The sequence below is a fragment of the Cottoperca gobio genome, chromosome 9 (assembly GCF_900634415.1).
Source record: "Cottoperca gobio chromosome 9, fCotGob3.1, whole genome shotgun sequence".
In the NCBI taxonomy this organism is placed as follows: Eukaryota; Metazoa; Chordata; class Actinopteri; order Perciformes; family Bovichtidae; genus Cottoperca; species Cottoperca gobio.
Window position 1 is genome coordinate 13,098,028 of NC_041363.1, and position 287,935 is coordinate 13,385,962.

Here is a 287,935-nt window from a genome sequence, read left to right on the forward strand (position 1 = left end):
TTCCTACTGAAAGTATAAATGAGAATATTCTCACTTTAGAGGTTGAGGTATGTAAAGAGAGGCAAAATAATTAAATGTTCATGTTTATCACCAATCATCTCCATATATGAGTAAAATCCTACTTGTGTCGTGTGACGTAGCATGCAATGTGTTTGTTTACCCTTTCGCACCTGTGGCTTACTCATTCTAATTACATCCATTAATGGCTCTCTTTTCTTGCGTCTCTAGAAATGAGAGTTAAGGGTTTAATTAGTCCTCCATGACCCTCATCAGAGCCAATCTACCTCAATAACACTCGCTTCAATCAAAGGGAACAATAAGCACATGCAGGTGCACAGAAAATGCAAATGGTTGGGCCCTTACACACACACACACACACACACACACACACACACACACACACACACACACACACACACACACATATACTCACTGGGGGCAGAGGTCCCCTCAGGATTAGTCAATTATTAAGCGGTCTATCCCTCTAAGAAAGTGTTATTGATTGATTATCACTATAGGTTTAATAATTTAGTTGTTTTAATAGCAGAGATATTGAAGCAGAGGAGAAGATGAAGAGTCAGGGACAGAGGTGGAGCCAGAGGAGGATGAAGAGGAGAAAGGGAACAAATGGAGAAGACGTCATGGAAAAGGAAAGGAAGAAATAACTTCCTTCCTTCACAAAAACAAACAAACAAATGGGTAAAAAAAAAAATCTTTAGATAAATCAAGTGCAAAAGAGATAAGAAGGAGAAGTGTGCACATTTCTGTTTTGTGGTAAAAAGGGAAAGTTTTATGTCAGAAAAGAATGAATAATCTATCAAAAGTCCAATATAACATTTTCAAATGTCTTGTTTGACCAAAAGCCCAAAAGCTAAAAATGTTCAGTTTACTATTAAACAGAAAAAAGCAGCAAATCCTCATTTGGAGAAGCTAGAATCAGTATGGTTGGAGTGTTTGCTTGGGAAAATGACTTTGAATAATTCGATCAGTCAGCTAATTGTTCAATCAATTATTGATTTCAGCTCTGAATACATCCACTCTTTGACATACACATTTGGATATGCTTCATGATATTAGGAAAAAACCAAAACCAAAACTAAGTTGCTAAGCAATTAGAGCCTAATCAGACTGTCATCGTGATATCATCTGCATGCAATTAGCTTCTCCTACAATCAACGCCATCAAATTCAAATCAACATGTCTCAAAGTCTGGGAGTTCACAGTAATCCTCACACACTGTTTGTTTCAGTGTAATTTTCCCAAACCAGTATGTTCTGCTATTTTGATTATGTATAAAGGAAGTTGTGCGTGTGTATCCTCCCTCTCTCTGTTTTGTCCTCCATGCTCGTCTTTCAGGCCTCCATTTCGATTCATCACTGGCCCCTTAGTCCAGCAGTGGGAAAAGGATTGTGTGAATTGTGAAAATAGTAAGACATCAGGTCAGCCACCCATACACCTGCACTTTAAATCCGTGGCATTTTGTCCACTGTGTTTCTCCTTGTTAAAAATGCATGAACCAACTGTACAGGAGAGGCTGTTCAGTTCGAGAAACACAGCTTGTCTGAAAGATTCATGAAAAAGGGTTTTTATCCCCCACTTGTTTTGCGCAGGTGGAGAAGAAGAGGAGATTGTGGTCCGATGTCGTCAACCGGTGCATCCCTGACATCATTTTAGTCCTAGACAAATATATTTTGCCCCTTAAGCGTATACACACACTCACACACACACACACACACACGCACACGCACACACACGCACACACACGCACACACACGCACTCACACACACACACACGCACACACACACATGCTTATAAAAACACAGAGACACCTTGTAGAACCTTATTCACCCATTGCTCTGTAATATGTCATCAACTCCTCATGTGCTTATCCTCAAAAAAAAAGAAAGAGAAGGTTCTGCTTTATTACAACTAGGGCATTAATCATGTAGTAATCATTTTGGTAACGTTATAATGATAACATTGTATTCATCACGTTAATTGCTAGAATTTCACGAACATGCAGCATCACAGAAGAGTCCAAGGTTAGCATGCAGGGTTAGTTTACCCACCTGTTCTAAATAAGTTTGAAATGACCTCTGACCTCGGCATCAGCAGATGACAGAGCAATCTCCTCTCAAGGTCCACTTCCTCAAATGTTCTGAAGCTGTCGCGTGTATCACATGACCTTCATCAGCAGATGATGTTTTGCTCTGTTAGATCTGTAGATATTCAAACCACGACCTTTCCCTAAAGATTTAGGGTACCCAGAGCATTTACGCCTAAATATAACCAAACCATTACCATAGCTTTGTATGATCAGAAAACCTTCATGTGTCTGCAGGGCAGTTGCAAACATACACACTTTGTTGTTTAATTTGGTGGACTTTCGAGGTTAAGAATGAATTTCCGAGTTCAAATTTCAAACTTGCAATAACTGATTTTTAGAGGCAACAAGATGTGAACATAAACACTTACATTTGATATTATGACAAGCTTGTTAGCAAACAGTCGCTTATTTACACTTCAATCACCCAATCCTTCAATTCTTATCACATCTAATCATCAAAGTACAAAGTATAGTTTGTTCTTAATGACTTTCCTTGGTAAAACAATAAAAGGTTAAATAATTCCCACAGTTCCTTCAATGTATGCATTAAAAATAGTTTAAATAGAGCAGTGCCTTGCCTTCCACGCCACTGAGTCTCTAGGCAGCGCTCAGGTCAGGTGATGTGGACACCAACGTACCTAAAGCTGTCCAGCCCGTTAAATCCACTATCAGCTCCTTAGACGTGTTGACGTCAACAGATACAGAGCAACATTACCCTTCATTTGGCGTTGTGTTACTGGCTACCTGATGAATTCATTCGCTTTTTTTTTTTTTTTAACTCCCAAAGACCAAACTCTTGAGAGAAATATTTGGCTCTCAGCTGCATTTTGTTCATCAGCGTCTCTAACTGTGTCTACTGTTTGGTGCTGAGCAGCTAGTGTACAGTGGGGTTTTTCAGGATTGTCCAATACTCATACATACAAAGCTGTTAGTAAATGAAGCTGTTAAGCAATTTTTTAAAGTCTTGGTGGTTTAGCCACGGAGCCGTGAGCCTAATCAACAAACTGTCCCACTGAGGCCGCCGAGGTTCAAACCCCAAACACACCAGCGCTCTCCTCCCTTGACCACAACTCCCAACTGCCCCAATACCACTCGCACTCATACACAATTAAGATGCATCCATAAGTCCTACAATTCATGAACCAGGTAACAGTTTGGCCCTCAACACTCACCACACTCCCACAAACAAACAGCACATCCCTCCTCCCTGGGCAGTACAGGAGAGTCACTGGTGTGATTGCATTATTGATTGGCCTGGATATGTTTTCTTTTCTTCCTTCTTAAAAGCATTTAGCAATCTGGCAATTAGTTAGAGCTTAATGTAGGATGTCAAAACAGTGCTATTGATCCGGAGCGGCAAGGAGGAAAGATTGATCAGTCAACTCATTACGTTGCTGGCGCTGCCTCGTCATAAACACTCCAGATGAGACTCCATCAAAAGCCCATCCCTCGTTCACTGGCTCTCTTCTGCTGCTCGCTCTATCGCTCACTCTCTGCATCAGGCTGCCCAGTGTTCTCCGTTGTTGGCTCCAGATGCTTGGTTGCACCGTCTGCACCTGGTTCGAAATCTGTCTTATTGTTTTTGTTCTGATTATTATTGCTCTTGCTATTTGTCCATATCTCTCTATTGATTGTTTTCTCTATTTTTACTCTCAGTTGCGCCCTTCTTTCTTTGTATTTATTGTAACCTATTAGCAAACAATTTATTTCCATCTTTTAGTTTATTTTCTCTGTTTCCTCCAGACAACTCAGTGTACAACAGGAAATATACAAGCTCTTATCATTAACATCTCAGAAAGGGCAAATTAAGCTGATTTAGATTAGTTTGTGTCCCGTCAATCATATGAAAATCATTTAGACACTCTTGATTAACATTTGCAGAGAAACGTAGCTACGCAGTCATTTTAGAGTGTCGTATTGTTCAGTGGACAGACGTTAAGCTCATTAAAGGTTGCACAAGCTGCAAAATAATGAGGGCTGGCATTTACCAAGCACGTCACTGCTTGAATTTTGATTAAAGTTGTTTTTTCACATGAGTATGTTAAATATTCAGCATATCCATCTCTAAAGAACAGATGGGTTAGAATTTCAAGGTTGAAATGAAGAGATCAGAAAACAGATGACACTCCCTAACAAAGGTACGGACTAAATGAGTTTGGTTAGTTAACTGCACTTAATATATTTATAATAACAAACTGTTGACGTCTTTTGAGCATATGACATTAAAAGAATTTATGAGAAATATGTTTATGTCTGTTGTACCTCTCACCACATACAACATCACAGACTGCTCCACTGTAAAGCATAACTACCTTTAACTGCTCCCACAACAACTGAGCAAACTCCATTTAATAATGAAGATCAGCTACTGAACTAACCTTCTCGTCTTTCTCTCTGTCCCTGTTCCTCAGACCCCTCCACCAGATGCCCTCGGACTTTCCTCCTGTCCCCGTCACCTGACCGCTCCACCTACACACCTGTTCCCACTTTCCTAATCAGCCCTGCAGATGTTCAATCAGCCCTTTTCCATTCATTCCCTGCCAGTTTGTCGAAGTTTTGTTGTTCTTGTTATTTGCTTTCAAGCCTCTGATCCCTGTAATCCTGTTACCTGCATCCTGTACCTGCCTGACCTTCTGCCTGATTTTGGACTTTTGGACCGCCTTCTCGGTGTCGCCCCCTGCCAGCCTCATGATTCCTGCATCATGCATTTCCTGCGTCAAGACATGATGTGAGATTTGTCAAACGTTTAGCTGAATTACATCCTCTACATTGTCAATAAATGGCTCCAACATGTAACTTCCCCTAAAATCATTATCGTCTTTTTCTGTCTTTATGCTAAGCTAAGCTAAATGCCTCCTGGCTTCAGCTCTGTACTCCGAATGCACAGACATGCGATTACTTTGGTCTTCTTATCCCACTCAGTGAAAAAAAAGCAAAATATTAAAGTACCATAATATTTTAAGGATTGTATAAATATTGAATATTTTACACTACATACTTACATCTATAGCTTCTCTTCCGTTCCATGTAAAAGGGTTATTTGTGCTTTCTGTCTTTCATGTGTGTGTTATTGTTGTGTTCCTGAGGAAAACAACACTCTGAAGTGAGGAGAATAAGTGCATCATCAGGAGGGGTTGTGTAATGTAACAGCTGTGGCTGATGGACTTTGAGATTCACCTCATTTTCCATTTGTCTCCAGTCCAGTCGGCCCCTTATCTACGCTGCACTTCTGCTTGTTTTTTAGTGTTTTACTTGATAACAGCTTCCAAATGGGATGTCAGCACATTTAGAGAGGAAACCGCAGCAGCATAAAAGATAGCACTGAGGATATTTCTTTTGGATCAAGTCTAGACATCTGTTCTTACCAAAAATCCTCATATCTCCCTCTGTTGTCTTTCTCCTTCAAGCTTCTCCTGCTCTCTCTCTCTCTCTCTCCTCTATAGCTCTCCTCTCTCTCTTCTCTCTTCTCTGTGTGTTTTCTCTCACTCGTCTACTTTATTTTTTTGGCTTCGGCAGGAGGAACAAAAAATCGAGAGGTAGAAGGGAGAGAGAGAGAGAGAGCCATGAGAGAGGGAGAAGAAGAGCGCGAAAGAGAGAATAGAGGGGCGTCAGAGCGGTTTATCATCTAAAAGGAGAGTCTTTCAGAGAGGCCCTTGCTATAAGATGTGGGTTTCCCCAGGCACCGAATCTCCGCAGTGAGAGAGCCAGCAGAGAGAGAAGAGAGAGAGAGGGGGGGGGGGGAGAAAGAGGGCAAGAGGGAGAAGGGGGGGGGGGGGGAGGCGCAAGAGGGAAACCAGCGAGAGAGCGAGAGAGAGCGAGGAGAGAAGAGAGAACAAGAGAGCGCTCTATAGCTCTACTCGATATATCGAGCTCGAGAGTCCCATCTCGAGCTCTCGAGCTCGCGCTCTCCTCTCTAGAGAGTACCCATAGCTAGATAGATCTCTCTCGACACGCTATCTCTCTCTCTCTCTTTCTCGCCTCTCTCTCTTTCTCTCTCTCTCTCTCTCTTCTCTCTCTCTCTCTCTCTCTCTCTCTCTCTCTCTCTCTCTCTCCCCATCTCCCCCTGTGCCCCAACAAGTGTCTTATATTTCCAATGATGATTTAGCTCATAAATCTTGATAAAGCCACTGCCTGTTCCTGTTCGGTGGAACAGGAAACTCTTGCAGGAGCAGGAGGAGACAGAAGATGAGGAATGGCTCTCGTTCACTAGGTTGTCCTGTTTTTCTGTGTTTTCCATTTTGATGATGTCCTCTGGGAGAGAGCATGCTTGTGTATTGAGAACACCTTTTCCAGTGGAATTCACTCGAGGGATCTGCAGAGGTGTTGTTTGTAATCCTATCTGTATTTGTTCAGCCACCCAAATATGTGTGTCTGTATCTTATCCTTTATGTGTACGTTTTTAAGTTTTCCATTACTTTCAATCGTTTCCACCTCATGCGTTTACCTGTAATAATTCAAACAGGGGGAGCAGAAATGAAACCCGTTTCCTCAAAATGATGTCCGTATACCATTCATTTGTTTTCCAATATTATTCACAGCTGATACTAATCTACTTGACAGCACTCAATAAATAAGTAAACACTGCCTTCTAACATATTTAAAATGGTTTCAGACAAATCAATTGTATTAAATGTTAAAAAAACTGTTGAAATTGTATACTGAGAAATAAATGACTAAAGTTACATCAGCAAGATCTTTATTGATGAGAAGCTCCCTTGGAAAGATCATGTTAGTTACCCGTTTTGAGTAGTTTGCCAGGTGTTTATACTTTTGTCTGTTTCTCTACAAGCTTGTACTGATTCTTTATCTTTGTACAAAATGAGAAAAAAGTGCTTTGATGTCAAAAAGATTATCTACTGTATAGCAACCTAACTTGTAAAAAATACAATAACCTTGTCCATTAATCATGCTTCAGTTCCAGGTTTTTCACGTTGTAATAAATTATATTATATATAAAAAAATTAAATGAGTGGCATTATGTTTCTCCTCAGACATATTTGCATATATAAAAAAAACCTGTCAATTATTTTCAGTTGAATACGGTTTTCAGATGGAACATGTAAAACACATTCATTACGTGTCATAGTGCTATTTGCAGCAGGGAACACCCATAAATCACTCGCATTCAAACAGACACACACATTGGTAGGAGAACACATCCACATACACACTCCTACCTGCGGTGTCGGTGATGTCACCACGCAGGTGCAGTGATGAGGGATTAACCACTAATGACTGCCTGTCATTCTCTTAAAGATCTCTAATTGGTTCTTGTCACTATGAGGCAGCTCGGGCTCGCCCGACTTTGTCTCTGCTGGACCATTGTTCTTTTGTGTGTTTCCTCTCTCAGCCTTTGTTTCTGTTGTATAATGACACATTTCCTCCATTTCTCTTCCCTGCTGCTTTTTTAGATCTTCTGGGACGAGGCTACTGCTAATAGTATTAGTATTAAGGCAGAGGCAGCATTACTGAAGCTTTGATGTACAGCACGCTCTACAGAGACACTAAGCCCTGGCTTGGCGGCCATTATTTCCATGGCTGCAGATCGAAGGTGCTGGGATTTTGTCTTTTGTAGGGTTTCAGTCACTCAGGACATGATTCACCGCTCATTTGAGAGACTTTGTGAGGCTTTGAATGCTGTCTTGAATGTCTTCAGGTATGTTTTCAGCACTATAATAATAAATAGTGCTTTTCCTCTTCATTTAATCGTCAATACGGTGTGTGTTATGGACAACACTTTGGCTGCCACTGGTCGCATTTTAATAAGTGCACTTTTTGGCTTGAAGGGACACAAAAAATTATAATTGTCCGTACTCACAATACTTTTTAATTTCATTAGCTTTTTGAATTAGATCACAACTTCACGTTATTTGCGACTGATATAATGCTTATTTGCTTATTCAAAAGAAGCTCGTCTATGAATTTCTTCAAATGTCATATCATCATGTCAGACTGCGTCAGCTTCCCACCTGGCTGCTCATGAATGTCTCTGCACCAGCTGTCCTTCCTGTCATGACCTTGTTGACAATAATGACAATGTTGACTTTGATGACGCTCAGCTGAGCATTGTTATTGTGTTTATTCTGTCTATATTGTTTATGTTCCATTTAGTTATCAGTGTTTGTTCTTTGTTTGCCTGCTGTAGGCATGCCTGGTCATCCTGAAGGTGAGATCCCTGTCAGTAAAGCAAAGCCCTTTCTTTTTTCTTTCTTCCCTATAATGAGGTTTCGGAGGGTGCACATCAACTTCAATGTCATGCACACTTTAAATTTACATGTTAGTTTGTACAGCCTTTTGACACTTTAATGATTAGGTGCTTTGCAAATTAATGTTACTTGACTTTCAAACAGATGCGATTAAAAAATGTCAGGGAGGCAATGAGGGGAACAGGGTAGTAATGGACTTTTTTAAAGGTAGTATTAGTGTTAGCACCATGAATGTGATTCAACAATGATGTGTTTTAGATGATATGAACATTACATTATGTTGATAACTTGCAGTGGAAGAATTACTAATGAGTGAGGTTTGAGTTTCAGGTTTGAGCTCAAAGCCCAAAAATGTGTTTTGTGTTATTGTTACTTGACTGGATGTTTGAGCTTCACTGTGCAGAATGATGTTTGTGCAGTTTGACACTAAAAGACTGTTTTACATTAATCTGCTGAGTGGGGAAAAGTTTCTCTGTACTCACTAAATTATTTTAAATATGAGTTTTAGACATGGACATATGAGTATGATTTTCACAACTAGTTTGGAAGTCAATTGCGGTTTAATATGCAACGTTCACATGTCTATTGTGGAAACCTTTTTATTCATTTCTTTCTTTCACTTTATTTGAACTTTTTCCTGAAAAATATTCCTGAAAACATGTCTGGAGGGGATCTTTAATGATCTGGGGGTCACGCCGTATACTCAGTCAGGCCCCTGAACCCCAAACCTCAGCCTTTACAGGCTGCCAAAACAAATCAGCCAAAAAATCTCATTAGTATTACTTAAATACTTACTTAAAGCAAATTAGTTTCAACTAATTAAAATAGCTAAAGGGGAATTACTTATATACTCTTGTTCAGTCCTCTGATCTCGCCTACAGTACCTTTTATCCTGAAGAAGAAACATTTTAGACCCCACTTATTGAGGTTAAGCATGTATTTATTGAGGGTGTAGTAATACTGTCTGCAGGCAGAAAGCAGGGGAGGTGTTGTGACAAAGATGTTTAGCTGGATTTAAAACTCAGGACCTTTTCGTACACGTTGTACACTTCTGGGCTTGTCTTACTAAGACATACAGTAGATCAACTTTTACAGCCTCTCTCATCCTTACTACACACACTGTGTGTCTGTGCGTGTGTGAGTGTGTGTGTGTGTGTGTGTCCGTTGATTAAAAGTGTTATTTATGAGGTTGAAGTGCTGAGTACAGGGATTCTCCACTGTCCACCAAGGAGAGCACTACTACCACTTTCTTACCACTCATACACATACACACACACACACACACACACACACACACACACACACACACACACACACACACACACACACACACACACACACACACACACATACACAGTATGCTGATGCTAGGTACTTTCCCATCCTCATCATCCACCCACTGAAACATACACCCACACACACGCACACACACACACACACACTAACACCAAGGTGAATTTTGTGCCGCCTAGTACATTTCTCATTTCCTTTCCAATGGCGTTTTTATTAAAAGATAAATTGTAGACAGAGCTCAGTGTAAAAGGAACATATTAATTCAGCTGTTGCTTAATTGCATCAGGGATTTAGACGTACTCTCCTGTCCAATTTGCTCGTACATTTCCCTGCAAAAGCCCTCAACCTGCTCCTAATCTGCAAACCAAGCAAGTGTTTTGTTCTTTTTCTTAAAAGACACTGGATTTAAACTGGGATTAATAGAATGGGAGAGATTTGACATCACTCAAACCGTTTGAGTCAAACGCTCTATAGCTCTATCACTAAATTTAATTTAGCATATTTTTCTGTTTCTCTCTCTCAATGCTCTGAGCGTGCCCGAGTACTTCTTTTGTTTCTTACAAAGCACCTCACTTTATTTTTCATTTCCTTCTCTTTGTGCATGGTGTGTGTGTGTGTGTGTCTCTTCAGTATATTCACTATCAGGAGCTTTGATGTGACATAACACTTTTTATTAATTACATTGTATCACGACAGACTGGTCCACGTTCATAGAGAAATCATATCATCATCATCATCATCATCATCATCATCATCATTACCATCATGACTCACTGTGATAATTTCCACCACGCAACTGTTTGACTGTACAAGCCCCTCTGGTGTGTGTGTGTGTGTGTGTGTGTGTGTGTGTGTGTGTGTGTGTGTGTGTGTGTGTGTGTGTGTGTGTGTGTGTGTGTGTGGGTGTGTGTGTGTATGTGTGTGTGTGTTCAGCAGAAGAGCACAAATGGGTGATATCAAAACTCTTGATTGACCTGCTTGCAAAGACAGACCAGAATATTCTCAGCTTTTAATTACCTTGTGTGCTTTGCAATACAGTTGTCTCTTACATTTAGCATTTTTAGGAATAGAAATAACATGTTTTAACATCTCTTTCATACAGAAACATTACAGTGTTTTGCTATCTGTCCTATTTTAAGCCTCTAACAATCCAAACATCCACAAAACATCCAAAATCTTCATTTTTTCTTCCTCCAGTGGAGAAACCCTCTACACACAGAGACAAATAGCACAGAACCAAAAATACTGAAAAACAAAGATATTGCATATAGCAAATCACAGTTAGATTTTTCTTTTCTTTTTTGCAGCAGTTAAGCAGTTTTCGTGGTATTACATTCTTCAGGGCGTAGGGGCTCCAGAAGCATTCGAGCACAAAGGTAATCTTAAAGATGACCTTTACGATATTTCAGCTCTATTAGCTAAGACTGTGATGTGGGGGTTGTGACAGAGAGAGGGGATTAAATGTGATATGGATCATAACACGCTCAAAGTTGTGATGTGTATCTGTATGTGAGCTGAGTCACATAACATATGAGCTGATTAGCCCAAACTCAGCCTGATATTAAAGTTATAGTGAGGCGATAGGCGAAAGGAAGTATACATTAATATTGCTGATATACTTCTGTGAAACCCAGGCTTTAGTGAGCTGTGTAGAGAAAAAGGTGGATTTTTTAGTCATAAATAAAGCAATTGAGTGATTCCATAAATCTTAGCTGCCATAATACCAACCTCAGTCCTACACGACCGGGTAAAGTCATTTATCATGAATTGGTGAACAGCGACAACAAATCAATTCCTGATTCCTCCTTTGAATCTCACTGCATTTGAACTGGGATTTGGCTGGAGTCTGAACTCGGCCTACGGATCCCTCCTGACTCACTCCGGCATCAATCAGTCTTCTCCGCACACACACACACAGACACACACACACACACACACACACACACACACACCAACGGGAGAATGAGCAAACAATCTGCATCCCGAGAGCTGCTGTACGTCATTTTGTACCCAATTTCTCTTCCCTCCACTTCTAAGACAAAAAGAAAAGAAAATAGTACAATCTAAATACTGACACAGTCTCGGACACAGCAGTTAGCGACGCTTATTTCCTTCAGCAGCTTATTCACATTTGTACATGTATTTTTGTTCATTCCTCTCACTGTTATTTCATATTACAAAAAAAAGAAAAAGTAGCACTTCTAGAGACCAAAGTTTAAGACTATCACGTACAGTATAGGCAGCATAGAGGAGGAAAGTTGGTTGAGTCTATTTTACAGTAGGTCACTTGAAGAAGAGCGAGAAAGAGAGAAGTCTGTGATTGTCAGTCCCTCCTTTTCTGAGGTGTCCATTCATACAGCAGTTGTTGTTTTTCTTCCTCCTTTTTCTCTTTTTTTTCTTTCTTAGTTTGACCAATATCTTTGATCTTGAGGCATCAATGCGAGGACGGCCGATCTTCAGCCGGAGTTAAAGTTTCACAGAACGCTCCTGCATTATGATGACAAGTCTGCATCGTAAAACAAACATTCCTCTCACAGCCTCTTCCTATAACTGTAGAAAATAATCAACACTGTCCAACTTGACACAGTTCATTATTTAAAAAAAAAAGAAAGAAAAGAAAACCCAGCAGGTGCGTACACGCACAGTGCAGCCAGTAGAGACGTTGCTTCGACGCACTCCACTCTCTTGACATCGGAGGCATTTGTTTGTTTCTCACATAGGCCCTCACACATCCTGCCTTCTGTTATTGTGCAGAGTTTTTGTGTGTGTTTTTTTTAAAAATCGTGTTGAATGTGTTCGCTCAGTGCAAACTCTACTTGACTCTACAGCAGGGATGGATTTTGAGGACCTTGTTAGCCTGCCCCTCGCGCTCTTGCTCCGACAATAATTTTGCAATGTGTCAAACGGAATTTACAAAAGTGGCAGACGGGTGAAACCTCCATCCCTGTTGCAGAGTACGCTGTACATAAGGACAGTAGCTGTTAAGAGGGAGCCTGACGTAAAAATACATATACACTCAAGATTATCTTACACATTAGCTAAAACATAATCAATTAAACCAGTTATCAATTTCAGTTTGTTGTTGCAAAAGGCAACCTTAGATATAGAAATAAATGTACAAAATGCTTCTTAATTTATAAATAATATTATAAATCAATCAAATCAACATTTCCAAATTCACAAACATCAATACCATCAAGTGCTGTTGTTAATAAACAAACAAGATTTATAATTCCAGATTGATGTTTTACAGCTAATCCAAATGATGAAACCGCAAGTGACGATGATTTTTTAAATATGTCTGTAAAGAGTAAAATATGCCCCAGTAAAATGCTAAAACAAACATTAAATGTGTTTCCTTGCATGCATGTGGTTGCATGTTGTATATACAGAGTGTCTGTAAGCGTTTGTGTGAGCTGTACTGTAAGTGAGTGAAGTGGTTCTCAATAATGGGGATGTGCGGTGCATTATTGAGTTCATTTTCAGTGTAAGCTGTTGGTGGATTGCCAGTAAAATGTGTGTTTGTGTGTTTGTGTGTGTGCATGTGGTTGAGGCCAGCCATAGGAATGTTATGGGAGCGTGAAGTTGTAGCTTTATGGAACATCTGCAGGCCACAGTAATGATGGATGTTCACATTCACTTTCTCCCTGAGGACATTCACACCTCCTCTCCCTCGTTTTCCACTCCACTATCTTCTTTTTCTCCAACGTCTTGCTCTACATGACCCATTCGTTGCTTTTCCCTCTCATCATCTTCTCCTTTGTACTCCTTGCTTCTGTTCTGACTCTCTCCCCTCATCTCCATTTCTTTTCCCAGTATGCATTTTACCTCTCCCTCTTATTTTCTCTCCACTCCACTGTTCCTCATTCCAGGCACAAATCGCTGAGAGAAGAGAGGAGGAGAAGGAAAGAGAGCGAAGAGAAGAGAAAAAGAGAGAGCAGAGAAGAGAAGAGCAGAAGCAAAGAGACGAGAAAGAGAAGAAAGAAGAGAAGAAGAGAAGAGAAGAGAAGAGAAGAGAGGAGCGAGAGAAGAGAGAAGAGAAGAGAAGGAAGAGAAAGAGAGAGGGGGAAGAAAGAGAAAAGAGACAAAGAAAAGAGAGAAGCGGCGAAAGACGCAGCGAGACCAGACAGCGAAAAGAGCACGAATGCGAAGAAGACGAGTAGAATAAAATTATAAGAGAAGAGAATCGCTACACCTCTCTCCTCGCTCTCTCTCTCTCACTCTCTCTCCTATCCTCTCTCTCCTCTCCTCTCCTCTCCTCTCCTCTCCATTCCTCCATCCTTACTTCTCAGCCATAAAACAATAAGTCTTGAATGTCTGTGAGGAGACTGTGCTAATGGAGCCCATTAGGCTGTAATGAAATATACATTACACCATTACAGTGGACGGGGCCTGGCTGAAGCACTGCACCTCTCAAATAATAAAACATGCACAATTCAATTTCCTTCTTGTCCCGTTTTGAGTGTCTTTCCCTGTGTGTGTGTGTGTGTGTGTGTGTGTGTGTGTGTGTGTGTGTGTGTGTGTGTGTGTGTGTGTGTGTGTGTGGAGATGGAGGGATGACGGGATAAGGTACACAGTGTGTGTTTGTGTGTGTGTGTGTGTGTGTGTGTGTGTGTGTGTGTGTGAGAGTTCTTGTGTGCCTACCCTCTAGCACAGATGTGGTTTTAAAGGATGTCTGAGTGCTGAGAGCCTTGATGATTTAATATGGGTTGACCAAATGAACCACACCTTCTACAGCGCCGCCGCCCACACTTCTGACGGGGATCTGACCACTCAAAACCCAGACTCCCTTAGCAACCCCCAACATCAAGACTTCACGATTGTCAGACAGCTGCGGACAAATGAATCAATTGACCTCCGACACGTGCGCTTGACATCACAAGTGAAGCATCTGTCACTTTGGGGGAAATGAAAGTAGTCATCATGTTACCCTGTGCTGTATGACCGTGCAGTCCGGGCCTGAGCAAAGTAAATATGTCACAGAAAACAGTATGCAGATATGAGCGCATATATCCTTATAATCATGTATATCAGACTGTTGCATGGGGACATATAATAGATCAGTGCCAGATAGATCAAGCTTTTTACATTTCTAGTATTTACAATTACAGTGTAGTGGAACACCACAGCAGTTCAGTTCAGCTTCAGTAGGCACTGTATTGTTAGTGATTGTTTTCTTCTTTTGTCATCTCACCTCCTAATTTTATCTGACAGGCAGAAAACCAGATTTATTTTTTTTTGCTAATTTTTCTGTTACAGTAAATCTACTGTAAGTGTACCGGTGTGTTAATCATGAACTGTGTCGTCATTTCCTCTGGCCATGTTATGCTGACATTAATACTCAGGTACAGTTCTGAGCGACAGACAGAGAGACGGACAAACAGACAGTGTGAGAGGGGAAAACACAGTGTCTTCATGGCTCGAGATCGCACAGAGCCACTTCCTCTGAAAATGTCTCAAATGTCTCATATTTACACACGAAAGGATCGAGGATTCCGGAAATCCTCCCAACACTGCTCCTTGTTGAATTTCCAGATGTTCGAAGGAGTCCCGTTGTCCGACAAGCAGTGAGGGATGAGTCAATACATTTAAAGTCCCGTTAATCAGGATATCATCAATTTAGCCCCAGTCAGTTTGAAGCATTTGAAAAGAAGCTTTTTTGTCTCTTCCAAAGTGAAATTACTCTTAGCAAATGTCTCTCCGGGAAGGAAGGAGGGGAGTAAAGATGCACAAAGGAGAGGAAATTGGCAGGGAGGAAAGACACGGTTGGGGATGAGTTGAGGAATTTTTTGATTGCCTTTTAAATAGTTTATGATAACAGCTTCACATCCTGTACAGCGGTGCATTGCACACACGCACTTACACGGGCATCGCACGCTTCATTTCTTTCACAGGTATAACCGTGTCCACCCTAGCGCGCACACACACGCACGCGCACACACACACACACACACACACACACACACACACACACACACACACACACACACACACACACACACACACACACACACCCTCTGTCCTCCTGCGTTCAGCCCAGTATATCCAGGTATACAGGTGAGGCTTTGGCCAGATTGAGGAGCAGACTGTGGATTTCTTTGATGTTGAGTCTCATGTGCGGCTCTCTCTGCCAGCAGCCCAGCATCAGGTCGTACACTTCTTTAAGACAGGTCCGAGGGCGCTGCAGCACCCTGCCCTGGGTTATACACTCTATCACCTACAGAAGAAGACAGAAAGAGAGACTTTGAGTTTAGTCTCATCGATCGTCTTCTGTTACAAAAAAACGAAAAAAGCATGAACATCCTCAACAATTCAAGCTGAAAGTCACAAATGTCTGCATGTTGAAGGTGATGGAGCATCTGCTTGGTGAAGTTGTTTTACCTCACTTCAGTGGCATACAGTGAAAATGTCACTATGAATAAATTATTTACTGGAGTGATGAAGTTAGACGACACTGGAGCAGTCAACCAGACAAATCGAATCCAATTACTCGATAGCAGTGTTAGAGAAAATATAGTGTTTTAACACACTCCAAGACTTATATATGAATTAAAAACAACTATAGATTTTAGCTCTAAGTCTACAATAGGGTGAGGATTTGTGGATCCAGGAGAGGAGACATTTTGAAACCCAAACTACTATAAAGAAGAGAGCTCGCCAGTACAAAGAGTATATATATCATTGTCTGGCAGCGGTTTGTAAAATATCTATAATTAAGCTTTTTATAATTTCCTCAAACATTAAATACACCCTGCTGTGTATATACACATTAATGGCTACTATTAGGCTCCAAAAAACAGTTGTATCTTCCAAATTGCGACACATCCATTAAAACTTTTTTTTTTTATACTTGCAGATTATCATTCAAGGTCTCTAAATAATCCAGTTTATAATCATCATTTTTCTAATCAAGAAACTACCAACTCCTCCTCATTCTGTGATTGTTATCAGTTAGTGAGAGTAGATAAATAATTAATATCTCATTTTGAAACAAAACTCCATATCCTGTGTAAAAGATATCTGAGCGTCAGATTTGGGTCAGGAGGTGAGTGAACTCTGAATGGAGAGAGATTTAATAGATGTAAACTGCAAAAGAAGACAGTGGAAGGGGGCTAAAGGTTCATTTTAAATGTAACCAGAGTGAATCAGGAGAAAAGGGACTGCTGACATGCATAGAAAGCTGTAACCAGAGTTGAGGGCATCATAGTGATGAGGTGAGGGTGAAGGTGAAGGTGAAGGGTTGAGGGCTCTTACACAGCTTTGTTTTTCAGAAACTGGGTCAAAACCCTGAGCTCAGCAAAGGGATGATTTGTAGGAGTTATTACTCATCCAGAATAAACAACCAATTGTTTATTTCTTTTTTTATTTGTTCACTTGGTTTGTTTATTTTGCTACTCCAGAACAACTCCTCTTCAACTACACTTACATGCTCCAAAGACATCTTGGGCTATAAAGTCAAACAACAGAACATCAGCCCTTTGATATTTTCTATTTTTCTTCCTCCTTTTATGTTATCACACACTGTGTCTCAGTATGACATATATTCTCTATCAGCTTGTTCCAGCTATTTACTGGTATATTAGGTTTACACCCAGTGAAATCTGCCATCTTCCAAAAATCTATGTTTTTAATGGCGACAACAAACAATTAAAATACTCTAGATATATTAGAAAATCATTTTCAGACTAATTGATAATGAAAGTAAGGGTTGGTTGCAGTCCTAGTGTTCAATTTCTATGTTTAATGTTAGTGGAAATCCTGTTTTTAGTTGCTATTTCACTGTATGCTGGATGTCAAATCAAATGTATTTGTAGCCTATAGCCCAATACTTATTTGCTTCAAGGGACCTTAACAATCTGTAGAGCATACGACACCCTCTGTCTATAGACCTCCACCCAAAAAACCTTAAAAGGAGGACAAATTAAAGAAACTTCAGGAAGAGCAACAGAGGAGGGATCCGTCTCCCAGGGCGGACAAACATGCAATATATGTCATGTGTACAGAATAAACTCACACAACACAATAACAAAAGGGTTTGAATCCTGAACCAAAAGAACAGGATATTTGGTCGTATCAGTGTCACCAGACTAAAATAATTCAGTGGATCCATGACAAAATAAATATGGGACATTTTGCAAACCTTTTTGAAAAACGGGGGTTTAAAAATGTATTTCATGACACATCTTTCCCTGCAGCAGCCTGACAGTGATGCCTGACAACAGCACCTTTACTTTTGCGACACTGTGAAAGGTGTGCCCAGCAAAACCAAGAAAAGTTTTTAGTGCCGCTTGCTCCAAGCCACCAGCTCTGTGTTGTACCTCACCGTTAACTCAAGAAACAATGATTTGCTTCAGCTTCATATAATGAGATGGCTCAGGCCAAAGGATTCACTATAGTGTAAGAAACTTTCATACAAAAGTTATCAAATATTTAGTCGTGTTTTTAACTGAAGTGCTGTTTTCTCGTAACCCGAGGCTGCAACATCTTGTTTTCCATCACTTATTAAGATGAAGGTGCCTCCATGGTAACATTTACATAAAGTTATATTGCTTAGTACTTTGACTTCTTTTTGTTCAGATTACACATTACACAGATTAGTGACTTTATACTGTACCTCATTATTGGAGAGCTGGTACCAAGGCTGTTTTCCATATGTGAAGATCTCCCAAAGAACAACTCCGAGACTCCAAACATCACTCTCTGTGGTGAACTTTCTGTACATGATGCTTTCAGGGGGCATCCAACGGATTGGCAGCATGGTGTGACCTCCGACCTTTGAACACAACACACACACACACACACACGCAACACACACACACACACACACACACACACACACACACGCAGAAGGAGAGAGCACAAAGTCAGTATAGCGTACAGTGAACGTACAAAATAATGACGATTTAGCAAGTTTTCTGACATGCGTTCTATATTCAGTTCTCTTCTATTCTTTTCTCTTCTATTCTGCAACATAATGCATTTTGAATGCATGGTCACGCAGCTTTTTCACATTTCTCACAGAGTTCACTTAGGAATTTCAATACATTTTAAAGTAGCACTGCAAACATTTCACTGCTCCCTGAGGCAGTGGAAAGAGGCAGTGAGCGAGGTTTGATGGTATGGCACAGCAGATTGCATTATCTCCATGACTGTAGCACACCTCACTCCTGATCAGTGTGTCATTTGATTTAACTGAAGGCTATACTGGTGAGAAAGCATTGCTTTAAATTCCCTCAGACAAAGAGTTTGAACGCCTTGGAGCTCAGAAGGAACGCACTAATTAATTGGTTTAATATGAAATAAGTTGCTGGACTAGTTAAATAGTCAAATGTGCGAGTCAGCAAAACTTTAGAAGTAATCCATTATAAATAAATATCTGATAGAGTATATCTATTGCGGTATATGCGAGTGTGTGTATCCTATGTGAGTGACATTTAATTCATTAAAACATTTTTTATTAGATCTTAAGTTGTAGCATCAAAACATCAGAGTGAGTTCCAGCGATTGTCAGAAAGCATAAACCAACACATGAGCCCTCACCAGGCACTCTGAGAGACCTTTGGTCATTTCATTAAACTCTAATCTGAACTGAGCTTTTGGAGCCCGTTAGATTGTTGTATTCATTTGCTGTTTTTACTTTTCATAAACACGACAGATCATTGCAGTCTCACAGACTGTGACTGTAGGCTTGAACCATGTTTAAACTAGGTTGAGGTTGGAGCGTGAACACTGTGACATATGCATGTTAGATATGCCAGTGCTTGAACTTTTAAACCTAACCTCCTTGAAGTGAAAGTGAATTAAACCTAACCCGGTGTACTGGCTCCATATATTCTTCCTGCCGTTACTTCTCCCCCGAACATGAATCTGCCGAACCATCTGCACTCCATTGCTCCGTACAGATAGCACAATCCATTATTTGGAGGTTTATGCCTGTTATTAATGGCTTGGTACCCACACTTGGCCTGTTTCTTTGTTAGTCAGTGGGTTATTTAATGGAGTAATAAAATGTGCACGGTCCATTGATAGCCTTCAGGTTCACTGGTACGTCTGGGGAAACATATCTGCCTCCATCTCTGCAGCTCTTACTCTCCATCACCGGGCCCTCGCTTCTCTCCCCGGTTGTCTGTTTCATACTTGCATTTCTTTTTCTGTCTCTGTCAAAGTCCATTGTGCTTTATAGGCAGAACATCATGAAGTACAGTATTGCCAAAGCAGTGTTTTACAAGGGTTACGATGTAAGAATAAGTATACAGAATACAACAGAAAAAGCAACAACTATTTATACCGCACGTGCACATTTTCCTCATCTTTTATATCCTCAGTCAGAATTATAATGCTATGTTCTCAAAAACAAATATAATGTTTGCAAGATCACTTATTTACTAGTCTCTACATAATTTATACTCTGCTGTTCCTTAAGTTCATTTAGCCTATTTGTAAAGTTGAGAAAGTAGTACAAAATAGTTTTGGAAGTTATGTTACAGCTCATGATGCTAACTTCTTTAATTGCTTTTGGTTGGATGGCACAACAGATGTTTCCTAGCAACAGATTTACACATTACTAAAGTCTTAGCTTCGTCTTTAATGGTGCAACCGGATTTAGTAAATCACTTGTTTGAAAGTACCAACAGCCGGAGTAACTGAGATTTACTAATCATCATAATTTTGCTTCATCACTGACACTGACACTGAAGTGTAGTTTAAGTGTCCGACGACTATAAAATGTTGCATTGCATTGTGGGATTAATAGCAGAATGCCACTTACACTACTTTTTTTTTATCGTGGGAGTTTTTAGGGCGCCGTATAGTACATTAATTTAACACTCCAAATTCACATCAAATTTGCTAACATTAAATATAGTGCACTAAATGCATTTTGGACACAGCAATTATTTATTTTATTTTATTCTATTGCACAGAAAGTTTTCTGACATTCTTTATTCATTAATGTGTCTGAACCCTCTCACATACATTAGTCTTTTTGTTTTATTCATCATGTCTGATCATTTCCCCTGATGCTCTGAAATATTAATATTTGGCTCTTGAACCGCAGGACTACAGTTCTTTTATGTTTCTTAACTGTGTGTACGAGAGAGAAGGGCAGGCTTTTCAAAAAGACTCTAACAAGGCTGCATTGAAAGTGAAAACAGAGGAAAGAAAACAAATGAAGGAGCAGCAAGGGGAAGCCTCAGATTAAATGATCTTGTCATTGCCATCAAATATAAAGAGAAATAGTAGACAGAACACTTTCATAGATTCTCACTGAAGTATAAACAGTGCATCTCTCTGTCATCAGCTCTCTCTCTGCTTCGTCTTTGCTGTCAGTGGATTCGTCGTCAGTCTTTGTCTCCTTTCCTGTTGCCCTCGCTCTCGCTCTCTCTCTCCCTCGTTCTCACCTTCCCTCTTCGTCTCTAAGCCCGCCTGTCTGTCTCGCTCCCGCTCTGTCTTATAAATATGCATCAATTTAGCTATAGACCAGCGCCTGAGTGTTCCAGGAAAGCCTCAAAAAAGGAGGATAAATAAAGCAGAGGAGGGCTGTGGGTTCTCTGTAGTGACCTCCTGGAGGCTGTGGTATCCATAGCAACTGGGCCGGTTTAAAAAGCATTATGGGATGTGGTGTGGGAGGGGCTTATGTGACTAACTCCGCCCACTCTTTGTTACACAGGAACCCTACCTTAATTGCCCTCAGTGTTGCTATGGAAACAAAAACTCTTTCCAAGATTGCTGGTGTGTGTGTGTGTGTGTGTGTGTGTGTGTGTGTGTGTGTGTGTGTGTGTGTGTGTGTGTGTGTGTGAGTGTGTGTGTGTGTGTGTGTGCGTGTGTGTGTGTTGGTTAAATATTTTTTTTCCCCTGGAGAAAAGAGCTTGTTCTCCTGGCCCGGCCACCAGATACAGTCAAATGGTTATTGTATTGGTTTGCACAACAAATCTAGTTTTAGGACATTCAAAGCACTTAAACACACAACGTGTAATTGTCTGCCACTGGGGGTCTCTCAATCAAAAACGTGGGAGTTGTTGTCTTCACCACCTATGTCGACATTGCAGTCAGCTTCTGCCGGTAAGGTTTCCTTCAGTGTTTATTGTTCAGGAGGTATTTACTGGAAGCCGAATTATCCGCAGAGGTCTCTTCCTCTCAAAAACAAACAGACCAGGTGATTTAAACCAGCAGTTCCACATTTCTCCGACGCTGTTCAACAGACAAGGACGTCCCGGAGGGGCTGAACGCTTGATTCTCTAATAACTTACAATCAAGACATTCAACGACTAAAATCCTTCATCCGGTTGAAATAGTCAAAAATTACCAAGATCTAAAAAGCGTTTCATAAAAATGTGTCTTGAAATGGCATTAAAGTCATTTTATGACGGGCAGACAACCACAACGCTGATGTATGGGCACAAGGACGGGGATATGACACCGTTACAGGAGACCTACAATTACGCATTTCTCTATTCTCGGGTTTTCCTCAAACTATTTGTTTTTAACAATTTTATCATGTGTGTAACACTGTTACATACTTTCATTCATGTAATTATGTTTGATGCAAGTGATAGCAGGTAATGTTGTTATATTAGAGGACTTTTTGATTACTGATGAGCTTTGAATGGCACAACAGTCAATATACCGTCCAAGTAGCAGTCCCTAGAGGAAACCTCATTTAGTGATATTAACTGACTCGACATTGCTGCTTTAAACTAGCAAGTCATTTTCCTGGCCACATTTCCAATAACCTTGGCTGACAAGATGGTTTGTTTGATTATTTTTCTGTCCACTTTTGTATAGGTTTATAATAAATATAGTTTGGCAGGTTTATGTGTCTCTTTATATGCTTTTAGATATGTGGTATGTATATAATAATAATAATAATAATAATAATAATAATAATAATAATAATAATAATAATAATAATAATAATAATAATAATAATAATATAACATTTTTCACAGTTGTGTGCAAAGAATTATTCTCTATATGATATATTTTATTGTGTCGACAGTATCATCTTCATGTTGATGTGCAGTGTTTTGTCTCGCTCGTGCACAGATAACTGCTCCACTATGGCCCCTCAAGGTGCTCCATTAAGATGCTGTTTTTCTATGTTGGTCGGGACCCAAAGACAGGTTGTAAAAAAAAAAAGCCCACACCATCCAAATGACTCTGCAGAGATTGTTTAGCTCTTCTTTGTTGCCAGTGTTTTTCTACAGTCTGTGTCAGCAGCGTAAAACATTCAGGCTCAAACGTTAAAACCCAAGCAGACATTTAATTTCCTTTCATCCTACACATTTGGGCATGAAATCAGTTTAGGGGAGGTGAGGTTAAATTCCTCCCCAACACACACACACACACACACACACACACACACACACACACACACACACACACACACACACACACACACACACACACGCACACACACACACATACACACTCACACACACTGAAAAATGGCTGCATGGAAAGGCTCAAGGTTTGAATTGTGGCATCCTTTCTGTCTTCTGAAGCGCTTGTCAGGTTCATTGTGTAACAAAGGATTCAATGACGTCACCCCAGCCGCTTTTAGTCCAACGCCTCTGCTTCTATTTCCCTACACAAATGCACACACACACACACACACACACACACACACACACACACACACTCACACACACACACACACACACACACACACACACACACACACACACACACACGCACGCACACACACACACACACACAAACACACATAGCACTGGGGGGGACGCCTCCAATTCCTCTATGACTCATCTTTGCTCCTGTCTGACGCAAGAGCATGACTGGGTCTCTACACACACACACACACACACACACACACACACACACACACACACACACACACACACACACACACACACACACACACACACACACACACACACACGTCTCTCCTGGATGCTGAAACATGAATGGATCACTGTGTTTTACCTCCCACCAGGATGTACCTCTCTTCTGCTTTGCTGTTTTCTCCCTGTCTGTCTACCTTTCTGTCCTTTTTTGACATTTCTTGCTGTTTTTCTGTCTCTAATATCCTGCTCTGTGGATGTCTAACGCTGCAGCATTGTGTTATTATTGACTATCCTGTGCACTGTACGCAGGCTGCCTTGCCTGCAGACCTCTCCTCTCCCTCCTCAGCATGTGTGTTGCTTTATAGCTCTATTACTGCCTTTTCTCCTTTTTGTGTATTTATTTGTGTCTTGTTTTCTTCCCTGCCTGGCCTCCCACCCTTTTCCCTCCATCTCTCTCTCTTTTCCATCTCCTTTCATCTCTCTGACACCCTCCCTCCTGCCTTCGTCTCCCACACTTCCAGCTCTCTCTTTCTCCCCCTCTCTTTCTCTAGTACTGCCTCGGCATACTAAACAGAAGTTCTCTGATTACTTTTCTTCCTGAGAAACGTTGGATACAACTGCGAGGCTCGCCACCACTGCCTTCGCCCGTTGCCATGACTACAGCCTTGGCGCTTAGCTTTATTGAGGAGGGGTGAAAGGAAGGAGGATGAGGAGGGGGATGCTGTGTGTCGTCACACGGAGAAAGTACAAAAGAAAGCCACAAAGGAGAGACCTTAATCTTTTTTTTACATCTTTAATTTGATGCCATGCAGAACTAGTTCCAAATCTAATCTCGACAGTGTTCAGAGAAAGACCCACGAAAAGTACAAAAATACTGGATTATTTTATTTATTTTTCTATTTTTTCTCTTTACATCCCAATTGTCGGGATGTAAAACATGTTTTTCTCAAATAAATTAGGCACCCCAGCTTTAACAACAAACATAACTAATGAACAGGCTAATTAGCTAAAATAATATAATAAAATTATAATATTGGATTGAACAGGATTCTTGGTTGCAGCTGCAGCTACAGTAGTGCGTCATCTTAACTTTTTATCTTAGTATTTCTTTATCTACACTAAGCATTTGTTCATTATTGTGGTAACATATAAAGACATGCTTGTACATCAAAAATAAAATGCATCAATCAACGGCCTATAGATCATCGTTATCTTTCTGAATGTTATTGTTAAGGTTATACTCTTTTTCCCTCCTCCTCCCAGTTGTCTGTCACTGTCACTCATGTCAGTGTGTCACAGTGGACGAGAGAAAGGGCAGGAAAAACGGACAGTCACTATCAATCAATCAGTACAATTTATTAGATTTCGGCCTTTTGGGAAGGTGATAGATTGCTGTTCAGAAGGAAAAGCTGCTAAATGTCCCTGCGACACACACACACACACACACACACACACACACACACACACACACACACACACACACACACACACATCCACACACACACACACACACACACACACACACACCCACACACACACACACACACACACAAACTAATACACACAATGTGCACGCAGATATGCATTTCCTCTCCCCTAAATGTTTGGGGAGTAGCCCTGGCATAGTCTGAATAAAGAAAATAGGATACACACATCACAGAAGTATTGTCAGTAAAACTCTTTCTTATGTTGTATCTTAGAGATATTATTTATTATATGTAATATTTTATGTACATAATATTTTAAAAGCCTTGAATATATTTACACTTTCGTTGATTGGCCCTTATAACATCACATATTATCAATGATCTTTAGGGGAGTTTGTGAGGTTTTTTTCTTTCTTTTCTTTCTTTCAAATATTACTAAATTGCTTTTATTATTATTTAAATATATTGGTGCTTGTCTACTTGACTTAATAAAATAATAGTGAATACATTTATATAGTAAAAACTTACAACAACTTTTCTTCTCTGCGTCTATATTTATATATACATTTACATCACAGTTAGCTACATGTATGTTTAACTTCACTGCACTACCTTCCACAGCAAGTAACTCCATCAGAGTCTGTCAGTCATGCCCATGCAGGGGAGGAGCAGAGAGGGACTCATGCAGCAGGGAAAGGGTAGAGGCTAAAAGAAGGGCCAGAAAAGATATCGACACATACACCTACCCTGTAGTAGTCAGTGCTGTAGACGTCTCTGGACATGCCAAAGTCTCCAATCTTTACCAGCAGGTTCTCGCCCACCAGGCAGTTCCTGTTGGTCAACAAACACACACTTAGTACACAATAATTGCAACAAGATGTTGTGCTGAGTTTAAATAAAGTTTGTGTTATATAGCTTGAGTTACCTCGACCTCTAACATATATATTTTTTATACCTGAGAAAAGTTTAGATGTCAGAATCAAATTTCTGAAAAGTAACAGTATATCTCTGTATTTTGATATGGTGTTGTTTCATTACATGAGACTCATTGAAACATTCACTCACTGTGGAAATACAAGGATATAAGGATAATTTATTTTCATTGTACAACAGGGTTGTGCAACTAAATGCAGTTATAGTCCAATTCTGCTACATAAGAAAAACAATAAGGAAAAAAAGTAGAAGCTCTGTACTCGGGTGGTACGACAGTGGATACTCTGTTGCTTGCCAGATGGCAGCAGGGTGAACAGGCTGTGGCTGGGGTGGGTATTGTCCTTTAATATTTAATATCTAATATAAAATTGCTGTTTTACAGAACATCAAGTCAAGTTTTCTCTACTGGCTACTATCTTTTTGTCTGGATTAGTTTGTGCATTGATATAATATTAAATACTTCCAAATGATGTCAAGTGTAGTCTAACCACATACATACATCTCAAGGACAACATGAGGAAATAGGATTCATTAATAGTCTTCAATAAGGCCATTTAAATAAGCACAGAGTGTAGAAACAGAGTAAGTGATAAACCTGGTGGCCAGGTCGCGGTGCACAAAGTGCTGAGATGCCAGGTAGACCATGCCAGATGCTATCTGCTGGGCGATGTGCAGCATCTGAGACTGGGTCAGCTCCACAGGTCTTGTGGTCTGGCCCTCTGCCATCAGAACCGCATCTGGACCGTGAGCCCTGCAAGGGAACATGTGGAAAACTGTTACGTGAGCCCGGTTCCTGTTTGTTGGAGTCATGTGTCGTCTGTGTTTCCTGTGCAGTGTTACTAGATATCAGCCTCGTATCAACCATGTCAAATATAAAGTCTGCCCCTCTATGAGAGGGTTCAGAAGATGAAGCTGGATTTCTTTAAAATATCAGTAGAAACTTCTCCTGTACAGTCTTTGTCTATTGATGCCTCTGTTTTCATGGCGACATTTCAGTCAGGAAAACGCTCATCATAGATTTAACCACGTATTGAAACAAATACAAATACAGTTAAGCTTAGCGCTGATGGCTCCACTCTTAACATGCTCCTCGGATTAGCCAGCAGTATGCTAAACCAAGACAGGGAGAGCATTGAAAACCCCCGATGAGAATATAAGGGGGGGCAAACCAATACATTGAATACCATTTTAACCTTTGTGCCATGACGGGACTCTAAACTAGAAATGTGGTGGAGGCAAAGCTTTGCCAGCAGCAGCGGTGTGAGGCAAAATCGGTGTAGCAGCTCCCAGTGAGGAGGGAGCCATGTTTAAATGCACCACCTTGTTGAAAGAATGGGCTGCGATTGGTGTGTGACTGATAAGAAACAATGATTCAATCAGCTTTGATCATAGTTGAGGTGTATGACTTCCATGTCTTGCATGAACTAACACGATGCTTCGTTTTTTAAAAAACATTTAAATTCTTCAATATGCTGCTATCTTGATCACATTTGAATGTAATGAAGAAAAGAGCCGTGCCTGAGGAACTTGTTGAGGTCTCCATGTTTCATGTACTCAAACACCATGATGAGAGGGTCGGTCTCCACGCAGACTCCATAGAAAGTCACAATGTGTTCATGTTGAAGGTTCGTCAGCAGCTCAGCTTCACGGTGGAAATCTTTCCTGGCATTTTCACTGGCCTCTTTAAGTGTCTGCACACACACAGAAACACACACACACAGAAGTGACATTTAATACACTGACGAATGTAAACCTCACACATTATGCCACGTACACTATTGCCAATTAGTCATTTTCACAGCACACCCAGTCTTCTGCAATTTATGTGGCTGATGTCGACAAGAAAATAAAAAAAGTGAGTGTCTTGCCTTGTAAAAGTGATATACAGCAACTCGGCACACACTGTGAAATTACTGGCACCAAGCATGGACCGATACAATGGCAGAGCAGAAACACATTTATATTAATGCAAGCCATTACAAAGTACAACACTGTTTACATTCAATTTAATTCCCTAGTTCCCCTTGAAATGAATCCCATTCTCCCATGAATCAGGAAATATGTCAGGGAAGTCGTCTCACGCAAGCATCTGTGAGAGAGACGGTATACAAGAGTGTGTGTGGAAGAGAAAGAGTTGCAGGAAACGAAAGTGATACGGGGTCTGTATTCATTTCACATCAAAAGAAGAAAAATGTAGATAATTTTTCTTCTCCTGCATGAATAATTGATTCTCTTCTTACAGTATATGACATGAATATACATTTGACTTCCACCTTGTGTGTGTGTGTGTGTGTGTGTGTGTGTGCATGTGTGTGTTTGTCTGTGTACTAACATCGCAGAGAGAAGCTCCTATTACACATATATGTTTAAAGGACAAGGAGAAGTCACTAAGAAAGCTCAGGATGAAGGAAACGATCCTCAACCTTTCAGCTGGAACGCTGAGATACCAGAAAATGAGATGAACAATGAGAGTAGTACCCACTCATATTCAACTGATAACGTATCATAATCAAACGAATGCGTGGTCATGTACATGACAGGCTGTAATGTGAGACTACATGATGATTATATGGTGGTTTACAGTATGCATACTAAATGAAAGCATATGCTCCAATCTCAGTCTGAAATTGATTTCAGATATATATTGCAAATCTTGGTTGGAGAGCCCCCTTGATTATAAAAAACATTGATACCAATTGATTACCGGTTATACCTTGTATTTTGTAACAAAACAATCATAAAGCTTGGTAATATTTGTGGATTTCTCACTGTATAAGAAGCCAGCAAAAATAATTATTGATAAGTCATTAACAAACCATATTATTGTTGAATTCAGAGACTTTCCTGTGAGCCAGAAACATCTACATTTGAACTATCACGCTCTGAGTCTCTTCATATCAATGCAGCGTTAATTCCCAGGCTAAAATACATAACATTGCGCTGTTAGTCATCCAGTGTGCGCACATTCAGGTCCCCAGACAAATAAGACGCAATCAACAACCTCGAGCCAGGGAATGTAGTGACTCACATTTACATGTGAAGGCAACATTATTGAAAGCGCTAGGTGCTCATGATTGATGGCATGCAAACGTGTATAGGCGCGTGCATATTTCCTCTGCACGTGTTAAAGTGTGCCTATGATCGATGGCACCTCGGTGTATGATATACAACAACAGTAAAACCAGGACCATTAAGGTCTATTAGTGAGTGTAGGTTATGTGATGTATTGTACATGTTTCTGTTATGTAGCATGCATGACAGAGTGCATCATAAGTACCGTATGTACATGAGTACTTATGATGGGAGGGGAGAAATTTAAAATGGAAAATACACATCAAAATACGAATCGCTGTTTTTTCTTTCTCTCATTATGCTGAACCGTGGAGAAACTATAATGAGGATTACATTCACTGAAAAACCTTTATGTACATTATTAATATATTTAATATATAATTATTTCATTATTTACTATTTAATATTTGACATTTATATTATTTAATGAATGTGTGTCCTTCATTCACTATAACAATGTGCATCAGCAAAGACCATGTTGCCAATAATGTAATTCAGAGAGTTCTGCTTGCGTCCCGAGAGGAGATGAATGTGTTTTGTTTGTGTTGCTTCCAGCATCTAAAACTAACCTCAATTTAATTACTGTACTTTCTACCAAAGAAATATTCCCTTTTAGTTTGTTTTGTAATTTGCATGAACTAAGTTAAACAAGGAGGTTTCCACCAGCTTTCATCACGTCTCCTCTTTGTTGATGCAGCAACAAGGAGGACGAGGAAAAGACAACCGGAGAGAAACGGTGAGTCATACCAGTTGACAAAAAGACGAGGACGAAAAGAGCATCGAGAGTGTGCTATAAGCAGGTGGTACATTAGCTAATTGATAAACAAAATCCGATGAATTGAGAGAGTCAAATCAATGAAGTGACTCTAATGACTAAATGATTCATCTGCATGCAACCACACCTATGGCAGTTTGAAAAATACACTTTATTTTTAGTGTAAGTTGAATACTTATTATGTAATGTTTTACCAGATTCTAGAAGCAGTACAGGAACGCACAGCATCTTGTTTTACAACCAAGAGCTGTGCTTCCTGGGATTTTCAGGTGCATATTTTACAGAGCGCTCAGACTGAGCTAAAACTAAGCTGGCAGCAAACATCAGCGGGCCAGCAAGCGGTTTAGGGAAAAGAAGGTGGAGGATTTGAGGAGAGGATGAAGGACTGCAGAGGAGAGCGAAAAAGCACTGCAGGTGAGAGTTAGAGGTGAGGAATGGAAGACAGAGGAAGTGGGGACAGAAGGAGAGGGAGGGGGGGGGGTCTCTCACAGGTCATGTATTGTTAATGAGAAGATCTCCACCAATCAGATCCTGTTTCACCACAGAGCATCCTTGATGGAGAGATGCATGGGCGGATAGATGTGATGCAAGGATGCTCTTTGGGAAAGCATTCAATTTGACCCTGGAAGTCAGCGGTTTGTGTATAATTCCACCTTTTGCTTCAAGAAAAACCATTGAAAGGAACAACTTTCCAACAATAGCAGAGGAAATGGAGGAGTCTTAAGAATGCATTTCATGCTGTACACTGTTCAGTTTTTTCAAATGTATATCAGACCCCATTGCAAAATATGGTAGAGAAAGGAATAACTTCAGCTATAATAATAAACATTATGGGCTTTATTTTGGTCCCATCAATCATTCTGTAGGAGCTGGGTTTTTCAAAGAAGCTCACATTGAAACTCATAAAATACCTTGTTTGTAATGCAGACAGGATGGTGTTTCATTTCAATATGTCCTTTGATGTCTATGAAATGTGTGTTTTGTTCAACTAAGTGATTGATATGAGTGATTCGTCACTTACACTGTACTGTTTGATAGGCTGTCACATTTTCAGAACAACAGAGCAAGAGAAAATAGTCTATTACAACAAATGTTAAGATACAGGACTGTTAGAAAACATCAAATATATTCACACAATTCTACAGTATAAAGTCTTCCAGCTAGACAATGTCTCTGTCATGCTTGATTCAAATCGTTGCTGTTCCATGAAATTAATAAACTTGTGTCTTTCATGTACATTATATACTTAGCTCAAGATTGACAGGAAAGGGGGAGAGAGAGGCGATGACATGTAGCAAAGGTCCTGGGTCGGTTTTAAACCTGGTCCACGACACAACCTCAGTGCTCTACCAGGTGAGCTACTTACCAGGGCGCCCGGGATTATAACATTTGAACAGTAGAAAGATTTGTTTACTCTACTTTTGAACGTAATAAAAAGTAATACGACCAGCAGGCCCTCAGATTACCTTGACGGCCACCAGTATCTTCTCCAGGTCAGGTGAGAGGTTGTAACACTCGGCCAGGAAGACTTTTCCAAATGCTCCTTCTCCCAGCTCTCTCTTCAGCACAATGTTGTGTCTCTTAATATGCTGGACGACTGTTGAAAAGAGCAAAGACAAAGAGAAAGAGAATAACTCCCATTAAAATGTTGCCATCTTGGTTTACAAACACTATGTAAGTTACATAAGGTCACAAAAACGAGATGTCTGATGCAGTGACACTGTACTGTATGTCTAATACACGTCAGGTCTTTAACATAACTTCTGAAGTGGAAAAGATGTAAAATGTATGGGGGCTTTATATATTTTTTTAATGTTTCTCTGCTTCGTCATGTAAATTTAAAAAACATGCCCTTCTCTCTCTCTGCTTCATGTGTGTAATCTCTCTCTGCCCTCTGCTCACCCACAGTTGGATCAGAGTCGACAAACCAGCTCTCTGTTGCTAAGTAACTTTTGACTCCATGCCAGCGGATTTGTTTTGTAAAAATGTTGGCAACTTATCATGATGATGATACAAGACTTTGTTCCACATAACAGCGTGATGCCCTGACTATCACCTGGCTAAGCCCTGTCTTTTTGACTGCTGGCCAGATGTGCAACTGTCTGCCTGCAATGAAACACCTAATTATCCTATAATACATGCACCTATAACTTCTTGAACACACATACACACACACACACACACACACACACACACGCACATGCACACGCACACACACACACACACACACACACACACACACGCACACGCACACACACACACAGTGTCTAATTCTAGGTGTACGATTGTGATGGAGGAGAATACACCCACTATGCAATATGTGTGTGTGTGTCTGCATGTGGGCTCTCTGTAAGGCTTTGAACACGTTCAGTTTACAGTATGACAGTATGACAGTATGACAGCCTGTCTCCTGCAAATCATTGTCTACTAGACTAATTTGGTTTGCCAGTTGGTCATGGTGGATGATGAGCGTGCAAGAGCAGAGCTTCGTTACGGGAGATGTGTGTTGTGGTTACTTCAGGTTTAGGCAACCAAAGCACGTTGGTCAAGGTTAGTGTCAGTTCTTGGTTAAATGTTAAAAAACAACAAGTTGTGTCTCGTGATTCTGTGATTCAACACACACAGTTGAGTTGTTTAACGTTCAAGCCAGATGACAATTTGCCCCTAAGTGCTTGAGTGCTTAAACATCAAGCTTTAGTTTCAACAAGCAGATATTGTGTCCCAGAGCAGAAGTCGTGTCTCGTTACTGTAACAAAGTCGGTTTTTGTGTACTGGTATTTTTTAATCTTACCTATATATCTATACAGCTCTTATTTTGGCCTTGCAAAATGAAGTTTTATCATTAGATACAATAATGAATCCATTATAGCACTGTAACCTTTTATTTATTAATATATTTACATGTGACATTGAAGTGGTTATTTCATGCCCAGTGAGGCAGTGGGCCAGAGAGGCAAAGAACAAGCAGAGAAGGTGAACATGGACCAGATTGTGGAGGTCGTCGCGGTGCACAAGTCTCACACAATGCTCGCACAAAGCCGCTGGACACGTTGTGTACTGTGTTTGTTTGCTTTAACATGTGTGTTTGTGGCTGCAGCCGCTGTGGCGGTTTTAGTGCTGATACATGATCTCTGTGTTGTCTGTTATTTTATTGGATGGTGTCATGTTATGTAATTTATGTAGTTAAATATTGTGTGTTGTTTTTTTTATATATAAGTACATTGTTACACAACTCATTTTTACTTGTACTTGAACATCTTAGTTTCCAATCCAGCCCGAGAGCATATAATGTATAGAAAACAAATGAAATACCTTGTCATTAAAGATTAAACCATTAGCATATATGTGCAAACTATAAAAACATAATGTTTCCATGAGAAAAGGTTGAGTGTGGTATCACTGTGCTAAACATCATGGATGCTATGTGAATATATGTTTAATAATATGTATATATTCTCTCTTCCTCATGACATAATTGTTTTCAGTTTAAAAACACCTGCAATTCCCTATGCAACAGCAACACACAATAAGCCCATATCCCCACAAGCTACCCACTATTTAACCAGATAATTACCTCACAGCATTTCCTCCTGCAGTGGTGTAATAAACGTTCATCCTTGAAAATGCCTCGCACCACTTCTCCTTAATTAACACCCTAAAATAGCAAATAAATTGATGTGTGCAGACCAATACTTCCCCTGTTGCCTTTCTTTCTTTGGCAGGAAGATTTGGTGTTTGTTAAAATGTGTCTTTATTGTTAGATTCAGAATGTGTCATTGCAACTCCTTTTGCATTCATATATTCAAGAATATTCCGTAATTGCTGCGCATAGCAATCAAGAACTTTTAAAATTAAGTTATTTTATTTTGTATGGCCTCATATCGTTCAAATTCTGCTTTCCAGCTGTCTGCCTTTGCCAATTTTACACTTCTTCTACCCTGCTTTCATTATTAAACTGTATCTCTTTGTGCAATGCTACACATCACCCCTCTTCTCTTCAAACAGTATGCCTATCCTTAATTAAGATCTACAGAAATATTATTCCCCATTTACCAAACTCTACACTCTCTGATGTTTTTCCTAATTAGTACCCATTTTCCATGCTTATCATATTCACTAATTTTCCCTCATTTAGCATCCCTCCATCAAGTCTCATTATCTTACTCTCACTTTCCTTATTTAGCACCCCGCAGCTCCATCATTTATTTCTCCCTGTTGCTGTTCCCCTCCTCTGCTAAACCTATCACTTTTTAATCAACATCCTCAAAACATTACCATCCAGGCATGTGTTCTTCCCCCATTCTGTTGCTCCATCACTCTTTTTTCCCATCACTTGTTTATGACGGTGCTGACAACATTAACATCACGAGGAATATCATTTCCCATCAACCACCTTGTCTCCCATATTTTTCCGTCTGTCCTTTTTCCTCAGTCATTTGATCTCTCCACACCTCCCGATAGAGCCACCACTCACACCTATCCTCCTCCATCAGCATCTTTATAAACAACCAAAGAAATTAATGTCTCGGGACATAATTATACCCGCTTTTCCCATCTGCCTCTTCTTCTCTCCCTCCTTCCCTCGTCTGCCCAATATCTTTCCATGAACCTGGAGGCTGACATAAAACTGTTTGGAAATGGTGTGTTTGGCAGATTGAACAAAGCAATATGATACTTTCTCTCCATTATATTCCTCATGCAGTTAATGTCATGACTCTAATTTTTACTTTTCCTTTTCACTACACCTCCCTCTATTCATTAACCGCTCCCAACTATGCGCCCTCCTATCAGGAGGTGTAGTTGTAGTTTAATTGTGACCTACATTTTCATAATCTTTGTGTGTGTGTGCGTGTGTGTAAATGGGTGTATTCAAGTACTGTAGGCACGTGTCGTCTTGTGAATAACATTTTCCAGAACAAAGTTAATCCTCATTCCCTAGATACAACAAAATACAAACCCCGTAAGATTTGCTGTGATGGAAACAATGGAAACATTGAGAGATACTGTAGACAAAGCCAAGAGGAAGGTGTAACACAACAAAGATGTGATGAAGAAAGGGAAAGGTCTTTTTATCCTTTGGTTTTACATTTAACACATTAATCCAGTTTTAGATAGGGTAGCAACTGTACACGAAAACCCACATTTTTTAAACTCATATGGGATTTGGCTGTTTTTAATACAAACATTCAAGTATTTGTTGCTTCTTTTCTTTTTTTACTCGGCGGGACAGGGACGGCCCCCTGTGCACTGTGTGGGAGGATCGCTCCCTGGCAATGGCTTGCCGTTGTCGGGCGCATCTCCTTCACGCCGCTTTGCTACGACCGGCTCTCGGTCAGGTTAATATTTACCATGAAGTCATAAGAGTGGTGTCAATCTTCTCATCTAACTTTCAGCAGGAAATCCTCACTACAGCCCTCCTTTAGTTGTTTGACATGCACACTAACATCCTGCGTGCATGTACTGTACATGTGGGGATAAAGAAACCATACACTACCGCGGTTACAACCTATGCAAGTCCAAGAGTGCTTTATTATAAGTCTTTGAAAAGACATGTGACACACTCTCAAAACACTCTAGCTCCTCCGATGTTATTATTGTTAATGAGGTGTTCACTTCAGAGGTAAGCTGTACAACTGAAGCTTTGCAGCACAGCTAACAGTTTCCGTAATTACACACGGATCCATCATCTCTGCAGAGTAATTGTTACTTTATTCCTGCCAGGAAGAGGGCCTAGTAGAAATGTATATTCAATAGTACAGGCCACAAGCTGGTTAAGGCTGGAGTTTGGTTCCTGGCATGCAACGTAGTGCCACTTAGCCAAACTGTGTCCATCAAAAGCTGCCTGGGTCAGAAAAGGCAGAGTGCCAAATAATCGGTCAGACACATTCAGTATTTATGCTGCCTGTCTGTGAGTCAAAGAAACATACAGAGTAATAGTTGTAATAGCTGTAATATATTAAAAACACACACGCAGCAGTACATTATTGACTTTCATTGATCCTCAGACTGGGATTTACAGCCTAAAGACAGGAATAAAAGCGTTATCTTTAAGTAAATCCTGCTCCACTGAAGAGGTCAACCTCTAGTCACCCCCATTATTATATCTCCTTCAACCTTGCTCTAATGAAAAAGAGCACATACACACACACACACACACACACACACACACACACACACACACACACACACACACACACACACACACACACACACACACACACACACACATGCGGTTTCATAATTTATTGCAACGCAAGGCCAAAGCCTGGAGATGCCTTTATCACTTGCCATGTTGATGGACCAGGTCAATATCCTTGTGTGCTCTCCGTCTGTCTGTTTGACTGTTGTCTCTTTCTGTTCTACTCATGTTTCTCATTTCTGCTAGATGAACTCTTGCATGTATGTTTTGCTGCCTTCGGCTCTGGTGATGTGTACGAATGAGTCACACATGAACGTCTCGTATTTATGAATGGATTTGTGCTCAACGTATGCTGGGGCGTACAGACACACACACTTACAGATAAATAGACTTTTCTCGCTTTTTCCCCTCAAAATTGACGGCTTATCGTCGGCAGCTCCAAGGTCATTGCCATGACGGCAGGAAAGCTGTTGCCATGGTAACCTCCGTGTATCACAAAAGGACAGTTGGCTTGAATACTTTGTAATATAAAGCTCATGATGGATTGATAAACGTTTTTCAACATAGTTCATTTGGGTACAAATTAAAGATAAATGTTTTTTTTACTCACATGTGTCGGTTTTGAGCAGGCTGTTTGTGCTCCTGAAGTACTGAGGGTTTTCTATCACCGGGATCTTGGTCATGCCGATGATTACCGCGTCGGGGCCCATCTCTGAGGATGAGGGAGTGTTGCTGCCGTTTGAGACATGGTGAAGAGGAGAGGCCGAGTCATCATCGTTACTGATCACAGAAGATGGTCCTGAGAGATCAGAGAGCGAGAGAGTTTTTTAATCTTTACCGTGAGAGACAAAACATTTCAGTACACATGGCAGTCATGTTAATAGTACAAGAAACCAAATTAAGTTGTTAAGAAGTTATTAGCAGAGGCTGAGGAGATGAGATCTTAAAGTGAGGAGAATAAGCTGTTATTATTGATCATAATAGACATCTAAGAGAAGGAGGGTTGTATTTTATAACATTAGTTTGAACATGTAAGATACAAAACGGACAGTATTCATGTGTTTTTTAGCTAAATGAATCACCCCCTAAGTTTTCAGTGACTTGTGAAAAGGCAAAGAGACTTAAGACGCTCCAATTGTGGTCAGAGAAGACAGTTTACAGTTTGTTACGATCATTGTATTTGACACATGCCTCACCCTCAAATAGGGCTGTAAAGGGTTAAGGGATCTGTATGCTTAGAGCATGCTTAGTTGTGTGTCTTAGTTGTACTTGTGTAATAGTTGAGCAGTGTCTGAGACACCCAAGAAGGAGTACTTTCCAGTGTCGGAATTGAGGTGAATTTCTTTTCCTTTACAAAGCCGACGAGTGCTAATGGAGAGTGCCAAACAATGTAGGGTTATCCAGCAAAAACCTGAACATTGGCTCTGCTTTGAAATGTGATTCGACAAGATTTTTATTTTTATTCTATTATATTCTACTATCATGACGAAATTCAGACTCGGCAGTGCAGTGCAGGGAGAAGCATAGCCACCAATTAATATCACAGTTAACGTGAATTACAGATGCACCTTGTCAAACTAGCTAGCACTAGCTGGTCACTTGATGCTTGCTATGCTTGCCCCGCCAGGCCTCGCTCCTCTCTAGCTCCCACCTCTTGTTTAAATATGGTCACTTCCTGCTCCAAAAAACCAAGATAGCGATGACTAAAATGCCAAACTTGAGGCTTCAAAGTTAGACTGTTACTGTTTGTAGGATGTATAGATGAGGAGGCAGCAGCTCCAATAGTGCTGACTTGAGAGCAAATTTGCAAGTGTGTGGGAAAACGAGTGACTAAGCCTGTAAAAGTCCCATTAGAGGCTCAGGCCTGTAGAAAAGCACAAGGTACTTTGTCAACAGTGATTGTTTTCATGTTTGACTGCTGGGTTCTTTTTTAGGTCAGGCTCTGCAGCATTTAATGATGAAGTCAAGGAAAGAAAGCGATAATAGAGTATTTCTACAAAGCTGGAGGGTAACCGAGAGAATTAATGGATGCCCTCAAAAAGACGAATGCCTGTAATCTAGGAACCTGGTGGAGTAAAAACCAAAGAAGAATCCATATTCAGTTTTCTTAGATGCTAAACTGTCATTTTATGTTGAAAGATCTCTGGAGAATTTGATTTTCTATATCAAAACTGAGATTCCTGTCATGTTTTCAGTGCACACTGGATATTAAAATTGTTTCATACAACAGACATTTTTTAAAGCAATAATACAGTGACAACATGGCATGAGTCAGACACTGAGCCAAACCCTTTTAACAGAAACATGTTTGTTTTAGCAACAGAACGGAGGTGTTATTAGATTATAATTAAGACAGTGAAAACAGTCCATAAAGCAGACTCCATCTTCACAAGTCACAGTACACCTTCACGGCATTGTAGCTAATTGTCTGTGTCTTTGGGTGGAGTGCCAAAGCAAACATTATCAGCTCTAAATAGCAGCAAAATGTGCAAGTGCATACTGGCTCACTCTCTATACTTATGTGAGAAACACACAGACACACGCACACGCACACACACACACACGCACACACACACTCACTCCCTTTTATTTCTAGTTTGTTTTTCTTTACGAATTATCACCAGGTCTGTATTTTTGTCGTTCACTCATCACAATGTACTTTGTATTGAAGATGATAAAATCACTGGAGGAAAAGCTTCCAATGATAACACATAAAATAACTTAATGATAACTGCCAATGCTTCTAAATTATCTTAATCACTTAGGTACATGGAGGGGTTAGAAAATTACTGCTTTTCAGTGCATTGTCCTACAAGTACTGTAATAAAAGCTTGTGAGTGATTCTCTAGTTCATGCTTCTAACTGATTTATGCATTCTTCACTGATTTAGGGGCGTGAAAGAGAGAAAATTAATGTGTGTGTGTGTGTGTGTGTGTGTGTGTGTGTGTGTGTGTGTGTGTGTGTGTGTGTGTGTGTGTGTGTGTGTGTGTGTGTGTGTGTGCAGTATAAGGATCTCTTAAAGAGCGTAATTGGGTGCTTCCATCAAGTCTTAGTTTTTCATCAGCTCGTCAGTTGCAGAACAATAACACTAGAGACAAGTTAGAGCATGGGTCTCTTCAGAGAAAGAAACATTATTCAGAATTACACCACCACACACACAGAGGGAGTGATGCAAAGTCCTTTCCCAGACCTCTTCAAGACACCAGCAGAAGACTGCAAACATTGCATTGTGAGTTGAGATTGATTTCCCATGAGCACAAAATACAGTAGATGTATTCCCTCTAATGTGGTCGGTTCAGCTGAATTATAACACTGGTTGACATCATTCATTTCCTCTGTCCCTGGCCTCATATCAGGCTCTAGTGCTGCTGACAGAGCTTGATTGAGAGGGAGAAACTGAGAGAGTTTGTTTGTTTGTGTTTGTGTGTGTGTGTGTGTGTGTGTGTGTGTGCGTGTGTGTGTGTGTGTGTGTGTGTGTGTGTGTGTGTGTGTGTGTGTCTGTGTGTGTGTGTGTGCGATTGTGTGCGATTGTGTGCGCTTTTTTGGTAACTCATGTGAGGATTGAAAAGGCCTTGAGAGAGAAAAGGAATGAGAGCAATCGCACAATCATTTGTTTCTTGTGAGTGGGGATGTACACACTTTTAGGTGCTCTGTGTTTGTGTGTCGAGCGGTTATGTTTTCCAGCAGCAACTTTCTGTGTCCAGGATCAGACTAGTATGCTAATGTCTCACTTTGAATGAATGGACCCTATAGAGTGATGAAAGGGGAGCCAAAGATGAATACCAAACAAGTGGTGGGGTGAATTAAAAAATACTCTTGAACTCTTTGCTTTCAACCAAATGCTCTTTGCAATTTTCTGATTTAACTCACAACTGTGTCTCATTTTGTTTTACATATTACAAATGATTGTTTTATGCAAATCTCCTCCAAAATCTCCTCTCCAAAATGTAAATGTATCATGATTTTGTAATGTATTGTATTACCCTCTTTATTCATGAAGAGGTAAAAAGGGGAAAACATTGCTAAAAAGAAATGCCTTGTTTTAACCTTGATTTTGTAGATGTTTTAATTATTTTTTAATCAATTAAATCCTTCAGTTTCTCTAAAAACATACTACACACCAGATATAAAGATGTTATTGTTTGATCGGTTTCATTCAAAACTCCAAGGACGCAGCAGAAAGTTTAATTATTGTACAATAATGTACTAACTGACAGCTGATACTAATCGCAATATTTTTAGACTTGAACATTTTATAAAATGTTCTTAAATGATAGATGTTTTTTGTTTCCCTTCCAATTGAGACTGTATCAGCATTACTAAATTGATGCAGTGATTTTGCCTTGTCACAGCTGACATTCCTAAACAGAAGAAGAAGAAGAAGAGATGGTTTCTTAAATTCCCTCACTGGATACATTCTGCATTCAAGAAATAAAGCTGTTAGTTTTGGGCTGTTTGAGTCGTCTTATGACTGGCAATGTTTACCGAGTTACTGAAATCACTCAACGTAACGTAAGGGAACAACAACAACATGCCGCACAAGAGAGCGCAGGCTATTGTCTGTCAGTTTGTGTGTGTGCTTGTGTTGGAAGGGGCTGAAGATCATTAACGCAGAGAGGTCCCAGGGTCAGATCGTTATAAATATCGTTAAGCCGAGGGGCAACAAGAGCCTACGTGCATATCTGTGTGTGTGTGTGTGTGTGTGTGTGTGTGTGTGTGTGTGTGTGTGTGTGCGCGTGTGTGTGTGTGTGTGTGTGTGTGTATGAGAAAGAGAGGTGGCAAAGGGTCCATAGGGAGTGACTTGGTAAAAGGGGGATGAAAAGATGTATGAGGGAGAGAGAGAGACAGACAGGAGAGGTGAAGGTATAAGTGGGGTCAGGTCACGACCCAACACTGTTAATAGACATGGAACCGATGTTTAAACTGGTGGAGACTGGAGCTCCTCGCAGTCTGATGGGGAGAGACGCGGGTTAACAGTCAATAAAATACATTGCCTTTGCTTACAACGTTCAAGTCATGACTGAGAGGTGGGTGGCAGGAGGATGAGCACTAAAAACGGCAATCATGTTGTTGTTGTTTTGAAGTCTATTTGTCTTTTAAATAATAGGTTAAGGCGTTAGATGTGTTGTGACGTTAAATGTTAAGGACATTCAGTGGACTGAATGTGGTGAAGATTAAGAGGGTTTCTATAAATTATGGATTTTGTGGGAAAGATGAATCATTTCAAAACCTTCAGCTGCTTCTTTAGCTTATTTTGCACCCGCCCAGGACTAATTTGCAACCACATGCATCTTTTCTACTTTGCATTGGCCTTTAATTGAATCGCACCATCTAACAACTTTTAATGATAATACTACAATTTTACTATTACCAATAAGAATGATGTCCAAAACTATGAAAATAACATCGAAGCTGCATGAAACTGCAATTTCCCATTTACGTATCATGAAAGCATGGAATTACTCATCACGTGGCACCATTGAAACGAGCCTTTCAAGGACTGTCACTACTGTGGTTGCGATAATTTATATATTGTAAGATTCTTTTTCGGGCATTTTATTCCTTTTATTGATTGTCAAGTGGAGAGAGATAGGAAATGTGGTGAAAGAGAGGAGGGTAATGGCATGCAGCCAGCCAGGAATGGAGCCAGGGACTCGCTGCTCAGGCCATTTGTGCTCATGTGGTATGCACCATAACCACCCGGCTATCGTCTCGCCCTGTTGGTGCAATTCTTGAACACGTTTGCGACCTGAAAAAACAAATGGCCCTGTGTCTGGTTGAACAGCTGTTTCTGTCAGAGGAGGATGGACAATACTGTCGTCTAATCAGAGTACAGCGACATTGTTAAATGAACGACCTCAAGACCACACGGCCTGCTTCATTAGAGGTTTATGTTGAGTGCTGAAAAGTAAGCAGATGTGTTTCGTCAACATACAGTAGTTATACAACCTTGTCAAGGTCCCTCCACTTTGATTGCCATGGGGATAATAGAAACTTGAGTGTGAAAACACAGGTGTTCAAATGTTTGGACAGTTGTTGTTACTGTGTTTCTGACTCATAGAAGAGAAATGGGTGCTGGGAATAAAATCAGCTGTTTATAGAAATCCAGAGACATTACAGGAAAATGATAGGATGGTAGCGCTTAACGAGAACTACAGATACAACAACAATGATTGTGAGTCACACACAGTGTTACACGGCTACGTCCACGTGTACAGGCAATTTCTTTAGCTCTTTAAGTTGCTGTTGTGACACCGGTGTTGCTGTGGGAGCCCGAGGGTTTGGGGATCTGGATTGGAGCAGGAGTTTTATGGCAGGAGCCTACACTGGAGCTGAGTTAAAACGATGACTGTGAGTGACTATATTGATCGCTCTAAGGCTCTCTGGGTACACCTCAGACAAACTGAAGCCATTTACTGCTGCATGTTGCCCAGGGCGATGGATGTAGAGAGGCTATTATGGGATTTAAGGACATCAGGGCCTGTCAGTCAGTCTGTTAAAACAGCTTGGTTGTCTTGTGCCCAGAAAGGAACAGCGGGAGCAGTTGTTAGCAGATAACAGTGGATTTCATGACTTGAGATTACTGTATTGGTGGTAGTCAGTCATGTCAGAGTGAAAGATTGTTTGAAATATGGGGTTCGGATACACTTCAGAGGTGGTGATGGACAGCCTAGATATCAGGTACAAGCTGACAAAAACAAGAAATTGAACAGGCAAGCGTTCAGGTCTGTAGTTGTGGCCATTTGGTACATTTACCACAACCATTTTGGCTCTAGCTGCTGACTGACAATTTCACAGACGCAAATCAAGAAACTTTGACTGTCATGTAATAATTTGCCTCTTGATCAAGAACGGCAAGACATTCCTTCATGTAAACCCTCTAATTATGTCTCTGATGGACGTTTTACACAAGCTGTCAATGGAGCAGTCACTCAGGCTTCAGGGCAAACACAGGACTGCTGCCACTGTTGACCCCAAAGGTCTTGGTGACCCCTTAAGCCCATCACAATACGTACAAACACACACTCAGAGATGACTGGTAACCTGAACTCCGTGGTCTCTAAACTGTGCTGTCACCCAGCCGAACACAGGAAGTAATCTATCGATTCAGGAGGGAGGGGGATGGAGCGATGCAGAGGAGGAGAGACAGCAGAAAGGAGAGAAGAGAAAAGCGTAAAGAGCTGCAGATTCACTGAGTGGCTGGCTGACAGATGGGGGGGATAAATAGAGTTTTAAAAAGACGCAGTGGAAGAAGAAAAATGCAAATGAGATTTTGGATTTTTAAAGCCTGATTTCTTTTTACGCTAATCAGCTTCTCTCTCAGAGCAATAAGGTTCTACATGAACACACAGTTTTCTGCTGAAGCTACAACAGTTTGGGTTGTATCGCATGAGAGATTTCTGTGTTTTGTTACTCTCACTGGTTTGAAGTGAGGCAGAGGTCAGCTGGAAAAGGGTGATGTCACATGTCCATGCACCAATCAGGATTTAGTTTAATCTAAAATGTGATGACAGTTGGGGGGTTGTTTGTTTATGTTTCCAGGCCACTGTCAATCAAACCACACCCACACAGCCCTGATAACTCAGATTAGTAGTGTTGATGACAAATAATAAAGCATGTTTTTACCAAACTTTAGCTTTGATCATTGCCTATTTAGTCATCAGAAAGTAAAAAAAAAAAGTCTCTGCACACCTGAATATGTGTCGGAGGAAAGAACAACTTGAATACAATTGAGAAAACTGCACACTATGTATCGCTTACTGCTGATATATTTATTAATTTACAACATATTGCTCTGGGCTTTATTGTCCACTTCATATTTTTGCATTAAGATTAATGTGATCCGTTATCATATTTGTGTTGGCAGATAATAATTGGTTACTGTTATCGGCCTTAAAATTCTGTATTGTGCATCTCCGAGAATATTTAATGTTTTCAGTCAGGGGCCTTACAGGTTTCCCCAGAGCTTTTGGAAACATTTTCATGGGATTAAAACATGATAAAATAATGACAAATGGAAAGGACTTATCCAAGAGCATTCTTCACATTTGTTAGAGGTGCAATTATTTCTTTAGTCTATGAAACTTAAAAAAATAGTGACAAAATGCCAATCATGACTTCTCATGATCCCAAGGTGATGTCTTTGTTTTGTTTAGCCAACAGTCCAAAAAAACAAACAAATATTCAGTTTTCAATAGTATAAAACCAAGAAATGCAGCAAATCCTCACATCTGAGAAGCGAGAAGCAAAGCATATTTGGCATTTGTTTCTATTAATTGCATTTACAACTATGAACAGCTATATTTTATTATACAATAGTTGAGCAGTGTGATTTACCTACCACTGTAAATTGCATGTATGTACTGACAAATGGCAGGTTTTGATAGTAAATAGCTTTGAAATAAATGTCTAAATGTTTTCAGAGAAAGTCATAAGGTGTTGCGTAAAAGTTATATATACAGCAAACTATTTAAGAGGAACAATGGAACTACAAAAAGGATATATTATGAGGCGTGAATAGAGGGAGAAGGCTTAACAAAGACGAAAAAGGGCAGAGAAATAGTGGGATTGATACAGTAGACGGGTCGAATTTCCTCTACGCTGCAGTTTGGTAAATGTCCGTATGAATGTCCCTGTACAAGCCAAAAATCCTCCTCCTCTCTGGCTTAAAACAGAGGCCTATCACTTTCCCCTTTTCTCTGTACCAACCACTGGTAAAAATAGACATTTCCTCTCCTCTCTCTGTCTCCCTGCGTCACGTATCTCTTTCCTCATCTCCATGCATGTGTCTACCACCTCGCTTGCTTTCGTCAGCTTGTTTTTCCCCCCACATCCTCCTCTCTTCCTCTCTCTCTTTCTTCCTTGTAGCCCCCTCAGTCTGATCTTTTCAATTTTTAATATTCAACCCACATTCACCTTCTCATATGACACACTGGAAGACCAATTCCTCCTACTGAATAGACTCGGAGGTGGTCAGAGATGTGAAAATGAAGATGCAGGGAGGGAGGTGAAAGGAGTTAAAGTGAGAAAAAGTGTGTTGTGTTTCCGGTTCTGTAATATCGGGCATATGTTCAATATGGAGGAAATTGCCTCAAATAATTATTAAGTACCCACATTATAACAGAATCACATCTCAACCTTTGTTTTTCAACTGAAATGACCAAACTCGTCTTTAACCTGTTAAAAACTTCTAAATTAATGATAAATAATAAATAAATTCTTAGAAATCTTAGATGTCAATATTCTTAATCTATTCAACCCACTGTGATGGGTTCAGTCACAAAGTACCTCAGTATACATTTAATGTACTTCAGTTAAATATTTCCATTATATTTTACTTTACTTCTGACTCTACTGCATTTATTTGATCGCTACAGTTTCTTTGCCGATTCAAATTTTACAAGATGATATTATACAATGTGACACGTTGTTACAGATTAAACTACCCAACAGTTAAAACCTGCTCCGCTATGGTAGTAAAATAATGCTTTTTTGTGAAATAAAATATTTTTTGGTTATTAATATAAGACGTTTACTAGGGAAATGTTGTTATTATACCTAATATGAAATAGGCTATTAATAGTAACTAATAGCTGTCAAATAAAGTTGAGGATTAAAAAGAGAAATATTTCCCTCTGAAATGTAGTGGAGTGCTATATAGTACTGTAGCATCAAAGGGAAATAAGTTAAGTACACATACTGTATCTCAAATGTGTGCTTCAGTACAGTGCTTTAGTAAACAAGCTTTGTTAGATTCCACAACTGTCTGTAATCTACAGTATAATCTGACACGTATTCCCACATCACACAGCACTTGGCCAGGTGTGCAGAGATGAGAAAGCAATCAGGATTTAAACTTCTCTCTGTAGGTTTCTCTTTTCCTTCTTTGCACAACTATTTCTGTCCCTTTTTATGTGAACAAACTGTGCACAGATATCCCCATATTCAAACGATTATCGCACTTTACCCCTGTCACCTTTGAGTGCGACCACCAGGATTAACTATGAACACTGTTTCCTTCCAATGTGATCAGAATACAAATTGTACAAAGTTGTTCCTTTCACGCACGACCCAACCTTACTACTCTTTCTGCATACTATTGATACCTAAAACACATTTTGATAATATACTTTAATACTTCTAAGTAGCAAATTTTGTGCAGGACATTGACATTCATGCAGGTGAATATTGTTTATTTTAAGTCAGTGAAGGATCTGGTACTTTCTCCACCACTGCTCTGAACCCATTAGTACTTATTGTTCAAGCTTTACCCATCCATATATATTAAAACTCATAAACTCCATAAGTAAAAAAAAAAAAAAGGTTTCTCCTGTAATTAGACTGGGACAGTGGGACTGTCCTTAATTGTAAGGACAGTCCCACTGTCCCAGTCAGTAAAAAAGGAAAAGCCTTGATGACTTGAAACATTGTTGCTGCCTACAGTTTACAGACAGAGTCAAAGAGACGGGAAAGGAAAAGACGATTTACAGAAAAGAGGAAGTACAATAAAAGAGGATTTGGATGTGGCATTGATTTCAAAGCCAGAATGGTAAAAGATGTATCCGGTTTCATGTATTATGTTTGACTGAGCCTTTTGTTCTGATACATAGAGAAACACTCAGTACAAAATATGCACCGACACACTGACGCACATCTAAAAGCTCTTGAACTTTCAGATGAAAAAGACACATTTACACACGAGGGACACCAATAAATGATTTCTTTTATTGAAAAGAAAACACACCTTTCTTTCTTCTGAAGAAGAAAATATCGTTTTCAAATTAGCCTTTTAAGTAATTATACAGAACGGACTTTTGAACGCAGCTTTAATGCCACAACAACAGTTTATTGAAGAGGATCAAAGCCAAAAAGTCCTTGTCACTCGAGCTGTTTTTTCTGTTCAGCTTTGCCTTTATGCTGAATATCATGATTTTACATGTTTTTTGCATCCTGACCATAGAGAGGTATAACATTCACCATTGTGCAATTACTTAGATTTATTGTATAAAATAATAATGTTGCTTTAGGAACTGTGCTGCAGATAGGTGACATACCATTGTTGATGGAGACACATGAAACATTAGGAATGATAATGTGTGCCACTAACACATGAAGGTAAAACAGGCACAAAACAATAGTATTGTGTATCAGAATGTACAAAGGAAATAAAAAAATGACACATACAATAAAGATAAATCATAAAATAACATTCACTTCCATTTCAAAACCTATTATACTGTACTGTTATATTTCCCAGTGTTAGCATTTTGTAAATTGTTTAGCTCAACATCTTTAACAATCCCAAGAAAATCTAAAATATGCAATTTACAATGGTCAAACATAAAATATGTACAATTATGTGCAAAAAAATCAAAGCAATGTAACTCTAAAATGAGCCTAGTATCCTTTTTACAATAGCAACACTAATGGGTTTAATGGACAATAACTTATAGCTTCTGAATGTCAATGTACTCTATTTAGTTAAATCCTACTGAGGAATCTTGGGTAACCAAATCCTAAAGTTAATGAATGAAAGTTGCCTGAAATACGAGAAAATACTGGACTAAAGTTAGCTTAAAATACTGGACCAAAGTTAGCTTAAAATATGGACCAAATATTTTTCATGTGCAGTCGCTCCCACTGGAGCAAACCCTCACTTAACTTGAATCAGCCTCATGCTTCTTTTTGTTCCTTTTTTATAAAAGAATAGTTTGACATTTTGGGAAATATTACTTAATTGCTTTCTGGCGAAGAGTAAGATGAGAAGATCAATACCACTCTCATGTCTGTGCTTTGAATATGCTGCCAGTTAGCTTAGCTTAGCACACAAACTGGAAACAGCTAGCCTGGCTCTGTCGAACAGTAACACAACCCGAACATGTTTTATCTTTTTGTATCTTTGGTTTTTCACCAAAGTTTGAACTTTTACTTTAAGTCTGGACACGACAGACGTTATGTTTTTTTTTTTTACTGTTTTTACAGTAGGTATTTAAGCTAATGTTCAGTCCATTCTGTATTTTCATCAGTGAAGTTTAAATACTTGTCATGTCACATTTGGTAGTTGTTTATCCAAGTAACTGTTCTACCGATATAATCCGCTTTGCACTAAACAGTAATGAATACAAAACAAAAGCATGTCTGCAAATTATCAAATTGTAATATATGTACTATACTTTGATGTAAAAAAAAACCCATAGCTACAGTTTAAATACTCGTAGCAACAGACAAAAAGTTACATTCATGTTGCTGATGAAGCTACAATTTTTAAATATTTCTGAAACAGACTCATAATGTGTGTGATGGAAGTTTTCCCTCCATATACACAATCTTTCTTTCTTTCTCAGTCTATCATTCTTATAAACACACACACACTGATGCGTACATAAACGCAGCCTTATTAATACCACAGACACACACAAAAAGCACTCACACTTCCCAATCTCCCCACTCCATTCACTTTGACTTTCATTATTACTTGCTTTAGGGCTATTTTAATTAATTTTATTTACCTTTTGTTTTTATTTATTCATTGTGTTGCATTTTTTATATAGTCTTCACACGATGGGTTTTGAAAAGAAAATGTCTTTTGGTTTCTGATGCCTAATTAGCACTTGTCAGTTTGATTATTTTTCCCTTTTTGTAAGCCCCAAAGGGATTGTAATGTGGGGTTGAATCTAATTATGAGCATACTAATCTTTTTTGAATTAATACACCAGTGAACTAAACCAACAAATTAAACTGACTGTGAAGGTTTAACCAATCAAATGTTCCCTTCACATATTTGATTCAATCAATGTCTCACTGCAAAGGCTTCACAACGCTTTGGGAGTATATCTGTTAGTGTTATAGCAAAGTGTTGCACTAATTTATAAAATAAAAACCACCACCGTAACAGGTGTAGTTTCACCGTCACTTTCAAAAACACTCTCAACATTAAAGAAATGTACCTTTAAACTGAAGTATATGTAAAGTATTAACACTAAGTGCACTTCGAACAGCTAACGTACCACAGTATGATCAATGAACATCACTTGGAATGTGAATTTTTATACATAAGTGAAAGTCCAACCATGTTTTTAATGGATGCAGAGGCTACTTAAGTGCACACTTAATGTAAGATAATGTGAATTAAATACATAAATCATCTGAAGACATAATATGGTGTTTTATTTAGTTTTTTTCCAGATTAAGTTTTCTGACCAGTTTTTCTGTCTGGGGTTTGGGATAAACAAGGTTGAACTCTATTAAACTGTGACTCACTTAAAGGCCTCTTCACCCCCACCTGCAGAAAGGGTGAAGTGTGTGTGTGTGTGTGTGTGTGTGTGTGTGTGTGTGTGTGTGTGTGTGTGTGTGTGTGTGTGTGTGTGTGTGTGTGTGGCGGGGGGGGGTTGTGGGGGTGTGGCTGTGTCCTCCCATATACTGACTTGACATTTGAACAGATGGTAGACAGTAAAATGCTACCTACATGTGCGTATGTGATGCTCTTAAGCACTTGACATGTGCATGCAATTATTAATTAATGTCTGCAATCATGAATATAAGCATTTACCTGTCTCCATAATGTAACTGAGATGTGCAGCATTGTATCTATTCATGTATCTAAAATGAACATGTGTGAGCAACAAGGACACATTGAAGAAAGTGCATTAAAGCTGCCTTCACATGATAGGAAATGTTCTCTGCGCTCACCGTGAGGTCGGGCGCAGAGCCTTGCAGTGAAGGCAGATAGTTAGTTTTGTTTCTATGGTTACCTCCCCTGCTTGCCTGTGCAGCTTCATACAGCTGTTATCTAAATGATTGTGCTTTGAAAGGTCAGCAGTAATCGAGGTCAAAGTTGAAATAATTTGAACTTTGAGCGCGGTGCTCGGTGCTCGGCGGCAATTTTGAGTGGTGCGCCACGCCTAGGGTAGCGCTTCTGCCTAGTCCTGAGGCACCGCTCGCACCATAGGAAAAACGGCAGCTTATGTGCAGTATAAATGTTCCTGGGTCTTTATGTGTGCACATGTGTACGATTATAGACAGATGTGCATGTATGACTGCATCTGTCTCTCAGAGAGGAAAGGTGGGTGGAAGGCAACGGATGATTAATTTAACAGAGAGACCTCAATTTATGATCTAGTGTGTGAGTATTGGAAACTAATGAGGTGCGTCTTCCCTCGTGAGTTACGGACAAGGCAACTAACATCTTATACATCCTGTACTGGAAAAATATTTAACCCAAAAAACACTACCAACATTGTTTGATTTATAGAGCCACTGCCTTTCCACTAAAACAGAGCTGGAGGAGGGGGAGGAACACGGATCTGTCTCGTGGAGGATGTGCTGGATGTTTTGACAGGTGTGGTGAATACCTGCAAAACTAGTTTGACGGTTATGCCGCAGTTTGAGAGCACAGTTCCCAAACAGTCAGGTAGCTTTGCCACTCTTGGTATTAACAGTCTGTAAAAAAGACTTTCAGAAACCTTTCAGATGCCCAACTCATCACATAGTTTTCCTTTTTTAGCATTTATTGTACGCAAGAGCGAGGCAATTGGAAGTGTAGCTATTTTCTCTAAAATGCGCTCCCATATCTCTGATCACTTTTATTCCTTGTTCTTACTGTGACTTGCAGCAGCGCCGGCTACACTAACAGGAAGCTGCTGCCAAATTTAAACAAAATCCCTTTTTTCTTGCTCTTCAAAGCCTCTTTTTCTTCCCCAGTCTGCAAAGAGGTTTTGGTTACTCAGTTTAATGAGCCTTAAAACTTCTTCAAACTGTTCTGCTCTATTCTCTCAGTTCGGCAGGATCACCAAGAGCAAGTAAAGAGATCGTATGCCTTTAGAGTTTGGATTTGGTGTTATTATACAGGGTAATAAAGGGTCTAAACAAGGAAGTTGGTCTGAGTTAAAACAAGACCCTAAAAGCAGCATTGTTTACAAAGTGTGTAGTGTGCACCAAGAAATATTAAGCTGGGTATATCAGCACAAATGGGCAGTGTGTCTACACTAAAGGGCTGAGTGTTATAGAGGTGGGAGGCATGTGTGTGTGTTTGAGGAGAATGTAGGTTAATGGCTGTCTCTGTCCCTCTGATGTGAATAATTCATCCAATGGGAAGCTTTCATGTGTCTCTGATTGGGTGATCAGGCTGCTGCATCCCAGGGCTCTACCTGCTTCTTCTACCTTTAGAAGTTGATAATGGACACCCTCCATCTTACACTGTAAGTCTGTGTGTGTGTGTGTGTGTGTGTGTGTGTGTGTGTGTGTGTGTGTGTGTGTGTGTGTGTGCGCGTGTGAGTGTGTGTGCATGTGTGTGTTTGCACAACCCTGTAACCCCCTACCTCTCCCTTCATTTTTTATATATAGTTTTTTGTTTTGTTGGTTGGATATGGCTAAATAACACACTCTCGCACACACCAATACAGACAAACACAAGCAATCTTTCTTTCAGTCTCCTGTGTGTCCGTCTCCATTAGCGTGAGACCAACTCCACTGGGATGTTCTGAAACAACGCACAGCCTGAAGGGAAACACAAAAAACATAAACAATAACAAAAAACAAAACAACAGTAACAAAAGAAAACAACATAAATGTAAAATAAATTAAATAATAATGATGATGATGATGATTATGATGATGATAATAATAATAATAATAATAATAATAATAATAATAATAATAATAATAATAATAATAATAATAACAACAACAAACAGATTTTGCAAGAGAGGCTTATAAAAGTAACTGCTAGTGTGAGTACCACAAAGACTTTAGCTGCTTAGTATTTGTTATAAAAGTTGTTTCTGTAATGTTGTACGGTAGGGTGGACAAAGAACACAAGGCTTTTGCAACATTAAAATAACATATCATTTAGTCATTTCATTTAGGTTTTACGCCAATATGTCAAATGGAGCTGTATGTTAATATCCTTGTGTTGTTTTTCCACCCTATATGTGCACGTACTGTGAGTGAAGAATCTTCTAGGTTAATACATCTAGTATTAGAGCAGAAAGGGTTTAGTAAATTAGCCTAATGTTATTCACAGCAGAGCGGCACCAGACTTCTTGTAGTCAGTATACCTGGCAATACAATAGAGTACTTATGATATCTAGAAATATTGGCTCATACATTTGTGGCTAAACATGCACAGGGGATACTATTTTTCAATAGTTTCAATTCATCAATTGCAGAAGTGCAATTAGCCTTGTAGTGCAACAATTGAACACACAAACCGGCACTCAGGTGTTGCAAAAAGGACAAATGGTAGGAAACAAACGGACAATCAACAACAGACCGAACCTCCCGTCATCGACAGATTAACCAATCAATCAAGTAGGGTTGTAGCAATTTGAGAAAACACAAACTACAGAGTGTAATCTCTAAAAAAGATTGTGGCCTCAGTTAATATTGGAGTCAATGGGGCAGTTGGATGGCACTTTGAGGCTCACAGATCAAAATGTGTAAGTCTGTTTGCTTAGATAGCTACATTGTCTGAAAGAGGACAATATTTTCTACATCAATGTATGAAAGAATTTTACTTGTGGAAGTAAGAGGAAGTTGAAGATAGATTTTTAAGAACATTTTATAAGCTATACTCCACGCGTACGAGGTCACCCACTGTGAACAATCTGTTCATTCATTTGAATGGGGTAAAGATTCCCACAATTCAATTAAATGTTTCTGAAAGTATGAAGGATACAAACACTAAAAGAAAGTCAGAGAACGTCCTCAATGCACTGAACATTTTGAAGTTCAAATGAAGTTGAACGGTGTAGAAATCATGCAAACATGCTCACAATGCTAACATGCTGAGAAGGTATAATGTTTACCATTTTCTTCAGCTTAGCTTAGCCGTGTTAGCGCGCTAACATTTGCTAATTTGCGCTAAACACAAAGAGATTTTAAAGTCATAAACCAATGTCTGGACGAAATGTTGAGCTACTGGTGGTGCTGGAAACACTCCATCATCTCTGTGTGTTATAATATTGAAAATATGTATTTATCAATTATGCAGTAAAGGTCATAGCCAGTATACAGATCAACAACAGAGCAGCTTCCCACTGAAGTGTTTATTTGATTATTATTTTAAACTCACACTAGGGATTAAGTGACCTTTAACCAAAACCTGAACAATAAACTTATTGATCCTACACACATCTGAACTTCACTTTATAGCCCTCGACCTTTCCACTGCACCCAAATGAATGGAAACACTTACATCTACTTATGTTGCTACCTCGTACTACAGAACACAATGGGCTGCTTTACATATCCAACTTTTTGTCACACCTGTGCCTGCAAAGCCACACATGTATAAAAGATAATCAGCCTCATGTTTCTTTGGAAAAAGTACAGGCTGATACCACCACCTGGCATGTCACCGTGCCAGCCAAACATAACACCCGTATCTGTTTTGGAGGATTATGTGTACATTACCAACCTGTCCGTTTACGACATAGAGTCAGTCAAAAATTATTACAACCTCTCCGCTGGATATGGTATAAAGCTTTAAATGCAATCCAAATATCTGAGAGAAAATGAGAAATGTAATCAAAAAACCTGTTGTCAAAGTTTGTGTGTGCGAGGCAACTGTTGAAAGGTATGAGTGAGTCATGTCTCGCAAAGCACCAAACAGATGAGAGGAGAGAGATATGGATGAAGTGAAAAAAAGGGAATAAAAATTCCATGTGTGACACAGCAGGGGTCTCAGTTACATTTGTTTTGATTTCCACCTGCAGTGCTAAAAATGCCTAGCTAGATTTTAAAAAACATTACTTCTAATCACTTATTGTTTGGCCCACTGTGTTTTAGAGGGGATGTATGCCAACTCATGCAGCTATTTAGATTTTAACATTAGGCTAGTTTAACAGTGGAGGTAAATTCTTGTAGTTGTGGCGTATCCCTCCCAGGAGAGGAAACGGTCAAAGAGTTTAAGCAGTCCTAAGAAACTCTATTGCACAAAATGCCGGTTTAATCAGAGATACGTACGTTCCTCAAGAGAAATGCTTACTCTATATTATACTTAAATGAAGAACGCAACTTGTTTCGGTCCTAGCCGGGCGGAGCAGTGCGGATATTTGGCAGGTTTTTTTTTTTACATGAAAGAAATGACAGAAATACAAGATATAGAGCATTATGAATAAGGGATGAAAACCTACATCAGATTGTGCAAAACCCTTGTTTATGTCCAATGACAATTACAAGTAATCTTCAACTATTTCAATAATGAATTGATCTTTACAGGTTTCAAACATTCCTGGTTCCAATGTGAACATTTCTCTTACTGTATGTACTATACATTACTGTAAACTGAATATCTTTAGGGTTGACTGGACACAATTAAGAAATTGTCATAGACCAAACGATGAACTAATTAAAAAAATAAAATAAAACGTTAGTTGCTGCCCTAATGATGATGTTTGTTTTACACATTTCATGTTAATTATTACTCGCTTTCGACAACATTTGTGCACAACAGCAACTGTAGGATTAAAGTAAGGACAACATCAAAATAATTAACTCCAGTGTACCTCATGTAGCTCCTATCCAAAAACTAATGAGGGCCAGGGGTTAGGAGAGTCTGGGATGGAGGTGATACTCATCCTCTATTAGATCTCTGTTTGCTTATTGAAACTGAAAAACAACACTAATGAATAAACAAACAATACTGAGGGATACATCCAGATTGTGTTTAATCGTACGGTAGCTGCTTGTTATTTCCTGTCCCAAAACAATATCTGCACTGCTGCTGCAGGTTTTAGGAAGAAGGATGTGTAATTAGGGAGCTTGTGCAGTGGAAATAAAGTCAGACCAGGAAAGTAATGGCTGAGACGTCAGGACAGGAATGTAAAGGAGAAAACCATTCCAGGAAGCTGACACTTTATGATAAAGGACAGGGTGAGGCGAGCCAAGAACAACAACCTGCTTTCCCCCTTAAGCTGCGATTGTCGTTTCTGTTTTGTGGAAAATTGAGAGACAAATGTTGCAATTTGCAGGAAAAAACTCAACAAACTTGTCTCCAACACTCAATTTACTACCACTGAGCAGTGACCACAAGGACAAAACATTATTTCCCCCTCAAGGAAAGTTTCTTGAGATTCACATAGTGACCTATTAACAATCCAACAGAGACAATTTGTGCCTTAATTTGTACCTTGACTCTACAATGAGTCAGCTGAATACTTAAGTGTGCAGTGAAAGTTTAGTGGATTAACAATCCCAGGACACAGCAGAGGAATGTTACATCAAAGGGGTTTATTGGTATCGCAGAAGGTTTCCATGTGATGGTTTATGCATTTAGCAAAGCCAGAACTGGGTCAGGTAGCAACTTCTTAACTGTAAAAAATATCTTTATCGGTCCAGAAAAGTTTAAGCTTTAAACTAAAAAAAGTCAGTAAAATGTCACTAAGTAACAATGAATAGCAAAATGACCTCAATCCAACTCTCTGAGGACCAAACTGAAGAGAAGCAGGAAGTGATAATGGCTGTAGCACTGGCACAGAGCATCACCAGGGAGATAAAGTGTTTGTCACTGATTGCAGATCATTAGACAAATATTGAATATGATGACTACCAGTAATTGTTTCTTAACTTGTCCAATTGCTTTCTGTATCTTTTTTCTTTTTTAAGTTGGAGGTTTAATAATGAAAAGAAGCTATAGTTCCTACAGATCTGGCCTGATATGGATGTAAATATCCTCAAATTAAACCTGAAAGTCAGCAATTGTACTGTTTTTATCATCGTACATTCTGGAGGAATAAGCCAACACAAAGCCCTAACAGTGTAACCACTAACAATGTAAATATATGAAATACTGGTGTGTTATGGGGTGTGTTGTTGTGTCAGACATGAAATCAAATCAAATGTACAGTTGCATTTGTCACAGTGTGTGCAGACATGTTTTCCTTCATACGTCTATTTATAGACCTGCACCTGTTCGTTTCTACTCTCTCTCATCGTTTATACCAGCAGCTGCTGTTAAATATTTCAAAAGAAATACATTTTGGCATTTCATATGTCACGTTTTTGATGCTCATTATCTCAAAGCAACACACCACTCAAACTCAAAGTTACAATTTCAACCTCAAAAATTCACATCAATGTCATGTTTGGCTGCCAATCACTGTCAGTCCTTGTAGGAGAAGGGAAAATGTTTTCATCCTATGACTCACTTTATAAACGGAGCCAATAAATAGTGCAGAAGATCTCTCAGTTCGAGGCAGCATGCTGCAGTGATGCACTCGGGCTTTACGATTTGACGTCTTTCCTCTGCTCCCATCTCAGTCTGCTGACTTTTGTCGGTCCCAGGTCATGTGTCCGTGTGCGTTTGTGGGTGCGTGTGTGTCTAAAAGTAGTGATTCACTCGTCTCCCAGACTCAGCTAGTGATAATGATTTAGTTTTGGAGGAGCGCAGGTTGGCAATGACGCAGGTTGCCATGGCAACAGCATGCAATGGGCAACGGAAGTCGTCCATGTCACGCTACAGACGCTCTGACACACACACACACACACACACACACACACACACACACACACACACACACACACACACACACACATGCAGACGCACACATGCCACATGGCTCCATGCACTACAGGATCCAACATCTCAAATGTGTCAATTTGCTGATTTTCTAAATATCTTTCAAAACAAGCAACTAAAGAAAACATTACGTTACGTTGGGCTTCGGGAATATTTTCAGACATTTCATAAATCAAATAATGAATTGATTAATCAAGGAAATAATGAAAAACAATAATTGACAATGAAAATAATTTCTTGTAGCGGCTCTAATTTGCACATATCTGTACTTTATCCAATATAGACTTTACAAATCCATTTGTGTGATAAGACTAATTTAACGTCGTTTTTATACTGTTTTTTATGCTCTGACTTATTTCTATGAAACTTATGAGCACATCTCTGGTAAACACAAGATTAAAAGTGGCACTTTTACATAATTCTCTGCGGGGAAATGCAGTTTTACAGATCTGTCGATTAAATAAAGTTGGAGGACAGCCCTACTCATACACACATATACAAACACATATTTCTCCCCATTGTTTTGACTGTATTCTACGCACCATCTGTCATAATCATCATTTTCTCAGGACATACGTTTGCTTTTCTGTACAGTTCAGCTTCAGACTGCTTCTTGCGTGGTTGTGAGTATTATTCATCAGTTGTCTTATGTCAGCTAAGAAACCCGTGGACAGCTCAGCAGAAGGGTAGGTCTTGGCACTGGGCCATGGACTGGTCTTTAACAAACACAGTAATAAATCCAAGCGGCTGCTCTCTGAAGCTGCTAACAGCTAGCATCAGGACGGTGTTGTTGTTCTCTGTCACAGACATGTACAAAGTAAAGGCTTGCTTTCTACAGTTCACATGTTCTTTCATTGTTTCCTTTGTTTCTCCTTTTTCTCCATCCTTCACACACACACACACCAAGATTCACCCTCTCGCTCACAGACAATCATGTCTCACTGTCTTCCAGTAAGTGCAGTGAATTTCCTATTTGAATCCTTTTCACTCAAATGTAATTTAATTTTCACAAAAACTTATGACAATAAAATCAGCGGTCTTATTAAACAAGAATTATACTGTATATCAGAAATGTAGTGGTACCACTATCATGATTTAATTTACAAAGATTTTCTACAGAGTTAAATACAAGCATTTCCTCAAATAAACTTCACAAACATTTCCTCGAATAAACTAATATACAAATGGACATAACTCTAATTTGGAGGTAGATTTAATGTCTGAATTTGATTAGCTTGGGCCACATTCACTCAGACCCAGTATATGTCTATTTTTCATTCCATTGAGGAAATGAATAATTGCCCATAACCACTAAATGAGGAACACTAGCGTAGAGACTTTAACCACTTAACTTTCTTGTTCTTGCTGTACATTTCCCCGTTGTGGAACTGATTAAGGATTTCTGATTCTTATTCCGAAACAAAGATACTCACCTTTCAATAATCCTGCCACTCGGATACTTCTACAACAACAACAAATCTCAACATCCTTAATACAGTCTGTAATATATTATCTTTAAACTTTAATGTGGATTCTACCGTTCTTTAGAGTCCAATGACAGAAACAGTGTTTATTGCCCAATGATTGAACTCACATTTTGGAGAACAATACTATAAAATCAGTGGAAAACTGATAAGTAATTTAATTAAGAAAACGGACGCAAAAGAACAAATAAGCACACAAATATTCAATATAGTAGATACTTAAAAATAGCAATTATTATTACAACAAACTTTGCACGATTTGCTGTTATTGTTAGCGTTGAATAATTTTCTACTTCAACATCACTTTGACAAATTCTGTAATTATTGTTATCAATACTCATCAACTTGATCTCCTGTCGAACAGGAAGTCCACGATCTTGGATCATGGTCACGTAAATATCTCGTCTCTAAATCATTCTGTGAGATATATTAATCAACGTACACACAAACATGGCTTTGGTCAGAGTAACATCTGTCTGTTTAATCAGCATGTTCTCAGGAATACAGAGTACAGACTGGGGTTTAAGAACCAGTAATAAATCTGGAGCTTCGAGCGCATGAACTGCAATATAAAGAAGATTTGGTCTCGAGTAAGACTTTGCAAGACATTATACAGTTATGAACATGTACTTATGTATGAAGAAAAATACAAAAAGGACTCTGACTGACAAACACACATACACACACTTTTTCACACGTCTTTGTATTTCTCACATTGTTTTCCTCTTTCGCTTGCATCCATTTTTTGTTTTTATCCCCTCTTCACACATCTACTTTTACCCACACCACCGCCCATCACCCATTTCCCCTCCCCTACACACACACACACACACACACACACACACACACACACACACACACACACACACACACACACACACACTCACACTTGGCATTAGGCAGCCGGAGGCATCCTGGCTCAGTCTGGACAGGCAAACGATCAATTGATCAATCAATAAACCTATCTGTTATAGTGCTGCTCCCAATCGCTCAGGACTGCTTGTCTCTCTCTCTCCCCTCCCTCTCCTCCCTCTCTCTCTCCCTCTCTCTCTCTACCCCCCTCCTCTCCCTCTCTCTCCCTCTCTCTCCCCCCTCCCTCTCCCTCTCCCCCTCCCTCTCCCTCTCCCTCTCCCCCCTCCTTCCCTGCTGTGCAGAAAATGCTCTACAAATACACAACATAAAAGTAGCCAGACACGGTAAACGGTATTGGCAAGCATCTTTGCCAACTCCCATACATATTCAGCAAAACTGGGGACTGTGTGTGTGTGTGTGTGTGTGTGTGTGTGTGTGTGTGTGTGTGTGTGTGTGTGTGTGTGTGTGTGTGTGTGTGTGTGTGTCTCTCTTGGTTGCTTGAGTATCTGCCTGAGTGCAGCAGGACTAGGTGTTGATCGATATCTAAAGCCTCATTAACATAGACCCTATCATACAGACATTCACTGTTCTGCCAAGAAAAAGCCACATTGATGCAGCATGCAGTGGCAGCAGTGACATTTTCTGAGCAACCAGCGGGACCTTGAACAACAACACACTGTCATACTGTCGGAGGGAAGAAGATCACACTGACATGAAGTACATATACACACAGTACACATTTCTGCATACACAAATACCAGTGTGGAGTCACATGACTTGTCTCCGTTCTGATGATTTGAATTTGATGACTTGAGAAACTCGACTGTGATTCTTAACACCAGAGACTTGTGACTTCTCTTGGACTTTAGCCTTTTGATGCTGAACTTTTTACTGCACTACATTCATACAAATACCTTTTTACTGTCATTGTACATTCAGCGTGCTGTACCAAGCTACATAGAAATAATAAAGAAGAAGTATACAAATTTTAAGAATAAATATGAGTGGTATTATTATTTTATTAATAATACATTCTTATCCTCATCTCCTTTTTCAGGTTAATCTACGAGTCATAACCAAAAATTAGGCAGCCACTCAAAAGTGCAGTGTGTCTGCCTTTGCATACATTACATTTTGTTACAAATGTTTAAAGCTGAAGACAAATAGATTCAGACACACCTGATTATTATCATTTAAAATGTTATATAATGCATTTAAAAGTAATGAAAGTGTAACAATCCAAAATGGCATTACATTTGGTGAAAGCACGTAATGACTTGTTTATGACTTTATGCTCTTGACTTTATGGCCAAGACTTCAATGACTTTTCCCCCTGTGACACAAACAATCAAATGTTCTCATACACAGTTTGAGTGTCTCTTCAGTACGTTTTACTGTGAGGGCTTTGCAGGGTATTTTCTGTTTCTTCACAACCATTAAAGCTCCGTTGTACTTTGTGTGTGATCAGGCATATACATTTCAAGGCTTCGCCTGCCTCGTGTATACTATGTGGTAACCGATGCTCTTCATGTAAACATTGGCAGAACCTGTTTGTGTCTCTGAGAAAATTTAATTTCAAAGATTTTCATGTTATTATTTCTCTTCTCAGAGATGAAATCCTTTTCTTTGTTTGGTGGATCGCTGAGTTAAGTGGTGTTTAGAGGAAATTGTGGTACCAATGATATTAGCTGTGCTGCCAAGAGAATATCAGGATACACTTAAGAAACAGCTGAGTTTCTTTTCTCATAAAATACTTTTCAATAAATTAAATATGAGCCCTCATTTTGTGTCAAATTATGTTGATGTTTATGTAGCAATTACATGACAGTCAAGCCATTCTTTCTAGTTTGATCAATGCTCAACCATCTGAAAATAACATTAAAAGAAAATGATTTCCATTAATATATTACAGCTGCCGCCAGAAAGCCTTACATCCCAGACTTTGGTTTCTGTAGTGTCCTAAATATGTAGATACATATGTAGTTGGCATGTGCTGAGTAAGCTTCATGACCCCCTGGTTTCCTCATATTCCCATTAAAAATCCATTTATGTTTTCTGATATGCGGGGGGGGGTTGTCAATGGGAAAATGAAACGAGGTCACACTAAACATTTCAAAGTGCTTCCTTTTTGAAGTGGAGAATAATCAAATTTAAAAAGCCATAGTATTTCAAAATGGAAACTAATTTGAACGACACAGCCGCTGTAATAATTTCCATCTGTTCCCTGTACAAATTGTACGTATACAAAATGTCCTGTTCCCACACTGCATTCCCAGTATCAACTATCTAATTTGTCACTGTCTCCGACTGTTTGTAAAGGTCGGGCTTATCAATACAAGACAGGAAATGATGTGCGGCTGCACAATGAACTCCCTGACGTGAAGACGAGAGACAGACACTAACTGATGGTCACTATGACCATGTTCTCTGACCACCAACACTTTCCCTTTTCAAAATAAACCATTAAGGCCTTTGATTGTTCTCTCTGTCTGATTTCACACATGGGTGCTTTCACATCCTCTGAAAAATAAACGAAAATCATCATTAAAGCTAATAATATTTCCATTTCCAGTTCAATTTATTCAGAACAAAACACCTGCCAAGTTTTTCCAGTTTTTTTTTTAACATAAAGCAAAGACACTTACGCTTTATTCATTGTTAAACTCATGTTCTAGGCCTGAAACATTTCTATAGTGCCTGTTTAATAGATTTAGCAAGTTTTTTCACAATTAAGACACTTAAGAGAAATAGATGGTAGACACCATTAAACACCATTTTAGAGGATTTATCTGCAATTTCAGAAAAAATATCCCGAAAACAAGCAGAAGATATATGTCTGTCAGCAGTCAGAACAAATCTTGAGTATCAACAAAGGCACCCGGGTCTTTACGTTATAATAAACACTGATGTTTTGTGTTTTTCTAACTAAAATCAAAGTCCAATCAAAACCTGAATTTAAATACATAATGTATTATATGTCCAGTCCAACACGCCAGAAATCAATGTGAAAAAGCACAAAGAACAATAACTTATAAAGTGCAATGTGTACAAAAAGAAAAGCTGCAGACAAGGTCTTCAGGCAACAATTCACTTCAGAAAAGAACACTTTCCATTTTCAGAGCTCTTCAAACAATCACTGCCCTCAGGATCTGCCATAGGCATTTAGGCTTTTCTTCCCCCTGCTCTCAACACAAAGATCTGCAAGCAAACAAAACTGTTCCTTGAAAAACATGATGCAGAACAGAAAGTGAAATAAAATACAGCACCAGGGCCTCCTTGTCTATCCATCTATCCATGCATTTGTGTTCTATACCCGGGTCTAGTGCCTATTTCAGCTTGTAGTCAGCAGGAGGCCCGACACAGGGGAAGTATTGATTACTACAGTGACTACAGTTTTTTACAACTTGGGTTTTTTTTTAGTAGCTTCAGCCATCTGTTGCATCGATAATGATAACATTATGGTAACCAAGTTAATTACTCAAATCTACAGGTTATTATTAGTGTAAATGGGCAACAGTCGATCATAGAGCTTCAACGATAAATACCAACGTTGAGATAAACTGGAGTTTCCTTTACAGACATGAGGGATGTTGTTCTCTGCTATTGTCAAGACACACACACACACACACACACACACACACACACACTGAAATTTAAATACCTGCTCAACACCAACATGCTAGCCATATCACTGTGAGCATGCTGACGTTAGCATTTTGCGGTGGTCAAGTAATGTAATCAGTGTATTCCCGAACACCGCTAACACCGCTAAGACCAAATATCGCGGCAAGCCTATTGAGCAGCGTTCATCAAAAGATCTCAAGAGCTGGAGGCAAAAGCTTCTTTTCTGCAGGGAGAGGAAGCAGAAAAGGAAGCGGGTGAGGAGGGTGAGGAGGAGGAGGAGGAGGAGGAGGAGGTGGGTACGCTGAGCGTGCTTGGTAGTGCCTCGGGCCCAAATTGAAGCTCTGCTGACCTTGACGGTGTCGTATCGATCGATCAGCAATGATGAGCTGTGTGTGCATGTGAGAGAGAGAAAACTGAAACCTGCACTAATGATGAATCATTGATAAGTGGACAATGGAGGATTTTCTACGTCCATCTCTTTCTTCCTCTCAGTTTCTTTTTTCCTTTTTGCCTCTCTGCATCTCAGTTCTTAACATCTGATTTCTAGCTCTTCTTTCTCCATCTTTTTTCACCTCTGTACTTTCTTTCCATCTGTTTTTCTCTCTCTCTTGTCAAATGTCAATTTTAGCATTCACTCTCTCTTCTCCATTCCTTCTCTCACTTCTGCACTTCACATTTACGGTTTCACTTTCAATCACTTCTTTTTTCTGCCTGTCTTGACATTTCCGTCTTGTTCCTGCATCAGAACGGTTTATGTTGACGTTTCGCTCCCTACAGGTGCTTTGAGGGCATGAACACATATAGATGCTGCTAAAGTACGTCCTTCCCTCTCTGCCTGCCAGTCTGATCTGTTTTTCTCTTCCAGGAGCCTGCAGTCAGTTTGGGTGGGTCGTTATGTGTCATTTTGTGGAAACTATCAACAGACCTATTTAAGCCTCTTTGTTTCTCGGAGTTCAAATCTCTCGGTTTTCATTTTATCATTTTTGCAGCCTTCAACTTTCGTACAGAATTTCTACTTCTTCTTTCTTTTCTGTCTGCCAAAATAAACCTTGATTTTCAATAAGCATTCCTGAAAAACTAAAACGTAACTAACATCTTTCACTCGTACATGCACTTCAGTGTAAATAACAGCTGCTGGCGATTACCTTCCCTGTCTGACGATTAGGTACAATGAAGCCTTAGTGTGGTATGTTGGGCCCAGACTCAGACGGTGTAGTTTGATCAAATAATTTTAGCATAATTTGTGAGCAATTTGGATTTTAAACGATACTAGACGTACCAACCACTGTAAAGTAGGAGTGGAATTTCAGTTTTAAGTCTCTCAGGTTTAAATCCAAATGCAATAATACCTTTCAACTTTCAAGCAGCTAATCTATTGTGTGGTTTCTGGTCTTATTGGCTGTACTGTGTTCATGGATTCTAGCAACACGTGTATCCAGAAGCGATGCCCTGGATACTCCAGATAACAAACACCTCATTGTTCTCAGGGTTTTTTTTCACTACAAATATTTCACATTGGGATCCTAGGCTTGTCCAGAACAACTGTCTGGGACATGAAGTAGTTTCTGGAAAAAGACTTCGTAGACTTGTTTTTTGAAATGTGTGATCTTTCAATGCTGGTGACACCACAAATGAAATTGACTCATTTGACACTCATTTTCACCTTTTGAAAATGATGGCGTAGAACTTAAAGGTTCAATGTGTACGATATGTCAGAATATACACTTAAAACATTAAAATAATGAACTAACATTATCAACGGAATGTGAAGATGAAACAGTATTGACATTAAAGACGTCTCTGTGTCGTGTTGCAGAGATATCTATGTTTTCTAGTTTCTGCCACTTTGGATTCAGTCCAATAAACAAACTAACGTAACGTTACACAGACTACAGCCCCCGTTAACATTAGTGACCCAGTAAACACAGATGGATCAGCCCCACGTGAAGATTATAAGACAGCAGATGTTTTCTGACCGGCTCTTAGAGTTTCTGCAGTTTGGTTATTCTTGCCCACTGACTGACTGACAGGCATTACACAGGAGTAAATATACAATATAAATATTAATTAGAATAGAGTAAATATGCCAAACTACTACAACTAAAATCTTTTTGCTAGCATGTTCCACGTGAATTTATAAGGTGATATTTCAGTGTTGTGTTTACAGCTTGCTGCGCTGCCCCCAAGTGGCCAAAAAATCCACTAATTCAGGGTTAGACGTTTCAGCTACGTTAAATCTACAATCACTCTCTCAACACTCACTACCCACATGGTTAAATCAGACATCTGCCAACACAAGAACACACGCAACTATGTATATACAGTTTATAAAATATCCTGTGAGTGTCAAGAAGCGGCGAGAAGATCGTGAGAAGCAACCGGTACCAAATGTTGCCCATGTGTTATTGATGAGAGAGGAGCAGAATAATGCATTCAATATAAATAATGTAAAGCAGCCACAGCTTTTTACCGGACTCCGAGAAAGAGATGAGCAGCGATTCATCCAGTCAGCGTTGCGGGTTATGCTTTTCTCATGAACACCTGTTCAATATGGTCCAAGGCCTGACACACTCTCTTCACACTTTCTGATCACAAGTTTAACATCGTCAGCAATGAGTGTTCATGTGGGGGTGTGTAGGTAAATGCATCTGCGAGCACGTGTTAATGATTTGGAAAACCATGTTGCCATGAGAAAGTGCTGATTGTTGTTGCGATGAACTTTGGTCAGCGGTCCGGTATAGGGAACATGCGGAGGTTTGAAACAATGTGGGCACAACTGTTGCTGTGGATTACTCACAGCTCTCCAACCCTACGTCTGACTCTGCTGTTCATATTGACACCACTGTCTCTCTCTCTCAACATGCTGCAGGGCACATACATCTGGATGTATGTGGAGCATGAGGATGGGACCGCATGGGGAGAGGAAGTCGACAGTGGAAAGAGAGAAGGATAAAGACTCAAGGGAAGCAATCAGAAGGGTAAAACAGTAATGTGACCTACCATCCTAACATCCTACACACGAATAGAAGCGCACATATGCAAAAATGCTTAGACGTGCAAGAAAACACCCGTACACACAAATACTGATATATAGGGGATGCTAAGAGACATTAGAGAGATCATTTCCTTCAGAGCAACCTCATTCACCTCTCCTGGAGAAAGAAGAAGCCGCACACAAGACCATAAACACACACACACACACACACACACACACACACACACACACACACACACACACACACACACAAACACACAGCTACTAGCTGCTTCATCTGTCTTTCACCTCTTCTCTCTGGGGGGGCATAAATCCATCACTGCCAAAATACTGCACTTCAACATTGCAACCAAGAGTCACACACACTCACGCACGCACATACACTTGGTAACACACTTTTGTTACGTATGTCTCTACATTTGCATTCCCTGTTTGGTTTGGTCATTTGAATGTCAAATGTGGACCTTCACTGCATCAAATGGTAACGGTTCTAGCGGCATCAAAAAATGTAGATATCCCTAAAAAACAACTGTATCTTTAAGCAGCACTAAGTTTTTAAACTCCACATTATACATGTCTACATTTGAAAAACAGCTTTGCCATCGTTATGTATGTAGAAAAAGAAGAACTGATGGAGGTGTTGTTCAGCGGTTAGTTCACAAAGAAAGAGAAATATCAGTCAAGCGTCAAAATGAACAAAAAGGAGACAAATCAGTTCTAGTAAGTCAGTATGATAAATAATAAACAATAGATTAGTTACACTTGTAGCCAATGCAGAAGTCACACATCATTTTGAAAATGCTTTTTGAAAACTGTGTATTAAAAAGACATAAATGCTGAATATGTGTGTATGTGTGTGTGTGTGTGTGTGTGTGTGTGTGTGTGTGTGTGTGTGTGTGTGTGTGTGTGTGTGTGTGTGTGTGTGTGTGTGTGTGTGTGTGTGTGTGTGTCAACATTGGCCACCGCAATAGTTTGACATCAACATGACAAAGACTACAAGAGCTCAGTTAGTTATCATGCATGTTATTCACCAGCAGCACTCCTTCCCAGTGAACCTCCTTCAAACAGAAGCTGTTTCCACCTGAACCGGATGGATTCATGGACACATGATGGTCTGCATATTAAATGGCATCTAGTGTGCAACCACAAACAAGTCCCAAGCCCTTGAATTCTGTTTTTTTCCTTGTACATGTAGCCATCTTATCTTGACTTAAGCCCCAGATTATCCCTTTGTTGAGCTGAAATAACCACAGCAAGGAAAATGTCCAATACATCCCCTGCAATATGTACGTAAGTATGACCAGTTATAAAACTAAGCGGATAAACCTCACCAAATTAGGGAATGTACGTACACCAAGAACATTCTGATTTATAAAACCAGTGCTCAATTTCTTGTATAAATCCCAATTTATGCTTAGAAAGTGGTTTACGCACATTTCAAGCCTTTTTCATGCGTACGCAACAGATATAAATAATGCCCCAGTTCTCCTACAAGTAAGACTGAAGCTGGATTTATACTCCTGCGTTAAGGGGCTAGTCTAAGGCTCCAAGGCTATGGCATAGCTGACGTGTGCCTCATCACAAATGTAACTGCATGTCAGGGCTACTAAACGTTAACAACTTAGATTTATTTGTCTCCTGGCTAACCTCCCTAAAGGACAAGTCAATGTTGGAATGGATACCGGGTCCTACTTAGTTTTTGATTTTGATGTTTTGGGGCAAATCTTTTGAAATGTCTCCATGAAGCCATCCATGTTACAGCTATGTTAATAGCCCAAATATAAAAAGAAATCAACATATATATCTTTATATCTGTATTGTTTATCCTCTATCACAAGATATAAATCACCAATGCAGATACAAGTCACAAGTCTTACCTTTGATGCCAAACTTGGAGTTTCCTCCAAACTTGAGAATGACCAACATTAGAAGGAAACCAGTGAAGGCGACAGCAGCAATGCCCACCACCACGTACACCTGCACAAGAAAACAGAGTTACAAACCTCCTGTACTGAAGAGACACACAGACAGACACAGAAGGAATAGACCACAGGCAGATGTTCTAAATTACAGCTGTATCTTTGCATCGTGGTGGGTTCATTCAATTACATCTGACATGAAAAAATAGATTCTGGTAACACAAATAAACAGGAAGAAAAATCGGCACAAACAGTCAACAACAGGAAAGAAACACAGGCAGAGGACAACAGTAATATGTGACTTACGGCGACTCTGTCTTCAGGAGGGTCTACAGGGGGGTCCTCTGTTTGATGTAAAGAGAGAGAGAGAGGAATACATAGAGAAGAAGAGTCACTGAAGGTCATCTGTTTCTGTTGACATTCAACAGCTTGTTCAGTGGGTGAATTTAGTTCAAGGTGGTTAGTATTTTGCACTTTGTTAATTGACTGTTCACTAAACTCGGAGAGCAATTGCCCAATAATAGTGTGAAGAGTGTGAAGAGTGAGAAGAGTGTGAATCTGCTCTAACTAAACTACAAATGTTAGCATGGCCGGCTAACTAGCTTACTGTCTACTGTAACCAAACCCAGCCTTATTTCCAGCAGCATTTCATTCTGTGTTATTTTGTGTTGTTACAGATTGTGTTAAAAAAAGCCTTTTGCATGTCAGGTAAACAGGGTTATCCTCATCATACTTATTAGGACTAACTAGCTCTACACTAAAATACAAGAGCAATGTTGTGTTTAAGCACGATATGCATGTAGCCATCAAGTATATATGTCTTTTTGTCCTTTGCAGGGTTCTAATTTTAACTGGAAACATTAAAAAGTTAGCTGGAGACAGTGTTTTCAAGTAAAGGAGCTAATGTTAGATTAATTAGTAAGCTAGTGACCACACATTAATTGTCATTGCATATGTCATAATCGATGAAAAGTTGGCTTTTGTCGAATTGAAATCATGATTTTAAATGACTAAATAATTCAGATATTAAAACTGCCACCGTTATCAATGTAAACTGCATATGTATAAAGCTTGACAGGCGTAGCAATCTTAACTAGGGGGGCTTAGCAATGTTTGTGATTGGGAGTTAGCGAAGGCATTGCAGTACCTGTGGTTAGATCTGCGGGAGGGACAAGGTGTTGGAGAAACAACAAGAGAGAAAAGAGACAACAGAGACAAATTAGGTCCTAAACATATCAACATACGTCAATAATAAATTATTTGACATGCACAAATAATCTTGTCAGTCATGATTCTTGTTCTCTGAGCTTGTTTCAAAAGCATAGTCATTACACAAACACAATACACAAACCAACAAACAACATATATTTAACATGCACAACATCAGAAAGAATAATAACATCATCAGGGCCAGAGTGTGGGAAAAAGACAACAACCCTAATCACTAGCTGCAAGGATGTGTAGGTATGTAACGCACCCTCACCAACTCCAGAGAAAAAAGAGAAAGAGAAAGATTTCTAAAATGTAATTTGTGTTAATTGATGAAAATGATGAGACAGGAAAAACTTTGTCACGAAAACACTGACACTATGAACTTGATGTGTTAGATTTAACACTTTTACATTTGATAAAAGAAAAACATTTGTAGTAATGAATATATATTTCACTCACCATAATAGATAGGCTCCTTCTCCGGTCCTGCACATTAGGAAACAACAGATTACTTTAATTAAATATTCACTTTGATTAAATAATGTATGGACGGTATCTGCACACTGGATTAAAGCTATATTTTAAAATATGTGATGTCGGCCCGATATACCCAGGTAGGGTTAGGTAAATAATGCCTTTTCTGAGGCCATGTCATATTCAAACTGTGAGACAGCATCAATGAGAGGATGGTGCTTTAAAAGTCCAAAGCACACCCCATTTACTGAACAGAAATGTGTGACTTTTCTGCTGCAAAACAAAAGAAAAAAGAAAAAAAAAAGTCCGGGCTAATACAGTTTTCATGTTACATCAATATACCAGTTTAAAAAAACATGACAAAGTGTTTTATGTTGCATTCATATGCTCCTCGGATGGTCCCATTTCCAGAGTGGGGAAGTCATTCTTCTGACTACAGTGTGTTCATGAGCAAAAAAACATCTATTATATTGCTCAGAGCTTTCAAACAACACATTGATAGCTGTTTCCATGAACTTTTTAAAGAATATTCACTTTATTATCACTTAGTGAAAAAAGAAGCAGCAAATCGCCACATTTTAGAAGCCGAAGCATGTTTTCATTAGCTTGAAAAGTTAGGTGAACGACAATATACCTATATATATATATATATATATATATATATATATATATATTAATAGATAATAAAAATAGTTACTGACAAATTGTCTGTCGTTTGTCTAAATTCATTCCAATTGTTTCAGCGCTGTACTTTTTAGTGAAAGTAAAAGTTTGGTTTTAAAAACAACATTGTGCAGTGTTGCTCCTCCTCACCCTCCCAAGGCTTGCGCATGAAATGAGCCTCCACCTCCTTTTGGTCTGTCCCGTATATGTTTTTTGCCACGAGCGTGTAGCGCCCATTGTTGAGGTGTGTGGGGCTGTCCAGCTGCAGGCAGCCGTGGAACTCTCTCTCTGTGATGTCATGGATCATGGTGATGATGTAGTCGTCCTCCGTCACCGCTGCACCATCCAGAAACCACTTTAGTTGCGGCTTCGGGTTTCCTGGAAACGTTATTAAGACACGACAGGGGATCAGTTCAAGATTCAGGCAAAGTATTTCAGGCCTAATGACAGAAAATGTACAGCGAAGTATCACTAATGCCGTGTTTCCACTGCAGGGTACGACTTTACTCGTCTCGACTTGCTCGACTAACGATTATCTCTGAGCACTCAGTGGTCTGCAGTGTTTTAACTCCACCTTTTATCTTCGGCTCAGCTCGCTTGGAACCTTGGCTGAGGTGGTACTAAAAAATGTATCAGGTACTACCCCTAGTAGAAAACCACAAAAGAGCGAGCTGAGTCAAGTAGAGCAATACCATGTAGTGGAACGCGGCACAAAGGACATTATGTGGATGTTTGTCTTACCTGACATGCTGAAGGGGATGCACCAGTGATGGTCGGGGATTGCATCAGTCAGTTTAGTGATTTTAGGAGGAACTGAGTGTAGTAGAGCGAATAGAAAGCAACATGTGAGATATAAACTATAAGGAAAGCAAGATAAGACCAAAGAGCAATTCAAAGGTAAAACTAGTGGAGCATGCAAAAACCCAGTTGTCTTCTCCAGCTGTTAAGCTTTCAATCCTCTGTTTTAAAGACTGCACTGACACAATAATCTACATTGAATTATTGAATTGCCAGAGGGCAAACATACAAAGTATATCCAGCATCAGCGAGGACTCATATTCTCCAACAATGTTCTCAGCTGTACAGCTAATCTTGCTGTTGTGGTCCAGCGACGACAGGTTGGAGAGTCGCAGCATCGAAATCTGGCCCGATGTCTCAATCTGAGTGAGTAAACACATCCATAAATCAGCATGAGGGTTGGGCTATTCTCTATAATGTCCAAGTTGAATAATGTTTGGGATATGTGGCTGAACATGGAAATCATTTGATTAAGCTGATTATACCAGTGAAATCACACTTAAAATCAAATAAGGCAAAATAAATCAAAAATCAGTGACAGTATCTGTTCCTCGGGTCTGAATCAGTCACACTTGTGTCGGAATTACATTACTAAAATGATAGTGACAGTGATTTTACTATTTTGATTACAAAATCCAAAGTTTGCATGTGAGTTTGCTTGTGCACTGAAGATATATGTCAAACAACTAAATGTCTACGGGATCAAAGATCAGTGAAGCATTTAGGACTACAAATTACATTGACTTTCATTGAGTCATTGTTTTATGCCTTAAAAAAGTATAATTCTCCGAACCCAAGGTGACTTCTACGACTTTCCGTTCACTATTGCATTTGATGAAGAAAAAAGACACAATTAATAAATATAAAATATAACGTTTCTGTCAATCAATGAATCGATTAACTGACTAATTGTTTCAGCTTTAACAGCAATAAAACTTAATACCAAGTAATACCATGTGTCCAAACATGTCTGACTTTGTGTTGCGTGACCTGACCTCATAGTTGGAGATCAACGCCATGTTCCATATCAACTCAGGCGAGGGCACCCCAGAGGTCATACAGGACAGGTCCACGTGCTTCCCTTCCATTAGTGTCACTTTGGATGGGCTTAACGTTGCCATGGGAACCTCTACATACAACCAGGGAGTGGGAAGGAGGAGGGTGTAGAGGTGCAGAGAGGGAGAGAGGGAGAGAAAAGGGAGGAAGCAAACTTAGGATTCATGGCCAACTCTTGTCTTTTCAGTTGAAACACAAGGCACGTAACAACCTCGACAATACGAGTGGAAGAGCAGGCAAACACACACCCTCTACCACAGAGTGAAAAGAAAGACGCACAAAGAAAAGACCTCAAATTCAATAGAGAGAGAGAGGAGAAGAAGAGAAAGCGGAAAGAAGAGAGCGAGAAGCGAGCGGAGAAGAGAGGAAGGAGAGGCCGAGGGAGAGAGAGAGAGAAGAGCGAGACGGAAGAGAGATAGACGCGAGTAGCGAGCGAGCGAGGAGAAGCGGAGAGCGCGTAGCGGAGAGAGAGGAAGCGAGGACGCGAGAGAGAGAGGAACGAAGAGAGAGAGAGAGAGAGAAGAGAGAGCAAGAGAGAAAGGAGAGAGAGAGAGAGAGACAGAGAGAGGAGAAGAGAGCGAGAAGCGAGAGAGAGAAAGAGAGAACGAAGAGAAAGAGAGAGAGAGAGGAGAGAGAAAGAGAGAGGGAGAAGAGAGAGCGAGAGAGAGAGAGAGGACGAGAGGAGAGAGAGAGAGAGAGAAAGAGAGAAGAGAGCGAGAGAGGAAGAGAGAGAGAGAGGAGAGAGAGAGAAGAGAGAGAGAGAGAAAAGAGAGAGAAGAGAGATAGAGAGCGAGAGAAAGAGAGAAGAGAGAGAGAGAGAGATAGAGCGAGAGAACGAGAGAAAAGAGAAGGAAGAGGAGAGCCCCCCTCGAGAGATAGCTCTCTCTCTAATCTTCGTCCCTCTCTCTCTTCACCTCTCGCCTCTCTCTCTCTCTTCTCTCTCTCTCTCTCTCTCTCTCTCTCTCTCTCTCTCTCTCTCTCTCTCTCTCATTTAAGCACACTCACCCCAATCAAACAGTCAAACAAAGACACAGAGTTCAAACACGGTGATGGTTACACTGATTACTAGTGTATGTCTTCAGCAGCACAAGTAGTAAAATTGATTGGACACAGTCTGAAGACTCAGTCAAAGCAAAGACACTGGTAACTGTGTGTGTGCATGTGCACTAGTGCGTGTGCTGACCAGGAGGTGACCTGACTGTGACCAATCAGACTCAATCAGAGTATTGCCACCCTCATGCCTTGTCCAATAACATTTCTGATGAAAGAATAAGATTACAAAAAGAAGAGAACAAGAAGAAATGAGGAGACAAGACGAGAACCTAAAGAAGAGAAAAGGCAAGACAAGAAGGTGAGAACAAAACAAAGAGAAGAAGATGAGAAGGAAGAGAAGAGGAGAACAAAGTGAAGAGACGAAAAAGAAGAGACAAGGACACAAGACGCGAACCAAGAGAAGTGAAGAAGAGGAAAAGAGGAGGAGGATAGATGAGAACCAAAGTGAAGAAGAGAACAAAGAGAGGGAAGAAAAAGAAAACAAGCTGAGACGAGAAGAGAAAAGGAAAACAAAAAAAGAGGAGAAGAAATGGGTGTCGACAGCTACTGCAGATAAACTGGACAGATTCCTTATCAAATCCTCTCCCCCCCTCTTCTACCTTGTCTGTCCATCTGCAGACTGCTTATCACTACGGCAACCCACTCAATCACTGTGAGACACACTAAAAAACAGTCATTTCAGTGGTGGCAGGCCAGCTGCCATATCAGAACCACATATCTTAACAGGCTCGCGGTAAATCAGCTTTATACTCACACTACAGCCATCTGCAGGTCACACACGCACACACACACACACACACACACACACACACACACACACACACACACACACACACCACACACACACACACACACACACAAACACACACACAAGCACACACACACAAACACACACACAAGCACACACACACAAACACACACAGTGGCTAGAAATCTGAATAAAACTTCTGGAATCATCCTCTGTTTTGATGTGAGTGCAGTTGTCATGACCTGTCGGTACATAGAAAATTATTCCATGTTCAATTATTTACGAGCGCAGCTTTGGTAGTCAAACCACCCATGACATCCAGTGTGATTGTAATCCTTTAGCGGCTCGGGTGTGTTCAGAATCAACAAGTAGGATCGAAGAGGAATTTACCGTAATTAGCATGGTAGGCCAGCTGAAGTCTGTGATACCGTCATGAGTCATGACGGGAAAAGATTTCACTATTACGTGCTTCAGTGTTTGGCCTGTGCTGCGGCCCACCTGCAGCCGGTTGTAAACATATGGGTGTAGAGGGTGCGCATACTAGCATTTAGCTGCTATTACCACCGGATTGGAATTTGCTCTGTTTTCATTGAGATGGATTTGCTGAAATGCACGCTCAGTAGCTGTTTTGATTTCATCTACAGCACTTTAAAAAAAACTGCATAAAAATGCCAGTAAGTGGACCTTGAGTTTAGAATTGCCAGACTACTATTTCCAAAGTCAAGAATTTACTTTTTAATTAACTGTGAACACACAACGCGCACAATGGATGAACTAATAACAGCGACTGAGCTCATGTGTCAACACATTCTCTGTATTTCTTCTATACGTGCTCACTTTATGTACACCTGCAATACCAGGAGGAATACAGATGGTTGACAAATTAAAGGAAATCTAATAAAAAAGTGTCTTAATAAAATACTGGGCCTCCAGAACAGCTTCAATGCGTGTTGGCATACCGTGGATTATCCAAGTCTCTGCACTCTACTGGTGGGATTAACACCATTAAGTGACTCCTCAGGGACAATATGGAAGCATCTGCATTTATTAATGTTTCTCAACTAATGTATTCAATTGTTTTATTTATTTGTCATGCAAACTCTTACAGTAATAACATGGATTACAATTTCATTTGAGATTTTTTTTCAGCTCCATAGATATAATAGAGGTGTTTCAATTGGGAAGCAACTCAATGGTACCAAAATATATTTCACTTTCATTCAGTACGTCTGCCTCCGAGTGTTTTTTAGGAAGGATAGAATTGTCTAAAGGTGACGCACTGAACCAGCCTAAGAGTGTTTTACATCAATCTTACATTGCCAGGATAAATAATTGGAAATAATGCACACATGTACCAGGAACATATGACATTTGTTTTGTCTTGTATCTTAGACTACACATAAATTATGTCCTAAAACCTTCAACTGCTCTCAATTAGCCAATCATGTTTACTTCGACAGGTAATTACGTTTGAAAACTTTAGATTTTTACAAAAACAACAAAGACAGAAAATTGGTAAATGTACATGTGTTCATTTTGAATTTAAAAAATATGAAAATCTTACTTTTAAATCTGACAAGAAATGCCGTTGTCCTTTTGGGTTATGTGTTCTCTTACTTTGTATTACCATATGTCATTTCAAGGACCTTCTTTTTTTTTATAAAAAATTATATTTACAGGCAGATACTTTGGCAAGATTGTAACATTGAAACCTCACCCTATCAAATAAAACATAACATTAGCACTGACTATGTGCCGGTCCTTGACACTCCTTGACTCCTTGCATTAAGAGTACCTTCATTCACCAGGAGCATGTGCCATGAATAGGCTGTGAATCACAGGCACAGCGTCGTGGATATGCCCCGGTGATGTGGAGCTGAATAGCTGTTCACAGCTCATATTTAAAAGCAAAACATCCGCTCTGGATTGAAACCTTTGCACAATACACCACAGCATACTTCTGCGTCATTGTTAGAGGTGTCATTGTTGTCAGCTCTTGTTATGGGCCACAATAGGCACGTCCACATTGGTGTTTAGAGAAGTGTTCATATCTATTATGTAAGGCTCCAGCCTCTACAGCACAGAGATGTGATGATTTCTGATGAGAGGCACAAGCAGGCGAGAGAGAATTCTTTCACAAAATACACAACAGGGAGAGAAGGAAATGTGCCGAAAATTGGCACAACACAAAACCCGTCTCCGACTTTGCCTCTGTATTTTTCTGTTGTTCGAGCACAGTGGAGACTGCCAATGCATTGTGAGAGGGATTCAGTGAATGTGCTCAAATAGGGAGGAGACTGGTTGAGCAGCTTTTAAACCCAGAAACTGTTATAGATTATTAATTTTCTGTTGTCTGACTCTGACATCAGATCATTTTTAGGTTTTAATTGTCCTCAAATTTGCCGTACCGTACTGTATTGTACCGTTAAGTTTAGGCTTCTAAAAAAATGGTTAAAGTTAGGGAAACATCATTAATGGTTAATAAAAAACGTGAAACTTTGGTCTCATGCATAAAGGGCAGACACGCATATCCATCACCTTGACCTCCCTTCTCCACCTCGCTACATAAAGGACACTTCCTGAATTTGCATTGGACGTAAATCATGAGGTGCATAATCGTCTAACCTGGACATAATTCCTCATGCTACTGAGCTGGTTCAGCCATGCATCATTCTTGTCATATGAAGGACTAATGATAAAATAAAAAATAAAAACTGCACACCGTCTTTACACAACTTTTCCTGCCCATCTCGAATTCTTAGCAATTACTTTATTTCCTTTACAATAAAGAGGATTTAATGAATTGTTTTGACCAGTTGTGCGGTTTTCTGTTGAATCTGTTTTCCGCTTTAAGACCCTATTGAATCTGTCTGTTAACAAAACCTCGCTGCTAAATGACAACAGCATGGCCTAAAAGGGACTGCAGGAAGGCCAAACGCAGCACTAAACGTCAGGTCCATTACCTTTTACAAGACCTTATAAAACCTCATGAATACCATCCTAATCTGTTTCTGTCAATCTGCACTGTCCTGATTTTCTTTGTGCTTTCTAAGTTCTGTGTTGATTTTAGGTTTAGTTTTACAGCTTTTGTGTCTTGTTGTTAAATTCCTTGTTATCTAGCAAATAACTGAGTAAGTCTCCCTATAGCAGTAGCATCTACTGCCCACAAACACGGGAGCCATCTGGCCTTTTTCATCGGCCTTATACTGCCGTTTACTGCTCGAGTCTGTGCCTATGTGCTGCTTTTGTAAGAACACGCTACACAAAATGAAGGAGCAGAGAGATACAGAGTGTTCGACTCAGACAGATATGTAAGTAGTGACACTGAACAATATATTCACGAATAAGCCAACGTGAAAGAAGTTGGAGAAGGAGATATTGGATCAGGAGGAAATAATACTTGAACAATAATCTAAGACAGAAATGGGGATGCAAAGGGGAAATGAAACCTGATAGACAGTCATTGTAGCCAGACAAATGGACAGATAAACAGACAGTGAGACAGACAGATGAAGACAGAGTGCACCAGCGCTGTGATCTGACCAGCATAGGTCCGGTAATCCATCACGGCAGATGGATTTCAACGACACTTTGAGGGGGAAATATACCATTTCTCAGGACAGCTGGTTTGAATTATAACATTTTTATACATTTAGATAATTTAGCAGATAGCCGATTTTAGCCACATAAAAACACAAGATATAATGAGTGTCATGGTTCTTGATTTATACAATAACAGGCATGACTCAAGTAATCTTACAACTTAAGAAAGAGTAGTTAAAGTAAATTTAACATGAGTGTTTAAAGGTTTTTAGAGGATTTTCTACCTGCAGATGATTTTTGCTGAGTGACACAGTCCATTTATTTTCATATAGCACACAATTGGGACTGCCGTAACATCAGAGCAGCAATTGTTTAGTGAAGTTTTGTACCGGTCAGCAGTGGGAACAGTCTGTGTTTGCCAGCCTTTTTTTAGTGGAGCTCCAGCAGTAAACAGTCCACAGAGAGAAACAGACTGAGAGACATATGCGGGTGGCCTTAGAGATCAGTGTCAGCCCTCGGGCATCATTGGGCACTTCCTCTGCTTTGTGCCTTCCTCATATGTCACTCAGAAATGTTCAGACAGACAGTCATACATGCAAGCAGACAGAGAGATGGAACATTAGTAATAAAGAGAAGGAGAGGCAGCCTGAGAGGGGGAGAGGCAAACGATAGAGAGAAAAAAACGACATAGAAAGCAAAAGGCCAGCAGTTTGGACTTTTGTTGTATCACTGCTAGCCCTGGGGCATTATTTGGCACCCCCACTCCACCATGTCCTCCTCCTCATATGTCACACTGCCAGGGGGTCCCCTGCCCACCACTCCAGGGGCCTTGCTGTAACTGTGCTAATGCCTAAAATAACCTCCGCTAATGGAAGGGAGGCAGAGGGGACGGATCAATAGGAGTTATCAATGACATTGTTAGCTTCCTGCATGCTAACTTATTGTTTCTGTCGGATGTGTGCCGACTGCCCTGAGTTATTTTTGACCAAATGGCAAAAATGCTTTCAGATTCATGTTCTGGTTTATTAGATGGAGAAGCATTTATTACATTTCAATTGAGGCCTGTAAAGCTTTTCTGACTGCTGTTATTGTGTGTTTTATGAATTCAAATTAGACCTGAAGGTTCCTTTAAGGTTCTCACTTTACAGCAACAAACTGGATCTGACTGGAGTTGTTGCCCCAAAGGCTGGAACTATCTGCATTTTGATTTGTTTGCTTGGGTTAAGCTCAAGCTCTAAATTAATAGCGAATGTCACTTAAAGCCAGATTTTGTTTTGCTTTTAAAAAATTACAATTCAGTGTTGAGTTTGAACAGGCAGCCATGTCAAGCTGTAATCTAACCCTGTTTATGAAAAGATGAGAGTCCAAAATAGAGAGCGTCATGAAAAACTAAGAAGAGGGGAGGGCAGAATAAAGCATCGATTAACTGCTGACATTTATACATTCAAGCTTGATGAACACTCCCGACATAAAAGGTTTGTGGTCTGTGGACTTCTAGGAGTGAGAGCAAGCTTGCTGGTTAGCTTGACATTACACTTGTGTTGTAAGTAACTGTATGCACTGGTACTGAGAACATCATTTTCTGGTTTGTAGAAGCATTACTCCTTATGGGAATACCTAATATTGTTTCCTTGCTACTTAAACAAAGATGTAACATTTTCTCATAAAGTTTTCACAATTAAATCTGTGGAAAATGTATTTTATTACTCATAAAGATGTGATTATTGCTGTTGCAGTTGAGTATTGCTGCTTTCCATAACTCTATTCCTTCATAGATGACCAAAACATGATTCAGAGGAAAAAAAGGAAATTAAATGTGCTGCATGACAGCAGGTCACCGGTGCCATAGGACATAGTGCAGATGGTCTTTATAACACTTCATTTTATTGTGATACATGCAGTGAATTTTCTCCACTCAGCATCTTTGGAACTCACTGTCATCCGTGTGTTTATTCACACAAACTATCCCTCTCAGAAAATAATCTTTCTGCTTCTATAATGTCCTGCACACAGTGACCTTTCTGCACCTACGAGCAAATGTCTCGGGTGACTGTAACTAGTCTAAAAGATGACATAACCTCTGAAACAGCAGCACACACAAACACTACACTGTAGGTCGCACATTTTGCTCTTCTCCATCTGGCAGCTAATCTATGCATCATATGAGAAAACTCCCCACAGCACAGAGATAACGTCAGCCTGTTCAGTGTCGGTGCCCTTTAAATGACACCCTGCAAAAAACAAACTATATTTTTGAAGCCCTCTATAAAAGCAGGGCTCTGAGTGTGCATGAATGCATTTGTTTGCTCGTTCATGTGTTAAACTTTGTAGTATTTTGCACTGCAGTGTGTGGAGAAATTACAGCAGAGTCCTACGTAAGTGAAATATAGTGTGTGCAACATCTTCGCTGTAGCCTGTGGAAGTTTTTTGTACAGTTATTCTCATAGGTTTTAACAACAAACTTCACTTTCTCCAGTTCATCCCCCACACCTCCCGTGAGAACCGACAAAACACTTAGCACACTTGTCTCGCTATTACTATTAAGTTTAACACAGTATATGTCCTGCTGTACACGGACACTTACATAAAAAACTATGTGTCACACAGATGCAAAACATATGAGAACACACATTTTGAAAAATCTTTGTTGAGGAAACTATTAGGATTACAGTTTTCCTCCAGGTGCTTCAACACTTTGCACTCTGCAACAGCTTGTGAATGTATTTTCCAGCTTGCAGTGTGTGTGTGTGTGTGTGTGTGTGTGTGTGTGTGTGTGTGTGTGTGTGTGTGTGTGTGTGCGTGTGCGTGTGCGTGTGTGTGTCTCACCACAATTTGGTAGTGTCAGTCTGGACAGCAGCTTGCGTGCCCCTCCATCCTCGATGCAGCGCAGCTCCTGAATGTCTGCTTCCTCTCCTAACCACAGCTTCATCCACATGTTCTCACAGGAGCAGTGCAGAGGGTTCCCTGTCAGGATCCTACACACACACACACACACACACACACACACACACACACAAGAACTGTGAGTGGTAGAGCGTGAGAGTAAATGACATTTTAGAAGACAAAGCAATAGCTTGATTGAAATGTGTTAGTGTGAAAGGTCAACATTTTGGAAATACGCTTGTTGGCTGTCTTGCTGAGAGTTAGAGGATTCAGACTGATACAATTAATGTTTGTAAATACGAGGCTACCACATGCAGCCGGTTAGCTTAGCTAAGCGTAAAAACAGAAAACAGGAGGAGACAGCTAGGCCTGGCTCTAAAAGATCCACCTAGCTGCACCTCTAAAGCTCACTAATTATTAACACATTACATTGTGTTTGTGTAATCCGTACAAAAAGCAAAGTGTTGTTATGTCCTGGACTATTTCTTTTCTGGGAGTAGTAACTTCCTGGAGCTTAAACTTTATAGATAGATGTGAAAGTGTCTCATCTAACTCTCCGCAAGTCGAACTATTTATTTTAAGATGCAGTTTCTTTCAATGTCCACTTGGAATGAAAGAATAATCTTTTGACTGTATTGAATAGGCTATACAATATAAAGAACACACCAGGCCTACAGCAATGCTCTACTGTTGGTTGAGCTTTTGGCATGTTTTTCTCTTGTCTAGCAAATGGGCTACAAATGCATCTCGTTGTGCAACCCTGTGTTGCATAATGGCAATTAATGATCCTTTTCAATATATCTCAATGTAAAGTGAAAATGAATGCTTTATTACAAGTAATATTATTAAGTAATGGGAGACTGAGTAAAGGGTATATTTGGGTGGAGCATGTACGCCTTTATTGACAGGTGTCATAACCATGCCTTGATAGTTCATTACTGTGTGTCTACTTCATCTCAATTCTCCACCCTGTTGCCTATATCTAATTAACGGTAATCCCAAGATTGCAGGCAGCAGTAACATCACATCCGGAATCTACAGGTGTCATCACAGATGCTGTAGTGAGCCAGGAACAGACAGACACGGAGATTGACACACTGATAGAGAAGGCTGAGCTGAACTCACAGATAAGACATGTTGAGGTGTCTGAATATTCTCCAGGACAGCGATGACAGGTTGTTATCTTTCAGATTCCTGGAAATTAGGTCGAACATCAAGGAGGGAGATTACGTTTTCAAAATCACAACAAAATATTAGGTTGGTGTTACTGAAAGTAATTTGTATATGCACCAATAAGGCTGAAATATTTTTCATCAATTAAAGTAACACAAGGTACATTGATCTTTAACTGTAGTTATGATAGACATTTATAAATCCTGTTTTTTTCTTCTTTACATTATGATATACTGTACAACAATAAATAATACAATAAAGGAATTAAATTGGTAACTGCTAACTAAAGGTGATGAATAAATCATATCAATCATATAAAGCAAGGAATAGATGCATGATTGTACTTACAGGTACTGTATCTTGATGTTGTTTTGAAAGGCCAGTTTAGATACATATGTTAGCCTGCTGTTGATCACCGTTCTGAAACAAAAACAGCGTCATCATGAACACAACAATTATCAACAACAACTACAATATCAGAAAACATAAATTCAGGTTCCTGATCAGTCCATAAAGTCTGAGGAAATATATTTGGAAGCAGTTTCTAATAGGAGGAGACACATTATTATTATTATTATTATTATTATTATTATTATTATTATAGCATCTGAATATCGACATCGGGAGATAAGCATCGTTATATGAGTGTAGGTTGATGCTGTGTGGTTCTAACTTTTTTTTAAAGACAGAAAGGCTTTTGTTCACATTGAAAATAAACAACAAGCAGTTCATCTAGTTTGCCATTAAGGTGAAGTTCAAATGAGCAAAGACTATCAATCTGAAGATAATATACATAATCTGGATGTATTTGTCATTTATTTATTTATGATTTGTGTCACATAGACATATAAGACACCATAAATGCCATTGCAGAGGTGAAACGTTTGTCAGAAATGAACATAACTAACATAAAAAACTAAGTGTTTTCTCTTCTGAGAGACCAGAACACCTGCCTCTTTCTAACGTAAAGGTTTAGCCAGATTTAGGTTTTGTACCAAACATCAACAGACCATCTTTCCTTGTACTGATCATCATGAATATTACACAAGAAATTAATAAATCATACAAAATTAAGATCCCACCTCACTAATCCAGGGCTGTCCATGCAAAATGTCCCAGTTAAAGATATCTCTGTTCTGGTATGCATATTTCTACATTTAACAGATGTCTCAATCGAAAGCTTTTTTAATATGCAAAAAACTGCTTTAAGAGTGAGGTGCTGTACATTACTCAGCCCTGTTAAAACCAGGTGCAGAGTGTGTGTGCACTTCAGCAGACATCATTATCTGATGTGAAAAGTTGGTCTAGCAGATGTGCTGTGACGGATTCATCTCATCATTTATAAAACACGACAATTAGTTATTGTATAAACATCTAAACTGTGAAATATCATATAAGTATCAAGACAGAGTGTTATTGTTTTTAAGTATTCCTCAGACAGGTGGGACAGTTCATTATTGTGCCTTGAATGCAGCACTCGTTTTGTTCCCACTGGGTCCGAAAACAATTGAAAGCATATACTCGTAACGTGCTATGTACTAATCTGTCTACCAAATGGGATATTGGTTAGGAAATTAGGTAATGTCCACTTAACAGATTATTATGTTGCGAGAAAGTGCTGCTTGGTATATAATTCTTATAGTTCTATAAAAAAAACATTTTAAATAAGAAAATAAAATGAGACACACCAAAGCACAGTAACTACAAAACCCTGCGATATACAGCAGGGTTTTAAAGCAACAGACATGGATGATATATTGCCTTAAGCAAAGAAAAATAATTATCAATAAAGGCAAAGTAAATCAATATTTCATAAAGTAAATTATACCAAGTCAAATATGCCATTCAAATGTAGTGAATTTCTTTGTCTTTTTGCCCTAAAAGGCTGGTTATATTTGGGCCTTTAGATTATACATTGTGCACTGCGGGAACATAAGATGTAATTAACAGAACAGCCACATAATATAGAAATATATAACATAAAAGCACTGTGTGTAATCATTTATTAGCAAATGTGTCTATTGAAAATATCTCTGAATGTTTGCTGTGGGCCAAAGGGTTTGTCTTGGTAATATACGCCATAAAGGACTTACAGGTTCCTGAGATTCTTGTAGTAGTGCAGGTCTTTGTCGTTGATGGAGGAGAAGCTGCTCTGGTTAGCGATGTAACTGTCGGGGGATACAAGTGTGTGTCAGCAGGCTCATTTGTTAACAGAGGGAAGCAAACAGAAGCATTTCAACAAGACAAAAGGACATAATAAGCCCATATGATTACAGTTTAAAAATGAAATGCAGCTGATAAATGGCACATGGGGGGAGCCTTTAGTTTTTAAAAGAAACAGGCACAGCTCTCTTCCATCTTTTCCTCAGCTGCGCTGGAGCAAGGCACTTGACCCCTTTAGGGGCCAACAGGAGATGATTGTGAGCAAGTCCCTCGTGTGAATGAGTAAAACTGTGTGAACGGGCTCTGAAAAACAGTATGTGTACTTTTCAAAAATCACAGCTTTGGGATCAGATGTCTGAGAACATTCAGAGATAAACTAAACTCGAACAATCTCACCTACAGAGGGAACATGCTGTAACAGTGACAGCAGAAACATTCAGACTTACTGTTGCATGTATTGTTTTTCTGAATCAGAAGGTCATTAGGTAAGGTTGTTAAAAGTGGTACACATACATCATACGACGTGGAGAAAAAATGTAAATCTCTAATTAGAGTCATTGATTTCCAAGATCATTGCATGGCTAAAGCAGTTAAGGACCTTCAGTCTAAGATTTATTTGTGTTTCTATTTATTTCAAATACACAAGAGGGACCAAATGTGTGCACATCCAGGCAAAGATACTCAGATGAAAAAGAATACTTAACTGCAGGGCACAAAGGAGGTCTGCACACTTTTAGGTTCCAAATAAAATTTGATTTCTCTTTTTCTCTTTTCAGGGCAATGTTTCGATCTATAAGATCTTCCTCAGGCAACCTGGCGAAGATCTTGTAGATTAAAACTCTGCCTTAAAAAGAGAAATAAACAATTAATTTGGAGCCTAACAGTGTGCAGACCTCCTTTGTGCCCTGCAATTATTTCAAATACAACATGATACGCTGTATTTTACCTCTCAAGTCTTCAAATCGTTACCAGAATAATTGCATTGTTGTTGATCCAAGAAGATTGATCAGTGAGGGTTGAAAAGACAACACCTAACCCTTAAAAATATTTTATAGGGGTGTTCTGCTGGCATATGGGGTCTAAAATGCTGTTGCACACCACACACTATGTAATCGTAACAACCCTGCTTAGCGTCTGTCAGGGGACTTTAGTCGCACCACTCCTCTCTCTGCCCTCATTTCCTGTCAGCTCTCCACTGTCACAATCAAATAAAGTCAAAATAAAGCCTGAAAAAAAGCCAGTAAAAAAAAAGTATAATAAAATGTGTTGTGTGCCTTTCAATAATTAAAGAAGCTGGCCCAGAACATTAGCATTATTCAGTGGTTTACACTCTGATAAATTAAACTCAGCATCTTCAACACACTGTTTCACAAAATTACGTTCACTAAAGAGTTAAATTGGCTGATAATAACGACACACAGTTCAAATTAAATTCCCACTAAATGTTTGAATGGTAACAATCTTATTTGTAATCTACAATAAATCACCAGCTTCAACATCAGCAGATAAGTATCTGTAAATCGAAAGCAGATAGAGTTCTAGTTTACGCTGCTGTATGATAACAGCATGCACATACTGTATCTCTGGTGTTTCATCAGGTTTGATGTACACTGTATGTTTGTCTGAGTGAGCGGGGAGGAGTTAAGTGTGGAGTTACTACACCCACATGTGTCCATTAGCTGTAAATCTACTATGATTGCGTGTAGGCAATAATATCAGTATTGTGATGCAGAAGTAGATTTTTTTTACTTTTTCATCTCTCTTAAAGGCTGCATTACCTATGAAACAACTGCCTGTGTTGTTCCTCTTATGTTAATATTTATGAATGAGCCAACACCCCATAATAATCTCCAACATTATCAATATGAAGGTTATCTGTCAGTCATTAGGTAGGATGTTTTCCTGACAGGTGAACTAAATATGATGTGTTTGAGTTTTTAAACTAAACACACATAGATAGAGCAGAGATGACATATCAACACAAACGGTGGTATTTGAGTGTTTACACCCATTTAGGAATCCACATCGATGCGGACAACTCATTATAGTCTGTCAAATTGTGTGTCCAGATATATTCAAATCAGGGTGTTTAACCAATTACCACGACAGGGGACATCATAACCTAGCTCCCCGGTTTTTTTTTTTGGCAAGGTCGTTGTAGAATTAGACGCTGCACGGTCATCAGTAATTTGTCTGTTTACATTAGCACTCAGTGAATGCTTTTCACCAGACTGCTGGCTCATTTAAACAACGTCCAAGGCTTCTCCCAAGTTCATCTCTGACAAGTCATTATCAACAAGGCCGTTTATCTTTGCCAAGAAAGATAGTGCAGCAATTCAATATTTTAATCTCCTCTTTTAATTGCTCTCAGATAAAAATGCTTATAGGCCTACGTGTCAGAGTTTATTTCTAGGCCACGTGACGTTTTATGAAAAGGGGGTATAGTACATTTTAAATGCAAACTGAGATGTTGTCTTGAATTTTCACCCAGCGTCCCGAAGAGAAGGGTCCAGTGTTCAAATACAAGCAAAATGTTGACTGATTTTTGAAAATGTTTTTTGTGAACATTCATTTTTACTGTGGTTAATGTAAATACAACCATGTGATCCATCTTGGGAAGTGTCTCACACTAATATTTGGACAGAGGTGTTGTGCGTGTCTCGGTCACACGCACACATGCACGTTTCGGCACATACACGCGCCCGCTCACAGACACGGCTTTGTCTAATAGTCGGAATAAAGTCTATCAACCTCAATTGCTTTATTTTTTAAATGGTCAGTTTCCACGCTGGTGTTGAAAGACTGATAGCCTCATAATGGCAATGAGTCTGTTATGCAATGTAGGTTACACATGATGCGTTTCTGAGGCGAACCCGTGCCGAATAAAACATTTCAGAACAGGTAAATCTGTGAATTCGGTTTAAATTCATGCATGAGATTAAGATTAAAAGCGAAAAATAGACCGAAAATCTGGACCGGTTCTGGCTCTTTCCTTGCGGACCGTGTCTGTCAGCTCCAGACACAACTGGCAGAGGAGGGGTAGGCTATAGGAGGACATTCCTTTATTTGGAAAGTGTTGGAAAATAGCGCCACATTGATTAAAAGCGGGATAAATATGAAAGGACCACTTATGAATCCGACATGTCCTTTCTGTAAATCTGATGCTTATGAGAGACACTCACATGTCGGTGATGTTCTCCATCTCCGCCTCGCTCTGCAGGACGGGGAAAGCATTGATACCCCGCTCCGGGTCCACACATGAGATTCTGGTGCTGCTGCAAGTGCAAGACGACGGGCATGCCTCCGCGGACATCCACGGATCTCCAGAGCCCACTGACACCCCGATCACCACAACCCACCACCACCAGCACCGCCACGACCCAGACCCTCTCCCCGGCGAAGAGAGAGCCGCGCTCCCGGGTCTCCAGGCGCTCATCTCGGGTGCCAACTTCAGCTATAAGGCTCGCTGAACAGCCCCACAGCCCGGCCCAGGTTGACTGGGTTCAGCCCCTGGTTCAGCCAATCAAGTAGAGAATAAATAAAGCAAACTCCGATGCTGAGATGGATACAGGCGGTGCAGCTAGAAAACCATCTGCAGCGATGACAGAAAAAAGAAAACCGGAGAGTGTGTCGTCCCTTTCCTGTGTGTTCCCTCCAGAATCCCTCGTCAGTCAGCCAGTCAGTCAGAATCTCACTGCCACACTGACGGGTGTGTGCCAAGAAGGATCTCTCTCTCTCTCTCTCTCTCTCTCTCTCTCTCTCTCTCTCTCTCTCTCTCTCTCTCTCTCTCTCTCTCTCTCTCTCTCTCTCAGCTGACACGCACCAACCGGAGCCTCCTCTACACAATGTTCTCTGTGTGTGGAAGGTGCTCGGGTGGTTGGGTGAGAGGATAGGCGACTCTGACCAAATGTCAGGGTGAGAGAGCCGTGGTGCGCACAGCTGTTCCCGCGTAGGGATGAACGCTGGATGAGGTAGAGCAGAAGAGGACGGGTACCAGCATCAAAGTCGATAATGTGATACCTCATTGATCCCCTTTAGGGAAATGATCCTTGCGCTGCCTGTTCTGGGGGAAGGGTCAGGTGCAGAGCAAAATAAGGGTGTATTGCTCAAGGGCATCTCAGCGTCAAGACATATGCACAATTCGTGTTTTCTGGTTAATCATCAATCTTTGCGCATCTGTTTTAATTTTTGGAGCAAGTGGTCTGTGACATGCTTCACCGGCCTTGCCTTGAGTTGTGGACGAAGTGTGAGCGTCCTTGTCTGTCAGCGAGAGAGAGAGAGAGAGGGGGGGGGGGGGGGGGGGGGTAAAAAGGGAGGGAGAAGAGGTGAAAAAGGTTTGTGTGCGTGCATGGGACTAAAGGAGTCATAATCATTCTCACCATCAGTGTCGTCATTCATTTAATCATCATTTCATTGTAAATACCAGGACAAAAAGTTGTAATGTCTAAAACGTCACATGAGAGCGAGTGAAAGACCAAGAGAGAAAGAAGGAGCAATCACCAATCATCAAGTCTTTAGCTGGCGTGTACCAGGTCAACCGTCACCTTATTAAATCATTAGGCCATATTTCATAATGATATGAGGCTCTCAGACAAACCAGACCTGAATCAATAATCTGTCATCTCAGAGTGGAGGATATACTGCTGCATGTCAATCACTCTGCTGTTATAGATGTCCTTCCGCTGGATGTATTTCTAACACAAGAGCTGATCTGTCTGTCTTTTTACGCTACACAGCCTTTGAAAAACAGATCTCCTTTTCCTCAGTCTTTCACCTTTTCACAGCACATCTGACTGTGAGCAGGAACAGCCCCAACAAACCACGGCTGCGAGGAGTCCTCTCATCTCCTCTCCTCTCCTCTCCTAACTCCCCTCCTCTCCTCCCCTCTCCTCTCCTCTCCTCTCCTCTCCTCTCCTCTCCTCTCCTCTCCTCTCCTCTCCTCTCCTCTCCTCTCCTCTCCCCTCCCCTCCCCTCCTCTCCTCTCCTCTCCTCTCCTCTCCCCTCCATTCCCCTCCTCTCCTCTCCCTCCCTCTCCCTCCCTCCTCTCCTCTCCTCTCCTCTCCTCTCCTCTCCCCTCCATTCCCTCTCCTCTCCTCTCCTCTCCTCTCCCCTCCTCTCCCCTCTCCTCTCCTCTCCCCTGTCCCCAGCTCTAATATGACGTTTGTGCTGACGCACAGGCAGTGCTGCTGAATAGAGGAGTGTAATTATGGAGCCATGCCTGTGTCTGACGGGGTGTACGCATTCTGCACAGAACAGTGAGAGCGTACCAATTAAAACATTGTCTCACAGAATATTCCAATTACGGTCTTTTCCTTTTGAAATTTGACAGAGGTTGTAACCTGTGTTAAAGGTCTTTGACATTTTAAACATGCAATCACCCCCTAGAACCATCTGTCATCCACAGACAAAGCATCAGTCAGGATGTGTTTTATCCAACACTGTGAGCATATTATAGTGTGACACGCAAATGTAGCTTTTTATGCAAATGATGAGAAGCAACTATGTTAAAGGTGTCCCTACTGAAAAAGTAAAAAAAGTTTTTGGGTTTTATTTTTTAACTGACTGAGCAACCAAAGTCCCTTGTTAAATAATTGTCCAAAAGTAGTATGGACAAGGTTTTATTGAGTGTCAGATCTGTGAGTTTGTATAGTAAATCAGCATCTGCAACGAGTGGCTCCTCAAAAGTCACAGTGTCACTGACACAGAATTATAAGCTAGTTTGAGATATACATTTAAAAAATTGTTTATTTGAATGAGCTATGGCTCACTGAAAAAGTAACCATATACAAGAGTCATTTATTATTGTTTCTGGATGATATCAAATACAAAACATATCACAAATAATATCTGAGATATGCAATAATGCAAATACAAATGGATAGAAATAAGTTGCATTTAATTTAAAGGTGAATTTTTCTCTTTTATATGAAAAAATAATATTGATTCTGTTGGTCAGGTAGCTAGCGTACATTTCTTTTTCATGATGTCACTGAGCTCCCCAACCAGCATGACATCAAATGTTAAGATCTTTTCTTGTGTGGTCATTGTTCTTCATGCCTGATCACACTCACATAATATATGAAAACTACCTAATGGGTGTTCACAATCATCTGTTGTGTCATCACAATAGGGCTGCAACTTCCAATTAACTTCAATCAATCTCTTAATGGTTGACTTTTCATATTATGGTAGATTATTGTGGAAAATACCCATCTCAGGTTTCCAAACCCACACTGACGGTTGATCCCAAAGCCAAAGATTTGAATTACAATGATATGAAAACAGGGATTTTTATAATTTGTGTACTGCGTTTTATAAATCATATCACAACTTTTGCTTAATCACAGTCACTTGTGTTTGCATTACAATCACCTGTTGTTGTATCGCAATCACATGTGGCTGCATCCCAGTCAACTTTTGTTACTTCATAATATTTTTTTGTTACAACACGGTCACCTGTTGGTTGCATCGCAGTCACCTGTTGTTGCATCGCAGTCACCTGTTGGTTGCATCGCAGTCACCTGTTGTTGCATCGCAGTCATCTGTTGTTGCATCGCAGTCACCTGTTGTTGTATCGCAGTCACCTGTTGTTGCATCACAGTCACCTGTTGTTGTATCGCAGTCACCTGTTGTTGTATCGCAGTCACCTGTTGTTGTATCGCAGTCACCTGTTGTTGCATCGCAGTCACCTGTTGTTGTATCGCAGTCACCTGTTGTTGCATCGCAGTCACCTGTTGTTGCATCGCAGTCACCTGTTGTTGCATCGCAGTCACCTGTTGTTGTATCGCAGTCACCTGTTGTTGTATCGCAGTCACTTGTTGTTGCATCGCAGTCACCTGTTGTTGCATCGCAGTCACCTGTTGTTGCATCGCAGTCACCTGTTGTTGAATCGCAGTCACCTGTTGTTGCATCGCAGTCACCTGTTGTTGCATCGCAGTCACCTGTTGTTGTATCGCAGTCACCTGTTGTTGCATCGCAGTCACTGTGCTGTGTTTTTTCTTTTCGATTAGCATAACATGTGTTTATTATTGGTAATTGCTTCAGGTTCACACAAGTCCAAACTTTTATTAAATCCTTTTATGATTTATTCATCTGGGGCCCTAAACATACACAAAGGGGCTCATATCCTGCTTTACCCCAGAGCTATGAGAAGCAGAGAGAAAGGGTCATGATTAGGACACGAGACACACTGAGTAGATACAAGTATGTGCAGAAAACATTACCCAGCGTGCAGTTGTTTTCTTCCTTTAGTAACTGTGCAGGGTTTTGGCACATTATGTATGGATTAACAAACCTCAGTCGGACAGAACAATTTCCATAATCTTTCATTGTTTTATTTTTTTGTTCTTGACTTCAACATGATTAATGGCTTAAACATGTGGAGTGGCTATATCAAAGTCATGTTAGATAGCAGTCTTCAGTGGGGCCCATGTGTCCTTAGTTAGAAGAAGTGTTTGATTTTTTTTCCATTTAAAAATTACTGAATGTCACTCACCTTTCTGAACTGGACGGTTACCCCACTGCCATGAGAAAAAGGTTTTTGGAAATCCCTCCCACCAAATGTAAGACAGATGCATGGCCTTTTGCATTCGAAGGTAATGTCTTTTTATTATTGCTTATTGTCTTAGGATCTTAAGCTTTTATACACAAGCAAGTCAAATAACTGTAGTCTTTGTGAGTGGTTTTCATTACCCAGGTTATATTTTACTGTAATTGGATGTAATATGATGTCTAATTTCCTATACTCAATTGTTATGTTTTGATAACTCAGTGTTTATTGAACGAAAGCTTACATTGTGTCACCCAATATAAATATATAGTATCATGTAGACTCACATGAACCTATTCTAACCTCACATACCTGGCATGTGTATATTATGGTTATGAGAAATGATACACTAGTGCACTCTAGTGGCTGCTGGGATACTTAAGAACCATGACACTACAGTGTGTTATTTTTACAAGCTACATTCATATAGAAACAATACAATGTTACCAGGGAGTAGGGAGGATTTCTGTGAAAATAATTAAATTGAGGAAAGACGCAGAACTATTGACTGTGACTACACTCGCACTCACTGGGACATTGTACATGTACAGACTGTTCTTTTAAGGCTGGAAGAAATTACTGAGTGAAAGAGAAGAGAGAGGTCATGTCATGCTGACTGGTATTTGGTCCAATTTTGGAATGTTTGCGCCAATAATTATAATAATATAATTTGCAACTGAAAAGCCCCTGCATGACTCAACGTTATACATTTCATTGTGTGTGTGTGTGTGTGTGTGTGTGTGTGTGTGTGTGTGTGTGTGTGTGTGTGTGTGTGTGTGTGTGTGTGTGTGTGTGTGTGTCTGTGTTTTGACCTAATCCCTTAATGGCCTTTAACCTGGTGACAGCTAGACATCAGCTAGGACTTTAGAAACAGAGACTTTAGTCATCAATGTGTGTGTGTGTGTGTGTGTGTGTGTGTGTGTGTGTGTGTGTGTGTGTGTGTGTGTGTGTGTGTGTGTGTGTGTGTGTGTGTGTGTCTCTGTGTATGTGTGTTGCCCAGAAAGAAAGAAAGAAAGAAAGAAAGAAAGAATATATTACAAATTAGTAACCTTCACAACCCATTTAATGAAGTTAACAAAGTAACAGAAAGAGAACACAATGGAGGAAAGGGGAGGAAAATGAATGCAGGGAGAGGCAGAGAGAGTCGCAGGAGGGCGGTGGAAAGGAGAGGACAGGTGTGCTTTAAAAAAGACTCCCAGTAAGTCTGTCCAGTGTTTAAAAATACGTGAACAGCAAGAGAATGGAGCTAGATGGAATAGAGAAGAAGAGTCAAAAAAGGGGGAAAGACCACAAGGCCTTTGAGTCAGAGGTAAGCTATTTCTAATAACACCATTTAAGAGGATTGGAAACTTTTGAGATCCCCTACAGTCATTTGCAAGAGTACAAGATGAACAACGTGTGCCTAATGTTCACAAGAGAAGAAGTTCTCCTTCAACCGGTTTACCTTAAGGTTCTAAGTAAATATGTGTCATTGTGCTACCAACCTTGTGTAAGTATATTTCTTATATTATTCCTCCTCAAGCCGTGTCTGTGTCTGTGTGTGGCAGGAGCAGGATCAGATATACTTTGATGCGGACAGTCCTACCGAAGTTGCAGATGATGCACACAAAAAGACAGACAAACATAACAAAAGGTTGCATTTTTGTTTTTGCCAACACACACATTTTTCAGATTTTCAGATTTCCTTAGTTTCTACAAAATCACCAGCATTTCTCTTGTCCCTTTGATGTAACATGTATGTCCTGTCTGTTTATCTTTCTCCTTTTTGTGTGCCCAGCTTGCCAGAGAAAAATATTGAGGCATTCCAGGGCTATTTGGCAGAGCACAAACACCAGATCCGCCTGATTACACGATTGGTTTTAGCAGCAGGTAAAGTATCTTTGTTAGCATCCGACCCTAAATGGGTTGCAGGTCTCTGTGTGGGGCCTCCCATATACTCCACATGTGTTTTTACATGTCTGAGGATCAAAGTCTTTCTTATTAAATTTGCAGACTGAAACACTTGCTCATCAAGTATTTCCACTGTTACTGTACAATTGATTTTCTTTGTTTGGTACCTTTTATGTTGCAGTCAGCCAAATAGGATAAATCTAAATGTACTGGAAAATCTATTTTATAATCTTGCTTCAAGACTTTCATTCTGTATGAAGGCTTGCAAAGGACTGTTTAATTTATAATAATAATCATTTATTAATTTATTTCATTTATCCTCGCAAACTAGATGCGCTGGTTAGAACGGACCTACATGCTCTGTGCCTCGGAGTGTATTGATATGAGTGTGTGTGTGTGTGTGTGTGTGTGTGTGTGTGTGTGTGTGTGTGTGTGTGTGTGTGTGTGTGTGTGTGTGTGTTTGTGTGTGTGTGCATGTGTGTGTGTGTGTGTGTGACTGCACAATTGCCTAGATTGTTAATGGAAAAATTAAGCCATGGCTTATCAGAACACATGTGGATTATGTGTTATTGTAATGGTGCTATCCAGACTACACAAACACAAGAATGCGTAAAGACACAGACACACACACACACACACACACACACACACACACACACACACACACACACACACACACACACACACACACACACATACATACATACATACATACAATGAATGGTCAATGCTTTTGCTAGCTCCTATAGTCATTTTAATAATAAGTGGTGTTGTGATACTGTATTGATCCAAAAGTAAAAACTATGAATTATACAACTTGATGTCATTTTGCTCTCAAGTCTGTCAAATTATGACCCTTTCTACAAATATTTTAGAGATATGTGTGTATAATATAAGTTTTATATATAAAACTTATATAATATTGTAAATAGTTATTCTAAATTAGTTAAGTTAAGTTAAATCAGTTTGGACTGTGAAACACAAACAATATATCTTCCCACTGTTGTGAAATTTTAATTAACACAACACTTCCTATCAAAACTCAAATGTTTTCCTGTGAACCCGCATATCACAAGTTTTGTTAATGGTTGAAATTTGTGATGAGCCAAAGTTATTTGATTAAAGTTTGAGTTGATTATGCAGACCACTCAGCCAAAGAAACAAATGTCAGGTGATTAACCTTCCTACATTCAAGTTTACAGATAAAAACACATACTGTATACTTTGAAGACAAGAAAACTAAAAAAACTAAATGAAGTTTGAAACGTGAAATGATATTTAAGTGCTATTATCATTGGAGTCACCAATATGTCAGACTTGTCTTTTAAGTATGTGTTTTTATTTTCTTGACTGTGAAGTTGATCTCTGTCACACACCAGTCATTTTAGAGCTCACATTAAATACACTTCCTGCTGTCTTTTTAACTGAAAGAAGTTAAGCAGCAAATAAATAAATAAATAAAAATTGTTCTGATAAAAGAAAATGATGTGAGCTCTGTGGGACATATTTCATATTAATAGTAAATTTGTTTCAGGCTTCGTTGCCATAGTGATAGCAGCATGTGTCCTGAACTTCAACCGGGCTGTCGGGCTGCTGGTCATCTCCTTGGTAACCGTATTCTTCCTGGTCTGGGATTGGATGATGGAACGCTATGGCGACCGGCTGTGGGAGGAGCTCTCTCCTATCAGAGACCTTCTCAGCAGAAACTGGTTTCGAATCAGATGGTGAGAAATGTTTTGTTTTAGTTTTCCTACCCTGTTGTGTATCCTTATCAAAAGACGGACGGACACTTTTAACAAAACAATGAGCCCCACGCAGGAAACAATATAGAAATAATTGTCCTCTTATCTTGTTAGTTCCCATTCATTTCTGAGTTTCACCAATGTCTTCTTCTTTGTTCGTATCCACGATTTGTTCTGATTTTGCTAGTACCCATTGAGTTCCAGGATTCATGTTTTCTTATTTTTGCTCTTCTCTAAGGTAGGATAAATGTTTTTCTTATCAAGATAAGAATTACCACTAAATAAAAAATTGCCCAACTATCATATAATCAAACATAATCACCCTCTAATGTATGATCAAGTGGGATCCATCATTCAGCACACCTGGGTAAGAGCGGATTTAGATTAGATAATGTTTTCCTAACATTATATGGAACTGTTGTGTTTACTCTTTCTGTAGTCTGGTTGGTTTTTATTGGTGTCCTTATACAAAAACAACTTAATGAACACTGTTTGATATAAATGGTCTAATCTCCACTTCCCTCCCTTGTCTGTCCCCCCCAGGATAATGTATGTGTTGCTGCTGGTGGCCGTGGTGTGCTGGCTGGCACTGGACACAGCCCAGCAAGGGACCAGACATCTTGTGTCTTTCTTTGGTTTGCTGCTCCTCATCTTCTTAATGCTGCTGTTCTCCAAACATCCATTCAGGGTAAAGGATGCACATACACACGAACAAGCACACATACAAAAACAAACACACACACACACACACTTTTTGATCATGTGTTGTACATGTGTGTTGCAGTGGTGTTCGCAAACTTTGCTGTGCGGGATCGGGCTTCAGTTTGTCTTTGGTCTGCTGATCCTGAGGACAACATTTGGCTTAGTTGGAGTGGAATGGCTCGGAAAACAAGCAGAAGTACTCACGCACACACAAACACACAAGCAAATACACACAGACCGATCTTTTCAGTGGATTGTCCTTTTGTTGACTTATTTTCTTTCCTTCTGTTGTTTCCTTGTGTTTTGATTTTTTTATCCTTGCTTCCTTGTTTTCTTGTTTAATGTCCTTGTGTGCTTAACTTGTTTTTTTCTACTCAGCATCAAAGTTTTCTTTTGTTAATGATAAATTGGGGATCACTGTAGCTCTAAAACATTCATTAACATTCCTGCTGCACTTGTACCAACAACAGATAGTATTAGTTGTTTCAAAGTTTTCTGTTTCTGTTACTAACAATTTAAAATCACCTCTATATAGAGTTTTATGTCATTCTCAGATGTTGGGTCTAAGTTTGTGTTTGGTGACAATTACAGAGACCACTTCTTCGTCTTCAAGGTATGACACACACTAATATGATGCACACACACACACACACACACACACACACACACACACACACACACACACACACATAATTAAGGCAACAGTCAATCATAACAGTGACAAGAATAGCAACATGACATGTTTAAACAGAGTACCCAATAATGATCTGGTTTCCAGGTTATGTGTTTGTGAATGTAAAACATCATATCCTGGTTTCAGAAACCTGGATGTCTTTCTGATCACTGTTTGTCATGTGTGCAGGTGCTTCATTAACTCGAGTAAACATAGTGGTTAGTCAGGTGCGAACAGCGGCCCATGCTGCCCTCCCTCCCTCCTTGTCCCCCTTTCCAGTCTATCTCGGGCTTTACTGTCATTAAAGGCAAAAACAAAGCACCAAAAATAGAATGTGATGATTAACGAAGATTCTCATTTTCCATGTAAATGCACATATTTTGATCAAAACCAAGATGAGACTCATCTAGTGTGCATCTACACATACACAATAATACTGTATGATGATGATGATGATGATGATGATGATGATGATGATGATGATGATGATGATGATGATGATTGTGGACTCCCTCCAGGTGCTGCCTATATTGGTTTTTTTAAGCTCCATCATCTCCATCCTCTACTACATTGGCTTCATGCCCTGGCTCATTTGCAAGGTGAGAAAGTGGGAGGATAAAGTGCATGGACGGAGAGAAATATTTGATGGCAGATACATTTTTTCAAAATGCTTAAATCTAAAGCACCTTTCATGTAAGAAATACAGGAATAAAAGACAACAAGGACAGCTCAAAGCAACTGCAAAGGAGCATGATGAAACAATGAAGACCATGATTTCTAGTTTTTAATTTGTATATTTTATATTAGAATTTTCTACCGATTTCTTTTCACAGATAGGATTTATGATGCAGGTTACCATGGGAACATCTCCAGCAGAATCAATGGCTGCAGCTGGAAATATATTTTTGGGACAGGTTAACAACAGCTCAAACAATAAACAAAAACATCAAGCAAATCACTGACATAACTATATTCATTCATCAATCTACTAGTCCCAAATGAACCCAACGCTTTTCCTTGTCTCTCTCTTTCAGGCAGAGTCACCTCTCTTGATCCGTCCATACATCAATGGTCTAACTTCTTCTGAGATCCATGCTGTGATGACAGGAGGTTTTGCCAGCGTCTCTGGTACCATTTTGGGAGCCTATATCTCTTTCGGGGTGAGGAAGCGGATGCAGGGGAGGGAGGAGGAGGAGACAATTAACTCTATATTTAAAATAATTCATTTTAAGAAAATGCTAGATATCAAAGATGAAAGTCCAGTTTGTTGCTTGATCTCATGAACAATTGAGGTGTTTGAAAATAATATAAGCAACTACAATTACCACTTTGCAGTTGTTTCCCTCTGTCAACCAGTCAAGTTGCAGTTTAAATCAATGTCTGTTTAAAAATTCATAATTTTATGCTATCGGATATTTGTCTGAAATTGTCAAAATTAGCACGTGAATTCTTGAGTTATGGCCAAAATTTGTTTTGTGAGGTCACAGTGACCTTGAACTTTGACCACCATATTCTAATCAGCTCGTCCTTGAGTCCAAGTGGACGTTTGTGCCAAATTAAAAGAAATTCCCTCATTGCATTCCTGAGTTATATGGTTCACGAGAATGACGGACAATCCAAAAACATTGTGCAAATTTTAAGGGGTTATCAAGATTCCTTCTTTTATTAACCATTTCTGTGCCAGGCTGGGAATGCCAATGATTAACCTTTAATCACCTTTTGTGAGTTATTAAACCAACCCCAAATTAACTTTCCAACGTTATAGGAATAAGAACTAGAACAATATAAGACCAAACAACTTTAGGAACATCATTTAACATCTAGCCTTAAACATTTTCATTCCTGTTCAAAGGACATGTGGGGATTATTTAATGTAAACTTGACCTTGACACTTACCTGAGAGTGTACATAGGAATTTAACAGCTCAGTCATGAAGTGAATGATTGACCACTTGTTCTATGTGCCTCTTTTTTGAGGTTGAGGCAACACACTTGTTGACAGCATCAGTGATGTCCGCTCCAGCCTCCCTGGCCATCGCCAAGATGTTCTGGCCTGAAACAGAGACCCGAAGTGTAACAGCCAGGCATGACCTCAAAATCGACCATGGGTAGGAGAGGACTGTTTCATAAAAGGAGGTTTATTCAAGCTCTCATCTTTAAATATCTAACTTATTTAAAACGTATCAGAGCGTCTGGCCAACGGAGCTGGAAAAGTGCCATCTGGTTCACGTCATGCTGATGCTGGAGAACGGCTAGACATGCTGAACGCTAGCTGTATTGTAGAAACACGTTTAATAAGTTATAAGTTAATATAAGTTAATAAGTTAATCTTAACATAGGGTAGGAATAGGTTATTCACTCGTTATCAATAAATTGGCTGTAGGGTTCACCGTCAGCCGACGTAGCCTATATCTAACGTACCTCTAACGTAGTCACGTAGGTATTCACGTAGGTATTTACGTACTATATTTACGTAAGTAAGTATTCATGTACTGTATTTGTATTCTCGTACGTATTCATGTATGTCTAACGTCACGTAACGTCTGCATATCTTATGTCTGCATATCTTATGAAGCACACGTCGGGTACGTCCGGTAATTTTGAACATGCTCAAAACATCAGCGTTCAACAACGCACCCCAGCGTAACACCGCCTGCTCTTAACGAATACTACTTATACCTTACCATATATCTACGTACACCAGTGTACTGCCGATATTTTATATACGCCATATTTTTGTATACGTTATGTATTTGTTGGGTATTCGTCTGATACATTTTGTATTAGTAAATGATACGCTATCAATAGGTTAGACATGTGTATCTGTATGCGTTCACTTTTCCGATCCGATGAAAAGTTGGACGTATTTGGACTCTGACAAATTTTCATATGCCAGCATACGTTTCTGCCATACGGATGTGTGTGACAGGGCCTTTAGACGGGTGGCATTGCTTATTATATTTTGCATGAAATGCATTTTTTAAATGATCCAACCAAAAACCTAGTGTAATGTTGCCCACTCTTTTCCAAAGAAAGTAGCTGGCAGCACTAGCTCCAAAAGTTGCTAAATCTAGCGAGAAAGTCACCAAGTTGGCAACACTGACAGCCCATCTCTTCAGGCAAAGCCATGTCTCAAAAATGTTGACCTGTTGAAGATCTAATCAAGGACCAAATATTTTCAGTTTTTAAAATGCATTTGTGGTTTGCTATCTACATTGACTTAAACTAAACTTGTGATGATCTAAAGCATGGGTATCCAAACTTTTTTCACTGCGGGCCACATACAGAAAAATATACGAAGGGCTGGGCCACTCATACTTTTGAGGTATATTGCCTAAAAAATATATATAATATATAAAAAATATAAATATAAATGGGGATGGATATATCTCAAGCTTGTTAAACAAATAAGTTATTGGTCTTGTCAACACATCATCTAACATTGGTTAGAAAATGTTGTCAACTTTAATTGACTGAATTTATTGAAAAATGTAGCTTGTTAACATGAATACTTTGTAATATATGTTTTAACTCGCCTATAATGGGAACAGCATTGCACTTGGACTGAAGGATGCTGCAGGTCAGGAGTAAGTTTGGTGGTTGAGATACGAAGGACATCACAGAGATGATTGTCGGTCATTTAGGTTCTCAATCTGCTTTTATTCAGAGTTAACAGAAAATGTTTGCTCACATATTTGAGTGGGGAAGTGCGCAACATTGAAGTTGAAGAATGCTTTCATGTGCGCAGTCGGCTCTTGTTCAGTGTTGAGATGACCAGTAAGATCAACTAAGAATGCCAGGTCTGCCAAACATGGAGGGTCACTCAGCTCATGAAGAGGTCGGTCCTTCTCTTTCAAAAACAGATCGATTTCTGATCTCAGGGAATAAAACCACTGCAGCACGGAGCCGCGACTCAGCCAGCGCACATCAGAACTGTAGAGTACGTCCCCGTATTCAGCATCGACATCAGACAGGAAAGCTTGAAATTCTCTGTGGTAAAGTCCTCGTGCTCCAATTATGTTGTGGCCTTTAGACTCCTAAGACCAAGCAGCTCTTCCGTAACGCGAAAGATATCGTCAACTGTCTGTCGCATCTGTGCTCTCATCACATGCAATCGAGTAAAAATCTAAAGCACAAGCTTTATCTGACACTTGATGTTTTAAGTTAGCTGACAAGTCAAAACGGTGTTTCTGTGTTAGAACTAAGAAGTACAAAACATTCAAGCACAAGTTTCTATCTGGGCCATATTCCATTATACTTTTAGAATTTGCTGCGGGCCAATTAAAAATGGACCGTAGTTTGGACACCCCTGATCTAAAGATATACATAATTAACCACAATATTTAAAATGCCATCTACACCAGTATGCTGATGATACTGTGCTATTTTGATAAGCAGCTGTTCAGAAGATGGAGTGTGATATAACCTTTCAAACGTTGCCTGTGTCCCCTCAGAGAGAGTAAGAACCTGTTGGAGGCGGCATCCCACGGTGCATCTTGTGCTGTGGGTTTAGTGGCCAACATAGTTGTCAACCTCATTGCCTTCATGGCAATCTTCACATTTTTCGACACTGCTGTCTCCTGGCTGGGTGGGATGTTTGACTGTCCGCAGCTCAACTTCTCGGTGATGGCCACAAACTTACACTCCAACACACCAACCATCTGACGTATATTTACTGTAAATTTATCAAATAGTTAGTCACATACATGCACTCACTTTTTGCTTCTTTCTGTCTCTGCTTTAGCTCATCTGCTCTTACATGTTCATGCCTCTCTCCTTCATGATGGGTGTTTCCTGGGAGGACAGTTTCATCGTTGCTGAACTGATTGGCACAAAGACTTTTATCAATGAATTTGTTGCCTATCATAAGTTGTCAGAGTTCATTGTAAGACGAAAAGCAGGAGGGCCGGAATATGTGGACAACATAAAGCAGTATATTTCTGTGAGTCTCACTCATCTTTTCCTCCACAAAGGAGGCTATGTTTTTGGTTTGGTTTGTTTGTTGGTTTGTCAGATTGTCAGAAGGATCACGGAGAAACTACTGCCACGATTTTCGTGAAACTTGGTGAAAGGGTATAGCATCGGCCAAAAAAGAATCAATTACATTTGGGAGGGGAAGTGAAATAGGGGGGCGGATACACAAATCTTCGCTTTCGTTAACATTGCGAGATAGGGCAAGGCCTTGGAGGAGGTCTGTGCTGTCCGAGTGCCCTTCTAGTTTCTTGTGTTCTCACTCTTGTTTTTGTTCAGATTTCTTTTTCTTAGCTTAAATGAGTAGCTGTTTAATTGTTCCAGTAAAAGAGCATCATTAGGTAACAATCAGTCATTGTTGGGCCCATGGGAGATAAACGCCAGTGTGGAAGGGCTTAAAGTCAATATTATCATCTGCAATGTTATGTCCTCTGTGATCATTTTATTTCTCTAATGAATTTCTTAATGGTGATAGACAAACAGTGTTTAGTTAAAGATGTATTAAGGTTTTAAGAATCTTCCAAATGCCTTCTGTTATTGCCTTCAACAGATATATATGACATAGTAAACATAATAATAAGTATAGTTTAAAAAACGGATTAAAGCCTGTTTGGATAATGTTTTTCACATACCTGTAACAATTTAGATGAATTTTGTTATTTACTTTTAGGTCCACTCTGAAACCATTGCAACCTACGCCTTGTGTGGTTTTTCCAACTTTGCTTCGCTGGGGATGTCCATTGGAGCGCTGTGTAAGTGCCACCTCAGCTGTGAGAAAGGCCAAACAGACAAACTGGACAATTAAAGTTCAGAAAGTTGCTGGCTGGTATTATTTGCTTCAAAATCTTGGTGATGAAATGTATCCCTGATTGAGTAAACATGAGTTATCATTTCAATTCAGCACTTAATTGTCCCAAATGTAAAAAAAAAAAAGAAAATAGCTGGAAACAAAGCACACAGAACTACATACATTCGCTACCACACACCTACTGTAGAAGAGCACAGGAGGAAACAATAAAATTGTTTTTTTGTGTGGCACGTTTGGGAGTAAATCCATCTAATACATTTTAGTAAATCACAGTGTGTGAGCTGAATGAAAATGTAGGACAGTTACATTTAGCCCCCCCTCCCCCTAATTCTCAAACACACATAACATTCGCACATTTCCAAACTTTAATAGTTAAAGATGCCAAGAGTCAATGTGTGTGCTTGTGCACAAAGAAGGGTGGAACCGAAAACCTTTGTATTCTTTGAAGCCTCCCTGGATGATACACAAAAAACAAAGAAATGTGAAATGAGGGGTCATGTCCTTGATACATTTACTTTGAAAGGAAACCTCTTTGTAGCACAAGTACAAAATATTAACAGTGGAAAGTGTTGTATGAAAGTGTCATATAGTTGCACACATGAGAAAATGTCAAACAAAAAGCAGCCTGAAAAAGTTAAAGAGGGAAAATCAGCTGTTCTAAAATATCTTTTATCATTTTAACATAAAATTGTACTATTTTTCTTTGCAATCCAGAAAAAGTGAATAGTGACTTTCAGTTTGTTGTTTCTTCTTTAAACTATAAAACCTGATTATATATTGTACATAAATACATTATATACTGAATTAATGAATTGTTTGTTCATATGTACTATACATATCTGTTGCTATGAAAGTTTTGTTTGTAGTGTTTGTATTTTAACACATAGTTGTTATTTCCCCAGCGTCTTTGGCTCCAGATAGACGGACTGACATCTCCAGTTGTGCTTTCAGATCTCTGATTGCAGGGAGCGTCTCCTGTTTCATGACAGCTTGTATTGCAGGTGACAGTTTACTCTTCTTTGCCTCTATCCATCATTTTGCCTCTATCCATCATTTATCCACATTGTGTATTTATAATGTCTCAATGGCCATTGTTTCCAATCTATTAAAATTATTTATTTTTCCTGTAACCTTAAGCGATTTTCTGATTTATATTCTAGGTATGTTGTACATTCCTGATCTTCAGTGCCCACATTTCCTAAACACAGAGTTCATCAATACCAATGTGACCAGCAGCTCACAACTGGTTACCTGCTGCACACAACTGTATAACAGGTGTGTATGTCTGTAATAACTGTTTCCCAGTTACCATAGATTTGCTCTTATGCTGTGTATTTCAGCTGCAGATATATTTATCTCTGTGCAGCTATAAATACATCACAAACTGCTTTGAATACATCTGATGGAGAAGAGAGATACTGTGATTCAGTGTGTGTGTGTGGGTTTTTTTTCTTTCAGGGTGACGGTGTATGAGTCGTGGAACGTGACGCTAGGAGAAGGATTCAGTCAGAGCAGCCTGCAACGCTGCTGCACACTCACTTCCCCCACGCAATTCAACTGCAGTCTGGTGCTTTGAATCACTGTGAACAAAAACACACACATCACTGGTACTGATCACTTTTCTTTTTTATGTTTGTAGTGTTTACTGTTGATATAATACATTTTCAATAATGTTGTCTTGCACTGATTTAAAAAAAAGAAAAATCAATAATCATGTCATATATATATATATATATAAAATATATGTTGCGTGTGTCTGTGTCTGTGTGTGTGTGTGTGGGTGTGTGTTTTACATTTATATAAAATTGTGACAACAAATGAATGAATAAATCATAAATGAAAACACGGAGTAAGTCATGTATTGCGTTGAAGCAATGGCGGTCCAAAAAAAGACAAAAAGTAAATAATAAAAAAACAAGTATAAAAAAGAGAGCCAGTCTCAAATCCACTATAATTATCTGATCCATCTATGGTAATGCTCTGAGCAATATTAATTTTTTACCAGTTGAATGCTCTGATAATGAAGTAGATTTTCCTGAAACAACTCAAATATTTATCTGAAGCTACAGGCACAAGTCAAACTTGTTTTTCTGGGGAGACAGACATACATTTGTATATATTGATAGCCTACATTTATTTGTATAAAGGATTTGATTAAATACAGTTAGTGCATGTGAGATCGAGTGATAATAATGTCATTTGTAATTAAAAAATGTTTATTATGTATTAATATATCTACATTTATTTCACTGAACTCTATAACTATATATATTATACTATATAACTATAATCCAATAATAGAATATATATTAATCTGAAATAGGACATTCTGCATAATACATACTTTTGATTCTTTAAATAACTGTTAATGCAAATTATTTTATTTTTAAATTGCATTGTACAAATCAAAATCCTTACCGAGAAAAAAATGCAAAATATCTGTCACTACGTTAAAAAAACAACTATACTTTAATCTTAATCTGTAAAATTACAGCAACAAGTAAAAGCAGTGTATTGCTTGGCCACTGGATGTCACTGGTGTCTTCTTTTTCCCGTTCGGCAATAGATATTGCACGTCGTTCAAATCGTTCAAGTAACTGGCTCATCAATACTCACTGAAATAATCCGGTCGGACAAAGAGGAAGGTATCCTGGGTGTGCACTTTCAGCAACTGCATGTGTGAGACGAGCATGCAGTCACAGACATGGCAAATGACAGTCTCTTCATTAAATCCACCACAAGTTTAAGGTCAGATGGCTCCCTTCTCGAAGGGCAGGAGGTGTAATCACATGTTCGAATTTCACACACCCACGGAGAGTAAAAATTAGCCATCAGACACTGACACTGGCTCTGTGTTACCATGTGTCCCCCATAAAAAAATCTCAGTGAGCTCCTTTTTATGTTTGTCGGCAACGTCAAGAAAGAATGTTTCCTTAAAACCCGGAGCTGTTAGATCAGGAGGGAAAAGCAAATATTATGTTTCTTTTGAGAAGTCGGTGTGTCTCTGTGTGTGTGTGTGTGTGTGTGTGTGTGTGTGTGTGTGTGGAGAGAGACAAGTACTAACATGTTTGGAAAGCTAAAACAAAGTACATTACATAAAATGTTTTACGGTTCTGCCATTTGATCAAAGATGTTGCTCAATCTACGGTATAGCTTCGATGGGCACATTTGGATGTTGGGACCTTGTGAATTCTATATATTATGGTTGCCTAATGTGTGAAAATAATCAGAATAAAATAGCACAGTACATTTCCCCATTGAGGGACTAATAAAGGATTTCTGTTAACATTATAACATTATAAAAAAATGATAAGTGGGAGACTTGATAATATGCTTTTTTCACTTGCACATTTTGCCTAATGAAGCATTAATCTGTTTACTATAAAGAAATGTCACTATAAATTGGATTACGTTTTTGTTAGGAAGTATTATATTTTATTTTAATAATAGAATTGTTCTACCTGCATTTCTATATGTACATAATTCATCATAAATCCTAATGGAACTATTTACATAAAACTGGAAATCCTGAAAAAGAATATGTATCCACAATATGTCCACATTTGAAGGTAGTAACAGCGTTACAGAGGCAGATAAACAAGGTAGGATAACGATTTAAATGTAGGCCTTGACCTGAAAGGGTTAAATAACCAGAATCAAATATAACAATGTATAAAAAGAAAGAAAACATAATCATCAAATTATTTGGCTGTACATTATAGTAATTGTTAGTTATTCACTGAATGTGCCCTTCTGTTCAAAAATATTTAATTGTTACTACAATTAGCAATTATTTTCAAATTGCAAATATATATCTGGCAGAGCCTTAAGAGCAACCAAAATAAAAAAGGATAAATGACGTTCACACTCATATTTAATTCTGGGGAAATACTTCATGCATGTATCTCCTGAGATCAGTTGTGTAGTGGAAGGTTCACAGTATAAGGAAAATATATGCAGCTATTGTTCAGGTCAATTTACATTATAATCAGCAATCAGCCAAAAAGCCATTGAAATGCACAGGAGTATACCCACTTTCTCCTTACTGATCTACCCATATGTGTACTACACCAATGCCTGAGATATACATGAGTTTATATTTATTTTATGGAAATCTGGGAATAAATCATCTGAAATTGTAAAGTAAATATACAGAAAACAAATCAAATATCTGGTCTAAAAAAAGACTTTGTAAATGTGCTACTGTATACATAACATGATTGTTTATTCATTCTTTGGTTTTATTGTTTGTCTGTTGGGTATATTGTGTTACACTGTGGGAATTTGAAAATCTAATTAACTCACTAAACGTTTTAATTAAAATTCATATTTACACATATTAGAGGTTTGCTTTCAAGCACCGCTAATGCACACACTGATTGTAAAGTCATACCTCCATGTCTTTATTATATTTTAATGTTAGTTAAGCACAGAGGACATACGAGTATGGAAGGAAAGGGAAAGGGGGATAGATGGAGTGAAAGTAAGAAGCACAGACATGCTTTAAAAAACGAAGAAGACGATGAGTATTAGGAGGCTGAGACTGGTGCATATTGGATTGTCAAGTAGCATCACTCCAACAGAAGGAGAGGGTGATGAAGAGGAGGAGAGAGAAACTGCATGATGGAAATGAAGTTGTCATCCACCAGCACTCCAAAGAGCACACAAAGGGAGAGGAAGGAAGCATATGGAGGTGGATGGAGAAATGATAGAAAACAGATTTATTGAAACTGGAGTTTGGAAGGATTCACAGAGGCACTTAGAAGGATGAATAGAAAAGACAGAAGTGGACCGACAGACAGACAGACAGACAGACAGACAGACAATCAGATTATTGACAATTTTATCAAGCTACACAAACATTTATGTGACTGTTGTGCCTAATCACTTTTCTCCATGATATGATCTCTCTTGATGCTTTAATTGCTCCTTGACACATCATTACATCGACGTGTCTTGGTGCCGAGTGAGAAATTAAAGAGGAGAATCCCTGCAAATTTGTGCAGATGGCCGGACGCTCTGCTACATTAATTGTGGTGAACGGAGGAGAGGCATGTTTCTCATCAGACAATTACCCACAAAAGTAGTGATCATGTTAGTCGAATTCACATTATTTATACAGAATCATACACAGACGTTACACCCTTTTTATTTGAAATGTTTTGTTTAAAATACACTGAAATGTACAAAACCTCGGCCTCAGGGTTTTATTGGAGTCTTGCAATTTGTCCTTTGAGTCCCTTTGAGTTTGACATTTTCATGAGCTATAAATATGTATCTAATCTGTGTTTAAAGAAATCGTGTAGCAATTTACGAGTGAAAATCAGCTGTTTATGGAAAACACTGCCCGTGATGTTTTTTAAATGTCAGTGTTTATTAATGTGTGTTAGATATATAAATTGAAAATTCCAATTTTTGAAAATAAAACCAAAATCAAGCATGGAAATAAAAAGGATATGGAGATCACAGTGTTTTATAAATATGTGTACTGTACACTTTTTTCTTCAAGAATTTTGCCATCAGGTTTTTGGTGATAGGCTGGATAAATAATTATCAAATATAATTAAAATCCAGAAGAAAAATCAAGACATTATTGTAATGTTGAGGTTTTTGTTTAGAAAATAAAAATATTATAAATTAATTTAAATGATTAAAATAGTCAATAGTAGAAGCAGCCAATCTTCACATTTGAGCAGCAGGAACCATGAAATCATCGGCATTTCTTCCTGAAAAATTACTTAAACAATTATCAAATAGTTGCCAATTAATTGTCAGCCAATCACCTCATTTATTAATCAACTAAACATTTAAACTCTACTTGTAAATACTGTGTGATAGTTTAATATATAACAGCGCTGCTTTGTTTTGTTTTTTATCTTTAACTGCTTGTATCTGTTTTGTTTGTTAAAAATGTAAAGTAACAGTAGTGAAAGCTGTTAAATGTAGTGAAGTGGAAAGTGGAATATTTCAATATGAATTATAGTAGAAATATAAAATGACATAAATGTAAATGCTCAAGTGAAGTTGAAGTACCTCCAAATTTTACTTAAGTACTTCAGTATATGTACTTAGTTACAGTCCAACACTGAATATGTTTTATACATTTAGTGTTAACTTCTGCGGTGAACTACCAAACCTCCACACTTTCCACCCATCTGAAATCCCTCCCTCCCTCCCTCCATCCTGGGATCTATTCCTGCACATATCAGGCTACACCCTCAATGGACTGCCTGACTATCACGGGACTTACACTAATGCACACACATTCACACTCTTATTTCACACCTACAGTCAACATTGCCAGGCGTTTGTTCGTCTGTGGACAGATTTTGTCACAGCGATAATGTGGCAGACTTTAGCAGACCAAACTTGCAGGAGTGTAGTTGAGATCAAAATGAAATTGGAGATCGAAAATGGGTGTGGTCCGAGCAAGGGGGGCGGGAGTAGGGGGGTAGGAAGTGGGGGGAGTAGGAAGTGGGGAAGGACCATTGCCCCCCCTCCACTAGACACCTATGGCCCGATTTGGCTTTGCGGCTGGTGTGACCCCATCGCATGATTAGTTAAATTAAGGATTCATTTATTCTAGCTTCCGTGCTGCCCTTTTCTCAGGACTCAGATACTGGTGATTGTGTGCTGGTAAGGGGAATGGGCTTAACCACTCTGTGTGTTCCTTTGCATAAAGCGAGTCTGTCTTGTGGCCTTTTTGTTGGTGAGGTCCACATTGGGGTCCAGCCTGCCTTGCCTATAGATGGGATAAATATGATTCCGGGAAATGATTTGGCTGGTAACCGGGTTTGGGCTGATGGTCAGGATGGCTCCCCACCTGTTAAGTCTACTCCTTTGTTAAAAGAACCAGATAAGTGTAAACTGGAATTCCCTGAAGTCTTCAGTTTGTGCTGTGACACGGGCAATGACTATCGCTAAGTCAGATTCTTCAGTTCAGAAGGAAGAGTGTGATTTGGAAAGAGAGTTGCATGTACCTGAATTTCTTCCCATCTCGCTTCAGGTTCTTATTGATGAACAGCGAGCTGACGCTGCTTTGAGTGAGCTGTTTGACGAGGTGCGGCCTAGCAATGACGCAGTGTAGTGCAGCCTTTGGTTATTTCCTGCAGAGTGAAGTATTGGTACGTAAGGGGGTGCCCCAGGGTTTTGATTCTGTGGGTGATCCGGTTGTCCAAATAGCGGTTCCAACTAAGTATCGAAATAAAGTGTTGAAATATTCTCATGATCAGACAGGGCATTTGGGAGTTAAGAAAACATACTGTCACATTTTGCGTTAATTCTTTTGGCCTTGTCTTAAGCGTGATGTGGCAGCTTACATTAACACTTGCCATACATGTCAGGTAACAGGTAAACCAAATCAGTCTAAGCCTGCCCCACTTGATCCAATCCCTGCAGTGGACCACCCATTTGAACACTTGATCATAGACTGTGTTGGGCCTTTGCCAAAGGCTGAGTATCTGTTGATCTAAATTCTCAGATTCCTCTTCCTCAGAAGCATGTCCCGTTTTGACTGTTGGTACAGTGGCGCAGTCAGCATTTAGTGGGGGGAAGCAGTGGCAGCGCCTGACGATGCTTTACGGCGGGGGGCGTTTGAAGAACTCTGACTCACTTCAGAAGTTGGATATTTTGTAGGCTCAATTGACTGTGGCAAAGCGTTCAGATTTATTGTAACTGATGAGAAGTCATCCATCCCTATTTTCGGACACTCCTCCGAAAACAAATCTTATTGACGTGGGCGACGGAAAACCAATTTGTCAACGACAACCTGGACATCCGCCATATTAACAGCAAAGATAATGTTATGGTAGATTCCTTGTCCTGTGCACCGTTGTAACCCTTCGCAACTGTACCCTTTACTTAACTAACATGGTTCTACATTGTCCTCTGCAGCTTGTGTTTCGCTTCCTCTTAAATTGCTCCTAGGCGCCAAGGTTGCTGAGGTTAGAGTTGCCGAGTGTGGAGAGGGAAGAGTGTTAAGTTGGGTAAAACTTTGTTTGGTAGGGGGGTTGTTTAGGCCAAGCACCTTTTTAGGAAAATACTAATGTGTGGTTAGAGTTGTTTATAGAGTAATGCCCATTGTTTAAGGTCCAGGGTAGGAACCCTGTCTTATGGGGGGAGTGTGACGGTCTCAGAGGTGCCTGTCCTTCCCAGGTTGTGTGCTTAAACTGTGTTTCAGGAGGTTGATTGGTGGAGCTGAGACCTCGTCATCTCCTCGTCAGTGATTCAGCACACCTGAGCAGGCTGGGCTCAGGATATAAAGCAGACCTACAAGATCTTCTCGTCTCTTCCTTCTGGCCTGCTGCCTGCTATTTGTATTTTGCTTGTGTTTTGTGTATCATTTACTTAATTAAACAATATAGCAAAGTTATTTGATTGTGTGGTCTTCCCTTCTTGTCACCTCTTAGCCAGGTTGGTGACAACTGTCAATATGAAGCTGGAGCCAACAGCTGGTTAGCTTTGCTTGGCATAAAGACCGGGGGAAACAGATACTCAGGCTCTGTCCAAGGTAAGAAACCAACACCTCTAAAGCTTACTAATGAACACATTATATCTCGTTTTGTTTAATCTGTACAAAAACTAAGTGTAAAAGCAACAATTCACCATTTAAGGGGGAGTTATGTGCTTACTATTTCCTGGCCACAACTAGAAACTCTTATGATTATTTGTATACCACCGAGGGAAGATGAGCTAGCTATACCATGTTTATGTATCTCCACTAACATCACAACAGTGAGCTCCTTATTTGTGTGGTCATTGTCCATCTCTTGTCCATAGCATTGTCCAATGCTATTTTATACTATTTTTAATTCTGCTATTTCACACTCATTTACATCAACACTGATGATTGTACTGTAAATGCTCTGTCTAATTTTGTACTAATTTATGTTTTTGCCGTGAAGCACTATACAAATAAAGTTTATTATTATCTCTTTGCTGGAATGTGAATTAGTTGTCAGTGTTTTGTGAACATGCTGAACAGATCAAGATAGTGTGACAAAGCAGAATCTTTGAAACTCCAACATTATGTGGCCCTATTAAATGATGCTGCACATTGTGTTTTGCTGGACAGCTTTTCTTTGAATTATCTGCCATGACTCTAAACACCGTCTTGACAAGGCTGGGCAGATGTGAAAATGGTGCCTCTTTAACCACTTAGACCAAGTTGCATTCAGGAGTGTAGGAGATTCAGGAGTCAACAGTGAGTTTGTTCTTACAAATAATGTCCTCAACAACACTTGTTTGTGGCAGGTTCTGAGAAAAGCCTTGGCCGAGCAACTGTTTTATATAAATGTGTGTTTAGCCACATATGCCCTTCATCCCATGTGCTTTCGCCCCTGCTTTAAAATCCCTGACACACAAACACACTGATGTGCATACGCTTGCTGACCAATTCTCTCGCTCGCTCTCGCTCTCTCTCTCGCTCGCTCTCAAAACCTGAATGTTTCAAATGTATTCTGCACACAAACTCATCAGAGGACTGTTCCTGAACCTATAGAGGCAATTAGATATTTGTGATTGAAATCTCCCTCTGCTTTAAAGAATCATGTGTTCTCTGTCTTTATCCTGAACTCTCCTTATTCCTTATTTCATGTAACTAACTGGTTACCAAACTCCTCATTATATAAATTTAGAGAGCTTACTGCTCCCCTAATGGCCTCTGGGGCCCGAAGAATATCAAGTGCTGTTTCATTTTTTAATTCTATTCAGGCTTTACATTCGTGCCATCGCTCCACCGGCTCTTCTTTCCATTAATTTAGATCCCATTTAGTGTCCCTCAACAAACAACTTCTAAAAGATGGTTCCAACCTTTTCTTTTTTTGAGTGGAGGGGAAGGATGTGAGTTTTAAAAGCATATTATAGCACCTCATCTTGTCCCTATATTTCTATTCCAGACATCCAAGTGTTTACATGTTTTTCTGTTCATGCTCTTCTGAATGTGTACTTATTTAACCATATAGTTTGCTGAATTAGACAGATCTCCATGGTTACCGAGGCAGTGGAGAGCAGGTGGAGGGCCCTTAAGGATGCATTAGGACCTTCTTGCGAAGAGGGGAAGCATCTTAGCTGTAAGCTAAACTGCATCAGGCCTGTTTCAAGGGCCAACGCAGAGTTCATTGGATCAGCCTGGGATCACTACTCATCTAAACATGAGCTGCAGGGCATCTGAATGACCAGGAAATTAATATGCATATAGAGCTTAAATACAACCGTATACAGTTGCATGTATACATAAAAAGTAGTTTCTGAATAATTCTAGCAGTAAATGTTGCATTAAATCAGGCTTAGTTTTAGAGCAGCACACGAACCAGCAGCTGTAACATTTACTTCTTCCAGACGGTGGTCTGACAATTCATAACTGATATTGACTTGGCTGAGTGCCTTCCTTAGAAATAGTGATATAAAATAATAAATGTTTTTTTAAGCAGTGAGTATGTCAACATAAACCAAATAACAAATTTCAATGAGAAAAAAATAAATATATGAACTGGCCTTGATGCAGATGATGATGATGATGTAAAGTAGAGTATGTTGAGTGGGAGGGTGTGTGTATAAAGACAGTAAGCAGTGAATACACATCATCATTGTGTGAGTGCGTGCGTGCGTGCCCCAACCTGCTTACTGGCCTTGACAGGGATTCAATTGTGTTTTTGCATTTTCGTTTGGACATTTTCTTTTTAAACAGTGCTTGTGTGTGCACAATTTCTTTTTGAGAACGAAGGACGAAAAACCTGGTTTTCAAAAACACCTGTGTTTTAAGCCTAAAAAGTTAGCTACCCAACCCCCAAAATAACTCCGAATGAAGAGTCATGTTGCCATGGTAATAATCAGTGACACCTGCTGAGCAATGGCACCAAATGACAAAGAAGAGGAAAATATGGCGAATAATTTGTGGTTTTCTAACAACGTTGTGGGGTACGCAATGGAAAGGAAATAATGTGGTCTTTGAAAAAAAATGTAATATTTATACCACAATTAGGCCTGTATACGAAATATACATCAGTGAGGAGATTGTCAATCATTTTCATTCGTCCAAGGAAACTATTCCGAGCCTGACTGACTGACTGACTGACTGGTTAGTTAAACTACGGAGTCACATTAAGAACCTACAGCATCTCAGCTCTGCTACAGGTCTGCACTGCTTGGGATTGTATGCCACTGCTGAATTTTCCCAGCAAAATGTCCTGTACCTTTTCTAGAAGCCTCCCGGAGAGAAGGGAGCCGAGTGGTTTGATACAGCTGCTCAGTCAGCTATGTTTATTAGTTAGAAAACGTCTTAATTTTACCAGAAATCATGATAAATTAGCCCTACTTAAGATAATCAAGAACTACACAGCTTTGTGCAACAGATGGATGTCGAAATTCATCTGAAGTATTTTAGTCAAAGTCTATCTTTGCGAAACCACCACTGTGATCGAAACATTGTCTATTTGCATAGGGTTAGGGTTTTGAGTCAGTGTGCAGACGTTACTCTTTTCATAGATTATTTGAAATCCTGCCAATCAATTAAGCCATTGCTTATATACTGTACAGCGGCTCAAACTGCGTGAGGACCTAAATAAGAGAACTAGATGATATCAGTATATTCATGGTACAATTAAGACTTCTCCACTTTGCTTCCACACAAACCCTGGTCCTCTCGTCAGCCTCTTCTCAGCTTTGTCCGCACTCTCTCCCCCATCTGTCTTTCCTTGTAATATCGCCTCATAATTTCCTCCCTACTCATTCTCCTCTTCACTCCTTTTCCCCTTATCCACTGTTGTATTTAGGCTCATTAAATTGGATTTCAGTTTTCTTCAGTAACATGAATGAATTGATTCTGAAAGCAGAAGGTTTCAACATGAGGATGAGGAGGTGATTTTAAGGGGCCGCAAGAAGATAAAGGGGGCTGCAAATTAATATAGAGACTGCACAGTTACATCTGTTTACAAAGGGTAATTATAGGTCTGCAATCCTTTAAAAGTATTCATCTACAGTGCTGATGCATTACATGTGGTTTGTTGTCCCGTATTGTGCAAATTGAGACTGAACACTTGCTTGCAACCTTAAGAAAACCTTCCGCAAACCACCAAGCAGAAACCTCCGATATTCACTTGCATCCTCCTTGTTAGCTGTTGATTTAAAGGAAATGGGAGCGGAAGAAAAAAATTACCAAACCACTCTTCCTAATGTTAAAATTGAATAAATCATCTACTAAATACAATATTTAAATGTTCTAACCTTATGGGGCGCTCAATAAAACACAATTAGTCAGCATTGGCGTCAATAGAAAAACAAACATAGTTAAAGGGGAAGACATTTGCAAGAGTGTGATAATGCATTCTAATGGACGAGCAACAGTCAGCAGCCAGCTGGACCATTTCTGATTGGGTCCATTAAAAAGACTTGATAATGTCCCCATAGACATCCAAGATTTGTTTCTCATGTGTGTGAGTTTGCATAAATGAATGAGTCATTTTCATTGTTTGTATAATTTGTAAATAATGTGCGTGCGTGCGTAAGAGAGACATCATAACCACTTACAGTAAATACAAACATGATGTACCTGTAACCTCTTTTAAGTTGTATACCTGATAAAAAGCCAGAAAAAAGTTTTCACAGTTAAAGCAATGTGGAAGAAAACACTGCATTATTATTATTATTTCTTGTCAATGACAATTGTAGAACATGTACAGGTTGTTAGGTTTAATAGGGAGGGAGCAAAGAAATAAGAATAGAGCCCAGAAAAAGGAAGGACAAGTGAGAGAAAGAGACATTGGAGAGTGAAGAGGTGAATAACAATACCATAACATAAGAGCAAAGGTAGGATGGGTTGATTATGCCTACAGCCTTCAGCAGAGAATAATGCTTTTTTCCTGAGGCCTGAGGCTTCTTTCCTACGGCAACAACACAGGCAGTTGCCAAACAGCCTTTCAATCTCTGTTGTGTGTATGTCTGTGTGTGTTGTGATGACAGGTCTGTCACTTTTGCTTTTACTTCTCGCTTGTCATGTCTGTGCGTACAATGCACCTAAACATCCTCTCGGACACGAGCTAAAGCATTTAGTTTTTGTATTTTGTACTTTTCTCTGTATAGAAGCTTCCCATTCAGAGTGAGTATTCTTCTGGTGGATCCCATTTCCCCTTAATTCCCTTTTGTCCCAATTGTTTCCTGATGGTGACCTTTTGTTTCATATCCTGCCTAATGAATTAAACGCAATAACTCTCACACACACACAAACAGGTGCACATACCACATAAATCATTACCCTAATCACATAAACGATGACCAAAATATCAACAGTGGTAATCTCCTTTATGAATTTTTTTTTATTCTTTTTTAGTTCAGTATGTAGACCCTGAACAGCTGATGGACTCTTCTGAGTTCAAAGAGCCACGTTGACCGGAACAGTACGTTTGATACATCGGCTGTCATGTGCCTGTTTATATGTAGGCTTTACCAGGCAGCGTATTCTCTTAATATTAACTAGGGGTACATAAGGCTTCATGATGTTCAAGAGGTGTAAGGGCGCAGTGAAAGCACTCTGCACAGCTTGTCAAATTACCTTCCTAATGGCCAGCTTGTCAGGCTGCCTCGTCTCTGTGGAGAAAGAAAGGACAAGTGGGGGGAGCGGTCCATTATTTTCCTTGTCACATCAAAATCTCCCATTCGTCTCTTTATGTGGTTCCTTTTGCTTTCTTTTCTTTTAAGTCCTGCTCCTCAAGTACATCCTACTCGTATTGAAATGGTACTAATGCTTTGGTAGTATGAGAATAGGATGTGGAGGCCAGCTGTATTGTGGGCCTGTCAATCGTTTGTCTGCACTCTTTCAGAGTTGCTTCACCAAGCTATATATTTAATAGGCTTTCATTAAGTCTAGTTAACCATCAATTATCTGAGTCATCACTGGAGGTCAAAGACCGGATTAATTGTTTCAAAATCATTAGGGTCTTTTCATATCTTACTCTTCATACATTGTGTTAAATAGCTTTATTTCTGCATTTTCCATCAAAGAAAGATGATGTGTTCAACATTAGTTTGACTTTAAAAATATATTCCACCTATGCTTTTTTGGATGGGGTTTAAAATGTTTGTTATCGCTGAGTGATTGGAAATTGACCTATTGCATTGAAGGTACATTTATTCAAATACTGCAGACTTTGTCCCCCACACAAAAGCACATTAGGACATTCAATATTTCAAGGCTAGACACTGTAGGCAAAAACATTGTTTTCATGCACTAGCCAAATAGTTTGGGCTATTACATTACAGGTCATTTAGCAGACACTCTTATCCAGAGCGACTTACAGTGAACTAACTACAGGGACAGCCTCCCTGGAGCAACTTGGGGTTAAGCACCTTGCTCAGGGCCACAATGATGGCCATCACCAGGCCATCACCACCCCGTGATTATTTTGTTTCATGTCTTCAGACTAATGGAAAGAAAACATCCAAAATACACATTTAGGTGTTTATTTGACTATTTATCTGTAGATTTCTCCTAAATTCACCAGAAGTTAGCATTAGATAATGCCTCATATTTATTCAAATCATTTTCTTAATGTAATTAATCAACTGGGGAATATCTATTAGTTAAACATGTGTACCATATTCACCTGTAGTGTACAAAATGTATAGAAATTTTTACAATACACATCTTTTAAGGCTGTTTTCTCAAATTGTGTTTTTTCTTACACTCTGAGCCGAGATTACATCAAGAAAAAAAATTGAGAAATGTTTTAAGACAAACATTTTGTTTGTTTTGGTTGTATTTGTGTCATGGCCTCCACTTCAACCTAGCCTTAAGTCTCTCCTCCCACCCCCTCTGTGTGTGTGTGTGTGTGTGTGTGTGTGTGTGTGTGTGTGCGCATGTGATTGCAGGAGTGGGAACAGGTGTGCGGGAACCAGACTTCCAGCTGCCAACAATCCAATTTACTCTGCTATAAAGCTCCAGTCCTGACTTGCCAGATCATTGACTCTGTATCAACAGTCAGTCAAATTAGTGCTGTGAGTTATTGTTCCGCCTGTAACTCTATTCCTAATCCCTGTTCTCCTTGTGCCTGCAGTTTACTCCAGTTTGACTCCTGCTCCTCCTGGCTTTTCCCCTGTGCCCATCTCCAGCCTGCTCGGTTTGGAGCCTTCTCTCCATTGTTCGCTTGCGAACTGCAGCACCATCTCATAAAGCATACTGCTCTAGGAAGTTTTAAAATAGATATTTAAAAAAGGTTTTTACTCAAGTACTGTAGCCTAGTGAAATGTATAATATGTAACATTTCTGCATTAAATTGTCTAAAAACGACTAGACCTATGTCATATTTTGTGGAGTTGTGTATGCACATTATTCCAAATATTTTCAAAAAATTTTCAAACTAGAAAAATCCATTATTATAATCAAGGTCCGTTTCATTTGGTCGCCTGTAATGGCGTCATATACCCTTTGCACATGCATCAGCTTTGCGGTTGTCTGCCAGACGGACTAGATTAAGATACCCAGCAATATAACAAGTAGTTCAAATGAGCGCCACCTTTACCCGCTGCAACATCAAAATGTTGAATATACTTTATATTAATATATATTAATGACTAAATAATTATTATAAAATCAAGTTATTCAGAAATGCGCCATTCTACATAGTGAGTCTTACTTTTGGTTTTTGGTAATGTTCCCCCCCCCCTTTGATATTATGTATTATGTATGTGACAGCCGGAGTTAATGTTGGTGATATTATAAAATTAAATTAGAATATTTTGATAGTGAAAATGAGTTGGCTTATATCAATGTAAATCTATATGTTGAGACATACAATACCCATGTAGTTAATATAATCATCCCCTCGATCCATCCAGATGAGCCAAAACAAAGTAGGAGGGTACTTCGTTTTCTGAAGTCTGACTTCCTTATCATTTTCTATTCCTTTAATGATTCACATCCTCAAGCCTCAGCAGGCACGCACACAGACACACACGCACATAAAGAGGTATGTTTTTGCCATGAAGAGAAACCATTTGCTCATTTTGATGGAGGCCTAAAAGAGAGGTTGAGTTGTCTAAGTGGATTTTTCATTACTAAATGTAATAGGGCAAAGAAAATTACAGCTGCTGCAGCAGGAGGGGTATTAGGATTGCTCATGTACTTTTTTTCATTGATATTTGTAATGACCAAAGAGGTACAGTGCAGCTGTATATGAGCATTAGCGAAATTAGCACAGTGCTCTGTCTCCCATGTGTGCGCTCTGTCCCTCCTGTCTCAGTCTCCTCCACTCGCCTGCTATTTTCAATTTGGAAAGGTACATCCAAAGTCACAGGGGAATAAAAAAGCTTATTTTTTCTCCCTGCTACCGCTCCGGACTGAGACAGAAGTGGAAGACTAACATCCAGGAAATAATATTGCAAATGGAAAGCTATTAGGGCTGTCAAGCACTTTCTCATGCTGCTTCTGAAATATGTCATTTATCATGTGCCGCTGCATGACAAACTTTTAAAGACTCAACCCACAGTGCACATGTAATACATTTAGAAGGAAATGATGAAGGTCATAAGCTTCATAAAACATCTCTGAGAAAAGAATTCCTATTGTAAATGGTTGGTTAGTATCCTCGGTACTGTTTTTGTTCCCTACGCACTTCTGTCCTGGTAATTTACTGACTAAAAGGCTATATACATATATATTAGCGGTGGTGGAGGAGGAGTCAGATCCTTCACTTAAGTAAAAGAAATTCTTGTACAAGTTTTCAGCAAAATATACCTTAAATCTAAAAGATACAACTGAAAAATGGTCCCCTTTATGTGTATTATAATGTCCTACATTATATATTTATGAGTTATTATCATTGATATATTACCTAACATGTAAGCAGCATTTAAATGTTACCGATGATCAAACTACTTAAATTCTGTTAAAGCTAGAAAAATGTCATGACTTTATCTGACACTCAATTGTTTATTAATTTAAAAAAATGATCTCACTTCAAGGTGTTATTGAGTTTACGTTCAATCACATGATCTTCATCAGCAGATGGAGTTTGTCCGATGTTTCCTTTGTTTCTGAGCACTTGAACGACTTCTCGTCTGTGGAGGACTATTACAGATAAATCCTGATTTTTTAAACTGCAGTATTGACAAAACTGTCAATGTAATGTCATAATCCATTTGGTCGTTAGCTTTTGATCATACCACATGATCTTCATCAACAAACAAATTACAAAAAACAATATTATTTTTTTAAATCTTAATTTACATTTTTATGCTTTATTTAATTTACATTTTATTTTATATTCAACAAACCGTCATATACAGCTGTTTTGATTTTCAACACACAATTTGTGATGAAGAAACTTCTAAATCAAAAACAGCTCTTAAGTATAATGGTACTTTCATAGTATTGGTACTCAGATCTGGGCCACGACTTCTCTGATTTCTCGCATACTACTTTTTCAACCTCTCGTTTCTTCTCTTTCTTACATTTCAACCAGACCACATATACACCTGTTGAACAAAGGAAACACATTTTGTAAATGTATTTTCTCATATCATTTTGTGCTAAAGTGTACGCAGCTACACTTTAGCCACCTGTCATTAATAACTAGTTAAATACATAATGTATGTATACAGTGAGGTTTGACGGCAGCATCACTGAGACAACACTCCCCTCTTGTAATTCTAATTATTCTGACGGAAACATGGCTAAATTCATCCGTCCCTGATGTCGCCGTTAGCATGGAAGGGCTAACAACTTTCCGGTCGGACAGGAAGTGCGATCTCAGCGGAAAATCCCGCGGGGGTGGCGTGTGTATCTACGTGAGTAACAAGTACAAATGTTACAATGCTCTCTAGCCACTGCTCTCCTGACAGTTAATTTTTAACAATAAAATGCAGACCGTTTTATCTGCCCAGGGAATTCACCACAGTCATTATCACTGCAGTGTATGTTCCCCCCAGTGCAAACGTTAAAGAGGCAATGACTTTTCTCTATCAGAACATCAGTGAGTTGCAATCTGCACATTCGGAGGGCGTTTTTATTGTAGCAGGGGACTTTAACCAGGCAAACATGAAGACCGTTCTCCCTCAGTTCCATCAGCATGTGGATTTTGCAACCAGAGGCTTAAACACACTGGATCTGGCCTACACAAACATTAAGAAGGCATTCAAGGCAGCCCCCCGCCCCCACCTCGGCTCCTCAGACCATCTCTCTGTTATGCTAATTTCTGCATACGGGCCCCTGCTCATAAGAGAAAAGCCCACGGTGAAGCAGGTGAGGATCTGGCCTGAAGGGGCCATGTCAGCGTTGCAGGATTGCTTTGAATGCACAGACTGGGACATGTTTAAAGAGGCCGCAACTGAAAACCATCAAATTAATGTGGAGGAGTATGCTGTGACTGCATACATCCAGAAGTGCATGGAAGATGTCTCTGTCACCAAGTACATCACTACACGTGCCAATGAGAAACCCTGGATGACTACGGAGGTGCGTGACTTGCTGAAGGCATGGAACGCCACTTACAAATCTGGTGAAGTGGTGGCTCTGAGATCAGCAAGAGCCAACCTGGACCGTGCCATCAGAGAAGCTAAGCACACCCATGGTCAAAAAATCCAGAGTTTCTTCAATGACGCCATGAATACCAGGCGCATGTGGCAGGGAATTCAGACCATCACTGGATACAAGGCTGCTCCACCACCCTGTGAGGACAACACAATCTTTCTCAACAACCTCAATAATCCCTTTGGACGCTTTGAGGCACTAAACAACACAACTGCAATGAAAGCTGTCCCCCAGCATGATGAACAATCACTGATCCTCGACACAGCTGATCTCCGCAGGATGCTGAAGAAAGTTAACCCCCGGAAGGCGGCGGGCCCGGACAGTATTCCAGGATGGCTGCTCAGGGACTGTGCCGACCAGCTGGCCTATGTCCTCACGGACATCTTCAACACCTCGCTGGACCAGGCTATTGTTCCATCATGTTTCCAGTCAGCAGCCATTGTTCCAGTGCATAAAAAATCCCCAATCACTTGTCTGAATGACTACCGGCCGGTAGCACTCACCCCCATCATGATGAAGTGCTTCGAGAGGCTGGTCAAGGACCATATCATCTCCATACTTCCCCCCAATCTCGACCAGTTCCAGTTTGCTTACCGCCCAAACTGCTCCACAGAGGACGCCATCTCCTCTTCACTCCACCTGAGCCTGGCCCACCTGGAGGAGAAGAACACCCATGTGCGAATGCTGTTCCTGGATTTCAGCTTGGCATTCAACACAATCATCCCCCAGCATGTGGTAAGCAAACTGGGACCCCTCGGCCTCAACACCCCCCTGTGTAACTGGCTGCTGGATTTCCTCACGAACAGACCCCAGCATGTGCGTGTTGGAAACAGCACCTCCAGCACCATTTCTCTGAGCACCGGCTCCCCACAGGGCTGCGTTCTGAGTCCACTGCTGTTCACCCTGATGACACACGACTGTTGTGCCAGGTTCAGTACGAACCACATCCTGAAGTACGCGGACGACATCCTGAAGTACGCGGACGACATCCTGAAGTACGTGGACGACACAACAGTGGTGGGACTCATCAGGGACAACAACGAACTGGCCTACAGGGAGGAGGTGAAGCATCTGACAGACTGGTGTCACACCAACAACCTGATCCTGAATGTTGACAAAACAAAAGAGATCATTGTTGACTTCAGGAAAAAGCAGCACTGTCACACCCCCCCCCCCCCCCCACTCCTCCTCAACGGCACAGCAGTGAAGACTACAGACAGCACAAAGTTCTTGGGGGTGCAACTCCCAAATAGTCTGACCTGGTCCCTTCACACCTCCTCACTGGTGAAAAAGGCACGGCAGCGCCTGCACTTTCTGCGCAGGTTGAAAAGAGCACAGCTCCCCCCTCCCATCTTCACCACGTTCTACAGAGGCACCAGAGAGCATACTGACCAGTTGCATCTCTACCTGGTCTGGAAACTGCAACACCTCAGACTGGAAGTCTGCAGAGAGTGGTGAGGACAGCGGAGAGGATCATCGGGGCGTCTCTTCCTTCCATCAGAGACATTGCTAATAAACGCTGCCTCACCAGAGCCCAGAACATTATAAAAGACCCCACTCACCCCCACCACGGCCTGTTCTCCCTGCTGCCCTCTGGCAAGAGGTTCCGCAGCATAAAGAGCAGAGCAACCAGACTCTGCAACAGTTTCTTTCCCCAAACCGTCAGACTGTTTTTCTCCTGAGCAATGTGAACTCCACTCTAAGAACTCTTAAATGTATATATTTTATAGAGTGTATATATGTTATTTATATAAAGTACATTTATATTTTAAGTACACATTTTATTTTATATTTCTGCATCAGCACCACGACACTTTTAAATATTTATGACCAATTACTCTTTTACACTTTTACAGTAAGCCAGGACAAACAAAATTTAATTTGAATTGTACATTGTATAATCTCGAAATGACAATGTTTTTTGATTTGATTTGATTTGTTTCAGTTACTTTATCACCCAATATTTATTCCACTTGTGTATCTCTATGGGTTGCTTCTCTCCTCCTCCTCCTCCTCCTCCATCGTATCCAGCCTCATTAGCACATAACAGGTTATCGACATGCATAGCTGGGTCTTGATTTAGACGTTCAACCTGATTAGTCCTTAATGAAGCGAGACCAGCCAACTCAATGGAAGTGCACACAGCGCTCTAAGACATTAACAAAACATGTATGAGCCCTCCTGCACGTACACACATACATACTAACATATATTCTCTGCGATACCTTTATTAACCTGCGCTTTGCTCATTTTCATACTATGGACATTGATGTACGAAGAACCTAATTACAGGACTGTCTCAGAAAATTAGAATATTGTGATAAAGTTCTTTATTTTCTGTAATGCAATTAAAAAAACAAAAATGTCATGCATTCTGGATTCATTACAAATCAACTGAAATATTGCAAGCCTTTTATTATTTTAATATTGCTGATTATGGCTTACAGCTTAAGAAAACTCAAAAATCCTATCTCAAAAAATTTGAATAGTTCCTCAGACCAAGTAAAAAAAAAGATTTATAACAGCAAAACAAAATCAAACATTTGAAAATGTCCATTAATGCACTCAGTACTTGGTTGGGAATCCTTTTGCACGGATTACTGCATCAATGCGGCGTGGCATGGAGGCAATCAGCCTGTGGCATTGCTGAGGTGTTATGGATGCCCAGGATGCTTCAATAGCGGCCTTTAGCTCATTAGCATTGTTGGGTCTGGTGTCTTTCAGCTTCTTCTTCACAATACCCCACATATTCTCTATGGGGTTCAGGTCAGGGGAATTGGCAGGCCAATCGAGGACAGTAATGCCATGGTCAGTACACCAGTTACTGGTGGTTTTGGCACTGTGGGCAGGTGCCAGATCATGCTGGAAAATGAATTCCTCATCTCCATAGAGCTTTTCAGCAGACGGAAGCATGTAGTGCTCTAAAATCTCTTGGTACACAGCTGCATTTACTCTGGGCTTGATGAAACACAGTGGACCAACACCAGCAGCTGACATGGCTCCCCAAACCATCGCTGACTGTGGGAACTTCACACTGGATTTCAAGCAACTTGGATTTTGCTCCTCTCCAGCCTTTCTCCAGACTCTGGCGCCTTGACTTCCAAATGAAATACAAAACTTGCTTTCGTCTGAAAAGAGGACTTTGGACCACTCTGCAACTGTCCAGTGCTTCTTTTCCATAGCCCAAGTCAGACGCTTCTTCCGTTGTCTTGAGTTCAGAAGTGGCTTGACCATGGGAATACGGCTATTGTAGCCCATTTCCCGGACACGTCTGTGAACAGTGGCTTTTGATACCTGGACTCCAGCTTCAGTCCACTGTCTTTGAAGCTCCCCCAAATTCTGGAAGCGACTCTTCTTCACAATGCTGTTAAGGTTGCGGTCATCTCTCTTGGTTGTGCAGCGTTTCCTGCCACATTTCCCCCTTCCAACAGACTTTTTGTGGATGTGCTTTGCAACTGCACTCTGTGAACAGCTTGCTCTTTGAGAAATTTCTTTTTGTGTCTTACCCTCCTGATGGAGGGTGTCAATGATGGTCCTCTGGACAGCAGTCGGATCAGCAGTCTTTCCCATACTTGTGATTTAGTTTACTGAACCAAGCTGAGTGTTTTTCAAGGCTCAGGAAACCCTTGCAGGTGTTTCGAGTTAATTAGACGATTCAAGTGATTCGTTGAACACCCTACTAGTATACTTTTTCATGATATTCTAATATTTAGAGATAGGATATTTGAGTTTTCTTAAGCTGTATGCCATAATCAGCAATATTAAAATAATAAAAGGCTTGCAATATTTCAGTTGATTTGTAATGAATCCAGAATGTATGACATTTTGTTTTTTTAAATTGCATTACAGAAAATAAAGAACTTTATCACAATATTCTAATTTTCTGAGACAGTCCTGTATATTAGATGATGGCAGACAACACTAAAATTCATTTGAGTAGTACAAATTGTTGAGATGTTTCTTCTTAAAGAGACATTTCAGACACATATAAAGAGCTACAAGACCAGATAATACTGCAGGGCTACTTTTAATTATAAGTGCTTACAAACAGTGCATATCAGAAAGGTGCATTTAATAAAACTATTATAAACCAGATGAAACACAGCTACTCTTTCCGGTGGATTTTTCTTGTTATTCTTGAGGAATACAATAAACAACAAGAACAAATGGAATGATAAAATTAGCAGCGAGTCCTTACGTCAAGCACACTTTATTAGCCAGTGAGTGAAAGAAAATGATATAACCTTCAGAACAATTTTATTTAAAAATACAGTAAATACAGGCAAGGCATCACATTTGTGTTATATATTCATTCAAGACAAAAACAGATGAGTCTCTATAATGAACAGAAATAATCGAAGCTCATGGCCTCTCCTTTAACTCCCTTTGCTCTCATTCTCCTCTGGGGGAGTTTATTAAATACCCATGCTGCCCTTGGATATTTAATATTTATATATCAGTCAGAAGTAATGGATGTACTGAATGGATGCAAAGGCTGGCAATTCATTACAACCATCAGAATATGACTTATTTTCTCCCCCTATTCCGTTCTCTCATCTCACTTGCTTCACTCTTCTTCTCGCATCGTTTTCTCATACAATTTGTGATGATAAATATCAAGTGTAGACATTAAAGATCTGTTATCTTTGGGATGGATGCAGTGAATTTCAAGCAGAAAAAAAAGCTCTTAAAATAGATGAATGAATTCCTCTAATGACAAATGACAGAATGTCACATTCACTAGCAGATGGATGCATGCAACATACTGCTTACTGATCATCAGACATCCAGTTCACACATTCTGCTCTCCAAATCTGGAGCAGAAGGGCAGGTTGAATACCAATCCTAAAAAACAAAACCCATCATTGCATTAGGGAGAATTTTTAAAGGCACTCCTCTGGGTCTATTTTCTCCCGTCTCTCACCCTCTGCTCCAGCTGCTGGACTACTTTCTCGTTGACGGGGTCTGCCTTGGTCATGACAGCTTTTCCGCCGTCTGGTTCAACCACAATGGTCATAACGCAGCACATGTCCACCAGCTCCTCCTGACACCTCCTCATCCCAGTGTCCAGCTCACCTCTCCGGGATGGGTCCCGCTTCAGAGCTCCCTTCTCCGCCACCGAGAAGCCCAGCAGGCCTGTCAAAACCTCATCGGACAGCTCCACGTCCAGGTAACCAGTGCCATCAGATATTGTAGCACAGACGCGCCAAAAACCGTTGTTGCTGCTCAGTTTCCCCAAGAGAGTCACAATGAAAGCTTTGACGCAGATCTCTGTTGTGTGATGCTGTTGTTTGGACATCATCTCTTCGAGCAGGCACAAATATGTAAAAGGTGGAGAGGTCAGAGTGAGAGCAGGGGCCGAACCTTCACTCTGAGGATCAAATACTGCAGTGCTTGAAGTGTAATTTTGCACCTGAGGTGTGTTGTGTGAGCTCTCAAATGCAGGCTCTGTATTAATAGAAAACCTATCCGTTGCATTTCTTGATAAGTCGCTGGTAAATCCACAATTGGAGCTTGAGGTTTCAGTTCTGTTGGCAGAGCTGTCTCTGGCTCTACTAGGTCCTTGATGGACAGGGAGCTGATTTAGCCGCCCAGTTTCCACCTCTGCGAGTAAGCAGTCCATATCTTCATCCATGAAGTCACTCTCAGCATTAGTAACCAAATCATCAATCATCAATTCATGTGATGGCTCTAAAGCTGCTGTTGGGGAGAAGACCTGCCCTCTAGCTCCTCTAGTAGAGCCTTGATAGTCTCTTTTCTGTGTGGTGGATCTGGAGTTGCTTGAATCAAGCCGTGAGCCAGAGACATTCAAAGCGTGCTGCACAAACTGAGAAGTCGTTCTGTTATGAATTCCTGTTATTAGGTTGTTGTTGTTCTGTGACGTGCTTCTGTGACTGCTGTCAGACTGTGTAGTAACATTTGTACTTTTCTGAAAAACCACACTGTTCAACTCATCCAGAGGAAGATCGTCAAAGTCTTCATCAGGGAAGTCTTCGTCTGCCATGTTGGCATCTGAGATCTCTTGTTGAATCAAGAGGTCAGAATCCTCTTGTTCGTTACTGTGGCGACGCCCTTGGACTGAACCACCTCTGTTGCTCTGGGTCAAACCACTTCTAGAAAGAGAACAGCCAGAAAATGTTGGACCAAGATAATATAGTGCTTTTTAACAGTACTGGTGGGCCCAGTGTGCCAGAGGTAATGCTATATGCAACAAATCAAATATAGTTTTAAAGCTACCTTTCCAAGGTAGGAGTCTTTTTGAAAAACAGTAAAAGCTCTGAAGCTACAGAAACAAGGGGACAAAAATAGTTATATCACTCAAAACTGTTAAGTCTTATCTTTGATTACAGCCTTGAGTTGCTAAATTCACAATAACTTGACACTAACAAGCTTATTTTGAATTTAATATCATAATTAGTGAACTGCCTTTGTCGTTCAATCAAAACGATTAAATCATAAGGGAATTTATTCATTTACTCATTTGTTTCTGAAATTGGTGAAATTGGTGGTCACATGACAGCAGGCTAAGATAAAGATAGCAACAATTAGAAAAACATTATATATAAAATAAGTGTGTCTATAGGCTGCAGAATTAATGTGTTCAATGCTTCCTCAAGTAGCTGAAAGGTAAATGCTGATATTTCTTTCTGAAGACAAACATTACGCAAAAATTCTAAATGTCAAGGTATATTTGCCTGACGGTGAACACTGAGGAGTTCCAGCATCGAAATGTCAAGACATTATATTGTTAACCACCCACCTGAATGAGGCCGTCGAGACAAGGCTCCTGGCAGAGGAGCTTCTCGAGGACTGAGTGGAGGTCTCACTGAGGGTCCCGTAGGCGCTGTCTTGAAAATTCCCAACCTGAACCCTTTCCACCTCCTCCTGGGCCTCCAGACTGGCCAACAACTCTGCGTCATCTAGCTCCAGGGCCTCCACTTCCTGGTTACCTGAAGAGGAAACAAAATGAGGCACGACATCATGATTATGTTCAATTATAAAATGGGTAGTTTAAAGGGATAATGTGGATTGTTTGAAGTGGGGTGGTATTACGTGCTTAGCACAGTCGATGTATTAACTACAGCAGATGGAGGTCGGCACTTTGGGTGTATCCACAATAACACAAACAAACTAACTGATCGAGGCAGCGGGGGACCAGCCTCGATCTGCGAGGAAAAATTACTGTTTTTTGTCTTTAAAGAGAGTATAGATAACGGCTATACATTTTGCTGCTGCCTCCGTCCACAGCGGTACATTGCTTTGCTTCCGTGCTGTAAGTCCAGCCTGAATCTACAAACATGGGCATGCCGTCCGTCATCTACTGTAGGTAATCCACCGACTATGGATAAGTACCCCTCTTACAACCCCACAACAAACAATCCAAACTATCCCATTAAGCTAAGAAATAAGGTATACATTTCAATTCTTAAACATGCCTTATTTTATATCAAATCTAAATTGCTGAAGGGAATTGAATTGACCTTGTTGTGGTGCTGGTGGGGCCTCCTCCCCCTCCTGCTGCTCCTCAGGAAGTCCTAGTGTCCGACACAGCACCTTGCCCTGTCAGTAATATAGAAATATACCATTGGATCTGCATACATTACATGTTATACACGGCTGTATAAGAACAGTTAGGATTGAGTCTTTCAGTTGTATTCATTAGCTGTGAAAAACAGTAACTATAACAACTATATATATTTAATCTCAATGCTGTATTACCGTAATTTCCGGACTATAAGCCGCGACTTTTTCCCCATTTTGCGACCCTGCGGCTTATATAACGGTGCGGCTTATCTATGGATTTTTACAGCTAACGGCCACTAGGGGAATTCCTAAATCTATGGATTTTACAGGTTACAGTCCACCGGATGCAGGGAAAGAGCGCGCAAAAGTAGCGAGTGGTACGAGAGACAGACGGACATTACGAGAGCGAGGCAGTGTGTGAGACACCCTCATTATGGAAAAAAATTTTCGAGGAGTCTTATTTTGTTAAATATGCTTTTATGTTGATACTCCTGAAACCGGCACTTTCTGGGGGTTCGCGCCACTTTTTCGGGAGACAGAAAGAAGGATACGCTGAAGAGAGGGGTGCATGTCCAAAAACCCCGACTGTGGAGTTACCGTATGATGATGACTTCCATGTGTTTCTTCTGTTTCAACGGTAATTTATGGACAAATTAAGGAAAACACCAACGGTCAGAGACAATAAATGCTGATTGAACAGGCAGAAGTTCTCCATCGTTATTTCCTGGTTCTACACAACACAACGCAGAGTCGATCGTGGTGTCAGCTACAGACCAGCTACATACACATCAGTCAATTTAGCGTCTGCGGCTTATAGCCCAGTGCGGCTTATATATGTACAAATTAGTCAATTTAGCGTCTGCGGCTTATAGTCAGGTGCGGCTTATAGTCCGAAAATTACGGTAAATATAAAGACTTTTTTTAATTAACATATTGGGTTAAACAGTTTACCTGTTTATTCCTCTCCACCAGGTCTTCCACCTCACCACCCAGGACCTTGATGTTGGTTGGCCCCAACAGTAGCATCCCAAGTCTGCAAACCATCTTCCCCTGTAGCTGCAGCTTCACACCAGGCCTGAGGGTTACGAGAGTCAACAATAAATAAATGTATTTTCATTTTTTTTTTTCTTGATTCTTGAGAAACTGGCAGTGACGTAGCAGTAGTATGTTAATTAAATGTGATTACATTTTTGATTTGATCACATATCCACCCCAAATCTAAAAAGACATAAAGTAACAGCATTCCCTTTGTTTCCTTAGAACACAATTTTTGTTTTAAGACTAGAGACACTGTTGCTGGAAAGACGTGAAAAAGAAAAAAGAAAGAGATTAATAAATTGTAGAAAGTCGTGGTTCTTCTCTTTAAGTTGGTAGCAGCAAAAAGACACCACAATGCAGTAAAATGTTACACAGAATGATTCTTAACCTGAGAGCTGTGCTGAGCGCAGGGATGGACTGATACTCCATGGCCTCCAAGCTCTGGACTCCATCTGTCACCTGTACAACAGAGACGGTGTATTTGACCAGGAACAACTGAACAGCGAAATGATTACAGATTTACATTCTCAAAATATTACAAGTCAAGAAGCCTTGTTTCTCTAAATAGAAATTCTGAAAGAACAAATGACATGATAAATACACTTCTATGCATTTTTATCTGTGACATGCAGCTACTGTACTACTGTAAGTCACACTGCTGCTTCAAACCTAGACTCAGTGAATTTGGAAATAGATGTTTTTATTTTTATTTATTACTTATGCTGGCTGAGCTGGACTTTTTAAAATGCAAGGCTGGTCAAAGCTTATCTGAACACATCTGCTTTATTACCCTGGCTTTTGACAGTGATTCCAGTGTATTTTAAAATGCCATGGGTCTTTGCACCCTATGACTTCTGGAATTGTGCGACTTCAGACCTCAGAAACAGTAAAAAAAGAAAAGAAAAAGCTATTGCAACGTTTCTAAGCAACACAAGAACTATTCTTGAGAAACCACAGAGCAGTGACAAGTGTATTACTTAAGGTGAAAATTACAGTCTGCGCCTTATATTCCGGCAATTTACGCTTTCATATGCTCCCACTGATTGTACCTGTCCACTCTGATTCAGTTAGGAAGAGAAGCAGAAGTCTTCATTATTCTACCCGACCAAACACTTAAAGATAAATCCTGGCCATATATAATGACTGAGTATAATTGTACACACTGGTAAATAGTGTAACATTGTATTTTTAATCTCAAATACACCGTAGTCACTACCGGTTTGTGTACAATGCCAAAAAGTGCTGTAAAATATTTCTGCTTTCAGACTATTGTGATCACAAAGTTTTTTCTTAACAAAATAATGATATTAGGGCTGAAACCAACAATTTCTTCATTATAGATTAATCTCACAATTATTTATTATTATATCGTTTGGTCTATAAAATGTCAGATAATAGTGAAACATGTCCATTCCAGTTTCTTAAAGTCCAAGGTGATGTTTTTTAAGGTCTTGTCTAAAACCAGATATTCAGTTAATATGATATAAAACATAGAAAAGCAGGAAATCTTTATATTTGAGAGGCTGAATACAGCATGTTCTGCAATTTCTGCATGGAAATGTACTTAAACAATTATTCAATTATCAAAATAGGCAATTATTTTTCTGTCGATCAACTAACTGTTGCAGACGACTTTAGCACATATTCTGTTTCATGTAAGGCAGGGGTCTTCAACGTTTTTCAGGCCAAGGACCCCCAAACTGGTGTAGCGTGGAGCAGGGACTCCCGACTGTATATATTGTATAGAAGAGGCCTGAAGAGGTCCGTGCGACGGGGCGTGGCGGATATGTATTTAGTTCACCCCTCTCCTTTCCTCAACTCTGTCTCTGACTGTAGGTGTGCGTCGCCGCCCTTCGCGAAGTACAGCGACAAACAATTTCGCGACCCCCCTGTAGTACCTCCGCGGACCCCCTTGGGGTCGTGGATCCCCTGTTGAAGACCTATGATGTAAGGTAATGCGATTGTTAAGTCCACTGGGAAATTTACAAAGTATCTCATTCAAAGGAGATTTCATACATGCTTCTGACCTGCAATAGTAGCATACGGGTTGGTCTGGCTTCCCAGGGCCTCTGGGTGACCTGTGTGTCAGCAGACACCTCGTCGTTGGCACAACCTGAGCCCCTCCACTTCTGCAGCTGACCATATGCAGGCTGGCCGATGTCGAGTAATGAGTCAACCTAAAACAGAGTGGGACTATTGATTATGTTGCTTTTTTCCAGCATAAGAATTTCATAAATCTCTAGTGAGCTGTTTGACACTCCAGTCTTATAACAGTATAATTTATATACAGTGCAACATGCATCCAGTGGTTCCCCTCATTGTGTCATTTGGAACCAACTTACATTTAAAGATTCTGTCTCAGGGTTTTCCAGCTGATTTTTTGATGCTTTGTTATAATATGGATTCTGCCTGTCCTCCAATCTTTCCTCCCCTTGAACAGCACAACAGCATTATTCTCTGTGTGTGATCTTTTCTGTTTAGTGTATCAGTTTTGTTAGATTTAGAGCTGAAAAAATATCAGATTTTCACTACATGATCATTGTGGCCAAAATAATTCACGTTAACGATATCGCGATATCAATAGAAAATTTGAAGAAAATAAATAAATAATAATAATAATAATAATGCTATTATTGTTACATGTGATATTTGTCTTTTTTTTCCCGTCTTCACCTGTGTTTAGTTGTTGTTTTTGATTTTTGAGGGTTAATTATTAAAGCCAAAACTCTGGCTGATTCATAATTTTGACTGATCAATGGTTATTGGCCCTAACATAAAATCTAACATTAAACTTGAGATGAAATATATAGAATGAAATGTATGATCAAAAAGCCTGTACCTGGACACAGAAGTTTCCGCTGAGTTCAGTCTTCTGGGCCTGAGAGAGCCCTTCAGGGAGAACAGGAAAGCCCAGGACCCTCAGGTCTGTCAGAAGCCACTGGTCCAGCGCCTAAAATGACATGTCATGCAGTGAGGCACATGAGGGTTTAAATTGTTTTAATTGCAATTCTGTCATTCACAGCAAGTTTATTTCCCACTGTAAGACCTATTTTATGACACTGTATTATTTTTATTGCGTTGTAATATATTAATAAAGAGATAGATAGACTTTGGCCACAGAGGGATGCAGCTGATGAGCAACAATATATTTAAGGTACTCTGTGCCGTACAAATGATGCAGGAAAACATCCCCCACATGATGCCACCACCAGCTGGTACAGCTGACACCAAGCAGAATGGATTCATGCTGTCTTCACAAACATTTTGCCTGCTATCAGCATGTTCCAACAGAAACCAGGATTTGTCAGACCAGGAGGTGTTCTTTCAGTCGCCCACTTTTGCCGATCCTTTCCCACTGTAGCATCCGAATCCGAATCAGAAAGCCTTTATTAGTCCCACAAGGGGGAAATTTACCTTGTTACAGCAACATAACAAATGAAGTAAAGTGATGGTCAGGGACCTCGACGGACCAGACCCGGGCAGCAGAGGCTGGCTCTGGGGACGTGGAACGTCACCTCTCTGTGGGGAAAGGAGCCGGAACTAGTGCGGGAGGTGGATCGCTACCAGTTGGATCTGGTGGGGCTTACCTCCACGCACAGTCTTGGCACTGGAACCGTACTCCTGGATAGGGGTTGGACTCTATTCTTCTCCGGAGTTGCCCAAGGTGTGAGGCGTCGGGCCGGGGTGGGGATACTCACTAGCCCCCGGCTGAGCGCCGCTACGTTGGAGTTTATCCCGGTGGACGAGAGGGTCGCCTCCCTACGCCTTCGGGTTATGGGGGGGAAAACTCTGACTGTTGTTTGTGCCTATGCCCCAAACCGCAGTTCTGAGTATTCGGCCTTCTTGGAGACCCTTAATGGAGCCCTGCAGGGGGCTCCAGTAGGGGACTCCGTAGTCTTGCTGGGAGACTTCAACGCACACGTGGGAAACGATGGAGACACCTGGAGAGGCGTGATTGGGAGGAAGGGCCTCCCTGATCTAAACCCGAACGGTCGTTTGTTGTTGGACTTCTGTGCTAGTCATGGAATGGCCATAACAAACACCATGTTCGAACATAAGGATGCTCATAAGTGCACGTGGTACCAGAGCACCCTAGGCCAAAGGTCAATGATCGATTTCGTAATCGTATCATCTGATCTGAGGCCGCATGTTTTGGACACTCGGGTGAAGAGAGGGGCGGAGCTGTCGACTGATCACCATCTGGTGGTGAGTTGGATCAAGGGGTGGGGGAAGACTCTGGACAGACCTGGTAAACCCAAACGGGTAGTGCGGGTGAACTGGGAACGTCTGGAGGAAGCCCCTGTCCTGGGGATCTTTAACTCACACCTCCGGCGGAGCTTTTCAGCCATCCCTGTGGAGGTTGGGGGCATTGAACCTGAGTGGGCGATGTTCAAAACCTCTATTGCTGAAGCTGCGGTGATGAGCTGTGGTCTGAAGGTCTTAGGTGCCTCAAGGGGCGGTAACCCTCGAACACCGTGGTGGACCCCCGGTGGTCAGGGAAGCCGTCCGACTGAAGAAGGAGTCCTTCCGGGTTATGTTATCCGGGAGGACTCCGGAAACAGTTGCAGGGTATCGAAGGACTAGAAGGGCGGCAGCTTCTGCCGTGTCAGAGGCAAAGCAGCGGGTGTGGGAGAAGTTCGGAGAAGCTATGGAGAAGGACTTTCGGTCGGCACCAAGGTGCTTCTGGAAAACCATCCGGCACCTCAGGAGGGGGAAGCGAGGAACCATCCAAGCTGTGTACAGCAAGGGTGGGACCCTGCTGACTTCAACTGAGAAGGTTATCGGCCGCTGGAAGGAGCACTTTGAGGAACTCCTGAATCCGACTAACACGCCCTCTATGGTTGAGGCAGAGCTGGAAGCTGATGGGGGATCATCGTCAATTTCCCTGATGGAAGTCACTGAGGTAGTCAAACAACTCCACAACATTGCGTGGAAGTCTGGGACAGTGCCTAGGGGTTGGCAGACCGGGGTGGTGGTTCCCCTATTTAAAAAGGGGGACCAGAGAGTGTGTGCCAACTACAGGGGTATCACACTTCTCAGCCTCCCTGGTAAAGTCCACTCCAAGGTACTGGAAAGGAGGGTTCGGCCGGTAGTCGAACCTCTGATTGAAGAGGAACAATGCGGATTCCGTCCTGGTCGTGGAACAACAGACCAACTCTTTACTCTTGCAAGGATCCTGGAGGGGGCCTGGGAGTACGCCCGTCCGGTCTACATGTGTTTTGTGGATCTGGAGAAGGCGTATGACCGGGTCCCCCGGGTGATACTGTGGGAGGTGCTGCGGGAGTATGGGGTGAGGGGGTCACTTTTGAGGGCCATCCAATCCCTGTACGCCCAAAGCGAGAGTTGTGTCCGGATACTCGGCAGTAAGTCGGACTCGTTCCCAGTGAATGTTGGCCTCCGCCAGGGCTGCGCTTTATCACCAATCCTGTTCGTGATTTTCATGGATAGGATATCGAGGCGTAGTCGTGGAGGAGAGGGGTTGCAGTTCGGTGACCTGAGGATCTCATCGCTGCTCTTTGCAGATGATGTGGTCCTTATGGCATCATCGGTCTGCGACCTTCAACAGTCACTGGATCGGTTCGCAGCCGAGTGTGCAGCGGTTGGGATGAGGATCAGCACCTCCAAATCTGAGGCCATGGCTCTCAGCAGGAAACCGGTGGATTGCCTACTCCGGGTAGGGAATGAGCCATTACCCCAAGTGAAGGAGTTCAAGTACCTCGGGGTCTTGTTCGCGAGTGAGGGGACAATGGAGCGAGAGATTGGCCAGAGAATCGGAGCAGCGGCGGCGGTATTACAGTCACTTTACCGCACCGTTGTGACGAAAAGAGAGCTGAGCGAGAAGGCAAAGCTCTCAATATACCGGTCGATCTTCGTTCCTACCCTCACCTATGGACCATGAAGGCTGGGTCATGACCGAAAGAACGAGATCACAGGTACAAGCGGCCGAAATGGGTTTTCTCAGACGGGTGTCTGGCGTCTCCCTTAGAGATAGGGTGAGAAGCTCAGCCATCCGTGAGAGACTCGGAGTAGAGCCGCTGCTCCTTTACGTTGAAAGGAGCCAGTTGAGGTGGTTCGGGCATCTAGTAAGGATGCCACCTGGGCGCCTCCCTAGGGAGGTGTTCCAGGCACGTCCAGCTGGGAGGAGACCCCGGGGAAGACCCAGGACTCGGTGGAGAGATTATATCTCCTCACTGGCCTGGGAACGCCTCAGGATCCCCCAGTCGGAGCTGGAGGATGTGGCCCGGAGAAGGGAAGATTGGGGTTCCTTACTGGAGCTGCTGCCCCCGCGACCCGATCCCGGATAAGCGGTAGACGATGGATGGATGGAGAATAAACGTAATACAAGTACAAAGTGGTTGATAAAAAGTTGTAAAAGTGAATATTGCACATGATAGTGATAATTGCACAACAGTGGTGGAATAGTGTGTTCTTGGTGTGGTGGTCTACCAGGGGCCGTGTAGATTGTACAGTCTGACCGCTGCAGGAAGAAAGGACCTACGGTATCTCTCCGTGAGACACCGCGGGTGAAGCAGCCTGACACTGAAATATCTGCACAGTGAGGACAAAGTGTCCTGGAGGGGGGGATGGGACATAACACTGAAGTATCTGCACAGTGAGGACAAAGTGTCCTGGAGGGGGGATGGGACATGTTGTCCAATAGAGAGGACAGCTTGGCCCTTATTACAATTTACAATACAATACAATTTCAGGGTTAAAAGGGAGTTTAAGGGGTCATTTTCTCTCTGGATCTCCGAAACCACTTTACACCAACACTTGTGGTGATTTATCGACAGGCAAGATTAGTTTATTATGAAACAAGAATTAAAGAATAATTGCTCCTGGTGTTTTTATGTGGTCACATCAGTTTGAATAAGACATGTGTCTATGCAGATGGTCACGTATGGGTACTGTTGAGGGATAGCATGCGACAGAATAATGAAAACACATAATGACTACTAAATAATGTTTTTATGTTCAAGTAAGTGTTGATATAGAGGTTACCTGAAAGCTATGGAGGCAGCCTCTTCCACAAAGTTTTGTGGAAAGCAGCCAAGGCGCCAAAGTTGACTCCTTATTATCGATAGTGCACATTAGCTTTGTGTCTAAACAACATGACCATAGGAGCTCTTATATACAACAGCAAACATAACAGTTGTGCCTCTACAAATATTTAGAAAGACACAATTTAACATTAGCATCGCAGGACATGTTGTCCAATAGAGAGGACAGCTTGGCCGTCGTTCTCCTGTCTCCCACCACCTCCACAGTGTCCAGAGAGCTCCCCAGGACAGAGCTGGCCTTCTTAACCATTCTGTTCAGTCTCTTCTTGTCAGCAGCCGAGATGCTGCTGCCCCAGCAGACCACTCCATAAAAAATATCTGATGCCTCCAGAGTCAAAGAAGGTCTTAAGGAGTGCCCCCTGCACTCCGAAAGACCTCAGTCTCCTCTGCAGATAAAGCCTGCTCTGTATCTTCTTGAACAGAGCAGCAGAGTTATCTGACCAGTCCAGTTTATTGTTCAGGTGAACACCCAGCTAATTGTAAAATTTTACAATCTCAATGTCTGTTCCCAGGACGTTCACTGGTGTTGGGGGAGAATGATGGCGCCTCCTGAAGTCCACCACCAGCTCTTCCCTGGTCTTCCCTGCGTTGAGCAGGAGGTGGTTCCTCTGACACCCGAGGGAAAAGTCCTGTGTCAGCTCTCTGTACTCCTTGTCATCCCCATTAGAGATGAGGCCGACAATAGCAGAGTCGTCAGAGAACTTCTGCAGGTGACACTTTGCTGTGTTGTGGGTGAAGTCTGCAGTGTAGAGGGTGAAGAGAAACAGTAACAGAACCGTTCCCTGGGGGGCCCTTGTGCTGCAGACAATCATGGCCGAGTGACACTCCCGGGTCCTCACGTACTGTGAGCGGTTGGTGAGGTAGTCCAGAATCCAGCTGGTGAGGTGATGGTCCACGCCTGAGCGCTCCAGCTTGTCCCCCAGCAGCCTGGGTTGAATGGTGTTGAAGGCACTGGAGAAATATAATTATGACAAAGAACATGATTCTCACAGTGCCCCCAACCTTCTCCAGGTCAGAGAGGGATCTCTGCATCAGGTAGATGACAGCGTCATCCACCCCGATGCCCCGTTGGTAGGCGAACTGAAGTGGGTCCATCGATGGTCTCACAAGGGGCCGAAGATAGCCAAGGAACAGCCTCTCCGGTTCTAAAGTTCAATGAGTTGTGCTATCTCTGCACTGTATATTTAATTATTTTTAAATATTATTTTTCAGGCTTTTTGCCTTTATTGATAGGATGCCCGCTCTACCAGGTGAGCTGCCGGGGCTCCCCTGTGCTCTGCATATTTGTGCAGGGTTCAACAATATATGTTTACTGGGCCCCACAAAGTGTACAGCATCTTTTGAGCTTACTTGGCATGTCAAGTTAAATAAAACAGCTACTTAAAACATTTACAAATGACGAGTTATGTCTTTTTAGTGTGCAAGGATACTGGAATTTCCCTCCATACAAGACAGAAAGAGACAAAAACAATCTGCTGTGGCGAGGAGAATATTCAGTTCAATCTGGGTTACTCGAGACACCAAGACACCATATTCAATTATAGCAAAACAGAGTTTTCTGCCAACGATTAATCGATGATCAAAATAGTTTGTTCCTTGATCGACAAATTGATTAGTCGATAAATCATTGCAGCTCGACCAAAGACAGACAGAAGACAGAATAAATAACGTAAAGAGACCAAAACCAGTTACAGCATCAACTGGGAAGGGGTTAAAGGTCATCAACCAAAGTCAGTGGATGGCTGGAGAAAGATTAAGAGGACATTCATATCTAATGCTGAGACTGTCTTGGAACAGAGACCGAAGTAACCATGTCCCTCCCTCCATATACAATCACCTGTTATCATGTGGCCCAAGTCCTATACTTAAATCATGTCAGTCATAACTAAGCCATCTTTATGCCAAATGAGAAACTGTAGACTGTCATTATGTTGCATTCAGACATCTTGCCTACCTGTTGGTTGATTTGCTGCTGTGACAGGACGACGTGCTCCTCCTGCCTCTTCCTGCAGCCATTCCACGCAGGCTTCTAGCCAGGCAAAGGGCACCTGGACGTGCCAAGAGGACTGCAGCCAGGCTTGGGTAGATCGTACCACTGCCTGGATCTCAGGGGCCATCCTCTTTTCTTTTGTGAGTATTTAATTTAGGCAACTTCCTGATATCTTCCTCACTGTAATCTGTTATAATATAAGGACAGTACTGTTGTTCATATTTATCAGTAATGATTCTACTCTTGATTACATGTTAGCAATGACACAATTTTTTAATTAGGGTTTTCAGTATACAAGTGGTTCAAATTATACAATTTCAGGGTTAAAAGGGAGTTTAAGGGGTCATTTTCTCTCTGGATCTCCGAAACCACTTTACACCAACACTTGTGGTGATTTATCGACAGGCAAGATTAGTTTATTATGAAACAAGAATTAAAGAATAATTGCTCCTGGTGTTTTCATGTGGTCACATCAGTTTGAATAAGACATGTGTCTATGCAGATGGTCACGTATGGGTACTGTTGAGGGATAGCATGCGACAGAATAATGAAAACACATAATGACCTACTAAATAATGTTTTTATGTCCAAGTAAGTGTTGATATAGAGGTTACCTGAAAGCTATGGAGGCAGCCTCTTCCACGAAGTTTTGTGGAAAGCAGCCAAGGCGCCAAAGTTGACTCCTTATTATCGATAGTGCACATTAGCTTTGTGTCTAAACAACATGACCATAGGAGCTCTTATATACAACAGCAAACATAACAGTTGTGCCTCTACAAATATTTAGAAAGACACAATTTAACATTAGCATCGCAGATAATACCTTATAAACAGGAATAATTTGAGCAACCACACTAAAACTTGCGGATGTAACTGCACCCGGAAATCGGGTTTGGAAACGCCTCTTCTCTTGTGATTGACGTCTCTTCTAGCCAATGGTGACTCTCGCCTGTTTGATTTGCATTCTGTTCAACCAATCGGCACACTTTACCGTAACTTGTACATTTCCAGGTTCGGTAGAGAAGGAAAGGGGACGAGTAAGGTGTTGCACTGCAGGTTCGTGTTTTGACGATGTTTTCTCTTTTTTTCTGCTCCCCATTGAGCCTAATGTAGTTGAAGTGCACAGGTGCTATACAACTAAACCTGACTTTAGTGGTCACTTTGTTCCTTATTGTGTGTCTGATGCAACGGTGCTGAATTATCTGGTATGGCTAACGTTAGCTCCCCTTGTGCTCAACCGAAATTATAGCAACATGGCGAAATTAGCTAGCCGCTAGCTTGAGTGGTTCGGGCTCGTCTTTGTAATGACCGATTGGTCATGTTTTATAAACCTACTCGCGTTAGATAAGTAACACAAAACGACACTTTGCCTCGTATTCAACTAGTGTAGTGTCTGAAACGAGTGTACGATCGACATTTTTTGAAATTGCTCGCTCAAATCTACACAACGAAGCGCGTAGCTAACCCAGGTAGCTAACATGAACTAGGCTTAGCCAATGGTCGATACGTTAGCTTCGGTTGAGCTAAGTTATCGTTGGCTCATTTTCAATTTGGTAAATGTCAGCATTTCGTATAATTGTTAACTACTACATTTCTGGCATTAGTTACTTACTGTAACGTTACATTGATACATATTCGATTAATATTTCAGTAAAATGGCTGAATACCGAAGTTATATTGCTATCTAACATTATTATTACTATTATTAGTATTATTATTATTATTATTATTATTATTATTATTATTATTATTATTATTTATTCATCACTGGCCGGTCGACTCATCTCTTGAGTGTAGCACCACTTAATTCACTCCAAAATAATGTTAAATATTTGCTTCTCTCTCCCGGACAATCCTAATAACGTTACGATGCGATAACATAATGATAATTGTGTCCCTTCAAATAATGATGATCCTAAACGCCCACTAATTGGATGTTCATACGCCGAGTTAACCTGTAATATTTGTTAAATATCAATAACAGAGATTCAAACATAACAGTGAAATAATTTGTATTTGATTATAATTGGTGCGTTTCCAGCTTTACTATCACTGAGCCTTTTTACATTACATTTCAGTATTTAAACTAGCCCCTCCCTCCCAACAGGTTGCATCAGCTGTTTGGTCCTTGCTTATTTAGTTCCGCCTATCAACACGCCCTTGTCCCTGTAATAAATATCGGTGAGTGCGGAGTTTTCTGCTAGTTTTTCTCTCTGTTATCCCGGGTTCTTGTATAACCAGATCTCCAGCGCACAGCTTGACTTGTCTTATTTCTTTCCCTCCCTTTCACAATGCTGACAGATTACCACCGCTCACAGGGACCAGTTTTCTGCTTCTCTCTCCCTGCTGCTGCCTGTTCCCCGGACCGAGGTGCCCACCCTATCTCCTTCGGTGTCAGAAGACCATGGAGACAGAAATTGAACAGCAAGAAGATACTTCATTCGGCAACACAGAGACTAACGGTATAAAACATTAGCTTCTGAAAACAGTTTGAATTAATAAGTATTGGGATTATGTTCTAAACTCCATTCTGTGGTCTTTGATTATTTCTTATTATCTAGTTTGTATGCATGGTTTTCAGTGCGTGGTCTTATCTCTCTTTGTCAGGTAAGCGCCCTGCTGAGGATGCAGATGAGCAGAAATCATTCAAGCGCTCTAGGAACTCGGACGAGATGGTTGAGCTTCGCATCCTCCTGCAGAGCAAAGTAAATCAACTCCCCTTTCATTTAAACCCTTTTGTGATTAATTGCATTGTCTCTTTCTTTTGTGAACCCCTTCAGTTAGACTGCCGATTTCTTGTACACTTTTTGTTGCCATGATCACATTGCTGCCTTTTTGAATAATTTATTTCCACCCTTTTATTAGGAGCATTGTGCCTATCCTGACATTAAATGTAGTATTAATTTTCTTCTTTATTTGTTATGTCTCCAGTTTTTGTAAGTATTCTCTGTGATTTCAGAATGCAGGAGCTGTAATTGGGAAGGGTGGAAAAAACATCAAAGCCCTTCGTACAGACGTGAGTACATTTTATGCATTTCATACACCTTGAATTTTAATTTTATATTCTCTATTTTTCCCATGAACGATGTTCAGCCTCCCAAAACATTTTTTCAGTTTAAAATAATAATAAAACATTTACCCTGGACAACTGTTTAAAAACCTGTTTTGCTATTTGGCAATATTTCCTTCTGTGTAAACAAGGGGTGTGGTTGGCTGATGCCTGTATTGATATTAGTAGACACACCCTTTGGGATTGGTTTTATCGTTTTATCATCATGTGATTACCTCAGCTAAACTGGCCCTTGGCACCAAAGTCGATTGTCATGTCCATTTGTTTCTCCATATTGATAATTTATTGTAACGATGCTTTTGTGGCAACACTGATGCTCTTGTTAATTTAAATGTATGAGCACAGTGTGGTGTTCATGAGATCACCTGCAGCGCCAGCTAATATTCTTTTGTAAGTGTTAAGGCAACCTGACCAATTCTTAATTCATTTAATGTCATTGCCTCTTTCTCTAGCCTTCCACAATTTGTTCTACCCCTCTCTCACTGTCTCTGGTCTATTCCCAAACATTGAACTTATCATGTTCTTAATATGCCATTACCCATTTTCCAATGTCACCTTTTCTCTCTTTGACAAACCAATCTCTGAGAGAATCAAATTAAAGTCACATTTGAACAGTGTAGAGCCTGTATATTAAAAATGTATTCCTCTTCCCTCTTCCCTCTCCCTTGTTTATTATTTTACTGTTGACTTTTGCCCACTTCCTCCTCTGTTGCCCATGTTCTGGATGGCCCCTCCTGCGCCCGCCCACCTGACACCCTGGTTGGCCCTGTCCATAATCGTGCCCTGTCCCTAAATGGGCGCCTTACTTGATTGACATCTGTGCTCGAATGGCCCTGGCCCCTGCCCATTCCACGCCCAGTACAATGCCAGTGTGTCAGTCCCAGACAGCAGTGGGCCTGAGCGGTATGTCCCTAAGCTCCTCCCTCTCACTGCCTGACTACAGGTCAAACAAACAACAAGAGATGAATAATAAATAAACATCCTGCCTCTGTCAAGTCACTGTATTTTAACCTACCTGTTCTCTTAGTATTTTAGCCTAAGTCAAAATGCCTAAATGCGTTCATGTCCAAATCTGCCTGTAAAAGCCATGTCAACATCCTTTTTATATGCCATTTCTAAAGTCACGTCAACATTGAAACTTAGGCTGGTGTTGTCAGGGTTTTTCCACAATCTGCCACTGTCTTTTTAAATCTTTGCTATAATCTGTGCAATATGTCTGTTTTGTTTGTTTAATTTTCATTAATGATTATCTATCCTCTATCTTTCGCGTTTTCACCTCCTTCCCCCCTCAGAGTGGATATACTGGTGTTCTTGTTTTTTTTTTTTTTTACGTTAGTTTCATAATCGCACCTGCTTCTAGCACCATCCCATTCTTTCCTTGAGACGCCCTCATTATACTGATAGACTCAGATTGTCCATCCATTCTAAAACGCAAAAGGCAAGCTAGGATTCATGTGTGTGTGTGTTTTTTTTTCCTTTCCTGTCTTCTGCTGCATCTGACCTTTTTAGTTATTGACTGCTGGAGCTATTGAATGTTCAGATTATCTCTCTGTCCTACTCATCCCTGCATTCTCTGGTGTTATGTTTATCGCTTCTCCCATTTCCATAAAAAGCATCAACTCCAGTGGTGGCAAACTTCATTTTCCATGGTATAATCTACTCTGTTACTCTCCCTCAGCTGTCTACCATTCTACTACCATGTACAAACTGTGCTTAAGTTCTCTTGATCAGTAATTTCATTGTTTTTATTGTATGTCACTAGGTGGGTGCAGACAACAAATTCTACTTCATATTTCTTGGTCAAATGAAGCATCAGAATTGCTGTCCAGGTCATTTTCTTTTTTAAAGACAGGAGGACACTTTGGTAAAAATGATAAAGAAAGGGATTCTTTTGGTCTCTGGCTTCCCCGATCTTTCAAATTTGTGTTGAGAACCTTATTTGAGGTATTAATAGTCTAAGTATTTGTGGTGTGCATCCACCAAACTATGCTTTAGGACTATAGAGTTCTCTCTGGCACCTTTTGGTGCTTATTCCTGCCAGATCCTCCTCAGACTTCCCCCCCCCCTCCCCCGTCTTGGTCACCAAATGCAGTCACTTTTCTTTGGGTCCCTTTTTATTTTGCCTCTTTTCTTCCTTTCTCTGGACAAACAACTGTTTTCTTTTCATTGCATTATTTGGGTACCAGCTTTATTCCAGTTACAGTGACGGTGAACAGTTTAGAAAACACTGGATTTCAACAGTTCATTTAGCTGTGTTAGTCTCAGTAGTGAGTTGGTTAAATGGAGTGTCACTGTTTTTTTATGGCAAAAAACGGATGTCATGAATTCTCTAATCTGAATTGTGGTTCCCTCCCCCTGGGATGTCTTGCTGGCACCCCAAACCCCACACTCTGTGAATTCTGAAGCATCCTGAGCATCAGTGCCGACATCGAGACAGTTGGAGAAATCCTGCTGAAGATTATCCCAACACTGGAAGAGGTGAGGACTGGTTGAACTTGTTTTCCGTCTCCATGTCTTTTCTTGTTCATCACAATAAACTAACCCATTTATTTGGAAGTGAAAAGAAGGGTGGATGTTTACAGTTGCTACCCAGCTTTGTGTTGTAAATGTACATTGTTTTGCAGAGATGATTTCCAGTTGAATTTTATTTAAGTTTGACTTTTTACAGTTTTGTATTCTTGCAGTTTTGTTGTTTGGCTATTTTCGCTTGCCAGTAAGGGGTTCAGATGGGCTGAACTGGACTGTTGTATTACCGGTCGGCAGTGTATTTCCCCATTATCTGAAGTGATATTGTCATCTTTATGCCATTATGTGCCCTTTTGTTGATGATTTTTGGTAGACTTGGAAGAAACACAAGTCTCAGGCAGGTTTGAGGTTTTTTATAGTCAAGTTAATATATTTTATTAAAGAATTAACATGCTAAACGTTCTGCTCAGTACCAGCAGTACAATGGCATGGATTTTGACTGTGAGCTTCGCCTGCTGATCCACCAGAGCCTTGCTGGCTCAATCATTGGAGTGAAGGGAGCCAAGATCAAGGAACTCAGAGAGGTATGTTGATACAAGACATGAGGATCAGGTTTTCTAGAACTAAATCAGTTGCAAAGCAGTTAACAGACTGTAATGTGTGTCTTAAAATGTTTCTTCTAAAGTAGAATCTGCTGCTGTATCATGTAGTAGCCTTCTCTTTGTCTGTGATCTTCATGTGTACATGTATCTGTCTCCAGAACACAAAGACCAGCATCAAGCTGTTTCAGGAGTGTTGTCCTCAGTCGACAGACCGGGTGGTTCTGGTTGGTGGTAAAACGGAGAGGGTGGTGGAGTGTATCAAGACTATGCTGGAGCTCATCGCTGAAGTAAGAATCTTTTACGGTGGTTGAGGCTCCTCATATTTCTTTTTGTAATATGTCAAGTTGTATACAAGTTGTTGAATTGCAACATATTGAAGCCATTAATTGAATATTTGTTCTGTTTGAAGATAACTTTGTGGTAGGACATTTAAAATGTAGCCTAGTGTTGGACACTCAAATGCTAAAACCAACATGTAAACAGCATGTCATGCTCAGCTGATTTTTGTTGGAAGTGCGTCAGAACATTTAATGCCGTTCAGTGAGGTTTTGTTTTACGGTAGGAATATATGTATGCATTGTTGTAAATGGATGAATTTATTCCCAGCGCACCTGTGTTCTTGTAAACTCTACATTCTAAATGCCCTGGAGCAGGTGAAATGATCTCCCTCTGTCCTTTTTAGGCTCCCATAAAGGGCCGTGCACAGCCCTACGACCCTAACTTCTACGACGAAACATATGAATACGGTGGTTTCACCGTGATGTTTGAAGAGAGGGGAGGCGGTCGCAGGCTTATGGGAGGGTTCCCCATGCGAGGGGGCAGGTCCAGTGGTGGTGGAGAACGTGGGTTTGACCGAATGCCCTCTAGCAGAGGGGGACGGGGCCCCATGCCTCCCACTCGCCGAGATTACGATGAGATGAGCCCCCGGCGAGGACCTCCTCCACCCCACCCGAGTAGGGTTGGCAGGGGGAGTGGCCGTGGACGCAACATGACCATGGGTCACCCACACAGAGGAGGGTAAGATATGAAAAGTCTGTTGCTGCTTTCTGTCGCTTTTCTTCTTTGCTTCTTTTTTTTACTCGTGCACAAACAGTCCTGTCAAGGCGTGGCAATCTAATTGAGTTTGTTGGTGTTTGTGTCAAACATGTTTTCCTGAAATATAAATCGTACATTACAAATGCCAGATTATAATACAGATACAATTTTGTACAACTTCTTTGTTTTACTGAACACTTAAATGCCAAATGACTGCATGATTTCACTCACCAGTTTGAAGTTGACCTGTTGAGTTTTAAGTGTTTTGTCTATGCTCTGTTCCGAGTTCCTCTTCGAGAGAACTTGTTTCCTCCTGCATCTGCATATAAAAAGCTTAATCTCTCTTCAGGTGGTTATTTTCCAACCAGATGCACTCAGCTCAGATTCACCGAACTTGCTTTACATTGTCTAATTCAGAGGATAAACCCCTGTGGAAACATTTGTATTCATGGTTATCATTCCATTAATTTTATGTGCTCATCACTGTATGTCTGGGTGTGTTTGTGTGTGTCTTTTTCCCATCTCCATCGTGACCACAGAGAAGACCGTTACTATGACTCGTACCGTGGCTCAGATGACAGGACAAAGTAAGTTTCTGTCCCCAAACCTTTGCCTAAACTTTGTTATTTATCTTAAAAGGGATACTTTGACATTTTGATATTCTCTTTAATATCTTTTTACTTGCACTTGCCACAATAATGGTAGGTGCTCTATAATCATTCACTAAAGCAAAGATTCCTCATCAATACCATTGGGTGGTGCTTCCTGTAGAGTAGCATTTTACCCGATCGTCTTTGTGAGGAATAAGACATTTACTAGCGCTGACAGGTGTTCAGCATAATTTCCATTCACACATGTGACAAATATTTTTGCATTAATTGATTTTTAAAATAAAGTTTTAAGTGTTGAGGTATTCCTACATGTTCCATATGTTCCTGCCTTACTACTTTGTTGTGTTTTGAATATGCCTGGTTATCCCTTTCTTCTCATGGCTTGTGAGAAAATAACACACTGTATAAACCTACCTGTCATCCGTAACTCTTAAGTACTAATTACTGCCCTGCAAACATCCATTGCTCTCCTGTCTGTTTGCCTGTAGTGTCCTAGCCTGCATACAGTCTATAACCTGATCCCCATCTACCTGTTCATACTCTACCTTTTTTGGAGTGCTTTGCAGGGAACTGCAGTAATGTTGTATGACATCCTCATTTTTTGTTTTAATAACCCATCCAATCTGTATTCACTCCCAGGTTAAGAGAAAGTATTTGTGGTGGTGTATGAAGGTCATGTGCTGTTGGGAAGGTGACATTTGTAACTAGTCTCCTGCAAAACAGCTTGTTTTCACAAGCTTACTTGTAATTAGTCATTTTTTTTACATCTAAAATAGGAAGCTTTTTTTTATATATTGGTGTCATTGTAGCTAATTACACCAATGTGTAATACAACATGGCTGGATTCACTCCAAATCAGGCAAAAACGCTAGTCTTCCCATTGTAGCATCCTGCTGTTTACCGAGCAACGTTATGTTTCACATGTAGGGACTCATTTAAGTGACACCAAACGCCTAATTTGGTGTGAATGCAGCCCAACACTGTTAAGCAAAAGCAACAAGTTATGTTGAGGCTGTAGTTTGACATGAAAGTAACATCCATGCATGTATGTTCTTAGGAACATCAAGAGTACCAAATAAATCCAAACACATGTCCTCAGCTAATTCCCTAATTTAAGATCTGTTATAGGGGGGGAAGCAGCAGCCCATGGCTCTGATCATCATCACCACCACCTGTCACTTCTCTCACCATAACACCGTCAGAGCTGTTCCTGTTACTGTGTAGGAAGATGGCTGAGAGGAAATGTGTTTATACTGTAATCTTGCTCAGCGTGTGTGTGCAGTTTGACCTAGACCACAAATTTCCTTTGGAATGCAGTCCAATCTTTTTTCTAATCATTTTGTATTTCTTTCCAACCCTACCCCCCATCTCTCTCTTTCTCTGCCCCTCCACACTCCCTCCTTCTATGACACTCTTTCGTCACCAGTGACAGAAGAGGCAGACCAGATCGCTATAGTGATAACATGGTTAGTGACCCTTTGCTAAATGCATGCCGCTCTAGTTCTAGCATCTCATTGGGTGCCAGCATCCTCAGACTTTCACACTGGTTGGTCCTAGCGCTATACAATATGCTGTGATTGTCCATTATGTTATAATCATAATAGTGGTTTATTGACGATGCAACAGTACCTGGTCCCTCATGCTCACACCGTCATCTTAGCCCTGCATCAAGATATTTTTTGCATGGTGTAAGCCATCCCACTAAATGACCATAATTACTACAGCCTGAGACACCCCATAAAAATCTGCTATAATTGCCCTCTTACTGTGTACTTTTCACGGCCAGCCTGTTTTTCCTGCAAAGAGAGAGGGAGGATGTTGGGGGTGGGTAGGTTGGTGGTGGCCATGGTTGGTTGCTAGGCAATAATAACGCTTTGTTGACAGACTGGAAGCTCTCTCTCTCTCTCTGCCTCTCTCTCTCTCTCTCTCTCTCTCTCTGCCTCTCTCTCTCTCTCTCTCTCTCTCTCTCTCTCTCTCTCTCTCTCTCTCTCTCTCTCTCTCTCTCTCTCTGCCTCTCTCTCTCTCTCTCTGCCTCTCTCTCTCTCTCTCTCTCTCTCTGCCTCTCCGAGAGATGGCAGGATACTGCCTGCCGTTGCTCAGCAACAGCTTTTTGAATTGCCTGTTGCCCTGGTGACAGCAGCAGCTGAATAGCAGGTGAAAATTGGGGCTGATGGAGATGTAAGGAAAGGGGGGAAGGAGGAGGAGTCTGGCTTATGGACGAAAACTGGGTGGCTTTTAGTTGAGTACTCCATGGACGAGGCTGCTGCATCATCCATACATTTGTGCTTACATTCCTCCATCTATTCACCTGGGATCTCTAGAAAGATGAAAAGAGTCGACTATACCGTATGTAACTCGCTTCCGTTTGTTTTTTACAGAGTGGAGGAGGATATGGTAAGTACTAAGACTCATGTTTTTTTAATGTCATAATATGAATGTCTTAGTCTACAGCCCTGTGTTTTATTTTTTTAATTGTATTTTTATACATACTGTAGTGTCAAGCATTTTGTCTGAATGTAGTGTTCATAGAGAAAATGACAATCTGTACACTGACAACGTAGCCAGAAGGACATTACAGCTCATATTAAGATGTCGTGGCTATTGGATTGCAATAATATTGTGCTTTTTATTTTAACTTTAGTGGAATGACATTTTACTTAGTATCTATTTAAAAAAAAAAAAAATGGCACACAGAGCTAATAATATATCAATTAACAGTTTACTTCAGAAGATCTTTCGAAAATGACAAGCCACATCCGTATTGAAATGGGTCATTTGTTTACAAATGTCACAGAAATAACTCGTCTTAATGTTTATACTGAGTCAGTGTTTATCTTTATCTCCTGCTCAGACAACAGTTCCTCCTGGGATAGCTACCAGTCCGGTGAGTCTCGACATTTCTATCGATCTGTACGATTAGAAAAGAGCCATGTGTGATAATGCTGGCAGCCGGGTATTGAATTTTAGTGCTCTACTTACTTTCCCTCTGTTTCTACACTCCTCTTTTCCCTGTTTGTGTACTTTGGACCTCTCCCCCTTCCTTCTTGCCATCAGGTGGACGTGGCTCCTATAATGAAATGGGTGGCCCGGTCATCACCACACAAGTGACGATCCCTAAAGATGTGAGTAAATGAACGCAACATAACATTTGAACTGGCACACCAAAGAATATCTCACCTACTATATTCAAATGCCATAAATATAATTCAGTCAGGCTGGGTAAAAACCCTACATTGCCATATGTGATCATGTTATCTGCATTTGCTATCCTCGTATTTGTGTGTATGTGTCATAGTCCATTATTTGTGCACAACTGGCTGGTACACTATTCCAGTTGTGGGGATAAATAAGTCATGTTGTCTTCCACACATTGACTTCACACGAGAATCTTTCAGTGTAATTTATTATTATTATTCATCTTTTCACATTTACACTTCATGTTAAGACCCTTAAAATATTAAAACCATATTTTCTTGAACATATCTTGCATCATCACAACAAATCATTTAAGCTCCACACATGTATTCCCAGTGCCTGAAATGTTCCCATTACCCCCACAACAGCTGGCTGGCTCTATCATTGGTAAGGGAGGCCAGCGGATCAAACAGATCCGCCATGAGTCAGGAGCCTCCATCAAGATCGACGAGCCTCTGGAAGGTTCTGAGGACCGAATAATCACCATTACTGGCACCCAGGATCAGATCCAGAACGCCCAGTACCTTCTACAGAACAGGCAAGTTCTGACACAGCGGTGTTGCATTACATTGACTTCCGTCTCATTAGATGTAGAAATTCTTGATTCAGCACCCTAGTTGTAGTTCAAACATTTATCCCATGAAATTGTGCTCATCAAGCCTACTGGCTTGTCTTCCTAGAGTTGAAACATTTCAAAACCTCTATGACATTGTCATGTGGGAACCTCATCTGGCCTGAGCTCACACCTGTTGGGGTGCATCATAAAGTTAGTGTAGGCAACCCATCTTAGAAAGTACAGTCTTGTAAACTCATGCAGGCTAATAGATGGATATAGATATTTTAAAGATGCTTTCTCTTTCTCTTTTTAATCGCTCTGAACCACACGTGTATAGATTGTGTTATGAATATAAATGTGTTTTTCTGAAATTGCATTGCAATACTAGTTAACCCACTTTTTGTTGGGTTATGCATTTCTGTTGCCTGCTGTCTCTTCTCCACTAACTCCCTTCCTTTCTTCCCCATGCAACCTGAAACTAGTTCAAACCTTCCTCTTGCATGAAATGGCTGTAAATGAGTAGGCAAACTCAATATTGCATTTTTCTTTTAAAAGAGTCAATGTGATTGACATGTTTCTTTGACTGTCACATTTGTCCATTGAAAATGATTGGTAGAAGAAAAAAAAGAAATGTCTCTTTGCCATCAAAGCCGTTTCACTGTGAAGCAGGGAGTGGATTGATTCTTCCCCTGGCTGCTGCTGTGTGGAAGACTAGTGATTTTGTTGTTTTTAGTTAGATCAACCGACAACAAATCACAGTCTGCCAAATAGCACAGGCCCCTCCTCTTCTGTCTCCCTTGGCAACCAGTAGGCATGTATAATACACACTACTTCCTTGTTGATGCTATCCAAGCTTAGCACAAATGCTGATACAGCTGTAGACCTGCCGCCGCTGTCTCATGAGTAGTGTAGTGTTGCCATGGTAACTAACCCTGCCTCCCTCTTCCTTCCTCCCATCCCTCTTCAGTGTGCTGCACCTGCTTGGACACAAGGACTAACCACACCCCTCTTTTTCCTCCTCCTCTTCCACGCTTTCCGCCAGCCACTTATTTTCAGTCTTCCTGCCTGCCTGTCATTCTTACTCGCTGTCTGTCTTTCTTCCTGCTCTGCCTCTCCATCTGTTTCCTCCCAAGACTTCATCCTCCCACAGTTGCATTGATATATATTTACACTTGTGAATTGCAATTTTCTTACTGTGTATTTTATTTATTTTCCCACTCTTTTTATTTCAGTGTGAAGCAGTACTCTGGTCATTTGCTGTAGACCCAGGAGACTCAGATTGAAGCAGACTCAGATTGCCCCCCCCCCTCCCCCTCCCCTCAACCTTTCTGCCCCTGTCCAACACATCCCCTTCAGACTATTATTCTGGATTGTGGGTGTCTTTTTTGAATTTTATTTTTGTATTTTTTAATGAAATAGATGTCCAACATTCCTGTGCATAAAAAGAAAATGTAGATGTTCTGCATTTTTAAGAGTGTAGTCCATTAGATTATCAGATACACTTCTTTCTTTTTCTTTTTTTTTTTTCTAACACTCATCTATCAAAAATATTCTTCAGTCTCCTGACATACAGAAATAAACATAACCTTTTATTTTTTGATGGTTTTGATTTTTATGACTTGTATGTGTATGTTTGTGTCTCTGGTTTAAATCTGTCCTGAGTGTGTGCATGCATGTTGGCGTGTGTGGGTTGGGTGTGCTTTCTCTTGTCTATATCGGTCCCTTCACACACAGTTGTATCGCATTACTACTCTGTACAACATGCAGAATGTAAGCTCCTGTTTTTTCCTAAATTGAACCTTTTTTTCTTTTTTTAGAAATGTGGGAAATGTTACCCATATGAATGGATTTGGGGATGTTTAAGTTAGGACTCTTGTACTCACAAGATACAGGACAGTCTGACTAAGTTGTAAGAATATACATGGTAGTTGTGTGATGAAATGAATCTGAATAATTTGAGTAACTCACAAACTGAAACTTGTAGCTAGAATTTCTTTTGACATTTTATTAGAGTTGACAAATGATATTGAACTTATATATCAGTAATTTCCTGTGCTCTACACTTGTTTGCTCTCCATGCTGTAGACTTCACATTGTCAAATTGTAAAATGAATAAAGATGGTGCCACTTTTTACTGAACCAATTTGCATTCTTAATGAGTTTGTGTATTGACGTTTTATTTTTGTTTTTTGGAAGATCCTTGCAGCTGGATCAGTTTTCTGTACACAAAGCATCTCCCATTGCATGTGTGTTATATGTAAAGCTACGACTATCTTATTTTCTTTATCTGTAGATTCTTTTCTGGACTACGTGATTTATAATAAAATAAAATGTCCACAAAAAGCTTAGATGATATCTGCAAATTGTTTTGCAAAACACAAATATTAGACGACAATGAAAAGCAGCAAATCTTCAAATTTAACAACTGGAATCTGCAAATGTTTGGCAAATTTGCTTAATAAAAGATTAATCCATTCATTGTAAAATGTATTGTAGATCTGTTTTCTGTCGGCCGACTAACCGATCTCTTGTTACATTTTGGAAACCTGACAATCTTGTTCACTTACCTGGTAGGTGGTAAACTTTATTTAACTCGTCATTTAGTTGTAATTATATGAAGTTTCGCCGTTTACGGCGTCAACTGGCTCAGAATATGCATAATATGATTTTTATATTGATTAAATGCGGGTATTAATACACTTTCGTATCCATAAAGGAATGCATATTTGTTTTCCGGTTTCCTCTCTTGGCTGCGTGATTATGATTGGTTTATCAGACTGGTGAGCTCACAACGGAGGCTCTGATTGGTCAACAGCTGGAAACCAGGTAGTGGAAACGCGACGCAAGAAGAGCTTGCTCTAGATTTTGCCTGCATTCATCGGTAAGTTACGTAAAATATCAATTTATGAATGATAAAATACGTTAATTGTCGCAGAACAGGGCGTCTGTCGAAAAACAATCCACGGTGTGATCACAGAGTAGTGTCTGTAGTGGTGAGAGTCTCTGGCGAACTCTACAGTGAGTTACTACATGCACTTTGCTCATCCAGTTATCTCATCACCCACGCACAACACTGCTCTTAACATAAAATACAACTTAAAAAATATATTTCAGTGTTGAGAGTAAATCATGTGACTCGCCACAGAAAGAGTAGTGGAAATGAATTTCATTCAGGAGGCCACTGTTATATCAGTCTGATAGGGAACACATTAGCACAGCAGCCATTGGGAAAAAATAGGAAGTTTTTAGAGTTTGACAGAAAGGATATAATGTAGTTATTTTGGTCTTAATAGTGGGGTTGGTCCTGTGTGCAGGGCTTTTATATTTTGTGCACTTTGCTTTAATTATACAGCGCCTACATGAGATGAGAGTGAAGTCCCCTAAAAACACTGAAAAGGGAGATTGAAAACCAGCGTTGATTCTCTTTTTAAAAATAAATGTTCTTGCTTTGTTACATCCCTCCCCCTTAGGTCTGTATCTAACATTTTTTGGTCTATAAAAGGTCAGAAAATAGTGAATAATATCCATCCCAGTTCCTCTAAGTCCAAGGTGATTACTTTAAATGTCTTGTGTTGTCAGTCCAAAACACAAAGATATGCTGTTTAATATGATGTATGCCTTAAACAGAGAAAAGGAGGACATCTCTAAATTTGAAATGCTGAGTGGTTGGTGATTCTTTTTTTGTTGCTCGACTAACGGATTAGTCTACTAATCGTTGCACTCCGGATCTTGATTATGTTATTTCATTGTGAATGTTCTAATGAAGTTGGGAGATCATCTTAATAATGGCACTTCCCCAGAGATGTATGTATGATATTGATGCTTCAGTATGAAAAGAGCACTGGCATTCACATCTCCCCTGCACCCACCCATGCATACTCTTAGAAGCTGAAGTCTGAAAAGTGTCTTATTAGACTTCTCAAGGTGTATTCCTAACATGTATGTTTTTTATGTGTTGAAGATCATTATTTTCATAGTTATCTCATTAGATTTATGTAGGGACTGCTTGGAAATGTATTTATATATGCTTGTATGCCTACATGTGTCCCGTCAGGTGTGTTTCTTCTCCATACAGTAATACAGTTTCTATCATGGAGCCACCTCTGTTTCCCCGTGAGTCTGGGCAGTTCATAGCAGAGCGGAGTCGGGATGTGTTTGTGGAGCAGGACGGAGTGCAGAAGGTGGCAGAGTTGCTCTACAACCTTCGACACAGTGACGATCTGACCGCCAGTGGCTGGAAGACGGCAAATCCATTGGCTCCAGCACCCACCTCTGACCAGGGGAGTCTGTCGACGGCCCCCCTAGAGAAATAGAACACATGAAAAGTGAATCACATGGTACCGAGAACATTTTGTTCAGTGCCAATAGCAATTATTGTGCTACTTTATACTTCCACGCCACCATATTTCAAAGAGATATTGTACTTTTTACTCCAGTAAATTAGTCACTTTGCTGATTAAGAATTTACAATAATATATGTATGCTTATATTTTATGCAGTACTATAATCTCACAGTAGCATATAAGGTTTTTAAAATTGCCTCCACATTGATAAATGACATCATGCTCTTGCATGTATAAGTTAGTGGTAAAACCTGAGTATTAAAATATCTTATAATAATGACAGGAGCCATTCTGCATGATAAGTAGTTTTACCTTTAATACTTTATGTATATTTAGCTGATATTACTTCTGTATTTTTACTTAAGTCCAATTTTAATTCAGGACCTTTCCTTGTAAGGGAGTATTTTAGACTATGATAGTTCTACTTTTAGTTAAATAAAGGATCTGAATCCTTCATCTACCACAGCATTTCATTTCACTTCAGTCACACTATTGGAATCGCTGAACAAATTGAGATGTGGATGGTGATTCAGCGGTCTGAAACCAGTTCACTCTTCATACTTTATTTATTGAAAACTGGCCATGAATTAGTAATAAGCAGTTATACAAAACAATGTCATCACATCATTATTACCTATATTTACTCGGACAATCAGGAAATAGCTATTCAAGACAGCAACTGGTGAATTAAATGTTTCTACCTTCAGCATCGTCTGTGTCCACACATCATGGTGAAAGAAATGTATCTTCACGAAATGAAGCTGTTCTAAGCAGATAAATGTTTTTAAACACATTTAATCCATTGTGTTTTAGTACAGTGACTGCCTCTCACTGCACAATTTAACATTTTGGTAGAAGCCTTTTTTTCTGCTCTCTTGATAAATTTGTGTTTTTTAACATTGTAGGCCTTGAACTGGGTGTTTGTGGTAGACACCATGAACTTCTCCTTTTGGCCAGAGGAAGAAACTCAACAGTGTGAGGTGACCTATAAAGGGATCACGTACACGGGCTACATGACCCTTTGTGCTGCCATCACCAGGGCCATGGAGGAAGGTGAGAACACCAATAAAGGATGAACTTTATTTATTGCTGTGTTGAAGGGGTGTTACAGCAGCATTGTGATGAGGTTTTAAAAGAACATGTATTGTTTTGTTGATTAGTTTATTGATTTAGCTTTTACGCAACTGACCTCCTTTCTCAGGTGCAAAGGTTAGGTGTTCATACATTTGGTGGATCAAATTTACACAAAAAAAAATAACCCTGGGCTATGGAAATGTTGGAATTATAAAGAAAAGGTGAAGCCATGCGCTGACATCTACATGACATCTTGGCCTTTTTTACTAGACAGACAGACAGACAGACAGACAGACAGACAGACAGACAGACACACACACACACACACACACACTTTATTCATCCCAAGGGAAATGTAGGCATCCAGTAGCTTCAAATTATACATTATACATTTATTAACATTACACCCCCCCCCTCCCTTCATTAAAAAGTAAGTACAAATTTAAAATAAGCGTTCTTTACTTGAACTTGGACCGCTGGGAAATTGCATGCACCTGTGCATCGTTCATAATTAGTAGAAATGACTCCAAGTATGAATCAATCATGTCTTATATGGGATAGTGCTCTCAATATGTGGTCGCTGGGGCCTTTATAATTACAAGAGATTCTCTCAGAAAATCTCAGGTAGCTTTGTAAAGTGTAAAACTCAACGGTTGACAGCCTGAGATCAGAACTAATTATGTCGTTTGAGCCTCTTGCGAGAATTGCCTGCTCTGGAGTTATATTCCTTTTATTATAGCACACCAGAACTTCATAACTAGTATATAAAGCATCCAAAATTGGCTCCATGTTGACAAACTGCAATATTCAAATGCTCTTACATGTATTAATTAATGATAAAAAAAACTGAATATATTGACACTGAAAAGAGTCATTCTGCATAATTAGTACTTTTACTTTTGATACTTTAAATACTTTTAGCTGATATTACTTAGTTCAGTATTTTTTTTAATTCAGGACCTTTACTTGTAAGTATCTTTAGACTGATAGTTCTACTTTTACTGAAGTAAAGGATCTGAATACTTCTTCTCCACCACTGTCCACAGGTATACCCATCACGGATCCGACGTACTTCTCTCAGATGAGCGTGGAGGAGTTGGGACATGTCCTTCGATCAGACAATGAAACACCCATGCCCATGCTTCAGGAGCGTCACCAGGTTCTAACATTATCATGTTATTGTCCCTTATCCATGGATGTAACAATCATCAAAATCCTTAAGTTGCTTCAATAATATTTCATTGGTATCACAATTGATGTGTGCCTTGTGTTTTTACTTCATGTTTAAAACTTAACAGAAGCGTAGTATTTAACTTGTGAATGGAAAGCTGACTGACAGCCTTCTCAGCACTCATAAAGCACAAAACAAAAGAAGTGCTTTTCAATTAAAAGACAAATGGATGTGATGAGAAAAGCACAATGTATCATCTCTTCTATTTAGTCAATAGACTCTGAACAAAGAAGATATACTGAATCAAAAACCATTTGATTTTTACATTCCCTATGTGAGATCAAATTGTTTCTGTGTGTTTTTGTCTTTCTGTGTGTAGAGTGAAAATAATACATACAAAACTCCAACCTTACATACCATGTTCCTTGACAGATTAGATTTTATAAACTCTCTTTCTCTCGTATAAACTAAAATAAACTGAATTTAAAGCTCATATAGTTTTTATGTCTATTAGGGTTGCATTATTAGCTGAACTGTATTCCCTGTATGATAAGTAGAAACTGAAAGCATGCTGCTCTTAACCTCCCGCTCATTGTAATAGTTACATTTGAACACATACTGAATCTTTCTAACAAGGTGCTCACTGAAGGCGGCCGCGTGCTGCAGGAACACGGCGGAAGCTTCCGGAGTTTTATCAGCCGAGCCGGGAACGACGCCCGGAAGATGGTGGAACTCATCGTGGAGAAGATCCCTTCCTACAGGGACGAAGCTACATATCAGGTTAGAGTCAAATGGGGAATATTTCATGTTTGGAAATTTGTGGATAAAAGTTAATGTTTGCCAGAGAAATATTTCCTTTGAATTCTTGAATTTGTATCACCTACTTTTTTAAAATATACAAAATGAGTAAAACATCTTGAAAGCATATACCAAGTGATCTGAGATAAATGTATGCATTTGGATCACTTAAGATACATTGTGATGAGAGAGTTCCATCTCCTGGCCGAAGACAGTGTGGCAATAATGCTTTTTTCAGATTACATATATTTCATATATAGTCAGTAAGGGACCACATTTTATTTTATTTATTTCACAAACATAAAAACATTAAATACAAATCACATGAAAGAAATATAAAGTACTTCTTAGGGTGTGGTAGAAACCTGTAAACACTTGTATAAAAAAACAGCACCCAAAAGACATACAAAAGGTACAATATAAACATTAAAAAAATCAATATTTCTGTATAGACAGTATGAACAACAGTTTCTAAGAGGGATCTTTTTTCCCCAAATCAAATGTTTTTGACAGCAGGGCATTTTAAAGTCTCTTTTTCTCTACACAGACACAAATTATAGTCTTTGCACATGCATCGTTGCCATGATATTATTCTTTGTGTAAGAACATCTTAAACAGCACATATAAGCACGAGTGTGGAGCTGTCCCATTGTTTATTTCAGGGAAAGAAAATCTCGTTCTACAAGCGAGCCCAGATCCTGGTGGCAGATTTCTGGGGCGTCATGGAGGCCAGAGGAGAGGGTGACATCATTGACATGGACTGGCTCACCATGTTTGCAGACTACAGGGTCCCTCAGGCTCTCGTCTACCTCAAAGCACTTCGATACTCTGACGCACTGATGCAGTCGCTAAACAACGGTGAGACAGGAGCGTAGGTGTGCATGTGTTTCCCTGGTCATAGAGAAATTAATAATCTAGAAATAATCAGCTATAATCTCTCAGTGTGTTACGCGTTTGTCTCAAAGGCGAGCTGCTGAGTTCAGGCGACAGGAGAGAAGTGGAGATCCGAGGTTGTTCGATTTGGTCTGTGGAGCTGATCAAAGACCGTCTCTGCGAGCTGGTGCAGGAGCGAGACGGACAGACCTGCACCATCAACTCCGCAGTCATCGACTTCTACCTGTGGCCTTATGCCAAGAAGCTCCACAAAGAGATGGCCCACATTCCCATACACCACACGCGCTGTATTTACTACTGACGAGCTGGCTGGCAGCATTACATAGAGTAGATGGCACTTCTCACTGTGTAGCCTTGGCATCGGTGCCTTTTTCTCTGGGATAAAGCCAATCATGTCACTGTGCCAGATATATGTACAAATGGGCTTCTCTCCAGCTGTAATGGAAAGAGGTGTCAAGCTTTAATGAAGCTTGTTGGTGTCTGTGGGACGTAGAACTGTTGTTCATTCGCAGTCAATTAAAATGTTTATGGTTGTTGATGGGGAACGTTTTCTAACAAACTACTCACTGTAATGTAGAGCATGTGATCATATACTGTACATACAATGATGGACACATTGGCGTATATGCAGCAGGTTGAACTTGTGAACTGACACGCCAACCATTGAAAATAAAATGTTTTGATTCGATTTTGTAAATTACTTATTATAAAGAAATGTTGCTGTAGATTAATTTCTGTGGATAATTACATCCACTGCTTACCTTAAAGTCTGCAGTGAAACTCCTAAAGGAAGTCTTTTGCATGTTTGAAGCTTTTTATAATGTTTTGAGTAATCAACAAATGGATAAGTTATATTTTAAGTGAGAAGAATTGGGAATAAGAATCGATATGTATTCTTAAAATATAAGGTGTATCCCGATGTCAAGCCAATTAAGACTATTGAATAGGGCGGCGCTGTTGCCTTCACGTACCACTCGGTCCTCCCTCCATGAAGACTCTTGAACGCCTCTCCTGCTTTCCTCGACTGCTGCCTCACCGCGGCGGCGGTTTCCCGGGCAACCAAGGAGCGACAACAAACGGAAGATGGGACCAAGTTAACAACACGATGAGGACGGTTTGGTAAAATGTAGATCATTGGCTCTTGTTGATTTCGTATCCGAAACGTTTAAGAGCTTAAATAGAAAGGTTTCACCACTACTCATTAGCGATAGTAATTCTCAGTACACTCCACCGTCATGAGCGAGGTCTGTGTCCGGGTGGCGCTCCGTATCCGTCCCCTGCTTCCCAAAGAAGTTCTCTACAACCACCAGGCGTGTGTGCGGGTGGTGCCGGGCTCCGCACAGGTAATGCTGGGCTCAGACCGACTCTTCTCCTTTGACCACGTGTTTGGACCAACAGCCAGCCAGGATGAAGTGCACGAGTCCTGCGTCGAGCCCCTGGTGGAGTCACTGGTCGACGGCTACAATGCCACCGTCTTCTGCTATGGACAAACAGGGTCAGGGAAGACGTACACAATAGGAGGGGGCAACCTGGGTAAGCTGTAGGCCTACAGGTGGTAGTTTTCATCCCAGAAATGAGGTTAAAAAGACCCTGAGGCTGGTTTATAAGAGAACAGAGATGATGTTGTTAAATTAGACTGTGAAAACAACAGATGAGATTAAATAAATAATTCTTGAAACTTGGGAAATATTGTCTTTGGGGTTCAGGAGTTTGTTCATTGTGGGTTAAATGTATTTTAGGAACCATCTGTTTAAGATGAGAGACTGTATCAGGGCAAATTGACTGTATGTTCAAGGTGATCTTTGTAGGCTTAGATGTGCACTGTTACACAGCTGACACTCAGTAATTTCAGTTGGTGAAGGTTCAGAGCAGGAAGCAGAGGAAGACAGTTTAAATGATTTTGAAGTTTGTTAGACTTTGACATCAGGTCTTGTGGTCAATCCATAAAAGTGACAACCTGAAGACCAAAGCAAGCTTTCCTAACCAGTATGTAACTGCATGTTGCCCTTTTTATGACTTACAGGTGTACTAGGGATTTGACCCAAAAGGTGTCCTCTAATGTCTCACTCTCTGGTATTTGCAACATGTACTTCATAACTATTTGTTTCCAAAACCTCTCTCAGATGAAGAGGGAGGAATTATTGACCGTGTTGCCCAGGATGTGTTCTTGTTGCTGGAGGAGAAGAGGAAGAACGGTGATGGTGTGGAAGCCACAGTGCGGGTCTCGTATATGGAGCTGTACAGGGAGGAACTGCGAGACCTGCTGGAGCTGCACACCAATCACAAAGAGCTTCATATCAGAGAGGATGAGAGGGGGAATACAGGTCATTAAAAAGCATTTTTGACTGGCAAGCAAATGTGACAACAATATGGTTATTTCTAAATGTTTCACAGGGATTGCATATGAGGGAATGAACTCCTAGGATTTCCTAAAAGAAAAAAGGACAGGAGAGACATACATTTAGTTGCATGTTTGCCATTAGTTTGGACTTTAGTCAGTCAGTTTGTACATTGGATTACTGCCCACTGGGGAACGTAATATTCCAACTTGTTTTGTATGTGTTTTCAGTGGTGGTGGGAGCCAAAGAGATGGTTGTCACCTCAGCAGAGGAGCTACTAAGTGTTCTAGAGACGGGCAATGCCCTCCGCCACACTGGCACCACAGGGATGAACGAGCACTCCAGCCGCTCTCACGCCATCCTCACTCTACAGCTTATCCAGTGTTGCCACAGCAACAACTCCTCCTTAAAGTCTGTCCGCTCTTCCAAACTCTGTCTGGTTGACCTAGCGGGCTCGGAGCGTGCTGGAAAAACTGGAAACAGTGGGACGCGGATCAAAGAGTCTATTCATATCAACACAGGCCTGCTCGCACTGGGCAACGTCATCCGCGCCCTCTCGGAACCCGGTCGAAATCGCCGTGGTAACAATTGCAACAGTGCACACATTCCATACCGGGATGCCAAGATCACCCGTCTCCTCCGTGACTCATTGGGAGGCACCGCCCATACGCTGATGGTGGCATGTGTGAGCCCCTCTCACCACAGTGTGGCCGAGACTCTGAGCGTCCTGCAGTTTGCATCCAAGGCTCGTCACATTCGTAACCGTCCTAGAACTTCTCATACAGATGTTAAATCATCTCCTACCACCTGGGACCCTGGTGAGGCTCGACTGGGCGAGCTTGAGTATGAAGTGCAGACACTGAGAGAGCTACTGAAAGAGAAGGAGATAGAGATAGAGAGGCAGAGGACATCTGAAAGAGCCGGAGAGGGGGACAGCTTTAAACAGCCCAGTCAGATGAGGATGTCTGATCCAGATAAGAAGGTGAATCAAGAGGAAACATCACAGTACCGCATCCTGGCACAGGAAGCGGCTGCCCTGCTTGCAGATATCTCTGGCCCCACTCCAAGTCATTGCTTCAGGCAGCGGCTGCAGGGTTGGCAGGAGAGACTGACGGCTGTCAATCAATCACATCAAGCTGATGAGAAGGACTGGCCAGAGGGGGGTGAAGATCAGCCCCAGCTTGTCACCATATTAAAGCTCAGCGAAGAACTCAACACATGCAAGGTAATGATAACAAAGTGAAAAGAGGGAACAAGTATGCGCACATCCAGGCAAAAATAGTCAGTTGCATAACAAAAGATACTGCAGGGCACAACAGAGGGCTGCACACAGTAACGTTTGGAATAAATAATAAATGTGTTGCTTTATGGCATGAGAAAGTTTCCATCTGCAAGATCTTCCCCAGACAATCAGCGATCAGTTGATCTTGCCTGAGGATGTTCTTGTAGCTTGATGCCATAAAGAGGAAAATAACTGATTTATTATTTAACAAACAAACTGCACTGATACCATAACCTCTTTGGTATAGGTAATAATAATGGCTACATTCCATTAAGGTGTGCCTACTGACACACTGTAATGAAATTAAGTCATTAAGCCTTAGTTACATGGACAAGCTATTGAGACTTTTAGAAAATAAAAAAGAGACTTCAAGTTCAATTCAGTTGTGATGTGTGTTTGAAATAAAATGTATGTACACAATTATTCATACACTATAAACTACACAATAACACAAAAAGTGAGCTCCATATAGCTGTGTATAGCTGACTGCCTGTGGAAAAAAACATTTACTGAGATGGGGGCTGTAAGATTTGATGCTCCGGTAACATTTTTTAGATAGGAGGAGGGTGAACAGAATGAGCGGGGGTGGCTGGTGCCCTTCATGATGTTTTGGGCTTTCCTTTTGAAGCGAGTGGTGTAAATATTATAAAGTTGTTGTTGTAGTTTTGTGCCAATGATTGCTTACTCGCAGCTGCTGCTACTTTATGTGTGTCTTTCAGGAAGCTCTCGCCATAGAGGAACAGCTATTGGAGCAGAAAAATGCAGAGCTGAGACAGGTCCAAAAGAAAGTTGAGAAATTTCTTCAAGAGAGCAAAACCCACCTTCAGGCCATGGAGAAAGAAAAGGAACGTACTCGTATACAGGTGAGGAGAGTCCTGAGTGCAGTTCTATAATACGGTAAAAAAAAAAAGGGACACTGACACCTTCAGCGCTGTAGGTTATCTGCAAATAAAACAAATCTGTGTAAATGTTTTCAGACTGAACAACTTGTGGACCAGCAGATCCTCATCAATCGTCTTCGCAGCGACCTCATGACCTTTATGGGTGCAGCCTCAGGGGGATCTGTGGAAACAGGGGCTTCTGGGAACTCAGGCAAAAGACCCCACAGTGTCCCTCTGATCAGACAAAGCTGTGGACACGGACTTCCCAGGAGGGTAGGGTGTGTGTGTGTGTGTGTGTGTGTGTGTGTGTGTGTGTGTGTGTGTGTGTGTGTGTGTGTGTGTGTGTGTGTGTGTGTGTGTGTGTGTGTGTGTGTGGTGTGTGTGTGTGTGTGTGTGTTAAATACTCATTCATATGTTCATGGCTGTGCATATATCTGTCCGAATGCTTGTGTGTTTTTTAGATTCACTCCAGTCCCCCGGCCTATTCACTGGAGAGGGTGATGGCAGCCTTTAAGATGCGCAGTCATCTCCTGCTGGCTGAGATTGAGGACAAGGAAGAGGTGTACTGTCCATTCATAAAACAACAGGCAGAGAGCAAAGACAGGGAGCAAGAGAATGAGGAGGAGGAGGATACCTTTGTGGGCAGAATGGGATTTAGGTGAGAGCCTGTATAATACAAGCCTACTGGTTCTTTCTTTGTCAAGCTTCAGTGATTCACTACAACAAATACAACTTCAGTCAATAGGTGTGGTAACATTTATTAATCACCTGCTCTCACTTTGTTGAGCAGTGACCTCCATGCACCAACGTGGGAAGAGAGGCACGGTAGAGGGCTTTTTTTTTTTTGTCACTCCAGTGAAACACTATAATTTGTGTCAAGGATGACTGAATTCTGTGCGGTCAGCCTCCTGCCTGTTCAGACGAGGTCAACAAAGCACTTATAACTTTAGTTGGTGCACCTGAGTACCTCTCGCAAATCATACAAACCCTGTTATGCTTTCACCTTTTTTATACGTGTTTCAACTAGTAGAAACATTTCAATGACAGTGAAAACACTATTTTAACTGCAGTAATTTTGATAATGATAATAATAATTAGGTTCTATCTCGAGCCTTAAAATTGAGTCCTGCAATGCATTACACATGGCTTATACAATGTAGTTAATTAATTGAAATGTGTTCTTAATTCTAACATGTGAGCCCTTGTGAGTTTCAAACTGATTAAAACAACCTGGTCTTAGTGCTCCTCACAGCCTCCCAATTTATGCAGTGTAAGTTCTTGAGCATATAGGAGATGTCACAATCCTGGGAGCGCATTGTAGAGCTGTAGCAGGCAGCACGCTGCTTTTAAAGAAGATGAAAGGAGCTGATGTGTTTGGTCATTAATGATGCTTTAACATACATTGTTAACATTCTTCTCTTCTAATACAACCTTTTCCAAGTGTGACCTACATTTCACACATATCAGTGTCTCGTTAAGACGATCTGTTTTTTTTACAGTGAGTTTATCTGAAATGATCTGCCTAATTAAGTATTGTGACGTTACTCCAGGCGTTCTTTAAATCGAACGTGGACCAGCCAGCTGAAGAAATCAGTCCTGAAAGAGAAGATCTCCGGACTAGACCAAACATTTAATGGAAGTCCATTAGTACAACAGCCTCAGCGAGTCACAGGTACAATTCACATGTATTTGACTTTATTTAAGTCTTTTGTTTCCTTGTCCTTTTGTATCGATAGGGGCTTTACTGTCAAGTAGTCATTTTATATCCAACAAGTTATTTCCTTTTCATAATGTCAGTTGCTATTTTTTCTCAGCGAACAAGGAAGACCACACCAGGCAAAGCAAAATGAGGAATGTGCGACTAAGAGCCAGCGTTACTCAGAGAAGGATCCGAGAACTGTCAGTCAACATGCGCATGAAAGAGGAGCTCATCAAAGAGCTTGACAAAACTGGTGTGTTTATATTAATACATTATGTGTATTCCTACACTCCTGTGTCTGTTGGTAGGTAGTTTTACACAACCTGGTATACTGAGTCAAGAACAATGGACATTTTGGGCTGATTTGTGTTATTTAGCCAAGGTTGATCGAAACATTCCTGCAGTACTGATAACAACTTCCTGCAGCTTCCGCAAGCGTCTGCTGAGTGAATTTAGCAAATCAAGGACAACAAAAGTAGCAGAGAGAAAGACAAAGTGTTATTTTGGTGATAAAGTAGCAATACATACACATGACCAGCATATATAATCTGATAATAACATTATTAATATTAAGGAAGTTTAGTCCTTGAAGCCTAATTTGGAAATTCCTGATGTGGTATGTGGTTACTAGTCAATATAAAATGCCTGAAAGGCAAATAGTAAATTATAAGTAGTACCAAAAGTATGAAATTAAGGATTTTCAGGTTTGGAAATAAAAACACTGTTGCAGCTGAGGCCCCTGAACCAAGGTCTAAGTAAAGGAGCAAAAAGGGAGAAAATACAGATTTGAATTCTCTTGAAAAACTGTTGTGATTAGAATCCTAAAGCGTAATGCAACAACACAACACTAGTGAATCATAACATAATAGTTACACAACCTTTGACAATGTATTTGTATGTGTTATCTCTAAATGTAGGCAATATTTGCATCTCTAAATGTGTGTATTTGTCTGGCAGACAAGGAGACCCAAGCAGCGGACAGAAAAGGCGGGCACAATGGTGAAGGCAGAGAAGTCAGCGTGTTGGCGAGACTTTCCATACAGAGTCAGCAGGTCCGAGCAGAGGTGTACCACAGCCTGCAGCACATGAGACTGCAGAGAACACAGCTTCAGAGCAGCCTCAGGCAGCATAGAGAGACCAACAACAACAAAGAACTTCAACAAAATGGGGTTAGTTTTACAGATACAAAATAAATGACCCCAGTAATATCAAACACCTTGTCCAGAATACCCTGCAATACCCTGATCTAAGTCCAAATAACCCTTGGTGGCAGTATGTAAATTATCCACACACACGTACACACACACACACACACACGCACACACACACACACACACACACACACACACACACACACACACACACACACACACACACACACACACTTCATTAAGGAAACACATGTTTTTCTTTATAGGAGCAGAGGGCAGGAGATTTGACTGTGTGCAAAAGCAATCAGCAGGAAGAGTTAAAGGAAAAGGTAAATGGTATTAAATAAAGAAGCATTATACATTCTTAAAAGATTGTTTAGCTTTTTCTCTTTTCAAAATAGGAATTCTGACAGATATTATTTCATATACAACCTTTCCGTCCCATGTTACTATTTTTCTCTACCTATCTCTTCGTCATTTTCTTCGTATCTCCTTAATACCCCTGTCATCTCCCTTCCCCATCGCTGCTCCCTTTCCCCCTGCTCACACTTCTAACTCCTTGTCCTCACTGTAGCTGCTTGACAGTGGTTGGCTGGAGGAGGAGGAGCAGTCGCTTCAGAAGAGAGCGGAACTGCAGGAGCTGGAGGAGGAGCTGTGGAGGAGAGAGGAGGTGCTCCTGCGCAGAGAGGCCTGTCTGCAACAGAAAAACAAACTGGAGATCAAGATGCTACGCTCCAGCAAGGTCAGCCTAATGGGTGTTGGTGCCCCTGTGTGAATTTGTGTCAAGTATTTATTATGATTTAGCTGTCTATCAGTGACACTTATAGACAACACGTGTTATTGAAGCTCGACTCTGGAAGTTGTTATATCAATGACTTTTCAGGCTCTGAGTCAGGACCTGCTGCGTGTCTCGGTGCGGTTGGAGTCTCTGGAGGAGCAGCTGGAGAGCGGTAGCAGTGTGAGGCAGACTGGAGGAGTCACCATGGAGGAACTGGAGAAAGAGAGAGACACACTTAAAAAGAGGAGAGACACTCTGGACGGCCAGCTGAAGGACAACAGAGTGCTCACTGTGGAGGTCAGAAAAACAACGGGAACATGTGTGTATGATATACATGAAGTATGTGTCAGGGTTATTAGCGTTAACTAAACCTGAAACTACAATGAAAATAAGCAGCAAAAAATATATACTGAAAGATATTTATAAGTATATATAAAGTATGTGTGTGTGTGTGTGTGTGTGTGTGTATATATATATATACTTTAACAAAAACTAAAATGATTTGGCCTGGTTAAAAAATGAATGTGAATTCATTTCAGTTTCAGTTTCTTTGCTGTAATATATCACTACAGAAAAGAGGAGACCGTTGTTTTTCACATGCAGTCTAGTTTTCTAGAAGTAAATAACAAGATTGTGTAGTAGATCAAATGCCATTTTACCAAGCTATTCAGCTCTGGTCTCATTTTAACCAACCTGGATGAAGTTTTCTTCTGGTGTGGCAGGTAAAGAGGACTCAAGTTGATTTCTAAATTAAAATAATTAAACAGGCCATTCCTACACAGTTCTCAAAACCATGTATTTTGTATGTACAGTATATGTAGCTTCATAGTTCTGAAATAGTATAGCTTCCTCTAACAAAAACAAACTAAAATGTCTCAAATATTAACATTTAAATCCTAAATTATTATAACCTTGCTATGTATTGCACAGGACTTATTTCTTGATGCATTTTATTGTTTATCGGTGTGCATGTATTTTATTTTGTGCACTTTGATTTGTGTGTGTCTTCATGTAGGAGGAGCATTCCCTGCTTCAGCTGGAGGAAGCTATTGAAGCTCTGGAAGCAGCTCTGGAGTTTAAAAACCACTCCATCCAGGACAGACAAAAGAAGTTGCAAATCACAGACTCCTCTTCACATCAGTCACAAAGCACTGAACCCGCCCAGCTCTGTGATGTCATCATGAAGCTGAAGGAGCTCTCACCACCTGAGGCTTCGGAGCTGCTCGTCAGATATTTTAACAAGGTAAGATACAAAGTTGCACACATATGAAAACGTAACATTCAGCTCTGCACATGCTCTCCATTCTACTTTCTTTACCAGTGAATATTCCCGATCTGTCTTCACCTCCTTTACTCTGCTTTCCTTTGCTATTATTTCCTATTTACAAGTAAATGTCATGTGTGTCTGATGCTTTGCTTAAAACATGTTTATTAATTTGTATTAAAAGAAATGGATTCTATCATGGTCAGACAGAAACGCAATTCTGACCAGCTGGAGATTTATGTTTCTCCTTTTCTCTTCTGTTATTTATCTTCACTTGCTTCTCTCTCCAGGTGACGAGTTCCTGTGAGTAGGAAATGCATCTTAATTAAATTAAACCTCCTCCCTCCCTCTGCTCCCCTTATGCTCCCTCTATCTTTCCATCAGATACTTCTTAAAACCATCATGAACTATATCAACTTCTCTCCAGGAGGTTTGTTTGCACCATCATGAACTCCCTTCCCCAACTGTTTTGCTCTGTCCTTGATTTTTCTCTGCAGGTGTGAGAGTAAACAAAGATACTGCCAATATATTTGTAAATATATGTGTAATGATATGTTTATTCTCCCTCCCACCTTCATCAACCTCTCCAGGTTGTTTGTCTTCGTGAGGCGGAGCGGCATTTGCGGTTACATTGTGAAGAGCTGGAGCTTCATGCTGGAGAGCAAGAGGTGGTGCTGAGGCAGATGGAGGTCGCCATGCAGCGCCTGGCCCTGGATGCAGACCGCAGGTTAACCCACCAGCACCAAGATCACCAGAACAACATGCAGCTACTGCTGCAGAAACTTAAAGGTGAAGAAATTACTCCAGCCTAGACGAAGCTGTTTCAACATGAAACCTTTTGTCCTATTCCTCTCCCTAATTGTGTGTGTGTGTGTGTGTGTGTGTGTGTGTGTGTGTGTGTGTGTGTGTGTGTGTGTGTGTGTGTGTGTGTGTGTGTGTGTGTGTGTGTGTGTGTGTGTGTGTGTGTGTAGAGGGTGGTTCAGGAGAGGCACAGCAAGCTATCGAAGGCAGACTGCAGCATCTGGAGAAAGAGTTGTTTTTCTACAAAAGCTCCAGCCGGCAGCTTAAAAAGAAACTCAAAGAGCTTCTAAGTGACTCACTACATCCCATCGAGCAGCCTTCAAACACAGAGGAGCAAAGACAAAAACACAATGTGCAGTTACACGCAAGTGCAAACGAACCCCAGTTGAACCCTGAAGAGGTACAGACAAGGACACATATTGCAACAACATACACAAAGATAAACACTGAGCAAACAGACAAAAACACACATAACGTTTCTCATATGAAGAGACATGAACATCAAACCCCCTGTCCATCCTCTTCTTCTGACCTCCAAGCAAGCAAAATTACAAAAATGCCTGAACTATAACCAGGCACACACACAGTCCCAGTTGAGGAGTGAAAGAGGTGGCGCTCACTCCGGGGAAAGTTTAGAGATGACACCAGTCCGCATGTGTCGCAGAGAGCTGAGACAGATCTCTCCAGCTGACCTGCAGGTTTGTAGTTCTGCCACAAGGAGGCGACAGTCTGTTGTGGATAACAGTACAGAGTCAATATTAGAGGACTCCATAGAAATGTCCAGAAACACTGACAGATGATGTTATCATGGTACCGAGGATTCACTATGCAGCAGCCGTGTGTACATCAGATTCCAGTTGGGTGCTGGTAAAACAAAGGAAAATATGTGTCATGAATAACCAATGACAAAAACTCATTGAATATCAAGGAAACATCCCCTCATCTTTAGCATCTTGTAAAAATGTTCACGTATTGTTTGTTGGAAAATACTTAATTTAAGGACTTTGTAGGGCTTTGAGGTGAGTGAGAAGCACCTATAAGCCCATTCAATCGCTTCATATATATTCATAAATACTGGTATATGATACATATTCATATTTTACTAAAAGAAAATTAGAAGAGTGTGAGTTAAGTTGAACAGGTTTTGTTCTCAGCTTTGCTTTATAAACATGCCGATAGTGCTGTTGATGTTATACCCCAATTAGGGAAACCACGAAGAACGATAACTGCAGAGTTTATGACCAGAGTAGAAAAAAAAGACTGAAATGTCTTTAGTGTGAGCCAGTTGTCGTGGCTTTGTCCTCCTATTTATCCGTTTTCCCTGGTGGTCACAGATTCCCCACATCCTGGCTCTGCTGTATGTTGTACAGTTTTGCCTTTCAATAAGAGAAGAAAGGCCAGTGTTGTCATGACAACAGAATAACCCTGATAAATGACACACAGAGATAGACATTTCCAATAACTTGACAGTGATTTTACACTTTAAAATAGGGTGAAACTGTTTGTCTCAGCTCGTGCCACACCCAAATACAACAGTGCACCTTACATTTTCTATTGGATCTTAAGTTTTAATCTCTTGTCCTTGATAAAGACATAAAACATGTTTGAAAACCTTATGGTCATTGTGTGACAATAGGGTATTTAATGCAAAAAGTAGCACTTTACTGGTTTAAAAAAATATATGTTATTTATGTGGCCCCACCACCAACTGCATCCACACAATTGATAATCCCTTTTTACAAATACTATTAAAAAGAATAAAACATGTCAGTCAAATAGTGCCTTCTGAAGAGAATTTCTTTGTCTTTTCACCTTTTAAGCAATTCTTAGCACCGTTTTCTGCACTACAAAATGAAATGAAATGTTATTTATGCAATAAATGTTTTGCTTTTGATGTTGATTGCTGTGTAAATTATTTTTTATATGGATGACTCATTAAAGTCAAATGTATTCAACTTTTTTGTGAGCTCATTTCCTCTCCTCCTCCTCCTCCCCTTAACCCATGGAGCCAAAAGTGTGCATCCCACTGTATTACATGCTGTAAATTAAGACAATAAGACGAATTGCTTAAAGCCTTATTTTCAAAGTGGGATAACACTGTAACACATTTGATTCCACAAAATTAGAAATATAAAGTAACCCTCATAGTTAAGTTTGTTTGTGGTAAATGGATTGAACATAACTGTATTAATAATATTAATATAAAAAAAAGTCTTAAAATGAAATTAGTTAAAAATGCAGGACCCGTCTTAATTGGAATTGGGCCTAAATGGTGCAATCTCCCTAACATGTTTAATCTTAAAAGATCCTATATGGTTTTGGGAGGCACTGGGGCCCTGTTGGCAGATGGTAATTCAGCCTTGATAATGTAAAAATTATTATTGATAAAGTAATATTACAATGAATTAGATTTAAAAGATGAATAATTTAAAACCTAAAGGGCCACTTTCTAGCTTCTACAGAGCTAGGAGATAGGCCAGTTGTAATGACAGACTGAGCAGCTTAGAGTACTCACTAGAGTAGACCTATATACTCAAGCCTAGTGAGTAGTTCTGAATTATTTTAGGGCAGCTGTGGAAGAAGTACTCTGATCATGTGTAGCAGTAGTAATACCACAATCTAAAAATACTCTGTTAAAAGTCCTTTAAAATCTTACTTGACTAAAAGCAAAACATATATAGTATCAAAATATTCTTTATGTACCAAAAGTAAAAGTACTGAATAGCCCATCTCAGAATCATGTATATTATATTACTGTGTTATAATTATTTAATGCATACGTGTTCATCACTTGCAGCTGGAAAGGTGGAGCTAATTTATTTACTTTACATACTAGTTTAATCTATATAAATATATCAAAATGTGTTAGTTTATTTAAATGTTGTTTCAATAAAACATAAAATGAATCTGCAAAATAACTATAGCTGTCAAATAAAGTAGAGAAGTAGAGTAGAAGTATAAAGCTGCATAAAATTGGACATACTCAAGTAAAGTAGGACTACATGATATTTGTAGTACTTGAGTAAATGTACTTAGTCACATTCCACCACTGCAGGGTAACCAATTATTTGATTATATCAGAAAGCTGGATACACATACTACATAATATACAAATCAAACAAAAAGATCAGATAGCCAGTAAACAAACAGCAACATTTTCCTTGTCTTTGTTGAAATAGCATGCACTTTAAAGCGCAAGGGCGATAACCAATCGTCTTTATCCTTTTTGGCCCCAACGGGCTGCTGTACTCAGGCACTCGCTAGTAGCAAACCAGCAGTAACCGACAGCACCTTCACGAACAGGTGAAAGTATTCTTTAGTAACTTTTATTGTGACTACTGTCTCTTCAAAACAAGTCACCACGTGTATTAAAAACAAAGGATCAAAGCGAGTTCATTAATGTATTTTTGACTGTCATGTGTCGCTACTTTTGCACTTCTTTAGAAGCTAACGAAACCGGCTAAGCGTTGTACTGTTAGCTAGGTTAACTTGCTGCTATGTAATGCTAGCAGCCTGACTGCTGGAGACGATGCAGTTTAAATCAGATCTCATTTACCATCACGACTGCCGGTTATGATTAAACACACTAACCGTATAATATGTTCATTTTAAATAAATCGGTTAGCAGATGTGTTGTAGTGTTTTTATTTGAACATATTCTGCGACTAGAAGCTAGGTTGCTGTTTTATGACTGGCTTTAAGTTGTCCTAACTGTATTGTTCTTTGTCTCCTTTTCCCATTAGTTAGTTTTGCTTTACGACATGGCATCTTCAACAATGATCACCGTCCCCACCACTGCATCCCGCTTCGCCCTGCTCCAGATAGATTCGGATTCGGACTCCGACGCCTCTGATGGGGGGAAGCCTACCACTAAAACCGGACGGGACTCCTCCGGCAAGCCCCGGCAAGGAAAAGCAGCCGGGGGGAAAGGGGCTCAGTGCAACGACAAGAAGAAAGACAAGAAAAAGAAGAAGAGGGAACAGCAGCAGACTGAGGCAAATGAGGTGAGTGACTGCAGCATCACGACCCTCTGCTTCATACATATGTGTCATTTAGGATGATACATGGCTTCCGTTTTGTGATAGACATGACTCGTGATTGTGCTCCTCTGTTGTTTCACTTTACCTGAAATGAAACTGCAGAGAAGTGGTGCAGTAGTGTACACCTGAACAGAAACCAATCTGTGTTATTTGTTTTGTTTTCAGTTGGTATGCTCAAACTATTTAGATACAGCAACATCTGACATTCCCATAATATTTATTCTATGAAATTAAACAGAGAAAATAATAATAAGAATGTTTATTTGTAAAAATGTGAAGATATGTATAGCTTCATCTTTTGTCAGTCAGGTGATCAAATGGGCCCTCGTCAGGGCAGTTTTATTTATGTCAAATGTTATAGCTAGAATGGCAGTTGCTTCTGTTCATGGTGATGGTTTCTACATCTTACTTTTATCTTATGGACTTTATCTTTAGTATTGTCAGACTTCCCCGTCATCAATATTCATTGAAATATAGAGGACCATCTCTGTGGAACGACCTTCTTCCATCACTACAAGCAACATCTAGATTACTGTTATTAAAATAAAGTTTTATGGTATTAAAATAAAGTTTTATGGTATTAAAATAAAGTTTTAAGATATTAAAACATCTTAAAAAAGACGTACATTAGTAAAGATTTCTAACACTCCATGGAATTCATTTCTGTTTAATTCATCTCAACTTGTGTTAAAACTTTTTGATAAATTCTTAGTCTTTTTATATATATATATATATATATATGTGTGTATGTGCTAATAAATTTAAAACAATTGCACAAAGTAATGTTCATAAATGTAGCATTAGTGGTCATAACAAGAGTCAGTGTTTGAATTCATTTTATATCCCCCTTTCTATCAGTTACGTAATCTGGCCTTCAAGAAGATTCCTCAGAAGTCTAGTGCCCCTCCTCCCTGTATGACACTGTCAGGAATAGCCGGTGAACTTCTCAGTCCTGCGTCAGGGGACCAGAACATGCCTGCAGAGGGGTGGCAGCAGTGGAAGCAGAGGGATGAGCAGGTAAGAGAGAGCAACAACAATAAGTGTGTGAGCTGATCAGCAATTGACATGCACGTTCACTAAGTCACATTACTTCCAGTTGTTTTAGTCGAGCTGTTCAGAGGACAGTAGTAGAGGGCTGGTTTGAGAGCTGTGTGCAGCACTATGAGCCAGAAGCACGGTATCCTTAGAAGTGATTAACAGATTTTTACTTACAATTACTAAACGCGTCGAAAATACAGGAACTGTTGTATATTTTATTTCCCTGATGCAACTGCATTTCAAACTGTTCATGTCTGAATTTACAGACAGTACCAACTTGAATTTCCTCCCTCTGTAGATAACCACTGAGCTCTATGAGGCAGACTTGGAGAAGGCCTTGATTCTAAGTAAACTGGACTTGGAACAAAACAAACCGGTACAATTCCCACACTCACTAATATACCTCTATTTGAAAGGCACATGGGAGGGGGGAGGGGGCGCTTGACTTAGACTGAACTTTATTCAAAGAGATGTTGCGAGGTCTGCGTCCTGCGTTTCTGACTCATTCAAATCCAAAAGGACGCCGTTAACTCACTATCGATGCGTCCAGGGTACGCTCCTTATTTTGCCCTGCAGTGTTTCCCCTATATTCATTCCGCTAACATTTCACATGATCTTTAATATAAGTTATCTCTCCTCTTGTGTTTCGGCGAAACACAAGAGGAGAGCTCATGTGCACCACCAATGCGCGGAAAACCCGTAATCATGAAATCCAGTGTGCTGAATTAGAGCCAAAATAATTAAAAACATATCACTGTCCTAATAATTTCAAACCACATTGTATTCCTTGAGATCGTTTCTAGCATGAACTGGAGGTTGAATTCAGTTTTATTTCAAATTCATGTTCAGCGTAGTGTGTTTTGAATAGTAATGAGAAGTTAAAAACCTTAGTTCCAAGTTAAAGTCAAATGATCTGCTTTCACTCAGAACAACAACACAAACGCATCCTCACCTAAGGCACGAGTAGGAAAAGAGGGCGGAGGGAAGAAGGACAAAAAGAAGAATCAGCAGTCAAAAGACAAAAAGACCGTTTCACTGCAGGACTTCCAGGCTGAGGGCAGTGCAGGTGAGAGAAACCTATTGATCTGTTTTATAAGCCATCTTACTATGATCACACTACAGGCTCCCAGAATAATATTCATGTCAATGTAATTTGTCTCTTTGCAGAACATTTGAGTAAGAAACAAGAGAAAGAGGTGAGCAGAGTCCCTGAGCATCCTTTTTCTTTCTTTGTAAATGGTAAATCAATGGTACGCATTTAACAACAACATTATTTATCGTTTATAAATAAATATTTAAATGACCTGTAAATACTATGCACAGGGTTTTATTTATTTGGGGTTTAATATAATGTATGATGTTGGCACATCCCTATTTAAACACTGACCTCGCTCCCATCCAGGACGCCAGAGTGGCTAACGTAGCGCTGGGAATCGGGCCGGAGGAGCGTTTCTTTAACAAGCTCGAGGATGACGTCACTCGGATTATCCAACAGGAGAAGAGACGTGAGCAGTTCACCAACAGCCAGGGACAGGAAGTCATCCCCTCCACAGAACATGAACCGGTGGGTAGACGGGCAGAAGCACACATACATGAACAAACTATTGGTTCATCTGTCTGTGTCTATTACGCCGCGGGTATCTACAGTCCATGAACAAATGTTGCACTTATTGTGGAATTTTATTTGTATTTGAATTTATCTTTTTACCTTTTTATCTGGCCTATCAGAAAGAACAGATCAGCAGTCAATTTCAGAAATCAAGTTTATTTAGTAGTAAAAGTTCACATCCCCGATCTGGACAATATTCATGTATCTAGTATGCAGGAAAGTCACTGAAAATAAGCAATGATTTTTTGGTGAAGGTGAATTGTTTTATTATATTGTGAATTTATGGCCTTTTTACTACATTTTGATTAATTATTCCTAAACATGCACGGCACTCTTTTGTAAAAGATTTTCTAAAGTGAAGGGAAGTTTGTGATTCCATACTTAAATAAGCAGGAAAGTATAAATGTGTCTTCCTGACTTGCTCTTTTCTACCTGTCCTTCCGGTTAGGATCCCCGAGCAGAGCAGCTGAAGTACGATCTGGAGAAGAAAGACCAGGAAATCGAGAAGCTAAAGAAGAACATCTCACAGTGGGAGGTCAGTAGTCATAAGCCGTTTTCCCCCATCAATCTGCAATTACACCCTGAACATGCTAAGAAATATCTATTTGTTATATTTATATATATATATATATATTTGATATATGAATGTGTTACTGTCGGTTACAGCTTTGCTTTTTTTTTTTGCTTCTCAACTCCACAGGGGAAATACAAAGAGGTGAAAGCAAGAAACTCCCAGCTGCTAAAGATGCTCCAACAGGGAGAGAGTGAGTTGAACCTCCACCTTTTCCTCCGGTCCTTTTCTTTCCTAACGAAGATTCATTACGATCCGTCTGATGTTTCCTGATGTTTCCTGATGTTTCTCTCTTTCAGTGAAAGATAAAGCAGAACTCCTTCTACAAGTAGAAGAGCTACTACACATAAAAGAAGAACTGTCATTACAGGTGTGTAATGGTCATATACAGATTATAAGAGAGGAACATGGGTGTGTGAGATAATTGTATGAATAAGGCTTGTATGAATTATGTATTTTTCCTATTTAGGTAGCATCACTACACGCTGCCCTTGAACAAGAAAGATCTAAAGTCAAAGGTTTGCAGTCAGATCAACCAAAACATCAGGTGAGAGATCGAAGTTTCAGTTCAGACAATTAAAAATGTTTTCATTGTCTGTTTTTAAGGATTTTTTTTTCACTTTCTAATTTTATTGACATGAATAATGTATAACATGAATTAGATGAATAAAATATGTTGTCTTATTTATAATAAGTAATTGTGTACTTTCTGGGCCTTTCTGGTTTTCAGGGAAACAAGAAAGGAAAAAAAGGCTCGGAGACGGATCTATGAAGGTCCCAAATGGAGAAGACCTTAAAATAAATTAAAATAAACGAATGAACAAATGAAGAAAAGCACTACTGATCATCATCATCATCAGGGTTCAATTTCCTTATTTTTTATTTTTTAGCTCGGAATCCATTTCAGCATATAATGCATGCCCCCCTAATTACACACAAATACACACAAAGAGACAGAATACACTCCAGAAGCAGCAGGATGTATTCGTCTGCTGAACAAGAACTGAAGGAGCTTTTAAAAAAATGATTTAGTTTAAACCTTTCTGTTTAAATGGTGGCATGGCAGACGGTGCTGCCCTCTGCAGGCCCACGCGTCTATAGTACTGTTGAATGCTGTGCGCCTTTTTTTGTGGGGGTTTTAATGCCAAAATGACGTGAAATGTATGTTGTTTTTTCTTTCTCACTGTTAATTAAGTAAATAAAAATACTTTTTCAGTGAAAAAAATCGTCCCCTTTTTGCATATTGTGCTGAAATGCAGAGAAGATATATATTATAATATTTTACTTTTGGACCCATAGTGCAACCACTATTTGGATACTAGCCTATGGTTATTTTGTCGCTGTGAAAATGTCTTTAATGTGGAAGGAATATTTTAAAAAGTGAAATACATGAGAGCAGTCTTAGAATGAATATTACTGGTTACCTATTGGGCATCAAATAATTTCACTCGGCTGCTCGCAGTGGCACCCATGTAAGTAACTACATTATAAAAGGTATCGACAATAAATATTTAAACAAAAGGTAAAGGATGTGTATCTACACGCTGCGCAGTCGGGTCAGAGCTGACTCAGGCACACAACTTTTTGCCGAGTCATCGGGACACACGCGCCTCCGCCCAGGGACTGCGCGCTCCTCTTCAGGTCCGCTCATTTGAATCGTCAACGCGTACAGGACTAAGATGTCAGGTGCCGTAAAAGATGATCCCAGAGCATCGGGTGGTCGTCAGAGGTCTGAAATGATCCACGTCACAGTCAAAAGTGTAACTGAGAGCAAAGACTTCACCGTTAGAGGAAGCTGCACCGTCAGACAGGTCAGGAGACCAAACGCACCCACTGATTCTTTGGTGCTGTGTGCGTAAAAATGGCTTGATTTGCGCTTAAGCTTAAACTGACAAACTGATGTTTTGGTGTGTGTGTGTATTTGTGTACAGCTGAAATGGGGTCTAGCAGAGCGCTGGGGAGTCCCGGCAGAGCAGCTGGTGCTGATCTACTCTGGCCGGGTGCTCAGAGAGTCAGAACTCCTGAGTCACCTTAAAGCACAAGATGAGTCAGTGAGCCTCTGCATGATCCAAAGGTACACAGACATATAGGCCTATATGGAATATGCTAATCAGTCACAGGCAGACGAACACTGGAGATGATAGTTTGCTGTAATGTACATTATGTGCCTCTGGTAAACTGTGTTTTAGTATTCTACATGCAGCCTGCGGGTATCAAGGTGTCTTTTTAAATAAGTCACATGTTACTTTTGTGCACTAGGACAGTCCGAGTCAGTGCACCTAAATCTAAAAATCATACAGAAGGCGAGTTCATTTGCAATATCACTTTAAGGTAGAGAATGAACTGCTAAATATAGAACTGCACCATATTGTCTTGTGGGAAAAAAATGATCAGGTCAACAAAGTAAGCGCCCTCTTCAGTCCCTTGCTTTAGGGAAGAGTGGCACATGTTTCTAAGCGTGGACTAACCTGTTATAGCACACTAACAAATGGGAATGAACAATGGATGGATCAAATGTTTTAAAATTCAGCAATAATTTGACATAATGGGGGAATTATAATGTATGATTCTTACACAGTATCAGCGTCAGACTTCCAAATAATGTAGATTCAGATTCAGTCCTTCCTTCTCAGGCCTCAGCATCAGTCTGCTGCACCCACCTCGAATCCAGCTTCACAAAGGGTGCAGTCGGAGCTCACAGACGTTCCTGGTCCTGATCCTGACCCTGATCGCTTCACACCGTCTCCAACCTCTCCCTTTTGTCTGGGTAAGAACTGCAGAGAACTCCCCTCACCCCCTTCTTTTTCTCCTATCCTCTCAATATAGGTTTGTACTGCTGCGGTGGGGGGGGGGGGGGATCAGATCTTACTCCGTTCTCTAGTTCATTTACATGCTCCTGTTCTTTTGAGCTGATCTTGTTTCCATAGCGGAAGGTCTGGAGAGTTTTGGCCTGACAAACAGCGGGCCTGGCTTCTTCCCTGCACTCCAGCACCAGATGGAGAGCCAGCTGCTGGCTGACCCGGAGATGATGCGTCGTGTCCTGGGCAGCCCTTTAGTGCAGAGCACCCTCTCCACCTCCAGCCCTCAACTGACCAGACAGCTCATTCGGTCGAATCCCCAAATTCTGCAACTCCTGCACACAAACCCAGAGGTGGGAGATGTGCTTAACAAATCAGATGTCATCACACAGGTGAGGATCCAAGAGGGTGTGTGACTGTGTTTTAAATACAGATTTGTTATGAGTTGTAGTCACATGTGTACCGGCATGATACTGTGTAATTACTTACAGTATATTGCTTTAGTAATTGTAACGTTGTAGATTTTATATAATAAAAGAGTACTTGACAGAAAGACCTTACTTAAAACCTGTCATTTCAACATATTTCTTAAATATACTATAGGATTAAGACAGGTGTGTGATATGAATTAGATAAAAACAGAATAAAAAGTTAGTTTTTCATTTCACTGCGACTTGAACACAGTTGCTCCCTCATTGACTCATTCCTCTCACCCATATGTTCAATATCTTCTCTCTCTTGCTTCCCTTTCCAGGTGCTGGAGCTCATCAGGAACCCTGACATGACAGAGGCAGTGATGCATGAGGAAGACAGAGCGTTAGGCAATTTGCAGCCAGAGCAGGAAAACTCTGAAAGCATCAGCAGTGATTCCGATGAACTTCAGAAGACTGACACAAAACGTCTGGAAAAGGTTTGGAAATTATGTTTTTTCTTAACTATATTCAGATTATGTAAAACTAATCTAATGTCCATCACTTTTATGTAGTCATATACCTTTCAGTATATTAATCTTGTTATAGAGGACACATTATTTAGGCGGAAGCCTCAAATAAGGCCTATAGGTTCAAGCCCTAACTGTGTATTATTTGTTATCTTTATGTTGGCATATTATTGTGCAAATAAACTTAACTTGAATTTAAATGTACTCTCTCTCAGATCCAAAAAGGAGCACCCCCAGTGGTGACGACATCATCTGGGAATAAAAAGCCAACTGACAGAGAAAACAACGAGACTCCACCCGTCTCCAGTCACTCCACAGATTCTGAGCTGACCGCTACGCCCAGAGCTGATCCAAACCCTCAGAGCACTGTTAATGCAGGCACGAAAACACAATCACAGTTTAACTATACTAAGAGAAAAAGTGTAAATCCATGCTCATAAGTAGGTGCCATGGACTAGTGGGGTAGTCAAACAAATCTGTAAAACTACAATCATGCAAACATACGGGTTCTCAGCTTTCTGTCCTTTCATGTATTTCCAGTTATTTTAAAGCTTTTGGTACTCACTGCCTATTTCTTCCCAAACAAACCAAGTAAATGAAATCGCACGAGGCGCAATATTTGTTAAATGCAAAATGTATGTCAAAATAACATTTCAAATTAAATATTGTCATGCTGCAGACATGCCCTGGCCTACACATCATATTTAACATACTTAAGAAAACATCTTTGTTTGCTACAGATCCCTGCAAAAATGACACCATAATTATTCTAATGTTTTTCATTGAAAATGAGAATAATAATATCGCAAATCATGTCGAATTTGAAAAATCAGTCAAACATATTCGCCATTAGATATTTTTTCTAAATCGTTCAGCCCTAATCTGCGGCCGCCTCCTCTCTCCCCAGGCATGCAGTCACTGCTAGAGGAGATCACAGCCAGTCCAGGACTGATGGAGAGCCTAATGTCAGGGCCGTATGTCAGCAGTCTCCTCAACTGCCTCGGCCAGAACCCTGACCTGGCTGCACAGGTGACGCACGCAAAATTTATGGGTGAATGCAAACACATAAACAATCAGGCTGCTTATTTTCACTTGACAACTGACTAGAATTTATTTGTTAGGTTATTTATGAGCATCTGAATATAAATTATATAGGCTACAATTCAATTGTATGGAACCAGGCTACAACCCTCCCCCTCCCCACTTCCTGTTAACAATATCCCCATAATCTCTCCACACAAATCCTACACACTCTATATAGCTCTCGTTTCATGCTGTTTCAGATGCTGCTGAGCCACCCTTTGTTCTCAGGAAATCCTCAACTGCAGCAGCAGATGAGACAACAGATCCCTCTCTTCCTGCAACAGGTTCCTTCACTCTTCTCACTACTAAACACTCATGTCTTACAACTAGTAGAGATCAAACAGTATTATGGTTTGCTCAACATTGGGAAAAATGTCTTGTGTATGATCAACACATTTCTTCCTAAATAGATATCCTTAAACCAGATGTTTATTCTGTAATAAGAGGCTTATGTATTTGTTTTGTGCAAACTCTAGTGTGTATTGTTTATGAATAATATCTTTTTTATTGAAGCTGGAGTGCGGGACTTTTACATATAAATGAACATTTGTTACCTTTAAGCCCTTTCCAAACGAGTTCACACACGCCACAGAAAGCTCTCCTTATTTTGCAGTATAATATAATATAATATATAAAATGGTTTCTGCAATCTTTGGCGACTTTACCACGCTGCCACACGTATTCTTGCAGGTGGGCTGGCTGCATCTCCCCCACTCCCAGGAGTGCTCTCTTCAAGTTTTCCTGCAAATAGTTTTTTACTTTAACCCTTCATCTGAATTCCAAGTAAAAAAATGTATCTGGAGCATCCCCTCCAGAAACTTAGCTTCTATCATACTCATAGCTGCTGCTCTGATTCTATGGTCTCTCCCATGTGGTAATTACACCCACTGCCAGTGGGGGGAGACACAAGTTTTGCACTCCAGCTTTAATGGTCAGTGATTAATATGTAGATGCAGAGTCCAGAGCTGCTGTCAGCCATGTTGAACCCCAGAGCCATGGAGGCTCTGCTTCACGTCCAACAGGGCCTACAGACTCTGGCTGCAGAGGTTCCTTCACTGATCCCTACGTGAGTATAAATACGTAAAATAAACACACACAGTAAACTTCAACCTGAAGATTACACACAAGATGGTTGAGTTGGTGCGTAGAAGCAGTACTGTTATGCAAAGTGCATTAAAGAAATTGTAAAACGTTTTTTAAGTTATCACCACATGTCTGTCTTGCAGAGACGGTGTTGATGCTGCCCCTGAGCAAGCATCTGACTCTGTCCTAAACAGCCAATCAGGAAGTGGTCCTCGGGTTCCCACGGTGACAGAGCAGCAGCAGCAGTTTGTACAACAGATGCTACAGGCGCTGGCTAACACCGATCATGGGGTATCTGTGTTTCCTTACAACTTTGTTATCTGCTTCTAATTGAACTGAACATTTTCAGGCCAAAAGCCGACGGGAAACTTCTCTTTACAATGCTGGCTCCTTATTATTATTATTATTATTATTATTATTATTATTATTATTATTATTATTATTATTATTATTATTATTAGCACATAAGGGAACTATGTGATACAACATGCCCCTAATATTGAACGTGTTCAGTGCTCCTGGTGGAGCTAATGGCATTCATTGTGTTCTTAAAAAGTAACAATTCTGATTTATCAACAATGTGTAGATTAGGATTGTGGCACTAGGACTGTCTCAAGCAATCCCAAACCATTATTGTCATTTGTTTGGATAGTTATTAAAAACCTGATGCGTTGTCTTATACGTGTGAGGAATGCATTCTACTGTTGTGTTGCTATCATTGGAAAAAGCAGTTGTATCAAAGTTTTATGTGACAGTCTGCACTCTTTGATCATTGTTTGTCTTATTTCACCATGAGCTGTTAAAATAAATTGTTTAAGGATTAGGGGAGCTGAGCCATGCAGTATTTCTATAAAGTAAACAAACAATAACCAAAACACTTTCAAAGCTCTATAACTTAAGAGCTCATTTAAACAATTCCTAAAGGACCGGTTGTATTGTTGTTGGATTTTAAAAGAGGGGCCGACAGATCCAGCAGAGACGCATGCAATTTTGTCAAATCTTATTTGGGAACAAGACTTCTTTGCTAATTTCTTTTTTAATAATGTTATTGTTAAAATAACTCTCCTCCATGTCCTGCCAGGTGCATGTTGAGCAGGCTGAGTTCCAGGACGAGCTGGAGCATCTGAGCTCAATGGGCTTCAGAGACAGAGAGGCAAACCTTCAGGTCCTCATCAGCACTGGAGGAGACCTCAGCACTGCCATAGAACATCTGCTCGGTCTCTGACGCACACGCACACACACACACACACACACACACACACACACACACACACACACACACACACACACACACACACACACACACACACACACACAAAACAAGCATAAGAAACATGCAAGCCATATTTATACAGTTGTACTTTCAAATACACACTTATTCATTCCTTAACTCCCCTTACTAACCTCTCACTGCAGTAAAAATTATATTCAGTCCTAGAATAACAGTCACCCTTTCCTTAATACAGATTGTTTTTCCTTTTTCGAATAGTGGGTGCCATATACTTTACAGATTGTAAAGCCCCTTGAGGCAACTTTGTGATTTGTGGTATTGGGCTGTATGAATGCATGTCAAAATTGACATGGCTTGCTTTTTATGAAGTGATAAATTAGAAAACGTACACATACACAGCCAGAGTGAGTGCTTTGGGTTCATATTAGGCTATAAATAAAATAATTCAATCACTCAGGTGCAGGTACCTCACATACTTTAGACTTGTAGTAATTACATACATATTCAGAGGCAGGTCACATATTATTAATCTCTGTGCACTCCTATGAAGCTCAGGCCTCTTTTCTTCTTGCCACTTGGGACTATAATGAGAGCTTGTAACACCTATAGTCAGATGTTCTTGGAAGCTCACAGTGGATTCACACTCTCTGTCACAGTCAACAGATTGAACTAGGAGCACGATCTGTCTGTGTGCTGTCTCCTCCCTATTTAGTTGCTCTCGTGTCTTGTCCACCACAGGCTGTAAAGATCAGACACTCCAGATAATTGTACTGAGCTCCAAAAGAGGCATTTAAAATGAGGAGAGGTTGACTACCACGTTTATCACACGGGCACAGAAACTCTGATTTGTTCATCTTCTCAACACACTCACCCAGGAGAAGAATTCAATTTGAGTCCAAGCCCTTTTGGAACTTATAACACGGTCTTTGCTGATTATGCTGATTTACTTTACACAGGTGAGGCGGTTCTTTGCGTCTAACTATCTTGCACTGCACTTATTAGTAACACCTGGGATTTGTTGTTCCTGTCCATAAGCTTATATTCAACAGAGCTCCACTTAGTTGCTGCAGTGTTCATGTGTCATAAGGGGCAGTGCATTTTTGTACACCAGCTGACTGACTTGTGGATCTGATGTCAGTCAACCTCACTCTGTTGTCCCGTAATTATGTACGTGTGCACTGTTTGTAATTTCACATTAAGTAACGATGATGTCCAGCTTTAAAAGTGTGTTATGTTTCCTCCATGCCTTGCTGTTCACTGTAATGTTAACAGTTGTGTAGTAGGGTTAACAGCACAGAAAATTCAACCGTAGTTTTGTAGTGCTACAAATTCTTATTTTCATTATCAATTAATTTATGGATCGTTTTTTTTATGACTAATGTATTAATCATTTAGTTTATCAAATATCATACAATAGGAGAAAATATGGATCACAATTTCCCAGAGGCCAAAGTCACTTCTTTAAGATGTTTGTTTTGTTTAACTAAGAGTCCCAAAATACTATTTGCAATTGTTTTAAATGGAGAAAAACAGCAAAATTCTCACAATTCAGAAGCTGAAAACGCATAATGTTGTACCCTGTATTGGTGTAGCGTTCAATAAAGACACAAGTCAAAACACAAACTGGTTTACCATCTTTGATTTATTATTATTATTATTATTATTATTATTATTATTATTATACAGTAACTATAATCCACCACCACCATCAAACTGAGTTATTAGTGGTTCTATTCAGACTCTTTAAGGTATTTTACTATTCTATTACTATTTTGTATATATTGTTAATCGTTTATATTTTTATGCACCAATTGTTGTTCTTGTGCACCAATGACCACAGCACATTTCTTGCAGGTGAAAACCTACATGGCAATAAAAATAATTCTGATTCGCTTAAATCTACTGTTGTACTATTAAACTTCGATCACTAGAGGGCAGCTACACTTAACCTCCTCGGTAACATCAGCTGTTCTGGCTTGTACAGCTGAAATTATGCCCAAAATATAATATTTTTGACTACTATACTGAATACTATTTACATTTAGTGTAAATCCTGCCCCTGAAATCTGTGTTACCCTGTTCACCTCAAACACGACATACCAACATTGTTCCGTAATTAATTTATATAAACTAATATCAAAGAAGCCCCAAGTAATAATTAAAGGCGATTTCCACCTATTAAAGTGCATAATAGTGTTTGTGTGTGTGTGTGTGTTTTGCATGCCTGCCTTTGTGTCCTCACTCTGAGACAGGGTAGATTAACTAACACACACACTCAAGACATCAGATATGTGTGTATGTGATCCACTTGACAACCTGTGTGTGTTTGTCTGTTGCTACCAGACCGAGAAGGTTTTAATCTCTAGCGATGTATATGTGTGTGTGTTGCAGTATGTGTGCTCTCGTTCGTCTGGATGTGTGAGATATCAGAGTAGCCAAGGGGGTTTTCTGGATTAGAGGCTCCTAAAATATTCGGGTTGAGTTTTGCAGATGACTCACATCACAAAAACAGCTTGTGCTTGTGTGTGTGCGCGTGTGTGTGCGCGTGTGTGCGCGTGCGGAGATCAGGAAGCTGTGATCTGACCTTTAATGTGGGATCAACCGTTTGTCAGAGGAGCAGTAAGTATTAAACCTGAATCCCTTTAACTGTTTCACTTTATCGTATTCAGTGTGAAGATCGTACTTTAAGATTGGTTGGTGCATTTGGCAGGTGATGTCAGTGCATGAAAGGTGGTTTAACAGATCAAATTACATAAAAAAACATAATCCATTTGCTGATGGTAAATTGTCAGAACTCAAGCAAAGCAGGTTAGATTTTTGAAAACAATATTGAATAGCAGATAAGAGAAACCTGTAATGCTGAGGGGGAAACAGAAAGGTCATCTGGAGTCATGGGAAACAATAAAATGGGGTCAAGAAAGAGTTAAATCGTTATAGATGTAGAAACATATTTCCTACAGGCTTCGGATTCTGCTGTCCACCAGTTAATTATGTCCTCTAAACCGAACTGAACAAACTTATAAGTTGACTTTTCAGGTATTAAGAAAACCACATCATTTCCTGAAATATAGATGGGTTATGTGTAGAGCTGAAGGCATCTTTTTTGATAATCCATTCATCATTTCTATATCGTCTGTCAAGCAAAACTGAGCTAAGACTCCCAGTTTCTGCATCGTGATGATTTTCTGTTTTTCTTTCTTGTGTGATTATACACTGAATATCTTCGGGTTTTGGACTTTTGTCAAAGTAAAAATATATATTAAAACATGTGATTCAAAAACTTAAGGTATAAAATATTCAACCAAAACCTTCATCAGTACATTTCTATTTCATATTCCCATACTGATGCAACTGTGAATCAAGCCAGTACAATAGCTACAAGGCCAAACAGCTAAATGTCCCCTGTAAATGTTGCAGGTCTGTTGTAGCCATGTAGCAAAATACACAAATTATGTCAGTTTATGCATTTTTTTCATTGTCAGGTTCATTTTCAGATTTAAAAAGCTTTTGCCTTTGGTTCTGTTGTAGAAAGAAAATGTGCTCGAGGTATTTGTTCATCATCACTTGCAGTCAAATAGATTAAAAGTTAAATAAAATTACTCAAATGTGAATCTTTACAGTGCAAACTTTTACAATATTACCACAATCCTCTTGATAAAAAGCTCTTCATAGTTCCATTATAAACCTTAGTAAAATCAGATACTGAGTAGAGAAATATATTATGGCACTTTGATGTGTTTTAAAATGTTTTCAGCACCACAGGATCATACAGATGCTGTACTGAAGCAGTACTGAGTAGATCAAGTCAAAACTCTCTCACTCTCAAACTCTCTTTACTAGGATATGAGCTGGATATGGACCGTAGTTAAAGTATTGGTGAAGACTTGAAGCTGATGATGTGCTTCTCGACCTCCATGGTGATGTCAGTGATGCTCCTCCTGATGTCCAAAAGCAACACATTCTCCTTATCTGACGGAGGCTCTAAAACATCAAACTGGGAACAAAGCAGATCTGCTTTCATGTAATGTCCCCTGCGGGCCACCATCCTCTCCTGAATGAGCTCATAGTCACCATGTAGGAAGAGAAAAAAGACATCAGGAGAGGCGGCAGGCAGAATATCTTGGTGTGGACCGGCGAGGGCTTTGGAGCCATAGAGCAGGATCTGTCTGTACAGGTGCTTCAGGGCGGAGCACGCCACGAGAGCATCAGAGCGTGAACGCCTTTCTCTGAGATGGGAAGACACAAATGCACATTGTGAGGGCAGGAGTGAATTAGTAATAACTGCTGACCTGTACACTGAAATGTTTGGATAACGTGAAAAATGTTAAAAACACTTGAAGTGACCTCTGGCCACAAACAGCTACAGAGAAGAAGAAGAAGGAAGAGAGAAAAGAAGGGATACAAGGCTGAGCTGATAAAGGAAGACGGAGTGTGGAAGAGTTGGAAAATAAGTCTTTGATGTTGTCACAGACATGTTAAGAAAGAGATGGCATACTTTCCGGCTCTCCCCACCTCTTCTCTACACTCTCACTCAGCTAATCTGTTTTTACTCTCCCAAACTGCCGTTCCCCTCTTTTCTGCTTTTCACCTCAATTTTCAAAACCATCTTTGATAGTTTTGATCTTTTTTTCCGACAATTTCACGCCTGCATATATCCTTACCTCGCTGCTCTGCTCTTCAGCTGCCTCTCACTCTCTAAACCCATTTCTGTCATTACGAAAGTATGTTGGGTTTTCAGTGCTAAATGTGAGTGTGCATAATAATGCGTGTGTGAAAGGTTTGTTGGTTCTTACCTCTCAATGATGTCGTGTAGTTTGAGAAGCCACGGCAGTCTGTCCTGAAGAGACAAACAACAACTGTTTATATTTACAGTTAACAATTAACAAATCCAGCAGTTAGGGAGCAACATTTATTTGGATTTGTGTTTCCAGCCACCAGATGAATGTAAGTCCAATATCCACTCTTCTTTTAGCTTGATGGGAAGTATCTGACTCTGTTGTTGCTAAATGCTCACAATGTTCATGAGAACGGTATCTGCGCTGAGCAGGTAGTGTGCAGTGGGTTTTTTGCTAAAAACAATGCTCAGAGTAGTGAGAGCTGTAAAGCTCTGTAAAGTTGAGGCACGCTGCAGACTCAGGTGTTAATTCTCTGTAGGTGCGACTTTGTTAATATAAAAATATTTGATTAAAGAAGGAAAATAAATCCTATTGACTTGGTTTCAGGCATTTGCAGCTTCAAGCTTATAGGCTGCCAAGGGAAGACTGATTTTTTGGGGTCACCAGCCTGAACATGATGCTGGCTTTGCCCTTTAATACTATTGGGGAGGCAAGCCATGTACTGCAGACGGGGTGCGCTGAGACTGTGATAGTGAAGCCAGACTGCCTCATTAAAACTGAGTGTTGTTTCATAAATTCACCAAAACCATTTTAAATGACTTATGTAGAGACGTTTCTCCTCTGGAAGAACAACATTCAGATATGAAAAATATAATTTAAAAAAACTAACTACACTCACAGATGCAGTCAGTGGTGTTTGTAGTGGATCTTATTATTCTAAGTGCCAATATTTTCTGTTTAATGGACTTCAAAGACTCTTTAAAATAACTAATCAGGGAATCCCACAGAGTTTAGGAAGACATACATGGCAGCACAAACACATCTTTGATTACACAGCAATCAGAAATAGAATTAGTGCTAATTTGGTTACAACTGATCTAGAGTCACTTTTCTTTCTTCACACTGCCATGCCTTTAATATGAAGAGCTGAACTCGGATGAGAGGAATCACATTCTCTCGTGTGCTGTTCGGGTATGCCAACCTCAACCTGCCAACTCTTACAGTATACTGGCATGAAAGACACATTTTTGCCACAGCTTGACAGTAATCCAAAATGTACATTCATTTTCAAACTGCCAACCGTTGAGTGTTTTTAAAACATCCACTGGACAGAGCAGGTCCCGGGTTAATTCTCCGTGCCGTTCAAAGTAGATTTCTGAGTGGGAGGTTATCATGAGCCTCCAAACACCGCTACCAGCAAACTGCTGCCAAATGATGGCAGGGGTTGTGATGCCTGTAAGCTTGTAAACTAAACGTTGGCAGGAAGCCAGTCAATTTTTTGGAGGTCTACCTTTATTTTGAAAGGCAGGATGGACTGGACATAAAAGATAACTATTGGACAAACTGGAAATAAATCCCTCAACTGAATTGAAGGATTGTGGGGTGCGATGAAAAGCTCAGTTTCCCTCCCTCCTGCTTTCAGGAGGGAGGGAAACTGCTCTAGGGAAGCTTCCTCCGGCCACTTGTTGAGTTATCTGCGGCTGTAAGTCTGAGAGAATTATTTACTTACAACAGAAGAGAAATGGCTCACTCTGTAAATGACTGACATTCAACTTGAGCTGACAAGACACCTGCACACGAGCACACACACACACACACGAGCACATACACACACCTGGTCTGTGAGTGGTTCACCTCGAGCCATCTTCTCAATGTTCCCCTGAGGGTGGAAGCTATCCCCTTCATGCAGGGGCCAGCCCAGCTGATGAGGGGAGACACACAATTAAATGTTACATATGCGCACTGTTAAGTCATACTGTGTGCAAAGATGTGATGGAGGTGTGTTTGTGTGTGTGTGTGAAGGGGTATAGATCCAATTACCTTATCTGAGAGGAAGGCACCTAAGGCACTTCTGTATAAGAAACGGAAACAGACAGAATTGATACAGTGCAATAATAAAAAATACATTTTACTACAACTACTGTACAACTACTATTGATATTTTGCAGAGAAAACAAGCAGTTTAAAGCCATTGCATTGGGCTTTTGGATATTGTGATGACCATCTGTCACTATGTTCTGATAATATATAGACTAAAATGACAAAATGAATTGATCAATCGAGAAAGAAAATGGTATATTGAAAATAATCGGTATTTGCAGCTGTACTATAGTATTTTGATGTTCAATTTCATTCCTTACACAGGACTGTACTACTTTCACTCAGTGACCTTGAAACAGATGCCAGTGTACTGTAATTAATTACGTAATGGGACATTAACAGTTGATAAACCATCATCACCTAGTGACCACTAATGTAAATAAATATCTAATTAATTTACTCAAAAGCATTTACACATCTTTTCCCACGTGTGACTTCATAAACTTAAATGTATTGGTCTCACTACTCAATGGGCTTCTTATGTGAGACGAACACAGTATACGTACTTTCCGCAGCCTGAGACTCCCATTATGATGTAGATCATCCTGTATGTGGCCCTTCAGACACCTGAAGGCACAACACCCCTTTATATCCATTGCCATAAGCTTGCAACTCTGCATTGTCTTCAAATCTTACATTAAGTGAACTCCACCATGGAAACATGTAGCATAATATCAGTGCTCATGTGATGTTACCTACCGTTCCAATGAACCGCTGGGGCTTCCGTATATAAAGACGTATATAGTGCGGTTTCAGCAGAGCAACACTCACATTACATTAACCATACAAAACACTCATAAGTCCATCTGGCGTTTCTGCTGAATCAATAGTCTCGTGTAAAGGAGGAAATAAGATATAAAACGGACGGAGTTTGTTTTGCTGAAGTACGTGATGACATAACATGCACGCCGGCTACGTTTACACTTAAAGGGACAGAGTCACGTTCGGATTACGATGCAGCTAAACTGTTTTTAACGTCATTATTAATGATATTAATAAAATATAATCTCACAGGTTCAATCTTTCTTATTATATTATATCATTCTATAATATATATTTCTTAAAATCTCTTTAATAATTCAGGTATCAAGCCTACACATATTTATATTTATCCAAACCTGTAAAATAACCTCACAGCTTGTTTTAATCACACTTAAAACTTGGGAGAAGATAATACATCAAATCAGTGAGTGAAAAAAAAAAATCCACAGAGCGGGTGATTTATATTCACCAGCTGGCAATCTGACACCAAACACACGTGGGGTCATAATTGTAATGTGTGCTGATGAAATTTGGAAAGAGAGAGAAAGAAAGTGTCGGGTGAGCGAGAGAGAGAGAGAGAGTAGAGAGAGAGAGAGAGAGAGAGAGAGAGAGAGAGAGAGAGAGAGAGAGAGAGAGAGAGAAGGGGAAAAGCCATCCTCCCTCCTGTAGATCCACCAGTAGGCAGGCAGGAGACGGATGCAAGCTCTCTTCCCTCACGCTCTGTTGCATCCATCCATTCTCTTATCCATCCACCCATCTCTCCATCCACCCGTTCATTCCCAAGGGCGTCACAAGGGGTGACAAGACCCGACTGAAAGGCGCATGCATGTATGCGTATGTATGCACGAGTCCTCAGTGTATGTGCGTATCTGGTCTGCCTGTGAATCCGCTGACATGAGGAGCTGAAACAGAACCGACAGAAGGATGAAAATGCTCCGGTTTCGCAGCCCCAGCATCCGCTCCTTGGACCAGGAGGTCCTCTGCACGATCCGGTTACTGGACGACTCCGAGATCTCCTGCAGCATCCAGGTATAAACGAAAGCCCCATACACCTCATGTATTTTCCTCTGTGATTATTGCAAATATCACGTGGACGCAGCAGATGAATTACATGGGTGAATTAAACTACTCTCAATTTAAGGCTGTAACAACCCCATATTGTTTATTATTATTCTGATTACATCGTAATTTTTTGTACAGAAAAATACATGTGAACGTATTGCTCTTCTAGTTTCCATGCTGCTTTGATTTACTGGGGAGGTTGCATGCTTTTTGCTTCCTACTGCCTATATGAGATATGCAGTAAAGAGAAAAAAAGCGATAGCCTATAGTGATCCACGCATGTGTATTGGGCCCAAACAAGATATGACCCACATGTAGAGTTAGATGAAGTTTGATTCATAGCAGAGGAAATGATGGAGCTGATGGGTGTGGTGTGGTGTGGTGGTGGTAATGATGATGATGAGGATGAGGGCAGAGAGGACTGCTGTTTGGGTTATTGATTGTAATCAGTCACGGGAAGCTGTGTGCGCAGAGTGAGAGGTAGACAGTTGCTGATGTACTTACATGTCTGTTGTCTGCCTATAGAGGTGATGATACAGATGTTGTTTCCACCTAGTCACCTGTACGGCACTCTGTGTAGCTGATAAGAGCTACATTGTCGAACTAAAGCCAAGGCTATTCTTATTAATTCTTGAAAATGTGGAAAAACACAAGGTTACTGAAAGACAAGTAAACACTCAGAAAAACACATGATGAGTTTCAGAAATCTTCACATCTAATCTGGAGCTTGAGACAATATGAGGGACAGAGGAGATCTACAGGTAATTAACAATCTTTACTTTCTCTCAAAATGACAGGCAGTCACAGTCATATACCTTTATTGAGTGCAGAGTAACTGCACTCACCAAACAAACAATTATGTTCAAAATCTAGCTCAGACTTCCAGCCAGTGAATGAAACAAGCAGGAGGAGTTATTTGTGAGATGTTTGCATGTACACAAACAGATGTACTAACATGTTATCAGGAAAATAATAAAGTTATATACTCAGCAGATTGATCAAGGTTTGTCCAATGACTTTGGACAAACCTTGATCATTGTTAAAAGTTTACAGTAAGAACAATCCGACTTGAGCAAAAGAGTTGGTGTTTTCCCTCCATCATTTATTAGTTTTGAGTGGCTCTTGTGTTGTTACCTTCCCAGAACTGCAGCTCTGAACTATGCTTTGACAAATCTGTTTTTTCTGATAATTTAGCCTGGCTGGTAGCCGGTAGCGTTAACTGTCAATCAGTGTTTCTGACCAGACATGAAGCCTTGGATTTGTAATGCAGGATTAATTTAAGCCAACAAGGAACTGATGCACAAACCACCACCTTAAAACTGAGGTCCATCCAACTGGAAAACTGACTTAAAAGTAATAAAAACCCGATAGTAGGCTTTAACAATTCCCATTTGAGATCTAGTATTGAAACTTTTGGGCTGCCTGAACAAAGGAAAATATAATTTTCCCCCTGTTTCCACAACAAATTAGATCATGTGTGGCTTCTGGGCCCCTCCAGGCCTGAACTGCAGCTGCTGCCAGAGAGCTAAAGTAAAATCCTGTGAACCTGCCAAATTATGACGCACGATTATAGAGCGCACACATGTTTAATAAAGGACATGTATAATACATATGTGCAATGCTAAACAGCTACATCTGTTAAATTGTAATATATATCATCTTCAGCATTGTACCAAATACTTAAAAGCCGCACCAGCTTGTTGACAACCCAGTCAGTTGAACAGAGTTGAAAGCGCAGTGAGTGAACGTAGTTCTGAGCAGCACCTGGTCTCACCCTGAGCAGCACCTGGTCTCACCCTGAGCTTCCTTCAGAAGACGTTGTCAGCTGCCTCGGCCCTGTTGACCGACCCTGAAACACAAAAAATACTCGCCGCATGTCAAACAAACTGTCTCACTGATCTCCTACATGTACCCAATCAATGATTTACAGAACACCATAAAGTGCACTGAGAGAGGCAAAGAGAGGTTGTGTTTCCTTGTGTTGCGACGTTCACATGCATGTAAACCTGCATGCTTGTGTCTTTGAGAGCAAAACAGTGTGTTAAACTCTGTGTACGATTGTGGAAGTGTGTATGTGCTTTTAGCTCTGTGTGTCTGTGTGTCTCTGCGTGATAAGCAAATGGACATTTATATTTCTAGCTGACTGCCTTTTCCAAGGCTTTCTTTAATGGCTTTGTGTTCCGGTGCTGAGCTGCTCCTTCCTACATATTTCATGACATCCTGTGCTCCTCATGCTACACTTCTGCTGCTCAACAACAGCACTTCTCCTCTTTCCACTCTGCAGAGACTTTCATCTCTTACTTTATCTTCTTATTTTCTCTCTCTATGCAATATCCTTGTGTGTCTTACTTATTTTTGTCTGTTTTGCTTCTCTGCACTGTGCTGAATATGTAGGTCAGCATGAGATGCCAAAGACAGCGCTAGATTAAGTGCCATCTTAGAAATAATGTGATAAAAGTGTTCTTAAATTGAGCTTGTGAACAAATGCGTCACAACTGAGTAGTTTGCTTACTCTGAGTCTTCGATGCCCTTAATTCCTTTAACTTTCCTCCAAGGCCTCAGTTCTTGTCTTTGCATCAAACGTGGGTGCATTAGCCAGGTCCCCTTGGGGCACAATATTTGGCACCGCATGGATTATCCTTATTAAATCAAAAATCACAAAAATTGTGATAATTTTTAAGGCAAGAGGCTATTTTATGTTGCCAAAAAATGGATGAAGTTTTTTCGACTGGGATGGTCACAAGTACACAAATAATGTGCCTTTCAAGAAATACACAATTCAAGCTGCTTTGCATAAGACATAAAAGACAATAAGACAAGATGTATTAAGAAACATAAGATAAACGACACATGTAAATGGGATATTAAGAGTAAAATGAAATAGAAGATAAAATAAGCTACATTTCAATAAAACAGAATAAACAGGTCAGCTGTGCAGGACATGGATGAATAGTCTCAAATTATAATTTGATAAAAGGCAGTGCAAACAGAAGCAGACCTCAAGTTTACTGGCAGTTTGTTCTAGGAGATTACAATTTTTGGGATCACATTTTGACATGAAGATCTTAGATTTGTAGAACGTTAACACTGGTGAAGTGATGATTTAAAGATGTTTTTACTTTCAGAACAGGCTAAGTTGCAGACCAGTTTGAGCTTCAATGGAAGTCTGTCAAAATGCCTCCAGCACAAAATGCTTTGGCCTGCAAATGTTATCTTGACATAATCAGGAACGTCTAAGGCTGTTTCCTTATATACAAGTAACTAATCAGACATTTTACTGATAAATTGCCACAAATTCCAACTACAAAGACAGCACTATCAAAATCCTCTTCATCAAAATATTATCTACCAAATATCATTACTCTTAGTTGAAACAAAAATTGCAAAAGAAATAAAAATGACCATAAATACAGAACATATAATATTACAATCGTCATTTGAAAACATTCCTTAGCAAATACAATCCTTTACATTAATTCAACACAAACATTTTAAATATAACATTTTTATAGTTAAAAATGGGTAAAATGGATAAAGATCTCTTTTTAAAAAGATGTGGCTCACGAGGTAGAGTGGTCGTCCACCAATCAGAGGGTCGGTGGTTTGATCCCCAGCCCCTGTGGTACACATATTGACGTTCAGATAACCCTAAACTGCACCCGATGGCCAACGATGTGTGATGAGCAGGTGGCACCTTGTAGCCTGTATGAATGTGTGTGTGAATGCGTTGTAAGAGCGCTTTGAGTGGTTGCAAAGACTAGAAAAGTGCTATATAAAAGCAGTCTAATAAAAAGAAGTGTAATAAGTATGACAATATAGTATGATTATGATTAATACATGGTAATACACATACCATACACATGCACACAATACGCGTTACTGTTTGTGTTTCAGGGAGCGCTGGTTGTGTTTTCTCTATCAATTAATAAACTCACATTTAGATGTATAATGATGTTTTTCAAAATATTTTAAGATCTGCGTCTCAAGTCATGGCGACAGCCTACAGCAGAGCATAATTATTTTTAAGTAGTTTATTGCGACTCTAAGAATAGCTTGACACCAGTAAATAAGGCAGGTAGAGAGTGTGTGTGTGTGTGTGTGTGTGTGTTTTGTATGTGTGTCTACAGCCCGGGGGGTTGAATGTGTCCTGCCTGCTGCTCTCATGTTCAATGGTAATGTTAAGTCAGACCTGCTGCAGGAGATACACGTCAAGATCAATACACAGTGACCTCCTCTGCCTTCAGCTCCTCTCCCCTTCATCATCCACTCCTTTCCTTCTCATCCTCTCATCCGTCCATCTCCTCTTTCCCTCTCTAGTCTTTCCACTCCTCCCTTTCCTGCTTTGTCTTTCACTCCACTTAGTCTCTGCTCCACTTTCAGCTTTGTATTTACTCTTCTCACCACCTTTTCTCACTTTATATTTTCACATCTCTCATCTATATCTCCTCCCTCCCTCCCTTCCTCCCTCCTCTCCTCTATCTCTCTCTCTTTCCTCCCTCCTTCTTCTCTGTGACACATCATGTATAATTAAGGGAGATCACTGTTCTTTATGAGGCCAACATCAGTCAGCTGTCATCGATGCACTCCACCACGAGTGTGTGTATGTGTGCACATATATATATATGTGTGTGCGTATGTGTGGCCGTGTGTGTTTCTAACCATAGCTCACTTACATGAAAGATTTAAAAGTAGCCACTGAGCCAAAGTTCTGCAGTTACGGACATTAATTCACCACACTGAGCAAGAAATTACTGCGTGGCACCGAAATAGCTTGTGATAAGTTCAACTTGAAATATATCCTGCTAATTGCTCTGTTTCTATTCTTGTATAAGTCACCTTATCGATACAATACAATCTATTTAAAGAAGCACATGGGTGCTAGTATTGTTTTTCACTGTCACGGTCAAGGAGAGTATGTGTGTGTGTGTGTGTGTGTGTGTGTGTGTGTAGCTAAGGTGGCGTCTGCCTTTTATTTACTAGCTTTCTTTGTGGCTGTGTGTTAGCGATGCTGAAGCAGTGCTATTGTTTCGGCTGGTAGGCATTCTTTGAAACAAGTTATAAATAGCATCTTTTTCTATTCTTATCCCACTTGCTGGTGCCTCTTTGATGCTCCTCTGAAGATGACTAAAGAGAAATAATCCTTTTTCTGACTTGAGCTCGCAACTGAGGGGAGGCAGACAGAGATGAGACGGCGGGATAGAAGGGAGGGAGGGAAACATCAAACGAAATGGATGAGTGTGAAAGGCAGAGAGATGGCTGATAAAACAAAATATAAGATTACATGGTTGGTCACATTTCATGGGCTGAGAAGAGGACGGCAGCAAATCAACAGGTTTAGGAAGGAGCAAGAGAGGAAACAATGTGGAGTGGCTGCAGGAGAAACAGATATCAGAGTAAAACATGACATGGGACTGGCAGACACGGCAGATTTAGGAGACAAGGAGGAGAAAAAGAGGAAGCGTTAACCAAGAAAGGAAAGAGTAAAAACAGACCAATTGTTAATAGGAAATAATCTACAAAGAGGGAAAATGAAGTCGTCAGAAGTCACACACGGAGCTGATTGATATTCATTGTCCTGCTCAGGGACACTTCAACACCAGATCATCCCTGTGAAGGACGGACTCCTTACTCACTGTCACCATGCTCGGTGATAACCACTGCTCACATATTTAGAATGACAGAATTTGACGTGTATGCCTAGTTTATCAGCTCATTGTTAAAGTAATGCACGTATGAATTTATACAAAGCAAAGAATGCATGGTCATTTGTCAATAAATTGTTTTATCCTGGTTGTTTCTGATGCTAATAAAGTCTGTTCAAAATTGTTTTAGACTGGAAGTAACAAGTTTGACATACATTAAATTAAATTAACTTGATTTCACAAGGATAATCCACACATTATCACTTGTATGTGTCCATATATTAAAAACAAACAATGAAACATCTAAAATATATCAAACAGTAACAATCTACACAATCATGCTTGTCAACAGCACATATTTCACAACATCTTTACTGCAGTTGAAACATCAGTTCAACCACATCTGCATCTATATCTTCATTTAAATATTTAAAATGTAAGTAGATAAAGAGAAAACTGTATGTATATATATATATATATATATATATATATATATACTGTATTGTATTGGTTTGTGTGACTACGTCATCATCATCATTGTGTGAATGTGCACAGGTGGTGTACTAACCTCTTTTCCTGTAGGATGAATTGCATCATATTGTTAGACATCAGACTAATTTGTCCCAAAAACATGCAATCAAGAAAACAAACACAACTACTCACAGGTTCAAACTCACTATTTTCTACTCACACAGTCTGTCTTTTATTTTGTCATGGATTGTTTGTTCCTTTGCCACAACATTTTGAAACATCCTGCGGTGCAAAGATAAGACAGCTGTTTCAATGCACCCACCATGTGCACACACTCAGCAGTATTGCGACTGCAGTCATGCCATCATCATCACACTTTCTCTCTCCTGCCTCCAGTGAGTTAGTGTCCAGCTGTATACAGAGCCAGAGTGATGGAGATCCATTATAATAGAAACGGGTTCTGCTCCATATATTGATGATTAATGGCTCTACCTCTAAGCTTGCTGTGTGGTCAGCCATGAATGCGGGTGCACATGACGTGCTTTATATCATGTGTGTTAATTCGTGCATGCCTTTGTGCCCGCATATGTGTGTATGTGATCATGTGTGCAGCATTGCAGGTGATGATACGGTAAATAGTTTGTCTCCTTCCACACTGGGAGAAGGTCACAGTTACTGTTATGCTGCTCACAGGGATGGGAAGGATTATAGGTTTAATATGTAAATGATTTAAACGGTATATTATATTTATATATAACATTATTTAAAACCTTATATCACAGTAGATTGGTGTTTCTTAAATATATACTGACATCATCTGTTTGAACTTTGACAGAATGATTAGGCTGGAGGAAATGTCAGAGGATCACCAAAGTTATTGCAGGTTATCCTGAGGGGAACATGATTGTCTGCATAGCAATCCATCCCATAGTTGTTCTGATATTTCAGTCTGGACCAAAGTGGTGGACCAACTTACACACCGGCATTGCCATCTATAGAGCCATGCGTGGCTAAAGATGCCACTCTAACTGGAATAGTAAGAGGAAAACTATCCCAAAGTGTATTAAGTAAAGGAATATTCACCATCTGTTTCTGGCTGATGATAGAGGAAGTCCTTCCATATGCCAAGTCTGTAGCTCCAGGCAAGAGTCTGTTACTGTTTGGGGTCAGTGGCTGAAGAGGTTAGACGCAACACACCCTGATGTGCAGCGCATCATGAGATCAATACTACACTGGAGCTGCGTGGGTTTCACTCTGATATATGACATCATTCCATGTCTCTTCACACTTCACGCTTCTCTTAAGTTTCCCTCTCAGAAAATAAAGACAGCCTGGATTTACTAATCAAACATTTTCTGATAAATGGTGTGATGGTGGGAGGCTATTACAGAGAGGGATGGTGGTGGCGAGGTTGAGCATCTCATTCCAAAGGTTTCTCTCCTTTTATATAAATTGGATTACATCCATAAATTCAGCTCCCAGACTGGAAGAGTTTGATCCTCCGCTTCTCTCTTCCAATCTGCTCATTAGTGTAGGTCGAGTGGATAATTTGTATTTGTGTCCTGCCTCTGTAGTTTACTTTTAAAATATGTTTTAAGATATTACTACCTCAGCTTTTCCTACTTTAAAAGATATCCTTTTAAAACCAACTTACTTGTCATTCCAACCTCATGCTGTGCAGCCAAACATTGTTGAAACCCACAAACATTTATTTCAATTTTCTTCAGTTCCTAAAGATACCCAATACATCAGATTGAATGTTGGTGAAATATGTAAATAAATTGATATGGCATTTTGAATATATCCATTCCATAGTCGTGGAGTCTTCTTGGGTAAACATCATGTAGGTTCAATGAAAAGCCAATACACTACAATACATTTATGATTTGTTGAATATGAGGACTTTTACAACCATGAAGCTATTTAAGTAGATTTAAAGGGAGATAGAAAGAAGAAGAAGAAAGATAATATGTATGGATACAAATGTTTTTCTGCATCTCTTAGAAATAGAAAGAGAAGATGTTCAGACTCAGTTCTTATCCTCTGCATTGCTTTTCCCTCACTCCGCATCCAGCCCATTGATTTGTCTATGTTGCATCCTGGTCAAGCTTCTGGATCGATCCAGCTCGCTTGGGTGTTGAGTTTTTGGTGGTAAACAGAAACTGGCTTCAGGAACATTGGCACTGTTGATAATAGGAGGACAATGTTTTCACACATGCATGAAAGCCTGCATACACACTCATCGTAATTGGTAAATAAATCGGCAAATTGGTCATAAATCCCTATTACCATGAAGAGCTGCAGTGACAACAGAGAAAAGCCCAAATTAGTGTAGCATTTGTCTTAAAGGCAGACACTATATTAGTTAGTGTCGAGGTAAAGAGGGGAATATGATTGTTTTTAAAGTCTTACTTTCTCTACGTCTCCTCTCCTTTACTCCCTCCCTTCCCTGTGTGTGCAGACAGGAGTGTGTGTTGGTTACTTCACACAGGGATTTCAGGACGCTCTTTCCCCTCACAGAGATTCAACTCAGCCAATTAGGTATGCCGTGTCATGAAAATGAGACGATAAGGACCAGTCATAATTAAGCTGGCATGCATATTAATTAAACAACAAGCGGTATTTAACTGGGCCAGGGCACCCAGGGTCCTAGTGCTTGACTCGTAGCGTCCACAGAGTCAAAATAAGAACAAATCATTCACCTGCTTTAACTAATGTTATTATGGAATACAACATCTACTTTAGAATACAGAAAAACACTCTAATTTTAAATATACTGTCTGTTTACTTTTATTAGTAACTTCTAGCATTTTAAACTGTGGAAATACTTTTTTGGTTCAATCCAGCCTCAGTTTGTTCTTCTCATGTATTATTTGCAATGGAGTTACTAAGCATCTGTTTTTCTGAAATATAAATCCCTGGTGATCTGTGAAAAACCCAGACAGTTCTTGAATGAAGCGTACCACAGTTTTGAAAGTATATCCATAACCCTCAAAGACTCTTCCGTCCATCTGGTCAAAAATTATATTTTGTCAGTTGTATAATAATTTTCCAAAGTTGCAAAAGATTGTGTATGTGTATAGCTGTATGTCCATGCTTAATGTGTATGACCTGAACCACAATTTTTAAGTTCAATTGTCAGTTAGGTATATGTACTGTATTCTTTATTTATTATTTTTCCATGACTATATTTTTCTTGTGTCGTACGAAATAAGCAGCTAGTGTTTTGGTTCACTCTCACTGCTCTCGTAGTGCTGTTATCAGCAATAAAGCTCTAAAAACCCTCTGTACACTACCTGCTCAGCACAAAAGGGCAAACAGACTCAGTTAGCAAGAAGCTGGTGAATATAGTGGAGCATTTAGCAGCTAGAGAGACAGATATTTCATTCAAGAATTGGTAAAAACAGAGCTAAAATAATGTGGACTTGGTGGCCATAAACATGACTTCAAATGAATGATAATGTTGCTGATAACTGCTAGATGTGTAAAATACACAACTGTTTGCCAACAAGTTCAACATCCATCCATCCATCCATCGTCTACCGCTTATCTGGGATCGGGTCGCGGGGGCAGCAGCTCCAGTAAGGAACCCCAATCTTCCCTTCTCCGGGCCACATCCTCCAGCTCCGACTGGGGGATCCCGAGGCATTCCCAGGCCAGTGAGGAGATATAATCTCTCCACCAAGTCCTGGGTCTTCATATTCAACATATCAACTTAAAAATTGATGAAATGTCCGTGTTGTGTTTCCACTGCCAGTGGACAAAATAACCAGTTATTGCCTGTTTAAAGTTCTTCTTTAGGCATGTTTTATACTGTATGTATGTAAAAACACTTTGCTGTAATTAATATTATGTTTAACATAGTTTCCCACTTAAATAATTTAAAAAAACCCTCTAAACTCTAAAAAGGTGCTGGAAGCACATCTACTCTTTCTCCCTCATTGAGAAATTCTGGATGTGGCCTCCCGGCCCACTGCTGCTCGCGCTAGGTCGGTGCACATTATGGCATCGAGGAGCTCCGCAGTGTCGTTGTCTGGTCTATTTTCTCTGTTAGAGGAAACATAGGAGAGATTCAGCCAAACATGTTTGACTCAGATGAGGAGTCTGCTGCAACATTGATGCATAGCAGACGCCTCATAATGGAGTCAGCATCTTTTATTTGTTGTTGTTTGACAGCTTGTAACCGGCAGTGGCTGACACAGCGTGCTGGCTGTGAAACATACAATAATATCTAGTGGGATGTTTTGGTAGATGGTGGAAGGAAGCTTCAGAGTCTAGTTTACATCCAAAAGCTGCACACTCTGCCATGTTTGCTGTCAAAAACTATGCTAATGAAAACTCTCCCTCTCTGTACTGGCAAGTTTCATGTTTGTCCCGCAGTTGTGTTGAAGACTGTTTCCCTGTTCATATGTGTCTGCATTTGCCTATTAGACAGCCATTGGTTGTTTCGAATTTGTGACTACCCAATCTAGTTTACCTGAGATACGTTTGAATTTGAAGTGCAGACATTTCCCCCCTTCAGTAGAATAATGTGAAAACTCCTCTCTAGTGTCAAGCTTTGCACAGATTCAAGTCCGTATAATCAGGGTCAGACATTTAAGGGGACATAAAGAGAAGAAAAACACATTTTTGAGTGACGGGGTCAATTTTTGTCAAAGGACTTTCTGAATCTTTCAGTGGGTTAGAGATTTATCTTTCAGATAAAACTATTATAAGTGGGGTTAAGTTAGTTTATGAGTCTTCCATTATTACAGTCCACAGTTATTACGGCATTGCGCACCATGGAAGTCAAAACTTACTTGAGTTCAGTTTTTGTGAATTTACAATAGATGTAGGAATAAATAAGTGATTCTATGTGTGTTTTTATACTCAATATTTTGATGGTTTTCTATTTTTTCCAATAAGTTTTTCTTTACATGGTCTGCGTCCGGACTCGGCCGGCTCTAAGGTGGTTGCTTTATGGTGAAAAAATGGTAGAGGATGGATAGACACAACCGAACATACACGTCAAAGTGCACTTTGCTTTTGCTAAACTGAATACACTCCACAGCAAGGCTCTATTTAAAGTGTATGTATGTGTTCAAGCGAGGCAGAGAGGGGAGCACTTTGCTGTCATTAGGTGAGATCATGTAGAGACAGGATGACCAGGTTAATTTTTAATGCCCAGCCTTTGGATATATAAAATATGTATTCAACCCTTGTTGGACATGACATAGACTCTTTTTTATTTCTCTTCCTCTCTGCCTCGCTCGTCTTAGTCTCGCTTTTATTCACTCCTTTTTTTAGCTCTGTCTTTGCCTACTCTCTCGTTCAGCCTCTCAGCGTGTCTGGCCCTGGTTCACTCTCTGTCTGGTCTTCTGTGTTGGCGTCAGTCCGCCTCTCTCCTCCCCACGAGCGTCGACCCTGAGAACCAGACAGACGAAAGGTGTCGTTTGATGATCTGGCAAGAAATGGCTCGCAGCATGGCTGTTTTTATTCTGTTTCTTCTATTATTCTCCTCCCTCAGTGTGTCTGTGTCTCTGACGGTTTGCTCTTCAGATTTAACAGCTTAGTAACACTGTTGTCACAGATCAGCTGAAAATCCTAAAGAGATGTAGACAGACACACACACACACACACACACACACACACACACACACACACACACACACACACACACACACACACACACACACTCACACACACACACTCTACAGGCAGGCCAGCATGGAGACACAGACAATCACAGCTACACCCACAGGGACACATACTTGATTTAAAGATTACTTGTGTCAAGGATATAGCAGTAAACCTGAACCAGCCAATAGGGACATGCTGTCTCTGAGATCACTGACAGCTGATTGTTACCGTGGTGATGTAACAAAGGTCACATATGGCATCCACCTACCCACATAATAGCCTATATTGTTTTCAAGTGTAGAAATAGAAGACATCAATACTGACCATCACCAGCTAGCTTAAGCGTTAGCCTCAGGGACTCCAGCTTTGCTGAGTTTTCTGATCCTTGGTCTTTGCTCTGAAGGTGTGGGGTTCAAATATTAACTCCAACTCCTGAATATAGGTTCACCAGTGGCTAAAGACACAACATTAAAATAACACAACTTCAGAGTTACCGAGAGTCAGGTTTTTCCTTATCTGGTAGCCTATAGGCTAACCACCTCCAACCCCAGGGTAGCTGACAGTTTCGGCCACAGTGTGAGGCCTAGTCCACACATACCTTTTTAAACGCAGCTGCTCTGTAATGAATGGGTTACTATACAGTAACTATGCTGTCCTGTTTGTGTGTGGCAGCCTATAGTACAGATAGCAGAACAACTGGGAATGGTGTTTAATTAAATATTGATATGTTTAGTATGCTTGTGTGCGTGTGGGATTAGCCTATATATGAACTCCTTCTGTGTATTGTGTACAGTGTACTCTATTTATTTTTAATTGTTTTTCATTGTTTGTTGCATTGACCTGAAATTGTTGTGGACAGTCAGGTGCTGTTTCTTTTTTGTTTTTACTATTGGCCGCTGTGACATTTACAGGAAATATCTTGCTTTCTTTGTGGCCGTTCTGTCAACACCTACAGTATACTGCAATCACTGCACATAACAAGATTGTTTACTGAGAAATGGAGCATGACTCACCAAGAAATGCATTTAAAAGGTTGCCTCGGTGAGAGATTGTAGCGTTTACCAAACACAACATATGCACAGGATTTAAATGATTATGTAGGATAGGGTAAGAGGACTGAGGTGGCTGAACAGGGTCATTTAAAGTGCAGAAATCTAATTTCATTAAGGAGAGATCAATTGGAAGTAAATAACAATATTTATTCAGGTTGACAACTTAGAAATACTTTGACAATTAGGCACCAGTAACTTGAAGCATCTTCATTACACTTAGGCTACAAAATTAAACAAAAGAGAAATGAAGGCAGAATGTGAGAGGAAATATTTTAAATTGCAGTTTATTTTATTTTGAGTGTCACTTTAACGTAACAAAGCGCTATTTTATTGTTGACGCTGAAAGCTGGGCCTGATCATATTGCACATCCAAGGTTCAATGCCTGCCTAGATAGAAGTGCTCAGAGTGTTCTTCTGCTGCGATTATTCAACTGCACATCTTGGTTTCTGGCTGTTGCCATCTTTTTTCAGAGCTAAGTACAATCACAAGTTCTGGATAAGACATTTGAAGTGTTACAATTACTTACTTATTACTTTCCAACAACTTTCATGAACTCAAAACGCACTGTTGAAAGGGTTAACGTTCTAAGATGAAAACATTGACAATACCCAAATTGTACAACACCGTCTGGTAGCGATCTCAAGGTAGCCTTGCCTTAAGCATACGCTGCATTATCGTCTAATTACAAAATTAACAGAATGCTGTATTAAACAAGTCTTGAAACAGGAAAAAGTTGACTGAGGTAATAAATCAAGTGAGAAGTAGGGTCATTTTCTCATTGACTTCTATACAATTGAACTTTCAACCAGAGGAGTCGGCCCATGCTGGCTATAAGAAATAAAGTGTGTTTAAGGCACTTCCGCTTTGGCTTTAATGTTCAGAACTGGAGGTTGCTGCCTGTGTGCGTATCAGTTGCAAATGTCTGTAGGCCCACATAGAATCAATAAACAAAGCTATTGACTCAATCTAAAGCCCTTAGCTTCAATCTTAAGGAACACCAACACATTGCTGATGTGGCTGCCATTTGATAGAAGAGAAAAACAACGACAGGGATGTTTCTGCCTGATTTTCAATCATTTCCATTCAAAGAAAACTGTGATGCTGTTAGCAGAAAACATGAAGCACATTGAGTGAAAAAGAAGTTTGGTAAAATGCTTCAGGGTGAATAAAGACAATCAGGACAGGTTCCTTCTGCAGTTTAAAGTGTGTCTGGGACAAATCAGCCATGATAAGACTATTGCTTACTGTTAGTGCAGTTAAATATGTAAAATAAGCAATGAGTTGCCATGGAGATGTGTCAGGAATTTATGGCATACTGACATTAGTGTTCATTGGCAGCTTAATATGTTGTCTATCTGACAAGATGTGGCCAAAGAGACCGCTCTGTGTGTGTGTGTGTGTGTGTGTGTGTGTGTGTGTGTGTGTGTGTGTGTGTGTGTGTGTGTGTGTGTGTGTGTGTGTGTGTGTAGGTGTGTGTGCGTTGATGTGTTTGTTTATGTGTGTCTCCAGTGGTGAGTAAATCACAACAACGGCAAACAGACGGTTTCCCACTAAATCAATCAATCCTGCCTAACTGAGCACAGCATTCACCTCCATCAGCAGGTTATAGGACACACACACACACACACACACACACACACACACACACACACACACACACACACACACACACACATAATCACATGACTTGAGGTGATCTGTGATGCATATAAATGACAATCTAAGGAATATTTAATATTTAATCAATTGGTTGGAAGGTGAGAATTGGAAGTTCAGAGATGGGCTGGATAAATGTGTTCTTTTATATGTGTGTGTGTGTGTGTGTGTATGTGTGTGTGTGTGTGTGTGTGTGAGAAAACTTGTTTTGTGCTCAGCTAAATTCATATTGTACACTTAAACGTGACAATGCTTGGGCGCATCTGTATGTGATGAGTAATTATTGACTGAGGAGCAGGTAATAAATGCAGAGTGATTATTGATCTTTCTGTGTCTGCTCAAGTTTATGAACTGCCTGTGGACTTTATTTACTGGCATGTCAGGAGGCTGGAATATGACCTCAGGCGATATTGCCGCCAAGAGACCTACAACTACATCGCAGAAATATTACCCAAGAGGGGATTGTTTGCTGTGATATGGCGCAGTGATGCAGCTATGAGCTTAATGTGATTTATCATCATGGATGGAAAGATTGCTTAGATGAAAGTAGTGGATGCTTACTTATCACAAAACAGATATGAATTATTACATGTTTTTTGTGTTTTACATCTTCACAGAGAGACACCAAAGGCCAGTTCCTGTTGGACCATGTGTGTAACCACTACAACCTACTTGAGAGAGACTACTTTGGTATTCGATATGTGGACCCTGAAAAGCAGAGGGTAACTATCACACCCACGCAGAACAACCAAAAGCAGCAGTGCTGTAACTCACGACTATTTCCGTTTTCTTTCAATCATTTTTTTGATTAATGGTAAAACTGCAACGTTTAGTCGACTAATCAATTAGACTGTTGATTGACTAATCGATGAATCAACTAATTGTTTTGTCACTAGAACTGGAGGAATGATTTTATCTTGAGGCAAGAATCAGGTGTAACATGTAATACTTTCAAGCATTTCTTAAGTTTGTTTGGATTGGGTTTTCATAAAACAGTGAAAGGAAATATCAAAATGAAAACAAGCATTCCTTGTTGTATTATCCCACGATGATGTTTTGCCTCTAAAGCAGAATCTTCTTATCGATGCATTTATATACATTTGTTATGTCATCAAAAACATTTTTTACGGCTGCACAAAATCCCAGCAGGCAAAACAAAAATAAAGAAACTGATCATCACACCTAAAAGACACAGTTTATGGGATTGTTGGAAATAAATCTGGAGGCAGTCAGCACATTATATTACACGTTCAAGTGACATTATAACAAGACCAGAAGCTCAGGCGGCCTCTAGCTGCATTTAAAAGGCAAATAAGTAATGAATAACAACAAGCAAATATCAGCAGAAGGTGTTACAACACTAAAGCACAAGTACAGCAGACTGCGCAAAGACAAACTTACAAGAGAATAAAGGCATTAATGAAGTTGTTTCCTCTTATTGAATTAATGCAGTTCTTACGCCAACTTTTCATTGTAATAGATTTGGAGATCGGGATGAAATGTCCAAATGTACCAAAGGGATGGAGAGCAAATGAGTTGTTTTACCTCAAATTGTCAGTAAAAATAATGTCCTGTCCTGGATGCACTCAGGAGTGTAGGACGCTCACTACTTCTCACTCATAAGCACCATTGAGCTTCCAGGTGAGCAGGTTGTTACAAAAGAATCTAGAGAAATTGATTAGATTAAGGTTCAAATATGTAACGTTTTCATTTTTTTCAGGTGTTGCTCATTTGATGAACATTATATATTTTATTTATTACAAGTATAACTGTCAAGTCCATCCAGCAGGGTCCATGTTTCTCTTTTAATGACCATCTACGATAAAAACAGAAATATATCTAGAATGATTCATTTAAATACGTCATTTTGATTTGTTGACTGATTTGATTTGACTAAAATTTGCTGAGTTTAAACAATGTGTCATTCAATTATTCAGAGATTTTTTAATGGAAATTGAAATTGCAAACTATTCTCTGTTTTACTCGTCTGCTCTAAAAGTTGGTATCTTCATTTTGGGGTAACATTGGTCTCTCTCTCTCTCTCTCTCTCTCTCTCTCTCTCTCTCTCTCTCTCTCTCTCTCTCTCTCTCTCTCAAAGCACTGGTTGGAGCCCAATAAGCCCGTGGTGAGGCAGATGAAGTGTAAGTGTCAGAGTGTAAAATGCATGTGTGTGTGTGTGTACTTTGTGTGTACATTTGTGTGTGTTTGTTAATGTCTCCCTTCCCGAGAGCTGCTTCAGTGTGAGGAGGTCAAGCTCTGCAACGAACAGACAACACCACAGGGACGCTGATATATTCAGGGTCTGGACAGCATACACACAACAGTGTTGTGTCAAACTATTAAAAAAACAAAAATCAGATATCAGCATTCGTTACGTGTGGTAATAAAAAGAAGAAAAAGTGTAAAAACATTTGTTTTTCATAATGGGAAAAAATGTTATTTAGGAAGTTTACTCTTATATAAGTTTTAAAGCCTTATCACTCACTTTATCCGCAGGAGACATTGCTCACATTAACACTTGCCATGAGTAGTGACAGAGCCAGACAACACCACAGGCAGACAAACAGCGATACAATAAAGACAGATAAAGTGACACAACTAACTGCCAGAGGCACAGTTGGCCCACAAAGGAAATAAACTAACAAACAAAGTGAAATTCACAGACATGGCAGAGGAGCCAGAAGCCAGAGAACTCAGTAAACAAGTAAACAGGCTTCCTTCAGTGGACATGCAAGTTAACCAGTTTCATGGATGGCGTAGCACTGAAGGGATGACAATTATACACATGGAAATTAATTAACACCAAGCCATGTGCCTAGCTACACACAGTGACAAAGAGCGTACTGATAGTTGTTGACCATCAGTCATGAAAGGAAGCAGATTTGATCTGAGCCCCGGTAAATGATCTCTCTTGTCCAGTGGTGTTTATGCACCCATTTCCAATGTTATCAGCTGATTAAATGGCCTTTATCAGTGGTTATAACTACCATTATAATGCGTCATAAGGGCCAAACTGCACCTACTACATTATAAAAGTGAAAGTGAAACTTCATGTTGTGAACACAAAGACAACAAGACGGTTTTGAAGTGCTTTGTGTCCCATCCATTGCCCCCGACAAGACTTCCGCCTTTGCTCCTGTCATAATTACTACGGTCGCTAAAGGTCGATGTCGTCTTCTTGTATTCCGTCTGCATAGATCATAAACCCTACTAGTACTACCTACTATCAGGCCTACTACTACTAATATTGTATTTTTTACTCCACTACATTTATTTGACAGCTTGCAGAGTTAGACTTTTAATACAACATATAAATCAATCAATACATTATGATATATTATTATAGATTAGGTTATCCAGCGGTATATAAAGTAATTAAAGCCATTACCAGCTGCAACATTAAATTGATGAGCTCTAGTGAATCACTAGTTATAATTCAGTAATATAATATATAATAATCTGAAATAGGTTGTTCTGCATTCTGAGTACTTTTACTTTTGGTAATTTTAGTATACTTGGATGCAATGTTTTTGTACTTTACTTAAGAAAGGTTTTGAATGCATAGCTTTTATTGAGTATTTTTTACAGTGTGGTATTGCTACTTTAAGTTATAGATCTTTAGTAGTACTTTAATAATTCTTCTTCCACCACAACAGCCGATCAGTGCAGTTTCAAAAATGCTGATGTAAAATCACGTTGCAGTGAGATACACTTTATTTCTGGAAGCAAATGTTTTAGTCCCCTCCTGGAATGAAGTAGCTGAAGGAACAAGGAAAGATAAGTCAGCCTTTGCTTCATAAAATATTTAAACACGTTTTGCTTTGTCAGCCAACTTTTCTACAGAGGTTTGGAAGATAAAATCAAGAAGCAAATATTTTATTTTGATTTCAATGCACCTTGCTGTCATCTACCTCTTCTTTCACATTATGTAGTCCAAAAAAATGTTTGGGTCTTTCATTCTATCAGGCTGAATCCTGACATTGACTGTTGATGCTTTGCTGCAGAGTTGTGATGTTTGCATACATTTAACCAATGTGCGATCAGCATTAACATGTCTGAAGTTCACCCACCCTTTTAATGACTGTCATGTTCTTTCTGTCCCGCTATAAATTAATAAAGGAGCTATTAGCGGTGTGTTCTGGTTCATCAGAACATGTGCGAGAGGGCAGGAGGGGGAAGATGAGGAGACCAATGAAAATTTGAATGAGAGATGGAGAAAGAAAGAAAGAGGGGGGAAATAGTGATGAAGAGGAAATGTGTGGGGGGCTAACTCAGAGGGGAGAGAGGAGACAGTGATAGATAATGTAGCTAAAGAAAGAAGTCAGATTAGGGAGGAAAAGAGAGCGAAAGAGGAGAATTTTGAGAGTTTGAGATGAGAGAAGCTGACAGAGAGTGAAAGAGATGAGAGAGGGATAGAGGACGTGTGGTAAATAGATCTGAGCCGTACTGACACATCACTTCTCCCTGTGGCAGCATTTACTGTCAAATTAGGATGTGTGGCTTGTGATTTATTTTCTCTTTGTGCGTCTCATCTTACGTACATATGCGTCACAGCGTGTGTGTGCATTCTATTGTGCCAATTCACTTTCCCCTGAAATGTTTTATTTTTAAAGCATCTTGGTCCCTTAAGCCTGCGCAAAAAGCATCTCAAATTCGTTGGGCGCGGGTGGGAGGATTGCGTCTTTCATATTGCTCAGCATGTATTATGTAGATGTGTGCTGTTTTTCATAGCTAGATAATACCGCAGAGGATCCCACCATTAAAGACAGAGTGGTGAGGGCACTCTGTAAAGTTCTCTGCTCCCATGTTAGATGATACTCACTAACTTCCTCCTCTTCAGCCATCTCCTTTTTTTCCTCTATATCAGACATAGACGAGCATAGTTAAAACAAACATGTCCCTCATTATTCCAAGGTGTGTTCCCCTTTTCTTTCAATTTCCTACTCCAAAATGACATTGCTGTACCCCTAAAAAGACGGCAATATTTTAAACAGGGCGACTGACTGTTTTTCCTGGCCAAGGTCAGGGTCCTTGAACACAACACGAGTGAAACGTGTCATCACGTGGTCACGTCATGTCAAAAAACTTCAATATTAAACGAGACGGTCATTGACATCAGTGAACGCAGCGTGGCGAGTGTAAAAAAGAGAAAGGTGGATGCGAAATGTCGTACTTTCCAGGAGAAATGGACGAATGATTATTTCTTTGTGGAAGTAAAAGGCCAGTGTGCCTAGTTTGTGCGGACGCGTCTGCGGTGATGAAAAATAATCTCGAGCGTCATTACAGCACGAAACATGCCAAACTGCACGAGCTGAAAGGACGAATGCGTTTGGATAAAGTTAACGCTCTTCGGCGGAGTTTGGCCCAACAAGCAGCTCTCTGCAGAGCGTAACATACAAACATGGAAAGATAGAGAGGTAGACCACCACACCAAGAGCTGTGCAATTATCACTGCCATGTGCAATACTCACTTTATTTTCTATCAACCACTTTGTACTTATATTATTTTTATTCTATTTAATTATTGTGTACTGCCTTTTTACTTCATATGTTCTTTTGCTGTTTTGCTGTGAAGATAAATGTCCCCGTTGTGGGACTAATAAAGGATTTCTGATATCTAATAAAACAGAAAGATACATGGATAAAAAAGTTGCTTTTTTGCACAGCATGAAAGAAAGGTGAAATTAATGTCTTAAAACAAAGAAAGACATAACATTATTTTTAATGTCCGACCACCCATGGAACGATGTCGAGTTTCATAAATGAACTTTGAACGAATACAAAGAAGGCAAAGCATTTAGACTGTTTGACTCTGACTGGTTGAAACAAATATCTTTCAATCCTCTCGCAGATTCTGAGTATTGCTTTTTGAAAGCAAAATGTACTCATTCAATGAAAGTTTCCCACACGCCACATTCGGCATGGATCTGCGCAGGCAAGAAAACTGGCGATATCATAAGTGCTTATTGCAGTTGTGTTGCAGGGTAAGCTATTATAAATATATACCTAACTTGTGTTTGTTAATTATTATAAAACTCAATATATAGAAAGTACATTTGTCAATATATAAATCAAGTAGATAGACTACATACCCCAGGTCGAGTTCAGGATCAGGGAATTCATTTGCTGGTTTTCCTTCCATGAAATGCTCACTGCAAATCCACGAAGATTCCTTGGGCTCCCAAGACTTCCCATTGTAATCCTGTCTCTTTACAGCTTTGGTCCATGCTAGCCTTCTATCATTGTTCTTTAGTGCTGTTGGAAATGGAAATAGTTCGAGCTTGCAGTCGCAATTTTTGCAATCGTGAAGCTCACAATGAGATTCTGCCCATTTATTTAGCTTTCTCCCACTGTTTGAACATCCTTTCCCCACACAATGTTGGTGTCCAAATCCCATAACTAGAAGAGCGATGATTACACACTAAAAACTAGCCAATACAATGTAAACACGCTTGCAGAATAAGCTAAATACAATGTAAACACGTAGAGAAGAAATCCAATGGGGCGGCCCTTGTAGAGTTGGTGCTCACTTTTCTAGGCTTGCCACCCCAGCATGCATTGCGATTCCACCGGAAGCCCGAAACTCCGATTCCGTCTATACACTAATGTCTGTACATCATGCAAATGTGCAAACACTTAAGGATTAAACTTAGCATGTTTGTGCATGAATGTGTGTTTATATGCAATTCTGTGAGATTGGTGAGAGCCCAGGAGGGAGTTTAAGCTACTGCTGTGTTTGATCCGAGCCCCACATCATTGACTGTGTGTGCATTCAAAGCTTAAATTCTGTCCCGCAGCAACTATACACACACACACACACACACACACACACACACACACACACACACACACACACACACACACACACACACACACACAAACATACACACAGTTAGAAATGCTTTAGGACTCAGATCAAAGTAGAAGAAACAGACCCCAGTTCAAGTGAGGCACTTGATATGTGTGTAAGTGTGTGTGGGTGGGTGTGATGAGTAATTACTGTAATTATCAAATGACTAATCAGTATTAGAGGCATACCCTAATTACTTTTCTCGTCTCCAACTTCTTTTTCTCCTCAGTTTTACATAATCCTCATTGCTCAGCTTCTGTCTTGCACTCATTCATTTATCTCCCCCCTCTCCTGTTCCCTCTCCTCTCCTAATTTAAACCAACTCCATTGCTTCTCTCATTTCCTTCATGTTCCTCCACTGGTTTCTTCTCTCTCCTAAACTTTCTTCTCTTGTCTTTAACAGCTCAGCAGCCGTACACGATGTGTTTCCGGGTCAAGTTTTATCCCCACGAGCCAATGAAAATAAAGGAGGAGCTCACCAGGTAAAAAGTAACACAAACAATGAATGCATTATGAGTGATGAAGTAAGAAGGAAGGAAATAGAGAAAGTGAATGAAAACGACGTGCCTCTCTCTCTTTTACTTGTTCAGGGAGCAGCTTTATTACATTTATATAAGCTGCCATTTTATCTAAATGTCAATAGCTTGATGTGAGTTTAAGAGCTCATTAAGAAATGGTTCAAAAGGAATCCCTGAGTGATCGTCTCAGGGAGCTTTGGTTGGTTTGCTAACACTATCCCAGGCCTGTTGAAAGAATACAAATAACATTTATTTCAGTGACAGCCACAGCACGGTAGTGTTTTGTTGTTGAAAAAATGTAATATCCCCAAAAAGATAACATCCAAGTTTTGCCACCGCAATTCTCTTTGTAGGATTATCACACATTCACAAACTGCAGGGATCTTTTCACTTCTCTTTCTTTAGCTTATAGAAAATAGATTTTTCTCTAAATAAATTAAGAAATACAACAGTTTCATCAGGTGCTAATGACTTTTGCAACATGTGCTCACTGTGATTTTATGTGAATATGAAAAGTCTTTCATCCATCCAACAATGTAGTCCAGTGTGTAATGAGTATTACAACCTTCACAATTATCACCTTCACTTTTACAGTTGAAACCTCCTTTGTGATATATTCTTTTTATTATTCTTTTTTTTGGGAAAAGTATTCATCGTTTCACAGAGTATCAGTATTACTGCAAGTAGCATTATGCACACTCAAAACAAAAACATGTTGCAGTAAGTTGGATAATCATTTTACAGCCTGGCTCTTCCAGGTGTTTTATTTTATTTTATTAACATTAACTTTAATTATCTTCAGTTGATCATGGGAAGCTTTCATTTGAAATAGTATAACACAGAAGAAGAATCATTTTTAATAAACATTTTTTGCGATAAGATAATATAAATCACATTATATTCTCACCCATTTGTTCTATCAAGTCAGCTTAAGTGTCTTAAAGGTTTATTGTACTCAGTCCACTTGGTCCAAATGTAGAATTTGTTTTCTTTTTTAACTTTGAGGGAACCTTTGTGATATGTTGCACCTTATATACATTTATGCTATTTATAAAAACACATTTTTTATTTAAGAATTGTGCTGTAGTACAACTGGTAGTTTATACAAACTTTCTAATAACCCTCCTCCCACACCCTCCTCACACACACACACACACACACACACACACACACACACACACACACACACACACACACACACACACACACACCTTCTCTCAGGCAGAGTGATAATGAGAGATGCTCACTCAGCAGGGACTCTGTTTTCTTGCTCTCCGTCCCATCTGAGCTGTCATGTCTCACCAACTCTCTGTTCCTTTCCTCCATTGCTGCTTTTCCATCTTTCTCTTTCTCATCCTTTCCAGATCTCTCCACTCCATCTCTTCATCATTTCATTTCCTAAGGGGTCTCCTCCCTTCGTTCTTTTGGTCTGTCTCTGTCCTCCTTCTTGCTCCCTGTTATTACAGCCTATTCTTCTCCCTCAGGTAGTCTCTCCACATCTGTTAACTCATTTTGGCACATCTTCTCGCCCCCCTCAACTTGTATTACTTAAAGGTGTTTTTGTACTTCATTAATGTCATAAAAACTCTCTTCTCTGTTTCTCGGCTTCCTCCTTCCTTGAGTTGTCTTTCAGTTTTTGTAATGTCTCTCTAGATTTTTCATTTATCATTCTTTTTTTTACCCCCCTCTCCTTGCTATTTGTAAGGAGAAGGACAGTTTTATGTGTCAACTTGTTTAAAAAATAACAACATCCTCCTCTCAGAGTCCTCGAGGAGCACCATTATATGACATTGCTGCTGATGAATGTAGAGGGAAGATAGAAGTTAAAGTCAACATAAGTTTGGAAAGTTCAGAAGGAACTGCCGTCAGTGATGAAATCTAATGAAGTGCTCAATATCGAGCCTTTTTGGTTTGGGATTTAATTTTTTTCATCATTAAAATCCCCAAAACGATTATGCTAATGTGTGTGTGCTGCATGTGCTCCAGTTTGCCAGATGTTATTTGAAGTTTGACATTTTCATCCTCAACTCTTTCCCCCAGATATTGAAAAACGACCCAAGTATTCTTATTGATCGCATCAATATTAAGTGATTCTGCATCAACGCCAGTGCACAGAGTAGTGTACTTGGGCAGAACGGTTGGGTAGGATGAGGTGGTGGATGAGACTCTAGTTCAAGTTTCATTGCAGACTTACAAACTTGCCTTTTAACTAACCATAACCACAATAGCCACAATGTTTCCCTAACATAAACCAAACCATAGTTTTCACGTCCAGATATAGTAGAAAGAGAATTTAAAAACATCAGGATTGAAAGTAATCCAAGGTTTTACAGAATACACAGCTTCTGTTTTTGATTGCTGTAAAAGTGTTCTGCATGGATGTAACCTACTCAGTGATCCCATAGTGAGCAGTCAAAGCACCTACACAAATGAATGCAAATCATGCAGTGAATGGGAATAATAAAAAACACAGTGGGAAAAGAAGAGACAGAAGAAGAAGAGAGGGAGAAAAAGTGATTAATTTTTTTAAAGTAAGGTGTGGGGACAGAAAAGCGTTAAAATTAAAGAAACTGACAAGTTGTAAATATCGTGTAAATAGCATTTTGTTCTCATTATGACAGCTGATTCGTTATATAGCCTTCTATATTAAGTGGTTAATTCAATTCAATTGGCTGTATTGGCTTTATGTGTTGCCAAAGCATAATTACGATTATGAAAGACAATGAATGAAAATAACAAGTACAACGTAAAGTGAATTAAAATATTAGTTAATAGAAATAAACAAAACAAAAATTAAATAAGTAAAAATAATATATACAGTGTATGTAAGTAATATATGTAGTGGTACCATTTCAATGTGACTTAACTATAACAATGCAAGACAAACAAATACAAATCAAGGGATAATACAACATATCTAATTTTGGATAGATAACAAAAGAAAATCTACTGATAATAAAATAAGGTAAAGAGATGTTAAAATAAAACCCAGAGGAGTTACAGATGGAGGAATTCCTGTTACATAAAACAAGAAGAGTGTAAAGGATACTGTAACTATAAGATCGAAACAAGAGTTCAGGGAAGGAAGTAGAAGCTGAGAGGACGGAGAGAGTCTCTGCATGCGACAAAGAAAAAAATGGAGAAGAGTTCTATTAAACAAAACTGAGAAAGTCATGTACATAAAGATAGCTCAGTGTTTTTAGGCCAAATTGAAGAACTTCTATTTTGCTACGGACCGACTGTATAAATACATCTATTTCGCAGCAGGCTTTTCGCTCCATTCAGTCTTTCATGCTTTCCTTCAGCTGCTTGAGTTAGAAAACAAGTTTAATGAGTCGACTGCAACGCATGTCCCTGTAGTTTCAGCACCACTGTCGTTTCTTGTCCCCTTGGTAACACGAGACAAGTCAGCAGCAAGCCTAAACTAGCCTCCATTGAAGCCGTTTCCATAGTAACTACAGTACCAGTCACTTCTGTATGGCAGTTGTTACTATAGCAATGCTTTCTATAATTGCCATAGTAACATCATTATGGCATCAAGGACGAAAACTGTATTGTTTTTTAATTAATTTGACTGGAATATTTAATGTAAAGATAATGTTATGATGACATCCCATAATCAAGGCTCAATTTTCTACACATTTCTTCATTAGTGCTGAAATGTTGCAGCCATACTGTGGACCAAATACACTTTTAATTTGAGGAACAAATGTTTTGTTTAAGTGGCATTGTCAGTTTGTCTTTCTTCATAACTGCGTGTGTTTGTTGTGTCTGTGTGTCCAGGTATCTCCTGTACCTCCAGCTGAAGAGAGACATCTACCACGGTCGTCTCCTTTGTCCTTTTGCTGAAGCTGCATATCTGGGAGCCTGCATCATACAGGGTGAGGCCTATAGGGACAACCAGTACATTTTGTTTAAATATATTGACGGTAAATCCACAAGTGATATAGCATCTTACAGTTGAAGTTGACAATTATTATATTTAAATGTTAAGGTATACACATGGATATAAGGTTTTACAGTTTTGTTTGTCATTACTTTGAACAAAGTATAAACATTAGTTAAATTCTGCAGTTTACTGTGGTTGATCTATATGTGACATTAGTTTTGACCCCTGGCAGATTCATACTGCTTGTATCACAGTTTTCAGTACTTAACCTTTTGTTACAGTTTTAAGAGTGTTCAGTAATTTAACAGAAAGTCACTGTGGGATTTAGGGGCTTTTATATTAAATGTACCTGCTATTCCTTTGTAAATGTATGTATTACTTTGTTTTATTTATATAATGTATGCATACACGGATACTCATGTGTTTTAGACATAGTTAGTATGCAGTTTAGATTATGCTAATCCAACCAATGCTTTTAGTTAATTTGAGTTATTATTGAGTTATTACGTTTTTATTATTAAGCATTTTGTAATATTTGTAAATTAATCTACATCCTTATTAAACAGCGTTTTGATCATATTTCAGGTCTGATATGTCGGCCATTTTTTTCGGTCTAAACAGATCACATATTAACAAGCTAACATTAGCTTTGGTTCAGTTACAGGTGTAAGTATTCAGTAACAACTCATTTCTACATAATAACTAGTTTGTGTAATGCTGTTTAGATTTAGGGATGCGTAACTTTAAATCACTCGGTTAACACTTATGTCATAAATGGCTGAAGAAAAAGCTCCATTTGTCTCATTAACTACATTTCGAGTTATTAAACTGGTGTTGTATTCCTACTTTTCAAAACACAGCAAGATGTCTATGCAACGCTTGGAAAAGGAATAAGAAAGATTTATTTTCTTAAGTTTATTATCAGTAACAGTTTAATGTTAAATCAAAGTACGGAGCCACTTGCTTTAATACGGATTAAGGAGGAATTAGCTGAGGTGTATCACATAATTGAACCACTCTGGCTGATGCATACAACTCTGAACTGTGCAAACTCTCTCTGATTGGCTCATATCCCCAGAGAGCAGAGTGTGACTGGCTAAATTATCTCGACCCAGAGTGTGTCTGCAGCGTATCATTGGCTGCTCTGATTAATAAAGGCAGGTCCCACTTTGTCAGGGTGTTGATTACGTAGCTTACTGTTTAATTAAACTCCAGGCAAGTTTCTGATTTAACCTTTATTATGACTGCTAATTAAGAACGGATTTAAAAGAGGAATTAGTGTCTGTTGGGGCTTTGTACTGGATTCAATAATGAAAATATTTATCTATCAGGGTTATCTCAGCTGCTTATGAGTATATTCTCCTATGGAAATAAAAGTATTAAAAGGTTTAGCTCTTTAAGCTTTCATCTAGGCTTGAGCAACCAGCAGATCTACTGATGACACAAATCTGTTAAATCCTATTTTAAAGGAATAGTTTAGCACTTTAGGGAATATGCTTATTACCTTTCTGGTGAAGAGTTAGATGAGAAGAATGATACCACTCTCATATCTATTCGTCGACTATAAGGCTACTCCAAACAGCTAGTTAGCTTAGCATAAATACTGGAAAGAGGGGGAAACAGCTGGCCTCGCTCTGTGCAAAGCATTTATATAGAATGCTGAATTGCTATTGTTTGAAAATGGTGAATTATTCCTTTAAAGCAGATATAGCACATTTACACATTTTCTAAACTGTTTAACCTGTTTTTATTAAACCATTGTCACACTGTTATCATCCTCTGTCTCCAGCTGAGCTCGGGGACTACGACCCAGAGGAGCACCCGTCAGACTACATCAGGGACTTCAAACTGTTCCCAAAACAATCCCTCAAACTGGAGAGGAAGATTATGGAAATACACAAGAACGAGCTCAGGTAAAACAATGTGTGTGTGTGTGCGTGTGTGTGTGCGTGCATGCGTGGGTGTGTCGCCTGGTGGGGTTGTTTGTTTTCTGGAGCTGCGTCTTTGTTATCAGTTTACTGTTTGATTTTGATGACAGGCGTGGATGCTCACTCCTGTGATCTGTGTTTTCAAAACAGGCTGTGAAGACAATGTTCTACTGCAGACAGAAAAAAAAGCACTTTCTGTTGTTCTGGGTAGAGACCAAATGTGATGATGCCTAGAGATTTGTGGTGCATTGCATTTCAGAAGGTATTTCAGTTGTAGGTAAATAAAAACAGAAATTAATTTGCATGAGCATGAATTATGTATTTATGTCTTGGTTTGGACACCTTGCTTGCTACTGCAGGATTTTTAGAATTTACATTTGGATTAAAATCAAACATACAGGGTGGATGAAATAAAATGAGTTAGATGTTTGTAAAAAGACGCCCTGCGTTTGGATCCCCTGAAAACTCAGAAACAATAAATAAATATACACTCTGGCATGTTCTCTGCTTGTTCAAGGAGAGAAGTTGGATGTGGAATAAAATGTAATATGAGGAAAAGGCTGATTTAAAAGAGGAGGTTAATGCATGCAGAGGTTGCTGCAGAAACATAATGATGAAAGAAACTGATGCCACATTCGTAGTCTTACTCGAGACTCTGCACGGCCCTGATAAATTCTTAAATAATAAGGTCACATGATAGACAGAGGAAGATTATGGAAATACACAAGAACGAGCTCACGTGAAACAGATGTGTGTGGATGTGTTTGTGTGTGTCGTCTGGAGTTGTTTGTCTTGTAGCTGCGTCTTTGCTATACATAACCCCCCACCCCCTCGGGGTGTTTATTTGTATCATCGCTACAGCTCATGAGTGATGTTGTTAGGTTTGTGACCGTCACACTTGCAGCGATTATATAAACATCAAAGACAAATCCTTCATTTCCCACAGCACAGAGGCAGATGATGCCAAATGCCCTCTGTGTGCCCTGATGGGTCTGACAGACAGGATTAACAGCATGTAGATTACAACTGAGCCGTAGAAAGACACTTCAGGTGATTTACTGGGTGCACTGTGTGTGTCTGTGAGTTTTTAAGCAGTTGTTAAATGTTTTTTTTTTTTTTACTCTATGTGCATAGAGACAGATGTATGTGTGTATAATTATAATGTTGATTTATTTGTCTGGCGTCAGGATGAGTATCAGCGTATCAGGCGTACACTTGGCCTCTGTTAATATGTTTCTGCAAAATGCTAACAGATGATCAAAAACTGGGCCAAATGTAATAACTTACTAAAATGTGTTAAACTCACAACAGTATTTATCTCAGACACATTCTGTGATAGAAGACATATAATTAACAGTTCATAGTCAGCACATGCTGCTATTGTATGTACACACAATAGTGAAAAAATAGATAAACTGTAGACTATAACTGCTATTTTTATTTCCATACGCTGACAGCATCAATGTGTTTCATTTTAAATAAACTTCTCCTCTCCTCTCTTCTTCTCTGCTCTCTTTCAGGGGCCAGTGTACTGCATTTGCAGAGTTGAACATGCTCCAAAGGGCTCACAGCCTCGAGACGTATGGAGTTGACCCTCACCCATGCAAGGTAACATTAGCGGAGCGTCTATACAGTCTGTTCAGTGTGTTCAGTGTGTTCAGTTCTATACAAATTATTGTTGCATTTTGTTGATCATAATTTACAGAAAAAGATCTCACTTTCTTCGAGGGCCTCCACCTCATGTGTCCACCTTTGTCACAAGTTGTTCACTATCCCTCTCTCTGTATGTGTGTGTATACAATATACATAAACATAATGGATTTATATAAGTATGAAGTTACGCTTTCTGTTGCTACTGTGAAAAAAAATTAAAAAATTGTTAATCTAAGAGCCAACAGTGAACAAAGCATTATTTTGGCATCGTTATTTATTAAAAGTTGATTTCATTTACAGACGTAAATATTTACCAAAGTTGTTCATGCAGTACAAATTCTGGCTTCAGTGGAGAGAGTGCAAATTGTAAACATAAACTCACCTATCCTCTTTACACTTTGCTTGTTTGTCCTTCATTTGCATATTAAATGGATGAATATACACATGAATAACTTTACTGACAGCAGACTTTCAGCAAACCTGAGAGGAGTAGTACTGGGTGAGACAGGTGAGATGAGTGAGCGAAGGTCGAGGTCAGCTGCTAGTTTACATTAGCACCTCGTGCAACATTATCTTGGTAAACAAAAAGAATCTGGTCTGCACAGAAACCCTCACAGAATATCATTGATTCAGCAAGTCCATGTCATTGACTCAATCTCACTGTCAGTATTTTGGTATATTTGACACTTTAAATGTGCACCTTGCTTTCTACTGTGATACTGCTACTGCTTGTACTTTTCTCGTCATGTTATTGTACCATTGTAATAGATGGAACAAACTGAATCTGATAAAGAAAACCAATATTTTACATCTTGCTATCCGCTCATTCTCGACCTCTCTGTTCATCTTCCGCCCTGTCACAGTGTGAAATAGGGACACTCTCCCATGGACTGGCGTATCAAAGCATGCTGAGCAGATTAACAAGATATTTAAAATCTGTCTGTTGGAGAGGATTCCCTTTATCTGCCCTGCTCTTGTCAGTTGGGCAGTTGTTAATTTGGTTTGCTGGACATGACTGTTATTGCCAGCGCTGTAGCATCACGCACATGCAGATCTGTCAAGATCAAGAATCGGAGAAACTATTGGGAAGACAGAGGGAGAGAGAGTGATACACAGAGAGATACAGAGAGGCACGCCAGCACAGGAAAGGAAGCCTACAGATGATAAACAATGATGTGGTGGAGTGACAGGAACATATTGTGTTCCTGGTTTCATTTTGCCTCACTATATCACACCTGTATTTTCTGTGCCTTGTTCTTGACGCCAGTTTCTGCAAATTAAGGGGTTGAAGTTTGAAACAAACAAGGGATTTTGTGGAGGCGCCATTACCATGGAGATTAATGATGGCTCACTTGCATCCCCGCTGTTAACCCACCTGTATCATGTAATGCTGTGCGCTGCCTCTTCTCACTCTTCTCACACACTGTGTGTGTGTGTGTGTGTGTGTGTGTGTGTGTGTGTGTGTGTGTGTGTGTGTGTGTGTGTGTGTGTGTGCAGGATTTCACAGGTTCCACAGCCTTTCTTGGGTTCACAGCCACAGGTTTTGTGGTCTTCCAGGGAAACAAGAGGATCCATCTCCTCAAATGGTACACCTTTGTCCATAATCCTTGATAGAAAAATATTTTTAAAATATGTAAGTGTGGACATGAAATGTGTAGCCTCTTTCAAATCTAATCATAACACACTCTGATGGAGCTGAATATCATTTTAATAGGAGCAATTTAAAATGATGGTCTTTGACTTACAAATGAGTTACCGTACATATAATTCATAAGATGATAACGTCAAATATACAAAAGTTAAACTCAAGGAAACTTCATGTTCAGATGATCTTACTTCAATTATTTTATGAATATCCTGCAGGACTTTTGTGAGAACATTTAGCAGTATCTGGGGATGTTTTTATCGGCTGTACATTATAACTGTTTGGTAGACAATAAAGTACACTGGTACGCCTGGTAGTAAAAACAAAAAGGCAGGAGTGGGAAAAGTAAAGATCCTTTTCACAAGTAAAGCAATACATCTGCATTTACAGCTAAATCTACTTTGATAAGAATAAGGGAGACCCCTTTAACCATGTTGTTCTGTTATAAATGTTGTTACTGATGCATCATATTTTATAAGATGATTATATGCTATGATAATCATTGAAACCTAATACTAGTAACTGTCTTATAAAGTGCACTGGAGTAAAAAGAGCAATATTTACCTCTCTGAAGTATAAATAGCATACACATTCAAAGTTTGTACTTATGTACAATACATGAATAAATGTACTCACTGTTAATAGATCCAAATGTAAACAACTCATCATTTACAGTATTGTGTGTCATGGCTTTTAGGACTTTAGCACAGCTTTGACAAATAAAAACTAATCATACCGCACCACATTTAATCCTATCTTTATTTTTTCTCAGCTGTTAAGCCAAATGTATTTGTATGTTTTAGCCTAATTTTAACCCTGATCATGTATATATGTATTCAGTCATAATACCATGGTTCTTTGCAGGGCTGATGTTAGCAAGCTGAAGTTCGAAGGGAAAACCTTTTACGTCATTGGGATTCAGAAAGAGGTGAGTGCAGTGTCTCCTCCTGCATGCTCTTTCTCCTCTAAAGGGCAAAAATGAATAGTAAAATATGCTGTGTAGTTTCCTCCATCTTGATGATGAATTATATATTCTTGTAGTCACCATCATGCTGCCCTGTTAGATCCCAACCTTTAACATTTGTGGGGTTCAGTACTTCTGGAGAAACGAATAGCATGACTTTGATGTAGATGTAACCCATCTGTGTTTTGTTAGTTGACCTTTCAAGTGTACTGTACCTCCTTTATTCAATTCGCTTCTTTCTTTCCCTTTTCCTCACCTGTGTAATGGTCACATCAGATAAATGCTGTTTGTCTATGTAATCCTGTCTGCCATCACACACACTGTATATGTGTGTGTCGCTGTTTCAGATCTCCTTAACAGGCAGGATTCACTGTAACAGGATGGTGGGTGTGTTACGACTAACCTCCTCGCTCACATTATGTGTCGACTGTGGCCCAAATATGAGACTCCTTCACTGCATCCATGTTAGGACACGTCCAACATCTTTTACAAATACATAAATGATATGACATCTTTGAAACTGACCACAAATACTGACTTAAAACATGTTAAATTACTAGTAGCCTACTGGTTTCTTGCATTTGGGACACATGTTTCATCTGTACACTCGGTGTTTGTCCTCCAGTCCAGAGCTGTGGTAGATTCTGAGCAGCAGTTCTGGTTTATTATGCCTCATAAATGTGCAAAGCACCTTTATTTTGCTAGAGCTACAGCAGATTGTGTCTCATGTTGCTGTTTGACTCTCACACTAACCCATATTGATTCAGTCAGAGGTGCCTTTAAAAGACTTGGAAACGGTCATCACTGTAGTTGCTCTTTAATCTACCAATCAGCCAATCAATCTCATAACTATTATCTTCATTACAGAAGCTTAAACCTCTCATCTCTGCCTTACTTTATCAGTCTGTCTGTCTGTTTGGCAACTCATGAATGGCTGAAGATGCAGTTTTATCTTTGTGTTTCTGTCTCTTCTCTCTGTGTGTAAACATAGTCATCACTGGTGAGTAAATACAAGTAATAATAGTAGCACAAAGCAATTTGATGCCTCTCACTACAATCCTGCCCTCACCTCACTTTATGATTGGAGGAACATCTTTCATCGTTTACTGTGGTCATTATCTGTTTGTGTCATATATCTGTTTCATATCATTTCATTCAATGTATTTATTTATGTGTGCAAACGGTTATTTTGAGTCTTTGTCAATACAAATATTATGTTGTATGATTGAAATTTAAATCAGCCTCCCTATCCCTGTCCATAGCCACATTATCAGAATAGGCTTCATAGCTCCATTATCAGTAAACTATAGATTATGCGATATTAACAAGCATAATCTATAACTCTGTCCATGTCATGTAATAAATGTCAGACATTGTGTTGAGAAAATAGTTGATTTCTTCATGTATTTCGTGTGTGTGTGTGTGTGTGTGTGTGTGTGTGTGTGTGTGCGTGCGTATGTTTTATACTATATATTTACATTCTATCAGGATTTTAATTTGTGTACTGATGTATGATGAGTCACTGCATGATTTCACTCTTTGGCCTCACCTCCGTTATTTAGCCTGGAAAACATTAACTAAACTGTCCCACTTTGAGCTGATGGCAACTTCTCACGGCTTTATTACTGCAACACTTGCTTGAAATGCTGTTGAGCTATTGTATCATTTTCTCTAAGCTCCCGTTTCTTTAGTTAGCTATTGGTGTCCCAGTTTAGAAATAAAATGTTAATGGTTAATTTAAATGGTTTTAACATTACACCAGAGGATAGCAGTTGAAAAGTAGCTAGCAAATAAGTGCATCCTATTAAATGCCGTTGATATAATACTCTGAGTAATACTATAGTGCATGTTTTTTAGGAGTTCAATAATATAATGTCAAGTTATGCTGTAAAAGCACTTTTGCATGTCAGTCAAAGAGAGACCAAAGATATTTTGTTAATAATATTTAAACGTACCTACAGTATGACCACACACACTCACACACACGTCATTGCCACTGCAGCACTTAAATGTGTAAATCACAACTGCACGCCTAATATAACTGATGTGTGACAAGCCATGTAGTCAGCCATATTTAGCAATATGGCTGACTAAGGAGCTTTAGAAAAGGGAACAAACTAATCAGTGCACTCCCGTGTTATTGATCTCAGTGTTCCCTCTCTCACTCTCCCTCCAGCCCTTTTGTTCAGCAGCATTGATCTGATATCTCACAGACACACAGGACTGAAAACTAGACATTTACAGGAATATATCCCACTCCTAGTCTATAAAAAACCCTATTCTGCAAACTACAAGCCTTTTTACTGCTAAACACTGTGACCAAATCACTGTATCTGTCTGGCATCTTGCTAAGCTTTCGGTTTCGGGTCCGTGGGTCAGCATTTTGCACAGCTCCCTCTCACCGTGTTTAGCACTTCTCTCTTGTCCTTATTGACACGTATTTTGGTAATCTAACTTCTCATCCTCGCCGTCTCTCTCTCTCTCTCTCTCTCTCTCTCTCTCTCTCTCTCTCTCTCTCTCTCTCTCTCTCTCTCTCTCTCTCTCTCTCTCTCTCTCTCTCTCTCTCTCTCTCTCTCTCTCTCTCTCTCTCTCTCTCTCTCTCTCTCTCTCTCTCTGTCTTTGTCCTTTTCTGTGCAGAAGAAACTGGTGTTGACATTTCACACCTCGACCCCTGCTGCCTGTAAGCACTTATGGAAATGTGGGGTGGAGAACCAAGCCTTTTACAAGTGCGTCTATACACACACACACACACACACACACACACACACACACACACACACACACACATTCAGGAAATGTATTGAGCTGTTCTTGTTCTTGACACTTGAGAATGTAAAGCATTACTCCAACTAAAAATTGTCTTTTTTTCTGTTTAGGACTCACAAGTGGCTAAAATGTGCTGTCCTTCGTGTTCTACTTTGATTTTTAGCACACTATCACTCTTGTATAATGATTTGCTGCTACTATATATATATATATATATAATATAATATATATATAATATATGATATGCTGCTGTCCTTCACTTGGGGAGCAGCTGATCGCTCTGAGGCCGACGCTCTGAGTTCATAGTGACTATTGACGCAGCCGGTGTGTCAGGAATGGAAACAGGCTTGCGGTGAAGGCGAAAGTGAGAGAATCGAGAGACTAAACTTTGTCTGTGGTTATGGTTGCGACAAGGTTGTACACAAACAAAATGAATGAGCTTGTTGCTTCGGTCAGGGTTCGGTGGGAAGAGCAGCAAATACATTTATTGCACTTTATAGTTATACAGCGGTGGAGGTTTTCAGACTTGTGATCACACTCCTTGTGTACTTCATTGAGCAAAACATCCAAACACTTTTTAAAAGACTCAAACTATCCCCCCTTCTCCTCTGACAGCCTGGAGAGATCAGATCGCAATATGACATATCCCTCAACTGCTGCCTGTTTCCAAGGTCAAGAAATGAACTCTCAGTCTTTAAGCCAACAGGTAGAGCTGACGAGATGAGTCGATTAACTCATTAGCTTATCACCAGTAAATGAATCGCCAACAATTTTAAATATTTTAACCTTTTTAAGTAAATTCTCAAGTAAAACTGCTCAACATTACCTGGTTCCAGCATCTCAGATGTGATCATTTGTTAAACTGAATGTCTTTGGGTAGGATCAAAGGATCAGATTAATTGATAATGAAAATAATTTTTAGTTGCAGCCCTATCCACAAGAACGAGAAATCTCTGAAGTGTAAAATTTGAACATCTGAAATTCCTTGGACAGCAGGCCAAGTCCATCTGCTGAGAAATATTGTGTGATACAAACAAAAGCTTTTAAACAGCGTAGACCTTATGTTGAGATTGTTTAGTCAACTGATGGATCTCAAGACTGTAAGATTGTATCTTCATCTTGTTCATCACAACAGTTCCAATGAAGACACACATTGTTCAAACAATAGCCTGGATTAGAAAATGTCCTTTAAATCCTTAAATGAGATGGACTCCTGAGTTCAAAGGAAGAAAGGAGAGAACTTCTTGCCTTGGGAGAGAATTGATAACAAGAAGGCTGAGGAGTGGGATGAGAAGGGTCACTGGCTGTAAACAGCTGGTCAGATGTTATGTGGAGAAGTCAGGTTGGAGGAGCATTTCCAACCTTTGAACATTTTCCAAAGGTTTGAATGCAGAAATTGAGGGCTGTTTTGTAACACAGCTTCACTTCACTCATCCTGCTATATATGCTTTATACTATTTTATTCACAGCTACAATGAGCCAGTTTCCCCACCGATCTTGTGTCATCTTGTTTAAATGACTTAACATTTTTAAAAAGCTTACAAAAGGAAAACGTAATGAAGTTATTAAAGCGTTCTCATAACAGCTCTCGCCCATAAAACCCTGGATATTGACTTCTTAATGACAGCAGCTCATGTGTCTCTAAGAGGCGGACAGAGAGGGAGGGCATGTCATCTCAGATGTCGAACAAGCAGCATCAGAGCCAGCTTAATCAAATCAGAGTGAATTGAGTTTGTAAATTGCAACCAAGCAGAGCTTTGCGAACATGCTGCCTCTCTCTCTCTCACGCACACGCTTAGTAGAGCAGAGGTGTGTGTGTGTGTGTGTGTGTGTGTGTGTGTGTGTGTGTGTGTGTGTGTGTGTGTGTGTGTGTGTGTGTGTGTGTGTGTGTGTGTTGTACTCCACTGACACCATCTCTGCTGCATGACAAATGATCCTGAACTACACATGAAGTTTTGACCTACGTTTTTTTGAAAGGGTACAACTTGAAACCCGTTCTATGAGGCAATCTGTGCACAGGGTTAGTGTTACAGTCACAAACAAAAACCCATGAAAATGTTTTGACAAGAACGAGTTGTTCAGTGGTTGTGCTTTTGTCATAATGAAGTTCTTTGTCTGCATCTCTTTTCGTGTCTTCCTCCCTCTCTCTGACAGGTGTGCAAAGTCAAGTCAGATAAAGACAGTTTCCAGCAGTAACATCTTCTTCAAAGGCAGTCGGTTCAGATACAGGTGAGACACTGTTCAAGTCAATTTGCGTAAGAGACAATACAATGACAGACAGAATTCTGACGCCAAAAGATGTGTAATGATTTACCTTGAGTCCATCAACATGCTGCTTCTCCTCTTTGTACATCAGCACCTACATCCGGCTTAGCGTTAGCCTCTGTGATTTACTGACCCTAATATAACAGGAAAGCCTCTAAATAAACATGCTATCGAAGCCAAGTTAGCTCCAATTCTCCTCTCAGACAAAGCTCTTTACCAGGCCTACAATTCAGTCTGCTCCATTTCATCAGCTCGCTAAAGCAGTTTGGCTTAAGGGCTCAATGATGAGTAATAGCATATGGTGGAGTTTGTTCTGAAATATGGGAATTGGTCATTTGTGCAAATGCAAAGAGGAAAGAGATTTGTGATCCACAAACAGAGGCGGTTTTCATAAAGCAGAGCAGATCTTTATCTTAGTCGACTGCAGTTCCTCATACAGCTTTTTACCACCATAGACCCACATTTGCCAGCACACAGTATTTATGTGACTCTCCACTTGTACTATCGAGTGGGTGCCTACAACCCCAGATGTTTCATCTCACCCTCTAATTTACAACCTAAGCATCGATCACAGCAACAATAGACTAATGTGTGGGCTAGTGGAGCCTGCTGGCTTAACCAGAGCAGTCAGAGTCCAGAAACTCCAGTCGCCCAACAATCAGACTAATGGAGCGACTGACCCTGCTGGCAGGAAGCTACCCACTCAGCAGCACAGAAACAGCACTGAATATGAGCAACAACCGCTAAATACAGATGAAAAATGCCATGTTTCTCTTCTGATGTAGTCATATCAGTCAGACTCCTACTTATAGTTCTACTTAAATGATATCAAGGTTTTAGCCAGAAGGGCTAGAAGCCTGAGGAGTCCAGGGAAATCCATATGTTTGTCAATTTAAAACAGGAAGTGGTTGACTCTTTTATAGATTTGCTTCTGTGAATAGTAATGACCTGTCAATGTTACTTGTTAGCCACTTTCGGTGACCTTTGCCTTAGTCTTTGCTTTGAAAAACATTTGTATTTTGTATTTTGTATTTTGTAAAGCTCTTTGTAATCGTGTTTTCTGAAAAACAGTATAGTTACGACATTTACACTTCCTTTTCTTTGTCTTTGTCTTTCTTGCCATGAATGTGTTTCTCCCTGTTAGCGGAAGAGTAGCCAAGGAGGTGATGGAAGCCAGCTCGAAGATTCAGAGAGAGCCACCAGAAGTGCGCAGGTAAGGACAAGTGACAAATCACCTGCACTCTCTCACACAGTTATTAAACCGGTATTTATAATTAGGTTATTATCTGCTTAATTATGTACAGTACGCTACTACTGAGGGAGATTACAAGTACAAGATCTAATTATAATCCATGTATGGAGCTCTAATTGCGCAAGGAAAGATTGTGAAAAGAGCGCAGATATACTTTGATTACGCAAAACGATACACATCTCAACGTAACGCACGACGCAGTCAATGTAGTTGATGTTTGTGTTTTCAGAGCCCAGTTTGGTCAGAGTCGAAGTTTTAACTCTCTGAGCCATAAAAACCTCATCATGAACATGGAACCGCTGGTACCTGCACTGCCCTCCACCAACGAATACGAAGAGACGGCCACAGACAACGGTATGATATGACTTACTCTACACACAAGCAGACACACGTGATGCCCTGCTGCCACAGACCTCCGGAAAGTCACATGGGGTCTCCCTTGTGTATGAAGAAGCACATGCACAACCCTTAGACAGAAAGCGTTAGTTGAGCAGCTGATGCTCCCAGTCTCCCTGGAGACACCAATTGCAGCATGCTAAAAATACCCTTCCCATGATCCTCCCTGAGTTTACCATCATGCCTGTGTCTGTCTGTGTGTCCATGTGCCTGACTTTGAGTGTGTTTTACATAGGAAGGTACATGGAAACAGAGCCAGCTTGTGTTATCATTAAGGAAAACTCAATTAGAAATGATTGTTTTGGCTCCAAGGGGTCTGTCTGTTTAAGTTTGTGTATACTCCTGTGTGCACATCACACAAGCTTTTATTTGTTAGTTTTCCTGTATATATGTGTGTGTGTGTGTGAATATTCAGCATCATAAAAGTGAAAGTCGAGCACATTAATGCTCAGCTTTATCTTCTGCAATTTGACAGTGGACCCTGTATATGCAGTGTGTGTGAGTGTGTGGGCATAATTACCCTTTTTGTGTACTATTTTTTTGTGCATTTATTTCACAGCTTGTTCCAGATTGTTAACAATCAACATTCCTAAGATATTTCCAGGAAATAACTAAATCATGTGGTTACAAAAATATAGTGAAAAAAAAAAAAGGTTTTTGTTAAAGAAAGTTTAATTTACACCCAAGTAAATATTCATGAATTATTCATTTATTATTGGAAACTTTATTCCACATTTATGTTGACTTGTATGCTCCCATGTAGACACATTTCACATTTTCATGTTGTTTGTAGATGACTAAAACACTTAAGCTTAAAGTTAAGCTAGCAATTGTAAATAATCAATTAATTGTGTACCAATCAAACAGTTTCTATTAACCATATTATTAGTGCTAGTCTACATAGCACTAATAATATAATCACACATTATGTAGGAGTATGTAGCCATAGTGGTGATGTGTTTAATGAGGGTGGTTGTGAGTGATATTTCAGTTGAGCTATCAATCAACTGAGCTGGCCTGTTCACACGTGGCTCACAGCTGAACTAGGATCAGTTGTCTCCCCATGAGAGGGGAGAAGAGTCGGGTCTGATGAGGCAATGTGGCCGAGCAGAGCAACACCGCCCAGGAGAAAACCCAATCAAGCAGCACAGAGTAGTTGGAATTTAAAGGTTTTTTTCCCCAGGACATCACCTTCCCCTCGTAGATTTATGTAGTCTATAAAAAGTGCTCACACCACTGTGGGTTTAAGTGTTTCTCTTGTGACATTTCTTTTGCAGGTTATCGTTACTCTCTGTCACTTTTGTCTCAGTTATTATTCCTGACACTCTCCACTGCGACCTATTATCTGATTAAAGCATAAATCTTGTTGTTAGGGGGAATAAAGCAGATAGGGAAGAGTGCAGAGTAAGATTGCACGAGGTGACACAAGAGCCGGGATGTAGAGAGAGCATTTAAAAGAGATAGAGAGACTATGAGAGAGGAGAAAATGGACTGTAGGGCTGAGAGAAGGAACAAAGATTAGGAATGATGTGCTCCACAGGTTTAAGATGGATTTGAGGATGTAGAGGAGGGAGGAGTGTGTGTGACAAAACATAACAGTAGGAAGTGAGGGTGGATGTAAGAAAATTAGAAGGTCATATTACATAAGAAAATGGATGGAAGGAAGAAAAGGCAAAGCAAGTTATTTTAATGTGTGTATGTGTGTGTGTGGGGAAATATTGTTGAGCGTTAATGTAATGTGACCGTATTTTAAGCACAAGCAACAGGGAGGGAGGGTGGGATGTCACAGAGCACTCTGACTGATGCTTAATAGGAGGATATCAATGTTTATGTAAAAATCATGCAGAGGAGTTGGCAGTACATCTTGAAGCCCTGAGTAGTGTCTGAAGATTCTCCTCACAAAACAAAAAAGTGACTCAAAACGCTCCCTCGTACTCGTAACGCTTAATGCAGTGACATATTTGTATCAACTCAAGTTTCTATCATGTGGATTTTGGCAGTCTGGAGAGATTTTAGTGCGTAAATCCAACTGAAACTATGTGTGTGTGTGTGTGTGTGTGTGTGTGTGTGTGTGTGTGTTGCAAACAACCCGTCCACACCACTGAGTTGTTGCTGCTGTGTTGTGTCTTTATCCATCCTCTCCACACACCAAAGCACGCAACCTTTCGTCTTTACCTCCTCTCCTGTTACTTAACTCCTTCCCTCCATCTGTTACACCCCTCCCCTCTTTCTCCCCCCCTCCTTACTTCGTTCATTTCTCACACATGAATCCAAGCCGCGCCCTTTAGGCCTTCACACATGTAGAGTACAATCATGCTCTTGTGCCATCCCTCTCTTCAAACTGTGGATGCACTTCTTCTCTCTCGTGCCTCATCTGACAGAGTTTATAGCCAACGCCTCACTTTCTCTTCCTCTTCTCCTGTCTCTGCCTTTCTCTCATCTTCCCAAATCCCATTTAGAGGAAAATCAATTCTTCTTGGCTCAGGGACAAAGAGCTGCAGCAGTAAGCAACCTGGCTGTCTGAGTTGGTTAGTTTGGGAGTGGCACAAGGTAGTCATCAAATCAAGGGCCTCATGCACCACTGACAGGATACAGGCGGAGTAATGACACAGGATTCAATTTGACAATGCCTTGTTTCCTACTGCAGTTCCTGCCACTCTGTGTGGCATGCTACTAAATAAATGGATCATTTTTTAATTGTCGAATCATGCAAGATAAGTAAAGAGCTATTGATGGACATTTTTTGGATCACATATTGTCACGTGTGCAACAAGGGAAGGACCCAAACGCAGGACATAAACTTTGAGCAACAGGTAAGAGGTTTATTGAAGGGGTTTCCGGAGAAAGGGGACGGAGGACGGAGAACATCCGACTCGTGGAGGCAGAGGGTGAAGTGGGTAGCAGGTAGCAGGCAGGCGGGTGGACAGGTAGCACAAAAACCAGTAAGAGTTAATACAAAAAAAACACACACGCAAATGTACTTTAATCCACAATTCAAGCAGCCAGAGCAGCAAACTACCACTGTAGCTGAGTAGATGATCTAGCAACGAGTGGCTGAAGACTGGGGTTGATATACTGCTGGGTTGATGAGTTAATGGATGGCAGGAGTGAGGCTTGGAGCAGGTGAGTTGACTGAACTGCAATCAAGGGAGAGTGAGGGGGGCGACACGCCCACAACACAGACACATACACAGAGAGAGAAACAAGCAGGCGACCCAGGGAAAACACAAGGAATGACAGGAGGCGTGACCGTGACACATATTTCTCATTTATGGCTTCTTCAGATTCCGATTGATTTACTTAATTTTCACCGAACAATCAAAGCCCCCCGTAGTTACCCGGAGTTACCCAGATTTCGAAGATGACAAGTTAGATGACCATGCTTTGCTCTCTGGCCACTGTTTAACACTTATAAGTGCACTGAATCCTGACGTTATTTAAAGGAATACTTCACCCCCAAAATGACCATTTATCAATTACTCGCCCTGTGTTACCTTCAATTTTTGAAGATAACTTTGTTTCATGTCTCCACAATGAACGACAAATTGTAGAAAAACGGAGAAAATTGGTGGTCGCTTTTAACAACAGGAAAACTATAACAAAGCCTCTATTAACAAACTCTCACACAACTCCTGCAGCATAATCCAAGTCTGATTTATCCACTTGTATGCTCACAACTTCTCAAACACATGAGTTTTCGCTGAAACATACACTTTTACAGTCCGGCCGGACGAGTCCAAAGTGTTTTTAATAGTAAGGTTTTAGCCATAGTGCATGAGTTTGGGAAGTAGTGAGCATACGACTGAATAATGAGACTTTAGTTATACTGCACGAGTTGTGTGAGAGTTTGTAAACATGTCTTGATATAGTTTTGCTCTTCTAAACACAGACTTCATTTAGCTTTTTGATTCTTCATTCTCCATGGAGGCGTGCTAGAAAAACAAAGTTTTCTTCAAGAATTCAAGGTAACACGTGACGAGTAATAGATATACAAAAGCCATTTAGGGGGTGAATATTCCTTTAAAACAGAGCACAATATATTGCTCTGAAAAGAAATTAAAAAATGATTTGTCAAAGAGCCAAAACTTTGGACAGTCTCTCCTCAAAGGAGGTGTGGCTCTCTGTTGTACACACAACAAGTGACAGAAGTAGTTGTGTGAAGAATTTCAAAGAAGAATTAGAAGGGAGAGCTTCAGTGAGGAGTTCAAATCCTTTCTACTTTGTCATCCTGGCACACCTGGGCCATCGCTGCATGCAGTGGGTATGTTTGCTGGATTGTGGTTTGAGAAAGTTACAGAAATCCTCTCCTGGGTGAGATGAGAATGTAAGCAGGCATTTAATTTCTCTCTCTGCACTTCTGTTTTTTTTCATTTCTCACACTCTGTCGCTTTTTGTGTGTACAACCTGAATGCAACACCACAAATTCCTTCAAATAAATCATTCACCATTTGATTAGTTACCGTGTCTTCTCTATGACAGCATGCTTTTCACCCTGCCTTCAGGTGCCTTCATCCTGCCGTTCATAACAGATCTCAGAACACTTCTGTCTATAGACAACAGGTCATTAAAACCAGATTGTTTCGATCATGTCCCCACTTTTAGACAGTCAAATGCTAAATGTTTTAAGAAGGATCCTGCAAGGACTTTGGGATAAAGTGTCCTCGAGATGGTCTAGGGATCATCGTCTAAATTCAGAGCACTAATCTCAGCCATTAGAGGGGAAATAGGAAGCTAACCCAAGGTCAGTGCTGACCTTGTTCTGTTTGTACAGCCTGTCCCCTTCTTATCTACCAAAATCCATACACACACACACACACACACACACACACACACACACACATACACACACACACACACATACACACACACACACACACACACATACACACACACACACACACACACACACACACACACACACACACACACACACACACACACACACACACACACACACATACACACACACACACACACACACACTGGTCATGTTTTGGCTATGGGTATCACTCATGGATGTTTCATGGGGATTAGACTTCATATTATTGTCTCACATTTGAGGCTTCATCCGCACTCCCATCACTAAAAACAACAAATGGGACCCTGGGAGTGATGCAACAAGTCTTGTTTTTCTCCTCAGGCAAACTACTTTACAGTTAAATTCATGGTAATACTAGACTTTATCCCTTCATAGCTTGCCTGTCTGTAATCAAATATTAGCACGGAGAGATGTATTTTGTGTGATTGAAGTTTGTCTCTGTCTGTTACCAATGGAGAGTAGCAGATTTACTGTAGAGTGGAAAAAGAAATAAATGTGACCGATAGGAGGAAACAACAGCGATAAAGAAAGACTTGCAGAGAGGAAAAGAAAGTGATCCCCATCCAACCCTGGGTCAGGCCTGCCCCTTTGTAATCAGAGTTAGATTAGCTGCCCCTCTGCCGCAGGACCACCTGGTTATATATAGAAACTGCAGCTTTAGGCCTGATCCTCCTCTAATGCCCCTCCACTCTTTGTTAACATCGCTGACATTCACAGGAGGACCCACCATGTCTGTGTATCAGAGAGAGAGAATGTGTCTGGTGTATGTCTCTCACCATCTCTCTCAGTGTGTATGTATAGGCGTGTGTGTGTTCGTACCCATCCCGGCCTCAGAGCTCAGCTGGCAGCCCGATCAGTCAGGGTGTGGGGAGCTTACCGCAGACAGCTGGGTTTGAGGTTTGTCATCAGACTTAACGATGGAGGTTCTTGAGCACAGAACCAGCAGTGATGATGGAGGCAGCCTCATCCAGAGCAGTTTGGAGTTGGGAGTTAGCGAGCGACCCAATCTAGGCGACACCCTGAGCTGCGGGAGCCAGGGAAAGGCAGCAGGACTCGGTCTGGACATGACCCCAGAGGGGCTGCAGGGTGAGGAAATAGAGGAAGGACAGGCCGGGCCTCTTGAAGGTGTTCCACCCAGGGGAATCTATAGATGAGAGGGAATCATCGATAGTAGTGTCTGAGGCCTTGAGGTGCCAGGTGAAGATAACAACACGCCGGAGCTTGCATCTACGTATAGCCAATCACACGGCCCGCGATGTTTATGTACGGCTGGTGGGAAATGGGGGACGCATTGCCGGAATCCATACTGGACTTCAGAGAAATACGCTGGAACAGAGTAAGATTGCAAGGCAAAGGCAGAAATATGTGTCAGAAATACATCAAGATATTATTGTTATGCCTCTTTTGTCTTGCAGTTTCGTAAAGTTTAATGGCATTCAGTGAAGTTTCATTGAACTGCGCTTTACTTCAACACATCACCTGAAAACTGGATTACAGGTCTTTCCACTTTTCCAGTCTGATGCAGCTTTAAACATGTATTTAAATCAGTATCAAACTAATTTAATGTTCAGTAAATGTATGAGCTAGTTCAGTGTAATCAGTCAAATATCCTTAGACCCCTTCAATGTGTGCGCATGCGCGTGCGAGTGCGAGTGCATGTGCGTGTGCGAGTATGTGTGCATAGAATTTGAGGAAGTTTTGAATATTTGGATGGGAGGTTTGAATGTGGCGCCACAGAGGAGAGCTTCTACAACGCTGAATAATCAGCTTACATGTTGGTTATTTCCATGCTTTTATTCCTGTTTAAGTTTCATAAGACCATTCATGAGGTGGAAACGTTTTTTGACTTTAAAACCAACTGAAACATTTTCAGTATTATCACATAGGTAAAGAGAAAGGCAAATGAAAGATTAAAGCCTTATTATTACCTCCGCCAAATATGTTGTCGGTTCGGTTTGTTAGTTTGTAGTTTGTCCGCTTGATTACGAAAGAATTACTGACCTGATTTTCAGGAATGTTGTAGCATGGGCCAAGGAAGAAACCAAGAAAATTTGGAGTATATCCGAATAACGGGGCGGATATACGCAATATTTCTCACTTATGGAAACGGCCTTGGCAGAGGAACTCTTTGAGTGCCCTTCTGGTATGAATAGTGACTTAACATTTCTCCATGTAATTTGAATTTAATATTCGTGATAATTTGATGTACAGAAGGTTGGTAACTACACAATTATGTTTAGAAACATGTTGACATTAAGACATCAGACATCATTTTGTTGCCATATCTCCACCCTGCTGAAGTGTCCTTGACCGGACACCAACTCTTCATCATGGTTTAGCAGTGATGCTTTACAGCTGATCCTGTTCCACTTGAAACTTTACACAGAGGGCGAGCACAAGAGGATCATTCCATCATACTAAGAGGTGTTAGAGTTAGCGTTAAATTAAATATTTAAAACTTTTCTTGAGAATCAAGACAAGAGCAGAGTAAACATACAGCACAGTAAGTGACGGCTCTATTTTTGCACAATTGCACAGATAAATATACTTTGGCGGTGTTTGGGGTATGGATGATGAGGTTGCATGACAAAGATGAATAGGTCTGTCAACACTTGCATAACGGGGCAAAACCTGCTCTGTGTGTGCATGAGTGTGTGTGTACAGTGGACACACAGGAATCTATCGCCTTGTAGTGTGAATCAGCACTTTTGAGGAGAGGCTTGTATCTGAGCTAACAGGACAGAAAGCAGACGTATTATAAATGGGAGAACAGCAACAGCAGAGTCACCGTGTTGTATGTGTTGAGGACTAAGTTTCTACTTGTGAAGTCAGGTTTATTTAGTCCTGATGTGAAATAAACGTTACTGCACACATAGTTTACAGAAAATAATAATGTTGCCATTTTCACATACTGATATAGTGACATTTTAGTCACCTAAAGCTAAGAAGCTTCTGAGCGTAAACTCCCCCACATACAGTATTTACTATTATTTAGACACTTTTGTTGTTATGCCTTGATAGCTGGACTGCACAAAGCTTGTGAATGATGCATTTCCTTTAAAGGAATACAGTGTATAATCAGATAAGAGTGGAGTTTCTGAATAATCATGTTTGAGGAGAACTTCTCGCCCTCGTTATACTAGCTTCTGTAACTCAATGTAATCTCTGAAAACATTAAGTGTCATCCAAACAGCAGTTACTATAAGAAATTGAAAACCTTCGTAAGTTAAACGTTTATTTTGAGAGCACAGAAAAACAAACTACAAGCGTGGCAGTTTGGGAACTTAGTCATCCATAAAATTCATCATCATTCTCTCTTCTAGATGATTTTTTTTCAACTTTTTAGTTGTAATATCTGCTGTGTATGAACACCTACAATCTACGGACTCTCACTGTCCTGCTGTTATTAATAGACATTTCTGAGCGAGCTGAGGCTGCTCAATGTTTATCACACGTCCAGTGTGGTGTTCGTTAAGGCCACAAAAAACATAAGCAGTGAATCAACAGTATAAGATACCGCCCTTGTCTATACATATAAAGCGAGACAAACAACATACTGTGTGAAAAGGTCTGTTCCTAAGCTGTAGTTTTAGTTATTAGAGTAGGTACAAATGTCAATGGGATTTTGAATGAGGTTTTCTTAATTCTGGAGGACAACCTGGAAGTTTCGCTTTGGTTTTCTCTCTATTTTCAATTCCATCCAACTTTACATGCTTATGCTTGAGGGTCGCAGGGGGCCCTCGAGGCGGGATACACCCTGGACAGGTTTCCAGTCAATCACAGGGCTGACACATAGAGACAGAAAACCATTCACATTCACACCACAGGCAATTTAAATCGCCAATGACTCTAACCTGCACACCTGGAGGGCCTTTCTGTGATGAGTTTGCATGTTCTCCCGGTTTCCTCCCACTGTCACAGTTCAAAGACATGCATGTTAAGTAAACAACTCTAAAGTGCCCGTAGGTGTGAATGTTTGATTGACGGGCAACCTGCCTCTCGTCCAGTCTCAGCTGGCATCGGGTCCAGCCCTCCTCCCAAACCTCAAGGACAAGCGTTGGCTAATGGATGGATAATTATTGTTTTCAGCTTGTGGCCTTTTTTGTAAAGAAACCCATGGCTTTGGAGGTTGAGTTGAGTTGGAGTTGATTCTATTTATTGGCAAAATGCAGAAAAATGAAAGTAAGCCTCATAAGTTGCTATTTTGTTTGCAAATGATTGTGAAGTCAGATAAGGGTACACATGAATTCTGTTGATCAGTTGCACAGCACTTTATACAGTATCATCAACATCATGCATCCTATGTGCCATTCTTTTAAACTTCGACTACAATCTCTTTGTTCACTGTATTACATCTTCTTTAACAGTTCAAAGTCAGATCCATCATTTTGAGGAGGACTGAGATCCAAGTTTGAAAATCTTTTTAAGTGTAATAAATCTGCATTCTATTACTTCTGTCTTGCCCTCTATGCAACTGTGCACTGTTGCAAGATGAATTATGATAAATTCAGACAATTCATGCATTATTTGACTAAAGCATCAACCAGTAATGTTGAATTTAACTTCCAGCTTCCTGACTTATGTGTTGGTTTGCTCCTGTTTCCCTGTTTTCAGGTTTAATGTCCTTCTCTTTCTGAGTTCATGCACTCGTTGCCTTTTTTGCTGACTCTGTTTCCATGGTAGCTGTCACAACTCGCTCCTTGTGTTTTCCGCTCCCTCCCTCTCTGTGCTTTTTTAATTCCTCCCAACTCATAGTCGAATCAGTTAACATGGTAACTAATTAGTCAGTTTGGCCTTGACGTTCGAACAAACGCCTGCCTTTCTTCTATATTTCAATTTTTCTCTCTTGACCATTTCTAGCTGTGTGTGTGTGTGTGTGTGTGTCTATTTGTAACATTTGCACGCACACATATACACGCAAAGGCGTTCATATTCAGATTCATCGTCTGTACTGACGCATCTGTGATTTTTGAGAAACTCGTCATTAACATAACACCTCAGAGTGAAGTGCATCTACACACACAAACACACACTGCGTTCTCCACTACGTCACATCAGCAGGAATGACGGTTACACTGCAGCATCATTTTTATTTTTAATAGAGCCAAACATTGAACCAGCCACAGCCTGAACTGTATTACTCACACTCACAGTTAATGTCTCCTGTCAGCATCCGTGGGCCAAATGCAATGACTTTAAGCTGCAACATGCACTTGGAACCAAGCAGATAGGAATACTTATATAAATAACCATTTTGGTGTCAACTTACAGTATAATTGTCCTCTCACATTTTCAGGGTTGAAGCGAGGTTGAATATTTTTAAATATTTCATTTTACATGTCTGTATTATGGGTGATATCTGTGGGTGCTCTATACTTATAAATACGGGAACGCCATCATGTGGCATTTGTGTTCAACTGCAGCGTAAAGATCTAGAGCTGGCTCTTTGTCCCAGTTACATACAAAATAACTGTTTCATGTCTGTGACACATTCACTCTGTGAACGTGGACGTGATGTCCTAGAAACTACTCATACTCGGAAAAAGTCAAATGATTGTGTTCAACGTGTGGCAGCTCTGTCAACAGCCAGAACAAAATAAATATATAGTAATTATTACTTAAGAACATTTTTGCTTGATATTTGTGAAGTTTTATATTTGGAAAAAAGCAGTAATATTACAAAGTACCAGTTATGGTGACATCCTTTAGCTCAAACTTTACTGTAAACTACTAACATTAGTAGCTAGTGTATACAAGTATGTGCATACAATGTAGAAAGAGTATTACTAATGGCACATAACAGCCACAATAATGTGTCCTTCTTAGTAGAAGAAACCTTTACCTTTAGGAACGTTACTAGCTATAAATAAGCTAGTAAAGTTAATAAGAAAACACTGAATAAGACATAAAAATACATAAATAAATATATATACAAAATATCACCTGTAATATGTAAGCTCTTCAGTCTGACTCATGTGATGATGCTGTTTCACTGCATGTTGCATTCTCATAGGAAATCTTTTTGACAGTAGATCTATATTCCCAGGTTAATTGAAGTACTTTTTAAACCCAGTAAAAGATGCAAACATGTTTCTTTTTTCCCTCGCCAGGTGTTGTTGCTGTGAAGGACTCAGTCCCCTTGTCTCCTCTCAAACCTTCAGCTGCAACTGCAGACTCACAGCAACAAAGTAATGAAAGAGGAAACTCTGCTTTAGGCAATGACCTGCAGCCTTCCCGTGTTTCCATGGAAACCTCAAATCATCGACCTCAGACGCCCAAAGCTGAAGATGAAGTGGAGGAAGACGAGGCCAGCGGCCCACTCACCATTTCTGAGCTTGTCTACAGGTCTGTAGAGTTCAATAGCACACTATTCTTTATAATAACTATGTTTTATCTCTATTACACCAACTCTCAACTGTTTTGCTTCCGTTTAACTGCTCTTATATGCATTTGCAGCTGTTTTAAGTGAAAAAGTGAAAGTGGGTGAAAACCTCACTGTATACTACCTGCTCAGCACCAAGCTAAAAACCAGCTGGTATTGTATTTAGCAGCTTAAAAGGAGACTGAATATTGGACAGGTGGGCAGAAACACAAAAATGCTAATGTTAGTCTCTGACTGCTGGATATGTAAATAAGCAGCTGTTTGTATCAAGTTCACCATATCAATTTAAAAGGTGATAATACTATGCACCATGTCAGGTTTGTTTTTATAGCTTCCCCCAAGTGGCCAGTCTAAGTTGACGTAGCTACATACATCTCTAAAATAATGTATTTAACTCTCTGGACCCGTTTGATCGAAGACCTATTTATTAGATAAACAGTAAATCTTACACTAGAATGTTGCATTCCATGTACACATACAGCACAATAGTCACTCGTGGTAATAGACAGCATACCTGTAGGTTGAAAGGTAAAACAGACAATAGTTTAAGGTGGAGGCAGCGATTCTAATCATATAGACTTTTTTGTCAAATTCAGCGAATATCTCCTCACGGTCTGCAAGCCGCCTGTGCTGTGTGTCTACTGAAAACAAATCCACTGTTCATACACAGCACTGGCTCTGTAAATGGGAAACAAACAAAGTGGCAGGGATCAAGCCAAACAACATTATTCCAGTCAATCAGCAACAGGGGGCGTTAGTGCTCATGCACAGGACAGGGGCGAGGCCGTGGACGTATAAAGATTAAGGCAGTGGGAGCGGACGGTAAATCTGGATGAGGGGGTTCTCAAATATCAACAATCGTCCACCAGAATCGCTGACTCTACCTTTAACTGTGGTAAATAACAGCAAAAGAGGTACATTGAGAGTAGACAGTCACTTCAAGAGTGTAGAACACTGCTGCTACACTGCTTTCTAAACAAAACACAAATCCATCCTTTTCTCAAAGTAGCCTAAAGGTCACCTGGTCTGCACTTTTCTTTTGCAGCATGCTTTGGATTTCCTGAGCAATTGTGCAAAAGGACCAACATTATTTGGAGCAAACCTTTTGATTTTTTGCCGATCCCAGATGTTTGGCCTGGCTTGCCTCTTTGCAGCTGACATGTCTGTGGCAACATGTATCTGTGAGATGGTCACTTATGAGTTAAAACATGCCTTTGCTATTGCTAAAGAAGCACCGGCTCTCACGTCACCCTTTGAGAAACTTCCCTTATTCTTCTTTTAGGCCCTGGTTCATTTCTACTTATTATGTAATAATATGTGTTTTCTTCCCTCTCCTCTCCAGCCCTTGTGCCAGCATGCTTCCCACCCCAGTGGACGACAGTCAGGGCGGTGTCGACTTGCTCTTCTCCTCTCCTGTCCAGAGCCCCGCCAGGATGTTGAGGGAGCTCCATGCTGATCCTGATATACAGGCCCGGCTGGAGGCCTGAGAGGGAGCGAGACCGGGCCTACGAACACACCCGACAGGCTGCCAGAAGTCGAATGGGTGGAGTCCTGACCAGCAGCCTGCGCCTGCTGTCGTCCAATGAGAGAGTCAACGCATGTGTGCTGAGTGTGGCCCGCTTTATTGCCGTGGTAATGGGTGTCCTGCTTGTCACTGTGCCCACACTGCTGCTACTGCTGGAGTCAGACATCGATGTGTCGTTCCTCCACGAGATCCGCCAGACGCCGGAATTTGAGCAGTTTCACTACGAGTATTACTGTCCACTCCGGCGCTGGATCCTGTGTAGGATCAGCATGGCCATGGAGAACGTCTGGTCAGACTGAGGAGAAGGAGAGAGTGGGGAGTCACTGCAGAGGGAAACAAATATGCCCAAACGTCTGTCTTAACATGTCATTTAATCTTATATGCAGTCTCAACAGCTGTTGAGACAAAATAACCAGTCTGCTAATGGGATGAAATTATTTCACTTGTTTCAGAGCAAATTTAATCTATTTTATGAGCAGGTGCAATGGATTTTGAATGAGGGCTCACAAAATTGCAGCAGTAAGTTTTGTTAAAAAGAGGCCTGAATTGGATGTACTGTCAGGCCTTTTTGAGCAACATTATTTCTGATTGAATTACAATGAAACAAGTAGATTTGTTTCACCTCTTTGGCAGCATAATTTAGTGTCTTGAAGAAAAGAGAGATATAATATTTTAATTATAGGATCCAATCACTTGTTAAGACACTTTTGGCAGCGATGAATGGAAAATAAAGAGGACAAGAAATGCTGTAAGAGTTCCAGAAAAACCTGTGGAAAGGAGAGTTTCGTGAAAATAGAAAAAGGGAAGTCATGGACAGAGAAATAGTCACAGAATGATCCAGAAAATATAAAAGTGTTTTGTTTTGATAGAAGTTTTAAAGGTCTGTTCACTCCTGATGCTGACTAGCTGGTGCAATGACTCTTTGGTAAATATTGCAAACCATTCTGATTGGTTCTAGCCCTCAGACTGGAGCACCTGATTGGTCACAGAGTCAGTCATGACGGAGTGGGTCGGGACAGAAAGAGAAATGATTTATTTGTCAACAATAGCCACAGTCAAAGGTACATTATATATATTTAAAAACAAAAGAGAAATATTGATAATTAATACCAATCTTAAATAAGTTGTTTTTAACGTTTTGTACATTTCTATGTGATCCAGATCTTTCAGGAATTTTTCAGTCAGAGGATCTACTTTGACCTTATTTTGAAATTAAGAGTTTACAAAAGATTACAAAAAAAAAAGCAAATTAATTGAAGTTTATCGGGGTGGTGGGTGTTGAGAAATTTAAGATATTTTTTAAGACTACCATCAGCATTTATTGCTTCGGTAGCACCCTGGGTTTTTCCTACAGAGGCTATAGCACAAATCTTTTACACAGATCACAGATTACAACTGTTTCAGATTATGTGATGTCATTTTGGAAACAGGAGGGTGGCAGAGGAGAGAAACTTTAGTCTGTTTGTGATGATAAAACTTGTGTTTCGTTGAACTTCTAAATGTCTTCTCGACTAAATGTTAGCTCGCTAAATAAGACTACTAGTGCATCTTTCAGTGTGTTTTAAGACAGTTTGAACATAAAACGTATTTTTAAAAAAATGCTAAAGGAAGAAGAGGTTACTTGTAGGTTTATGATGAAAAGTTACTGTGTTGTAATGGTGGATAAAACCGTGATTTGGGGTCATTTGTCATTCGATGGTGTGCTACTTTTGGGAGAGCTCTGTGTTTGTTTCAGATTTGAAGTGATAGGATGGTGTACTCAAAATGCCCAGAGGAACAGGTGTGTGTACTCCATATACACTGCTGCTATGTGACACATGATGGCACAAGTGATGGTCTAAATCTCTCATACAGGTCTTTCTCTGGTTGTGCATGATTACTGGTGCAGGAGTGCAGTTCAGCATTTTAGTCACTAAATCAAATTAGAAATGATTTGTAGCCATTTCTAAGAAGATCTGTGATAACATCAGGTTGAGAATCCTGTGTTTATCATTGAAATGACTGCAACTGTTTATACCTTTAAACAGAATACATGCCAGTATTCTTTTTCATTTCAATGTCAGTGACCAACAAGTGATCAGGAGTTGTAGTTGGGAAAGATGTTTAAAAAGGAAGTTTGAGGAATGTGATTCTGAAACTGTGTTTCTTCACGGATATTCACTGCTGATATGACTGGGGTTCCCAAAAAGACTGGAGCGACGGCGTCAAAGATTGATCAAAGACAATATCAAGGTTAAAACAGAAATTGCTTTATTTAAAAATCTCTATTTGGTACAGAAAAATAGAAATGAACTGTAGATGTGTTGGTCTTTGTAATACAGTGTATCATTTTGTCTTACTTTACAAAGTTGAGGTCAAAACGTAACACAGACTTAAACAATGCAACCTTAAGACTTGACTCATCACTGGGCTAAATACTAAATCCATCTCTTTTAGCTCTGATGAGAAATTGCATCTGTCACTTTTGGGAATTTACAGCCGTCAAACATGACTTCTTGTCATACAGACAGATGGACAGTATTGTGGCTCTGCATGGAGAAGAGAACAGAGAGGTACAATGATGAGAAATTACATCAGATCATTAAAACAGATGTTTAAAAAGAAGTTCTATTCAAAGTTTGATTTGGATCAACTTCTCAGGAAAGGGCATTAGAATTTATCTTAAAAAAAATATATATGTATAAAAATGTTTTTAAAAAAGGGAAAAACTGCATCTAATAACAGCATACACCATATAGTTTATCCATAACATTCAGTACATGTCTTGCATTATCCTATTTTGAATTTCTAAACAGTGTATGTATTTATACTAAGTCTGTAGCTAGACATACATATGGCTGCAGACTGTCTGTGTTATTGTAGCATCATTTCACTCAACTACATATGCATCCAAGAATATTACCCAAAAACTCTTGACTCTCTTTAAGAGACAGTAAGTGCAGTTTGGCCATCACAGCTGAAACCTCCATACTGCTTAAGGACAGAGCGGACAGTCAGTTGGTACGCTGCTATCAAAGTAGGATTAGCAACATGGAGTCTAGATCGGCCAATCTCTCTATCACAGCTTTGTCACACAGTATTTAGGCTCTTATAAAGCTGAACTAATGCTTTAAAGTTTATTTTCAGAAATCACTCTCCATACTCTCCAGCTGCTCAAGAGGCCTCTGCAGTGCATATCACCATCAAAGCCCTCTCGTTATTATCGATCAAATGTTGCTTCATCATATTATCAGCTGTGTTGTTCTGTAACTCTGTAAACTTTATGCATCAACATGCTTTATGCATGCTTTAAAATATGCAGTAACAACAGAAACACGCTTATTTGGGACAAAGTATTTATTTTCCTACTTCAGCACATGCACTGAGTTTCAATGCTGAAACCAAGCAAAGGGCCAAACCACTATGATGAGGACGTTTGCATTTAACATCACAGACTCTGAGCTTCACTGTAGTGGATGAAGCTGATCTGTATGCACTGCTAAATGATCACCATCCTCCCATGATAACTAACAGAGGGAGATATCATCAAAAACTATCGTCCTGTCTTCGTGTTTATCTGTTGCTCCTCCGGTATGCACATGCACCAAAATGCTCGAGCGATTCTCTGTAGATTTCAAATAGAAGTTTTTCTGTATATGTTTCATGTACACAGCTATACAGACATAGTTTGTTCCCGGCTTTGTCCTTTATTTCTGTGCTTCATCCTAACTAACCCGGGGAATCTCTCACTCTGACATCTCAATGCAAATTGCATGCCCTCATCTGTAAATACTGTTTATGGTTGTGGCAAAAAAAAATCCTTTCTTTCTTCCCTCTGCGTGTCTTGTCTATATAAAGCGATCTATATTTAGGCTTGGCTGTCTTGACCATCTTAGATGAATGCATGTTCTCTGTGTTTTTACTGAGAGGAGGTCACCTGAAGAGTTTTGTGTACCACATTTTAAAAGCAAAACATGTCAGATGGTGTGCTTTGGGCTTCATTTTAACCAATAACTTGACAAGACTGAATACATGTGGTTTCTAATTCTGTTAGCTTCCTCTCAGTTGATCTAACACAACAGAAAAATATGTCTCAGCACAAAAATTTGAACTTCTTCATGGCTGCCTGCTTGGAAAATATAATTTTACCATCTCTTAAAGAGCAGCTCTAAAATAGTTGGCTTCATTGTGCTTTTGCTGTGTGTAAATCATTAAAGCCAGATGCTAAATGCTAACACCCTAACCTCATTGCTAACGGAGCATGCTATTAACTGAATCCATTGAATTCAGAAACATTAATTGTTTAGATGTTCAGTTTTAAAACACTGAACCGAGTGAATGGAAAGTAAAACTACACCTCAACTCATTGCAAACAACAAAAGGCCTTTCGCTTCTGTGATAAAACAGATCTTTGGCCCCAAATGATACTGTAGCATTTTATTAGTTTGTAACTCATTTATCAGTTTAGCCTTTATAAGTTTAAAGGGGAATTTCCCCCCTTTGAGATTCAGCTCTTGTTTTGAGCTACTGAACTTGAGTTCCTGTGTTTTAAAGCATATAGATGGACCGAGAGTGCAACCTTTGTTGCCTGTGCTTACATAAGACTGTGATTAAAACCATCAAGAAGATCACACACCAGTTGATGTCATATCTGAGGTATTATTACTAAGTTTCTGACATGAGTCAAGTATTTACAAACCTTAAATTTAATTACCTGTCTTTAATTATCAGTAAAAATGAAACTTTGCTTTACAGACAACTCGGAATTTCGGAGTTTGAACCCAATACACAAATACTGCTTTTGATTATTTTATTTAAGATTTTAAATATTTGAACTCAGGTCTACTATATGCAAAACTATTGGACATCACATGGTATAAGAGAAAAAAAAGCTGTTGTTTGGTATATTATTTCAGTGTTGTGTGAGCATGTACAGTAGCAGATTCTCGTGCACGGTCACTTTGTTGTTTTTGATTGTTAGTCAAACTGATTTGTTGTTTTATTGGTTAGTAAGATTGTATTATTTATTTATTTGTGTTTTGTTTATGTCATTCAGTCTCTTTTAATAAGAAACTCTGGGAGATTTAATTTAAGAAGAATCCGGGGGAAAAAATGAAAAGAAAATCCCTAAGTAATGACCCCCTTCTCTTCTGGGACAACCAAGCCTTATGAACTTTGTGAAGTGAACATTTTGAATGTTTGTATGTTATAAAAGAAAACATTGGATTGTTTTATATGTTAATACTGCCACAATAAAGCTCCCTAATTAATATATATATTGAAATATGGCACCCTAATGTGTGAATTATTTTACATGAATGTTACATCTCAATCCCTGAATATATAATTATTCTATTTATCAGTACTCATCCTGTCAGTGCAAATTGAAGTATGAATCTGGGATTCAAGAAGTTTTACCAAAACCTTTTTAAAGCTGTGTCTCCCTCATGTGGGGTGAAAGTGAGATTACACTTTGTTTCAACGTCTCTATGGTGATGTTTGTGTAACTTCTGGGATACAAGGAGTGTTCAAACCTTTACTATCAAAACTAGACTCAAGTACATTAGAGTCTATTCTCTATTGGATGATAAAATAGCATGTCCAAATCTTCTTCATCCAAAGATCCCAAATAAGCACCTACTATACCTGCTCTAGAAGAAAGATTGTACTGGAATAAATAGACAACAGGAAATCTTTGGGGTAAGTAAGAGTGATTCTTCTAAACTGGGTCACCCTGTAATGAAGCTGTTTTTGTGGCGTTGATAGATAAAGTCACCTCTCAATCATAGAGACAATAATAGGTGTATGGTTATTTTTGTGTTGAGATGTATGTAAATGGTTGTTTTGCTTCTGTTTTAACAGGACAGTGTCTGGAAGGTAAACAACACATTTGACAAAACATTAACTGATACATAAGGGAATACATGACGTTGTGAGGAGAAAGAAATAACTCTCCTGCACAATGTGTGTATGACAATGGAGAAATCTAATAAACATGAGCAACAGACGACTTTTCAAGCAACAAATCCTACAGAGATGCATCCCATTACGAGATCAGGGCGTACTTTGTCTGAACTCCTGGAGGACTCTCGGAAATCATAGGGAGCGCAGCAACCAGGAGCTGCTGAACCTTCATCTTATCAATGACTCTCTCTTCAGTGAGCAGCAGAAGCTGCGGCATGTGTTGGATTGAGCTCACAGTTTCCTTAGTAGTGGGCCAAAGGTTAACCATGAAGTCTCCAGAGCTAACAGCTTGATATTGAACGATGAAAAGCGGAGGGAAACACAGAAAAGATTACCTGCATATGAGCATTCATCTGCAGCTAAATACCACCATCCTCTCTCCTGTACTGCAGGCAGTAATGAGGTATTTGGACCTTTTCCAGGTGATCCCTGCATCCCCTTCTTCGTTACCTCGGGGAGAGATAAGGAGTACAGAGGAACTCCTGAAAGTGTGAAAGGTATTGAACTACAGGATGCAACCATTAAACACACTCCTAGCCAAGGCAACAACTGCAGAACAAACAGTCTGTTCATATCTCATCAAAGACAAAACACGTTATCGGACAGAAAAACAAATCAAATGCTTGCATCAGATGGTGCAACATGCTCGATCAAAGAATCCATATCATGCAGGAGCAATGTTGAGAGTATGATGTTTGGCACCGAGTGTAACTTGAAACTAAATTATAAAGCAGCTGCAGCTCAGTCAGAAAGAGACATATCAGGACATCAGATGGAGCTGCGCAAAGTAAAGGTTGAGGAGAAGGTGGGAACAAAGAAGAAAGTCAAGAAAGAAACAAAAGATGCTTGCATGGGTGAAAGGAAGGGGAAGCTACATGAAGAACAAGAATCTAGAGCAGCTTGAGCATGAGCAACAGTCAGCCAGAGAAGACACAGGAACTTATGGAAATGAGTTCAAACCTCAGCTGTCATTTGAAAATACCAACAACCTTGACTGTATATGAGCAGTACCTGCTTTGTGTGGATCAATTGCATCACCTCAGAGTAAGACAAAGCCAACATATTGAACCAGGATGCTTCATAAAGTCACCTGCAAAAGAGAAGAAGAAATCTGAACAACAGGAATCACAAAATCCTGAGATTAAAAAACGTCTAAATAAAGCCGAAAGCAAAAGGGGTACAGCTGAAGAAATCACAAAAGGGAGAAGTTCAGGTGTTATTAATAAAAACCAGGACAGAACTAAATACAATAGAAGTAGGGCACCACTTACTGGACATGGAGAGACCAAACGTTGTGACATTGTGACTGTGAAGGAAACACCTGCAGCCATTTGTGCTGAGAGTAGACCTGTTTGTCTGAGAAACAATGTTAGCAGTAACACACATGTGGGCCTTGCTAGCAACACATGTGGTGAATTAATAAAAGGAAGTGCAGGAGGCATAACTTCAATTATTAAGGTTATTAACACAATTTTAGAAAAATATTCCTAATAACACCACAAATTCAGGATTCAAATCAAATAAAAGATTCAATCAATATTCTTGCAAGAAGGAGCCGAGTTTTTATTCATACAATGGATGATCAAAAACTCACACATATACAGGTTTGTAAAGTCTGCTATTTTACTCACCGGAGCAACTCTCCCATCCTCAGTATTTATACCCATTCAAAAGACAGGAAGCCATGAAGAGCTTCCAGGTCAGTCTTCCTTTGTTCTACAACATGGGGGTTTACAGTAAACACAGATGTAATAATCAACTCAGGTCCCAGACGTGCTAATTCAATCGACTGAGGACTGTTCTTAGAAAGACCAGTTCACCTCCTGTCCCCTGCTATGCTTAACACTCCGTCGTTCCTCCTGTCTCCTGCTGTGCTTTACAATCAGTATTTCCTGTATTTTCCCATCACACAACTACAGAGCACCTGCGGACTGCACCTGGAGCTGCACTCACCACTAACCCAGGTACTGAATGTAATATATGAAGACAGACATTGATCAGAATACAATTAAATGTTCGATCAGGTCCTCCCAATACTGTCTCGAGTTAGTAGTGTTGTGGGGTCAGGTCCCCTCACAAAATAAACCTGATTTACAGGACAGGATAGAAAACAAAGCATATATTTGATAGTCAAATGTTTTTATTCTTCAAACGTTCTCCCATCTTTGGTTGTTTCTTTTTCCTCCTCATGCCTCCAAACCAGTGGTTCTTAAGCTGGGTTCGGTTGAATCCCAGGGGTTCGTTGAGTCACTCTCAGGGGTTTGGCAGGGGTCAAGACACACACAGTATAGCCCGGTTCACACTAGCAATGTCGGGCCGTTTTTGACGGACGTCAAAAGATTGGCTGCCGACAATTTGGCAACACACAATTTTTCTTCGCTGTGTTTGATTACAAATATTTAGTTGCTTAGTAAAAATGTGTTATACAAAATAAATTCAGCCCACTCGTATTATTCGTGATGTCACGCTCCGCTTGGTCATCATTGGCTGCAGCTGATCACGCCACATTGCTTGGCTATGATATCTGTGCTGCAGGGAACGCTCAGTTGTTGACTTGTGGCTGTTGTGATTGTACATTATTTGTGATTTTCTTTTAATCTTTCAATCCCTTCATACTAACTATGTCGAGCAAAAAAAGAAAGTGGTTGGACGAATACGTACAATATGGATTCACGTGTATAAAGGAACGTGATGGGAGTCGGCGTCCTCAATGCATGATTTGCAATGCTAAGTTGAGCAATTCTAGTCTGGCACCGGCAAAACTAAAGGAACACTTCCTAAAGCTGCATGGAGATGGGAAATACAAGAATACAACGCTCGCTGAATTCAAGGTGAAGAGAGCCAGATTCGATGAAAAGGTTACTCTGCCTGTTCTCGGCTTTGTACCCATCGACAGCATCGTACGAAGTTGCGTACCTGATCGCAAAGCAGGGCAAACCACAAACCATTGGTGAAACACTCGTAAAATCAGCTACGTTAAAGATGACGAATATCATGCTGGGAAAAGCTGCTGAAGATAAGTTACCCCAAATTCCTTTGTCAAATGACACTATCAGCAGCAGAATAGACGACATGAGCGATGACATTACATTATATTACAGTTCATTTAGCTGACGCTTTTATCCAAAGCAACGTACAAAAAGTGCAAACAATCATGGGGATACAACTCCGAACAGCAAGAATCTTGTAAGTACATTAGCTTCAAATAGGTACAATCGTTTAAGTGAACACTGTCTTCAAATAAGCCAGTTTGAAGTGCAACATAAGTGCAATATACAGAAACAGTAGAATACAAATTCAACTATAAGCTATAAATAAGCCAAACCAATATAAGTGCAACATACAAAGTACAGTTATTTTGTTTTCTTCATTCACCGAGGTGCAGTCGAAACAGGTGAGTTTTCAGTCTGCAACGCAAGATGTGAAGACTGTCTGCTGTTCTGACATCAATGGGGAGGTCGTTCCACCATTTTGGAGCCAGGATAGCAAACAGGCGGGTTTTGTTTTAGGGGAATCTGGGTCCCACTCGTAGTGAAGGAGAGGTGAGCCGATTGGTCGACGCAGAGCGAAGTGAACGCGCTGCGGTGTATTGTTCGACCATGGCCTGGATGTAGGAAGGGGCTGATCCATTCACAGCACAGTAGGCCAGCACCAGGAGGGAGTTGCAGTAGTCAAGGCGTGAAATGACTAGAGCCTGAACAAGAACCTGCGTCGCCTTCTGAGTCAGTAGGGGACGTATCCTCCTGATGTTGTACAGAGTGTATCTGCAGGAGCGGGTTGTTGCAGCGATGTTGGGACTAAAAGGACAGTTGGTTGTCCAGCGTCACACCCAGATTCCTTGCAGTCGGAGTCGGGGAAACAACAGAGGTGCCGATGTTGATGGTAAGGTCTTGGATGGGACATCACTTACCCGGAAGGAAAAGGATCTCGGTCTTGTCAAGGTTGAGTTTCAAGTGATGTGCGGCCATCCAGCCGAGATCCGTGCCTCCACCTGGGTTTCAGATCTGGGAAAAGACAGAATCAGTTAAAGTGTCATCTGCGTAGCTGTGGTAGGAGAAACCGTGAGAGTGAATGACAGAGCCAATTGAGTGTTGGTGTACAGTGAAAAGAAGAGAGGCCCCAGGACGGAGCACTGAGTTAACAGGGGTCCGACAGAGCCCCGCTCCAAGTTACCCTGTAGGTGCGGCCCTTTAGGTAGGATTCGAGCAGGGAGAGAGCAGAGCCTGAGACTCCCAGTTCTTGGAGGGTGTAGATGAGGATCTGGTGGTTCACTGTGTCAAATGCAGCAGAGAGGTCCAGAAGGATGAGAACAGAGGAGAGGGAGGCAACTCTAGCAGCGTGAAGTTCCTCACTGACATCGAGGAGGGCAGTCTCAGTTGAGTGGCCTGCCTTGAAACCAGATTGATGCGGATCAAGAAGGTTGTTCTGGTGAAGGTAAGACGAGAGTTGATTAAAGACTGCACGCTCAAGTGTTTTGGAAAGAAAAGAAAGAAGAGAGACAGGTCTCTAGTTTGACTTCAGAAGGGTCGAGTGAGGGTTTCTTTAAGAGAGCGTTCACTCTTGCCTCCTTAAGATTGTTAGGAAAGCAACCAGATGTTAAGGAGGTGTTGATGAAATGGGTGAGAAATGGACAGAGGTCAGGAGCAATAGACTGGACAAGGTGAGAGTGTATAGGGTCCAGAGGGCAGGTGGTAGGATGAGCAGAGGTAATGAGAGATAGAACTTAATTCGAGAGTGGAGAAAGAAGTAAGAGTGGGGGGGAGTGCTGTGGAAAGTGAACAATTGATGTTAGTCGGTAAGTCGGAAAATGAAGAGCGTATGTCATCTATCTTTTTTACAAAGTAGTTGACAAAGTGGGACGGTAGGAGGGAAGAAGGAGGTGGAGGACTGGGAGGGTGGAGGAGGGTGGAGAAGATAGAGAAAAGTTTTTTGGGATTGGAGAAAGAGGATTGAATTTTTTGTTGGAAGAAAGTGCTTTGACATCTTGACTCAAGTAGTTGCAGATCTGATTTCAAGCCCAGCAAAATTCAACCTTCAACTCGACGAGACCACCGACGTTTCCAATCTAAGCCAGCTTGTTGAAATGTGAAAGACGACGTGATAAAGGAAGATTTATTATTTTGTAAGCCTCTTACAACAACAACCAAGGCAGTCGATGTGAAGAAACTTGTGGATGACTTCTTCAAAGACAACGATCTTTTGTGGAATATGGTTTCTGCAGTTTGTTCGGACGGATCTCCAGCCATGCTGGGACGACACTCTGGTTTTGGAGTGCTGGTGAAATCCGATGCACCACACATCATTGTTACGCACTGTGTTCTGCACAGGCATGCATTGGTAACATAAACCTTGCCTCCAAAACTGGCAGAAGTATTGAAAATTGTAGTTGAATGTGTGAACTATGTGCGAAATAGTGCTATGAAGCACCGCATCTTCAAAGAGCTGTGTAAGGAAATGGGTTCTGAATTCGAGGTACTTCTGTACCATTCTAACGTTCGGTGGTTATCCCAGGGAAAGGTGCTGAATTGTATTTTTGCCATGCGTGTGGAATTAGCCCTGTTTTTGCGAGAGTACCAACATTGTCACGCAGATTGCTTCGAAAATTCTGAGTTCATTCTCATTTTGGCGTACATGGCTGATATTTTCGATGCTCTCAATCATCTCAATCGACAGATGCAGGGTGGTGGAGTGAACATCATCGAAGCGGAAGAAAACCTGAAGGCGTTTAAAAAAAAGCTACCTTTATGGAAACAACGAACAGAGAATGATAACTTCGCAAACTTTCCCCTGCTGGACGACTGTGTAAGTAAGATCGAAGACGTGTCTGGAATTGGAGACATTTCTGTACCTGGGGAGCTGAAGCAAGCAATTGCGATGCACTTAGATGAGCTCGCAAAGTCTCTCGACAGATACTTCCCCACCAGAGAGTCATATCCAGCATGGGTGAGACAGCCGTTCACGTTTAGTGTTGCGACAGCAGATGTCAACGATGAATACCTCGACGAAATCATTGAGCTTCAGCAGAGCCAGCTTCAACAGCAACTCTTCAGAACAACAACGCTCTCAACGTTTTGGTGTCACCAAATCGTACCATACCCTCTTATTGCTAAGAAAGCCCGTGAGATACTCATACCGTTTGTTACAACGTATTTTTGCAAGCAATCCTTTTTGAGGATGGTAGACATGAAAACTAAATGATGTGAGAGTGGCACTTGCCAAGGTGTGTTGTGTAAAGCTGAACCTCTCCTGTGTCTCATGTAGACCTCAGTCAACAGGAATAAAGAAACACTCAAAAAGACACACACCAGAAGACAACGTCAAACTTACACCAGCCTGTAGACATACACACAAATGTCTGCCACCTACAGAGAAACACACATTTCATGATGACACCGGACCAACATCACCAGCCTTGGGTGAGTTAAACATCAAAATACTAGAAATACATTTTGAAAGGCCAGAAGCAAAGTCATCAACAAGTCATATGAAAGGCTACATTTTAATGGGTGTACACTTGTGGTGCCACATAACACAGATTTGCTTCTGTTCCTTTTAAGGAATCTTTGTTTGAAATGAATTTCACACTTAATCGGATGCAGCAGCAAGTCATAAGATGAGGGAGATTTTCAGTAGTGTTAAAGAAGGAGTCATGTGTGTGTACTTGTACTCATCAAGTTGTTGGGACAAAAAACTAGTTCTCAGTGAAACTTGTACTCATTACACTTATTTTAAGGTTAAGACTTTCCGTTTTCAGTTAATGTTAGAAAAGGGTTAAAGGTGTTTTATCAACAGAATGTAAAGAAGTAACTGTGTAATTAGTGACCCAGTAAACACAGATGGATCAGCCCCATGTGAAGATTATAAGACAACAGTGTTCTTTGGCTTGTTTGGTCGAATTTTGGTATTCTTGTTCACTGACAGACTGACAGGCATTACACAGACAATATAAAGAATACATTAGAATAGAATATATATGCCAAACTAGTACAACTAAGATATGAACATTAGAGATTGTATGGACCCAGTTTAGAGGTGAAATGCTGCCCCCTATTTCACAATTTCACAAACTACACAATGAACCTTTGAGGTTATGTTTCAGATATGAGCGGTTTGTCACAAGTTACCAAAATAAAAGATGGATGGGGGCTATTAAACTAAATTGATTATGTGGTTGAGTCTTTAGTAAAGTCTTGTAAAAGTTTAGTAAATAACATCCAATGATGTTTGGAAGTCCTAATAATTATAACAATTAAAGCCTAACTCAACATCAATATATAACTCTGTGTTTACCTTACAGGTGCATGTCGATCTAAACACACTGACAAATACAGCGTAAGTGTTAATCTACATGCAATTTGATCACATATATCAAATGTTTAAAAAGCCAATTGCACTACAGTATTTCAGAATAATTTGTGATCAAGAGAATGCTTTGACTTTCTATCAAATATATTTTTAGTCTGAGTTATAATGTGTTGTTATTACACCTGTCAGCCAGCAGGTGTCCCTGTATGTGACAACTGGTTGTCTCTGCCTGATGAAGTGTGGCTGTCCATCTTGTCTCTGCTGCCTCATAGAGCTCTGTGCAGAGTGCTGCAGGTCTGTGGCCAACTGCACACGCTGGCCACTGATCACACACTCTGTGAGTGAGCTCACTGCAATGAAAACACTTGGGGAAGAAAACTACTTTATTTGGCTATTACTGTTTTGTTTTGTTTTTGTTTTTTTCCAACAAGCATCGATCAATACTGAAGACATTTTTTCAAAATGTGTCATACAGTCTGCATAACATACTGACCTAAAACACTAACAAGTAGGAGCAATACATAAATTATCAACTTTTATCTCTCAAGTTTTAATGATTTTTCACATGAATCAGTATTTGATTATAGAATAAGAATAACACCTTTCTACATTTTTGACTGTACCAATATATAACAAGACTTAATCAGAAATGCAACAATTTGCTTAAATATCCTTCATTTTCCTATAGGCTATCTTTGCAGAGTAGTTTACTTCGGAAAAATAAAAACTTTTCAAAAACTTTTCTAAGTAGGATTTCTAAAGTGTGTCTGAGCACATGGTGTTTTCTCATGATGTAAGTGCTTCCACTGTGGTGGTGTACTGTACCACTCCCTGTACAAACATACAGTAAGATAACCCAGACCTACACCATCACATGCTCTCATACACACACACTGTAGGTCAGAGATAACGTTTTGAATCACCAAAACAGGATCACATAATAAACTTGAAATCATTCTCTCTTTGAAGGGAGAAATCTGAGGATTGAAAACTCCAACCCGACGGAGCTGTGGTTACTTTGTGTGCGCAGACGTCGTCCTCGCAGTCTGTGTCTGTACAGCTGCAGTTGCCTGTCTCTCACCTCCTGTGGGCTACAGACATTTTTCACATTGTGTAGAAACCTTCTGGAGGTAAATCAGTAAATCGGAGCTTATCCAGTCAAGAGATTTCTTTATTTGTGTGGTTACTTAATTGATCCCTCAGAGCTAAAGAAACACCATAATGTGTGAACGTTTGGTGGAAGTTTTTGGATGTAGGCCATCACATGACTTTCAAATTGTAGGATTAGATCCTCCTAACCTATAAGCCACTGTGTTGACTATGTGTTATAAGTACGCTAAGTAAATCAGTACAAATATTCCACTTGGAAGGCAAAAAAACATAAAAATAAATATGTAAAGTGAATCTTCTGTCATTTGCCAGTGAGATGCATTTTCTATCTTTTATTGACACTGTGAATTTATTGACCCCACATCCTGTATCCATCTGCCAATGTCAATGTCAACAAAACATATAAAAGTACAGTACATAAGGTGTTACTGGAGTGAACAGTAAGTCACCGCAGCTACACCCTTTTATTCTGTGAGAAATAATAATAATAATAGTATTAACAGACTGTACAAGCTCCCTTTTTATAAATAGAGAGGACATTTAATGTGAGTGATTGTACCATAAAGGGACAAAAACATAATCAGTTGTCACATTTTGAAATTTCTCCCGTATTCAACAGGTTTGAAATATATTTTAAAGACATTGAGTTGATTAAAATTACTCAATGTACAGTTACACTTTTGATTTTTGGAAACATATTTGCATTTCCAGTGTTTTGCTCTAATGTGATATAACTGGAGACTTGTACTTTATTTCTATATTCACTAGGTGATTCTAGATTCTAGGTCATTTGTAAATTACAGGAACTGAAGGTCACAAGTTGTGTTGGCCCTGGTCTCCATGGTGATCAGATGCTGCCTCTGATTGGTGAGCTGTGTCATCATGTCACCAGTGTGGATGTGAGCTAGAGTGGAGCGACAGATACAGGAGTGAAAGCTCTGAGTGTCTGCTGCCCAGGGTCAGCTTTTACACACACACACACACACACACACACACACACACACACACACACACACACACACACACACATACACACACACACACACACACACACACACACACACACACACACACACACACACACACACACACACAGTAATATAATAAACCCTATCACCATAATGTACAGTTAGAAAAATTAATGGGAGAATGGATAAATAAGTAAAGATTAAGGAAAGAGTTAATGCTTCATTTATCTTCCCTGTAGGTTGCAACTAAAATCTGTTGTCCTGAACGGTTGTCACGTCACTGATGACCCACTGATGAAACTCATCATGAGGCACAAAGAAAGGTCTGTGTACATTTGTATTCAAAAATATATGGTTACTATAGCTTGTATGCTGGTGTATGTGCATGTCAAGCCGCATCAGATAAAGTGTTTGTGTGTATATGGGTGTGGTTTCCTGTCTTTGACTTTGAATAAATTGTCTTATTTATGCGTGTAGACGCCTGTGTGACTTTTGCCCCTTTAACACCAAGTTGTTACATGTGACGGATATGATCTAATCATGTTGCATCTATATTTGATAATCAGGTGTGTCTTTGTTTGGCCAGGTTGAAATCAGATTCATATTTTAAACTTTTAAAATCCACATATCTGTTTCTTACTATTTGTGTGAATGTTAGTCTGTACAGATTGGAGGTGTTTGGCTGTCAGTTCCTCACGCCATCCTGTCTACAGACAGTATATGAGGTACTTTATTTTAAAAAAGTAAAAACTTCTTTGCAGACTCCTTTAATTAATGATTTTGCATAAAAAAATTCCATACATTTCATCTGTCTATATAACACAACACCACATGTTTTCTACTACATGTACAGTATGTAGTTTTTCAGCTTCTGTGTTTCAGATGTGTCCTGGCCTCAAGCATCTTAACATCAGAAAAGTGCCAAAAGTCAACGCACAGTGTCTCACAGTGATGACATCACACCTTAAATATCTCATTTCACTTAATCTCACAGGATGTGAGTTGAACATTTTGTGACTCAAAATTCTTGCTTTGTATGATTACATTTAGTAAATTCTGTCTCACCATCACCTTACCGTGATGGAGAGGTTTGTGTGTCCCTATGAACCTGAGAGCTGTGTTGTCTGTAGCCTTGTGCTCCTGGTAGGGTCTCCCAAGGCAAATTGGTCTCAGGCGAGGGGCCAGACTAAGAATGGTTCAAAACGACCTCATGAAAAAAAGGGAAAGAGAAGGAGAGACCCTGCCCGGAGGAAGCACTGGGGCCTCCATCTGGAGCCAGGCCCAGAGGGAGGGCCTGACAGCGAGTGCCTGGTGGCCGGGTTTGCCACGGAGCCCGGTTGGGCACAGCCCGAAGAAGCTACGTGGTGCCTCCCATCCATCCATCCTGTGGGCCACCACTCACAGGAAGAACCGCTGGGGTCGGGTGCGCTGTCACACGGGTGACAGTGATGTTCAGGGACCTCGACAGACCAGACCCGGGCAGCAGAGGCTGGCTCCGGGGACTTTGAACGTCACCTCTCTGTGGGGGAAGGAGCCGGAACTAGTGCGAGAGGTGGAGCGCTACCTCTACGCACAGTCTTGGCTCTGGAACCGTACTCCTGGATAGGGGTTGGACTCTATTCTTCTCCGGAGTTGCCCAAGGTGTGAGGCGTCGGGCAGGTGTGGGGATAGTCATAACAAACACCATGTTCGAACATAAGGATGCTCATAAGTGTACGTGGTACCAGAGCACCCTTGGCCAAAGGTCAATGATCGATTTTGTGATCGTATCATCTGATCTGAGGCCGCATGTTATGGACACTCGGGTGAAGAGAGGGGCGGAGCTGTCAACTGATCACCATCTGGTGGTGAGCTGGATCAAGGGGTGGGGGAAGACTCTGGACAGACCTGGTAAGCCCAAACGGGTAGTGTGGGTGAACTGGGAACGTCTGGAGGAAGACCCTGTCTGGGAGATCTTCAACTCACACCTCCGGCGGAGCTTTTCAGACATCCCTGTGGAGGTTGGGGGCATTGAACCTGAGTGGGTGATGTTCAAAACCTCTATTGCTGAAGCTGCGGTGAGGAGCTGTGGTCTCAAGGTCTTAGGTGCCTCAAGGGGTGGTAACCCTCGAACACCGTGGTGGACCCCGGTGGTCAGGGAAGCCGTTCGACTGAAGAAGGAGTCCTTACGGGTTATGTTATCCGGGAGGACTCTGGAAACAGTTGCAGGGTACCGACGGACTCGAAGGTAAAGCAGTGGGTGTGGGGGAAGTTCGGAGAAGCTATGGAGAAGGATTTTCGGTCGGCACCAAGGTGCTTCTGGAAAACCGTCCGGAACCTCAGGAGGGGGAAGCGGGGAACCATCCAATTTGTGTACCTGCTGACTTCGACTGAGAAGGTTATCGGGCGGTGGAAGGAACACTTTGAGGAACTCCTGAATCCAACTAACACACCCTCTATGGTAGAGGCAGAGCTGGAAGCTGATGGGGGACCATCGTCAATTTACCTGATGGAAGTCACTGAGGTAGTCAAACAACTCCACAGTGGCAAAGCCGCAGTGGTTGATGAGATCAGTCCAGAAATGCTGAAGGCTTTGGGTGTTGAGGGGCTGTCTTGGTTGACATGCCTCGTCAGCATTGCGTGGAAGTCTGGGACAGTGCCTAGGGGGTGGAAGACCGGGGTGGTGGTTCCCCTATTCAAAAAGGGGGACCAGAGAGTGTGTGCCAACTACAGGGGTATCAAACTTCTCAGCCTCCCCGGTAAAGTCTCCTCCAAGGTGCTGGAAAGGAGGGTTCGGCCGATAGTCGAACCTCTAATTGAAGAGGAACAATGCGGATTCCGTCCTGGACATGGAACAACGGACCAACTCTTCACTCTCGCAAGGATCCTGGAGGGCGCCTGGGAGTACGCCCAACCGGTCTACATGCGTTTTGTGGATCTGGAGAAGGCGTATGACCGGGTCCCCCGGGTGATACTGTGGGAGGTGCTGCGGGAGTATGGGGTGAGGGGGTCACTTCTGAGGGCCATCCAATCCCTGTACGCCCAAAGCGAGAGTTGTGTCCGGATACTCGGCAGTAAATCGGACTCATTCCCAGTGAATGTTGGCCTCCGCCAGGGCTGCGCTTTATCGCCAATCCTGTTTGTAATTTTCATGGACAGGATATCGAGGCGTAGTCATGGAGTAGAGGGGTTGCAGTTTGGTAGCCTGAGGATCTCATCGCTGCTCTTTGCAGATGATGTGGTCCTGATGCCGTCATTGGTCTGTGACCTTCAGCAGTCACTGGATCGGTTCGCAGCCGAGTGTGAAGCGGTTGGGATGAGGATTGCCTACTCCAGGTAGGGAATGAGCCCTTACCCCAAGCGAAGAAGTTCAAGTACCTCGGGGTCTTGTTCCCGAGTAAGTGCACGATGGAGCGAGAAATTGGCCGGAGAATCGGAGCAGCGTGGGCGGTATTACATTCGCTTTACCGCACCGTTGTGACAAAAAGAGAGCTGAGCCAGAAGGCAAAGCCCTCGATCTTCCAGGCGATCTTCGTTCCTACCCTCACCTATGGTCATGAAGTCTGGGTCATGACCGAAAGAACGAGATCACGGGTACAAGCAGCTGAAATGGGTTTTCTCAGACGGGTGGCTGGCGTCTCCCTTAGAGATAGGGTGAGAAGCTCAGCCATCCGTGAGAGAGTCGGAGTAGAGCCCCTACTCCTTTGCATTGAAAGGAGCCAGTTGAGGTGGTTCGGGCATCTAGTAAGGATGCCACCTGGCCGCCTCCCTAGGGAGGTGTTCCAGGCACGTCCAGCTGGGAAGGGACACCGGGGAAGACCCAGGACTTGGTGGAAAGATTATATCTCCTCACTGGCCTGGGAACGCCTCGGGATCCCCCAGTTGGAGCTGAAGGATGTGGCGCGGAGAAGGGAAGTTTGGGGTTCCTGACTGGAGCTGCTGCCCCCGCGACCCGACCCCGGATAAGCTGTAGACAATGGATGGATGGATGGATGTCTCTGAACTTTACGGTACAAGTCTCAAATAGATTTAAATGTGCTCCCTGCATTTGTCTTTGCTGTGGTTTATACAGGTTACTAACGCTACAGTGAACACTTTGATTCAGAACTGTGTCGACCTTCAGAGTTTGAACTTTAGTTCCTGTCCTGGAGTCACTGACCTGACACTGCAAAGCATCCGTAAATACACACCTTTTATCAGGTACACACACACACACACACACACACACACACACACACACACACACACACAATTTTGAGAGTTTGGCTATTTTTGCTTCCATAACATCATATTTTTTTTGTATAATGGAAAGAAAACCTCCAAAATACACATGTAGGTGTTTATTTTACTAACTTTGTCCATTTGTGAAGATTTCTCCTAAATTCACCAAAGGTTAGCATTGATAATGCATTACTTGCATATTTGTACATAACATTTCAGAAAACTTGTAATACAAAAAATATATAATCTTTATGTAAGTAATCAACTGGGGAAGTTTCATGATGATATTTATTAGTTAAATTGTTTACACTTTTCACTTATGTCTTGCAAAAATGTATAGAATTTTACAATACATATCATCACATTTTATTCCTCAAAACTATTTCCCTCTGTAAAAACATTTGACTCTAATATGTCATCAAAATGAAACGAGAATTTTAAAATGTTGAAGTTATTCACAGAAATGATGTGTGTGTGTGTGTGTGTGTGTGTGTGTGTGTGTGTGTGTGTGTGTGTGTGTGTGTGTGTCTGTGTGTGTGTGTGTGTGTGTGTGTGTGTGTGTGTGTGTGTGTGTGTGTGCACTTGTGACACAGGGTTACTCTGCTGGCGAATTACTGCAGTGGAAATCTCCACACTGTCAAACTCAGTTTCTGCCATATCACCTCAGAGAATATACTGAAGCTCTGCAGACGCTGTGAGAAGTAAATTCACATCACATGCACAAATAACTAAAAACCCAGATTCAAACAATTAGCTAAACAGATGTATGACTCTATGCATACACTGTATCTGTCTATACTTACAATATAACCATATTTCAGAAGGTTATGTTAGCGTGAAAACGTTTGTGACGAGTTACGAGTGACTCTGTGGGGCCATTCATTCAACAAGGAGGCCCTTCCTCTTGGTTGTGATGAGCACACATGATATCTTCTGAAAAGTTCTTTGTTATTTTTCATGCATTTTCCAACAACACAAGATGTGTGTGTGTGATTTCTTGGAAAACAGAAAAGGATTAGCTGGCAGCAACACCAAACATCTAACTGTGTGAAAACTTTTTTATATAGCTAGAAAAACAAAAACAAACACTGTGACATATTAACACACAATTACACTTTTAGTTTTTCTCTCTTTAGGTTGAAGGTGCTGCATCTCTATGGCTGTGCCCATCTCCCCGCTGAGAGAGAGATTAGAGAAGTTAACGCTACTGTTGAAGTTTACCCTCGGCCCTGCCTCACACACAAAGATGTGCACACAGCTGGACACATACACACAACATATTGAAGAGCAAAATGTAACGATGTAATAGTAGATCATCTTGGAAAGAACCCAAATAAAGAAACAATGTCATAAGGTTTTTTGCATTTATTCCTGTGATATTACAGTAATGGGCTGAATGAGGCCTGCTGGGTCTCGAGGAGTGACTTATGTTCAGAGATGGGTAAAATGCATTTGATTTGATCTGTATATGAGTCTGTGTGTTTGGAGATGGATTTCTACCTCCCACGCTGAGGCTCCCTTACCTGCAGGGCATCAAGGTTACCTCTAGTTTTGATCAGGTTCATTAACTTATTATCTTTTCCGTGGTTAGTCACCTTTGTAATTTTTAGAGAAAAGACAAACTTCCTCAACAGATCATCTTTTACTGCTATCCTCTAAAACAAGAAACAAATGCTTATTAACAGCTCTATATTCAAGATGCATGCAAGCATCAGTGGCTTCCAATACATGCTGAACTCATTCACTAACATTTAAAGATTAAAAAAAAGAAACATTTGCTGAATGCATACAGTGAATAACAAATATGCTATAAAAAGCAAGCAATGAAAAGTATTCAATGTGAAATGTCATGATAACGAAATGTGTTGAGGGAAAACAAAGATACCGTGCAGATCCTGGCCACACTCTTTTTGTTTTCCTCTTTTTGACTCGCCTGGAGGGATTCTCACACTTTGATTCTAGTCATGGCTTTAACAGCATTTGTAACACCATCTTTGAGGGTCCCAAACAATGTGGTTTTGTCAGGAGTATCCACATGTCACAAAGGGAAAAGATAGAGGAGGTAGGAGTATATAAAAGTGGGAGCTGAAGTGTTGAGATGAATCCTGTAGTCTTTCAGCGATGGGATTTTTTCAAACATGGAGCAAATTGTTGTACTTTTTCCCACCTAACAGCTGCCTTCCAACCATCTCTGATTCTCACCAACAGGAAATGCACTGTACATTTTAACTATTTGATCTACAGTTGGAACTATTCCTATTTTTCTAAAGCCACATAACCAAGGATACTAAGTCAGAACTATGGCATCATCGACACAGGGAATGAGTGAGGAAGAACAAAACCGCCTGAGTTCACTCTTTCACGCCTACGATGTGGATAACTCAGGGCGGATTGAAAAACATGAGTTCTCTAATATTTGTCAGGAGATCCATGTCCCATCACAAGAAGCAGACAGCATATTCAATCGCCTGGACGTCGACAAAGACGGCACAGTGACCTTAGAGGAGTTCATCAGTGGTTTCAATGAACAACATCAGGAGGAAGAGGATGACACAGAACCAGAGGACGAGAAGAAATCCTCAGGAGGTGAGGAAGAGTGTTCAAACAACACAGAAGAGGTTATATCAAGGTGAGATATCAAAGTCATGTGTTTGTTTAAAAAAAATGCTTTTAAATGCATGTAAGTATAAGGAACAACTGCTTGAAGGGTGGGGTTTTTGTTTTGTTTTGAATTCAAAACTGGAGTGGAAAACGTTTGTCTCTCCCTTCTGGCAGTAAGAGTAATTACCATGTGTGAGAGACCATAGTGGCGGAGCAGAAGTTTATGTGTGGCGGAAGCATTTGGAGATAAAAAGGAATTTTAATATTCCTTTAATATTTTAAGGAAATATATACTGTATATATATCAGGAAATGTATATAATTGTATGCAGGCACGTTTCTGTTTGTTTCTACACATGCACGTTAGAGGCAGTAGGCTTACAGTATGTCAATGTTTGTACATGCGTCTCAGGTAAATACATGTATTTCTTGCATGTTTGGGAGATTATACAGGTTGAATAATCTATGCTTCTATCATTTCTAAAGTTTATTCAACAACTTTACAGGCTATTAGTTTTTCTCCACAATGAAAGCACTTTCCTTTGGCCTGAAGCCCAGACCTCCTCTATTGTTGAGATGAAAGAGAGAGAACACACACACACACACACACACACACACACACACACACACACAGGTACTGATGTCTGGCGCGTTACCTGAGTGAGACACAGCAGCTTTCCTGTTCGTCCAGCTGCTACTGGCTGGCAACAACGAGGGGAATTATTTGGTGAAGACAACACAGGAGCTGAAGTTTGATTAATCGAGTGGTTTAAATTGTTTTAAATGGATTACCTTGATCAGACTTTTTGTAAATGTGTAACAGCTGTCGAAATGTTTGGATAAGAGCAGACAAGTCTCGAAGTTGGGAACTTTTCGCAGGTATCCCGAGAATAAAACACTGAAGGGTTTCTGGATCTGCTCGTCTCGGTCACCTAAATTCACTGAAACGCCTTCTTTTTTCCAGCCACCCACATCCCTCCGTCGGGGTTATGAGTGCAGAAGAGCAGGACCGGCTGCGCTCTCTCTTTCACGCCTACGACGTGGACAACTCTGGGCGCATCGAGAGAAACGAGTTTCTCACCATCTGTGCGGAGCTGCAGGTTTCCGCGGCAGAGGCCGACCAAATAATTAATCGACTGGACGTCGACAAAGACGGAACTGTCACCCTGCAGGAGTTCATCAGCGGCTTCCAAGACCGCTACGGAGAGGACATGGAGTCGGACGAAGGAGACGTGTCCGCCGCCTGGGAGCACTTCGAGAGGAGACTGGGCGAGCAGGCCAAGTTCATCCCCAGGTGAGAGCGCGCGCCTGTCCGCTGTGCAGCAGCCAGGAAAGTAAAGAACTGTACAGACGAATATGTAAATTATTTAGATGATATAAATGTGTTCAACAGTGAGCGCAGTGTGATGGTGGTGAGACATAATTACATCGACTGAGAAATTCACAAACTATAGAGGCTATTTAAAGAGAAATACATAACAAAACAAGTGTGCGAGAAGAGCCTTTTTCTAAATAGTCCAATGAACACTAACAACTGTAGCCATGTCATTTGAATAACATGCACATGCAGAAAAAAGAGTGACAGTGACTGAATGTAAGTGTGTTTGAGTGTATTATATGTGTGTGTGTGTGTGTGTGTCTGTTATCCTGAAGGCATCTCATTATAACCCAAAGATAAATAAATAAGTTCTCGTGTTAACTCATATTAGAGTGAGATATGTAGTAGGTGCAGGTGATCAAAAGTTAAAACATGTTACATGATTAGTTAATAGACACATTGTCAACTATTTTGATAAACGATTAATCTTTACATTTCCAAACATTATTCCTAGCTTCTTAACTGGGAGGATGTTCTGCCTCTGGTTTTTTTTTTATTAATTGTAAACTGAATATATTTAGGTTTTAAAAACAAAACAAGAAATTTCCAGGATTTTCCAGGGAACTGTCATGCACATTTCTCACCATTTTCTGATATTTTATAGACCAAGCGATTCATTGATATCAATAGTAAACCGATTAATCAACTATGAAAATAATTGTTTGTTGCAGCTCTAAAAGATTCAAATAATTGAAGAAGTTTGTCTTCGGTCTGCCTTGACACTAAAACAGTTAAATATTTATGGATCTTTACAATTAAAATAAAAAATAAGAGAATAATTACTTCTGGTAAACACATCTTTTCACAGTAAAACCAACAGTTGTCTGATGCTGTATGGCTAATTAATTTCAATTCTTGTTTAATACTGAAGTATATGTTTGAAACAGAGTCTTTATCTGTATAATTTTAAATATATTCCTGGTAATTTAGAATTTTTTGTATTGTTGTGTAGGTATTTTGGCCAGAAAAGTATTTTCTTAGTGCCAGTAAAGGATGGTGAGGTAAACACGTATATGATTATGAAACTGTACCCTAATATCAACAGTATTTGTCATATATATTATACCTGGAGCTGCTTATACCAAGTTTCCCCCTTCACAACAATAAAGACTTTTGCTCACTGAATAGTTAATATCACAACATTTGGACCGGCTGAGGGACATTTTGTTGCTAAAACATATTTAAAAGCAGTTTTTCTCTCAGAAATCAATAACGGAGTCTGTCATTACGACCTTACAGCATTTCTGGTCTGACTTTTTCCTTACAAGAAAAACTAATATGGGGATTTTTTAATATTTCCATTACATTTTGGATGGATGCAATTTATCTGTCAGCATCATTGCATTACATTTAGCAGACGCTCTTATCCAGAGCGAATTACAGTGAACTAACTGCAGGGACAGTCCCTCTGGAGCAACTTGGGGTAATTGCCTTGCTCAGGCATAATGCTGGCAGCTGTGGTATTGAACTTACAACCACCACCACATCACTCCACATAGTGTTTCTTCTTTGTGATTGCAGATGTGATGTTTTTCGTTACTTTTTAAACTAAGTTTTATGAACAACAACAGAGGTTTTTTCCTCTTGACTGTGAAGCACAGAGGGAAAACATGATTTATTTATATACTGAGACATTATTTTGAAAATGTAACTCTTATTCTTTCTTTCAAATTAAGCCTGTTATTGCTTAGTTGTATTTTCAAATATACCTTTGCCTACAAAACCTTTGCATTGTATTGTCTGCAGCAGGTAGTATAATGTATATTTGTCATACATGAGGTCTGCCAGGACTTTCTCTATCAGATCTGTCAGGTTCCTTGATTCTCCACAGCACTGCACTTTGAGTTTTGTGCTCCTCTGAGTATCATCGCTTTGCGTTTTCTCTGTTAAGACTTAAGGACTTAAGACTTAAGGTTTTCCTCTAATGATGCCTCCCGAATCGTTGTATGAAAGAACCTATTAACTGTTAGGAGTCCGTTGAGATATAACTTGGTGCCTATGTTAGCCTATAGGCAGAATATCACCAAATTCCACTTATGATACATTTAAAAGTCTTAAGTTATAGTTTTTTTAATTCAGTCTCTCTTTTTTGATTTTTAGTTTATTCAACTTACTTATAATGTATATATTATATTATATATATTATATTTATATATATATATATATATATATATATATATATATATATATATATATATATATATATATATATATATATATATATATATATATAAATTACTGTTGACATTTGATCAAGTGCAAATGCGCAATTGTGCCTTGGACTGAGCCAGGTGTCAAAACTCAATGCTTCTCTTCGTTCTGATGGAAATGTGTCTGTAGCACCAAGTATCAAAAACTGCCAAATACCAAAAGCACCTAATAAATACCCAGATTAATAAACTTGATTACTTGTTCTTTGACGAAATAGTTCCTAATTTATATAAATGTGTGTGTGTGTGTGTGTGTGTGTGTGTGTGGCCCCAGGCCTGGCTTCGTACTTGTCCTCGTGCTGCTGTGCTGCTGTGACATCGGTACATTGATTGTCACAGTGGTGTTGTCTGCTAAATACACTCTCTTATCTCCAAGCAGTTACCGTCAGCAGTCAGCTGAGAGACGACAATTTGGTAAACATCTCACTTCAGTGTCTGTTTTTTTTCAGGGAATGAAAGAATATTGTGTGTTTAACATAGAATAATCAAGAACAAGGAGTCCATTACATTTCATAACTTTTACTGTGATGTAAGGAGTGTATTTTGGTTTACGTAATGAATCTCTTATCTGATTGAGACACTAATATGGGTACAAGATGTCCTTCATGCTTTTCCTCATTTAGTTTAACTTAAAGTCAAAAGCGCTTCATCATGCAGCTGTTTCAAGGTCTGAATTAAGATGTTCCTATGCTGTTTATGAGTGTCTTAACATTAATAGATACATTTTTATGTATGTCTATATCCTGCCTTTATGAAGGCACCTCAGAAGAAGGACCAAGTGAGCACAAATCTAAGTAAAGATACTCAGGTGCAAGACAAAAAGTAGTTAACTGCGAGGCACAAAGGAGGTTTCCACTGTGTGCCTGTTTTCTCTCTCACATTTGCTTTAGGATAATCTTGTAGATAAAAACGTTGCCTTGAAAAGAGAAATAACTTATTTATTTGGAGCCTAACAGTGTGCAGACCTCCTTTGGGCCCAAAGATAGGTACCTCCAAAGGAGAGGAACTGTTTATCATGTTTTTGTTGAAACAGAGGATATTCGTGGATGAAATACAAGCAGCAAACAGACAACAAGCCAAGGTCGCGAAGGGAGAAATACGAAATAGGAGAGCAAGTTTCTTAACTTATGAATAAGTCAAATATATAAATATAAAACAGAATAAGATAAAACAGAATGTAACATTTTAAATACTGTACAGTGGAATAAGATACTGTATACTTTGCTATCCTGGCTCCAAAATGGTGGAATGAGCTCCCATTCAGGTCAGGTCAGCAGAAAGTCTTCCCATCTTCCGTCGCAGACTGAAAACCCACCTGTTTCAACTGTACCTTGGCCAATAATAAAATAAAAATTCTGTATGTAGCACTTACATTGGTTTGGCCTATTTGAAGCTAATGTACTTGCAATATTCTTGCTGTTCTGAGTTTGTATCCTCAAGACTTAAACAACAATCCTAAGCACATGATCATATCAATTACAACCACAACAATAGATTACAAGTGCAACTTTCAGTCTGTGCTAGTTTCTGTGTGTTCCTGTTATGATCAGTTTGTGTTCACACCATGATGTTGCAGCATGTTGTGTGTAACCGTGAGTTATTGACAGACAGGCAGCAGTGCCTATATGCTTTAGCATTACAGCCAGTCCGCCCTGTCGGAAAGCTAACACACATAAACACACTGTAGACTTATGTTATATGACCTTTCCCTTGTTCTGTGACGCAAGACGCTTTATTACTGTACCCGTATAATAACTTCAGTATTACATACATGGGATAAACTGTGTGATTACATTGACACATCCTTCCTGGTTTCTCTATGGTTTTTGGAGGGAATGCTGGTACATGTTGCGATGTAGTTATGCTGTGTCACGTGCAAATAAAGTGAAAGTGTGAAGGTAGCAATCAAGTCATTTGTTTTGTCTATTTTTAGCTGTGCATCTTTTGTGTATTGGACAATATGATTAAATGGATGTACTTAACTAAAAGTTAGTTCTTGAGTTAGTTTATACAGCATATTGTCTCCCAAGGGCCAACTGTAGAAACATAAATAAAACGTTTGACAGCTAATCAGAAAACTCTTGAAGGTTTTTTTTGTTTGGTTTTCATCGTTTATTAATCTTGGTCTATCAATAGAAAGGCACAATACGCAGGAGGCTTTCGTACAGCACTTATTTGTTTTATTGCATAGAGTTAAATAAGAAAACTAATCCCTCTCTCTGTATAGTAAAGCTACAGGCAGAAGGTTGGATTATTTTAACATAAAGACTGGATACAGTGGGATTAGGTAGAACTGGCTCTGTTGTTATGTAATAAATAGTCCAGCACATACCTTCCATAAAACTGCACTTTGTCTATGTATTACCGATTAAACAAACAAGATATAAAGAGTTCATTGTTGAGTTCGGAAGAGGGATTTTTACCTTATGATAGGGCCAGGATAATTGTTTAATTCCAGTCTTTGTACTAAGCAAAGCTAACCGACTGCTCTCGGTAGCTTCATACTGAACGTACATGAGATGGTGTCAATCTTTTCATCTTACTCTCGAAAATAAATCAAATAAGCGTTTTTCGCTGAATGCCAAACTGTTCCTTTAAACTTCAAATATTCAAAGCCCAATAGACTGAATTCAGTTTCACTTTGTTTGACAGAAATTCTTTAACTCCTTTAGGTCCTAAAATATTGTTGGGGGAAACATTACTGTGTCACATACCGGTCTTTGCCAATCTGATGTGAAATCCTGATTGTCTTCCAGGAATGTACAAGCAGCTACGTTGTACCAGAACATCAGCCTGACTGAGCCCAGACTGATTACTCAGTTTGAGAAAGTCGTCATAAACTTCACCAAAGAGATCAAACAGCAAAACTCAGAGATGGAGAACCTGGCCCTCGCCATCAAACGGTGAGAAACAAACACACGTACACACACACACACACACACACACACACACACACACACACACACACACACACACACACACAGACTTTTAATTTTACTTTTACTTTTTTTAGAATTTATGAGGATGAAATTACGTGGCGTCCAGGTTAAATTGAAAATAGATTAATAGATTAAGACAACACTCGCACCTTGTTACTGTAAGACGCCTGAGCAACATTCAATTGTAAGAAAACAAGCCATATTTCACATAAATCCTATGCTGAAGAATCAAATCATTTATCATTAAGGCTTGCGGTGATCCGATATTAATACAATCAAATTTGAGGGCCTTGTAGCTGTAGCTTTCAGTAATCTGTAGAGCTACTAGTATTAATTGGAGCAAGATATTTAGTCAGTGTAGAGATTTGATGGATGGTGACATTATTCTGTTGTTTTGCAGAGCGCAGGACCAGGCATCGATGCAGCTCAGTGAAATGGAGGATGAAATGGACCAACGTATTCATGCTGCTGAGAGAAAATCACGAGAGCAGGTGGGACAAACTCGGACATAAGAAACATCACTTTTTTATCTTATTTCAATACTCCTGGTTCATGTGTTCGTTTCTCTGTAGTTTGTGTAAGTAAAAACGATAGGCAGGGTGCGTTTGTTCAGCTCTTCCCTCATGTCAAACAAACGTACACCGCTGATTATCAGATTACTCATTCAAACTCAGACATGCCTGCTGATCAGATGGATTTCACAACTCTGTGGATCCCAGATATGAAACAATAGATTCATGTTTAAAATGATAAGGCTGTATATATATTTGTGGTGATAGGGTTGGGTGATGTGTGGATGAAAATGATTAAAGATTTAAGGTACATACTTGGTCATTCAAATCGACTGACATGCAACCACTGTGACTAGATAATCTGCAAATCCTTGTGTGGCCACAATGAGTCGACTTTCTGTCATTCTGAGCTGCTGACGATTGTCCACAATGAGGCAGGCATATGATACCGCAACAGCAGCTTTTGAATTCTTGAATTTAATTTATTTTATTGCCTTGTTGGCTTTTTGTTTTTTTCAATTGTTTTCCTTGAATTATAAAATACTGGATTGCCAGGTTTTTTTTAAAGCTGTAGATATTTCCTGGAATCTGGCAAAACACATTAAACAGTGTGGTGTGTGAAAAGATAAGATTTGATAACAATATTTAGCTTTCCATGACATAACATGAAAAGGACTGACTAGGTCAAGCATCAGACCATCTGAATGATTTAAGTTATTAATGTGTTCATTTAATCTTTGCTCTTATATTTGGTCTTGATGTTTCTCTAAAGCTTGTGCAGGAACATAAACTCTGTCTTATCACCACACAGTGTATAAACAGTGTATAAACTTATGTAAGTGTACTTCACCGACTCAGCTAACTCAGTAGCTTCTGTTTGTTTTGTGTTTTGTGCGCGCAGTCATGTTCTGACATCTGAGAGAGGTTTTTATTTTTGGAAATTGTAGATAGACAGTTGCAGATATCGATTCCCCAGCGGCCTCCGCCATTGGTTCAAAACCTTCCCTGAAATAGTCACAGAAATCACATAACTGTAGAGTGAGCACATGTATACTTTTATCAACTGTTGTCTTAATGCAACTAATCATGTACGTGTGTTTGTTTTTGTGTAGGAGAAAAAGCGAACAGAGGCCGCACTGAGTGAGTTACGGAGAAGTTATGAGACTGAAGTGTGTGAGCTGCAGTGTAAGATCCAGACGATGCAGATGGTAAATCTTTCAACTCACCACAATACACCTCCCGAAGGTCAATACAGACTCCGGCAGTCATATTTACAACCCACTTACTGCACACATAGATTCTGCTCAGTGTTGTGTACAGCAGGTAGAACAGCATGTAGATAATAGGATTTTTTAACAATAGTACAATACTGTATGTAAACAACATACCATAATGATAATAAAAAAGAAAGAAAAAGTAGTAGGCTATTAGATATGTATTTATAAAAATAAAATAAAAACTAGCAGGGAAGAGAGAGCTGTCTTTTTTACAGAGCAGCGGGCAATTGGATTTTGTCTTTGATATGGTGAAGAAATGGTTCCATACTTTATTGAATGTCTTTATGGATCCCCTTTAATGGTTATTTAACTTTCTCTAACTTCAGAAAGCATAGTACGTCTTTGATCCAAGTGGGTGTGCATCTTTCAATTTAATCAAAAATAAAGTACCTAGCGAGAAGTTTAACAAAAGAGATACCATTAATTTTTGATTTTCTACTTTCATTTACTTTACTTTAACTTTGCTGTGCATGAGAATAAAGTCTCAGATAAGTATGCAAAACCCTTAAACTACACATTACTTCCGATGAAAAAGCATGTCAAGAAATACAACGATGCACTGTTGAACTGTCATGATGACAAAAAGGCTCCGGAGTCCTGCTGACATTTGCGTTTTCATGAGGTCAAAAGAATAAATCAGTCCTTGTTCAGCTGCTTGTGTATGCAGTCAGTGTTGTTGATAAAGGACTACCTCTGTCCCACTGGGAAGCAGAACTGTGTTTTTACCAAACATGTACAGTACATTTAACTTTAAATAAGCTGTTTGTTATTGCATCTAAATGTCATGTTGTTATGTATTTGTACACTACATGCTGTTTCATCTGATTTAGGTCCAACTGAAAGTCAAATTACCTTAATTCTAAATATGTGAACTCGTCCATCAGATAGAAGAGAAGTACAAGAACATCACCGTGAAAGATGAGAGCCCAGCTTTGAAGAAGAAGATCAATGAGCTAACACTGGTGAGACTAAATATGCTTAAAATCATTAATAACATGCCAGTGAATTTTGTATGAGGCATTTGTCTTACTTTTCTCTCAGCTCCTAGTTTGCAACACTCTCACACTCTTCCTTTCTGCAGGAGAACCAGCGGTTAAAACAGGAGCTGTTGAAGTCTCAGACCAAAGTTGCCTGTCTGCGCAGTGACATGGACTCGCTAAAGACGGAACTAACCGACCAAAGCATGAGCTCTGAACAGTAAATTTATTAGCGTTTGTGTCCTTGTGTATGCTGTGTGTTGATGTTTATATGTTTTATTTCTTGATATAATTATTCAGTTCAGTTTAGGGTCATTTGACTGGATTAATCTTGATTCAAGTTGAGTTGAGTTTCAATCTTTTTTTGCAAGACATGGAAGGTGAATCACAGTCTAATAGGCCTGTGCACTTCTGTCTCTGCTTGATCATAAATAAGGGGATGCATTTTTTATTTCTCACAGTGAAAAAGAAAAAGGATTGTTACATAAGACTACACACACACTACACACTCTTCACTTCCAGGGTAAACTCTAAACCTACAATTACTGAGTTGCAGAACAGGTTTTCTCCACTTGTTTCTCAGCTCACTTGTAGATTTATGTGAACTTGAGAAAAATTGATATTTGCAACCTGTTGTCCATCACATGTATTCAAACCTATATTTAAATAAAAATAAATACATAGTTTTAGAAAAATAAAGTATATCACTGTGTCCCGAGTCTGCACATCATACGACTGTTGAGAGGTTTTGCTGCAGAGGGACAGAGAGACTGAGACTGGGCCCCTCTGTCTGACAGACGTTCGTTCCCCGGGGTGTTTTCATTTAGTCACAGCTGAAACAGGATATCCTGGAGTGACTTCACACACACAATAACTTCTTTAGAGGCGTAACTTAGCAACATAACCAATGGCAGGATAACACTCCGCCTCCACAGTCCATCTCATTGATGGTGTTTACATTGTTGCTTCTCTGTCTTTGAGCTGTCTCATGTTAATCATACAATAGGTGTAATGTCTTTGGGTGAGTCAGTGGATCTTATGTGAATCTCTACTTTTACTGACATTAACTGGGATACAGTGTTATGGAAATAATGTATCTCTCATCCTATTTATTGTCTGTTTTCAAAGTCAGTGAGTTTGTGTAGAGCATTTTATGTGCAAGGTGTGCTGTGTGACACTATTTCAGATTATCATAACTTTTATAACTCATAAAACCTTTTTCACATTTTTTTCTTTTATATTCATAATAAACCAACACTTGTGGTGTTTTGTTGCAGAGACGAGGAGCTCATGAAACACTTCTCTGATGAGCGAGACATCCTGGAGAGCCAGATTGAAGTTCTGCAGTAAGTCAGACAGTATCAAACACAACAACTAATGTTGAGGTTTTCCACTAGAAATGGAAAGAGATCTGACAGCACTCATAAATCACTTAGACTCAAGTAAGATAAAGAAAAAAGCTGTATATTGAAGAATAAAGAATTATAATAATGAATACGTTTCCTTCTGTGAGGATAGGACAGCCAACAGGAAGCTGCATGACAGCAACGATGGGCTGAGATCCACCTTGGAGAGGACCAACAGGGTAAAGCTGCACAGTTAATTGAAAAATAATCAAAATTCAAAATGTCAATTGAGTTGGTGGTTATTTACTTAATATTGTGATGATTCTTTATATAAATAGTCAGTTCACGTTTGACTTTCAATCTTTTTTACAATCGTTTTTTGTTTTTTACAAGACATTACAGTTTAATTGCAGTCTAATAGGCCTCATTAACATGTTTGATTTATCAGGTTTTACTGCAGCTCTCTGCTGATTGTATATTTAGGCATGTTTTTCTCATTTTTCACTGTAGGACAGAGAGAACAAACTTGGTATTCTAATGCTTAAACCTAAATATATAATTTAATACATGTAAAAAATACATTCATTGGGACAACAAATGATATGCAGTAACATCCGGCATTTGATTAATGAATGTTCAAAATGTTTTGTTAGCTGAAAACTCTATGTTGTGTTCAAATGATTATTTGTCAACTTCCTGCAGCCTTGTAACAATAGAAAACTTAATTTTAATTGTTGTTGTGTTACAGTCTGGTAACATTGGATCACCAGGAGAAATAAAGCAGAGAAGCAGAAGTAAAAGCATCTGCTACACATCACCCTATGCACTAATGGATAGGTAAGACCTGCAAGCAATGCAGATGGTGAAGAAGTGTTAAGAAGTCTCACCTTATATCTGTTCAAATATCACCATATCTTCTACGCCTATGTGCTACTCCTTTAGTATATATTATATATGAAATGATCTTCTTATTCCTAAAGCATTTGAATTATTTCTGTTAGAAACACATCTGGATGTTGAGCACTTTACATTTCATTGTTTTCAGTCGTATCGAGGACAGAAGTTTAATGTTAAACAGTAGATTTAGGATGATTAGCAGCTTCAGGGTTTTTTGCTTCAGAGCAGGTTTAACATGTTTGCATCTCCAGTGCAGAAGGATTAAAGGATTAAAGGAGTAAACAGTGACAAACATCAATTTAAGATGTTTTTACTTTAAGTGTTTTTCTCCAAGAACACATGACTGTATTTACACAGTAGTTAGGTAAATGTTGAATTTGCTGAGAGATATTGTTTTAAGGTGCTGTCCAAGCTAATGAGCTGAGAAGTTGAACCACAGGTTCTGAGGTGATTAAACACAAAGGTTTTGTCTCAATTTCTTAAGAGGTCAATGTGTTACTACTGGATGTCATAGTGACCTTGTGGCCAAAGACGTATACCACGTAACTAGAAGGTTACAGGTCCAAATCCAGCCGGGGATCTTTGCTGTTTATCAACCACAACTACGACCCCTCGGTGTATGCTGTTAAAGGCCGCATTGACAAAACAAAAAACAAAACAAAATATCTGAATGGCTAGACACCATTAGGTGTAAGTGAGAAAACATATTTGTTTGTTATTTCGGTGAACTAATGCATATTTATACTTTAATACTTTTACACTATACACATACAATGTGCTTACTGTATGTACTTCACCAAAAACTATTACGTCCAATATATGTTTTTATCTTTGTCTTACAATGTTTGTGTTCTGTTTGCAATGTGCATAATCACAGAACAGTTTACTATGTATGTGTACATATATATGCTGTTTTTATAATGCTTTTGTCTTGTTTTTCTACGTGCTTTGAAGGGAAGCATCTGTATTCATAGCTGTATATGTCTGTAAATGACATCATGTAATACTAAAGCTAAAATACTTTATTGCAGCAGTGTTTTCTTTCTGTGTGGCCATGACAGGGAAAGTATAAGTTATGTAATCACTTCAAAATGTTTACCGCCATTGTACTGGGATCAAGGCAGAACACTCAGACACAGATATCTCAAAACTAAAGGCCCTGTCACACATATTCGTATGGCGGAAACGTATAGGAAAATAGCTCACAATACGTCCAAATACGTCCAACTTGTCATCGGATCGGATCGGAAACATATACCGATACGCATGTCTAACCAATTGATAGCGCATCACTTATACTTCTACAAAATGTATCAGACGAATGCCCAACAAATGCATAACGTATAAATAAATATGGCGTATACAAAGTATCGGCAATACGCTGGTGTACGTTGATATAAGGTAAGGTATTATTAAGTAGGTAAGTAGTATTCGTTAAGAGCAGGCGGTGTAATACTGGGGTGCGTTGTTGAACACTGAGTCTGTTAAAATGTTTTGAGCATGTTCAAAATTTTCGGACGTACCCAACGTGTGCTTCATAAGTTATGCAGACGGTACATAAAAGTTACATTACATTAGACATACGTGAATACTGAATACAGTACGTCAATACCTACATCAATACAGTACGTCAATACATTAGAGCAGTGTTTCTCAAACCTTTTCAGAACAAGGACCACTTAACCAATAAAAAAAACCTCACCAACCACCTAACTCCCAAAATATCCAAAAACAATAGGTCTGCTTACCACTCCAACAATATATTACAAATGACAGCGTAATAATGACAGCTTCATGTGACCTTCTCAAAATCGCTCGTTCACACATTAAATCAACAATACAAATACAACTGCGGATTCTACAAGCATTTTGTTCATATGCGATTTAAACGGTGAATGCTGATAGATTTTACACATCATATGAAAGGTAGACTACATTTATTACTGAGTTTATGTCCGTACAGAGCCGCAACTTACCCACAGCAAGATCGTTTGCTACTGAGAGATACGCAAAATGCAAACTGCCTTCGTCATGTGTTTCTTAAATTCATCACGTTTTCTCTCAAAACATCCTGAAGGTTTCCCAACGTGATCCTTGTGTTTACTCTCAAAATGTCGCTTGAGTTTGGTGGGTTTCATAGCCTCGTGTGGATTGGGATCCTCTTCATCTCCAGTCCAAAAAGATCCAAATGTGTGTGTAGTCGCTGTGATATTTTCTCTTCACTTTAGCGCTGGACTTTCCACGTTCAAGCCGAGTCTCACAGCTTTCAGCCGGGTGGTGGTTGGACGGCGAACCGCTCTCCTAGGACTCAGTAACGCACACAAAACCACTTGTTGTCGCTGCGGCTGAACCACTTGTAGCTGCTGAATCAGGACGATGCACCTTCACTGATCAGATCTTTGATTTAATTTTCTTTTAACTGACCCTGTCTTGAGCCATCGATCCATCTTGTCAAATTGTCCGCGCAGATCATTTATGACGTAAGATCGTAAAACTAACCTACGTAACTACGCAACATCTATGCTACACTCTAGTCCAGGGGTCTGGAACCTATGGCTCGTGAGCCATATATGGCTCTTTCGATGACTCGATATGGCTCGCAGATCATTTTGAATTTTTTTTAACATGATTAACAAGTAATAAATAAGTAAGTAACTCTGTCACTGCATCATACATGTCCGTGATCACACGGCCCTGAAGCTGGAGGTTTAACAGTGATATGCCTCGTTATGTCGCACAAACAGTCCAGCTCACATCGACACTTTTCGTCCCAGAGATCTGTGATGTGTTTCCCTTTGCTTCCAAAAACTGCCAGATTTTCTCACGCAACTTGAAAAATCTATTCAGCACTTTCCCTCGACTCAGCCATCGCACCGCCATGTTCAGAATGTATCTCCTCAGGAAAAGAGTTAAATTGTCTCTTATAAAGTTTCCTGTCTGTGTTACGGTGCTTATTACATGTTCCATCTCCAGAGCTTTACAACACAGCACTTCCTGGTGTATGATGCAGTGATACACCGTCAGCTGCATCTTCTCCAGCATCCTGCCAACTAAGTTCCGTCAGTTTGTCCCAGGGCAGTTTCATTTCGCACACATTTAGACACTTCCTCAAATATGTATTTTCCCGTGGTTGTGCCATGCATTGATTTAATTACCAAAACCGGCAGGCCAGTTATGATAGACATATATTTTCTCGCGGGCCGGTAATAATTGTGGCCTTGAGTTTGACACCCGTGCAGTAGACACAGAAACGTGCACATAAATTAGATAAATAACATAAGCGTTTAGTTCAGGGGTCGGGAACCTTTTTGGCTGGGAGAGCCATAAAAGCCAAATATATTTTTATGTATTTCCTTGAGAGCCATATATTTAATAAATTTGAATGCAACTTTATGCGTGCATTTTTTAAGAATAACACATCTCCGAGTACTAACAGCGGTATCAATATTTCATTGAACAGGTGCTCTTTTATTAAATAAACTACACGCTTACGTTATTTATCTCATTTATGTGCACGTTTCAGTGTTTACTGTACGGGTGTCAAACAAAGGCAATTATATCCGGCCCGCGAGAAAATATCATATGTCTGTCATAACTGGCCCGCCGGTTTTGGTAATTAAATCAATGCATGGCACAACCTCGGTAAAATACATTTGAGGAAGTATCTAAATGTGTGAATGAAATTAAAGTTTTTGGAAAGCAAAGGGACACACACCACAGATCTCTGGGACGATGTGAGCTGGCCTTTTTGTGCGACATAACGAAGCATCTCACTGTTAAACCTGCAGCTTCAGGGCCGTGTGATCACGGACATGTATGATGCAGTGAGAGCTTTCCAAGCCGAGCTGCCTGTGGGAGACTCGGATGCAGCAAGGAAACTTTGGTCACTACGTGTTTCCAAACACTGACAAACCATCTCCACCGCTGTGTTCCCGACCGCGCATTCTGCTGATCAACTGAGCGCATTTGCCGACTTTGCAGCTCAGAAATTTAAATTGAACTGCTCAGCAATCCGACTTGACTTGACTTAAAAATATGTTCCATATCTTTTTGCACTTTATCCAATGTGCACCCTGTTCAATAAATGTGGACTGTGTTTGGCCCTCGACGTAGTCCCAGTTATTAATGTTGGCCCTCTCTGTGATTGAGTTCTACTGCTTGCTTTGTGCAGTTTCTCCTCTGCTCAGTTTTGCGAAGGGCGGGGCTCCGCCCCCTACGCACACACATGTGAACTCACCTTAACCTACAGTCAGAGACAGAGCGGAGGAAAGGAGAGGGGAGAACTAAAAACTAATCCGCTGCTAAATGCTTTACTTTAAAATGACACCATATAATAATTATTTATTACTTGTCATGTTGCGTTAAGGAAAGAGCCATATGTTCCCGACTCCTGGTTTAGTTTATTTAATAAAAGAGCACCTGTTCAATGTGAAAAGTGAGTTGTGAATATATAAACAAAAAAATCAGGGGAGGGGGGCACAGACAATGGTAGGGGAAACACTGATAGCGTGTTTAGTACTCGGAGATGTGATATACTTAAAACTCAATTTTATTAAATATATGGCTCTCAATGAAATACATTTAAAAATATTTAGCTTTTATGGCTCTCCCAGCCAAAAAGGTTCCTGACCCCTGCTCTAGTATATACTAGTAATTTTTAAACAGTTTGAGAAACTTAATATAAACTTATAATATATTCATTTCAAATGTGACATTTTACCAATATGCTCACAGACCACTAGCGGTCGCTCACGGACCAGTCGTGGTCCGTGAGCGACCGCTAGTGACCACTCTTTGAGAAAGACTGCATTAGAGGTACGTTAGATATAGGCTACGTCAGCTGAAAGGTGAACCCTATAGCCAATTTATTGATAACGAATGGATAATCTATTCGTAACCTATGTTAAACGTATGCCTGATGACGGAGTAAATTATTAAACGTGTTTCTACAGTACAGCTAGCATTAAGCTAGTTAGCTTATTGGGGTTTGAATATAGTATATAGGGTCCCTGTGAGTAGCTCATCCTCACTTCTTCACAGCACGTCTTGATGAATACATCAACCCATCATCAGAGAGCATGGAGGATGCTGAGAGGCTGCGACAAGAGTACATTATGTTCTCCAGCATCAGCATGATGTGAGCCAAATGGCACTTTTCCAGCTCCGTTGGCCAGACGCTTACGTTTTAAATAAGTAAGTGATACGCTATCAATAGGTTTGACATATGTATCGTAATTCGTTATGTATTCGTTATGTATACGTCAGCTACAACACCACTATGGAAAAGTTGGACGTATTTGGACTCTAACCAATTTTGAGCTACTTTTCATATACGGCGGCATGTTTCTGCCATACGGAACTGTATGACAGGGCCGTATGTCTGATGTGTTCGGCGTATCGTCTGCATCCTTCGAACGATCACAAGTTACCCTTAATTTATATCAACGTATTGCCTATATTTCATATGCACCGGCATACGTTTCTGTCATACGGATATGTGTGACAGGGCCTTAAGTGGCTGGATACCACCAGGGATAGCTTGTTTTTTGTGTCACAAATTATTTCATGACCTCTTTCTCAGGTTCTCCCAGGGTATGGATGAGTTCCCTATCTATAGCCGCCGGCCCAGCTGTGACACTCTGGCCTTGGCCATGTGTGACCCGGGCCTGAAGCGTAGACACAGCAGTGAGTGCGAGGAGGACAGCCTGCCTGAAGTCTACATGGACAGTGGCCTGTCAACACTCAGAGGTTCCCACGGAGGCTACGACTCAGAGCAGGAGGTCAAAGGTCTAGAAGAAGAGGAAGAGGAGAATGAGAATGAGAATGAGAATGAGAAGAAAATGGAGGATCACAATAATGACAGCGTGACGGGAGAAAACTCGGACACTGAGGTGAGACAATAAGAGACACAAGTGTACCTGCCCATCGATACTGTAGCAATGCAATATTTGTTTTAGAGTGACTGAAACGGCTCTGTGAGGCTGTCAGTATTCGCTGTAATAAGATAATGCTAACACACTGATGCAGGTGTAATGTTTACCATACTTAAGGAACACTAACGCAAAGTACAGCTCACGCTCATTTTCAGGTATTTCGACATAAACAAAAGTTTTTAACAAATTGAAATTTGGGGCTATATGAAAAGTCAGGGGATCACCAAAGTCAGTGTGATTTATCCTCTGGGGACCATAGATGTCTGTTCAAAATATCATGCTAATCCATCCAATAGTTGTAGAGATATTTCAGTCAGATTCAATACATTTCCATGCCAAGAGCACTCACTTCTAGAAGGCTAAAAAATTAGATGAATAATATTTCATACAGCTGCACAGATTTTTTTGGTGGTCAAGTGAGTCATTAGCCCCCAAATAACAACGACTTTAGTGGATGATCTGTGAGTCTGTGAGAGTTGTGAAGTGATGGGTTTGCATAATAACCACACTCATACTCTGCTTCAATCAATAAATATAAAAGAACATTGTAGAACTAAATCATTGAGGTTAAGGAGCCATTTTGAAAAGCTTTTTGCAGTATGCCAAAAATAAAGTGCTTGGTGTAGCAGGACACACGTTTGTAGCTTTCAACAACTTGCTCATGTTACACCTGTACAGGTTTAAATAAGTCATAGTGAACACATGTGAATTCTGTGATTTTTGTATTGATGTCTGCTACTGTGTGTCTACTTCACAGCCAGGAGAGACTCAGGACGGTGAATCAGCATTCGGGTCAGACAGCAGCTCAGTTTTGGACTGGAAGCCATCTGAATTCATTAGTGTGACAAAACCTTCACCCCCGACTACACGGAAAGCCGTCAGTGCCATCAGTGTTCAGGTAAGAGAAAGATGGAAGAAAGAAAGGCAGTTATCTGGAGGATAGGAGGAAGTGTTCAGACCCAACGACCTGACTGAGAGAGGCATAGTTTTTCATAGTCAACCAACCAAAAGAAATCAACATAAACATTTTAGGATCTAAGTGTATCGTCTCCTGAAGTGGCATCAAACCTGTCAGTCTCTAGCACTAATGGATTCAAATACAAAAAGCAGCAAAATAGAAGGACAAAGTATATGATTATATTACATTTTATTATATTTAACATGACGTAAAGGTTCAGAATGAGTGTTGCCTGAGTGCCTCACTCTTCCTTACCTTTGCTCTCCCTCTCTGTCCCCTCTCCAGAAGGAGGACATTGGCAGCACCAACCTGGGCTACATGACATCAGAGAAGGCCTACAGGATTGTGCTGGCTGGAGACGCTGCTGTGGGAAAGTCCAGCTTCCTGCTTCGCCTCTGCAAGAATGAATTCAAATTAAACTCTAGCGCTACACTGGGTGAGCTGGAGGAACCAAAACCAACTGTTTGTCAATGTAATGTTAGAAAAACAAGCCATATTTTCTCTTTTTTTTTATGTTATTTGGACTCAAAAAACTGATGGAGAGATGGAGTAGGGACCCCCTAGTATATATATTGTATAGAAGAGGCTTGAAGAGAGGGGTTAGTTCTCTTCTCCCCTTGCCTCCGCTCTGTCTCTGACTGTAGGTGTGTGTGTGTGTGTGTGTGTGTGTGTGTGTGTGTGTGTGTGTGTGTGTGTGTGTGTGTGTGTGTGTGTGTCGGGAGCGCAGCTGAATGTGTGCATTGCTGACTGAAAGATAATGTCTTCTGCCTCCATTTATTTGTTTGCTACAATATGTTGGATTCATGTTAATGTGTATTTAAAGACATTTACATTGTAAAAAAAATTGGTTGGTCTAATCAACCAAAAATGTTGCGCGCCCCCTGCAGTGGGTCCCCCTATTGAAGACCTCTGCCCTACAATACATACCTAGGAGATAAAAAGGTCATACCTTCCCCCCGTGTCATGTACCTAAATAAGACAAAAGAAACAAAACAGTAAAGCAATGCAGTATTTTTTCCATTACAGACATATCTACAGTAATTCTGATCAGGCACTGCCACTGAGCAAAGCCTTGACTTACTTAGTAAAATGTGTCTATTTCCCTTTTTTGCCAGCTTAGAAGTGTAACAGTGTTGGTTTTTGTCTCCTTTGTGGGTTCAGGAGTGGATTTCCAGATGAAGACACTAATCGTGGATGGAGAGCCCGTCTTACTACAACTATGGGACACTGCAGGACAAGAGAGGTGCGTGTTGGTGTCAATACAATTTGTATTTGTATGTTTGTGTGTATCTTAAACCACTTTATTCCCTTCATCTCAGGTTTCGCAGCATTGCAAAGTCATATTTCCGTCGGGCGGACGGTGTGTTGCTGCTGTACGACGTCACCTGTGAGAGGAGCTTTCTTAATGTTCGAGAGTGGGTGGACATGATCGAGGTAAAGCTTTCTGCTAAAAAGTTACTGACTGACACTGTTTGTGATTAGTAAAAAAAGTTACAGACTCCAGAATTTGTGTTATTATAAGATGTAAGTAAGTAAGTAAGTGTTGTCACATGTTCATTTGAATATCAAACTAAGTGATGTTGTTGTTTCTCTCTTTTTACATGCAGCAGATATGTAAGTGTTGGATGTGCATTGTTTAGATTGTGTTTCCGCTGTTACACTGTGGGCATGTTGAAATTTCTGTGACTTTTTATTTATGCATGTTGTATGTGTTTGATATAATGCATTATGTACACACTGTGGTGCTCAATGTCAAACCAATGTTTCTGATGGGGAGTTTAATCACCATGCCGCAAAGTATGTATTTTGTTTTCTATTTTATTGGTTCCTGTTTTAACATTTTCTTCCTTTTGTTTGGGTAGCAGGATGTGTCCCAGGAGGATATTCCCATCATGCTTGTGGGTAATAAGTGTGATCTTAGACAAGATGGCGGTAATTGTGTCCCGACCAGCTATGGAGAGAAACTTGCCATGGTAATGACAATAAACACCCCTTCATCTTAATATACTTATAGTATATTTTAACATAACTCTGAACATTTGTTTCACCTTCTTCAAATCTACTCCTAACTCTTATCCTAGTTTAAGCTAAATATAAATCCAAGTCATAACACTTAACTTAATTTCCTTTCTTCACCGGACAGACATACAACACTCTGTTCTGTGAAACTAGTGCCAGAGATGGTTCCAACATCCTGGAGGCTGTGCTGCACCTGGCCAGGTGAGATTCTGTTTCAGTCAGCTGAATGCACTTAACAAAAACAGCAAAGAACATTTTCATCTTTAAAATCTTTTATAATTTTGGAGACATTTAAAACAGGTGTAATTATTAAATAATGATTTGCTTCCATTTAGCTGTTCCAGAGCACATGTGTTGTATATGCAGGCTAATCGACATGGCTTATTGGGGCACTACCATCGAACATTGTTGCTGTAAATAAGTTAAAGGTACCTTATCTGAGGAAAAAGAAGGGTATATTCTTTTTTTTGTTAAATAATTCCACAAAAAATTATTGTGACCTTTGCTGCATATAAAAGTAAAAATAAAATTGCTTGCTGCCGAGGAAAACAAACATGGTGGTTAAAGGTGCCCCATGGTGTTTTCTTGTAAATAAACAAAAGTTATGTTTACATTCAGTGTTACTCGCCAACACACATTGTGTGGATCCTTGAGGTCAAACAAATGTGTTGAATGTATTTCTTTCTCATAAAACATTTGCAAAACCGATTTTTACATTTTAAAGCCTAGATTGTTTACATCCATTTACCTTGCTAGTCTTCTTCTTCCCTGCCTTTACTGGCGCATTGCAGCGTATCTTGGCGGGTTACTTCCACCTGTTGATAAACAAAACGAGGACCCACTCATAGAAGAACAGCTTCATAGAGCTAATTGAGGGTTTTTTTAAAACTTCACAAGGTGCCTTTAAATGAGTCTCAAAATACACTTGTTTGTTTATTGGAAGTTGCAAGTTCTCTATTTGGACTGATATGAAATGAAACCCAAAGCATGACTGTTTGAATGAATGCAACCACCTTTGTCTCATTTAGGGCTGCAACTAACATCTATTTTTATTATCTATTAATCTGCCGATTTCTTCCTAGATAAATTGTTTAATCAATAAAATGTCAGATAATAGTGAAAAATGTCCATCCCAGTTTGTTTGTTGTCTTGTTTTTGTCAGTCCAAAACGCAGATATATTCACTTTATGATATAAAACAAAGAAAAGCAGGAAGTCTTCTGCCATTTTTGCATGACAAATGTACTTTAACGATTAATCGACTATCAAAAGAGTTATGCAGTTATAGTCTCATTCGAGGTCTACATACTTTAGTTTTGCTTTGCTGAACTCTATTAGTGGTAATGAAATGTGTTGATCCATGAGGACAAGTGATTGGTAAAACATAATTACAAAAACATCTGATAATACTGTAAAAAATGTTGAATGAAAATGAAATGTAAAAAATTTAATTTAATTTTCTTCCATGAATTTTTTATTCCACCTGTTCCCTTTCTTTCCACCCTACAGGCAGGTAACACAGAAGGCTGCTTTTGATGAGAAAAGTCAGTATCAGTCGCTGCCCAAATTAGATGCTCCGAGGAGGAAACCAAACTTCTCCTGCTGCACCTGATCAAATTCATCAGAGCTGAGAGCCTCATCACAGGGGGGGAAATTCAAATCCAGAAACTTTCCAAAACAGAAATGAGATGTATAATATCTGCAGAAATACTGCAACAGGAACAAATCATCGTTGTAAATAACCAAAACTATTTAACATATGGATTAAGTGAGAAAACAATCATGGGATCACATGAGTTCAGATTTATTTTGTTGTATTGAGCTGTATTTCAGCCACAGCTTGGTGTCTGACTGTTCTTTATTTTATGAATGTTTAAGTTAGTGTAAACATCTTGCCATTGAAAGTTATGTTAATTTGTATTATGCTATTACATATATTTGCAGTTTGAAGTTCCTTCCACATATACTGTATGTTTTGGTTTGCTCAGAGTGGCACTGCCATGTTGTGAAGACCCTCCAAGCAAATCATTAAAAGAGACAAACAGCTGTGAAATGTGTAAAATGTATGATAAGGATTTGAAAGTGAAGGCAAGTATATAAGCTTGTTTTTAAATATTGTAATGATGAGACAATAGGATATAATAGATTCTTATCTGGTTACACTAATAACTGTGTTGTAAATGCTGGTTTGAAATTATCTGCAGCATGTTGGTGGCCTGAAAGGAAACAGTGTTGTTGTGTGTTGTTTGAGCCACCCAGAATGTCAAACTTTGCTGCAAATTAACTGCATCAATGGCGTACATGTGGACACTAAGAATTATCGGCCTCGTTTTTATTCATATACAATGAACCCTTGTGCAATGTGTGATTGTATGAGACTTCATGCTAATGTCACAACCCACCGTTACCCCACAGTGTTACATTTCTTTTCATTTGACTTCCCACTTGGGATTACTGTCTGTAATAGAAATGATATAATTTGAGCTGAATGTATAGCAGATCATTTCCAATTTGCAAGAATGCTTTAAATAACTGCTTTTATTTTATTTTCTGGTATGGGTAATGAAAATAAGTTCAGTATAAAAGAGAAGCAGGAAGCAAAACCATTATTTTTAATACCTCAGATACAGTACATACTTCATATGCTATCCTGGTAAATATTCACTACTGGTCTTATAGAATATGTCTTATCTTATTATTTGTTATTATGTTTAAATTATGAGCCTGCTGAAGAGTCATTTGTAAAGATTTCAATATGCTTTCAGTCAAATGCACAAACAGCTTTCTAGACAATCTAGACAATATAGCTATTCACCCACCTCCGAGTGTGTATAAACACTTCTACCTTCTTAACGTTTTTGGGACGCCGCTTTGTAGAAACTAGTTTGTTTGAAACATACTGAACTCTTTAGATTATGCTTTTAGACTCCACATGGGTCACATCCCTTATTGTGATGTTGTCAAAGACCTGACTCAACTCAAAGCTCAAGAGCCACCAAATATTTAAATGTGCATGTAGCATTGAACCTGTTGCTCAGCTATTTATTTCCACACAGATTAAACTTCTTTTTGAATAAATGTCTTAAGAGGTGCATCTGTGAAGTCACTGCCTTTGCAACTCTCTTTGTGTCTAGGTGTTAAAAGTCCCTTTCTCAATAAAAAATAAAGTGTGAATGCCACGTCAAAAGACCAGATAAAACATTACATCTTAATTTGGAGATGTAATCAGATACTTTGAATTCAGTCATTGAGTGAGGATAGTTTGACCTAAAACTAAATAAAAAAAAATAAAGCCACAAAAACGCCATCCTAAAAGATGAGAAACAGAAAGCGCCCAATAGTGCAGAACTTCTAGATACCTTTACTACATTTCCTATCGTCAAAATGTACTTAAAGTATCAAAAGTAAAATTTGTATTGCGGGATTATTATTACTGATACATTAACACATGCAGCATTATAATGTTGAAGCTTGATAAGACAGCGAACATCTAATCTTCAGTTTTTAATGTATGTAGTGTCATCTATCAATTTTAGAAGCCAGGGGTTCCCAAACCCTGAGCCGTGGACCAGTTACAGGCCTCACAATAGTGGGGCGGATTCAGAAACTAAATTTCACTTTTGTTAACATTGTGATCGGTCATTTGTGCTGCATTCATGTGGTGTCGGAATAATTGGGAAAAGAAATACAACTGGGAACTTGTTACGCAGATACTAAAAACACTGCTCCAAAATAGGCAAAAATAACC

General features: G+C 40.0%; 11 protein-coding genes and 1 long non-coding RNA gene across 23 annotated transcripts; 9 read left to right on the forward strand and 3 right to left on the reverse strand.

The window, feature by feature from the left end:
• Positions 1-13,845: 13,845 nt before the first annotated feature.
• ntrk2a (neurotrophic tyrosine kinase, receptor, type 2a) lies at positions 13,846-86,697 on the reverse strand. 2 transcript variants are annotated; one of them, XM_029439318.1, is made up of 20 exons: positions 86,096-86,697; positions 82,844-82,918; positions 81,099-81,170; positions 80,703-80,771; positions 79,521-79,669; positions 71,290-71,423; positions 70,524-70,656; positions 70,238-70,309; positions 69,647-69,874; positions 68,819-68,845; positions 68,295-68,306; positions 67,454-67,491; positions 67,106-67,205; positions 36,366-36,554; positions 31,083-31,213; positions 27,288-27,460; positions 26,365-26,520; positions 25,577-25,667; positions 18,222-18,380; positions 13,846-15,824 (listed from the first exon to the last, which is right to left on the reverse strand). In XM_029439318.1, exons 1-20 carry the CDS (start codon positions 86,347-86,349, stop codon positions 15,639-15,641), a joined length of 2,448 nt encoding a protein of 815 aa, XP_029295178.1. In that variant the 5' UTR covers positions 86,350-86,697; the 3' UTR covers positions 13,846-15,638. The 2 variants fall into 2 exon arrangements, with proteins under 2 accessions (XP_029295178.1, XP_029295179.1); XM_029439319.1 differs by having other exon boundaries at positions 15,639-15,824; positions 25,583-25,667; positions 86,096-86,349.
• Positions 86,698-91,702: 5,005 nt separating this feature from the next.
• LOC115013738 (solute carrier family 28 member 3-like) lies at positions 91,703-102,923 on the forward strand. Its single transcript, XM_029440216.1, has 17 exons — positions 91,703-91,771; positions 92,010-92,095; positions 92,240-92,331; positions 93,887-94,076; positions 94,638-94,782; positions 94,879-94,992; positions 95,332-95,409; positions 95,988-96,068; positions 96,303-96,383; positions 96,504-96,629; positions 97,446-97,576; positions 99,923-100,091; positions 100,213-100,410; positions 101,110-101,191; positions 102,150-102,248; positions 102,408-102,522; positions 102,706-102,923. The coding sequence occupies exons 1-17, from the start codon at positions 91,703-91,705 to the stop codon at positions 102,821-102,823; spliced, it is 1,974 nt and encodes a 657-aa protein (XP_029296076.1). The 3' UTR covers positions 102,824-102,923.
• A 6,731-nt stretch (positions 102,924-109,654) lies between these two features.
• Positions 109,655-116,487, forward strand: LOC115013982 (uncharacterized). Its single transcript, XR_003832842.1, has 3 exons — positions 109,655-109,756; positions 116,110-116,217; positions 116,295-116,487. It is a non-coding gene; the product is annotated as an uncharacterized LOC115013982 (long non-coding RNA).
• Positions 116,488-124,007: 7,520 nt separating this feature from the next.
• rmi1 (RMI1, RecQ mediated genome instability 1, homolog (S. cerevisiae)) lies at positions 124,008-138,321 on the reverse strand. The gene is given in 10 exon segments (XM_029438915.1): positions 124,008-125,880; positions 126,528-126,717; positions 127,249-127,327; positions 128,243-128,366; positions 128,718-128,788; positions 130,357-130,506; positions 131,169-131,279; positions 137,345-137,386; positions 137,388-137,567; positions 137,995-138,321. Coding segments are annotated over 9 exon segments (2,097 nt in total). The 5' UTR covers positions 137,508-137,567; positions 137,995-138,321; the 3' UTR covers positions 124,008-124,670.
• Positions 138,310-151,054, forward strand: hnrnpk (heterogeneous nuclear ribonucleoprotein K). 5 transcript variants are annotated; one of them, XM_029438916.1, is made up of 17 exons: positions 138,354-138,436; positions 139,488-139,561; positions 139,682-139,842; positions 139,988-140,085; positions 140,340-140,396; positions 141,310-141,353; positions 142,856-142,928; positions 143,387-143,500; positions 143,677-143,805; positions 144,201-144,535; positions 145,093-145,140; positions 146,591-146,630; positions 147,543-147,558; positions 148,016-148,048; positions 148,219-148,286; positions 148,728-148,897; positions 150,148-151,054. In XM_029438916.1, exons 3-17 carry the CDS (start codon positions 139,785-139,787, stop codon positions 150,176-150,178), a joined length of 1,314 nt encoding a protein of 437 aa, XP_029294776.1. In that variant the 5' UTR covers positions 138,354-138,436; positions 139,488-139,561; positions 139,682-139,784; the 3' UTR covers positions 150,179-151,054. The 5 variants fall into 5 exon arrangements, with proteins under 5 accessions (XP_029294779.1, XP_029294776.1, XP_029294780.1 ...); XM_029438920.1 differs by having other exon boundaries at positions 143,393-143,500; XM_029438917.1 differs by lacking the exon at positions 138,354-138,436 and adding an exon at positions 138,444-138,585.
• Positions 151,055-151,729: 675 nt separating this feature from the next.
• qng1 (Q-nucleotide N-glycosylase 1) lies at positions 151,730-157,883 on the forward strand. Of its 5 annotated transcripts, none has more exons than XM_029439855.1 (7): positions 151,730-151,796; positions 152,991-153,195; positions 154,164-154,311; positions 155,379-155,491; positions 156,140-156,283; positions 156,964-157,159; positions 157,267-157,883. In XM_029439855.1, the coding sequence occupies exons 2-7, from the start codon at positions 153,007-153,009 to the stop codon at positions 157,494-157,496; spliced, it is 1,020 nt and encodes a 339-aa protein (XP_029295715.1). In that variant the 5' UTR covers positions 151,730-151,796; positions 152,991-153,006; the 3' UTR covers positions 157,497-157,883. The 5 variants fall into 5 exon arrangements, with proteins under 5 accessions (XP_029295715.1, XP_029295716.1, XP_029295717.1 ...); XM_029439856.1 differs by having other exon boundaries at positions 151,732-151,796; positions 152,970-153,195; XM_029439857.1 differs by lacking the exon at positions 151,730-151,796 and adding an exon at positions 151,919-151,933.
• A 330-nt stretch (positions 157,884-158,213) lies between these two features.
• On the forward strand, positions 158,214-169,290 carry LOC115014088 (kinesin-like protein KIF27). The gene is given in 16 exon segments (XM_029440735.1): positions 158,214-158,728; positions 159,319-159,519; positions 159,765-160,759; positions 161,536-161,679; positions 161,794-161,970; positions 162,159-162,355; positions 163,248-163,369; positions 163,512-163,649; positions 164,354-164,565; positions 164,814-164,876; positions 165,122-165,289; positions 165,431-165,622; positions 166,341-166,568; positions 167,180-167,378; positions 167,561-167,955; positions 167,957-169,290. Coding segments are annotated over 16 exon segments (3,963 nt in total). The 5' UTR covers positions 158,214-158,430; the 3' UTR covers positions 168,191-169,290.
• A 1,269-nt stretch (positions 169,291-170,559) lies between these two features.
• gkap1 (G kinase anchoring protein 1) lies at positions 170,560-175,867 on the forward strand. Of its 2 annotated transcripts, XM_029439757.1 has the most exons (12): positions 170,560-170,693; positions 171,134-171,394; positions 172,289-172,447; positions 172,767-172,844; positions 173,396-173,534; positions 173,636-173,664; positions 173,871-174,032; positions 174,526-174,612; positions 174,778-174,841; positions 174,948-175,018; positions 175,118-175,195; positions 175,379-175,867. In XM_029439757.1, the coding sequence occupies exons 2-12, from the start codon at positions 171,152-171,154 to the stop codon at positions 175,418-175,420; spliced, it is 1,152 nt and encodes a 383-aa protein (XP_029295617.1). In that variant the 5' UTR covers positions 170,560-170,693; positions 171,134-171,151; the 3' UTR covers positions 175,421-175,867. The 2 variants fall into 2 exon arrangements, with proteins under 2 accessions (XP_029295617.1, XP_029295618.1); XM_029439758.1 differs by lacking the exon at positions 172,767-172,844.
• Positions 175,868-176,297: 430 nt separating this feature from the next.
• On the forward strand, positions 176,298-181,869 carry LOC115013734 (ubiquilin-1-like). Its single transcript, XM_029440212.1, has 11 exons — positions 176,298-176,459; positions 176,580-176,722; positions 177,282-177,415; positions 177,576-177,838; positions 178,201-178,356; positions 178,602-178,764; positions 179,294-179,415; positions 179,670-179,753; positions 180,420-180,535; positions 180,696-180,843; positions 181,634-181,869. The coding sequence occupies exons 1-11, from the start codon at positions 176,328-176,330 to the stop codon at positions 181,775-181,777; spliced, it is 1,605 nt and encodes a 534-aa protein (XP_029296072.1). The 5' UTR covers positions 176,298-176,327; the 3' UTR covers positions 181,778-181,869.
• Positions 181,870-184,530: 2,661 nt separating this feature from the next.
• LOC115013735 (probable gluconokinase) lies at positions 184,531-189,423 on the reverse strand. Of its 2 annotated transcripts, XM_029440213.1 has the most exons (6): positions 189,199-189,423; positions 189,006-189,066; positions 188,440-188,470; positions 188,234-188,320; positions 186,577-186,620; positions 184,531-186,009 (listed from the first exon to the last, which is right to left on the reverse strand). In XM_029440213.1, exons 2-6 carry the CDS (start codon positions 189,041-189,043, stop codon positions 185,649-185,651), a joined length of 561 nt encoding a protein of 186 aa, XP_029296073.1. In that variant the 5' UTR covers positions 189,044-189,066; positions 189,199-189,423; the 3' UTR covers positions 184,531-185,648. The 2 variants fall into 2 exon arrangements, with proteins under 2 accessions (XP_029296073.1, XP_029296074.1); XM_029440214.1 differs by lacking the exon at positions 189,199-189,423 and having other exon boundaries at positions 189,006-189,191.
• Positions 189,424-190,029: 606 nt separating this feature from the next.
• frmd3 (FERM domain containing 3) lies at positions 190,030-242,192 on the forward strand. The gene is given in 16 exon segments (XM_029440475.1): positions 190,030-190,290; positions 205,382-205,486; positions 206,863-206,905; positions 212,018-212,096; positions 215,916-216,013; positions 217,811-217,934; positions 219,470-219,557; positions 221,100-221,188; positions 222,112-222,175; positions 224,849-224,937; positions 227,132-227,206; positions 228,387-228,455; positions 228,724-228,848; positions 239,820-240,054; positions 241,434-241,575; positions 241,577-242,192. Coding segments are annotated over 16 exon segments (1,869 nt in total). The 5' UTR covers positions 190,030-190,185; the 3' UTR covers positions 241,916-242,192.
• A 22,539-nt stretch (positions 242,193-264,731) lies between these two features.
• On the forward strand, positions 264,732-285,832 carry rasef (RAS and EF-hand domain containing). The gene is made up of 17 exons (XM_029440247.1): positions 264,732-265,036; positions 270,087-270,233; positions 270,670-270,760; positions 271,894-271,989; positions 272,943-273,020; positions 273,140-273,255; positions 274,313-274,381; positions 274,554-274,620; positions 275,130-275,218; positions 280,860-281,169; positions 281,969-282,109; positions 282,455-282,605; positions 283,331-283,412; positions 283,489-283,603; positions 284,035-284,142; positions 284,313-284,389; positions 285,697-285,832. Exons 1-17 carry the CDS (start codon positions 264,732-264,734, stop codon positions 285,797-285,799), a joined length of 2,145 nt encoding a protein of 714 aa, XP_029296107.1. The 3' UTR covers positions 285,800-285,832.
• The last annotated feature ends 2,103 nt before the right edge of the window (positions 285,833-287,935 follow it).

What these genes read in the sequence shown, in the direction of transcription:
- LOC115013738 (XM_029440216.1), top strand. Translation starts at nt 91,703, where the DNA reads ATGGAGCTAGATGGAATAGAGAAGAAGAGTCAAAAAAGGGGGAAAGAC. An exon ending in ACGATTGGTTTTAGCAGCAG is followed by an intron (nt 92,332 to 93,886) that starts GTAAAGTATCTT and finishes AATTTGTTTCAG; the next exon opens with GCTTCGTTGCCATAGTGATA. An exon ending in AACTGGTTTCGAATCAGATG is followed by an intron (nt 94,077 to 94,637) that starts GTGAGAAATGTT and finishes TGTCCCCCCCAG; the next exon opens with GATAATGTATGTGTTGCTGC.
- LOC115013735 (XM_029440213.1), bottom strand. Translation starts at nt 189,043, where the DNA reads ATGATCTACATCATAATGGGAGTCTCAGGCTGCGGAAA. An exon ending in GGAGTCTCAGGCTGCGGAAA is followed by an intron (nt 188,471 to 189,005) that starts GTACGTATACTG and finishes TTTCTTATACAG; the next exon opens with AAGTGCCTTAGGTGCCTTCC. An exon ending in GTGCCTTCCTCTCAGATAAG is followed by an intron (nt 188,321 to 188,439) that starts GTAATTGGATCT and finishes TCCCCTCATCAG; the next exon opens with CTGGGCTGGCCCCTGCATGA.
- qng1 (XM_029439854.1), top strand. Translation starts at nt 152,956, where the DNA reads ATGTGTCCCGTCAGGTGTGTTTCTTCTCCATACAGTAATACAGTTTCT. An exon ending in CAGCACCCACCTCTGACCAG is followed by an intron (nt 153,196 to 154,163) that starts GGGAGTCTGTCG and finishes TTAACATTGTAG; the next exon opens with GCCTTGAACTGGGTGTTTGT. An exon ending in GGGACGAAGCTACATATCAG is followed by an intron (nt 156,284 to 156,963) that starts GTTAGAGTCAAA and finishes TGTTTATTTCAG; the next exon opens with GGAAAGAAAATCTCGTTCTA.
- LOC115013734 (XM_029440212.1), top strand. Translation starts at nt 176,328, where the DNA reads ATGTCAGGTGCCGTAAAAGATGATCCCAGAGCATCGGGTGGTCGTCAG. An exon ending in AACCTCTCCCTTTTGTCTGG is followed by an intron (nt 177,416 to 177,575) that starts GTAAGAACTGCA and finishes TTGTTTCCATAG; the next exon opens with CGGAAGGTCTGGAGAGTTTT. An exon ending in GTTCCTTCACTGATCCCTAC is followed by an intron (nt 180,536 to 180,695) that starts GTGAGTATAAAT and finishes TCTGTCTTGCAG; the next exon opens with AGACGGTGTTGATGCTGCCC.
- rasef (XM_029440247.1), top strand. Translation starts at nt 264,732, where the DNA reads ATGAGTGCAGAAGAGCAGGACCGGCTGCGCTCTCTCTTTCACGCCTAC. An exon ending in AGCCAGATTGAAGTTCTGCA is followed by an intron (nt 274,382 to 274,553) that starts GTAAGTCAGACA and finishes CTGTGAGGATAG; the next exon opens with GACAGCCAACAGGAAGCTGC. An exon ending in AAACTCTAGCGCTACACTGG is followed by an intron (nt 282,606 to 283,330) that starts GTGAGCTGGAGG and finishes TTGTGGGTTCAG; the next exon opens with GAGTGGATTTCCAGATGAAG.
- gkap1 (XM_029439757.1), top strand. Translation starts at nt 171,152, where the DNA reads ATGGCATCTTCAACAATGATCACCGTCCCCACCACTGCATCCCGCTTC. An exon ending in GGAAGCAGAGGGATGAGCAG is followed by an intron (nt 172,448 to 172,766) that starts GTAAGAGAGAGC and finishes CTCCCTCTGTAG; the next exon opens with ATAACCACTGAGCTCTATGA. An exon ending in AGAACATCTCACAGTGGGAG is followed by an intron (nt 174,613 to 174,777) that starts GTCAGTAGTCAT and finishes TCAACTCCACAG; the next exon opens with GGGAAATACAAAGAGGTGAA.
- hnrnpk (XM_029438919.1), top strand. Translation starts at nt 139,785, where the DNA reads ATGGAGACAGAAATTGAACAGCAAGAAGATACTTCATTCGGCAACACA. An exon ending in TTATCCCAACACTGGAAGAG is followed by an intron (nt 142,929 to 143,386) that starts GTGAGGACTGGT and finishes CGTTCTGCTCAG; the next exon opens with TACCAGCAGTACAATGGCAT. An exon ending in GGTCACCCACACAGAGGAGG is followed by an intron (nt 144,536 to 145,092) that starts GTAAGATATGAA and finishes TCGTGACCACAG; the next exon opens with AGAAGACCGTTACTATGACT.
- ntrk2a (XM_029439318.1), bottom strand. Translation starts at nt 86,349, where the DNA reads ATGAGCGCCTGGAGACCCGGGAGCGCGGCTCTCTCTTCGCCGGGGAGA. An exon ending in GCTGATGCTGGATATACTTT is followed by an intron (nt 70,310 to 70,523) that starts GTATGTTTGCCC and finishes TACTACACTCAG; the next exon opens with TTCCTCCTAAAATCACTAAA. An exon ending in CTCCTGAAGACAGAGTCGCC is followed by an intron (nt 67,206 to 67,453) that starts GTAAGTCACATA and finishes TTTCTTGTGCAG; the next exon opens with GTGTACGTGGTGGTGGGCAT.